Here is a 281,329-nt window from a genome sequence, read left to right on the forward strand (position 1 = left end):
GAGCCTCAGGTGAGACCTGCGTGCCCCGGACCCGTGAGTGGGAGAATCTGTCGCAGACACCGGGCTTTTAAACCTCCCACGAAGTTATGTACAGAAATGAAACAAGGCAGCCTCACTAATAAGAGCGGTGGAAAACCTAGTTCCTCTCCCAGCTCTGCCACTAGCCAGCTGGGCAACCTTAGCCAAGTTCCTTAAAGTCTCTGGATCTCAATTTCCTTAACTGAAAAGTTAAAAATGAAATAATATTCAATAGAAGAATTGCTATATTACTGACTGAGGTAATGTCTAAAGAAGTTCTTGGCCCTCAACAAATGTTTTAAAATTTTAGGGGGAAAAACAATCAAGTGAAGTTGGTGAGATGTTCGTTACCAAAGAAAGAAAGTGAAGAAGAAGAAAGAGAAGCCAACCGTAGTCCCTACTGGATCAGCTGCCTGGTCTAGGCAGTTCTGTTTTACTTCTCTGGTCCTTAGTGTTTTTATATCTAGAAGATGAGAGGGTGAGCCTCCTAAGCAATCATCAGAACCCTTCATGTTTTGTCATATAAAGCACCTTTTCCCATGTATACAAGTTGGAAGGCTATTGATTGTAGCAGCTAAAATGTTAAAGTTGAAAGAGAACAAAGAGGTATTTACCTCAAGAAGGCACAGTCAACCCACATCCTTTTAAAGCAGCGGCTCTTATCTATAGTTTTGGAGGTACATACCTGTAAGAATCTGATGAAAGCTATGAGCACTCTCTTAGGAAACATGGCTGTGTGCACATGTGTGCACATACGCATCACTGACCCAAGTTTGCAAACATTTTTAAGGGGTTTATGGTATGGCTGGTCTCCTTTGGAACTTTCCATGGACTCCTGATTCAGAGCCAGGCCACCCACTTCTAAAGGACCCTGAACCCTACAGGGGTCCATCACTGAGAAGTATGTTCCTGGTGTGAGCTGAGAAGGAAAGTTCTGGAATATCCTGACTTTTTTTTTTTTTTCATGGAACATCTTTGGCACCTAGCGTTATGTGGAACACACGCTAGGATGTGCTGAAGCAGGTGAACTATAAGGTTCCTTCCAGCTTCAACATTCCTTATTCTATAAACCCTAAGTAGAGAGGGGATAACTGGCTTTCCTGAGATCAAGGATGATAAGACTAAAATTATTCAGGAGCAATGAGGGGTGAAAATACAAGGGACTTCCTTCTGCAATAGCATAGGACAGACCTCAGAATGCCTGCTACTTCTTCAATCAAACCCTGCTCTCTAAGCAACTGCATTGTGTGAAACCCACCTGGCCATTCATTGGACTAGAGATGCTGGATGTGTGACCCACCGGCCAGTCAGTCCCCGCTAATGATGTGGCTGTGATGTAGATCTGAAAAGCTTGGATGAGCTTGTTAGGTGATTACCTTTATAAATGTCAACTTGAGCCAGACAGAAGAAAAGTCAGGGCCAGAAGAAGCAGAGGCCAAATGCAAGATAAAGTTATGAGGAAACAGAAAAGAACGGTGAGTAGAAGCCAATCAGAAAAGAGGAGCAAATAAACTAAGCAGGCCAAGAGCAGCAGACTGGCCATGATGCCAACAGAGAGATCCCGGGAGCTCACCTGGCTCTCTGCCAAGGGCATGTGCTCTTTATAAATCCTCACACATAGTCTGAGTCTTTGTTTCTTGCAACCAAGAGGGTCAAATGTGTAGTGTGGTGTTAAAAGGTTAGTGACCATGCTCTGAAAAAAAAATTGATTTAATTTACCTATTCATTTAAACAACATATTGCATGTCAGGCATTGTGCTAGAGTCAGGAATTCAAAGCAGACTATGTCTTAGTCACTGTATCAAGAAACTCACAGGTTAATGGGGAGAAGAATACTGTAACAAAAATGTTATAAAAAAGAATCTATTTATAATGGTGATAGTGAACTTTGTAGCAGGGCACCTTATCCAGCCTGAGTAGAAGAGAAGATTGGGAAGACTTCCTGGAGGAGGAGTCTTAAAGGAAGAAAGGGGGTTAACCAGGTGAAAGGGGATAAATGCAGGTACATCACAGAGAACAGTACAAAAATGGACACAGAGGCAAGGATCAGCATGCTTTGAGGGTGGTGACAAGGAATTCATTGGATGCAACATCCCATGAGGTTGGGGAGAGGGAGGTGGACAGGGATCAGACAGTAAGTGGCTGGCTTTGGTAGGGGTGGAGGATGTGGAGCGTTTGGGTCAGGGATTAAATGGAAGGGGCACAGGGAGCTGTCTGAAGTGACAAGCATTCTTGATGGGAGTGGCAGTTACAGAGATAAGCTGTCAAATTTCATCTAACTGTATTCTTAAAACTGGAGCATAACTTTGCATGTAAACTACACCTCAATAAAAAAGACTGACCCAAAAATCAAATATTACCTTGCCTTATGACGGAGGGACATAGTACTAAAGTGAAATCCTCCTGTGACTCCATCATCATTACCATTGATTGTCACTCTAGTCATCAGCATCCTCCTCTTCACCAGAAGGGTGTGATTCAGGACCTAAATTGGGTTCATGCTGGCCTGGACACTATACAATGTGATCTATGTGGACCTTGTCCCTTGTAGGATAAACGTCACCCGGGCACAATTATGTTGTCATCCACACAGCAGTGCCCTTTAAAACCCAGGTCTAAGGTCACCTCCACAGGAAAATGTCTTAACATCCCCCAGTCAACCCAGCAATTTATTTCAGCTCACTGCTAAGTGCTGAGGCGATAAAGCTTAGAAAGACATGGGGGAGAGGGGGCTAAACACCCTAACTCTCTCTCTCCCCAGGCTACCTCCCATTGTTCAGTCCTGACGGGAAGCCAGAGGGCAGTGGAGCTGGGCAATGCAGTCTGTTAGGGTCGGCCTCCTGGAACACAACGCAGGGCAGAGTAAGGCAAAGGATTCCGGGTGGGAAGTTCGTGACGCAGGGGAGGGTGTACAAACTGTGCAGAAGCAGCACAATGGGTTAAATGGCTGATAGGGTGGTCGCCCAGAGGAGTCCTTGGAGTGGACCCTGAGTCCCAGGCACGTCGGACAGCTCAGTAACTGCACAGCCGTCTCCCAGACTGGGACAGAAATCACGTTGAACTTATCTGTCTCCTGGAGCCACTTTCCCTACTCTACCCCCCCCCCCCACCCGTTTGCTTTTTATATAATTCTGTCTTGTTTGAACTTGCTACATTTGTGTATTACATTTGCATTTCTAAAAAAATCATGTAGAGGAAAAATAACACCTTGGATGCATGCATGTCACTTCCTCCCTCCTGTTAGAGAGGCTATGTCTTATGAAAACATATTCTGGTAAGAAAACCAGAGGCCTTAGTTGCTACCCAGAGGGCACACGGGGCCAGCTGGACAGAATCCCCCTGTGCATGTGCTGGTCAGCACCAGATGAGCAGCAAAGCAAGGCGGGGGGGGGGGGGGCGGGGAGCACAGCCACCCTTGACCCTGTACTTGTACCTCCAGGAAGAAGCTATTTTGCACCTCCGGAAGCTGGCTGCACTGGTCGGCCTATCTGTGTGATCAGGGAGAGAGAGAAAGAGAGAGAGAAAGGGAGAGAAAAGAAGAGTTGGAACTTTTCTGGAAGGTTTCCTGCTTCTTCCTCATTCAGGAATTGTTCAAAGACTACTTTGGCCCATGGAGGCCACCAACTACATCACCTAGTACAGTCCTATAAAAACCTCATTCTTGTCTTTTTTCCTCTCCTGCAGAGATGATACTTTTTGCAAGCATTGCCAGAAATAAACATTGCTCTGTGCCCACCCTCCTCCCAGCTCCGTGGGATTCGCCTCTGTCTATCTGTCTCCTACTTTTTTGGTCAAGGATGTTCTTATTTTTCATTGTAGAAATTTTTGAACAGTACAGTGTTTTTTTTTAATGACATAATGGGAAAACGCTTTTCCACAATTTGAAATAGGGTTTGGGCTTTTGTTTTTGTTTTTTTCAAGATTTTATTTATTTTTTAGAGCGAAGAGGAAGGAGAGAGAAAGAGAGGGAGAGAAACATCGATGTGTGGATTGGTTGCCTCTCTCATGCCCCCAACCCGGGACATAGCCCACAACCCAGGCATGTGGCCTAATCAGGAATCGAAAAGGTGACCTTTCCACTTGCAGGCCTGAGCTGCACCAGCCTGAACAACTTCAAAGAGTCTTTGATTTTAAGACAGAACTGAGGCTGAGGTTAAGGGTAAGTGTGGAAGCCTCAAGGCACGAGATGTGCTCCGGTCCCTGCTCTGCCTCTGACTGGATATGTGGCTTTTTTAAACAGCTTTACTGAGGTGTTCTTGATGTACACCCAACTGCGCGTATTTAATGTGTACAATTTGGCGAGTTTTGATCTACGTATACACTCATGAAACTCCACCCACAGCCAAAACAGGGAGCCTACCCGTGTCCCCCGAGAGTTCCCTCATGCCCTTTGTGACCCCCCTCCCACCCCACCCCCCGCTGTCCCCAGGCCACCAACCACAGACCTACTAGTTCTGCCCCTTCCTTTCTCTTTACCTTCGGAAGACCTCCCTGCTGGGTTCAAAATTCAAGCCACTTAACAGACACCAAATTCAGTGTTTTGTAAAAAAGGACACATCTTTAGGGAAGAAGGAATGTGGAGTGACCGCTAATGAGTATGGAATTTCTTCCTGAGGTCAGGAAAATGTTCTGAACTGAGAGAGTGGTGGCGGGTGCACAACCTTGTGAATATGTTAAAACCACTGAACTGCACACTATAAAAGGGCGAATTTTATGGTATGGGAATTATAGCTCAAGTTTTCTGAGCTATAACTCAGAAAATCAATGTTTCCAAGATATTGCTATTACAGACCCCATCTCTTTCTCTAACATCTTCAGTGGCTCCCAGTCTCTCTGGAAACAACGGTCATTTCTCCTGCCAATCCTCAACGAAAGAGATGGTTTGAAGGCAGAAAAAGGAAGCAATAATTCAGAAAGTCTCATTAGGTAGCGGTCTATTGCTGGGACTCAACTACCCACTGTATGAGAGCAAGTCCCGGCCTGGGAAGAAATGGAGTCTGTGATGCCCAGGCATCAGGCAGTGTTTTGGTAAGAAAATTGTTCTAGCTTCTATTTCCTGTTTGTTTATGCTCTAGGGTCTATTACAGTTTCATCCACTGTTCCACCATTCTCTGCTTTGTGTTAGAAAGTACTGAGCTTTGTTCAACAAGTCTTTACTGACCACCATTTCTGGGGTGGGAACTACATTAAGGACCCATGGAACAAAGGTGCCTCTGGGGGTGTTTCGAACTGGTCTCAGCTTATTAAAAGCCAATGTTGTGGCTGGACCACCCTTCTGGTTGTTATGATTGCAAGATGCCCTTCAGCCATAACCTGTAGGAAACTGACAAGGTACAGGTTTATTACTTACAGGACCTGGAGGGAGGGGGTGCACAAGGGAGGCCCCTAGTGGACATGGTGATTGTTGCCTAGGAACCAGGCTTACCCAGGTTTTAGGGATATTGTTGAAGGTTTCTGGGCTCCACCTGTAACCATTTACTTAGGTGAGAGGGATACCCCATTTGTATTTTCAGTGTAAACAGTCTCCTGCACGGCAGTGCAGACCCCAGAAATGTCCCATGGAAAGACATGGGGGGGACCCACATGAAGCGAAAAGTGGCAGACCACAAGAGGTTTAGTCCCAGGGAAACCTTGTTGGGACCACAGCTAATCTATTGACTGTCCCCAGTTGACAGGGTGACAATTGTCTAGAGACAGGCTACCAGGTGGCAGGCACTAAGTTGGAGAGCCGAGGGTTCCACATGCAAGAAATTAACCAAGATACTAGTCATGACTTTTGGGGTTCTTGAGAAAATAATCTCCAGCATGGGGGCATGTACCCCCCATGGGTTGGACCCCTGCAAGCCTGGGGGGACTGCAGACCCCCTGGGGCTACACAGCAGGGTGTTTGGCGTGGGGGAGAAAGAGAGGAGAAGCGGGGGAGAGAGAATGAAAGGGGGGGCCCTGGGGTTCTGTTTTCATTGGTGTCAAGGGTTGGGGGGGCTTGGGGTTTCTGGGGAATCACTCTTTATTGGCAAACTTAAAACATAAAAGCCAGAATTTAAAGCGCAGGAAGAGAAAGCAAACAAGTAGCCCAATTGGTCAGTTATTGAAACCAACTGAGATCCCTCAAACAAAGGGGCTCAGTGCCCAGTGCCAGGGGCTGCCTGGCTCTTTATCCGGCCTGTGGCCGACAGTGTTTATCGGGGTAGCTGTCTTTGAAGCAGATGCTTTGGCAAGCAAAGCTTAAGTCGGGCAGTTGCATTACTAAAAGAAGAAAAAGTCAGGACCTACGCTATAAGGGGATTTCCAGGAGGGAAAAAAAAGATATAAAATATAATTTTTGAATGATTGTAGGTGATGATACTGGAGTTTGGGGGGACCAAGGGGAAAGTGAAGAAAGGAAAGGTGTTAAGAGCCTGCTCAGAGGCATGGAGATAGGAAATAATAAAGATTATTATCTTTATTATAAATGATAAAGATAATACATATATATCAGGCATTAGTATACCTGCTCCATTCATTTAGTTCGCACTACAACTGTATGAGGTAAGGTGTCTATTATTAATGCACCCATTCAACAAATGAGTAAGTTGAGACTCAGAGAGGATAAACAGCAAGTTGAAGTTCATGTATTTATGAAGCAGCAGAGCCAGGACTGGGACCAGGCAGCACAGCCTGGACTTCATACCTTATCTCCAGGCCGTGCTGGGATATTCCGATGGGCCAGGCCTGAGTCATGCGCTCACCCCTGAAGTGAATTGAGAGCTAGCTGGCTTCCTACAGAAAAATCATAGAGTTAAAGATCAGAAAAGAAAAGAAAGGGAAAGAGAAAGAAAGAAAGAAAAAGAAAGAAAGAAAGAAAGAAAGAAAGAAAGAAAGAGAGAAAGAAAGAAAGAAAGAAAGAAAGAAAGAAAGAAAGAAAGAAAGAAAGAAAGGAGAAGAAGGAAGAAAAAAAGAAGAAAAGAGAGAAAGGAAGAAAGAAAGGAAGGGAAAGAAGACGAAAGAAAGAAAGAAAGAAAGAAAGAAAGAAAGAAAGAAAGAAAGAAAGAAAGAAAGAAAGAAAGAAAGAAAGAAAGAAAGAAAGAAAGAAAGAAAGAAAGAAAGAAAGGAGAAGAAGGAAGAAAGAAAGAAGAGAGAAAGGAAGAAAGAAAGGAAGAAAGAGAAAGAAAGAAAGAAAGAAAGAAAGAAAGAAAGAAAGAAAAGAGAAGAAGGAAGAAAGAGAGAAATGAAGAAAGAAAGGAAGAAAGAGAAAGAAAGAAAGAAAGAAAGAAAGAAAGAAAGAAAGAAAGAAAGAAAGAAAGAAAGAAAGAAAAAGAAAGAAAGAAAGAAAGAAAGAAAGAAAGAAAGAAAGAAAGAAAGAAAGAAAGAGAAGAAAAGGAAGAAAGAAGAAAAGAGAGAGGAAGGAAGGAAGGAAGGAAAAGAAGGAGAGAAAGAGAAGAAAAGCAAAGCCCACAGTTGTCCACGGCAGCACACTTCAGATATGCAGCTTGTCGTTGCTCTTGGATGATTTGTTCGGGATAAATTTTCCACAGACGGTCTTTCACGCGTCCGAGCCTGGACATATTCAATGGTTTTTGATACACAATGTCAGGTAGTTTTTCAACAGGATTGCTTGTTTACACCCGTTTGCCCAGAATGAGCTAACTTCACCACACCCTCGTTTGTGTTGGACGCTGTTAGGTTTTTCAAACCCAAACAATTCTAATTTTACTAGGTTCTGTATTTATATTTGCATAATTTTCGTTTTCGTTTTAGAGCAGAAAACCCAAGTCAGGGAGTGTATAAAGGCTGGCTAACCTGAACTTCTGAATCAACGGATGAGCCACTTGGGGCCCTGGGGGTGAGGGGCAGGGCGGGCGTGTTCATCCATCACTGCAGCACCAGACAAGAGCGGCAGGGCCAAGCCCAGCCTGGGGTTCAAGTTCAAAAGATACTTCAGATGTAAAACTTTTTTAAAAATTGAGTGTCACTTTAGCAGCGTTATTGCATACAGGTTAGACCTCATGTCAATAATAATTTTTTTAAATGCAGGTGCACATCACGAACAAAAAACTCCTAGCAAACGGTTGAGGAATTTGGGGGTGCCCTATCGCGCTCCTGTATCTTCGTTTTTAAAAATCTTGGTAAGGGCAATTTCCGACTCTCTGTCAGTACTGCTGCTAGGTGCTCACGGGTACGAAAGGGTAAAAAAGTGTCCCGAAGACATTTATCCGCGCTCTACCCTCCAGGCCCAGGAGCTGCCTTTCCCTCCCAACGCAGGGTCCCGCGAGGTCTAGAACATAGAGGTGAGGGGTCCTCCAAACTCCTAGAGAGGAAACGCAGGCTCCCTGGAGGCCGACTTCCGCCGGTGGCCACTTCCGGCCCCGCCCCCTTCGGCCCGCTAGTTGATTTCAGTCTATTTCACAGGTAACCGCAGCCGTGTTGCCCGGTTCTTTCTACACACCTGCTCCGGACTCTTCGGGGTCGTGCGGCAGGGACGTGGACCCCCAGAAGTCGGGCCCGGAGCCCTGGGCGGCCCGTGCTCCCCGGACCTACGTGCCGCGGATTTGGGGGCCAGGTGGGCGGGGAAGGATTCATGGAGAGGCCACCTTGGAGCCAGGGGGCTGGAGGGCCCCTTAATCTCCAAGTTATGCCTCAGAATCGGCCCCGCGAATACCCAGAGCCGTGGACTTGTTTCCTTTTTATAAATCCTCGAGGCCAACGGGCTCGTAGGAAATAATGGTGGTTCCCCAATTTAAAAATAGGTCCTTTTAGGGCCTGTCTTGGTGTACCCGAGAGAACGAACGACCCACTTGTCCATTTAAGAGTCAAGTAACTAAAAATAGATACCTTAGTGTTGAATTGTGGCCAGGCATGGGAGGGAGGGGGTAGGGTAACGGGCGGGCAGCTGCGGCCCTGGAAGAAGAATGGGGGACAAGGGAACACACCGAGTGCACTTGGGAAGGAGGCCGGAAGCACCGGGGTGCAGCGGGGAGAGGAGGGTGAAGACTGAAAATCAAGGAGAAATGGGAATCTCGCGATTTTAAATAACATGCAAAAAAGCGGCATGGGTGCTTTCTCTTCCAGGGCAGCCCCCTGCCACAGGCACCAACTGCCTAAGCTTCTGCCCTGCGGTTTTCTCAGTAATGGAAGTGAGGGTCTCAGCCGTCCCGTCCCACGGTGTGTGATTGCGCAGTGCTGTGTGTCCGTTTGTGAAATCGGACTGACTTTCTGTTTTCCAGATTGTGTTGGGGAATACTTCATATAAGGACGCTTTTCCCATACTGTGTGCCTGAAGGGAAACTAAGAGATTGAACTTGGGTCTCTGAGCCCAGGTAATAATAGAACATTAATTCGTTCAGAAAAACCCTGCAGTAACGGATCTCTTCTAACTTTGGTCAGCCAGGTGTTTCTCAAGTATTTTGTCCATAGAAACTCGAGTAACACCCTGTTCATGTATCTTCAGGTGGTTTTTCCCAGAATATATTCTGGGAAATGCTGGCATAAAGAAATCATTTACCTGGGTGGGCTCTGATCTGCTCAGAAGGCGCTCTCACTTCTCAAAAGGTGTTTCAGAACTGCTTTTTGAAAGTCATCTGACTGGATTTCAGCAAGGGTAGTTTCCCTTTGACAAACGTTGCAGAAGACGGTCCGTAATTAATGAAGTACTGCACACCCCACAGCACTGGGAAAAGGAAGTGAACCCTTCTTGCCCTTCCTTCCACATACGTCCTGCACAGCGGCCGGTGTCTCAATATCATCGAGCAAATATTATCAACAGATAACTACTCATAAAACAAAGGGAGTAATTATTTGGAAAAATACATAGATTGTTCCAAGTGGAAATTCTACAAGTCAGGGTTTCTTAAACAAATTTCTTAGGAAGTTTGTTCATGGACTCCTAGAGGAACCCAATTTAGTAAGATACAATCAACATTTTCTCCTATACATAGAAGGTAATTTAAAACCATGTGTTGTATGTATGCATTATGTGACATTCACTGGAATTTTGTCCTAATAATATAGAATAAAATTTAGTACAAAAATTATCTTGAACTTTATTTAAAATCACTTAGTTACTGAAGTAACAATAGAAGCTCTTAATGAGATAATGTCACATGCTTGACATAAATGTCTGTCCAGGAGAGCTTTGAAGTGACTTACTAGTATGTTACACTAATGGGAACCAAACTCAAAAGGGGCTTATGTATAAAGCTAGAGTGCGAGTTTATTCCTTTCTAGTGAAAAATATAATTACCAGTGGGCTGGATAATTTTATTTGCCAACAGCGTCTTCCTTTGTGAAGGAAGATATACTTGGGAGTCCACATTGTTATACTACAGTATCTTATAATGGAGACAGCACAGAATGAAAGCAGTGAGGCTGATACCCAAGTTTAATGGCATCAGGCGTCTTCACTCTACAGATATACCTGTCAGGTTGGCTAGGAATTCATTTTCATGGGTAAAAAGCCTCTGTTCATCCCTTTCAGAGATGCTCTCCCCATGTTTCTCAAGCTAGAGTGCATTGTAATTGCCTTGGTTTAAGCTTTTCTGTTAACAGCCCTATCCAGCTGTGTCTCCCTGAAGCTGCACCTAAGTCACCAAGTTTGGATTTGGGGTCTTCAAAAGCAGCCCCTTGGGTCCTTTCTGTTGATGACTGACTTCATTCTATATATTTGTTCTTCTAAAACTTTGTGTTGTTGGTTTGAAACCTGGGGAGCTTCCTGGGTGAAAACTGAAAATTGCCCCCATACATGGAAGGCAAGGAGAGACTGAAGAAAAAAGCAGTCCACTCCAGATTGTAGGCAGTGTTACTAAACTAAAGGGATTTGTTTGCCAGCACATATCAAAGCCCAATCAGACACAAACAGGAGTTTGTAGCCAAGAAAGTAATGGTTTATTTTTAAGGAATGGCACTATGCCGGGAGTCACATGTGAGCCCACACTCAAAGACCTGGCTCTGTGATGGCTTCCAGGAATGGGTTATAGAGAGGAAAAATCATTAGTCATGGTGATTAAGGGAGGGAGGGTCGTGGTCTCTGCCGATTGATTGGTGCCAGGGTAGCGGGTAGTGGATCATTGCATCTGGTCCTAATATCAGTGATGGAGTCACTTCATCTGGTATTGCAAGGATGTGGTCAGTGGGGCCGGTTCAGTTTTCTGGGTCTGAAACTGAAACAACTGAAGCCTCGATATTATCTTCAGTTTGACTGAAACTGTTTCTGTGGTAAACACACCTGAGGCTTTGTTCCCAACACTGTCTAATGCTGACCAGGGCCTCATTGTCCTAAGGGCTTAATGATTAAGAGACTGGACTTGCAAGGGAGAATGAGGCAGGGGAATCAGCTTGCTGGATGAGGCTAATTTGTTTATTTCCTTTTTAACTGACTTAAAAAAAATTTTATTGACTTTATTGGGGTGACACTGGTTAGTGAAATCATATAGGTTTCAAGTGTATAGTTCTGTAATACATCATCTGTATATTGTTTTTTGTGTTCACCACCCCAAGTCAGGTCTCCTTCCATCACCATTTATCCCCTTTACTCTCTTCTAAATCCCCTCACCCCCCTTTCCCTCTGGTAATTACCATGCTGTTGTCTGTATCTGTGAGGTTTTTTTTCTTAATCCCTCACCTCTGTCACCCAGCCCCCCAACTCTCCTCCCCTCTGACAGCTGTCAGTCTGTTTTCTGTACCTATGACTCTGTTTCTATTCTGTTTGTTTATTTTGTTCATTAGATTCCACGTGCGAGTGAAATCATATGGTACTTGTCTTTCTCTGACTGGCTCATTTCACTTAGCATAGTGTTCTCCTGGTGCATCCATGCGGCCACAAACAGTAAGCTTTCATTCTTTTTCATGGCCAAATAGTATTTCATTGCGTAAATGTACCACAGCTTTTTAAAAAGTTTTTACCCAAGAATATTTTCAGAAAGGAAGTTGAGGGGAGAGAGAGAGACAGACAGACACTGGGCCAGAGAGAAATATCCGTCTGGTGCCCCCCATACACACCATGACCAGAGATTGAACCCGCAGCCTAGGTATGTGCTCTGAGCAGGAATGGAACCCACAAGCTTTTGGTGTACGGGAAGACCCTTCAACCAGCTGACCCACCCAGCCAGGGTTAGGGTTATAGTTTACTCCAGAAATGCAAGGGTGACTTGATATTTAAAATTCAGTCAAGGTAAGTCATTCGCAGAAAAAATAAAATCATGAACCCTCTTGATAGATGCATAAAAATGATCACCTCAGGGAAAGTGACTTCGAGAAGTAGCATCAGTCATCCTTCCTTCCTCCCACTAAATTCTGTCCCTCCAATTTGAACTAATTTGTAGGAAAAAAAACTGGCACCTGTGCCAGGCCTGGCCTGAGCTATAATAAGCCAAGCCTGTAATGTTGCAAGGACCCTGAGAACGGGACCTCCTGGCTTTGCACTTTGACCCCCACCTCTGGGTCTACGTGTCTTTTCCTGATGCTTCCATCTGCGAGGCCAACAGAGGCTGGCAGGCAGGCACTACAAAACAATTGATTATTGTGCCAAATGCTCTGGTGGGTACTAGAGGGACAGAGGGGAACGGAGGTCCTAGAAGATTAAGTAGCTCATTAAAGGGCCCAGGGCTGAGGTGTGAACCCAGTCAGCCTGGTTCCAGAATCCATACTCTTCATCACCCTGCACCACTAACTCTACATGTGCTTAACTAACCGTAATACTCAGCCTTAAGCACCCAACAGACATAAGGTGGTACGTGTGCTGTGAGAGCACAAAGGGAAGAGATTAATTCTGACGGGAGGACAGGGCAAGTTGGTTCTGGAAGGCTCTTAAAGAGAGGTGACATTGAAACTGGTACTTAAAAGATGAAGATTTGAACTGGCAGAACACGAGAGCGTGTAAGTCAGGACAGACTGGGTTATCCTGCGACACCCAAGGTTTAATACAACAAAGCCTTATTTCTCACCCAAATGCTATTTCACGTTGGCAGCGTCCAGGGCACTCCCTCCATGCCATGACTCAGCAAACCAGGCCGCTGCCATCTGTGGTCCCTCATCCCATCGCATGCCTTCACGATCACTAAGCGGGGGAAGGGACAACAACGTGGAGACTTCGCAGCTGCCCTTCATTGCTTTCGGCCTGGGAGCCACACACTTTGCTTGTGTCGGTGGCTCGTTGGTTCTCGCTGAGAGAGCGCGGGGGCAGGGGCATGCCAGGATGGGAGCTCGCGGGCGCAAAGACACGAAGGGGCAAAAAGGCAGGGCCGGCGTGGGGAAGGACAAATATTCCTAGGGCCCAGCGAGCCTGGGATGTCATTTCATAGACTTACGAGTTTGCTCGAGCTGTCCTAACAGAATTCCACAGACGGGGAAACTTAGACATGAGGAATTTATTTTCATAGAGTTCTCGGGGCCGGAAAGTCTGAGACGGAGGTGCCAGCAGGGCTGCTTTCTTCCGAGGCCTCTCTCCTTGCCTGGCAGATGGTTGCCCCTCTGAGCACATGCCCCTCCTGTCTCTCCGTGTGTCTTAATCTCCTTATCGGGACACCGGTCACCTTGGATTAGTGCCCACCCCAACAGCCCGGTTTCTGCTTAGTCACCTTCTTAAAGGTTTTATGTGTGTTATCGGACTGAATGCTCGTGTCTCCCCGCCCCCCAAGTCCATACACCGAAGTCCTAACCCCTATTGTGCCTATTGGGGATGGGGCCTCTAGGGAGTCATTAAGGTTAAATGAGGTTGCAGGATGGAGCCTTGATCTGAAAGGATTAGCGCTTATAAGAAGACACGCTAGAAAACGTGCCGTCTCCCCCTCTCTGGGACCACACACAGGTCCTGTGAGGACACAGCAAGATGGCAGCTGCCCACACGCTACAGAAAGAAGCCTCGGAAGGACCTTCCCGGCACCTTATCTTGGACTTCCCGGCCTTCAGCCCTGTGAGAAGATAGGTTTCTGTTGTTGAAGCCACCCAGCCTGGGGCGTTCTGTGATGGCAGCCTGAACAGACTAAGACAACCTTCGAATACAGTCACATTCTGAGGTCCTGGAGGTTAGGGCTGCAACGCATGGATTTGGGGGAAGCCCAGTTCAGCCCCTACCAACAGGCAACTGGAAGCGAAGCATCGTAATTTGCCTTGTTTCACAAGATGACAGAGGTCACAAAAAAGGAAGGCTTGCAGGGGTGGGAGCCCAGGGAGCTGGTGATAGTGACAATGGGGACAAGAGAGAGATGTAGACTTGTCCTGAGTGACCGGATACAATTTGGTGAGGGAATGAGAACATGATTCCAAGGTTTCCAGCCTCCCTGCCGAGAAAGGGGTATCAGTACTCTGAGTAGGAAATAGAAAAGCAGCCGTCTGTTTTGGAAGAAAGCCTTCAGTGCTGCCACGCTGCTGGGAACACACACACAGACATCTAGGAGACACGCGGAAACATGGCCTCGAGCCCCGGTACACGACGAGGGTTTCCAGGATGAGGGCGCAGCGCAAGCAGGAGCATGGAGGCAAGAAACATCGGGGTGCATGTCAACAGTGCAGTCTCTCCTCGCCTGGGAACTCAGTCCTTCCCGCCCTCCCACGACCACCTCCTGCTACGTCTCCGCCTGGAGGGCCCCTGACCCTGCCCACCAAGTCCAGAGCCATCCGAACACATGCTTCCTCTCAACTCAATGCTTTCGGTCATGCGGTAGCTCTTACCCTGCCACTCATTGTAATTCTTACGTAACGTTGTTTGAGCGCTCCGCTCACCAAGTCCTCTTGTATGCACGAGTGCACCTGTGGTCTCAACGGGACCACTGGTCTCCCCAGATTCAGTGAAGCTTTCTGCGTCAGCTCTGTGAGCCTGGGCCAGTCGTTTAACCTCTCTGAACCTCAGGATTTTCATCTTCTTGGGGCGGGGGGAGGGGGTTTAATACTTGTTCCATCTATTAAAAGGGTGTTGTGAACATCAAATGAAAATACTGAATGTGAAGCAGTTATAAAATCTCTAAGACAATATTGCAACGGTGATAGCCAGGGTGGGAGTGGGAGTGGCGAAGTTGTCACAATGTCCTTTAGGGACCAGTCAATAAAGCTACAAAAGCAAAGCTCAACTAGACAACTGATTCCAAAGACAGATGGAATTGAATTGAATTCTTCTTACAGATCCAATTTCATGATTGTTACACATAGCATAATGTCTGTCCTCTGAGGGTTGGGATGATAAAGTATATAGACAGAGATGAACACCCAGCACAAGATAAATTGTGCCCCAGGTGCAGAGATCATTGAGATGGTCAAGGACTGCTTCCCGGAGGAAGTGGCCTTGGAAGAGAACCTATAATGTGACCGGGTTGAGCGACCTGGTACGCTGGAGGGAAAGAATTGTGCAGGGGAGCCCTGACTTGTTAAAGCTCTTCCTGCCACCTGCCCCTCAGTCCGCCAGCTCCTGAAGCTGGAAAGCTTCTGCCTCCCCGCAGAGGTAAGGAGTGTGGGACAGAGTCCTGAGTCGACCTGAGAGCAGGGATTTCCTTTTTCAGTCTGTAGCTGAACCCGAGTTTGCAGCTGAATCACCATCTCAAGGAACAGCCACCATCAGGTGCACGGTCAAGGTCACTCAGGGCACAGCGCCAGCCACTCAGCCAGCGAGCAAGACTGACTGGGGCCCAGGCAGCACCCGGGGCCCCTCGTGCAAGACTGACTGCAGGCTGGCTTCACCTGCACGGACACTTTTGTGGCTCAAAATTGTTCTGGAAGAGAAACGTCATTACAGTTCCATGTGGAGCTGCAGTCCTTGGTCTTTGCAGCAGCAAGGCCTGGCAGTGTCTCAGGACACTGGGTCAGCGGAGTGGGCTGCAGCCGTGAGGGGAGCCAAGAGGTGCCCCCAGCGGGGTGTTGGAGTGCCAGGAGGTGACCCCACTCCTCCTGGACATGGGCAGCAGTCACTCCTTTTGGTAGCAGCCAGCTGTCCCTTCTTCCCCAACACACACACACACACACACACACACACACACTTATGCTAGTTTCTAACAACAGGGCTTAAAACTTTCCCTTCCTTTCACTCATGACTTTTTAGGTTATAATAGCTTTGTACTGAAAATACTGTTATTTCACTGGGTGAAATGACTGTCTTCTTAGGGAGTCAGGGAACCGAGCAGTGGTTGGAGGAGTTTTACCTGCTCTGCTAGTTTGAAATTTAAACGTCTCTGATAAAAATATCAGCAGCTTCATTCCTTTCCCTTTGTGTTAAAAAAAAGATTAATCTATGAGGAATTTTAAACTAACCTTCAAAGAGACCAATAAGAACTATTTTTATTTTTATTTTATTTTTTCAATTTATTGATGTGACATTGGTTAATATGGTCACATAGTTTTCAAGTTACATTTCTATGATACAAGATCTGTACATTGCATTGTGTGCCTACCACCCAAAATCAAAACATCTTCTGTCACCATATATTAGGCCCCTTCCACCCCAAGAAGTATTTTTTAAATCACAATAAAGAGAAGCAGGTTTCTTTACACCAGGGTGGTCCCACTGGGTACAAAGTAAGGTTTTGCTAGGAAGAGGAGAACATGTATGTTCCATGTATGTTTTTAGGCAGTTGCTATGGTCTAAATGTTTGTGTCTCCCCGCCACCACCACCAAATTCACATGCTGAGACCTAACCCCCACGGTGAAGGCCTTTGGGAGGTGCTTAGGTCATGAGGGTGGAGCCCTTGTGAATGGGATTAGTGTCCTTATTGTCCCTTCTACCACGTGAGGACACAACCAGAAGCCTATGACTGGGAAGACAGCTTGCACCAGACCCCAGCCATGCTGGCACCCTGAGCTCAGCCTGCAGAACTGTGAGAAATAAATGTCTGTTGTTTATAAGCCGCTCAGTCTCTGGTATTTGTTTATAGCCACCCAGGCTGACTAGGATTGGAGTCTTCCCATTAGGGTATAGGATAATTTTCCTCTGACCTTTTCCCATGGAAATTCACTTAAGTGGTTCCCTAAAAAAAAATTATAATAAATCTAACATGCAAAAAATATGACTGAGTCCTAGGGTCTTAGAGACATGATCTTGGCCATTTTCTTGTCTGAAACCCTCCCCCCTACCAACAGAAAATCTTGCTTGATTTAAAGCTCTCCAGGAAAGGTGCTGCTGTGACCTTCCTCTGGCCTGCCCTCACTCTTGTGCTCTGGTGCCTCTCTCCTGAGCCATCTCCTTTCATCCTACACAGGGAAGACCCCTGGCCTGGCCCCAGACTGTCATTGCCCCTCCCCCGACATACACGCTGTAGAGCAGACCACAGCTTCCGGGCTCTCTAGAATCTTGACTTCTCTACAACTATTTCCTAAGGTCACAGACAAATCCTGCAAGAAAAAGGTCATCGCCGACCTATGTGACCCCACCCCAGGCCTAGCTTTTCCCTCTCCAATGCCATGTGACTGAGATATGACATCAAGCATATCAAGGAATCCAGTCACTGAAAGTATCAGAAATGGACGCTTTGATATGCTGTCCATCTACTCACAGTTTCTTTTCACATAAAGTGGCTGTCACTCTCTGTAAGAGATCTCAGGGAGTGAAGTGTTCCTAGTTCCCTGGGGACAGGGTGGATCACGTCCTTGCTGTGCAAAGCTGTACTAGCAATCTAAAATGCACTGCACCCTCTGTCCTCCCAGGGGCTCAAATCCCAATGGCAGCGCTGCTATTCAAAGTCCAAATGCCCGAGTGCCATACGTTGTTAATCCTCATTTTTGTTACCTTCTCAATAACCATTGCAAACCGTTCTCAAGTCTTCTAGAACCTCCCTCTAGAAACAGAATTGCCTATTGGCCACCGCCCTCTGGCCCCATGTCGTGGCCCTCTTCCAGCATCCCGTCCGCCTTAAGAACCTTCTCACATCCTTCAAGATGCAGCTAAAGCATGACTAAACCTTCCAGAACCCTTTTGTGATATCCCACCCAGGAGACAGTGAATGCCTGCACTTCAACACTTCCTCTACCCTCCAGGTGTCTATTGTGGCACCTGTGACGTGCCATTAGATTGGTGTATGTGGCTGTCCCATGACTGGACTAGAGGCCACTTGAGGACAGGCACCATGTCTCAAATGTCTTTGTTATCCCAGCGTCTATCAGTCTGACACATAGTAGGTGCTCAATAAATGTTTGTTAAAGGGAGGAATATATAAATGATACAAGAATTCTCAATCCACGCAAGCCTCATTAAGATCCATGCCCCTTGTAGTCCTTGCCCAAGCCCAACTCTTTCCCTAAGGAGGAGAGGAAAGCATTTTAGAGAGCTGCCAAGACACAGGAGGTGACAGGCAGGCCCCCTGAGTGCCAGAGGCCACAGCAGGCCGCCCAGTCATGCTTCTGGATCCACTGTGCATAGTCAGCTACCTCCCGCAGGCAGAGCTCCTGGGCTGTGGATGCTCCATCTCTTTCTGCCACATCTTAAGCCCAGGATCCCTCCCTGGTGGGGTACTAGTCACCAGGCCTCGCAACTCAGAGACAGTGGCAGTGTGGCTAGAGGGCCTGTCTACCTGGTGGACACAGGAGCCACAGGAAAAAGAAGGGCGCTTCTGCCCACCACCTCTCTCCTCAACCTGTCATTTGTTCAGCAGCTGGAATATAGTGGACACAGGAGAACCCTGAGTGAACTCTCCCAGTTCAAGGAAAAGGAAACACCCTGACCATTCCTCTCATTCACATCAGAGTGAACTTGAATCTGACTACATCACTCACCTGCTTCAAGTTCCTGAATGGCATCCTCTGGGAAAAATTGGACCATCTCTGAAAGGCATAGAAGATCTTCAAGCTCCACCTTTGTTAAGCAACAGTGAACAACTTGCTTCAAACACACCAGACTGGCACACACCTCCGCCCCCCGCCGTCGGGGTCTTCCTTCTGCCCTTTCTCTGCAGAAGCCCCAGCATCCTTCAGTCTCAGCTTCAAGGTTCTCTCTCCCTACTCCCCACGTGGAATCGTAGAAGCGCCTTCCCACTGCCCACTGTACTTTATGTCTCTCCCATTGGTGTGAGACTAGTGTCACTTAGCACAACCTTCTAGTGCTGGCCCTCAGTTTCCTTACCTGTAAAATGGGGAGCCTAATCTCCTAGTGTTGTTTGGGGATTGATCCTGGCGGCAGAGGTCCGGGGAAGTGAGCGCAGGGAAGAAAGGAAGGCAATCCAGGTGCCTTCTGTGGACCACTGGGTTCCTGGGCGACTGGAGCCTCTGGGAAAAAGTGTAGAACGCCCTCAGAACATCCCCACCCAAGAGGGAAGGAAGCTCCTGGTAACAGGCTCTTCACCCTCCAATATTCTGCATAAGCAGTGCTGATTCTTCAGGATCAGCAGGCAGCAAGAAACCTGAACAGATACTGTTGTCATTCCCTATGTACCAGTCATTGAAGACCACAGAGGATGCGCTCCACTCCTGCCCACACGCTCCGAGCCTTCCAGCACCTCCGCGGACACTTCCCAGAGGTGGGTCCCTCTGCTCACCTCCCAGGGCCCAGGTGGCCGGACCCCATTGACCTTCGGGAGAAATGCCATCCTCGGCCTGTACTGCTGGCCTTGGTGTCGGATTGTCATCCTGGATCCTGGATGGATTCAGAACCAGGACACAAAAGGGAGAGAAAAAGAGAAGCCTGCAAGTGAAAGAGCCAGCGTGCCTCGCACACGCCCTTAAATCCAAGGGGAGGTGGGAGGACCGGAGGCCGCGGGGTGCGGGCGACAGCCGCCTGCGGCGCCCCTTTATTCTTGCAGCGCTCAAGCCCCCGGGAAAAGCAACTGGAATCCGCGCCAGCCAATCAGCGAGCCGCGTCACGGGCTCATTAGCATGCGTTGCGCCGCGCTTGCGCCCACCTGCCGCCAGGGGGCGGTGTGTGGCTCCGCCGGGACCCAGCAGAGCCTCAGGTGAGACCTGCGTGCCCCGGACCCGTGAGTGGGGGAATCTGTCGCGGAGAGCCAGCCTTGGCCCACACTACTGAAGCCTGGAGAAGTGAACACAGCCTACCACGGGCTTTGGATCCCTGGCTGGCCTGCCACCAAGTCACTGGATGGCGGTTAAGCAAGTTACTTAAACTTTCCAAGCAGGTCAGTTTCCCCATCTAACCAGAGAAAAGCAAATGCGTGGGTGGGAAATGACACCTGTCTGTCAGGTGCTGTGAGGACGAAGTGAATAACCGAGTCAATTGGTAGTGGAGTGTATTGCCGGTGAAGAATGCTGCTCACCTGCCAGATAAGTTGGCTCGAAACGCTTGATCTCCCACTTACCTGCAGGAACTCAAGGGAGTTATGGAAACTGTGGCCTTCATTTTCCCATTTGAAAAATGAGGATACTGCGCTCTCTCCATGTGTGTTTTGTTTTGGGGGTTTGGGGGTGATGGTTGTTTTGGTTTTGGTTTTGAAATTACTGAACTCATGCTTGTAAAAGCACTTACAATGGTGACTGGCACGTCCTGAATGTCAGGTAAACCACAGTTTCTCTTACGTCTTGAGACTCTTTCTTAAAGATCACCATGCCTAGTGACTCTTATATACATAATCGGAGACACGTCCTGTCAGAATAATAAACCTGTTGGAGTAGTAAATGGAGGTGGGAGTATAGCCTCTGCGTGCAAGCAGATTACTTGGAGTCAGATCCCAACTCTGCTACTTTCTAACTAGCTGTGTGTTTGGGGGCAAGTTACTTAACACTTCTGTGCTTCAGTTTCTGTAAAATGGGGATGGTGCAATGACTGCCTACCTCATAGGGGTGTTAAGGGGTGATGGAGTAAACCAATGAATAGATATCAGTTGGTAATATTATTAATATTAGTATTATTAAAGATGATGTAATAGAGCACACAACTTGGGATGAAAATAGTCTCAAATTGATGGTTACTTCCTCCTTCTTATTCTCAACTTCTCCATCTATAAAAGCAGGGACTAGAACTAACCAATCTTTGACAAGATGAGACCTCCCAGGTCTAACACTCAGGATTCTCAGGATCAGGGACATGCCTGTTTTTCATTTTTAGAGCCGGACCATGGAGGGTGGCAGATAAAGTGGGTGTCAAAAGAAAGTGAGTGGGCATTTGCCATAACAGGTCCACTCAGCCAACAACTCTTCAGATAATCTGGTTCCTGCCCCAGCAGAAGGGCCAAGTTCCTGCCAAGCTACCCAGACATTCTAGCTCTGAGTTAAAGCACTGGGATAACAGTTTCAGAAACCAAACTCTGAAAGTCTGGTTGACTCATAGGGAAATGACTTGACAGAAAGCCATGACATGTAGCTTCCAGCCCCAGCTGGGCCACTGCACTGGTGTATGATGGGGGGGGGAGGAGAGGAACCGCTACTTTCACCCAGGTTTTCAAACCTACTGGAAGGGGTTAAGCAAAGTGATTTCAGAATCATTTTAAATGTATATCTACGATCACTTCCCCATTCTCATATATGTATTTTTTGATTTGGGCTTTCTACCTTTTTTTTCTTGGTCAGGTTAGATCATGATTTATCTACTGAAATGAGATAGTGTGACTGTGTGTGTTTATTTACTTGAGAACCAGATTTTATTGAATAGTTAGCACTTTCAAGTCATCTGGTCATTGGATATTTGTGCTGTGTAAAGCAGTTAACAGATGGGAGAGGACTCTGCAAAGCAGAAAATCTTTTAGGTACACAGAGTGGCCGCCTGTGGCACTTTGCATCTGTTGTCCTAAAGTAATTTATGGCATGTTCTTGCACTCTCAAGAGTGGCTATGGATGATGAATCATGATCCCCCTGATCACATGGTCAAGCAATGGTCCAATCAAGCCTCCTCATTTCCTAGATGAGGGAGACATCATGGGCTGGCGGGAAGAGAATTTGACTAGGACTCAGGACACTGGATTCTGATTCTAGATCTATTACTGACCCGTTGGGGGATTCAGGCATGAAGACTTAGTGCCTGGCCAGAGTCATTCAGCGCTTTCCAAAGTTTGAGATACAAGTCGTGTTTCTCAAACTTGAATGCACACACTGGAGAACTTGTTAAGACTCGGGTCCTGATTCTGTATGTCCAGGGGAGGCTGAGGTTCTGCATTTCCAGGAGGGTCCCAGGCAATGCCTGTGCTGACCTCAATCTGAGTAGCAAAGGTATGCAAAGACTTGTTCCACAGACTATAAATCAATATGACATTTAACCAAAAAAGTAGGGGGAGGGTTATAGTGAAATGCATTTAGAAATCCATATGCCTGATACATTTAAAAAGGATTGCTTACTACAGGGCTTCCCAAAACTTCTAAACATACCTCCAAAGAGAATGACTTGAGCAGCTGAGAAGAAAAGATTTTCAGAAAGACAAAGGTCTTTATTTTATAAACTGATGCAACAGAGGCAAGAAGGCAGCCAGTTTGCCACACCCATGCTCAAGTCCTAACCAGATGAAGAGATGAAGTCTTTGATTGCTTGCCATACTTAAACCTCTGTGCAAAGAAAATAGATTCACCTGCAGCTCCCTCCACATCTTCACCCCACCCCCTGGCTCATATTTTGGACCAGGTGACTTGACACCTGGGTAACTGGATCAGGGACACTGGAGTACCTGACCCAGGCCACCACTCCATAGACTGCCCAACTGTAACATGGCCAGATATAAAATGATGACCTGGACCAACCAGATTGTCACTCTTGGAAATAGCCATCTGAGCTGGCTAGTAGAGGTGGCTAAATCTGAAAAAGAAGTCCCAAGGTGGAACCAGGCCCATGACGAAACAAAGCCCTAGGTGAGCTAACTTTATAAGGGAGACAAACTCTGAGCAGGCGGTGGAAGCCAGGGGCAGAAACAAGAACGGAAGAGCAGCACAGAGCCAGCAGAGATACCCAGGAGCTCTTACAAATGGAAGTGAAGGCCAGTGGGGGCTATTGTTAAGTAACAAGAGCAAATTGTATCATCTTAGGTTCATCTTCCCCAGGGAGTAATGCACTACAGATTAGGGTGGTGTTCCAACAGGATGTTAGTGGCCCAGAGGGAAAAAGTGAACTTTGCCCTTCGCCTCCAGGAAGCCCAAAGCAAATCAGCAGGCAATTTGTAAAAACAGTGAAACTTTATTATCATGAGATTTTCATTCTGTCCAACCTCATCCTATACCCACCCTAGTATTTAATTTATACTCGCTATTTTATATCATGCATCTTCCGTATGCCTCATTGACCCAACTGTACAAAGAGGCATGGTGTAGGTGAATAAATAGATCAGCTGAGAACTAATTGAAGTGGAATTGCGTCCAAATGACCATATCCCCGCATTCTCCTTAATCATCAGTGCGGCCATAGAGATAGGTCTCTAGTTGCATGTCACAGGATTCACCCCAAATTGAATCCTGTTTGAAGTCATAATGAGTTGAATGACAGCATTGATGACACAGTGTCTACATTTCCAGACAAAGACACACAATAAAAGAGGAGCTAATACATCAGGAACAGCACTTGGATCCAAAAGTCCTCGCCCGCGACAGCTAAATCCAGTATGCTTTGATGAAGCGCTGACCCCAGTGCCCACACCAAATCAGCACTTCTGGGCTAAACTGCAGTGTTAGGACTTCTGACTGTTATCAAAAGTCACTATAGGAATGAGTCATGGGAACTTCTTTGTGAAAAAAATTCTGGTTTGAGCCAAACCTCTTGTCCAGATATTGTCCAGTCTATCTCTCTACCATCTAGCAAAGGATAAATTTCTTTCAAAGTTTAGTATCAAGGAAAACTTCGTTTTCCTAACAACCCACAATAGGTCTGTTTCCCTGAGCAAGAGAGATGTCCATTTCTTGTTTCCTTTTTCATCTTGACCAGCAGAACACTTCGAACATATGGCATTTAGGCCCCCTTGAAACAACTGAAATGAACATTTGATTTCTAATTTTCTTCTCCAATCTGTTTTCCTATTTGAGTTCATATATCATTGGTTTTATTGTCTGAGCTTCTTTTGGCAAGCCACAGCAGCTCATTTTTGGAATAACTTGGAATATTATTTTTTTTCAAACATTCTATTTACTTTCACAGAGAGAGAAAAGGAGAAAGAAAGAAAGGGAGAGAAACATAGTATGCAAGAGATACATCAGTTGCCTCTTGCACACCCCCAACTGGGGATCTGGCCTGCAACCCAGGCATGTGCCCTGACTGGGAATCAAACCGGTGACCTTTTGCTTCCCAGGCCTGCGCTCAGTCCACTGAGCTACACCAGCCAGGGCTAAATATATTAAATAAATTATATTTGAATGATGAGTGGAAGATGGCTTGATGAATTGGACAAGATGGGGAAAAAGGAAAAAAATGAGCAATCTCAACAGGCTTCAAGATAAACAACTCTATTTATCCAAATGATTTTTTGAACCTGCACTGTTTTCTTTTAGTCTAAGATGCCTGCTACAGCAAGAACAGCCTGGTAAAGATATATTCAAGTTTGATAAACATCTTACTCTTCTTGCAAGACAATTGATTATAGTACACCTGTTCATCTGAATTTATCAGTTCAGCTCAGAAGTAAAAGGATGTCTCATTCCTGCAAGCCTAGATTTCCTCTCTCTTCCCTGCACCTCCTTAATTTCCGGGTGAGGTTGTTAACTGAGCAAGTGAATGAGGGAGGAAGCAGGTAGGAACGTGGTTGGGAGGCATGACTTCAAGGATTTCACACAGCATGCTCTGACCTAAGAAAGACCTCCTAGTCCCCCTATAATAAGAAATGTTTTTCCTCCATCCTTTCCATCCTAGGGAGTGGAGTTCCTGCAATGAGTCCAGACATGTCCCAGAAACACCTGCTAGAAATGACCAAACATGACAATACTGTCCCATCCTCTATACCCCATGAGAGACCACAATACGCCTTCCTTAGGTGGGAGTCAGGTGGTTTCTGTTTAATAACATTAATGTCTTTACTCTTACAGATCTCTCTTTTCCATTATAAATACACATGCTCACTAGTAAAAATTTAGAAGTAGAGAAAAGCACATTTAAAAAACTTAATATCTAATCTGGGAAAAGAAGTTTGCATGAATTGAAATGGAATGTATGAGGGAAGCGGATGTACTAGAAGTCAGGAGACTTGGACCCAGATGTGCTATTGCTAGCTGGGGTGACCTTGACCAAGTGATTTATTCTTGATGGTTTTTTTATTCACTTGTAAAACGTTGGGCCAGGCACACCCACTCGTATAGCGCTCCAGGATTGCAGGATAATTAAACAAGCAGATGCTATAAACCCACTGCCTGGGTTTACATTCCCAGCACTGTCATTCATAGGTTGTTAGAGCCTAAATTTCATAGCCTACCCATGTTTCTGTATTCCCATCTATAAATGGAGACAACGGTACTCTCACATGTTGCTGATTTGGTGAACGTTGGCCACTATTATCATCTTAAACATGGTCCAGCCTGCCTTTCCAGCCACATCGCATGTCACATAGCTTTCTTTCCTGGAGCCACGTGTCCGGTATTGTCTACGTACTATCACCATGACCTCACGTGGCATTTGGGATCTCAGCCCACCCACTTGCTCAGCCTTGAATGGTAAGTGGCAGAGCTGGGGTTTCACCCCAGACAGGCTGTTCTATAGAGTCCACACTCCGCCCTGGGCTGCTTTCACCCAACTGCACACCAGCTGATGAACCTCAGGGATGCTGGCCACCAAGATCGCCCCCAGGGTTTGGCATCCCTGGTGTTTCTGTGGCAGGCCCAGCCATCTGTCTGAGACCCGAGCCCCTCCTTCAGCTTCCAGCAGGCATCTTCCTCCCAAACAAACAGATGGGGAAGCAGGACCATGTGTGCCTGTCCAACTGTGACTTTCCAAAGCAAGGGACTTTCCAAAGCTCCCACGCTGCTGCTTTCTGCCTCTGATTTCCCTGGGAATACCGGCGACGATGTCTTAAAGGTGCAGGAAGATGACTGATGCAGGATATGCGAAGGAAATGAAAACATGGGCATCTGTAAGGATCTGTTTAACAGCCACATGTCTCACTTTCTTTATTTAGACAGTCTTGGATTCTGTCTCCGTCATTCGTGTATCTCTGTGCTCCCACGGAGTCTAAATACAGCCTCCCTCCCATCTCCTCCACTGCCCAGCCCCTGACACCCACTTCTTTAGTCATTTCAGGCAACTTGCTTTACCCCGGGGCAGGGGAGCCCGCGAAGGGCTCCCGCACCTCCCTCTGCCTGAATCCCCGCCCCCACGTGGTTGACGGTTGCCGAAGCCTGAGCCTCCTCCCAGACCCGAGGCCCCAGTCGGAGCCAAGCTTCCTTCCTCTTCTTTGGCCTTGGTTCTGTGCCTGCTTGTGACACTCACTGCTCCCGGGGGCTCCGTGTCCCCTTGGACTGCAGGCCTCCCCAGGGGGACAGCCAGGGGCTCCGACAACCTCCTTACAGCCTCACCCTGCTCTTCACGGTTTGCCTCCTACCCCCTCCCCATCTTCCCTGCGATGCCCCAGGGCCCCCTTCCTTGACACACTGCCCTGGGTCCTCCCAGAACCCCACCCTCACCTCTCCCCTCCCCCTCCCCCACACCAAAGGCAGCAGTAAACTGACTTCTCTTTGCTTCCTCGGACACTCCCCCACTCAGATACTACAAGTCAGCCTCCCCTGGGGCTTACACTACCCCACTTTGCCTCCTTCCGCCTAGCCAGGTGCGGCTTCAGGTTTTCTCCCTGTATTCGGTCTCTTGTCCTCATCTCGGGTGACTTCAGGGTTCCCCTGGGCAACCCATTGGACTTCCCATTCTCAGAGATCCCCAAGGACCTCTGTTGCCCCTTCACTTCAGCCGCCCATCCCATGTCCAAAGCCACAGCCAGCACTTTGCCTTCCCCCAGAACTATGCCACCTTCAAAACCTGGAATTCAGCTCAAGGCCCCCTGAGCGGCTTCCAGCCCCTCCAGCTCCCTCCCTCACTGCCCTCTCCAATGCCCCTCTCTGCCAGGCCCACCCCTCAGACCCTCCAGCCATCGGGCCCTCCCTGGTCGCACATCCCACCCCACTCAGCCCGGACTCCAGGTCCGTCACGCAAGCTAACTTTTCACTAGCCTTTTTGGGGCTCCCACCCACAGACTACCCTCAGATGCCCCAGGCGTTGGAGCAATTCCGCATGCAAGGGAATGAGAGAGCTGGAGGAAAACCCAGCTGTAGAAGCCCAGTAGTGCAAGGCCAAGGTTCCCGGCAACCTCTGCTGCTCTGCCACACATCGGCCCTCTTTTCAAGTCCCCATCCCCCTCATTCTCCCCACGCAGCTGAATGGCCAGTGACCTTGACTCCCCCCACCCCCCAACTCATCCTTATTCACTTGTGTCAGAGAGGAGGTGTCCTTTCTCCTGTTCAAGGCCATCACCTCCATCTGTGTGTTCTCTTGAGTCTGTTTCCTCCTATCTCCTGCTTGACCTTCTTCCATTCTGTTACTCTTCTCTCCCTCTCTCCCCTTCTCCCCTCCATACAGGCCTTGCCAAAAATAGGCTGGTGAGACTAGGGATACGCATTGAATTGCATCCCCCAAAAGATATGTCCAAGTCTTGACACCCAGCACTTCAGAATGTAACCTTGTTTGGAAATAGGGTGTGTACAGAAAAAAATCAAGTTAAAAATTAGGTTAAGTGGGCCCTAATCTGATGTGATTGGTGTCCTAATTAAAAGGGGAAATCGGGACTGAGGGAAGATGATATGAAGACACACACAGGGAGAAGACGGTCAGGTGAATTAAAAGCCCAGGGCAAAGGAGTGCTGGTAAACACCAGAATCTAGAAGAGTTTGCCTGGAGAATTCAAGAAGGATTCTTCCCTACAGCCATCAGAGAGAGCATGGCCCTGCTTACACCCGGACTGGGGACTTGTAGCATACAGAACCGGGGCAATGCATTTCTGCTGTTTTAAGTTGGGGTACTTGGTGACAGCAGCCCTGGGACACGCCTACAGTCAGGGGAGGCTGATGCTGAGAGCAGCTTTGAGCCCTCCTCACTGTGAGGCTGGCATCCTGGAATGACAGTTGGGTGTGGACTCTTCCTGGGCCTCTGCTGGGCACACTGAGTACGTCCTGGCAGTCGCCAATTGAGAATTGTCCTTTAAAAGTGACTCCAGAGGTCTGTGATGTGTGGTAGTTTGTAAACCTGAGGCACCCCAAGGACATACCCTAAGTACATCCAAGTCCCCAGCTCCTAGCGCTGAGCCTGGTGGCCCATAAGCTTCCGGTGCTGTGGACTGAGTCAGTGAGTCTGCTCACCTAAGGTGGCAGAAGTCCAGGGAGAGCTGGGGTTTCCAGGAGTGGCCCTGAGCCTAGCACAGCTTCAGTGTCCATTCACACAGGTCAGCCCCTGGGACGCACTGTCATGCCCTGGGCAAGGCAACTGAGTCAAGTTTTGAAAGGCTCCCGTGGAGTCTGCTGACAGTTTCCCCGAGAGTGACTCACAGCTCTGCGGGGAGAAGCAGGGCTCTCGTTCCTTCTTTAGCCTTTCCAGGAAGCCCTGGGAGCAGAGCAAAAGCAGCCCTTTCCCTCCAGCCTGGCATCTGCTTCCAGCTGTAAGAGTACGAACAAGCAGGCCACCAGATAACGCTTCAGTGGCTGTGACCACGATGTGCCCACTGGCAGCCGGGAGCCCAGCAACTGCCCTCCCCCTCCCCTGCCCAGGCCTTTCAAGTGCTTCGAATAATGCCTTCCATCTTCATCAGTCTTCCTCACTAGGTGTTCATAGGACCTCTGTCTCATTAATAATCTTTATAGGCCCAGGTTTGGCTCCCAGCAGGAGCTCAACAAATGTTTAATAAAATGAATGTATAAAGCAGTTCTTGAGTCATCAGGTCAATGCTGGAGCAAAGTGACGAAGGAACCTAGCTCAGCGGAGGTTTGACAGCCACCTTTTCCATCGGGCTCCGTCTAGCACCTGCTGCCAGTGACCCTCTTAAACCAGGATTTCACGGGTCTGCCGAATCCACACCCTCTTTTCTCCTGGGCGCTCACAGCCCAGATCCCCACACCAGCAAGCAGGAGCTGAGGCAAACTGGTGTTTAGATGAAATGTGAATGACTGTGCTTTCAGGTGAAATAGATGCCAGAGGTTCGCTGAGTGTCTGATTGATGAACCGAAGGTACTTTTAATGTCCCTAAGGTCCACGGTGGGTGCTAAGTGCCCTGGAATGGGCAGGCTAGGATCCTGGAAGATCGAGGATCATGAGTGCCCGCAGGACAACCCCAAGGCATGATCCTGATCTCACATTTCTAGCAGCCAGTTTGGACAAACTAGTTCCGTGAGACTCTTCGTGGGTCTGTCAAAAAAAGAAAGAAAAAAAAAGTGCATTCCTTCAGGCAGTGCCATTGGCTTGGTGGCTCTGGACGGTAGGCTCATGCCTGGAGAAGCTTTACTGTATTTACATGGCATCCGTGCCACAATTAATTGGTCAGACGATTAGGTGCTCAGCTAAGGAGTGCCATAGACCTGCAAGGACTTACGGAGCTCTTTATTATGCGTATGTCGTGGTGGGGAATCAGAGGCAAAGACCCAGTCACTAGAGAAAGAGAGTGTGCCTATATTGGGAAGCCAGGAGTCACACAGAACGGTACAAACAACACCGAAGCGTGGCCAGCCCCGGCCGATGTGGCCCAGTGGATAGAGCGCTGGCCTGCAAACCAAATGGTCACCGGTTCGATTCCCAGTCAGGGCACATGCCTGGGTTGTGAGCCAGGTCCCAGTTGGGGGTGTGCAAGAGGCAACTGATCACTGTATCTCTCACACATCAATGTTACTCTCTCTCTCTAAACACACACACACACATATATATATATATATATATTTTTTTTTAAGAATGGCCAGGTGCACAGGCTTTAGAGCCACACCCAAGCTGTGTGTCCTGAACTGAAGAAGTTCCTCAATTTTTTTCTGTCTCAATTTTCTTCAATGTACGAATCATAGTACCCACTGCATAGGGCCACTTCTAAAGATTGAATGGACTATGTGTGAAGCACTTAGAACAGTTTCTGGCGTGTTGTCAGTGTTAACTGTTGTTGTTATTGTCAGTGTTGGCTGTAGTGTTAAATGAGACATTGTGTGCAACGTGCTGAGCAGCATCTGGTACTTCCCAAGCAGTCAGTAATCGTCGTCGTCGGCAGCGTCCGTCTCGAGAGACGATGGCGTAGCTTCCTGAGAGTCTATCTGCACCGCCGAGAATGGCTGTGCAGTCCGACTCGGGAGTGACAATCCCTGCCGCACTTGTTACAGGTGAAGGCAGATGGCCGTTGTTGCTGCTGTTGACGCTGCTTCCGCCTCGATCTTTTCTGGACCGCCTCCTCGTTGCGCGCAGCCTCCGCGCGTGACGTACCTTGCCTGACCGCGAGCCTCCAGGCTAGGCGGTCGTCTGCTTGAACTTCCCATGTGTTGAGATTGATGGAGCATTGTGTCATGTCCTTTTTGCAGATGTCTTTGAACCGCAGTTTTGGGCGCCCTGTCATCCTCTTGCCATATCACCCTGCCCAGGCTCTGTAGTCAGTAATAGTAACTATTATTATTACTACCATTTTTATTTTTTGGTTTTGAATTACCTATTGCTGTGTATAAAATTACCCCCAAATTTAGCAGCTTAATCTAACAATAAACATGTATTGTCTTATATAGTTTCCGTGGGTCAGAAATTTGGCAGCAGCTTATAGCTACGTGGTTCTAGCTCAGGATTTCTCAAAAATCTGGTTGCAGACTAGCTGATGCCTGGGGCTTGACCGTGACCTGTTTCCTCGATGGCTCACTCCTGTGGCAGCCAAAGTGGTGCTGTGGCTATTGGCAGGAGGCCTCAGTTCTTCCCCATGTGAACCCCTGCATGGGGCTGCTCGAGTGTCTTCATGATACGGCAGTGGGGTCTCCTCTGGGGATCAATCCAGCAGAGCAAGATGAAAGCCACATGTCTTTTATTGTGAAACTCTGTGCCACAAGAACCTATTGGTGACAGGGTCTGCCCTGTTCATTTTGGGAGGGGTCCCTCAAGGGTGTGGATCCCAGCAGACTCACTGAGGGCCATCCTGGCGGTTGGCTGCCCCAAGTCCTAAATTGTGTGGCAGAGACTCTGATTTCCATAGGAGTTCAGATGAGGGGAAAAGAATGAAAATTAAGGTACTCAGAAAATGTCTGGAGTTTTTTTAGCTAAATCTTGAAGGATGTCTTTCACCATTTCTTTTTCCTTATAGTCTTTACTCCGTAGTACTTTGAAAGAGAGGAGGGCAGGGCTTTTATCATCCTAAGGGTAATAGGGAAGCAGGAGGAGTATGAGGAAAATTTTAAAAGAGGTGAGCAGCACCTATTTGAGGGATAACAAAGGGGAGACAAGCGCTGGGAAGGAGAAAATTCTAGAAATAAGGTAATAGAGGCGGGCTGGCCTGTCCAAACACGTGAACTAGCTAAAATAGAAAGTAAACATTAAAGGCATAGGCCTTGGCTAAACACATTTTCAAAATGCCTGTAGGCTTGTTTGATGTGGGGATTTGAGGCTGTGTAATGGATTTTTGAAGGTGACAAATATTCTCCTTTGAGGGACAGGCACCTCAATGCAAGCCTGCCCCGGCGAGGCCAAGGCCATTCCAGGAAAGGGACTTGAATAGCTTCCTTTTATCAGGATAGGAAGCTCCAGTTGATAAGCGAGTTAGAATCAAGTATCCCAGTTGGAGAATGAGCCTCCCCAGAGGAAACACTGGAGCGGGAGATAGTCCGTGTTTACTCAGTGTGCCCGCGCGTCTGCCGTTTGTACAAACTGCATCATCGGCACAGCTCCAGATAGACCCTCCTGACCTAGAAAGGCCAATGTCTGATGCCTAGCCAGCCCGAGAGGAAGCGTCTGTCCAGACCCACCCAGCCAGGGGACTCCGAGCTGGGGGCAAGGGCCGCCCTGCACTCTACCGCCCTAATGCTGTGCACTGCTCTGCTGGGCAGAGCCATTACAGTCTCTCAGTATCACCTTCATGCTCTGCATGGAACATGGAGTTATCCTTCCAGTCACTCCAGTCAGCAACAGGAGGTACCCCATGGCCCCCCTAAGGTGTGACTGTGGTCCACTCATCAAGACAATACTAACACCCAACATTTGTAGATCAGTGTGGGGTTCCCAGATGCTCCCAGTATGATGCAGAATGATTTGCAGCCCTGGTGTGCGCTGCTGGGAAGGGTGGCATCAGTCAGACATTTCTGGATTTGAATCAGCACTTTCCCTGGGCGTGACCTTGGCTAGTGCACTTGACCACTTGAAGCTTCGGTTCCCCTATGTGGGAAATGGGGAGAAGCCTCATCAATGAGAAACCCTTGGATAGGGCCCAGCATTTAGTAACGGCTCCTAGACAATGACCACCACCATGATCTCAGTACTATTCCATTATTATTCCACGCCCCCTAGCCTTCATCTGGATGTTATTTCCAGCCCAGAATGCCCTCCTCTTCACCCTCCTCTTCCCCTTCTCTTCTTTCAGCGTTTGACTCAAATACCACTCACCTGCATTTAATGAGACCCCAGGCTGGTTGAGATGCTCTAACTCACAAAGCCCTGGGCAACTGTCCCCACTCCTCTCCTGCCACAGATCACTTAGCACAGTGATGACTGGTTGACCAGTTGGCCTCACCCACTGTAAACTCCTTGTAAACCCATTCTTTTTTGTACTCCCCAACATGGAGCGCAAACGGGCACTCCCCACACATCCCGACAATGCGGTGCTGGCCTTGTTTCAGAGTCCACAGTTCAGTCCCTAACAGTGTGCCAGCAGCCTCAGCAGTCCTGCTTTTGACCTGGATCACCTGCACATCAAGGCTGCAGGTTACAGTGACTCAAGAAGAATGGGGTGTGGATGAGCAGCTTTTTTTCCAGGAGAGCCTTCCCTCTTACAATACAGCAAAACCTGCATTCACACTAGAAGTAATGCTTTTTCCAGGGTAGATATTAAGGCTATGAAAAAAAACTAGCCAGGGAGCAGAGGGGTGGCAGCCTAGACCTTTCTTGTGACTTCTCAAAAGTCCTTAATTCGGCTCCAGCCTAGAACCAGCACCTCAAGGAGTTCCCTAGGACTAAGGAGTGACTTTCACAATCTCAGAGACTCTGGACAAAGTCCAGGATCACCGTGTGATTCATAGGGAGGAGTGGATGATTTAAATTATACATTTGCTTTTAAAAAATCCATTAAAAAAACAAACAAACAAACAAAACCCAACAACCTCCTGGACCTGGCTTCAGCCATCTGTCCTAGGCAAGTCACTTCCTGACCGGTAGAAGCAACCTGGTTCCTTAAAGCATTTAAAGTTAGCTCAGTCTCCCAAGCACGCAGGCTCCAGTCCTCCTGCCTTCCCTGCCCCTTTCCTTGCCCTCACTCTGAAGAGCCTCTTTGTTTTCTTAGGCCTTAGGAGTCTGGCTTTGTAGTGTCTCAGGATGGTTCACTTGGCTCTCACACCAGCCGGGTGCTATCCCTGCCCCCCTGAACCCCCACAGCGGCCTCCAAACTGCTCTTTTCGGCTGCTGTCTCTCCTCGGTCCATCCCCTCCCTCCTGATCTCCAGTGCCAGACATGACGGCCCTAAAACATTGCCCATGTCACCCATCCCCGGCTCAGAAATACACCAGTGGTTTCAGCTTCGCGACAATAAAATCTCAACATCATCCCCGGGGATCCAGACCCTTTCCAACCCGACTCCACTCTGCCTCTTCAACGTCAACTGGCTGGTTCTCATCACACGGGCTCCCACGTTGTCCCAGGCACACACCAGATGCACGCCCAGTCTCAGGCTGTTCCCCCTGCCCGGATGCCATTCCGCACCTCCTTTCCTTGTGACCCGTCATTCCAGGCTCCTGTCCGCTTCCCGTGGGTTGTTGGCCCAGGAAATAGCTTCTAGCTCCAAGCAGCCACCGAACACTTGAAATGTGGTTAGTGACACTGAGGAACTTAATTTTGTATTTTATTTAATCTCAGTGAATTTAAATTTAAAGATAATAACTTGACTCAGTTTTTGGAAAGCATTTCAGTACGCTTGGGAAGATCTGATTTTGTGAATCTACTTTTTTAACTGTCAGTTTTATGAAACGTAAATACAGACCAGATATCGTCAATGAAGATATAGCCTCTGAATTGAGATTCCTGCAAATGTAAACTGCACGCCGAATTTTAAGACTCAGTATATATGCAAGAACATAAGATATCTCTCTATTAATCTTTATGTTGGTTACATGTTGAAATGATATTTGGATATGTCGGGTTTAATAAGCTATATTGTTCAAATCAATTTCACTTTTTTTTTTATTTTTACTTTCCTAATATGGCTACTAGAAAATTAAAAATTACATATTTGACTTGCATTATATTGGTATTTTTTATTAAACAGCCATGCTCCAGACTCTAGACTCTTGAAACAAGTATCAGGATAGTTCATTTAAAACTTAATATATGCCCTGGCTGCTGTGGCTCAGTGGATTGAGCGTTGGTCTGCGAGCCAAGTGTCGCTGGTTCGATTCCCAGTCAGGGCACATGACTCGGTTGCACATCAGGTCCCCAGTTGGGAGCGCCAGTGAGAGGCAACCACACAGTGATATTTCTCTCCCTCTCTTTCTCCTTTCCCCTCTCTCTAAAAATAAAATAAACAAATAACTAAATTATTTTAAAAAACTCAATATATGCAACTTTGTTTTTTTAGTTTTTATTTTTATACAACAAGATCAGTAACCACTTTTAGTCACCTACGCCCAGCAGCACGTGCTACTCTTAGCTGACACCTGTTTTGCCTGGGCACTCTGCTAGGTGCTTCACGTGCTATCACACTTAATCCTCTCAGCAACCCAGTGGGGTGGAGGCATAATTAACTCCATTTTTCAGATAAGGAAAATGAAGCTCCGAGAGGTTAAGTGGTTTATATCTGGGCACTAATAGTAGCAGCATGAGGTAGCAGAGCTGGGATTTGAACCCATACCTGCCTGCTGCTTGCTTATGCTCTTTGTGACTCCAGCTCACACCTGTTAGGAACGAGGACTATGTATCTGCTGTTGAGAATGGCTCAAGTTCTAGTTTCTCCTGCCCCCACTAGCAACTCCACTGTCCTGCTTGCCTCCCCATGAGCAGACTACTTGATTGATGTCCATTATGTGATGCTATGTACTAATCAACACCGCCCTGTACATACCTCCTGCTAATTCAAGTCACCTGATAACCCACAAGGTGGTATTAGCTAGCCTTTCCAAGTCAGCATAATGTGTAGCAATAGCCAGGATCCTGGTTTTGATATATGGGGCTGAGCCAAAAGCGTTCTCTCTAGTCATTGCATAGGTCCTCACAGTCCTGGAGGGGGCCCAGGAAATGCATGAACACGATTTGGAAGTAGGCAGATGGCGCATATACATTTAACTGACATATATTAAGTGAGCCGTTACCATGAGCCTCACTAGATGCTGAAGATAACAAGATACATTAGTTGTGCCCTTGCCTCAAAGGGCTCACAATCTGGAACGGTAGGTGAAGGAGGAGATAGTTATGGTCTAGTGTGACCTGTGCTGTGATAGTGGGGAGTGAGGATGCTGTAGGAACTCAGAGGCCAGGTACCTTGACCAGCCTGGGGAGGGAGAGAGAGGAAGGAAGGGAGGAGAAAGAAGGAAGGAAGGAAGGAAGGAAGGAAGGAAGGAAGGAAGGAAGGAAGGAAGGAAGGAAGGAAGGAAGGGAGGGAGGGAGGAAAGGAGGGAGGGAGGTGGGGAGGGAGGGAAGAAGGGAGGAGAGAAGGAAGGGATGAGACAGTGGGAGGGAGTCCAGTGAAGCAGAGGGGAGCCCAGAAGGAAAGGATCTGGGGAACCAAGGATGAGAGATGGGGGAATATGGCCTAATAACAAAATGGGAAGCACTCTGGGTGTTTTCTACCACTGCTGGCAAAACTAGAAAAATGGCTGGCACTGTTGGGATGGGCATGAACTCCACCAAGAGAGTAATTTGTCAAAAGTACCATCTCCCCAAGGAAATGCTCTTATTCCATGCAAAGGTCTATACTGGGAGATGGAAGAAAGGTTTTTTTAGAAATACTTCCTAGTTCCTGGCTATTGATAAAGTGCCCACACAACTATTCTTTGTTTCCTCATCTATGAAGATTGAATAATTAAGAATAGGGCCATAGAGGGGCAAATCTTTTGGGGACCCAAGACAAAATTGTAGGTATAAAATTTATTTAAATTTTCCAACAGAACTCATGTTTTCTGGGCAAATCTATTGGGTCAGTTTATGTCTGTCCCAGGGGGAGTTACTTAGCACCCCCAAATTCCAATTCCTTAATTGTTGCAACAAATTAGCCAAGAGTCTCTGTGAATTGCTCAATTCTGAGAGATAAAACCACCTAAGGCTATAAGTGTTAATCTATTTAAATTAATTTTTTGAGGTAACATCTGTTGATAACATATCAATTTCAGGTATATAACATTATAATTTGATATCTGTATTCTCTATTGCATGTACCATGGAAAACAGTGTTCAGGTTCCTTTAAAAATTAAGAATAGAATGACCATATGATCCAGCAATTATTTTTTTATTATTCCAAAATATGAAAACCCTAATTCACAAAAACATATGTACCCCTATGTTCCTTGCAGCATTATTCATAATAGCCAAGGCATGGAGATAAATAAAGAAGGTGTGATACGTAATGGAGTACTACTCAGCCATAAAAAGACGAAATATTGCCATTGGCAACAGCATGGAAGGGTCTTGAGGGTATTGTGCGAAGTGAACTAAGTCAGATGGAAAAGGACAAACACTGTATGTTACTTTTAAAATCTGAGCGCCTAGCTCCTCCTGTCCTCCTGAAAACACACATAGGCAGTCCTGCAGAACTCCAGCTACTCTTAGAGCTGGGTCTAACTTTTTGGAAAGAACTTCCTTCACTTTCCCTGCAGCCCTAAGCAGAAATCCAGGGTAACTGGGTAACTAAGGGGTAGTCCAGACACGTTATGCGTCTGCTCTTCTAGAAAGCGCTGGCTTTCTGCCCATGCCGGCCTTGGGAAGGGCTGGGACACCCCAGAGCATCAGCAGGCTCCTACCACAGGGGCACAAAAGATCCCAGCCAAGGACTGGCTAATAAATGCCTTAAATGCAGCATTTCAGCATTTCCCCACTGGGATCCGTTTAAGAGCCCAGGAACTTGGCTCCATGTAAAATGAGGTCCATTTAGATGTTACCTCATTATATCCTCCCAGCCAACATGAGCTTAGCTCCAGGCAAAAGCAGGTCTTGCCACACACACACACACCCAAACCATGCTTCAGAGGGTCCTGCTCTGGCCCTCCCCTGGTGCTGTCCGTACTCATGGGGCAAGGCCAAGGGGCCTGCCCAGAGCCTGTGCTCCCCCTCTTACCCAGCACCATGTCGCTGGGATCCCAAAGTTCCTTATTTAAGGAGGCCAAGCCAGCTCCCCCGAGTCTGTCCTCAGGGGGGACCGCACCACTAACGTGCCCACCCGTAGGCTCGAGGGCTGCTCAGTGGTTGCTGTCAATGGGCATGTGCCCAGAGCCTGGGCATGTGGGCTGAGTCATCCCCTTATTATCCATGACTTCGATGACGTGGGTACGAGTTCATCAACTGGACAAATACACATAAACATTTTGACAGAAGGAAACATGGTAGCATTGACTGAAAGCCTGCTCTGCCGTCTTATGTAACTGTCCCCAAATACTCTGAGAATATTATACCCACTTTACAGATTAGAAGACAAACGCATGGTCTTAATTCCCTGTGCCAACATCTCTACTCACACCTCTGCTCTCTGGTTGAGGTGATTCCTTTTGATCCTGGTGCTGCTGGGAAATAATAAATCCCACCCCTCTTCAGAGGTCGGATTTGGGGGAGCACCCCTGATGTACACGTAATATTCTGACTGTTGTATCAGGCTCTTCGGACCAGAAGCAGATCCTTCTGGGGGTGGGGGCTGACGCACATCAGCTGCTGTGAGTGAACTTGAGCACAGGAAAGAGAGGAGATCCATTAAAGCCACAGAAAGACACAGGAGAGCAAGAAGGCCGGGACGATACTGTAAAACTTTCACAGGGCCTTTTGCATCAAACACTGCAGGCCGGGACAATATTGTGAAACTTTCACAGGGCTTTTTGGACAGACGCCGCATGCATCTGTTCTACAGTTTAGTCCTCATGCCACGTCTTTATATATAACTACTCCCATTTTACAGATGTGACAGGCGGGGCTAACAGATACTCACCTGAGCTCTCACCAAGCTCCCGCCTCCACACCACTATTCCTGTCCCTCTCTGGAAACAAAACAACTAGCTCGCAATCTGATGCGATGTGTATGGTTTAGACAAAAAAGTGGATTGCTCTATCACTTAAGAGAACTTGTCCGCTTCCAGTTTTGTTTATTACAAAGAAAGGGAATACGACCACACGCGCAAAATTCCCTTGACACACACAGAGCAGCCTTGTCCCCGTCTCATCTTCTCTTGGGCGGGCCCGGCCTAACCCTCCCACAGCCGGAAGAAAGTGAAAGACTAAAGCGAGAGAGGGACCTTGGTCACGGTGCCTCGCCTTCTAGACATCCAATCCCGCGATTCTGACTCAGCCAATGCTGCCTTTCCCTCAATGCTCTCATGCTAAAGTCCTTTAGGTCCTTATCAGCTGACACGGGAGTTTGCAGACAGATATGCTGCTTTGCTCTGGGAGCCAGCCTGCCACAATCTGACAAAAGCCACATGGACCGCGTCCCAGTACCACTGCATGAACCTTTACTGCTTAACGGTGAACCTGACCATCAGATGCACCCTGGCACACAGACAGAGGCGAAGGCCAGGGCTACATGCAGTGACATGTGATGCTACCCAGCCAGCCAGCCAGGAGTGTGGTTCCTGGAAACGGCAGGTCCAAGCTTGTTAATCAATCCAGTGTTCAAAGAAAAAGAAAACTCCTGCCTCTGGGTTGGGAGCAGGGGATTTTACGAATAAATTGAGGCTCTGCAGACTTAAACTTCCCTGGAGAAACAGGATTTATGTTAAGAGCAGTTGCTGTTCCCGACAAAGGGCAGGCAGCTCATTTACAGGCAGTAAAACATAAAATGTAGCCCTCATCTTTAATAAGCTGTAAGGGAACATAAAAGAGAGGGATGAGCAGGATGTTTGGAATTTCTCAGAAAGCATCCCAGATTTACAGGCAAAGCTTTGTGCCCAGTGTTATATAAATAGATTGCCCGTATACGCGGGATGCAGTAAGTAAGGTGTAAGAGTTCCCGTGCATGCCGGGACTTCGTGACAGCACAGGCTTCTAACTTCGGATAAACCGAGTGAGGCCACAGTTGGTCAACAGCAGCTCCTGGGTCCTTCTCGGAGGCTGAGAAAAATAGAACCAGTAATTAAAGTCATGTTTTCCATTAATAACAACCACCGAAAAACCCGCCGACAATGCCATTCCACACGTCTAGTTTCATGTGAAACTTTCCACATGAGAGGCTTACTCTGGTAAGGGCAGCATCAATTTTCATTACATAAACAGTGGCCTTTTCATATCTAGCTCACCTTAAGGGGACGTCCGGGGCTTATGCACCCGGTAAATATTGCCATAAGCTTGGCTCCTCTTTTCTTATTTCTACACCAACCACCTGGAACATTTTGCAAGTCAGAAGCTGAGCTCAAAGTACGGAACATTTTACCAGAATGGCTGGTAAACTTCCAGGTGGCGGTCAGCCTAAAGGGGGCTGGGAAAACAGACCAACCAACCAATCAACCAACAGAACTACTGGACTCTAAGGTACCTCATGGGTAAGTACAGGTAGCTACTTGTCTCTTAAGTTTGAACTTCATACACTGGGCATTTGGGACACTATGACAAATCGGGCATACCAGAAGGAGGACAGGACTCAAGAGTCAAAAACGGGAGCTTCTAGTCCTGGCTCTGCAATGGGTCAGGCTGAGCGAGGCTTTGAGTGTGTCCCAGACTTCTGTACCCCTTTGCTTCCCCATGTGCGGATGGGAGTAGGATTAATGTTGGGTGTTCCTAATTATGCTATTGTGGGTCGAGAATGAGGCAGAGTAGATCACAGAGCTTTGGGGTGTTTAAAACATTACACAAAAGTAAGGGCTAGAAAGTTCCCTTTCTCTTCTGGTAGGGGAAGGAAGCTAGGAAAAGTTCCATGCTTATTTTATCTGTAAGAAAGGTAATCCTATTTTTATAGAATCCACCCTATTTTATATTAATAATAAGACAGAACACAATTGTGTAACAAGAACCTGGATGGGTCATCATCCTTTCTAGAAAATCAACAGAAGGTTTAACCACTGATTTTTAAATAAACATATCTAAATAGGTGTGGCCCAATCCTGAGTCGTGAGTAGTCACACTTATTTAAATAATATTTTCATGATTCAAAAAATATTTAACTCCCCTTTTGGAATTGTTCCTAGATTCTCTGGCACACTCTTTGAACATGCCTTAGGGTGACAAAAATTTTATCCTTTGCGGGTAATAATGACTTTGTAAACAGCAAAGTTATTTGGCACAAATGTTGGTACATGAGCTAAGTAATGCAATTTTTTACTTAAATTAAAAAAAAAAAAAGAAAAGGCTGTGATTGTAAGATAGGAAGCCTGTCTTTGTTTTAGTTCCAACAGAAGAGTTACAAATAGTAGATTCCAAGAATTGGCAGTATTGGTGGAAAGGGCTTCTTCCATCCTAAGGCGATGATAACATGGGGAGAGAAAAACAATTTGGAAATGTATTTCTACATTTCTTTAATCACACCTTCATTATTTTTCTTGCACAACTGGCACTAGACTTTGCATTTCTAGAAAAAAAGGGCATTGCAGCTAACCAATTGTTGGATCATTTTATCACAGCTTCTTGGGGCTTCCGAATCCCTTATTTGCATTTGAATTAATTGCCTAGCAATACAGATGTTTCCAATGAATTAACAACCGCGTCTAATGGAAACATACACCCATCAGATTCAATCCTAACCAATAGACTCTGCTCCCTTAAAAAGTTTGATTCTTTTTAGTTATGAAAAATTTATTTACAAATTAAAATGTCATGAATATCATTACAATGCAACCTGAAGCAACTGGCAGTGTTGCCTCTGGTGCTGATAATTTTATTGTTGTTTTAAAGCAAACACAGTCGTACTTCTATTCACTGAATAGTGTACACTCTAGGTACTTAAGTGTTAAATGACAATAACATTTTTTATGCAAAATATTATTTTCCCTACCTTATTTTTTATTGTGATAAAATTCACACATCTAATTTATCATTTGATCATTTTAAAGTGAACAATTCAGTGGTATTTAATACATTCACTATGTTTTGCAACTATCACCCCATCTAGATCCTAAACATTTTCATCACCCCAAAAGGAATCCTGTACCCATTAAGCAGCCATTTCCCATTCTTACCTCCCCCTCCCCCCTGGCAACTGCTAATATGCTGTTTCTATGGGTTTGTCTATTCTGGACATTTTGTGTAAACAGAACCTCACAATAGATGACCTTTGTGTATAGCTTTTTTGACTTAGCATAATATCTTAAGGGTTCATCCATATTGTAGCATGTGTCAGTACTTCATTCCTTTTATGGCTGAGTAATTCCATTGCATGGATATACTATATACATATGTTTATCCATTCATCCACTGATGGATAGAGGGGTTGTTCTCACATTTTGGTTATTCTGAAAAGTGCTGCCATGAACATAGGTGTACCATTTTTTCTTTGAATGTCTGTTTTCAATTCTAGAATTGCTGGATCGTATGGCGATTATATGTTTAATTTTCTGAGCAACCACCAAACCTCTAAACTCATTTTAACACTTACAATTTCAAGGTGGCTTAGTTACCAGACAGTTAGAAGCAGTTGGACTCCTGCAGCCAAACCACAGGCTGGGCTTGAAGAGATTTCTTTTTCAGAAACACTGAGCCAAACTTGTTCCAACACAAGCTTTCAGGCAGAGCTCTGAACAGCTTTCTCTGCTGCTCTACCAGTCACAACATGAACTGGCCGGGCAGGAATACCTTCCTGCCTCCTAGGCATCCTTGGTTCTCCATCACGTTGCACACACTTTTAGAAAAAGAAAAAAATAGTGAACTACCTGACTGGCTTCTCTCACCAAGAATCTGGAGTCCAGCCAATGATAGGCCCCTGTCCTGGGCAGCGGTTAGGCCTTTCATGGGTGGAGGGCAGAGCCTCCTAAACATCAGTTGAGACAATAGATCCTCCATCCATTTTTTTTTTTTTTTACCACGCATTTTGCCTGAAGACGCAGCGCAGAGATTCTGACCCCATCAATTAATAGATACCAGAGCTGGACCTATGCCACTAGGCACGGTTATATTGTAGGTCGGCTATCCTATGACCTTGGCCAGGACGATGGGAGATAGTCCTACTACAGGAATTGTTTACTGCAGCCCACTGAGTCATGAGGCTCCTCAACCATTAACCCAACCCTGACAGTAAATGATTAGCACGGATTTCTTTTTTTTTTTTTTTAATTTAAACCTGTTTCATGAGCTTCTCAGAGTGCTGACCTCATACCTCAACCACCCAACACATAAATAGTTTCTGAGTTTTAGGAGCCCAAATCAAGGAGCATTATGGTAGCACTGCCAAAAACAGAGGCAGACCAAAAGGGCTTTTTGCACTTGAAGTTAAACACTAAGAACGAAGCAGTCGGTTTCCGGGGTCCTTGCTAGCAGTCTGCCAGCCCAGCTGTCACGTTGCTTGTCTCCTGGCAGCCCTTTCAGGTGTCCTGGCCTGAATCTGTTATTAGGACAGAAAAAAAGTCCCTTGGCTGATCATATCCTCTATAATCTGGCAGGAAACCTAAAGTTTGCCTGCGCCCGTCCGCGAGTCTGTTTGCTTATCTGCTTCCTTGGAGGGAAGAGCGTGCATCACAGTGTCCGGTATGGGGGGATTTTCACCATGACCTCATCCTGCTGCAGCTAAGATGCGCTGATTTCTGCGCCGCCGCAGCTCGGTGGGGAATCCACATTAATGAAACATTCTCCAACGCCTCCTACCACATCTCAGTTAACTTCACCTCCAGTTCTCTCATTGTGTGTGTGGGGGGGGGGGAGGGGCGGGCGTTGCAGGGGTCTGAAAATGCCAAAAAGAGCTCGGTGGGTCGACTGATGACGTCTAGTTATTGTTCAGAGCTTGGGTAGAGCAGGATGTCAAGAAAACCACCTGGAGAAAATGCACCAAAACCTTCCAGGTTCGCGCTCGCTGTTTGAATAACTTTCTAGCTAATAGTTTCGAAATAAGGCGCGCGAACAGTGACAGCAGGCGTCGGGGATGAAACCTGTGAGAGGGAGGGGCAGGAGCGGTTGGAGAGTCCAGGAGCAACGTCTGCGACGCCTCCAGGGTCCCGGGAAACTGGCGCGACTAATTACAGGGAAACAGAAAGTCAGGCGCTCCGGCCGCGCGCCCGGCCCCACCGGAGATCACGGGACCACAGCGGCCGCGCGCACGCCGGCAAGAGCGTGCCTCGCCGGCACAGGGCGGGAGGCCGGGGAGCGGCGCTGCTTGCGTGCGCGTCCCCGGGGAGGCAGCGGGCGCGGGCGCGCGCCGGGGCCACCGCCCCTCTCGGGCCCGCCCTTCTTCCCTCCCTCCCCAGCTCGCCCGGCCCGCCCTGCCCGGCCCGCCCTGCGAGTCAGTTCGCTCGTTCCCTCCCTCCCCCCGGCGCGCTCCGGCCGCCGCAGCGCTCCCCGCCCTCGAGCCCCGGTGCCGAAGTCGTCCGCCGCCCGAGGAAGAGGTGGAGGGAGACAGAGGGGCCCGCCGAGGCGGCGGCGGCGGCGGCGGCGGCAAGATGGCGGACTTCCTGCCGTCGCGGTCCGTGCTGTCCGTGTGCTTCCCCGGCTGCGTGCTGACGAGCGGCGAGGCCGAGCAGCAGCGCAAGTCCAAGGAGATCGACAAATGCCTGTCCCGGGAGAAGACCTACGTGAAGCGGCTCGTGAAGATCCTGCTGCTGGGCGCGGGCGAGAGCGGCAAGTCCACCTTCCTGAAGCAGATGCGGATCATCCACGGGCAAGACTTCGACCAGCGCGCGCGCGAGGAGTTCCGCCCCACCATCTACAGCAACGTGATCAAAGGTGCCGGGCGGGGGTCGGAGCCGCGGGGCCGCGCGGGTCTGAGCCCAGGAAGGAGGCGGCCGGCGCGGGGCCGGGCACCGCCCTCGTTCGCTCGGTCCCTGGCGGGGGAACGGGCCCAGCGGGCGGGCGGGCGGGCGGGAAGGGGGCGCGCCCGGGGCACCGGTCCTGCTGCCCTCGTCCCCCAGGGGAGGGGATGCCCCCGGGGCTCCCCGCCTGCCTTCTAGCTGCCCCGGTGGGGGGCCCGGCCCCCCACCCCGCCCTCCGAGAGGGAAGCGAGGCCTGCCGGGGCGCGGGGTGACATCCCCCGTCTTCCCTTCGGATGAGGCAGGAAGACCCGTGAGCCAGCCCCGGACCCTGCACCCCGCTCTCCGGGCCCCGGCGCAGCCTCCCCAACCTCCCCGCCCCGGGTGGGTGACCCGGGTCACATGGGGTCGGTCTGCTCCCAGCTCCCTGCTTCCTTGGCCGCCTCCTGAGCAAGGGAGTTCTGGGACCGTCGCCGCAAGGAAACTGCCCGAGACTTGTCCAAGGGCAAAAGGTGACCGTCGCTGGGCCCTTCTGGACAAGGATATGAAACTTGAGGGTGTCGTGTTTGCTGTGCGGGTATCAGGGAGGTGTAGACCCGTTATAGTTGGTCTAAAAAATTAGCATCAGTGGTTTTTCGCCTCGGTGTCGCGGCTGGGCAGGATGTTTGCCTGTAATTACTATGCAACACGTTTCTCTCTGTGCCTTTTTTTTTTTTCTTCTTCTTCTTAACTGGAGGCAGGGGTGCCACCACTTGCTTCTATTACTTAAGTGAAACTGTGCATTGATATAAAAACTCTTTGGCCCAAAAGTGATGTGGAGCCGATACAGGTAGTCAGTGAATCAGTGTCCGCTTGGATCTTAAATTCTGCTATTTGACGTTATTTTTAAAAATCAGTTATATTTTGTCGTTAAGTGTAAAATACACTAGAATTGTAGTTCTGGGATTGCAGGGAATTAGAGAAGATGGTTATTATTTTGTCATTTGGGCTCTTAAGGAGCACTTAACTTTTTAGTGTCAGATGTGGTCTCCTTTGTAAAAAGACGTTTGAGCAAAAGGGAGAGACAGAGCCTGGCACGAAGATGCACCCAGATAGATGCTCCTTATTTCAGCTGGGTAGCGGTTGTGTAGGAGTTGGCGACACGTTCCGGGTCTTTCTCACAGTCGTGTTTCTTTAATTGGGATTTTTGGGGGTTCGGGAAGTACATAAGCAACCCCTTTGGGTCACTTTTCTCCCAGGACTGAAGACAGGAAAACTGTCTGGGGGTGGGGGGCGGGGTGCGTCTTGTGTGCAGGGGAACGGCGGGAGAGGAGCACTGGGCAGGAAGCTCCCGCGCCCCGGTGCCGCTGCAGTTCCGCTGTACAACACAGTGGTATTTAGCCCATTTTAATGTTTAGTACCAGAGTGATTAAGGTCTCCTTCAAGGCAGCAGGCTCTGCGTGGCAGTCCTTAATTCAGGGGACCTTTGTGTGGGGATGCGGCTGAACTTCAGGGATTATGTCAATGAATGGAGTCAGCATGTTCACTGATGCCGAGCCAGGTAAACACCGGGTTCTCAAATTTGCACAAGGCCCTAAATGGGACTGACTTTGAGCATTGATGGTGAGATGAAGTCAGTCGCTGACTGGACACCTACTTTTTTGAGTTGCCATGATCAGAAAATTGACAGCAAAAAGAAAAGTTTTTCAATGAACCAAACCAAATGAGTTCTTCTTGACAGTCATGTGACTAAGATGGCCCAGAGAAACAGTTTAGTGGTAGAGAAGAGTGGGTTTGACTAACCTCTCTGGGTTGAAGTCTGTTTTTCTATCTTTTGCATTTGGCCTTCCTTTGAGGGGAATTTAATGCCATCCTGTGACATACACTGATTTGAAGCTTTGGATGGGACAGGTTTTTTGAGTTTTGAATGTGTTCCTAAAGGACTTGGTGTTGGATGAAGCAGGATGCTTAGGAACCAGCCAGAAACCAGAGCGACTGTGTTTGGCACTTGGCATTTCATAAACGTCCTTTTGAGGCTCAGAAAGTCTTGGTTGCGGCCGTTTTCTCCTGAGCCTGGACATCAGACTCTGCGGCGTAATTTCTTTTTTTCTTCTTCCACTAGTTTTGGTTCTCTTGTGACAACCTTCTATCTCAGAAGTTATTTTATAAATTACAGCACGTTCAAATCCTTTAGAAAGAGCAGTTGTCTAATAGCATGTGCTTTTCAAGGTTCTAATTTTATGATTGTGAGTAACTTAGTTTTTTTTAACTCTGAGAAGTTACGGATCTCCTTTTTGATGTTGGTCTCCAGTTCTGGAGGAGATGGGCCTGGAGTAGTAAAGAAGTTTACGAAAATAATTCTGGGATAGAATCTATGAGAATATCGAATGACTCCTTTCACTTTTTTTTTTTTTTTTTTTTTTTTTTAAGGTATGAGGGTGTTGGTAGATGCTCGAGAGAAGCTTCATATTCCTTGGGGAGATAACTCAAACCAGCTCAACGGAGACAAGATGATGTCATTTGACACCCGTTCCCCCTTGGCGGCCCAGGGAATGGTGGAGACGCGAGTTTTTTTGCAGTATCTTCCTGCTATAAGAGCGCTGTGGGCAGACAGCGGCATCCAGAACGCCTATGACCGGCGTCGAGAATTCCAACTGGTAAGAGATTTGTTCTTTTAAAACATGGTTTTATTTTAATGACATTTATTATCTGAGTCTAACCCCACCCTTTTCACTGACTTCCACAGTGCAGTATATGTGCAGAATTTTAGCCTCAGAAGTTGGGGTTGCTGTATAGATGAGCAAGATAAAAATAGGGTAATCCCCATAGAGTTTGTGAAAATGTCACAGTTAATTGGTCATTTTTCTTTCTGATAGTAAGATCATAATGATTTTCGTAGGCACTTTTAATTTTGTCACCTTTTAAAAATTATACCTCAATTATAGCAGTAATATTCATCCTTCTTTTAAAAAAGTCAACCTTTTATTCTTGGTCTAAGAGTTCAATAACTGAACTAGGTTCAAATGTGCTATTTAGTCTTTAGAGGTGCTCATTTTATGACAGATTAATATAGCGAGAAATTAAAGTTCTTAGTAATGTTTAACACTCATGCTTTTTATGTATCTGCATTCTGTTTTTTTACGTGTGTTTTTTTAAGGCATCTAAGCACATTTTACAAAATATATATATATTTCTTTCCAAGCAAAAATTTTTCTGGACAAACTAAACGGATGCCCTAATCCCTCTGAGCTGTAACAACAGGCTGTGATAGACTTAGAGACGCAGAAATGCATTTCTCACCACAGTAGAGCCTGGGAAGGTGCTGGCAGGTGCAGTGTCTAGTGAGGGCCCACTTCCTGCTGTGTCCTCACTGGCTAAAATGGATCTTAAACAAAAAAAGTCTTATTTTTTTTGCACCTGTGTTTCACATGGGAAGCACCTAAATTTTATTTTACATTTATTTTTTTCTACTTTGTCTTAAACAAGGCTACCCATAAAAGTTTAGCTGTTACAAAGCATTGGAGAGAGGGTGGAAGAGAAAGGATGTGATGTAGGTTAAAGATACAAAGATAATAATTAAAATAGGTTTTTAAAAAATCAAGTGCTTTGTAATTTAATTGTGAATGCTTTGATTTTATTCTGGGTTTTATTTACCAAAGAAGGCAAAGGTCCCAGGAATGATAGCAATCTAGACTGTATACAGTTTGGAGGTAGTTCAGATCTGAAATGTTTTACTGTGCTGTGATCAAAATGGAGTGACAGTTACAAGTAAAACTGCTTAGGAAGTTGTTTGATGATGTCACCAATAGTAAACTGATCCACATTTATGGGTGTGGCTACAAAATGATGTACAGCAAGTAGTCTTTGCTATTACAGTTTGTACTCGGAACCGGTCTTAGCTCTTAAAAGTTCCAGAAGAGTGTTCATGATAACTGTATAAACTGATACTTAAATCTTTGTTTCTCTGAATGATGGCTCTCATTTGCGTCATACAACCGAGCACCTAATGATGTGCTGTCTTATATAGTTCTCTCTGGGATGTGTGTCTGTCAGGTAATTTGGCCATTAATGAAAGGCAGGGATTATCTCACATTCTTGTGAAAATTGAGTAGCTGGCAGCATTATATGTTGAAAATGATGAGTTTAACTTAACAAGTGACCTCCATCCAGTTCTCAGACTTGTGGTTCCTTTCTGTCCTATGGTCAGTATGTGCTCTGGGAGTCTTGGTGTCTTGGATAAGTTCCTCCACACAACCCCTCCTCGTCTCCCCTCACTCGTGTTAAGTGCTGCTTATTCTCCCTTCTTCTTAATTCATTTTCTCAACAAACTGCACTTTCCACTCTTAACCCTTCGAGTGCCAACGTTGCTGTGAGCGGCGCTGACAAATTTTCCCAAAAGTGCCAGAGACTTTTTTTTATGGCTATAAATGTAAATAAGAATGGAATAATTTGTATTTTATGTTTTGTTCTCTTTTTTTTTTGTACCTCAGGTTATATATTGATATAATTTTTCCTCATGTTGATCCAGATTTCGAATTACACATGGCACTCAAAGGGTTAAGTTTTTGTTTTTTTTAAAGATTTTATTTATTTACTTTTAGAGAGAGGGGAAGGGAGGGAGAAAGAGAGCAAAACATCAATGTGTGAGAGATACATTGATTGGTTGCCTCTGGGGATCTGGCCTGCCACCCAGGCATGTGCCCTGACTGGGATTCAAACCGACGACCTTTTTGGTTCGCAGGCCGGTGCTCAGTCCACTGAACCACACCAGCCAGGGTTCCACCTTAAGTTTTTTTAGGATGTTCATCTTTCCAAGTCAGGGAAGAAACATCATGTGTAACGGCACACAGTACATATTGACAGAATAAATAAACAACTATACTCTAAAGTTCTCTGTAGGGAAGTTCCGTAAGCCCATTTAATTGAACGTGGGCTTCATGACACTTCTTGAATTTAGACATTCACATCTTACAGTCTCATATCGAGACTATCTTGTCATCATTGCTGAGAAAGCATTCCTAAGTATTTGTCATTAAGAACAGATAGGTAAGACCACTCAGGATGAGGACTTGCATGTTCTTGACTTGAGCCAGCTGATGCGTCAGGCGCAAAGAAGACGTTGGGCATGGACGGACAAGTTCTAGAAATACTATTTTCCTGACAAAAAGTAGGGACACAAGAAAAGAGGAACAGGGCCAAGATCTCAGTTTAAACTCCTGGGGGACAGATTTTTTTTCCCTGTGTGTCCTCGGCGTTATTAATGGTACCTGGGGCCTGGCACTCAACTATTATGGTGAATTAATGATTCTCATACTTTTTGGTTACTCTGGTGCTTGGCATAGTGTCAGACACCGAGAAGGCACTTGACTCATTTAAAATTTTCCTCCAAGTCATATTCAGTTCCTTCTTTTGTTACATGCAGCCAGTCCCTGAGTCCTGTGGTGTCTCTTGCACTCATTCCCTCTTTTCCCCCACATTACTGTCCTTGCACCTCTTGCCTGGACTCCCAGTTAAACTTGGTCAGATTTGCATGGGTGTGCTCAGAAAGCTTTGCCCATTCTCTCCTGCCTTCAGAACAGAGTTCAGCCTCTTTCTGTGGGTCAGTACCCTCGCTAGCTTGTGTGTGATGCCAGCAATACATTGTATTTGACCATTGCACATACCCTGCAGCCCCTCAGTTCCCATATACCCTGACGTGCTGTTTCTACGTCCCTCTTTACAGAGTCCCTCCGTCAAGGTTTTCCATTACCTCGTCTGTTCATTAGGTCCCACCTTCACTTAGAGCAGTGGCGATCCAAGTTGTAATGTGACTAAACGTAGTCCATGGGTCCCTTGAGTCAGAGTCACTGGAATGATTGTTTAATACAAAACAAAAAAACAGATTCTGAGACTTCATCACAAAGAGGATCTGTTTCAGGGTTCTGGGGTGGATCTCAGTGATCTGTGTTTTAACACACAACCATAGGCAAATTTGGATGAATTGCCTGTGTGCTTTAGGGGCAGAGCTTTCCCCAGCCCTTGGCTGGAATGCCTCTGCCCTCGGTGGTAGCTTGTGTTCTAACCCCCTCTGACCACACTGTCTGAGTTACCTGCATTCGTATGGTTCTCCCACTAAAGCAGAAGCAGCTCCTTTGGTGTGCCTTGTCTGTCTTTTTCTCTCTCACTAGCGCTGGGCTTGGCATTTATTTCATTTCCTTAATTTTTAGACACTCTGAATTATAACGTTATTCTAGAAAAAAAAAGAAACATCCCACATTAAGTTCCTTCCAGGAAATATGAATATTTCTGTGTGCTAATTTGTTAATTCTCCAGGAGATGGGAAATCCTTGTATTACAGAACAATAATTTTTCTTTTTTGCCATGTTTGATAATGTATATTCTTGAATGTTGGATAGAAAAAGTAAACAGAAAATAGAAGGAGTTGGCAGGTAAAATTAACCATTTTTGTTTTCACAAACAATTGATTATTAAACTTAATGCAAATTGAAAGGCTAAAGAAACAAAGGGCCGGCTTTTTTGAAGCCTCTCTGGTTTTTTTTTTTTTTTTTTTTGCTTTAGATGAATACTTGCCCTGTTACGAGTCTCTGAGACAAGGGATAGGATAGTGATATCACAGCTTAGGTTTTTAGCAGTCCATTCATTTGTTTGTAAAAACTTTGGGTGCAGACATGAATGTTTTTTTCCCCCAAGTTCTCAAAGGCAAACATTTCCTTTTCTGGTTAGTTTCATTATGGGTAAGCTAAATAGCTTGCTGTAGAAAAATTATCTGTTATAGCTTAAGGTGCTGGTCTAGTTCTTAACTAGTACACTGAAGTAACAACTATATCCTGAGAAGTGGTCTCTTTTATTTTTATTATTTTTTAAATTGAATTTATTGGGGTGGCACTGGTTAACAAAATTATACAGGTTTGGGTGCACTGCTCTACAACAATTGTGTATTTATCGCCCCGAGTCAAGTCTTTGTCCATCACCCTTTAAGAAATGGCCCTTTTAGTCGTGGATTAAATGTGTGTAATGCTCAGCTTTGGCTGTACAGGCACTCTGACCTGCCGCTGCCCTAAGGAGACCCCTTCTTCAGAAACCCCTCTTCTGTGGCAATAGCTAGGGGATTTGGGGAATTAGATGATTTAGGAGATGGGAGTCCAGGGTTGGCTGGGAAATGATACAGCCAAAGGTATGTAGTAAAACTAACAAAATAATTAGGAATCACTGCCAGTTAAATCTTGTGGACTTTTAATATTATTCAGAAATACAAGCAAAATTTCTAGAACTGGTTATAGTATAGGACAAGGAAGTGTGAGACACTGGGAGGAATACTCTCATGCTTCCTAGCTTCTGCAATCACCTGAGCATTGTCAGCATTAATACAACTTCCTGTAATGACCAGTCCTTTGCAGTCCCTGAAGCTGAGCTGTTTTCTTTACGATGGTGCCTCCTTCAGTTACACTTAATTTTCCTTGTCAAGTAGTACAGTTTGTACTTGACATAGTTACGCTTCAAGCTGATGGGGTAGCTTATTCATAACGACAAAGCCTGCCCCAGTCTGTATGACAGAGTAACTACTTAATCTCATGCATCGGCTGCTGAAGAAGAGCTGAGCGCTAGGAACTGCAGGTTGGGGTAAATACTTGCCCCGCAGCATGGATTTGAAATACTGGAGTTAGAGGCATTCGTTTATTCTTTAACACTAATTTGGATTTTTTTTTTTTTATAAGTGAGACAATGACAGCATTCAGTTGTAAACTATTATGTTTCTGTTGGAGAAGGAGCAAGTTGCTTCATTTTCTCTATGAATAAAAGCAAAATAGGACTTTGGCTTCAAGTTGCTAAATACCTATTGTCTGATTCCAGGGTTAGGGTAAAATATTTCATCCTACATAAGATCAGGGTTAGAGGTTGTAGAGATTTTAAAATTTAGGTCTCTTAATAGGATTTCCTGTTGGTGAATTTGATCAGATGTCAAACTGGTTACCTTTTATCCAAACCTTGGATGCCCAGAGCTATAGTGCTGTTTACATTAAAACCAAAGAGATGTAGCATGTGCTTACCCAACTTTCTGAGATTGTTTGTGTACATATATATGTGCATACATAAATACGTGTTTTGATGTGTTATATTGACATGTTCATGTTTATATCTTCTATTTTGGGATGGGAGAGTAGAATCTTGACTAGCTGTGGGATATGTGGGCTCTCTGTGCTGAAGGGGGACTGTAAAACACTGTGCTTGTTTCTGTATTACCTTTTTTTGCTAAACAAAGCTAGTGATACCATAATTTATGAAGCAAGGACATGATTTTGTTAGGCAAACTGGACATAGGGTGTGGACCTAACCCAGGAGAGAGGTTTGTGAGCTCACTTTTAAGGAAATGCTTTCCTTAATAGTGAGGGACTCTCTGGTTTGAATATTCCCTGTTGACCTCTCACAAATAAGCAACAGTCCAACCAAGTTGAGGTATCTAGACATAACAGCCTAAAACAGGTGCTGATTTCTTTCTCCAGAAAATTAATTCAAGTGCTGATAATTATATCACTTTCTAATACCTTATGTTTTATGAGAATGCCTTTGTGCTCTTCAAAGTTCTGTCACATGTGTTCTCATATAATCCTTAAAAAAAAAAAGAACTTGAGAAATAGAATATGTGCTATTGTCCGCATTTCACAGAAGAAAAAATTTAGATGCAGAGAGGTTCCTTGATGCTTTGGATCACAGAGAAGACACTGGAACCCAGACCAACTCCTGGCCCGTAGCCCTAGCCGCCAAACTATTCTGCAAGCACTCAAATATTATATCCATGGAATGTTCTTTTATTCTGAGCCTCTTCTGACCAACACCCATACACTCAAATATTATTGCCCCCCCATAAGTTCTAGCACACTGTTATTTTAAATATATACAAGTTTTCTTAAGACTATATGGCATTGCACTGATATTCACAGTTCTTTTTATATTCTGAATTTTCATAATACCCTGTGCCATTCCTTTTTTACTGATTATAGTTATGATTTAAATAAACTTGAATGACATTTAATAGCAAATTTATTATCTTAGAGTGGCATAGTTCATCCTAGCCACCATTCCTCATGGTAAAGGCTATTTGCATCCCCACCCCTTGAAAACTAAATGTACTGCTAGTGGTCTTCAACGGATGTCCCACCAGTGAACGTGGCTTTTGTTTATTTATTTATTTATTTTTGAGCATGGTTTATGATGTACCCTGAAATATAAAAATTTAATGGCAACCAGTTATCTGACAGGCAGCCATATATTTTTCTAGGAAAGTGTCATTTGGAAATTGTCACACATCTGGTATATATTTGCTCTTGGTTTGAAGATGGAGATATCAGAATACTTTTACTGTTGTTTTTTATGAGCTCTTTTGTAGTGTTTCTCATATAATTGTCAGTTTTCATACTAACTTTGAACATTCCAGATTGCAGTCTGTTGAAAATTTTTGTTACAGTTAGAAACTACCTGAATTTTGAAGTGCACATTTCTGAAAATTAATGGTGATTTTTATTTCCTTGTTTGAAACTACTTCATTTTTTTTCTAGCTACATGATAAATTCACTTTGTCTCAATGGTGGATATATACATTTTTTGCAAGATGCCTTTTTTCAAGAGAATTTGTTACACCCACATTAGTAGCCCATTATTAGAATGGGCTGATATAGATCAAGGAAATTGTTTTGTTCTGAGAACTGGACTAAAGTTACCATCTACTGCACTGATAGTACTTGTCTTAGTCTTTCCAATTTAATGTCTCTTCTTTTGGCAAAAGGAATAAAAAACTTTTAAATCAGTGTAGTGGGTGTGCTTTTTCATCCCCGGCTACTCTACATTAGATGCAAAATACTTGAGTAGGATTACTTTGCTGGATTTATTTTGGTTTTGGTCTCAGTCATGAGACCTGTGTACTCAGGTTTTGCTACATGAACCTTTACTTTGTATCCTCCAAACAAGTAAGAAAATATCCATGTTCAGATTTATTGATTTTTTTTTTTTTTTTTGCATATTGTAGAACATTTAGAAATGATTTTAATGTGATGACCTTAAGAGGTGATATGGTCTTCCACCTATGCCATGAGATAAAGTGGAACCTGGTGGCCAGCCAGAAATTTTGTCCTGGTTGTGCCGCTCACAGTGTTAGCTTGAGCGAGTCCCTCAGTGTCTCTGAATCTGTTTCTGCAACTAAAAAATGGGGACGATCCAAGTACTGTTATTAATCGTTGTAGGGATTACATGAGATAATCCATGTAAAAGTCTTTGGCACAGTGCCTGACACGTATTAACCATATTACTAACATTAGCCATGCGCACATAGACTATATGTAGCTTTTAGAAAATAAAGCACTGTAAGCTTTGATTTGATTGACTTTTTGACCATAGTTATCTGTGATAAAGGTAGCACATCTGAGCGAGATTTGAGGTTTTCATTGCTACCCTGGTTCTTGGCTGAATTAGCGAAGCCCCTACCTTCCTGCTAGAGGTGTGGTAGGGTACCTTTGGCCAAGGTGCAGGTGCTCTGCTGTTCTGTCCCTCTCCCACTGCTTCCTCTGCGGGGACCCTCCACCTGCACCCGCCAGACGCTCCCATTCTGCCACTTCCTGTGCCTGGGATGGGCAGAGGCTTTGTTAGTGCTCGGGTCGAAGAGGGTATTTTGATTTCTTTTTCCAAGGTAAAAAAAAAAAAATTCATATATTTATAAAATACAAAATGATTTTTTTAAGACTTCATGTTACTTTTTATGAGATTTTAGAACTTCTGACCATTTCGTATAAAAATCAACTAAAACATTAAGAGAATTCCTACTTTCTTTCATGGAGCAAAATAAACAAATTTCAAATTTGTTCTCTTAAAAAATATTATTGACTTTGGCATTTAAAAACAATGTCAGCTAATAAAACTTATTTACCGCCCCGCCCCACCCCCCTAAATAGTTTTAAAGTGTCTTTGGGTTCTTTGAGCAGCTACATATAGCATGTTAATAGGACATTTCTCTTCTAACCCCTCTAAAAAGGTTAAAGAAAACACTGGAATAATGACTAATTGGGGTGAGAAACTTTCGCTCTTCTTTTCAGTATCCTGGTTGCTGTTTTCATATTCCCTGGGCAGTGTTCTTTGAAATAATTTTTCTGTCAAATAGGATGAACTGTCTCAGTAGAAGATGTACTGAGACAGTACTCAGAATTTGTCATATCATCACATGGTTTTCATTTAGGCTTCATGATATAAAGTGTGGTTGTATCCATTTATTGATATTAAGTAAAAGAAAAACTGATAAGAGCTGCTAGCAGTGAGCAGCTGTGCTAGGTTTTCCAAGTTGCTAGAGAGTCACAAGTTATTGTCTGGCCAACTTTGCTGCACGAGGCCTATAAGTGAGAAGATACATGTGACAAATTGATTTTCAAATGTAAGATCTTTAAAGTCATTTTTATTGGTTTTTTAAAACCTAATAAATAATGGAATGATGTATATTCAGAAACTTGTGAGTACTATTGTAGTTGAAGTAATTAAAAAAGAGGAATGTGGTTTAGCCTATTGTGTTAAAATGTTGCAGTGCAAATGAATTGCTATTTTTAACTTCCTAACCTGCCACATTTGCCGTGAAACCATCTATTAGCTACAGCTTCAGAAGTGATAGGGACTTAACATTGTTACCGTGGAGATTATACACATTTCAGTTCTGGACTAGGGCAAGGAGAATCATATTTGCTTGATTTTTTTCTTGATCTTTTAAATTATGATCAAACGTTGCAATGACTTTTGAGATTGGTGTTACAATTTAGTAAGAAACTAAGTGAATCACCGGTTATTTAGAATTGGCCTTAATGTAAGATACCTTTCTTTTGAAAAAGAAGGCTCTTTATCAAAAAAACAAACGTTCATTCTGTAGAAATGCGTTTTTTTGATAGGACTTTATATGTCCTCTGATAGTTTTCTATGTACTTATTATATTTTATACTGTATGTAGGTGTTAAGGTTTTAGAGTATGACTTTGAGCCTGCATTTCCATTATGGTCATCTGAATTCTGTTCTTCCCATGCGAAAAGTGAAGAGCAAATGTGAAAGGTAGTGGGGACAGGAAGGCCTTGGGGAGCAAATTTCAGGGGGTCAGTTATTCTGTAACAAGTCTGGTAGCACTCAAGTGGCAGCTTTTAGCAGCCATTCAGTAACATGTTATTGGACGTCTGTTAATGAGCGGGTGCTTTGTTGCAGGCTGGGTATCTGCTAGTGACCAAATGAAAGTAATCTCTGTTCCCATTGACCTGAGATGCTAGTTGGAGGAGCTTAGATTACATAGGTGAACAAATAATCGCGGCTGTGATAAATGCTCTAAAGGAAAAAAGGAACCAGTGACATGTAAGGCCCCATCGGTGAGAAAGGGTCAGCCAGACGAGGAGAGAGGAGTTGAGTTCCCTGGGCGCAGGCCCCGCGGTGGGGAAAGCTGGCTGGGGTGCGGAAGCCGGGGAGAGGTGAGAGCAGGCGGGCAGGCAGCGTTCGTTGAGGGCCTTTCTGCTGTTCTGGGTGCCGGGCAGCCGCGGGGGCGGGGGGACGGCGGTGCGCGCGCGGTGTGCTCGGTGGGGCCCACCGCTGGGACTGTGACCCACTGGGTGTGAAGTGAGGGCGGGAGACACTGGTCAGAGCCGCTCGGGTTCCTGGTTTTAACAACCAGGGGCATGGTGCTGTTGCTGAAACGAAAAGACTCTGCAAGAAGAGAATTGGCGAGGCGCGGTTCCGACTCTGATTTGGCCACATCGGGTTGAGGGCTCCGTGAGACGTGAGGGTGGCGTCCAGTAGACGTTTGGTACCTGGGTCTGGAGTCCAGCTTAGAGCTTTGGGCTGGAGGTGGAAACTTAGGAGTTGCTCGTATTCAGACGATATTTAAAATCTATAAATGCATACGGTTACTCGGAGAAAGGGTGTAAAAAGAGATTAGGACTCAGGATAGAGTCTTGAGGAACCTCTAACCTTTTAAAAGTATTCAGAGGTGATGCTAACAGAAATGGCCCGAAAGGTAGGAGCAATTCAGGAACCGTGTTTTAGGGAAGAGAAACGTGCCGCTGAGAGGTCTTGGAGGGTAAAGACTGACATGACCATTGATTTTTGGCAACAAGGAGGTTATTGCTGCCGGTGGCAAGCGACCTGGTGAGGAAGACGTCAGGGTGGAAGAGCCTGAGAGGGAGGAGAGGTGCGGAAGTAGAAGAGGTCCACTTGAAATCAAGCTGACCGCCCTCGTTTCTCTGCAGTACTTCCAGCCACCTGGCTTAGTAGGCTGCGTTTTTTCAAGCCTTTTTAAAGTTCAAGCCCATGTCAGATAGTCTCTGCCAAACATGCTTTCCTGTGTCCCTTAGTAGCACAATTAACCGAATAGTGACTTGGAAAAGGAACGGATACACCAGGAGAAATTTTGAGCTATTTCCCACCTTCCTCAGGTTGCACTGCTTTGCTGCTTGACATGGTTGCTTGCTTGGCGGGTCGGGAAGGGAAGGGGAGGGGAGGGGAGGTGAGTAAAGCTTGCGTAGGCTGTGCAGAGGGGCTGCTGCTGGGGTGACGGGCTGAATGCTCAGCTGGGAATAAAGTGATCTGGGGTTTCCTCTCGCCTGCTGTGTGATCCTAGGCACAGAATTGCTTTATTAATAAGTGTTAATGTTACTTAATGTTGATTATTGTGTAATGTTTGAGCCGTGGGGATTTCAAGATTTGTTGAAGCACACCAGAGAAGAACTTTGCGCCGGGTGTGCATTCCCAAGGCTGGGTGTTAGGAAGTGTTCTTATAGGTCCCTCCATGTCGTTATCAGGGAAACTGAAACTATATTTGGGAAGCGTGACCTTTGGAAAACTTATTATTATTTTTTTAACAGCTGAGCTCACTTTTTTGAGAATCAAAATAAAATTTACTACTGAATGGTTCTAGTTCTGGTACAACTAAATGTTCCTTTGTGTGCTGTTAAGATTGTATTTGATTGACTCTTTTCAAAAAATTATTTTAATTTTGAGGAATTTATTAAAACTCTTAAGCTTTGTATTATGTGAAAACTGAAAAGTGGGAAAATTGTTTTGTTTTTTGAGGGAATTACCTCTTGGCTCCAGAATCCAAATAGCTTCTTTAAAGTTTAAATTTTAAAACATATATGTCCATTGTAGAAAATCATCCAGTTAGCCACTTATACCACCACCTGAAGACATTTTTGTTGATATTTGGTGTACTTCCATCTGGTATTTCAGCTTCTCTATACTTTCTGTACAAATTTGTATCCTGTTCGTTTAGTGTTGCAACATTAGCTTTTCCTGGAGGAGGTGATTTACTCAGAAAATTGGTAAGGCATTCTTCTAGGAAATGGATGTGGTTTTTTGACTTAAACAGAAAATTCTTTCTTGTATGTATTTTTTAATGAACAGAAAGTGGTGGTACTAAATGGTAACATGGAATGAATATAGGGGAACTCTTACCATGTTGTTACCTGATTGAGCAGTGTTATACATCATGTTATACATCATCTCTGTAATATTAAACTCCTTCCTTACATTTACAATTTGTATTTCATTTTTAAGGGAAGAAGTTTGTTTGTTTTTTCCCAATCCTCACCTGAGGACATTTCTTCACTGCTTCTAGATAGAGAGAAAGGGAAAGAGAGAAACATCGATGAGAGAGATGAACATTGATTGGTTGCCTCCCATACGGATCATATGCGCCAGGACCAGGGATTGAACCTGCAATCTAGGCATGTGCCCTGACTGGGAATCGAACCCTCGAACCCTCAACCTTTTAGTTACGTGACGATACTTCAACCAACTGAGCCACACCAGCCAGGGCAAAGGAGGAAGATTTTTGAAAGAAACGCTGACCTCTACTCTGAAGCCTGTGTTATTTTAAAGAAAGGGCTCTAATTCTTATACAGACTTTTGAGACTAATTGATACTTTCTTAAGATAGCAAAATGAAATAGTTTATAAGTATTACATACACATGCATAAATATAAGACACATGTATCCAAAAAAGTGCTTATTAGACATATGGCTAAGTTTTTTTTCTCCTGTCCCTAGGAGGAAGCTTTTTAATAAAATAAGTTTATTTTTATGACTTTTGTCGTAGGAGAATTACTAACCTGCATTGTATATTTTGTTCTATGTGTAAATTGGAATTTGGTGGAACCACAGAAATACTCTTCAGAAAACTAAGATCTCGCTTTAAGTTATTTTGGTGATAAGTCTAATTGAAAAACTTGATATGAAAAGGAATTTATTAATTTGTGAACAGTGGCAAGGAAAGGGTAGTTTATAAAATAAAGTGATAACTTAGTTCTTTCCCAAAATCTCTTATTTCTAATTTTGTGCACTAGTTTATTTTTATAGCTTGTATGCAAGGAAGTTAAAATTAATTGTCTAAATTAGACAGGTGTTCTTTTGGACATTGGATTTAAGATATTATAAACTACCGTAGGGTAATCTGGATAGCTTATTTAATTTGAAAAATGGTTTCAAATATTGGGGTGTTTATGTTATAACTCATTTGGGCTCTTTTCAGGTGACGTACGTAGAAAATGTTAGCAAGAAATTTGAACTGCATTCAGTGGGAGTCGGCATAATTTTGACTTATCTATAAGGCAGAGGAAAATAGCTTCTCTTTCTCTGAGTATAAGTAAATACTGTCTCACTCCCTGTGGACCAAACAAAAAGGCATGAGTGGCAGTGCCCTAAGTATGCTTTAATGATAAAGATGACAACATTACCCTTATTAAAAGCACCAGCTGTGCGTCACATCAATACTTTACAATGCTTTTTCCAAATAAAAATGAATAGAGAATGTCATTAAAGAAAAAGTAGGTCATCTCACAGATAAGGAACAATAAAATAAAATAGGCCCTTTGTGGAGAACAGGCGATGTGGGAAGGGCGGTAGGTGAAAGGAGAAGTGAAACTGCTCTACGGCCAGCGGGGGGCGGGGTGTGACGCCTGCCCTGGGTGTAACGCAGGCCTCTTTGTTATATTTTATTCTGAAATTAATATTAAGGGGAGAAAAAAGACACAGAACCCATTACAGAGGTGGGTATTTTAAATATTTTAAATATTTGAAAGATGGTTTCAAGATCTTTTTACTTTAGAGTCATTTTCAAAGCTATGAACAAATTCTTTAAATATGATTAGGCCTGGCTTTATGTTTACTGTCTTTAAGGAATTAAATATAATTTTATAATCTTAGGTTTCAAGTAATGTGAACAGAGCAGTATCGAGAAAGGACAGATAGGATGGGAAATTGATTCTAATTTACCTTCGTTACTAGCCACTTCCATAGATTGAAATAAAGAGTCTTGATTCTTTAACCAGCTTTAACCCCAGACTTTTTTCTTTTGTACCTTATTTCTACTTAGCATTTGATTCTTGCTGTAAAACTTAGATAAGTAAATGCTAGATGGAAAAGCTTATATTACACAAAGTATGCATAAAATATTGCCCAAAATGATCCTTATTAAGATATGGCTTCACAAAGGTATTTGCAGGGCTTGAATTACTAGTGTATGCAGATATGAATTATTGACTTTTGAAGAACTTATAGATTACTTTTAAAGGCAAATTAATAAGTTTCCGGGTGAATAGATTTCTCTAAACATGCTGAATGAAGCCTGCTTAATGAATATTTAGAAAACATTTTGACCTGGCTTAGTTTGGGGATTATAAGACTGATGAAAATTAAAGGCATTCTACAGATAGATAAAAACCTTATGGCAATACAGTTCAACAGTTGTAATTAATTTAAGGGTAAACAAATTTTAGTTTTCTGTCCCATCTCTTGATTTTTTTTCTTCCTGAAATATTTCAAACTTGTAAATAGGACTTAATATGCATGCAAAGTATGTAAGCCACTTCAAACTATTGGCCTTAGCCATTTTAGAAAACGTACCTGTATTTAGTAGTTTGCTAGTACTTCAGGAAATGTTTTACCGTTAAATTATTAAAATACGTCTCCCTTTTCCAACTACATTTCTGTTTAAGGCCAGATTTCCATCACATACTTCCACTGAGACACCCTGAAGCAGCAGTTCAGGTGCAGAAGCAGATGAGTGTCTCGCTGTCTGTTATTAATCTATACTAAACTATGTTCACAGGTCATTGGTTTACTATGGCTATTTCTAAATGATTTAATAAACTATTTGTTAAAATTCCTCAGTTTTACTTTCTAATATGGTAAATAGCAATAGCTAGAACCCACATAAACAAAGTCTCTTTGGGATCCTGAACATGTGAAAGGGATCCTGAGACCAAAAATGGTGAGAACTGCTCCTGTAAGGTCTTGTGACTGAAAGTGTGGTCCCAGAAATCACCTGAAGTGCAGAAACTGCTCCCTCCTCCCGCAGTCAGAACCTACGGTTTGGAAAGATCTCCCCGTGAGTCTCCCACACAGTAAGGAATGGCTGCCTTCGGGAACTTGTGCAGGAGAGCAGAACTCCCACAGGAAAGGGAAAATGTAGGAAGAGAGCACTGGGACACTCCAGGACCCAGAGCCCTCATTCCCGAAATGGTTTCCTCTTATGTATCCTCTGTTCCTGTATTCCCTTTTAGAAATGTATCTCATACAGTTTGGGTGTTTGACATGACCCGGTGGTCCAGCTGAAATCAGGGCTCAGAGAGAGTTGGCTGGTTGCTCAGGAAAAGAACTACTGGAGATGGGAAGCCTGCAGCATTATTCAGAATTTTTGTTAGCAAGCTGTATCTCCAGGCACGTGCCTGTTATTGGAAGATTTTTTATGTGGTAGTCTCACCTCATCTCGGGTTTGCTCTTGTCTGAAGAGAACCACCATTGCTATAAACTTCAGGTAGAAAAATGTAGACAAAAAGAACCCTACTTAAATTTTCATTGGTATCAAAAGCATACACGTAATCCTGTCCAAGTGGATCGTTACTTGGGGGTATCACTTATTAAAGCATTTGTGAAATTAACCAGGCTGTGGCCCTCTGTGGCAGAGGCGGACATTTTGTACATTTTCAGTAGGGTTAGCTGTTCAGTCTGAAGCAAACTATGTTTGGATTAAGTGAACAACCAGACAGCTTAATATAAACTGTTGTAACAAAGTCTTCCATTTCTAAGCCCTAATAACTGTTTGTTTTCTTCTTGCTTTTAGGGTGAATCTGTAAAATATTTCCTGGATAACTTGGATAAACTTGGAGAACCAGTAAGTTTTTTTAACTGAGTGTTTAGTGCCATTTGAAAGCAGTAGTCAGAATATTGATGTTAGGAAATTTAGAAAAATTATATATCAAGCTGTTTACCGCTTTCTGTTTCCTAGTGGCAGTATTCTGACTATTCCTGCATCATTTTTTTCTCCCTCTACCATCCAGATCTCTGCCACTTCGTTAAGGAATGCCCTATCCACTGCTGAATGAAAGTAAAACTGTTTAGAGACAGGCGTTTATGTTTGAAAATGAGATTGCACATTCTGTGTTCTACTTCACTGTCTGGGTCTTTTGTAAGCAGAAACAGAAAGAACACAGTGGGTTAATTGATTTAAAAAACTTTCAGAAAACGGTATTTTGAGGTTGGGGACCTCTTTGTGTTGAGCCACAATGTAGGAGGGCTAGGTTCTGAAGGCCCGATGAAGGGGTGCCATGCTGTAGAAGAAGAGGGTGCCCCTGAAGAGGGAGTTTGTGATTCTCCTGCCCTGTATCCCCCAGAGTCAGCATCTATCCACCGGCCCTGGCCCCCTGGGCTGCTGCGGGCAGAGTTTCTGAACTCATGCAGAAAACGCCATTGGAAGAAAGGGTTCTTCTGCCTGGAAAATGTTTGGAAGCCGTTGCCCTAGAGTTGTTTGTTAGCTGTTAAATTTAGTGTAGTTTCATTTGCTGCCTCTTAAAGCAAATATCTGTTATAATTAATATGATCTCATGGGTTCTTTTGAGATATTTAACTTTATAACTGAAGAAAAGCACAAAATGAATCCTATTACGAGTAGGAAAGTAACATGCTAATGGATCTAGGACACGTGAAAAAGTACCCTTTTTTGCTCTAGCAGGGTAAGTTTTGTATTTTCCCTTATTTTGTGTCTGTTTTGCCAGTTACACTTGTCTGCCCTTAAAACCAATGTTTTTCTCCTGCCTGTTTCTTACGCACAGAATTTGGGATCTCTGTATTATCTGTTTGTAACTCAGTGCATGCACATCAGTGAAACTTTTATTAAGACTTACTATTTCATTGTCATTTTTTCATCGGGTTAGATTCTAAGCCTTTAAAAAAAGTTAAGGGAAGCCTTAGTAGATAAACTGAATTTACCCTTTCATATAGGCCTTTTGAGTATACCATTTAAAGTAGGTCCTCTCCTCTTGTTTTCAGTATCGACCCCTGCTTTTTTCAAACTTCCTTGCTTTTATTAGAGTTGGTTTGTTTATTTACAGGTTTACTAGTCTTTCACCCACCTCTTCTGTAAGGGCAAGGACCTCATCTGATTGTGAAGAGTTGAGTTCTTGATGCCCGGGGACAGTGCCTGGTGCATACTAGGCAGGTAGCAAATGGCTTTTGAATGAATGGCTGTAGACCAGTCCCAGTGAATTTTGTACTAGCTGCTTAGTGTCTTATGTTGAGGACAATTCTGAGGCCACGTATAGAATAAAAAGGAAGAAGTGCTGTAACCAGTTGATAGCTATAGAGGAGGGAAGAACAAACCTGGGTGTACTACCCCTTAGCCGCCCATTCTGTGTGTATTGGACAATTCACAGGATCACATTTGCTTCTGCATCTCCGGCTAAAGTACCAGGCTCATTGAAGTCCTATTGTATGCCAGGCCCCATGACCCTCTGGCATGTAGAGGAGCATATGGGGCAAGGACATTGTTTCTGCAGCAAGACCACCTGGGTTCCTGGTTCTGTGTGACCTTAGGCATTTCTAAACCTGTTTTTTTTTTTTTTTTTTTTTATCCATATCATAGGCATAGTAACAGAACCAGCCTCATAGAGTTATGGGACAATTGCATGAAATAAACCACATGTCCTGGTCTGCTCAAGCTGTCATAACAAAATACCACATACTGGGTGGCTTAAAAACAGACATTTATTTCTCACAGTTCTGCAGTCTAGAAGGCCAAGACCAAGGAGTGCTGTCTAGCATGGTCGATTTTTTTGATGAAAACTCTCCTTCTGGCCTGGAGGCTATGGGGTCTTCTCATTCTGACATAGCTTTTCCTCGGTGCATACACCTGGAGAGGGGAGGAGAGAGAATTTCTCATTCTTCTTACTAGAAGGGCCTTGCCCACATGACCTCATTTAACCTCAGTTACTTTCAGAAAGCCTTGTCCCCAGGTGGACTCACGTTATCTGTTAGGGCTTCAACATACGAGTTTGAGAGGGGTGGACACAGTTCAGTCCATAGCGCCTGGTGCTGCATGCAGAATAGTGTGTAGTACGTGCTCGATGTTAGCTGCTTTGTTCTTTGATCCCGTGTATAAGAAACTCATTCTAGTCAGAGACTAGAGAGGGGTTTCCGCGAGAGGACTTGGAGCTACCCGACAGAGTAACTGAGGGTTGGGTTGGATTTAGATATGGGGAGAAGAGGCAGGAGACGGCTAGATGTGTCTGACAAAGGGGGTGTGAAGTTTGGACTCTAACTCACACAAGCAGATCTCTAGAAGGCGGGGCCTCAGGCTTGCACCCCTTGCTCATCGCACCTGCCCTGCAGCACAGGTCATCGGGCAGGTGATGGGGTCAGCACGTGGAGATTGGTGAGGCCTCAGTGTTAGGCTCCGTGGTGAGCCTGGCCGATGCAGAACGGAGTCTGCTAGTTCCAGAGAACAAGGCACAAGAAGGGTCACAAGAGCCGGTGAGCAGAGTCTGGATCTGAGGGAGCAAGGAGCCGCACCCTAAGTTCGGAAGTCATGATGCAGGAGGGTCAGTCTGGGAGGGGCTCAGAGATGGAATTAAGGTGCAAGCCATTCACGGCAGAGAAACTAGTGAAGAGGTGGTGATCTGTGCCTGAGATGAAAGGAGTGGGACAGTGGGAATGAGGAAAGGGAAGATGTAAGAAAGATACGGAGAAAGACTGAACGTAAGACAGAAGAGGAGAGAGAAGAACCAAGGCGCTAGAGCGGCTTAAAGAACGCTGACGCCATCGGTGGGGCAGGGAGTAGGAAGGAAGGCATTCTGGCTGGACTTAGAGGCGTTGGTAAGGAAGAAAATGGGTTCTCTTACTGAATACATCACATTTGTGAATAGACTGTCAAGTGCAAATGAATGATGAGCGTTTAAATATGAGACTGGAGAGACTGGAGCAGAAGTTTACCTGCCCAGCACAGCCTTCTCGCTTTCCCTCTCCCTCTCTCCAGCGGTGGCTATGGTGGTGGCGGACACGGTAGCAACCGCTAGGCTAGCAACACGTAACATGTGCCAGCACGCATGGAACTCATCTAGTACAGCACCCCCATGAATGGTGCTGTATTTTACAGATGAGGAAATTGAGACAGGTTAAGTGACTGGCCAAGGCCACACAGCTAGTATTGAAGAGCTGACTTTAGAAGTCACAGTCCTACTCACTGTTACTGCCAGATCATTTCAAACTTGATTCCATTGTCCTGTGTTTTATGCTTTGTGCAAATTAGCCTTCAGCTTCCTAACTAGAGTGTTGGCTCTAATTAAGGCAATGATAAATAACTTTACTTTTATGGAATAAGAAAAATATTTAAAGAACAGCTCATTCACTAGCGTATTTCTCAGGCAGCTGGCACACATGCACTGTGCATTGGTACCGCCTTTCTAGAAAGCAGTTGGGCATTAAGTGTGCAGGGTGGTCACAATGTTTATAACCTTTGATCTTATAAGCTTATTCCTGGTTATTTAGTCTCAGGACTAGTCTTCACTAGTAGAAGAATGTTTATGTAAATTTTGTCACATTAATCCATTTGAGGTAAAGTAGGTAGGTATGTGAACACAAGCTAGAAGAAAACATGGAAATGCCAACACATTTATTAGAGCCTCAGAGTTAGTTACTAAATGTCTGTGGATCACAGATAACAGAGAACTGCCTACTTTTTAGCTTAACTACACCACACCATTTCTAAGAGATAAGTATTCTCATCGTAATGACATTTCAAAATCATATTACACTATTTGGAAAGGCATAAAATGCAGCATTGCAAATAACGTAGTCAGCATTGTTTTAAAATCTTTCCTTGATTTAAAAAAATATTTTGACCTTGATAATGAGATTAAAAGCTTTTCTCTTCAGTGTCACTGAAAAGCTGTGTCAAAGTTCTGGAAAAACACTAGCCTGAGAAGAGAAAGAACCAGTTAGACTGCATGACGAGGTGCACTGTCAGGGTAGCCAGTGACCCGTGAGACCAGCGGCTTCTGTCTGTTCGGGGTCTAGTAGCTGACTGAGCCTGTTCACAGAGAGGGGCTCATCCGATCTCTGCATAAACTGTCCCTCAGAGGCAGGCAGGCCAGCCACGGTCCCCGTCATTTCGCAGGCAGAAGTGCTGACAGTAAATGACCGTGTGTGGCAATAGATGAGGTCGCTGGAAGGCAGCTGCACTGTACCCTGGAGACAAGCCTAGGGCGTGGCAGTTAATGAATGAGTTACAATAGAGAAGGTGTTCCCACGCATGTAGCGTGGCAGCGGTGATAACACGGAGTGGCCGGTACAGAAGTTTGCAGTCATAAAGGTGGCCAAAGACTGTTTAGAATGGGCTAGAGAGAGGCAGAACCTTGAACTGAGCAGTGATTCCCGTGACTTGGCATTTCAGACCCACAGGTGGGTACGTGAGCACTGAGGCCACTTTGGCCGAAGCTGAGAGCGGTCACGGTGAGGAGTAAACCGGAGGGACACGCACGGCCGCGGGCTGGGGTGTGAGGGCAGCTGGTAGGTGAGGCCTCCCTCTGAGCGGTACTGCAGCATGAAGAAATAGCAGGTGCTGCCCATTTTTAGTGCATTTTGGGCCAGTCTTTGTGCACTGCCATGTTAATAATTTTGATATTTTATAATGGGAATAATAATAGTATTGGTGCTTTAACCTTAACGTTTAAAAGGGTAACTTTGTTTGCATATCCATTCACTAGAGCCCTTAGTAGTACAGTGAAAATTCCAATTACTTCTGGCTTAGAGTGTGGAACCATTTCTTTTCTTTTGCAGGATTACATTCCATCACAACAAGACATTCTGCTTGCCAGAAGACCCACCAAAGGCATTCACGAGTACGACTTTGAAATTAAAAATGTTCCCTTTAAAATGGTCGATGTAGGTGGTCAAAGGTCAGAAAGAAAACGTTGGTTTGAATGCTTCGACAGTGTAACATCAATACTCTTCCTTGTTTCCTCAAGTGAATTTGACCAGGTGCTCATGGAAGACCGACTGACCAATCGCCTTACAGAATCTCTGAACATTTTTGAAACAATTGTCAATAACCGGGTTTTCAGCAATGTCTCCATAATTCTCTTCTTGAACAAGACAGATTTGCTTGAGGAGAAAGTGCAAATTGTGAGCATCAAAGACTATTTCTTAGAATTTGAAGGGGATCCCCACTGCTTAAGAGACGTCCAAAAGTTCCTGGTGGAGTGTTTCCGTAGCAAACGCCGGGACCAGCAGCAGAAGCCCCTGTACCACCACTTCACCACGGCTATCAACACGGAGAACATCCGCCTGGTCTTCCGTGACGTGAAGGATACCATCCTGCATGACAACCTCAAGCAGCTCATGCTCCAGTGATGTACAGAAGACTCGCCGCTGTAGTACCTGTTTGTCTTCTTGACTGTTTTCTGTTTGTTTTGTTTTTTATTAATAGTTTACACCAGGAATTAGAAAAATCTTGATTCTCTGTTTAAGTTCTTGGAAATCTTAGTCCTTGTTCTGTGGACTTCGGTTGTGGCTGAGAGCTGCTGAATAAAATACCGCCAGTATCTGCTGAAGTTCAGGCTTTGATCTGTTTCGCTGTGGCTTCCTTTGGAGTGGAGTTGTAATTTCCTGCCAAACCTCAGATGAGGTATATTTCAGGCTTTAAAATCTTCCACTTTCAAACTGAATTCCGTAGTGCCAAGTATAGAAGGTGTCCTTAAATATAAGGTTGGTGCAAAAATAATGTCCGATTTTGAGGTCTATTTTAAAAATGAAAAAGCCCATGATTATGAAAATATTTATTCGTTAACATAACCTCCTTTGCCTTCTAGAACCACATTCCATCTGTCAACTAGCTTATAAATGCCACGCTTGTAAAATTCTTTAGGTTTGAAGCAAAATATGAATACAACTCATTTTCATCCTCTTCTCTTGATGTCAACCTAAGACCATCCAAATGGTTCTCTAGTTCCTGAAACAAGTGATAATCAGGAGGAGCAAGGTCAGGAGAATACGGAGGATGAAGCAATATTTCCCAACCAAGCTCTTTGAAGAAAGTTTTGGTGAGTTGAGCTGTGTGAGGACGAGCATTACTGTGATGGAAGATGACACCCTTTCTGTTGACTAAGGAGGGTCGCTTTTGGTTCAAAGCTGCTTTCAGACAACGAAATTGTTCACAGTAAAGATGAGCAGTAATTGTTTGATAGTTGTCTAACAGTTCGTAATGGATAATTCCTTCCATATCCCACCATGCACTCAACATGATCTTTGGGTGAAGTCCTCCTCTTGGTTGGTGAACTCTTCTTCCTCCTCGATGGATCCATGATGGGCAGCATTTAACGTTACAGTAAAGGACCCACTTCTCAGCACCTGTAACAGGCCAACCTAGAAATGGTGCCCAAAGGTGTCGTGAAAGCAATCATTCACAACGAGCAACACGCTGTCTCAGAGTCTCTGGAGACAGCTCGTGTGGGACCCATTTTCCAACCACTGACACCTTTCTGATCCTTTTCAGTTGGCGTAGCATGGTTGTATGCGCTACGTTACATTGTTGTGCACGTTCCCTAGAGGTAATGGTGGGGTTTTCTGTGACAACAGCTTCCAACACTTCGGAATCAGGTTTTTTTTGGACGACCCTGTTTTGGCTCGTTTTTCAAACTGAAATCCCCACTTCGGAAACGGGAAACCCACCTGCAACTTCTTTCAGTCCCTGCGTCATCCCCATAAGGGCTCTGAATAGACTTTGCTCCTGTACTTGAATTGGCACCTTTAGGACACTCATAGAGTAAAACATTTCTAATGTGGTCTTTAGATGGGACGGACATGGGTGCAAATATTGCGCATGATTATGAACAATACTTTGATAATCTGAAGAAATAAGATACAAAGTAGTCACTGTGACATCAAAAAATTATAAGAGGCACAAATTTAATAAATACTATCTAAAACTTTCTTTTAAAAAAGTCGGACGTTACTTTTGCACCAACCTGATATTTGTAGGTATGAGGCTAAGAAGACTCAGTTCTAAAACAAGTCAGATACTTTTTGTCTGCCCAGACATCGCATAGCACCCGCGCCTGGCTTTGTGATGACCTGTCTTGAAATGGCTATTGGAAAAATTTTGATCATAGATTTACACAGATTTAGGCTTCATGTATTTTTAATTGCTTATATAGACAACATTTGTTTTGTTTTTCAGTTTCTGTGGTTTCTAGTGTTTTAAAGTTTACATAAAGATTTCTGTTTTGATGCTAATGAAAGTTCACAAATGGTACGGGGGAGCAAAAAGCAAGCAAGTGCCATATATGGGGGTGTGATCAAAGTTACGAGCGAGATATAATTTATCCTTTTCATATTTAAATATAACAAAAGTGCCAGATGTGTGAAACATTCTGGCCATAGCAGTAACTAAAAATCGCAAGCAACTTAATAACAGAACTTTCTAAAAAACGTACCCTTCTGAGAATATTACACGTTTTACTCTCAGACTTTTCAGTCCCGTCTCAGATGACCTGTGGCCTTACTGGAGGAGACCGTTGTTGTACCACCACAGACGTCTTCCTTTTCCTCCTGTCTGTTTCCATCAGCTCAGACGGTGGCATTGATGGGATTCTTTTGTTAATTTGGAGCTTGCCAGTGGCAGTATTTTCCTGTCAGACTACTCAAGAAGGTATTATTTCAGGTTCCTTGTCATTCTGGGTGTGTCACTAGAAAGCACAGTATATGCGTGTTTGTATCATTGCTTACAAAATCCAGCGTTACTGAGGTACATTTTGAATGTTTTAAGGATACTCACACTGAAATATGGTTGCATTTGATCTCCCTCCATCACTTACAGATGAAAACATATCCATGGTAGCTTTGTGATTACAAATCCATTCACAGCAAACCCCAGAGTGGCTGGTTTGCAGTACTGAAGATACTGGCTTGCAGGTTATGTGCATGTTAGAACTGGATGAGAGAAACAGATATACAAAGCTGAGGCAGTTTGGAAAAGTCTGGCAGCTTTTCTCCCTTTCCTGAAAATTGTGATTAAGACTGTGATATCCATCACTTTACTGTATAGCTGACCAGGTTCTCAGGTATTTTCATGGCTAGAAAGTCCTTGAAAGATGGGTCAACATTATGGGTCACCCACCCTTTCCAAGACGGTGGCTCTTGGTCTGTCTTGCTGTCTAGTATGAGACCAGGTCTTTTCAGTGAGCTAACCAGGAACTGTTCTTCACACACCTGACTTCTCTTGCATTTGAAGTTTTATCCTCCATCGAGATTCCTGTAGTCACTTCCAGTGTTTCATGCCTTGGTACACACGACCTCCAGACCCAATGCCCACACGATAGTGCAAGTATTCATAGTATAGTTCATGCATGTTTCAATAATTCTACATCTAGTGCTTCTTGCCAAAAGAATACTTTGTTTAAATTCACAGAGTTGGAATGATTTCAGTGCTAGTGAATATCCGACTATGTGCACAGTAACATTTGGACTTTTTGGTGGAGTCTGTAAATGTAGCAAATAGTTTTATGGAATGGCCAAACCATTAACTCCACGAAGACTGAGGTAAGTTCCCCATATAAGGAAGAAACAGTCTATTTGTTATATTTAGGGTTAGTGACATGAACCATAAATATTGCCTGACAAAGCAGAAATCACCATGTTTCCCCATGTTGACTATCACTGAGAAATGTCGATACATCAAATAGATATGGGATAAGTTGGGGCACTTGTGATTTTCTTTCCTGATGTGTGTGATGTCTCCATCAACATTCTTTTATAGTAAAGTCTAGAATATACTTTAAGGCAATAAATTACTTATATTTAATGGCAGACTGATTAAAGTTCAATCTGAATGCTTTAGGCAATACTTTATATACTGTATTTTTAAGCCATTTGAAGGAATCATTATACCTGTATCATGAAAACCAGATCCTTTTGAAATACCACTCTTAGGAAGAGGGAGGTGAAATACAGTGAACAAAATGGAAAGGGTGCTCATAGTTTTCGCTATGCCAATTTCCACCTAGTCTCTAAAAATATCGTTTAAATGGAAAGTTCTTTCGTGTGTCATATTTTCTGAGTCTTTGTGATCGTGGTTTGGAATAAGATGTGCCTAATTCTATTACATCCTTTTCTTAAATAGGAATGTCTTAATTTAATTCTTAAGAAATGTCACGAAAGTGTCTTCGCTGACCTTGAAGAAATTTACAGTACACAGAGTTGCCTTATAAATCAAAGAACACCACAAATTTGGGCCTTGATTTTTATTCAGGGAAAAGGTTCTGTCAAATGTTTTCTGAAGGTCCAAATAATTCAAGGCGTGCCTCTGCCACTTAAATATTATTTTTAATAACCTGAGTCATTGCTGTCTGCCAAATACTGTATTAAGTTCAAATCTTCATTTCAACCCAAGAAGGCAATGTGGAGTGAAAAAAGGTCATTGTTTTTGTTTCTTGTAAGTTTCATTGGCATGTAGTGATGCTTCACAGAGTGAGGATCCTCTGGTAAATCGCTCAAGTGAGGTTGTTTAGGAAAATCTTTGTTCAGTTGGTGGCAGTGGTTGGTTTCAAGAAGGAAGTAAAGTAAGAAATGGTTAGAAGTATCAACTTAGATTCGACAGAAATCATATGCCCTTTAATTTTTTGTTAAAAGGAAGGAGTAAATCTTAACTGCTGATGTATACCCAAATACTTGTATTTATGCTTTTGATGAAATGTGTTTTCAGCATTAGTACACATATCCGGTTATGCCTTATTTATATGAAGAATAAAGTTACCAAATTATGTTCTGAAACTCAAATCTCTTTGAGAAGCCCTCAAATTGGTGCTTTCATTATATAATGATATATATAAGCAAAACCCCAAACCAGGCCATTTGAAATAAGATCCTCTCCATTGCAATTTGTAGCAATGTTATTGCTGTATATGTGATGAGAAGAATAAGAATCAGTGTTAACTCAATTTCTCGTGTGAACCCATGCAATCATGCCTGTAAAGCTCAGTCAAATATTTGTAACAAACTCCCTAATAAATCTAGAGGAAGTCACTCTGTTACCTTTTCATGTCTTTTAGTTTTATTTGAGGAATTGAGACAAATTTTGCATGTGTCTTATTTGGTTGGAGAGCTGACCTAGTGCTGGGTCCCTCTCTCTCTCCCATCACGTCAGCAGGTTGGGCTCCATCAGCCACAGATGACCTGGTCATGTGATGTGCTGCTTGACTAATAACACCGAGACATTTTGTTTCTTTAAAGATAGCAGACCGGTTGGCTCTGTTCAGGAAACATGAGGAAGGGAGGGATTGTGAGTGGGTATGTCTTTGTCTCCACATTCCAAATAAAGGAAATGATACATACATACTCATTATTTTATGGTACAAGACTAGGGCTTAACAACTTTTAACTAGAAATTGAAGTATACGTCTAAACCTGAACATTTTAAACCAGTTGGACTTCATGTTTTTTCAACAAGTTGATATTAGCCTTAGAAGGCTGTTGAGTGATTATTATTAACATGTACAGTGTACTGCTAGCATTCTCATGTCTGTACTTGAATGTATAATTAGCATTTAAATAAACGTTCATTCTTGTTTCATCCAGGTCTAACCATCTGATTTCAAATGCCAGAACTTATATGGACCAAAAAACGTTCATGGTAGGGCAGTATTTTCTGGGTTGATAAGAGGTCTTGCGACCTATCCAAATCTGTGGGATGAAAATTTCCAGCTGGATTGAAGTATGCTAGAAGCCACTATGCATAGATTTTCAATCAGTGAATGTCATGGTAGAAATACGCTACTTCCTTCGTATCTGATTTGGGTTTGTATTTAGAAAGCTTGTTCTATTTCTTGCCATAGTAAGGGATGCATTTGTGCTCAGTCATGCCTGTTGGATGGTACCGGGGAGGGGGGCGGGGAGCAAGGGGGCCAAGCGGAGGTTAATCCTTGGGAAGTATGTAACAATGCAACAAACTATACCGTTCTCCTTTTTTTACCTCTTACTTGAAAGTAAAAGCGCAAAATGTTTTCACTGGCTTTTCTGTACTAAACTGTGGGGAGAGCTCATTTGCCACAAGAAGCCTTATCAAAAAGTATATTTTGTAACAACCTCATAGATACTATACCTAGCAAAACATGCTTTGTATTAGCTCTGTATAAAAGTATTTGTGGTTTAGCATTTTTTTATACATATATCTTTTTATAACTTTCCAGGAAACTAAGCACATTATCTGATATTGTAAATTATTTTCTGTCCGGCTTTACTTCAGGATCGGCAATAAATTATTTCTAAAGGAAGTGGAAAAACCAGTTTGATTTTATAAAGTGAGTTACTAGTTCATTAAGGCTTTTTACTTTTGTACATATTTTGCAAAATTTTCGCCTCTTGCTATTAATATTTGCTTTGTAAAGATTACTGACAATTTAATAAACATTTATAAAACTTCAACACTGATGTTATTTTAACTGTTTGCTAAATGTACAGTGTGAATCAGACAGTCTAAAATTTGAAAGCAAAAGTCTCATCTAGTGACTTAGAGCACAGAAATCTCTAGTTTGGCAGAGCTCCCAACAATGATTTGCCTTAACATTATAATATAACTTCCTTACTAAAAGTGGAGAAGTGGACTTCATCCACGGAAGTTCCCAGACTTAATACGTTTTGATGTGGCAATGGGGAAAGGAGAAACACTAATTTTTCTCTGCGTTTCTCCTAAAATTGCATGAGGGTGGTTCTGGTCTCATAGTTTGTCCACCTGCAGAAGTAGTGCCATTATATCTTATTGTACCCGGAATGGTGTTTTTAAAACAAACATTACCACTTATTTTATGTTTCAAGAAATTTTATTTTAGGTGATTTGCAGAAAAATTGCGAAGGTCCTAGAACTCCCCTATTCTTCACTCCCTTTATAGTCGTATCCCCAGTTAACATCTTGCATTCATATGATACATTGGTCATAATTGATGAGCCAACACTGATACTTTAATATTAACTAGAGCCCATCCTTCATTCAGGTTTCCTTAGTTTTTCCCTCGTGTCCCTTTCTGTTCCAGAATCCACCCAGAGTAGTGTACCTCATTTCTCTGTCCTGTCTCCAGGCTCCTCCTGGCTATTAACAGTTTCTCAGAATTTCCTCGTTTCAATGACCTTGGCCGTTTTGAGGAAGAGGAATACTGATCAAGTACAGGCTCTTTGTTGCGTTTCACAGAAGGCAAAACCCTCCGCCAGCAAGAGGATCCCTTGCTTTGCTGTGGTGGTCTGGAACAACCCACAGTATCCCTGAGGTGGATCTGTTTTTGTGTGTTTGCTTTTCGTCTTGTGATTAGAATGGGTTATGTGTTTGGGGGCCACAGTTAAAGGACCATTCTCATCAGATCCTATCAGGCACACACTCATCTTTTCTGTTTACAACTTCAGCTAAATTAGAAGGTGTTAAATGAATTTCGGCATGTGTATACCTTTTGTCAATTGGCATCTGTTGAAAGCCCAGCATGTACTTTTCTTCCTGAAAGCAGAAGGTCTTTCACCACAACTGGAATTGCAAAGCAGGTGTATTAAATGCTCGGTGGTAATGCCTGTACTCCAGACTGGTTGGCTCCAGGCCTTTCTGGCAAAAAAAATTCTGTTCCACGGCTTCACCATTTAAGTTTCACTGTTGGTCCAGGGAAAAATGAGATAGATAAGTTTGAACTTAGAAATATCTACAAATCTACAAATATCTACAAATCTGCAGATTGGAACCAGGTCATAAAAGGCATTCTTCGAGAGTTCAGATCTTTTAAATTGACACTAAACTCACTTGAGTATTTGAATCCCTAAAACAAACCACGAAGACTTTTCTTTTTTTTAAATATGCTTTATTGATTATGCTGTTACAGTTGTCCCAATTTCTTTTCCCTTCGTTCCCCTCCACCCAGTGATCCCCCTCCCTCCAGTTGTCCCCCCGCCTTAGTTCATGCCAATTGGTTGTGCATATAGTTCTTAACATCTTCTTGTCCACTCCCTCCTACTATGCTACTTAATTCCTGTACCATCTCCCTCCCTTTCGCCCCTTCCACTTCCCTGCTGACCTCCCCCCATAATGTTCCCTATACCTATAATTCTTTTCCCACTCTCTTTGCCTACTTAGTTTGCCTTTGTTTCGGTTCCCTAGCTTCTGTTGGTGGTGGTTGTGATACAGTTTTCATTTTAATGTTCATAGTTTTGATCCTCTTTCTCCTAAACAAGTCCCTTTAACATTCCATATAACAGTGGTTTGGATCTGATGAACTCCTTCAGTTTTACTTTGTCCTGGAAGCACTTTCTCTGCCCTTCTATTCTGAATGACAGCTTCGCTGGATAGAATAATCATGGTTGTAGGTTTTTGCTTTTCATTACTTTGAATATTTCTTGCCAGTCCCTTCTTGCCTGCAGAGTTTCTTTTGAGAAATCAGCTGATAGTCTTATTGGGATTCCTTTGTATATAATTCTCTTCTTCTCTCTTGCTGCTTTTAAGATTCTCTCTTTATCCTTAATTTTTGACATTTTGATTATAATGTGTCTTGGTTTTCCCTGGGTTCAGTTTTTTTGGAACTCTCTGTGCTTCCTGGACTTATAAGTCTATTTCGTTCGCCAAGTTAGGGAAGTTCTGCTTCATTATTTTTTCACATAATTTTTCAATTTCTAGTTCTTCTTCGCCTTCTGGCAACCCTGTGATTTGGATGTCGGCCCGCTTATAGCTGTCCCATAGGTTTCTGACCCTCTCCTCATTTCCCTCACTTTTTGTTTCCTCTTTCTGCACTGGTTGACTGTTCCTTCCCTTTGTTCCGATTTGTTGATTTGATCCCTGGTTTTCTTTCCCTCGCCGCTAGTTTTGTGTTTTGTTTTTGTTCATTTCAGCAGGACTAGCCTTCATTCCTTCCCCCTCTTGTTTAAGATCTGCTGTTAGGTCTGTAAGCATTCGTATAACCAAAGCTCTGAACTGAGCCTCAGAAAGATTTCCTATCTGCTCCTTAGTTAGATTAGATATTTGCTGTCTGGTCAGCTGTGTCACCGGGATCTCTATCATGATCTATGCCATCCTGACAGTTTTGTGTTTACCTTTGCTTCTTGGGTGGGGCTGTCACACCTCCTATGTTATAGGAGGCGGAGCCCTGTGCGCTTGTCACAACCGGGTGACCCTTCTCACCACACTGTGGCGTTTTCTGTGGGGGTGGGGGTTCAAGATGGATTCCTGCTGTTCACTCTCCACTGAGAGAACAGGAGCCGCCTCCTCCGTCCCACCCTCTCTGGGCCTCAGTCCAAGGCAATGGGGGTCTGCCTTCCCTGGTATAGGAATCACAAGCTGACGGGGCTGGTCTGCAGCCGGGGGTGCTCCCCAGATGCTTCTCGCCTCCCCTTAAATATGGGTGTCTGTGCTTACCGCGTCCTGCTGCTGCTGCTGCCGCCGCCAGCACAGCTTGACCTCTCCGCCCCGGCTTCACCCCCCCTACCCATCTGGGTGAGCACCACTTCTTATAACTTCATACGTTGGACTTCCATTTATTTTCTGGAACTTCTGGTTACTTCTCGTTTTGCGGTAGTTGTATTCCTTCTTAGTTGTGGAGGGAGACAGAGTGTGTCAGTCTAGGCCTCCATCTTGGCCGGAAGTCTCTTGTGGGTGTGTGCATCAGCGTCCCAGGTAAAGCTGTTGCTCCTATTATATTGTAAGGGGCGGGGCCTTAAGGATTTGTCAGTACAAAGCAACCTGTTTCACCACGTTGTGGTGCTGTGTGTGGGGGAGGGGTCTGAGAAGGAGCAATGCTGCTTGCCCAGCACTCTCCCCTTTTCCAGGCACCTCTCCCACTTCCGCACCGGACTGGCACCTCTCTAGCTGCTTCCCTGGCTGTCGTTCCCAGAGTGGGTGGGTCTGCAGATGTTCTAGGACCGTGGGGGCCCTTTAAACAAGCGGACGCTGCTGAGAGACCAGCAGTTTCTGCCTCCACCCCAACCCCCACTGGTCTGCACAATCAGAAGCAATGAGGCTTGATTTTCCCCAGTGCTGGGACCCGAGGTCCAATGAGGAGCTGGGAATGCTCCCCAGGTGTCCCTCCTGACTTTTTAAAATGTGTAACTCTGCTTTCCACCGGCCTGCCGCTGCCGCTGCTGCCACCACCGCCACCACCACACCGCGTCCTCTCCGCCCCGGCTCCGCCCCTCCTACCTGTCTGGATGAGTATTTCTTCTTTATATCTCTGTTTGCTGGACTTCCATGCAGCTTGATTTTGTTGAACTTCTGGTTGTCTCTAGTTTTGAGGTAGTTGTATTCCTTCTTAGTTGTGGAGGGAGACGCAGCATGTCTGTCTGCGCCTCCATCTTGGCTGGAATTCCGAAGCCTTCTTTTCTTATGTTATTGTTGGAACAAAATACTCATCATTGTCAAGGGAAATCACTAAAACCCAAACTACTGTCTAGTACAGTGTTGGGTGCAATGGTTAATTGGCACAATCACATCACTAACACGGATGTTCTCTCACCTGTTCCACTGCCCCCACCTGGGCTGTTGAAAGAGAAGAGACTGGTCACAAGAATGCAGGAAACTCACGACTTCATAGGTTAAACCAGAGTTTTGTGTTGATGACACGGAGTTTGGCAAATCCTCCAAAAACGAATGACCAAGGGCAGTGTTTTAAAATTCACACTGTACATTCCCCTCAGATTAGCGGGGCACCTGGAATACAGTGGTGCAGTTGGGGGGAGGCGCAGCCATGGGAACCCCACAACTAGATCTCCCCAGCTTTCTCAGGTACATCCAGACAAAAGGCTCAAACAGGCGTTCCGTACAAACTAGTGATTCCAGGCCCCTGTGTGTGTCAAGCTTCTCTGTTGGCCCCAAGAATACGGAGGGCAGTTGGGTCCACAGTGACTATACTGCATGGGGGAGGGTGTTAATTTTGCTTTTCTCCATGAAGGTGTGGGACAGAAAACACAAGGAGCAAAATGTTTTTAAAAGTCGATCGTTCTTTTGTAATGAACTACACTGCAGTTTTAGACTTGGGCTTGGTGTCCAGTGTTGCAGAGAGGAACTAAGCTTAGAGGATGAAACAGAAGGCCAGACACTGCTGGCCTTGGGGGAGAGGTGGAGTTTTGTGTTTGTTTTTTAATTTTTCAGTTATTCTACATGGAAAATCCCAGTTCTTGTAAACTTGGTGGGATTTATTTAGCTAGCTGGTTTCATCAAAACTATCTTGGATAAAAAGAACATCACAGCACCCACGGCTTACCAGTGTGGATGAAATTATACTTAAAGCGAATTATGTACAGGCAATCTGGCATGTATGTAGCAGGTTACAGTTTGGGGGAAATTGCTATAACTCATAAAAGAGAAATACGGAGTAAGGACTGGGTGTCTAAGCTTATGGAATGAATGGGCATCATCAATTTAAGGCGGGTGTATTGGACAGCGCAAACCTTTCTCAGGTTCAGGTAACCGTAACCTTCCAAGTCTGCACAACATTTAAGGCACAGAGTACAACCTCCCTTTCCAGCCAGCATTCCAAATGAACTGCAGCACTTTTCCCTTATACCTCCTCTCCCCGGCTCTCTGCCTCCAGATGAATCCTGCACCCCCTGCGAGCCCCTCCCCGCAAGGCTTCTGGGTCTCCACCCGCCTCAAGGCTGGGAGACATTTTCTTCCTTTGAGCACCGGTCCCATCTCATTCCTCTCTCGGGGCGCTTAAAAGTTTCTGCCTTACTCTGAGCCATCTAGGGTCCCGTGTTAGCTCCTCCGCGCCACTATGAGGCGAACTTGACAGTGTTACACAGCTGCTGCTCCTAAGCGCCCTGAGTGCCCGGCTGATACCCTGGACTGTTCCTGAGAGCCACCAGCACAGCCTCTGCTGCTTCAGCGACCCCCAGCTGAGTGGTGACAGGTGCCCCAGGGACGGCAAACTGTGGTGGGTGGGGAGAACTTGACCCTCCCAGTGTGGGGGGGAGCTGTCAACTAGCTTGAGGCGTGGCCTAAATTAGACTGATTAGCTGAGAAATAAGGAGGTTGAGCTAGTTGACTTCCATGTTCTTGACTACATTTAGAGTCTTGAAAGCCTTCTAGAATGTTCCAACTTGTAACGGAAGTGGTTTATGGTATAATAGAGAATTGTCAATACTACAAAGTTCCCATGATAAGATCTTTAATTTTTCCTGAGGAAAAACATAAAGAAAGGGAGAAACTTACGGGGAAAATTATAAGTGTCTCTGAGGACACTACAAGTAATTAAATAATTGTTGTTTTTTTAATTCACTTCAGTGGTTTTTAATTTTTTTTTTTCCTGCACGTTTTCTCATGGGGAATTTCCTTGTATCAACCCATAAGTATTCAAGATCACATCTGTCTTTTTGAGGCATAAAAGTTAGGGTCTGAGAGCCTCAAAAGCTCTTTGGAGCTTTCAGATTCATTTGTTTTATGGTCACTGTCGGGCCTGCTATAAAAAGTACCAGAGACTGGGTGGTTTCCAACAGAAGTTTATTTCTAGCTCTTCTGGAGACTGAACATCCAAGATAAAGGGTGTGGGTGTGCTGGGGTTCTGGAAAGGGGCCTCTGGGGTTTGCAGACCGCCAGCTTCACTTGGCAGAAGGGAAGCTAGCTGACCTCTTCCAAGGCCACTAATCCGTTTATCAGGGCCCCACCCTCATGACCTAATGACCTCCCAAAGGCCTCCCCTCCGAGAACCACCACACTGGGACTAAGGCATGGGAATTTGGGGAGACACAAACATTCAGTCCATAATAGTCACCAAAATGTCATCAGGATTGACTTTGAATCCTGCTTGATTTCCTCTTTTTCTCCAAGAATCTTTTCTTTTTTTTTTTTTTAGTGTAAATTTGCACCATGTTCTTCATATGCTACCCCAAACTGAAACTCCCGATCTTACTACTCTACCACAACCACCATAAATAATCTTGATGTTTCTAGTCTGGTTTCCCTATATATATCATTAACATGTTATTAGCATAAGCCCCAATGACAATTGTTTTAAATAGTTGCATATTTCACTTGGTTGGTGCCTATTTATATCTTTCTACTTCTTGCCAAAACTGGTGATGTGAACTGTTCTTACACAGTAGCAAAAATGATGACACCCACTTTGTTTTCAGATTCCTGCACATCAGATTACTTCTGAACCTGACTTTTCCTCCAAGACACTAGTGAGTTTGCTTCTGAACTTCTCTAGTGTTCTTATAAATCCAATATCTCAAGGGTCTTCCATATTTTCACGGGAGCTGCACCACACCTTCCTTGTGGCTCCATAGAACAGAACAGAAAAACTTAAAAAGGGGTCTTGTGTTTGGTGCGTTGCTGGTATTGAATGAATAATTCTCAGTTTAGAGAAGCTATCTCAAAATTTGACAGGAAATAATTTTACCCATTTAGTAATGAAAATAACAAAAGTTATTTTATTTCCGCATTGTTAGATTAAGCTTTATTGACAGGAAATAATTTTACCCATTTAGTAATAAAAATAATAAAAGTTATTTTATTTCTGCATTGTAAGATTAAGCTTTATTTTAGTTTTAGCTCCTGTGCACCTTAATTTTGGGGACTTTTTTTGTTGTTAGTTTTGGGTGTCCAGGAACATTCTCTAGCAGCGTAGGGCTGATGTCCAAGGGTGTCCTCATAATTGTTTACAAAACTATCTGTGGGCAGCGCTCAGGTGGGGCAGTTGGCTACCAAACCTCAGACCTGTCTATCCACTGGTGGCTTAATACTTGTCTTTAGCACAGTTCTCAAGCCACCAAGGCTTGTAGCAAGGTGCAAGTAAGTACTTGAGCTTCCCATGGCCCACGAAGAGATGCTCAACATGATTAGCCACCAGGAAAATGCAAATCAAAACCACAACGAGGTTCCACTTCACACCTAACAGGGTGTCTCCAACCAGGAGCCAAATGCACGATGAGAACCATTGGTGAGGATGTGGACACACTGGAAACCTCCTCCGTTGCCAGGGAGATTGTAACGTGGTGCAGCCCCCGTGGAGACATTCGGCAGTTCCTCGGAACGTTAAACAGCATTACGCTGTGATCCAGCAATTTCAGTCCTAGGTATGCAAACCCTACAGAAGGGAGAACACAGTCACAAAACGCTCTGTGCGGGAATATTCCTAGCAGCATTATTCACACTAGCCCCAAAGTGGAAACAACTCAAATGTCATGAACTGGTGAGTGGGTATACTGACAAAATGTGGTATATTTATACAATGGAATATCATTTAGCAATGAAAAAGGATGAAGGCCTGATTTATGCTGCAGTATTACCCTCAAACCCTCAAGACAGTATGCTAAGTGAAAGAAGCCAGACACGAAAGGCTTCGCCTTTACAAATATATGATGCCGTGTGTGTGAAATGTTCAGAGCATGTAAATCTGTAGACACAGAACGCAGATGAGCAGTTGCCTGCACTGGCGGTGGGGGAGGTGGGGAGCGGGTGCTAGTGGGGATGGGCATTTGGGGGGTGATGATACCGTTTTCAGATTAGAGTGTAGTAGTGGTTACATGACTCTATGACTACACTAAAAGCCACTGAATTGCATCCTTTAAATTGGTTACTTTTATAGTATATGAATTATATAAACAATAATGCTGTTTTTGAAAAAAGAATTTGAGCTTTCAATCATCCCCCACAGTTTGCAAAAAGACTGAAAATACACACCAAAATGTTAACTTCTTTTTTTTTTTTCCTGAGTGATGGTAATCACAAGACATTTTGTCTTCTTTACACTTTTCTGTTTTCTAATTTTCCTATGAGGAGCATCTGTTATTTTTGCATGAAGAAAACAAATCAGTCCACATTTAAAATCAAAAGAACAACCTTGCACATCAGACCAGCAAAGTATACAGACCCCTCTGTGCTTCCTTCGAAGCTGTTCCTCTAGTTCGCCTGGTATCTCAGTCAACAGGTATAATCACTTATTTCCCAGTCTGACTTCCAGGACAGCTGGTAAGCTCCCAGAAGGCAGAGATTCCTGTGTCTGCCTCAGTCATCTCTCTGTGCCCGTAGTCAAGTAGCTAGCTAGATACATGTACGTGCTCAGAAAATATTTGTAGAATGTAACTGAATTTATGAAACATCAATAATGTCACCTGTGTGCTGGAGACTATTGATAAGAAAACGATCCACTTACAGAATTGAATTTAGGATGCTAGCCATCTCGTGGCGGAGAAGCTACAGGTGCATACATAATTAAACCAAGGTATACAGCGATAATACCACTCGGGGACTAGGCAAAGTGCTACAGGCCTTCAGAGGAAGGCGATGATGACTCCATCTAGATGGAGTCAGAAACACTTCTGTGGAGGAGAAGGCATTTGGGCTGGGCCTTCAAAGATGACTTAAATATACCTGGGCGTAACGCTGCACGCCTAATGGATAGAAGAGAATAGAAGTGAGAAGGCACCTTTGTTTCATAGAGCAGCCTTCTGTAAGGCGCTAGAAGTAAATAGGAGAAATAGCTCCCCTATCACCACCCCAAGAAGTTCACTCTCCAATAGGGGAAACAAAAATATGGCAGGCTATGATGAAAAGTGAAGACAACATAAGTCTAGGTAGCAGGTATGGCATGTGCAAAGACACTGTGGCATGGTGGAGCTTACAAGCAGGGGTAGCAGCAAGAACACTCCCTGAGAGAGAGACAGAGACAGACAGAGCTAAAGCAAATGGCAAAATATTAGTTGGTGGTTGTGCTATTCTTTCAAATGGTGTGTGTTTGAAATTTTTCACAGTTAAGAAAAACTAAAGAGGTCATGGCCTCATGGGCTATAAGTGTAAAACCAGTTTCAAAGCCTAAGCTGGAGTGGGGTCCACACCAGGCTGTATGCAGGGCTGGGTTGTGCCAAATCCACGGCATCAGGATGCTTTCATCTGAGCCACAGTCCTTGTGTGGCCTCGTGGCCCTGAAGCCCCAGGGGCGGCACTTCCTCGCCAGCCTCTGTGCAATCCATTTCTTTAATGGCCTCTTCGCTCAGTAACATAAGAGGCCCAAACGACCACAACTCATTACATTTTACTTCACCCAAGCTTTCAACTTTATATTATGACTTTTCAAGAGAATTACTGTGCTGCTTTTTAAAATTTTATGTTGTAAGTTTCTTTAAGAAATGACTACAGGATGCTTCTGAGATTGATAAACAAGAGCATGAGCTTCCAAGTAAGATGAACTTGGATGGAAATCCAGGCTTCTCCGCTTACTAACTAACCTGGGTGGCTTTAGGCAAATAACTTAGCCTTTCTGGGCAATGACTGCCTCATCCAGAACATCTGTGCAGTAAGTTTGTTACTAAACATCCAATGCAGAAACTGCCACAGTGCCAGGCATGGGATAGGATTTGGGGGTAGCTACTGTTCCTTTTCTTTCTTTTTTCTTTTTCTTTAATCTTTTTTAAAAATGTTTATTCGTTTTCAGTGCCATTGCTTTCTTTGTTTTCCTTCTTCCCTCTTATCCTCCTCGTGTTTCCTTTGTTTTTCATTTTGAAAATTTCCCCCGAAAGAAGTCAGAAACCAGTGTGTGAAATTCTCAGGCTATGATACCACCCTAGCCACCCTGAGGTGGCACTCAGGCTAAAAGTTTCCTGAGAAAGAAGTTGTGTTGATATTTGAGAAGGTGTAATTGGAGGTGTTCAGCCTTATATTAATAGGATCTTTAAGCAAATTTAAAAATCAATGGCGAATGACCAACAGAGTTCAGCTCTACTCTATTTTTACGACGGGAAAACACCAAATGGGTTTTTGGGGTTTTTTTGTTTGTTTGTTTTGTTTTTGTTAGCATTGTGCTCAGGCAGAAACTTAACATTACTCAGTGGGGGAAGGGTTTGATATTCATTTTGAAACCATTTTAATTCAGGCAAGGTTGACATAGAAAAATGGGTCTCAGGTTGCCTGGCTCCAAGCCCCGTCGCATCTTGACCCTCACAGCATGGAACAGTGGCACACAGCGTGGTCTCTGCCTGAAGCTGGGCCAGTGAGGCCCCCTCCCGGGACCGTCTCAGGAGAGAGGACTCCCTTGCAAATCAGACTTGCCCAAGGTGAATTCGCTGTGTGACAGGCAGCAAAATAAATTCAGGAAGACATTTAGAGGTAAATAAGAATTTAAAATGTAACATCTGAGTGCAAAGGTGCAAAGCAAAAGGGGTGGGGAGAAAACATGCTAACTGTGCAGGTTTGCCTCTGCTTTGTGCCCCGTGAACTCTGTAGGAAGTTCATGTCCATCATGACGAATGGAGAATCACTGAGGTTTCCTGCAGGATGGGGAGCGAGGACCCGCAGGCCCCGGCCCAGAGAGCTTCCAGGGTGCAAGGTAGCTCTGCGGTCAGACTGCTCTGTCTCATCTCTGTCTCTCTGTCTCTCTGTCTCTCTCTGACTCTGTCAGTCCTGTCCACAGTCTCCAATTCAGTACAGGGAACTAGTTTGATTAATAATCGCTCATCCCATTGGAGAGCGCCCTTTAGGCCTCGGTCAGCCGATGGACGGACCTGTTTGGGTCAGGCGACCTTCCCTGCTCCAACCCTGGGAAGTGCCTGGTCCTGTTTCCCTGTGCACCTCTGGTGGTGGTAGCACGGACCTGATGCTCCCAGTGTGCTTGTGTGTGGAAAGTGCACTTGACTTTATATTTTAGTGCTGGAGAGCGGTCTTTGGACTGTCTTAAATAGCAAGGGTCATGTAAGCAAGCCAGCGTGACCTTTTCTCATTTTTAAGCTGCTTAATTTGCTCCTAAAATATACTCTGTGCTGGGTAGGAACGTTCTGAACTGGCTTTGGATGCTGGTTCTGACATCAGTGGACTGGTTTTAGAACCTTGAACAAGCCACCCCACTTAGGGCCCCAGTTTGCAACCCCCGTGGTGTAGCAGGTCACAGGAGATAAATTCTCAAAGGCCTGTTACAAGAGTGACGTGCGGCCCCCCTGCGACTGAGTTGGGCTTTTGAAGCGTGGCTGTTACGCATGACGCAGTCGTCCCTCTCTCTAGCGTGGCTCACTTAGCGCGGCCTCACTGTATCGCGGGATGTTTTAAAACATTATATTTAATTATTTATCGCGGATTTTTCGCTATATCGTGGGATTTTGCGGTACTGCATACGGATGTTGTTGAAGTTATGTAGGTTTAAGAGTGTAGAATAAATGTAAGGTTCCTGCTTCGCGGGGTGGCGGCGTCTAGAACGTAAGACCCGCGATAAGTGCGGGAACACTGTAGTGCTCTGACTTAGGGCGCTGAGAGAAGAAGGCAGTGATGCCGTTACCAGAACCTGAAACCTTGCAAAGGTAACATATTTTAGGAACATGTGTTGTCCCGGAGATATACTAGTGGGGTGGCTAAGAGGATTAACTCTGGAGTTAATCAGCTGTCACACGTCACCAGCCAGTTCTGTGACCTTGGGAAGGTTATCCAACCTCTCTGCACCCCATTTTCCTCTTTTGGGAAGTGCAGGCACTCCCAGTTTCTGCTTCCCAGGCTCTTGAGGAGTAAGCACTCACACATGCTAACCTGGGGCCCAGGTGAGGCGACTCGGCTGTGAGTTAAGTGTCTCTGATTTAGGGGATGGCCAGTAGTCACTTCCTGTGACAGCTGTCATAAATTACCAAAAACCCTTGATGGCTTAAAACAACCCAAATGTTTCCTCCCCTAGTTATGGAGGCCAGATGTCGGAAAACAATACTGCTCTCTGGGATCTCTCTGGCAGCTCCGGGGGAGAATCTGTTCTTTGATTCTTCCAGGTTCTGGGGCTGCCGGCATTCCTGGGCTTGTGGGCACCTTGCTCAGCGTCTTCACATCTCTCTGTGCTCAGTCTTCACCTCACCTCCTCTGTGTGTCAGATCTCCCTTTTGCCTCCCTCTTATAAGGATACACATGATGGCATTTAGGGCCTACCCTGGTAATCCAGGATCATTTTCCCATCTCAAGACCTTAATTGAATCACACAATTGCCAAGATCTTTTTGCCATATAAAGTAACACCCGCGGGTTCCAAGGAGTAGGACTTGGGGCCACCTAGGGACTGTTCCAGGTGGCTGTGGTTTCGTGTCCATTTGCTCTGGAGATGTCCCTCACCCCCTCTCAACTTCCCTAACTGCAAAGCTGTCATCTTTCCCACCCCAGCCCAGCTCTCCCTTCTGACTTCCTATTTCTGGCCACAGCCACATCCTTTTCTCCATAGCCGTCCTCAGAACTGCCACTGACCCTGCCCGTGGGGCCCCTTCCCTTCCCCGACACCACCCCACCCGTGCTTTAGATGCGTCACCCAGTCTCAGAGGCACAGTGCCTCTGAGCAGAAGGGAAACCTCTTCTCAGACACCTTTGGTTCACAGAGACAGAGCTGAGCCCGAGAGTGAGGTGCTGGCCTGCCCAGGCCCCGCGGAGATTTAATGGCGAGGCTGGACTGGAGCACAGGGCCCCGAGACCCACTCTTGCCACGGCTGCCCATCCTGGGAAAACGCTTCTTGAGCACGGTGCTCCCCACCCCTTATCTCTGTCTCTGCTGCCCCCTCCTTCACCCTGCTCTGTCTCTTCTCTTGGGGCGACTGCAGAAGCCTCGTGGGGCCCTCTTCATCCCATGAGTCTTCCCTTCTGCCAGTCACCCCAGCATTCATTTCACTGTGTTCCCTTGAGTCTCCGCTTCACCTGGAAGCAAAGTTCATCCATTCAGCAAATATTTATTGAGCACCTATTACATGTTAGATGTTGGGCGGTCCACAATGAGCCAGACCCAGGCCCAGCCTCCAATCACAGTCTCACCTGTCTGCTGCCTTGGCCTGGCATTCACGTTCTCCCCTGCCTCTCCGCCTCACCCCCAGAGCCTGCAGGGCCTCCAGCAAGCCCACCTCCGGAGCTGGGACGCCTGCACTTTTGCTTCTGCAAGTTCAGGGGGTTGTCCCCGGCTGCAGAACTTCCTGTTCCTCTCTGCCCCCATTGTCATGCTGTCTTCACAGCCCAGCACCTGGCCCTGCTCGGGAAGCCCGCCCTGCCTGCCAGTCCAGGGCCCCGAATGTAGCCCCTTCCTGGTGTGTACCCTTCTTAGACCCTAGGTTTCGCTTCCTGTCCTGGGTTGGCTGAAGGAGCCCCTGGCAGCTGCCTTTGCTGCCTCCCAGGGTGGCTTTTGCCTCCATCCCTCCTCTACTCCTTCTGTCTCTTGGTTTTTGTGATTGCCCGGAACATGGGGCACACCTGTCTGTCCATTAGAGGCACCTCTGACCCCATGTCCCCAAAGGCCCCCTGAACACAACTCTCCCTCGTCATTGCCTCTCTGGGGAAGCACGGCTTTGGTGGAACCAAGTCAGGTGGGTCCCTCGGCCCCAGGGTACTTGGACCAAGACTGAGAAATTAACCCAGAGCCTGTGACCCATTCACACGTAAATCTAGAAAACTAGGGACTTCAGGAGTTTCCTGTTCGATCTCCAAGAGTAAGTGCTTCTGCCTGTGGGTAAACCAGGCATGTCCTTTCTTTTGACCCTGAGCAACCTGGCCAGCCAGATGGCATGGATTCCTGACATTTTTATGGGCATTTGGCCTTTCCTGTGAGTATGAGGTTTCATCACTATTGCTGTGTAACAGACTACCTCAAAACTTGGTGGCTCGACAGCAAAATTGTTTGTTCACAGGTCTGCCGGGCCAGAATTTAAACAAGGCACGGCGGGGTTGCTGGTCTCTGGGTAGAACTTCCAAGAACATGTCACCACCCCCATGTCAGGCAGCTCAGGCTGGTTTGGCTCTGAAGTCTGACAGGGGCTGGATTGGCTCCAACAGGGGAACAAGTCTGAGTTCCTCAGTTCTCCATGAAGTCTCAGGGCCTCTCCCCCATGTGACCTCTCCGCGTGACCTCTCCACATGGCCTGTCTGACACGATAGTCAGACTTCTTACATGGTAGCTCAGGGCTTCCAAAAGTGCAAACACAGAAGCCACCAAGCTTTCTTGTAGCGTAGGCCTCGGGCTGGTACATTGTCACCCCAGCACCTTCCAGTCTCCGCAGCCCAGATTCAGGGATGAATCCCTTGAATACCAGGCGTGGGTTCTCGTGCACTGACTGTACGTCCTAGCCTTCCAGGTGGCATCTAATTCTTCAAGGGAGGGAAGAAGGTCCTGCCCCTCAGCACCTTTTGTAATGGCCGACTGGCTCTATAATAAATTAGCAGTTTAGGTTTGAGAGCCTAGGGCTCTGATTTTTATTGAAAACAAGGGAAATAAATTTACTTTTCAGAAATTCATTCCCTGGCCAACTTGTATGGACTGCATCTAACCTGCAAAGCTAGAGATAGTCATATTTTCTTCCACGTGCCACCTTCACCCAGGCATGCCTGTTTTGCTCAAACACACCTGTTTCTCATACCCTCTGCCTGAACCCAAGAGTGACTTTAAAAAGGCACTGGTAACCATTCCTGAGCGCGACATACTCACGATGCAATAAAACCAGTTTCTTGAAGGACAAGGTAACCCCTCACCTCCTCTCCCAAGACAGTATATGGGATCGTTTCAGTATTTGAAAATTCTATTTGCAAAAAGTTTCAGTGACTGTGGGCTCTTTGTGGGGCTTGTGTCTTGTTTGCAAGCCCCTCCGTGGCCTCTTTATGTCTTTGTGCAAAGAAGACACCGAGCCTGCCTCCTTTTCTCCCTCCACCTGTGCTCACACCGCTCCCTCCACCAGGAACGCCTCACTGGCCCATCCCCACCTGCTGGTAGTTTTAGATGACATCTATGTACCAACCCCCCAAGGAGCCTTCCTTCATCCAGCCCCTCCAAGCAGATGTGGTCGAGGCCTCTGACCTTGGAGTGCTTGGAGCCCTGTCCCCACGCGTCTTGTGTTCTGCCCTGGCCAGCGGTTACTTGCATATTCGGCACTACTAGCTCCTGAGGGCAGGGCTTGTCTTTTACCAGACTTGGCTCTCCCCGACTCACCTACTGTGCCTCGTATGGGGAGATGTTTGCTGTTTGTGTGGAATGTGTAGTTATGTAAACAGAATGATCCCTCTTGTGTCTCCAAAACAGCGTATAGGTTATATGAACAACCCCGAGTCTCCTGCCAGCACCGTCAAGAATTTGGAAATAAGGCAATAAGATTTCAGCAAATGAAAAGACAGGGTGCCCAGTTAATTTGAATTTCAGATAAACAATGAATACGTTTTTTCTGTATGAGTATGTTCAGATGTTCTGTATTGTATCTGGCAACCCTCCTTGGAGAGTTAAACTGTAAAACAAACACACAGGGATTAGAACAAAAAAATATCAAGTCACTTTAAGAAGTCAGAATGGATCCTTTCAGCAAGACTCGATTGGAATTGGAAAATGTAAGAAAAGCATATTTACAAAAACACTCGGAACCTTATCTTGTAACGTAGCTTAAGAATGTGCCGGTAAGGAGGGGGTTGGTCCACAATAGAACATGGAGGGTCAAAGCGACAAACTTCGGCCCTTTTCTTCAACGCTGTCCAGGACCAGCACACTTCCGGTCTGGGTCAGCTCTGATGTCACCATGGAGGGAGACTTAGCCAGACTATTGGGTGGCAGGGGCCATGCTTACCAGGAAAACGTGTTTGAATTTGGCTTCCCGTGCCTTCTGGGAGTGAATGTGCTGATCTGGGAACGTAACTTCTGAGGGTGGCAATGAAATAGCACTGACTTTTTCCCACCCCGTCCTCTCTGTGAACGTGGGTCCTAAGGAGCCTGATCCATTCTCACTGGGCTGGATCAGCCCCAGATGACACCCCGTGTCAGCAAGCTGTGCTTCATGTCAACCACCGCACTGCGTTTCTGGGTCTCTAGTACAACAAATGGCAGAATCCATTTCTTCAGGGTCTAAGTGCAGAATCATAATAAGCAGCATTTATTGAGCGCGTCCTATAGCTTTTGCAGTCCTTATAACCACTCTCTATCCCAGCTTCAGAGATAAAGAAATATACAGAGAGAGGTTTACATAGCCTCCTGGTCCCGGGTCACACACCCCAGTAAGGGGCACAGCTGGGGCTCAAACCCATGGCTTCTTTCTATGATTATTAACCTTTATTAACATTTTGGCAAACATTTTCTTTATACAAAATACACCCATGTTTTTATGTAAATAGGCTCAAGCTCTACATACTGTTTTGAAACTTTTTCTTTTTAAGTTCAATATCTTCGGGACATCCTTCCATGTATCTGCTTCAGAATATGCCATACCATAAAATCATGCGGAAGAGAGCTTTATATGTTAACAAATACCTTCACGATTCAGAAAACAAGCTCAAGAAGGCTCCAGATAAGGAATCCAAATATCAAAGAGGAAGAACTAATCCTCCTTGAAGGAAAGTAACGTCATCACCCCCTCTTGCGCTCAGGGGTGTCAATAAAAGCATAATGAGTTTTGAAACCACTTTACGGCTGCCCACACTAAGTAGAGCCTTCTCGCATTTGTGTTTTACAAGCAGACTGAAGTTATTTGAGTTTCCTTTTAAAATATTTTACCTGGGTGATCCTGAATCAACACAGGTGTGTCTGCAAAAGGAAAGACTTTATACAGGAGAAAATTTGAGAGTAAGAGGCTGCAAGGAAATAAGAGGAGACCCTGGCAAGTATTATTGATCACCTGCTGTTCCAGAAGCTGGTGACTGTCAGGAAAGAAAAGAAACACTCCTGGGTGAAGATGATGGCCAGTCGTGGCTCTCTTCTCCTTAGAACGTACCCATCTCCGAACCATTCCAGGGAGAGCTCCTGGCCTAGGGCGTGCAGCCACCAAGGTGACTCACATCAACAGGCCCTTTTTTCAGAGCACATTTATTTCCATAATTAGAACTTGTGACTGACAAATCCAACCACGAGGCTGTATCACAAGTACTTGCCGTGAGTGCTGGTTTCTTAGCACCAAATGACCTGGTTAAATGTCAGGACGTTGCGTTTTTGCCTTTGGGGTTTTGCCTTGCTGCGATTACTATAGTCAGCTTCTTCTGCTAATTAATGGTTAATTGTTAGGGGCTTTTCCCGAGTAGTAGCTAATCCTCTTAACAACCCTACAAGGTTCTTGTTGTCCCATTTTGTGGATAAAAACACGGAGGTTCGGGGAGGTAAAGAATCTTGTCCGAGACTGGCTGTCGAGAGGGTATTGGTAGAGTCTCAGCTTGAACCCCGATTCTGTTCTCTCTCCTGTGGGGCCCAGGCCTGAGCCTCTAGAATATTATGAACTAGGTAGGTTTGATCTTCTTGATGTCTACGGAGTCGCCACCTAACAGAGCCAAGGGCACGGGCCAGTGTCTCATTCCCTCAGGGCCCCCAGGGCCTGCTTGGCTAACTGGTGCCCCTGAACAGACAAGGGAGGATGGTGACCCAGAAAGGCAAGAAGGAAAGTTTCAGAGCGGGGGAGCGCTCTGGGGTGTCAGATGCCAGGGGAGATAGGGCTGACAAACGCCACGCTTTGTTGGGACTCTGTGCTTTTGGTATGTGCTGTTCCCTCAGCCTGGACTGTCCTGTACTGGCCAGTCCGTACTTCTGCAAGACTCAGCCACAAATACTGTGTTTATCCCCAGTGAGAGAAACATCATTATTGTTTAAAATGTATCATATATTTGTTATTTTAAAAACACAAGATAATCAAGTTTTAAAACTAGTTTTATACATACATATATGTAAATTTTATACCTAACTTTTATTATTTATGTGTTTTTGTATTTGAAGTTTTATATAGAAAATATGTAAGTTTGCATAAAATAATGTAAAATGCCAAAATGGTATCATACTATGTATAGCTTTGGTAACTCTTGTTTTCACTCACTATATAAAAGATATCTTTTATGGCCATAGTATAGATTTAAATAATTTTTAAAAATAAAGTTTAAAAAATATAAAACTAGTAAATGCTCATTTCAAAAAATTTTAAATAGTACTAAAAAGACTTTTAAAAAGTAAACACAGAAAGGCCTCCTTCTAGAGAGAGCCATTGTGACTATTTTGGCAAACATCATCTTGGCACACATAGACACCCATGTTGTTATGTAAATAGGCTCAAATTTTATATAATTTCTCTCTCTCTCTCTCTCTCTCTCTCTCTCTATATATATATATATATATACACACTATTTTGAAAAGTTTTTAAAAACTTCAGCAAGATCTGGCTGAAACTCTTCCTTGTTAATACATACAGTCTTTAATGACTGCCTGCTGTATCACTGTGAGGTTATAACTATTTGACTGAAGTGCTAATGATGAACATTCATTTGAAGGTCTTCAGGATTATGAACCATGCTGTGATGAACATCCTTATATCAAGACTATTGTTTCTGCACTAGGAATGAAACAGAAGGAAAAATCAGTACTGTATGTACAATTTTGGAGGTCCTGTATGATCACGATTTTGTTAAAAAATGCACCCACAAAAAAGTCTAAAAGTTGGGCCAGTGTTCATACAGGTTCTTTCTGGGTAGAAGGACCGGGAGTGATTTTGTTCTTTTGTCTGCTCTCTGTCCTTCCAGATTTTTCTGTGATAAGTCTTTGTTACACTGACTCATGTAGAAATGTATTTTACACTGCACAAGAAAAAGGGGTTTTTTAGTTACTCAAGTGTCACCTTGGGCGACCGTCTCTTTCCTGTCTCCTCTGCCCCACACCTGGTTCCGTCACTGGCCACTCTGTCCTGTCTTCACATCCCCTCCATCCTGTCCCCAGGTGAGCACCAGCTGGACCTCACAGGTGTTCAGTGGGGGTTGCTGATTGACCGGGAGGGAGCATTGGAGGCAGGGGGCTAATGGTTCCTGGTCCTGGGGTAGCCCCTCAGTTGGCACCTGCATTTAACACAGCCTGGGCATCTCTGTGTTGTGAGCAAAATAGTTTCCAGCTTGTGAGACAGAAGCCTTGAGGGTCACACAGGGACAAGGAGGCCTGTCCAGCCTGAGGCACATCAGGAGCCCACTTGGCAGACAGCCACCTGTCTTCAGCTCCCAGCAAAGACCTGGCGGGAGGGAAGCTTGCTGCTTCTGGGCCGCGGCTGTCCCCTCCCCCAGAGAGTCTGAAAGCACGCAGAGGATGGCTTCAGTTTTTCCACAGAGGTCACTGGCTGAGTGGGCTCTATTATGTTTGGCTGGTGCTGAGACGCTTCCTCTTTCGGTCCTGTCTCATTGAAGTCCTCCTCACCCACGCCTTCTCAGAGACGGAAAAAGGGGAAGGTGAAAGACAAACTCAAAATTTCAGTTGTCGCTACCGCACACAAGTCTATACATACGTCATCCTCCAGCGGTGGCTGGGGCGTCACCCCGGGCATCGCAGCATCCTCCAGCGGTCACAGAGGCCACTTGACCTGCCCTTTCTTCCTCCCCTCAAGCCAACTTTCTTAGCTCCCACCCATGTAGTCCTACATGCTGTAGGAGAGTCTTGGGACCCCAATTTCTATTTTGCAGGGAGTGGCATTCCTAAAGTAAAAAACAAAAGTTCTGCTTTTGCTCATTTTGTTGAGTTTATTGTATTCATTTGCAAGATATAGACACGTGCATTTGTGTATATGTAGGTACACACGCACCTATGGACACGCACATCAGATTGTGGTGGCTTTTGGAGACTGCTGGCACAGAAAATCCCTTGCCTGACAAGACATCAAAGAGCTGCAAAAGAGGCCACTGCATCAGAGGCCTGAGTGACTGCTTAGCGATTTATAGCTTGATTGATGATAAGCATCTATTTGCACCAGCAAGTTGAAGTAAAACCGTGACTGTTCCGGGAAACGGTAACTGCAGTCACAAACCATAAATAATGAACGACAGAAAAATCCTCTTTCCACCTAATGGACTGAACCATTTCTTGTTTTGTATTTCTGCTAATGGCCTGTCTCCCTTGGCACTTCCAGGGCTGGCCCATTACAGGCAAATCAAGCCTCAGCTTGCAAGCAGGACAGGGTCCAAAAGATCTTTTATAATTGACTGTTTGGGAGGCAGAGCATGTTTTCCCTAAAAACCGTCTTTCCAGGGCGACTGGTTCTCAGGTTCACTTGCACAGTGCTGTTTAACCCCTGCTGTGCCGGGGCTCTGGGTCTTTGGGGGCAGGTTGTCTGCAGTGCAGGAGGGAGAAAACAAGTCAACACTCACTCTCCACATACAATCCCTGACTCTGAGAACAATTTCAATGTAAGTTAACTTTTCCATCTCCCTAGCTCCCTTGTGGCATCCAGGTCCCTAGGCCCTAACCGCCTGGGTCACAGCACCCTCCCCAGTCTCTGGGTTGCTGCCCTGCTGAGGGACTTTTGACCACAGATTACCCACCTGTCCCCACTTCCTGACCCATCAGACTACCATGTCCTCAGAACAGCTGATAGCAGCTACGGGCTGGAGCAAAAGCAAACCGAGCAGATAGGAATTCGTACTAGCAGATAAAGGACTGAAACCCTTCTACTGTATTCTCACGTCAAAACGGGTTGGTTGTGACACTTGGAAGTCCCTGTGGGCAGGAAGGGTTAGGGGATGAGAAAAGGGGAGTTAAAAGCTCAGAATCTGCACGCTCATCAGTGGGACTCCCAGGCTACTTACCACACCCTGCTTCTAGGACACTGGCCATCGGGAAATAATCCTTCCCTGGGATAAAAAAGGGGTGGTCGCAGGTTCTCAGACACTGGGCAATCAATCACCCCTCAGTAAATGAGCAGGTACTCTGGCCACCCCTGAGAAGTCCCAGTGGATAAGCCACTTTAAGGCACACGGAACCATCAACCAGCTTTTTGTGACTCCTGACGAAATCTGAACAGATAGCCAAGGATCATCAGATGTCTGTGAAAGGTTCTAACACGGGGAAAAAATAAAAAGCCAAACAGAGGAAATAGCAGAACAAAACTTTAAAAGTAGTATAATTAATATCTGCAGAGAGATGATATCTTACCCATGAAAGAAGAAAAGTTGCAAAATAAATAGAACAAGAAAGGGCTTTTGACTTAAAGAATATAATGTTTTAAAATAAATATTCAAAAAGGAAAGATAGAAGATAGTTGATGCAAATGTCAGAAAATAGTACAAAATGATAGGTGGAAAAATATGAAAGAAAAGATAAGGAAATTAGAGGAAAGTCCCACATCCAGCAAAAAATGGAGAGAAATTGTAGAGATATAAGAAAATTTCTTAGAATGAAAGGATAAGAGTCTCGGGATGGAAGGGCCCACTGAGTGAGCAACAAAATGAACTGGCAAAAGGCTCAAACCAGGGCACATCTTAAAACAAACAAACAAACGTGTAAACTGAAAAAACCCAGAGTTTCAATGCAAAAATGAAAGATTTCTGATAATGAATACAATTACTTGAATGAAAACCGAATGAAGACCTTTCATGTTCCAGACAGCTTTAGTGAAAGTCTCTACCCTCAAGCACCTCACAGTCTAGAAAGGGAAGCATTTTAAGAACTAGATTACACTCACTGTGATGAGGACAATGACCCAGATGTGCACAAGACAATGAACCTTGCAGAGAAGGGAGATTTGTCTTTAGGGAGGTTGGGTTATAGGGAGAGCTTTTACCAAAGAAGTGATATAACTGAGCTAAAGAAGCCTCTCAGGATGTCAGCCCATTCAACCAAAAGGCGGAGAGTCCAATGCTACTCATCTGATCCCTAAAACTCCTGAAGGTCGGCGCTATTATTATTTCTGTTGTACAAACCAGGGAAGAGATTCATAAGAGGTTAAATAACCGATACTAGTAACAAGAGGAGGTTCCAGGTTTCAGACACAGACCATCATCTTCACCCCTGCGCTCCACTGACTCTTGGGACACCAGGAGACAGCATTCCGTCAAAAGACACAACATCCAAGAACTCCCACCACTTCTCAGGCCTGGCACCACTTCTCAGGCCTGGCAGGACAGATGCATCAATGTTCTCAGTTTGAAATTTCGAGAGCAAGCATGGTATGAATGCATTTCATAAAAGAATGGGGTCAGGTAAATAAGGGTGGATGTGAACACTGCGGTCCAAGAATGAGTGTTGAGGTTTCAAGATCCAGGAGGATGAACACATGAGAGGCTGGGGCGTTTCAAAGATCAAACATTTACGTAGTAAAGGTCCTCTAAGGGGAGTGAGTCAAGAAGTGGTTAAGGGTGGAGAAGATAACAATTAGGCCAGTGCTGAGGTCATTGAGGGAGAGAAAGAGAGAGAGACAGAGAGAGAGAGAGAGAGAGAGAGAGAGAGAGAGAGAGAGAGAGAGAGAGAGAGAGAGAGAGTGTTTCCTTTTTGCAGCTTGGGAAGAGGAATTTGGGTGAAGAAACACCAGAGTATGGTAAAATGTCCTAAACCTCAAAAGAATAGGGGTTACTTTGTAGTGGCTTGGAAATGAACAGCAGGGCTGAGGAGTGTATCTGAGTGAAGGCTGAGAGGGAAGAAGTGCGGACAGGGGAGGAAGGTTGGGTGTCCCTTAAGGTGAAGGTCTTGGCAGAGAACCTGTGGGAGAAGGCGGAGGATTGGGGACCAGGTTTATGATGGAACAGGGCTTCCCGGGGTTCCCTTGCAGGAAGGGGCTGGGAGGAACTGAGCGGAGAGCATGGGACAAAGCTGGAGAAGGACGAACTGAGTTGGAGAGGAAGGAGCGTATGGGGGAGGGTGGGCTCGTTTGGAGGCCGGCTGGAAGCGGGAAGGGATGCCCACGGGGTCTCCCTTTGTCCTCGGCAGTGCTCAGTGGCCTTAGCCAGCCTGACCATCCACCATGCGCTCATGCCTGATGGGCACTGGGCTGCATGAGGGCGCTGCAGAGGGGCGGGTCAGGGGAGCCTCTGCTTGGATACACTCCGCTTCCCAGGGCTGAAGCGCGCCTTCGGGACGAGAACTCCGTCCTGTGGTCTTCCATCCACACGCGAACCGCGAGGCCCGGGAAGGTTAAGAGGCGTGCCCAAGGCCACGCAGCTCCTTCAGTCCTGATGGCCGCTGGGGACCTGTTCTGCTCCCCGGCCTCGCTCTGGCAGCCGCAGTGAGACACCCAGGGACGCACGTCGTGGGCGGAGAGAAACCCTGCCGGCGTCATCCGGCCGGGACGCCGCCCCCGTGCCCCCGCGACTGCGCGTGCTGCACCTGCCCGCCGCGGTTGTGGCCGGCGCTTCCTCGCGCCCCGGCCGGCTGTTGCAGTCGCCGCAACCAAATTAAGCAGCAACCAAATAAAGAAGGGAAAGTACAGCGGGTGATGGCACCGGGAGCGCGCGCCGAGGCTGTGCGTCAGCCTCCGGCCACGGCTGCCTTGTATTGGGACCAGGCGGGTTGAATTAGTCACTTTTCCAACCCACGGGTCACCGAGCCCATGCGCAGTCATGCAAAGCCGGAGACGCCGGTGCTGCCCCAGGAGGAACCACTGCCGCCTGACGCGGCCCCGGGCGAAGGGCGCCTGGCTCCAGCTTCCTCTTGGCCCAGCGGCTCAAGGGCTGTCCTTGAGAAACTAGTGGTGGCGCCCCCGCGAGGGCCAGAGGAGGAAAGGCGACGGCGGGGGCTGATTCCGGCGCCTCGTCGCCCCCTGGCGACCGTCTTCAGCTCCGGGACACAAGGGCAGCGCCTGCCCCTAGGACTGGGACCCGGCTGAACAGACAGTTGTAGGCTTAGGGGCGTGGCAAGGGCGTGGCGCGCCCAAAGGGGCTGGGCGTGGCCGAGGGTGATGTGGCTCGAGGGGGCGTGGCAAGGCTCTGGCGGCACAGCGCAAGCGCGGGGGCCGCAGCTGCAAGCAAGCATGCCTTCTGGCGTCGTCAACGCCTGGACGGCTGCAGGTAGTTTTGAGTAGTCGTCCTGCTCGGGCTCGGGTTTCCGGGGCTGCGCTGCCCGGTTGTACAGAACGCGGACGGTCGCGGTCGGTGCTGAGGGGTGACGCCGTGGGAGGGGCAGCGGGCGCGGTGGTGTCTCGGGAAAGGAAGGCCCGGCCCGTGCGGCGGCCTCTCAGGGAGAGAAGACGAAGCGAGAATCCCAGGGGTATCCCCCATCCCACCCCACCCCACCCGCAGTCGGGGACCAGGTAGCGCCTGCACCGGCGAGTGCCAGGTGCCGGTTGCTACAGGTAACCGGCTCCGGTGACCGACTCTTCCCGGCTGCCAGGGACGTGCTGGCTTCAGCGCTGCTGGGGTTGCAGAATCGCAGCCCACGGGGGTGACCCTGTTCTGCTCCTGCGGCTCCACCCAGAGGAGACCCGGGAGACTTCTGACTATTCTTTTTAAACGCTGTTATTTTTAATATTAGGGTGAAGGCACCCCACACAGCACCTTCCCGGCCAGGCCCTGAGATGCCTGCCCTGTGACGTGGACCCTTCCGCGCGAGTCCTCCTTCCTAAAGGTAGGGAGACCGGAGGAGGCGCCCGTGGCTCGATGCTGTACCCGGCAGCGGTCACATCTCGGCCCAGCTGTGGAGCATGAGGACGATGCTGTGCTGCGATCGGAGCTGTGACAGTGGGGACCCCGGTTTTGGAACCCCCCGGGGCCCCCAGGATTCAGATGTCCAACCACAACAGCCATTAGCTTCAATTTTCCCATCAAAGATGTATCATTCAGCTGGAAAAAATCTAGATAAATTAGAAAATATGGTCGGATCCAGACCAATGTCCAACTTTTTCTTTTCTAACTTAAAAAACCTGGTGATGGAGGATGAAAGCTCTGCCTAAAAGCGCGATGTGAATGGAAGGGACCTGTCATTGTGCCTCTGGCTTTGATGAGTCACTGACGTCTTCCCCTGGGTAACGCGACCTTAATGGATCTACTCCAGTGGCTGAGACGTGTTGTCAGCCTGCAGTTAAGTTACAGAAGCAGCAGTTCTGGTATTAGCTCCCTGCAGGGCCTTGGACATCTTCAAAGATGTCACCTTGGGAAGGATGAGTGTGTCTCATGTGGCCTTAGTGAGTCAGTTCCTCCTGTCCCTGTTATTACTCAAGTGACAGAAATTGGACATCGCGTAATAACCTTTATGGGTTACCACTAGTTTTTCATAATGGAATCAAGTACCCTAAGGGATGGAGGAATGAATTTCATGATTTTCTTTCCACTTTTTCAGATACCTTCCCCAAGAAACTGATTGGAACGGGGAAAGCAAACAGTAGTTTGGTGTGGCCCCTTGAAGGCAATAGCGGTCAGCCATGCCATTTCGGGAGAAGTGGGAGATGCATGGGGAGGTTCGGTAGATTCAGGTCTCCAGCACGGATGTACATTTTATAGTTGACTAGCTGTGCTTTCTTGGTAGATGCAAACAGTACGGCACTCGGAACAGACACTTAGAACAGCTCTCATCTCAAAGAACCCGGCGCTTGTGTCCCAGTATGAGAAGTTTGGCGCCGCAGAAAGGCGTTTGATGAACGAAGCCTTCCAGCCAGCCAGTGATCTCTTTGGACCCATTACCTTGCATTCTGACTCAGATTGGATCACGTCCCATCCTGAGCCTCCCCAAGACTTTGAAGCGTTTTTCAACGCTCCTTCCAGGAAGACACCCTCTCCAGAGAAACACAGTATCTATATCCAGTGCATTGGTACATACTGTAATGTGCTGGATTTGGTTTGGTTGCACAGGGGTGCTATTGCCAGGGGTCGTTTGGGCTGCTGATCTCATCTAATGGTGCACGTTTTGCAGCCACATTGCCTTAAAAAAGGACATTTTGTGTCTTTATGATTCATAGTCACATTAATGAATGATAAAGTTGTTTTGAAAATTTAGTTGGTTTGTTTCTAATTCTAAATTTATAATTACAGACCGAGGGGGAGACAGAATAGCTTAATCATTCTAAACTCTTGTCTTTAAATTTTCTTCCATATGGTAGGATCTCTCGGAAACACCAGAATTATCAGTGAAGAATATATTAAATGGCTCAAAGGCTACTGTGAAGCATTTTTCTATGGCTTGACAGTGAAACTCCTAGAACCGGTCCCTGTCTCTGCAACGAAGTGTTCCTTCAGAGTCAATGATAATACACAAAACCTACAAATCCATGCAGGTGAATTAAACAACTTGACAATTTTAACTGAGTCAAGGATGTGGAGATACATATAAAACATACGTACCTATCTTTTGAAATAGGGCACATCCTGAAGTTCTTAAAAAAGAAGAAACCTGAAGATGCCTTCTGTATTGTGGGAATAACAATGATTGATCTTTACCCGAGAGACTCCTGGAATTTTGTCTTTGGACAGGCCTCTTTGACAGATGGTATTCATTTTTTTTCCTTTTTGACATTGTTTATAGAAACTTTCTCGAGACTATTTAAAGATGTTGAAAGGGGAAAAATTCCAACCAATTACAATTTTGATACTTAAGACTATATATTTCTGGTGCAGCATCATGCTGTATTGGCACGTGTGTTGTTGAGAGATTCTGATCTGGTTTCCTCTCCAGGTCAGCCATGCACTGCCTATATGACCTTGAAGTGAATAATACCTGTTTCACGGGGTCATTTTTAGGTAATTTACATAGAAGTGCTGATACATAAAAAGTGCATGTATGCCTGGCACATATACAGGCATTTAGAGCAGCAGATGGGAAATGTAAGTAATTCGGTAACAGGTTGAATTAAATAAATTGAGGATATTTGAACTGTCATTAATGTAAGTGAAATTTTGCTAATTGCTTTGTAACTATTTTTGTAGTCATCTTGCTTAGATGGAATAACCACAGACTGCTTTATAAACATATGCTTAACCTATTTCTTATTTTATTTTAAAAGAATATTTTATTTTTAAAAGTGACTTAGTCTTTGATTTGAGATATAATGGACTTTGACTAAGTAGGGACCCTGCATGGTAATAATGGGGGTGGGCAAGGATGCAGAAGAAAATCGTATTTTTGCCTGTTTTATTTATCTATTTTTTTGTCTTCACTTCTGTTCTCCCACACATCCATTTTTCCTCTTACTTCTCTACCCTTTATCCCCAGGGTCTGAGACCCGGTTGAAGGGGAAAAGTTCAGGTTACTATAGGGAGTGCATTAGTGTTCTGGGGAAGGTGAGTAAGTACCGGGGACGGTAATTTATGAGTGCCAAGCTTAGGGACTGTCAGGATGACTCCTTAGCCCCTCTCTCACAAATGTTCTATTGGCTATCTCTTTGTCGTACACATCCATCGAGGTGGGGGCCCAGGGCACTGCTCTTTCATCCTCAATCCCTTATTACATTCTTAAAGCCCCCCAACTTCCCCATGACCCTATCAGTGGAAAATAAACTCTCTTGGAAAATCAACTTGCATGAGCTAAATTTTTATCTCCCCTTTTATTTTTAACCTGGTAGAGGTGGAAACATTTTAAGAAACTTAAAACTATTTATGTAGATTGCTAACTAATTTATCTTGTGCATTTGAGGAGGTCAGGAGGCATTTCTCCAAAGTGTTTCTACTTTAATTTGTTTAAGTTTCTTAAATATTACGCCATATACAAGAAGTAGTAGTAAGCTGGCAGCGTTGATCTGCTAAGCAGTGAGACGGTCTCTTATAAGGGACGTTATTCTCTGCAAATTTACAAAGATTCATGCTTTTTTATTGAGAAATATTTAATTATAAAGAAAATAATCTCCTATTTGTAGGATCATTAGTAAAAACGGTTCTTCCTAAACACATTGTTGTGAAATATGGCCACACTTCTTTGGCCAGAGGAGGTTGCTTGTGACACGTGAGTAGATTCAGTTTTCCCTTAATTTCCAGAACCTTTTCTCTCCCTGAAGTTCAACTACCATTGGATATTTTCCAAGAGTGGGATGAGGAGCGTTCTTTTTGCATCAAGTTGCATTGGTCCTTCTGACTTTGAATAAACAACTGAAAGGCATAAATAAAAGTGATAATGTCAACAAGTCAAATTATAAAGTAATTCCCTTTAGAATTAGTTGAAAATCATACTCTGCCCTCCATGTGTGCAAAGGTGGTTTAGACAAGCCTAAGACCTACCACAGGAAGTCAGTTACAAGAAGGTTTATTCTGGTCACCTGACTCCAGCCACATAGTAAGAGTTGTGCTGTGCCTCAGGAGGGGGAGGAGGGGGAGAAAGAGGTTCTGTCTTCTCTCTAAGGCCCCAAACATGGTCTCCAGGGCATCGGGGGCAGGGGCAGGGCTCTGTCCCTCAGCAGCACGGCATGGGGGAAGTACAGGCCCCCGCACTGACACAGGTCATAGAGGTCTGCATACTGTGTATTGTGTTCTTAAAGAGAAAAATCATGTGATAATCTTGTGATCATGTGATCCTTTCCATTATTCCTCCTGGAGTGCTTGATTCGGTCTATTTGAGAAAAAGACTTCTTTTATGGGAACACAAAACCCTCTGGAACTTGTACTTCATCAAGAATTTGACCTCAAGATGAGTGAGTTTTATAGGGCAGGGCAAATAGGATAGGAGAAGGAGGTTTTGATAAGGAATCTGGGGCACAGTCTTCCTCTTGGCTTAAGCACATTGGCCTGCCTGAACGGAGGAGTCCCGATGTGCACTCCCTGAGGGGACGCCCTGGCAGGCTCCCTTTTGGTCTTTCCTTCAGGAATCTGACTCTCATTCTGTTGTTGCTTGTCCTTTTTTTTCTATTGTAGGTGTGGGGATATTCAGCTTTGCCAGGTATGGCAGTGATTTTTACAGCCCAAGCTATGAAGGCAGAGTGAAGGCGTTACAGAGAAAATCTTCAAGTGACTATTCAGTATTTGATAACTACTACACTCCTGAAGTGACGAGTGTTCTGCTGCTTCGGTCCTGTAAGGTGAGTTGTTTATAAAGTCCAGCAGGACTATTTTTAAAGAGATCTGGTTTCCTTAATTGTACATCAGCACTCCTTAAAGTCACGTTATAAATGAGTTGGTAGTTTGTATGCTTTTGGTGGCCATTGACTGAAATTACCAATGAAAACATATGTTTTAAAGATTTTATTTATTTTTAGAACAAGGGGAAGGGAGGGAGAAAGAGAGGGAGAGAAACATCGATTGGTTGCCTCTCGCACGCCCCTAACCAGGGGACTTGAACCCTCAACCCAGGTATGTGCCCTGACCAGGAATCGAACTAGCGACTCCTTGGTTTTCCAAACAATGCCCAACCCACTGCACCACACCAGTTAGGGCTAAAAACAAAATTTAAATGGATACCTTAATATTGAAATGTATGTTGTCTGCACCAGTATTTTGTCCTGTTAGTTCCCCGCAGCCTTGGCTGTACCCACATGCTCGCCAGTAGATGAATTCCAGAATCCTGGTGTGAGTAGGTAACCTACCCTTTCCAGCTGCTGTGGTGATCAAGTAAAGCTGCTTCCCTGGGGCTGGAGGACCTCTGTTCTCTAGCCTCTCAAGGAGGAGGGCCTTGCTCTGGTCTCCAGGCTACCTCCTGCTGCACTTAGTTCTACGGACAGTTCTGGTGTCTCCCCCACCACTGCATTTTGGAAAGCCTTTCTCATTTTATCCGTTTTCTGCAGCCAGGGATGCAGGCTTTTCTGCTTCCACCAGTACTGTCTGTGGGGCTCAAGAACTACACCTCACAGAGCAGTGTCTTCAGCGTACATTCCCTGCATCAGCATCACCTCATGTGCTTGTAAACATGTCGGTCAAGCCCCTCCTCCCAGACCTGCTGACACAGCATCTCTGGGGGAAGGGCCCAGAATTTAAATGGCTAAAAGTTTTCCACTGCTCTAGAGCCCTGGCTCCCACCCAGCAGCAGTTCACCACCCTGGGATCATTTGGCAATGTGGGGACACATTTCCGGTTGTCACAGTTGGGGAGTGGATGCTCCTGGCATCTAGTCAGTGCTGCGAAGCGTCCTACAGGGCACAGGGTAGCCTCCTTCCTTCAAAGAATGATCCCAAAGTATCAGTGGTGTCAAGACTGAGAAACCCTCATCCAGGGGTAATTAGGTGGTTAAGTAAAGTGAGGAAAGCAGTAAGACATTGAAGAAAATGAGGGGTTACGTCTTTGGGCAGATGGTTTTTGGTGATGGCTGTAAGGGCATTGGTTCTTGTAGATTGGTTTCTTGGAGAAGTAAGAAAAAGAAGGGGTAGATGACGCGTTGTTGATAATGGCGGTGCTGTAAAGCCTCAGCGTGAATGTCTTGCAGACTTTAACCCACGAGATCGGACACATATTTGGACTTCGGCACTGCCAGTGGCTTGCGTGCCTAATGCAAGGCTCCAACCACTTGGAAGAAGCTGACCGGCGCCCCCTAAATGTGTGCCCCATCTGTTTACGCAAGCTGCAGTGTGCTATTGGCTTCAACATCACGGAAAGATACAAGGTCATTTGGGGTGGTGCAGCCAAAGAGGGAGAAGTGGTGATGCAAGTAGCAAACTACATATTCTGTTTGGCCCTTTTCTGGGGCTGTCATTTATCAGAGGAAATTAGTGCAAAGATAAGCAGGAAGCTGTGGTTAAAAAGAAAAATCCGAAGAAATATCCTCAACAACTTTTGAGTTGCCTCTGAGAGCCTTACACTTACAGGTGCAGTGAGAAATGGTGGGGGGCTTCTGTATTGGCCGTTTGTGGAAGGCAAGAGAGCCTGACTTTTCAGAACAGAATAAATATTCATACGTGTGGTAAAGTTCATTTTTAAAAACTATATAAATATGTGGAGGTGATTTACCTTACCAACTAGGGGACAGAGGTGTGCTATTCATTCGCAGGAAAAGATGATTTTAAGAAGGAAGAGGCAAAGTACTTAATCTCAGTATGTGTGGATGTGTGTGTCCACAAGCACCCACAAACATCAATGTGCATCAGTTAACTACTCATGGGTACGACCACTCATTCAGGTGACTGCAGTGCACGTCTACATGTGACTTCACATACATACGTCTCCTCTTAGCTGTGTATACACTTAACGTATGTGTACACATTCACATCAAATAGAAAGCACAGTATAATGCCTTCTGGGACACGTAGCAAGTTGAGAAAAGAAAATAATTATTTTCCCACCCTAATAAACATGATTAGTATATTTATTTTAAATCTCTTCTCCTATGCATCCTTGTGACTATAATTTATAGTTCAGTTTGTGTGTTTTTGGTATGTGTTCTTTTACCCAGTATGTCAGCATAAGTGGTTTTTTCATATTCATAGCCATCTTTATCAAATGGAACATCTTCGTGGGGTAATCTAAGTCACCGATTTAGAGAACCTGATTTAGAAGCCAATGTTTTTCTCTTGCCGAAACTATTTTGCTGTGGTTTGTTACAATATCAATCTTTTCTTTTCAAGGCGCTGGTGAGGTGGATTGATGATGAATCTGCTGATAGACCTCGAGTCGCTCCAAGACACAGGCGTGAGGAAGGTGTGAATTTGCCAAAACCCATGGCAGCCTTTCAGGAGTGGAAGGAGTGGATAATGAAATGCCTTACTGTTGTCCAGGAATGAGAACCTTCCTATAGGAGTGATTCAGTACTTGCACATCATGCTTTCTTTTGGATCGAGTACTTCATTGGAATAAACCGTTTGCTGATTCTGCCCTGTATCAAAGGAACAGAAGAGCAGCACCTTTAAAGCCCTTGAACTTGAATTGAGGCTCATGTTTGAATGATAAAAACACTACACTTTGGTCTTTGTAGCATGGTCTGTGTTGGCAAGGACATCATTTCCACTCTTCAAATGTGTTTATGTCTCCTGTGAAAGCTAGAACCGGCAGTAACCAGTAAGTAAACAAAGAGTGTAAGCAGAGCTGTGTGTGTCCTAAGAAAGGGTTTTCAAGGAGCCTAATTTCCAGGGGGTGATTGGCTTCAGTTTTTCCAAAGAGTCTTCCCTCTGTTAGACCCACCAGGTCACCTTCTCCATTCACATCCCTTTCCCTTTTCTCTGCCCTCTGGCTGCCTTACATCCAGTTTTTCTCTGCTGGTTGTCAGTTTCTGCCTGAAAGAAGTGACCACTTATTTCGCATTTCAGCAGCTTAAAATGTGACCTCCTTTCTAGAATATTTGCAGCTGAAAATAAGAGTGGCGCTTGTACTACACCAGCCTTCTGGTGCTGGGAGTGATGGGGGTTACATTGCAATTGTCAGCTTTAATAAACAAGTCATTTGTGAGGGTTCTTGCAAATAATTGTAATGGTCCTCGTGTTTGTGAGTGTTGCACTGTCTCTGTGGGCTTAGAGCAGCTTTGGGTTTTTTCCTACGATAATATCTTTCTCACTCTTTTGCAGTGTTTGCCTGAGGGGGGGAGAGAGTGGGATGGAATTACCTGTCGCTGTGCCGAGAATGACCAGGATGGCCTGTAGGTTGTGAACATCAGCCTCATTTCGCTGATGGGGGACAGGCTGAAAACCCTCAGATGGGACAAACTGCCTCTGCCAGATCAGGGGACGCTGCTAATGGCAGTGAGACGCTAGAGCAGAGGGTGGGCTGGGTGCTGGTGAGCAGAGAGCACTTCCCACTTTCTCATCCTACCCTTGAGGGTAAAACTTACAGGTAATTTTTATTCTGAATTTTGAAACCTAATGTTTTTCTTTGTTATTATGTATGCAGGCTGATTTAAAGCACATTTTATAACGGAATCAGTGATATCCCTTACATTCATGCCCCTACTTGATGGTTTGCCATTAAATCCAGTCGGAAAGTGAGTGCTTGGTCATTTCATGCTGTACTGAGGACTCACGGAGCATGGACTTCTATGAATTCTGTTATTCACAATGCAATGCAAATTACATACTTTCGATTATTGTTCATTTGTTCAGTTTCTTTCATTTTCCTACAAGGTAAATGCAATTTTGGTCTTGCCGGTCAGTGTTCCTGAGATTTGCTTCATTGTGCCTCCCACATATTTCATTTTGTTAGCGAACTGAAGGTTCGCGGCACCCTGTGTCAAGCAAGCCTATGGACGCCATCTTTTCAATAGGCTCAAATGGTGGGTAGCGTTTTCTTAGTAATAACGTATATTTTAATTAAGGCGTGTACATTGTTTCTCTAGACACGATGCTAATGCACACTTTATAACAGACTATAGCGCAGAGTAAACATGACTTTTATATGTGTTGGGAAATCAGAATATTTCTGCCACTCCTTTTATTGTGATATTCCCTTTATTGCTGTGGTCTAGAGCTGAACCCCTAATTTCTTTGAGGTATGCCTGTAGTTACAAACCTAAATGAACTCAGGTTTGGCAGAGGTACTTATATTATGGGTTACAATTATTTAGACAAGATGTAATGCCCATTTGTATCTACTCTGCACTGTAAGACCAGGCAAAAGACCTTCTATTAAAGACATAGGACTTCCAGTGAGGATGGCATAGGCAGACACAGCTTTCCTCTTTGCACAACCACATCAAATTACAACTAAAATATACAACAATCATCACTCAGAACCATCAGAAATCAGGTTGAATGGAAGCCTGACCATTACAGACTTAAAGAAACTATGACCATCCCGACCGGTAGGAGAGGCTGCTCCCTCACCCACGTGGGGTGGATAAACATTTGAGAGGGATATCTCGGGAGTGAGGAGTCCCAGCCCCACACCAGGCCGCCCCAGCCCAGGGTTCCAGTGCCAAGAAGATAAGTCCCCACAACTTCTGGCTGCAAAAACCAGTGGGGATGGAGTCAGTGGAGGGAACTGCTGGAGCCCCAAGCAGTTCCTCTTAAAGAACCCACACGTGGACTCACCCACTCAGACTCACCAGCACTGTGGTAGCAGTTTGAAAGGCACCAGTGTCCGGCATCAAGGTGAGCAGAGGCCATTGTCCCTTGTCTAAACTGTCCCACTACAGAACCAGCAAGCTGGTGCCATATCTGAAACTCCATCAACCTAGCTAACATTGTTTGACTCCTTAGAGATCCCCAGAGACTCTGCCCCACCCAACTTACGGACCCACCCAAGCAACTTTTCCGTATGAATGGCTGGTCTTGGTTCCTGCTTCACAGCTTCCTAAATCTTCTCAAACAAGTAACATCTGACCTCAGTGAGCCCCAGGCCCAGCACTACCAGCAGCCAGCTAGCTTAGATTCACAGCTTGGCTTTGCCTGGGAATCTCCAAGCCCAGCACAATGAGCAGCCATCTCAGATTGCTTTATAGTTCATGCAGGGTGGCCCCGGGTAAAACAGAGGTGGGGGCTGACCTTGGCCTGCAACACCCAGGAAACCCCAGGGCCAGCACACCCAATGGACAGCTACAGACCATGTAGGAGCACCACCATCCTGTCCCTGCACAGCCGATCCTCCACAGAAGGTGGAGGTTGGTGATTAGTGGTCACAGCCAATCCTTGCAGCTAGCTGACTGGCCTGGTAAATCCCTACCATTGACCTGCCAACAGCAATTAAGCCTCAACTACGAGAGGAGGGTGCACTCAGCTCACACAAGGGGCGCACCTTGAGTACCCAGCTTGGGTGATAGGGGAGGCTGCGCCACTGGACCCTACAGGACACTTACTACATTAGGCCACACTACCAAGACAGAAAGTCATAGCAGCTCTACCTAATACATAGAAACAAACACAGGGAAGCTGCCAAAATGAGGAGACTAAGAAACTTGGCCCAAGTGAAAGAACAGATCAAAACTCTAGAAAAAGAGCTGAACAAAATGGAGATCATCTTATCAGAGGCAAAGTTCAAAACAGTGAACTTCCCTAAACTGGTGAAGGAAATAGGCATTCAAGTCCAGGAAGCACAGAGAGTTCCAAACAAGATGGATGCAAAGAGGCCCACTTCAAGACACATCATAATTAAAATGCCAAAGTTTAAAGATAAAAAGAGAATCTTAAAAGCAGCAAGAAAAAAGAAGTTAGTAACCTATAGAGGAGTTCCTATAAGACTGTCAGCTAATTTCTCTAAAGACACTTTGCAGGCCAGAAGGGATTGGCAAGAAATTGAATATTCAAAGTCATGAAAAGCAGGAACCTATAGTCAAGGTTGCTCTACCCAGAAAAGAAAAAACTGGAGTTTATCATCACCAAAACATTACTATATGAAATGTTAAAGGGACTTACTTAAGAAAAAGAAGATCAAAACTATGAACAATAAAACGGCAATAAATACATATTTATCAACAATTGAATCTAAAAACAAACTAAGCAAACGAGAAGAACAGAGACAGAATCATGGATGCAGGGAGCATTTTGATGGTTGCCAAATGGGAGTGCGTATGGGAGAATGGGGGATGAGGTGCGGGGATTAAGAAGTACAAATAGGTAGTTACAGAATAGTCATGGGGATGTAAAGTACAGCATAGGAAATGGAATAGCCAAAGAACTTATACACATGACCCATGGACATGAACAATGGTGGGGGGATTGCCTGAGGGAGTGGGGGTGCTGGGTGCAGGGGAGCAAAGGGGAAAAAAATCAGGACAACTCTAATAGCAAAATCAATAAAGTATAATTAAAAAATAAAATCTTATAAAAAAGAAACATCATTCAGTCTTGCTAAAAGTTGGACAAACGTAAGTTTTATGTAACAGGCATTTATTCAGTGATCATCACTTAAATGTGTATAATTATTGAGTTGTAGGTACTTTTGGGCAATTTCCTAGACTTAAGGTTAAAAATAAAATTTGTTTGCCATAACTAAATTTTATGTTTACATTTCTGTAGTTTTTAAAAATGAAATTCATGCAAATTTTGCTCTGCAAATGCTTATTGAACAAGATATTTAAGAGTGAAGAGAACTAGTAATTTTCCATCGTCTAAACACTGTTCTAGAATGAAGCGAATCTGAAATGCTGTTCGCTTTGGCGCCCGTGGAATTAGTAGTACGTATCTCTCAGGTCAAGGGCAGGATTAAATATTAACGGGGAGGGGTGTGTTAAACAGAAGAATGTGGCAAAGATTCTTAGATCCTTGTCCAGCTTGTTCTTTGAACCACAAGCTCACCTGGCCGGAATACTTTTAAACTTCTAACCCGAAGAGCGCCCGAGCGCGGCTGCTCCCCGTTGGGAGCCAGCGGGCTAAGGTCCAAACGGGCTGCTGGCCCGTGGGCCCGCCCTGCGCGCCGGCCCTTCCCCCGCAGGAAGCGGCGTAGGTGTCGGTGCTGCACCAGAGCGGGGAGCAGGAGCCTCGGACCAGTCACTGTGCGCCACCGTCTCCGCTTGTCCCCACTTCTGACACCGGGACGTCCTTCCCCGGCCAGCCCAGGACGCAGGCTCGGGATTGCGCCTCCCCTGGCGCTGGGACCTGGGCTCCCAAGGAGGAAAGCACTTGGCCACTCCCACGGGTCCCTGCTCAAGTTGGCCGCGCAGGGGAGGCCTTGGAAAATCAGGATGGCGATGCACCAGACCAGTAAGTGGAATCGCATCTCGGGTGGAGCGTGTAAACAGCGCTTTCTAAAAAGTCTGAATCGTAGTCACTCCCTCCGTTCTGACTGATAGTCTAGGGCAGAACCGTCCCACACAAACAGGAGGCACAGACGTAATTCGGATTTCTCTAGTAGCCCCATTAGCAAATGCAGAAGGAAGCAGATGAAATTAATTTCAATTATATATTTTATTTACTCCAATATATCCAAAATATTATTTCAGCATGTAATGAGTATACAAATTATGGAGATACTTTACATTCTGTTTTCGTACCAAGTCTTCAAATGGCGGGTGTTTTTTTTACCCACACAGCACAGCTCATTTCCAGCCGGGCACGGGAAGGTGCGCACAGCCCCTCGTGACTCTCGGCCACCGTGCTGGGCAGCCCCAGCTATAGATTAGTGCCATCTCGTAGGCTACATGGAAAGGTGGACTATGAAGCTGAGTTAATGGGAGAGAAGGAAAAGGTCATGCGGGTCCTCTGGCAGAACAGTGACCCTTGACATTCAAGCTGCAGGGGTGTGGACACTGAAAGGTCCTCAGGAGTGGGTACTGATTCACATTTGGCCCCGGCTGTTATTCTCCGTGGCAGGTGGTTTTTTAACGCTCTCTTCCTATTGCCAAGGGCTTGGTATTGCCTTGAAGTGCGACGTCATTTTTGAAAAGCGGACGTGTGAAGTGTTAATAATACGACTGTTGTGGAGTCCATTGCACAGAGGAGGAAGCAAGCCCGCCGTCGCTCAGTGACTTGTGTGCGGTGACACCAATGGCAGCAAGGGGACCATACCTCGTCCCCCTAATTTCCAGTTCTGCTTTGTTTTCATGGTGCTGCATGACCTCATAAGAAGTAAAATACCACAAGCTAGAAAACGACCATATTTTCTTCAGATTGTTTATTGAAAGGGTTATAAAATTAAACTTTTTCAACCTCTTTTCTCTCCAAATAAGGCCCCCGGGGGTTGTTCAAAGGGAGAGACATTAGAGTACTTTGCTTTAACATAAAGAGAGGTTCAAATACCAGAAAAGCACTCGCTAGCAGTTAAGGCATTTTTTAAAAAAGCTTCATGGGAAAGTGTCTACTAGAAATAGGTTAAGTGAAAAAAAGGGGTGAACTATATTAAAAAGCCTTTATAGACAGAGGTTTGGGATATCAGTTTTGATGTCTAGTTTTCCCTTTGGAAGCCCACAGTCACTGAAGTAATTTTGCTTCGGATATAAGAGGTTAACATGAAAAGCGAAGCTGGAAGTTTCTTAACTCGTCACTTCTCTTCCCCACTCTGAGGCAGGCAACACAGAAAAAGAACACCAGGGGGCACCAGATTCCTTACTTATAAGGCAGTTGGTGGCCCACCTGTTGAAGCTTGTAGCCTTCACTTCTATTAACATCTGTATTGAAGACAAATCTAAAGACAAGGACACGGTCTCTTTTCTCAACACAACGTGTAACTTATAGGAATGACCTTTAAGCATGCCTGAAGGGACTATAGATTGGTTATTTACATAACCACTTAAAAGTTTAAAGGAAATGGCGCCTAGACTCTAGATCCCTATTAGTGAGTCTCATACCTGACAGCTTTTAAAAAGAGGGATTCGTGATCATTTCTTTATGAATTTTAGAATATTTGAGAAGGAATAAAGAAATGTAAATGGGTCATGGGAACCCCGACTTAAACACCGTTTTCTGTTTTATCAGGTATTAAGCTAAAGTAAAGGTAAATAAATGCAAAGGCTACATTACACATGATTGGAGTATATAATTGATAACTTTGTTAAAAGTTTTAGAAACGTATCAGTTAAGGTGGCATCTGTCTTAAAAGAGCCCTATTGCAATTCATTTCTGCAACAGGAGTAATTTTACGTTCTGGAAGGGAAACCGTCTACATTTACGCTCAAACATTATTCACTGAGCGAGAGTCAAGCAGAATCTCTTTAGTCACGGGAAGTGAAAACTGGCAATTCATGTGCCCTCCACTGTTTGGTCTTTCCTATCTTTGGTGGCTATGGTCTAAGAATCACTTTGGCCACAGCGATCCTTTTCTGTCACCCAGCATTGCTAGTGTACAGAGTTGTGCCCCTCCTGGCATTTGGTCATCACAGTGTCCCAGACCCGTGGAGCAGGGGTCGGAAGCTACAGTAGTCCACTGCCTAGTTTTTTGTGTTTTTGTTTTCAATTACAGTTGACATTCAATATTATTTTTATTTAGTTTCAGGTGTACAGTACAGTGGTTAGATAATCATGTCATATGCAAAGTGATCTCTTCACTCTCTCAAGTACGCGCCTGCGCCTAATTAGTTATTACAACATTACTGACCATATTCCCAATGCTGCACTCCGTATCCCTGTGACTATTTTGTAACTGCCCATTTGTACGTCTTCATCCCTTCACTTTTGTGACCCAGCCCTCTCCCCTCCTCCCCCCTCTAGTAGCCACCAGTTTGTTCTCTGTACCCATGTGTCTCTTTCTGTTATGTTTACTTATGTTTTTTTTGGATTCTGCATATAAGTGAAATCATATGGGATTTGTCTTTCCTTTTCTGAGTGATTTCACTTAGCATAATACCCTCTCTAGGTCCATCTGTGCTGTTGCAAATGGTAAGATTTCATTCTTTTTATGGGCGAGTAATGTTTCATTGTATATGTGTAACACACCTGTTTTATCCACTCGTCTATTGATAGACATGAGGGTCGCTTCCATTTCTTGGTTATTGTAAATCATGCTGCAGTGAACATAAGGGTGTGTACATCTTTTCAAACTAGTGGTTTTGTTTCTTTGGATATATACGCACAGTGGGATCACTGGGTCATAGGCAGTTCCATTTTTAATTTTTTGAGGAACCTTCATACTGTTTTCCACAGTGGCTGCACCAATTTGCATCCCACCAACAGGGCATGAGGGTTCCCTTTTCTCCACATCCTCTCCAAGGCTTGCTGTTTGTTGATTTATTGATGATGGCTGTTCTAAGAGGTGTGAAGTGACATCTCAGTGTGGTTTTAATTTGCATCTCTCTGATGCTTAGTGACAGTTGAGCATCTTTGCATATGCCTATCTGCCATCTGTATGTCCTCTTTGGAGAAGTGTCTGTTCGGGTCCTCTGCCCATTTTTAAATTGAATTGTTTGAGTTGTGTGAGTTCTCTATAACTTTTAGGTATTAGCCAATTAATGGATGTATCATTGGCAACTGTCTTCTCCCATTCAGGAGGTTGTCTTTTTGCTTTGTTGATGATTTCCTTTGCTTTGCAAAAGTTTTTTAGGTTGATGTAGTCTCATTTGTTTATTTATTTATTTCTTTTGTTTCCTTGCTTCTGGAGATAGATCAGGAAAAAATTGCTAAGAGAAATGTCAGAGAGTTCACTGCCTATCTTTTCTTCTAGAATGGTTATGGGTTTGAGTCTTACATTTAAATCTTTAATCCATTTTGAGTTTATCCTTGTATATGGTGTAAGAAGGTGGTCTAGTTTCGTTTTTTTGCACGTGTCTGTCCAATGTTCCCAACACCATTTGTTGACTAGACGGTCTTTACCCCATCGTATGTTCTTGCCTCTCTCGTCATATGTTAATTGATCATATAGGCGTGGGTTTATTTCTGTGGCGTCCCCAAAGCCACACAACTTAGTCTGTCCCTGTGTGTCTCTGACACCCTGGCAGCTGCCGACCTCCACTGGAGCCCAGGGCAGGCGCCTGCACGCGAGGGTTTGTGCACAGCGGCCTTGCATCTCGTCCAGGCTGACCGTCACAGCCAGGTGTGGTGTCGCCTTCTCTTCTCCACACCGGCGCTCCAGCCTGGGGGGCCCGGTGTGGGCTTGAGACCCCTCCCTCCTCCCCGGGGACCTTTGCAGCTGAGCTAGCCCTCCAGATCCCTTTTTTCCAAACTATAAGAGAAAGTATATTCAGAAAGTTACAGAGGTCACAGAAGGGCCCTTGGAAAGAAAGGTAATGGTACCAGGCCTGGGGGAAGAGTGGCGGGGGAGAGCGCTCCCTTTGGATTGCCACACGGGGCTGGAGCTAGACAGGTTCACATCTCTGCGCCTCCTACCAGTCTTGACGTGGCTTCTTCTGCATAGTTATAAGACTGCTGTTCAGCTGGTCTCCAGGTGGTCACCTGGGTTGATTCTTCAATGATTTAGTTGTAATTTTGATGTGGTCATGGGAGGACATGAATGCAGCTTCTACGTCCTCCGCCATCTTGGTCTGAATCCACTACCTATTTTTCTTTACAGCCTGTAAAGTAATAATGGTTATTATATTTTTATGACATTGAATAAAATCAATTTTCCATAAATCGAGTTTCATAAAAATCAGATTTCAGTATCCATGAGTCAACTTGTATTGAAACAGCCAAGCTGATGCGTTTATATGTTGTCTGTGGCTGCTTCTCCACTGCAACAGTCACGCTGACCTGCTGGGCCGGAGCCCTCACGGCACCCAGAGCCTTAACGATTTACTCCCTGGGTCTTTACAGAAGAGGCTCACCAACCCCGAGCTTGGAGAGTCTGTGCTATTTGCTTAGGGGTTAGAACAGCTGTTAGGATTATTCTATAACTGAATAGTCTTAACTAGTTCCACTTCATACAGTTGAGAGGCTGAGCTATTACTCTGTGGCTGCTGTGATATCGTTTTATTCATGTATTTTTCATCCAAGAAATAAATTCAACAAATATTTCTTAGGAATGTTTCTGTGTCTCTAGTAGAGTTAAAATATTCAGAAAAGAAGTTGTTTTTATAACATTAGTTGGCTCAAACAATGAATGCTGATGAGGTAGTAAAAAAATGAGTTAAGTCTCTTTAAATAAAAAAGCCATACATTTATTGCAAATCTAGAAGTACCAGAGTGTCCCTAGTACAGAACAAATCAGCGATCCTGTTTTAATTTTCTTCCAAACATTTAAAACCTTGATTATTGACAAACTGAAATTGGCATACATTTGTTTTTCATGCAATTAACAGAATGGACATAGAGCACATAGCTCAGAAATCAGTTATAAATATTAAACTGTATTTAACATTCATAGTAAAAATTGTTATAAAGTGCTGAAGTCATGTAAGTTTGCAACACTGCCACGAGCTCAGAGTCCTTCTCCAGCAGTGACAGAGATCTGCTACATCCGCCTTGTTTTAAGTGTGTCTTTTTTGGATGGACACTTTGTCGTTCCTGTCCCACCCTCCCCAAAGGTCTACGGATTGTCCTACTTTCATGGCTGATAAAACGCTGTACAGCACGGAGCAGGTGGTGATGAACTGCGCCACTTTCACTTCAGTGCAGAGAAGTATTCAAGCTTTGTGTACCTGGAACCCAACTAGGCTTGTTATATTGTTTCCCCTGAGTTGTCATGAAGTAACAGTAAAGGTGAAGAAGGATGGAGCAGTGAGCACGGACCGTTACCGGCAGTGAGATTCAGGACGGACGAGTGAGGAAACCGCCTGCCGTCCTCACATTTGCCCTCTCCAAAAAGAATGGCTAAAACGAGAAATACTCTACATGTAGTGTAACTGCAAAAAAAAAATACCACAATCAGTTATCCTGAAAACTCTGGCAACTTGGCGCCATCAAGGTTCACATAAGATTTAAATTGCAGCGTGTAACTCATGATGGGACAAGAAATGTCCCTGCTGCCCCATGTGAAATACAGAAATGTTCCAGCAGTTAAGATTTTCTTTGTTTAAATCAGAAATGCTTCAACAATTCAACGGAATATAATTCTGATCAAAGAAGATCCTCAAGTATGCATAGGTGATGAAACATTGTTTTAAAAATGCTGAGGCAATTTGCTATTCATTATTTTGCCCCTAAGCATAGCACATGTTGCCTTTGATCAAATTGAAGAACCGTTACAACTTAGCCTTTATGGAGTAAGTGTACAAGAACAGTATTCTCTGAGGCATTTAAGGGATTGCAAAAGGGAGGTAAAAATGCTGCTTATGTCCCAGGTTATATTTCTTTTGATTATTTTAATCATCCTAGAATAACTTAATAATAAATAGTGGTTTAAATTAAAGACACTACAATCACATATTTCTGTATAATTAAAAGCAACAGGAAATGCATTTTTGAGTGCTATTCTGTATATTCTGTGTGAAATACTTCTGGTAAGGACTGGCCATAAAAAAAGAAGTGGGAATTTCACATTCATGAGTTTCAAGTTTATAATATATTATATATATTATATATATATAAAAATTTCCATTTATTAGCCAAATGTTTGGTCTTAAAGTATACTTCATTTCTGTTGAATATTTGGATTATTAAGAGGCTTTTAAGTTTTAAATGAAAACCTCAGTATTTTTCAAAGGGTTTTAAACAATTTGTTCATATTTCTGAAAATGAGAAATTTTAAAACTGATTTAAGATTTTTTTTGAATGGCCAATTTCATTTCAATGACCTGGGCTAGATATTGTCGTACAAGATAGCAGTTTATCACACGTGAGAGCTCTTAAAACCACTTTGCCAATTTATGTCACTATTTTAAAACTGGAATGTGAACCACAGTCCTTCTAAGTATCTCTGTATTGCTACAGAATACAGCCAGGTTTATGTATGGAAGAGTGTTTCGTTGTCTTTGTTTTGGCTTAAAGAACAAGCAAAAGGAAAACTTAAAAATAAAGAAAAGGATGTTGGTAGTGGTGTTCATGTATACATTCCCTTTACAATGTGTTTTGAAAGTGGGTGGAGTGGCTCACTCCTCTGTGCCACTTATGTCCCCAGTATACTGCTCCCCGCCCCCCGCCAGCCAGCCAACAGGGTGGCTGATACTATACGCAAGCCTGTCATACTGGCTCTGTCTTCGCTGGAGCTTTATGGTCATTCTTCCCAAGGTCCATTTCGAGGAAGTCTTCAGGCACGTCCTGGAAAGCTCTCCCGCGGTAACTCTCGGCCTTTGCCTCGCCGGCCTGGTGGCGCCGGCACAGTCCCTTCTTACATGGCCTCACCAGCGCGAGGCACACGGCAGCCATGGTCATGCCGGCCGCACAGGAGTAGAAGGCTCTGCTGTACACCTTGCTGTGGTCCACCAGCAGACCTGGGGGAAAACACCCACATGTCAGACACACGCCTTCTCACCCAGGCTCCCCTCAAATTCAGGAGCTTCTCTGTTTCTTTGTTTCGTCTTGTTTCTCTAAAGAAGAAAAAAGTGTTGAAGGTAGAAATCTCTTCTACACTAGGGGGGAAGACATAAGTCGGACAAACATGCAGCATTCTTATTAGCAGCTGAGAAAACTGTGTTGCTGAAATGTCTGCATGGGCTGACCGGTCCTAGTGGAGAACCTAAAACACGCTTCTTTGAAAAGGCTGCATTCGTAAGAGAGGAGAGAACGCTTATCATTTTCACTCCGGCTCATTTCAGGTATCTTTGAACATGGGGTAAGACTTCTAGTCACAGTGACTTTAAGGACCTATTTCAGGTCTAAGGTATGAAACGTAGCACGACCTTCCTATAAGGAAATATTCTGTAGAAATCAATCGAGTAAATGCAGAGTGCTGTTCTGTCCTTAGTTCCCTACACCTGAGAAGAGAAGGGGACTTACAAGTCCCTTAGTTCTGGTATTCTAAAGTCAGAGGATAACAGGGTCATAATCCATGGGTCCCCCTCTAGCATTTACAAGGCAAGATGACAGGGAAGGCTGGGGCAGCTTGGGTTACAGAGTGACCTGGTCACTGATTTACCATTTGACCGTCGGCTCATAATCTTTGACCTACAATTTCCTCCCATTTAAATCAAGAGAGCTGCTCATCTTGAGGTCATCTCTAGTTCTGCCAGCTCTGTAATTCTATGGAAGTATTAAAATCAGTATATTTTTAAATTAGACTTGAACAGGAAGCTACCACAATTAATAAGGGAATAGTAAACATTATAGATTATATCATCTGTACTTTATAATACAACATGGCCTCCGTTTATAGCCTATGACGCTCTCTCCAGTCTTTTCTAATAATATTCTTTGCCCTACACAATGTCATCTTGAACTAATATGATTCAAATCCAGAAGGGCTACAGAGGTTCCACCTGTCCAACTCTATAAAGTTAAAAAAAGGGGAAGCGGGAAGGCTAGCAGAGAAGGGTCTGGATTTTGTGTATTGAAATTACCTGCAAGGGGCGGTCCAGCTAGTGCTGTGATGCTCTGAAGGAAGACATAGACTCCGGCAGCAGAAGACATCTTCTCAATTCCTACAACATCGTCTTCGGCAAGAAGTGGAATGTGAGTACCTGCTACCGTTCCAATCATAACGCCAAAAAAGATGCTACACGCCATTAAACCCCAGAATTCAGTAGCAAAAGTAAAGGCAAACAGAGACACAGTGAGGAAGATGACACAGATGAGCTCAATGTAGATCTTACGAATGGGCTGTCTGTTGAGGACCAAGCCAGCTCCAATTCTTCCGAAAACTTCAGCGATGGCCATCGTGGATAACAGAAAAGCAGCGCGGTCCTCGTCAATGTCCAGGCTGATGCCCAAGGGAATGATGTACAAGGAAGGTGCAAAGAACCCCAGCGTCGCAAAGAGACCAAATAGTGCGTAACAAATGAAACTTTTCTCTTTCAAGATTGAGAAGTCCAATAAGGGGGCTTTGTTATCGCTGCGCCCGGAGCTGGTCTTCTCCAGGATCTGCTGTTGAACATCGGCCTTTGGCTCCAGTTCCGTGTGAGCGTGACTAGGCACATTCTTCGGTGAGGTAGTTAGTTCTACTCCTGAGTCAATGGAATCTATTGAGGTGCGCGTTTTCTCATTTTCAAGCATGTATTGTACTTCTTTTGGACTTTCGTGTCCAGTTATTTTCGGTGACCCTGGTCCTCTGATTATAATTGGTCTCAGCAGTGCCCCGCAGATGACGATGTTCAACTGGAGCAGGCCCACGAGGAGGAGACTGTATCTCCAGCCAATGTTCTCCTTTAGAGCCGTGAAGGCTTGAACAGACAAGAAGGAAGCAGAAATAGAATGTAAGGCCAGACATCAACTCAAGACCCAGGAGAAAATCGCGAGTAGCAATATGGATTTAGATGTAGAATTAATTTTTTTAAACAATTTACTCAGTGCGAATGCAATCAACCTGTACTATCATGTATATCCTTTATTCTAGGTTTTGGTGCTTTTTAGGAATCAATATGGAGAAAATGTGCATAATGATTATATAGAAAACAAAACTTTCCTTCCCAGGTCTCCAAAAGAGTTTGGGAGGGTGCATTTTGCCAGGCAGAGGCAAAAGAAGCGAAATAACTTTTTGACCTACATCCAAGGTCAGCAAACAGTGGCCTGCAGGCCAAATCCAGGCCGTTGCCTCTTTCTGATAATAAAGCTTGACCGGAACACAGCCTCGCTCATTCATTCACATGGTCTCCGGCTGCTTCGGTGCTGTAAGCACAGAGTTGAGCAGTTCCGAACGAGACTTCTAGTCCATGAAGCCTAAAATATTTACTCTCTGGCTTTTTAAAAACAGAATAGAATATCCCACCTCTGAGCTAGATAAGAGCATTATACATCCAGTCATTCAGCCCTTCGGAAGAATGCAGTAACTACAGAACAAACCAAGCATCTAAAAGCGCAGTGATTATCTTAGGATGAAATGGTACAGTTCTCCAGTTTCTACTTTGTGGGGTGTCCCGAAGCGCCCGAGTCCTCCTCCTTCCTGCCAGCTAGCTGGGTCCCAGACTGCAGACCACAGGCCACCTGGACCCAAGTGTGAGGCTGGGAGGGGCAGGACCAAAGGGAGCAGAGGCCCACAGTGACAGCAGGAAAGTTCAGATCCCGTAACATCTTAAAGTGCCTTTATAATCTTCCCAGAAGGTGAAATGATGTTCATTAGAATGTCATTTGACTACATTTTAATTCCTTGAGCGCTGACAGTTACACATGAGAGACACGCTACCTTGAAGGTTCCCCAGAAGACAGGCCCCACATTTCTGGGTGGCTCCGCTTGCTTTTGTAGCTCATGATTTGCTCACATCTGTTGTCCCCCCATTAATATGGAAGAGCTAGAACTGTAACATATTTCAGGCTTGGGTATTTCGGGTGCTTTATACTCATTTGGCAATAATGGGTCTAATTTTTTTTCTCTCTGATATTTCTTGAGTCCTGTCAGGTGCCACCGATATGCCCAGTGCTAGGGGACGAAGCTCACCAAAATGCAGTTTCTACCTTTTCAGCACTCAGTACTGATTCTCCCCTCAACATTGGATTTTGAAAAATTGGGAACCAGCAGGAAAGTGAAAAGAACGATACCAAATGCCTGCTTATGCTTTCCCTCCAAATTCAACAATGAACATATGACTCTCTCTGTATGCTGACGTGCACTCGTATTTTCATTTTCCCAAACTTTCTGAAAAGCTTCAGACGTGACATGTCACCTCTAAATACTTCTCCAGGTGTCTCCTTTGAACAAAGCGCAACCCAGTGATGCATTCATCACAAACGGCAGAGAAGGAAAGGAATGTGGGTCTCCAAGGTTATCTGTCTCCTACTTGTTAGTGTGATCCACAGGTTAATCTTAAGATTGGAATTCCACCAGGGATAAACATTTCACTGTGAGATGACCCCCACACAGATAATAAAACCAGCTTCATGAGTATAATTTAAATGCACATTGAAAATGGCTGTTTTAACAAAGGAGAAAAATAATAGTATGCAAATTCCAAGTTGTTAAATTATTTATTTTGGAATGGGTGTTTCACACCTTGTTACTAAATATGTGCTGCGTATCTTCCTGTTTGTGCAAACTTGGACTAGGAGTAAAATGTCTGAATTCCTAACATGGGGCTGAGGGAGGCCAGATCCCCAACATATGCTGGAGAAGAGAAGGGAGTCCCCTTTCATTATGCATATAGTTACAGTCACCCAGTGGCTGACTGCGGGCGAGGTAGTGTAGCCAGGACAGCTGCGTGGCTTCCCCCGATTCACATTAATACACAGGCTGTTGTGATCCACCTACCTGGTGCGAAAGCAAACATAGCAAAACATTCTCCCGTGGAAGCAACTGCAGTGACCACGGAGCGTCTCTTGTCAAAGTACTGTGACAGAATGGTGACAGTTGGGAGAAAGCTAAAGCAGTATCCCAAACCTGTGAAAGTTACAAAGAACAATGAGAGCTGCACACTGATTGAAGAGATGCATCCACATGTGTATATATATGCATATAATATATATCCATGCACATATATATGTCCGTTCTGTCTGTCTGTCTATCATCTATCAGCAATGACTTCTTTAAACGTGGAAAAAGTTTTCTCAGACCCCTAAGAGGAAGCCCAGTACACTGCACCCTTCCCCTATAGCTCAGGATCTTCAGACCCTGTTTTGGGAAATAACAGATAAAGAAATTAAAATCTTACTTTGTGAAAATGATATCTTTTGGTGGCAAACTATCCCTAAGCAGGTTTTCTTTCTCACTGGTAAATATTAAAAGCCAGACCAAAATTCATGGGCATTGATAATAGATTCTCGTATCCCCTGGAGTCCATACAACCCCGTTCAAAACCACTGATCTGGCACACTATTAATTTTAAAGAAGAAAGGGAAAGAGAGAAAGAAATAACACTTTGGGTTGGAGCCCCTCCTTCCCAACCTGGTCCTTCAAACTCAGCACCTGGAAGACTTTTGAGCCCAGAGAAACTTACCGGAAATGATGCCAATTGCGATGTACATGTGGTAGACCTGCCGGGCGAAGGAGGCCACCACCATCCCTGCGCTAACAAGGACGCCTCCCGCCATCACCACTAGGCGGTGCCCGAAGCGGTTGCTCAGGACGGTGGAGAGCGGAGCTGCCGGGAGAGAGCACAGCGTGGCGGTTAACTTTCAGCGCTGTGTGAGCTTCCCTACCGTCCCTTCTTTCAAGTCTTGACCATGAAAGACAGTGCTTACTCTATAACATAGAAGCGTTAGCTTTCAGAAGATTCTCTCTTATAAGTCTTGAACCTGGAGGAACGACATACACTGTCTAATACACTTTATGCAACGGTGACTTAAGTCAGTTCAGGAATTACAGTTGGTCCTTGAACGCCATGGGTTTGAACTGGGCGGGTCCACTTATGCTTGAATTTTTAAAAATAAATATGCAGTTTGGCCTCCTTCTCCCCAGGTTTTGCATCTGCAGATTCAAGTAATGACAGATCGATAACAGTATGTTCAGTCTGTGGTTGGGAGCCCCCAGATGTGGAGGGCTGACTGTAAGCACTGACCTATGCCATTTTATATAAGGGACTTGAGCATCCATGGATTTGGGGTATTTGTGGGTGTCCTGGAGCCAACCGCCCGTGAATGCCAGGGGAGGACTGTTAAGATTTTGGGGAGTCAAAAATTATACATTGATTTTTGACTGTTTGGGGGTTGGGGTCTTTAACCCCTGCATTTTCAATGGTCAACTCTATTTTAGTATTTGGTTAAACTGGACAATATATTCTTTGGGTTTCTTAAAGAGAAAGCCAGAGTAATGGTATAAAACTCATCTACATATTTTTAAATGAAAGATTTTGAGTTACCATGAGTGTCTATAAAATTAGATATGCGTTTTTTATATGTGCGTTATCCTATAATAAAAGTGGGTTTTCCTATGGTTGGTGGAATGATTTTCTATATTCATGGCTTTGGATTCTTTCTTAAAAAGTTCCATTTAGATCAAATTCTAGCTTGGTTCCACTTGATTTTTATGAAAATGATATGAAAGTATGGCAGATTCTCAGTTATGCACACCAAATGGAGAATAGAGATGGGACAGCTAATTCTAAATAGTTGATGGATGTACTTTATAAAGCTTTGATCTTTTTTCTTCATGTAGCCACGTTTTCCTGTATCCAACATAAGCATGTTTTTGTGAGACCAGGGCCTAGTAGGCCAAGTACTTTTGATGTTGCTTCTTTAAAAATGGTTACGTCCCCGAAAGAACTGGAGGTTACTGCGTCCTCAAAGTAATCGACAGCATCCTAAGGATCTGCATACAGTAGGTGTCTAATACATTGTGTTAAACTGAAGGCAGTCAAGGCTGGCGAATAAGGCTTTTTTTTCCCCTTCAGCTCCTAAACCCCTTGAACACCGTATTACTTGAGACTGGAAGGTGTCAGGAGGTCACAGAGGAAAGGCATCAGAAACACAATGAGAACCATTACGTAGTCAGGCAAATTAAAATCAATAGGGTTTAAGCTGGAAGATGTACTAACCTGTAAATGTTAAGATAAACACACATATTGATATTATCCATGAGATCCTGCTATTAGATTCCTCAAAACTGTCCATTAAGTCAGTGAAGAAGACACCAAAGGACTTGATGACGCCGTAGGTAAAGACTTCAACAAAGAAAAAAGACACAGCTACTGCCCAGCCCCATCCTCCGTCAGGCACTTGAGTATAAACATTGGCTCTGGAACAAAGCTGTGATTTCTTCTCGGTCATTCTTAATCTGAAATAAAAAGTAAAAAAAAAAAAAAAAAAAAAAATCAGACCAATAATAGCATGACGGTTGATGATTCTAATATTCTTTAGCAAACATGACAAATAAGAACTACTTACTACATACCTTAGGTTGATGAATAGTTAAATCATGTGTAGTTAGTATAGTCTTTGGATAATAAAACATATAATGGAGCCCTCAATGAATTTGGAAGTAAGACCCCCAAGCTGTGACAATTAAATGGAAAAAAAACGAATAAGCAAACATACGGCATCAGGGAAGATACTTAGATGCAGTGTGAGGGACAGACAATGGCCAACACACCAAGCATTCACGATGACCATGAACTTGAAGACAAGTTAGGTAAAGGAAGACTGAAGTGACCAAAAGGAATGCTATCAGAAATGAAGCCTAGAAAAAGGCAGGCTAAGAGGCCGACACCGACGGGCCATCCGCCACCTTCCATGGGACAAAGTGCCCGAGACACCCTGTAGTATCTAAAATAACGAGTCCATGGTTTTAAGGTCTTAATGGCCACCCACCTTAAGTTTAGGAATTCTCTACAATTATACCGTTGTATACACGTGAATTTTTAGGGTCCTTTCCATAACCATTAAATTATGTTAAGTACTAAGACAGATTTCATTGTTAAATGGAGAGTAATTGAAAAATTATAGGAGGCGACCTCATCTACCCAGTAGACTTGCCAATTTCTGGTATTTGGATCTAATATTCTGAATTTACTCTATGAATCTTAAAAAGTAGCAAATCTGATGCAAGTGAATACGGGTCACCCTACTGATAGCACCATTCCCGCAGCAGCGTATACGTTGAAAGGATTATATGCCCACTATTACCCTATTACTGTTAAGTATGTGGTTGCATAAAATTGGGCCTGAGATGCCTTAAGAGGCTTCCGCTGTCTGCAGCCAAGGCCTCTGCGTTTCCACGTGTGTTAATGTGCCCTTCCTGAGAGCAGACGGGAAGGTGGGGAGGGCAGTTAAACAGCTCAAGATGTTAGCTGAGCAGCTACAGAGCAGCTGTCACCACCGTGTCCCATCCCGGAAAGCAACAGACTGAAGATACCAGCCCTGGCCTGAGCCCGTCAACAAACGGGTTTTTCACAATACATACCACTTCCTTATTAGACTCAAAGTTCACTCCCCAGCCGGGGCAGCTGGAGCGGGAGTGACATCAGTACTGGACTTAAGATTGAGAAGAGCCCCCCCACCCCCACCCCAGTGTTGACTTTAGAACCTGAAGAGGGGGGCAGGAGGGAAGGAGGGGAAGTGAGCGGGCAACCTACAACCCACCCAGGTCCTCGGCCTTTACCCCTTCACTTCTACCCGCTCCCAGGCCAGTGGTTTGAGCTTTTACTTGTGAAGCCCACTCCTTTACTGGTCTTAACTGGTTCCTCATGTCCAGTCAGATTAATCATCTGAAATGCTGCATTGTGGCAACTTTTAAAAACTTTTTGCTCAGAGTTTTGCAATGGCATTCCTCTTTCTGAATGGTAAAATCCACTGATTTGTCTGACCTTCAGAACTGAACCCCAGCTTAACTTTGAAGCCTTATTTCTTCCTGTTCTAAGACTTGACCCACCTGCCATGGCCAGCCGGACTCCTCCTTGCCCTCCAGGCTCTAACCACCTTGCCTGTGGTCACGCCCTTGCCCCAGGTTGGGTGCCTAGTGCCATCAAAATCCGTCTTCCATAATGCTTCCTCTGACTGACTCAATCTAAGGGGCTTTCTTCACGTGACAGGCATCATTTAATAATTGGGTATTGTTTAATGAGCATCTTATTTGGCCAATTAAATTTTAAGGTCACAGAAACCAAAATCTGGGTCTAAATCTCTTTCTATGTCCTGTCCTACCCTATCTCCAAGTACCGTGCACATAACTTTTATTAAAGAAGGAAAAAAGAAAGAAAAAAAAAACCTATTGGTGCCAGGCCCAAAGCTAGGCCTTGGGAATACTATAGTGAAAAGACAGAGCAGTGGTGTCTGCCCCCTTGGACTTCAATGTTTGTGGATGATAATGATAAGAAACGTGAAGATTTAAATGCATATTTAAAACCAGTCAGTCACATCCTTCCAGAGTCTGGCACACTGAGACAAGCAGAACTATCCAAGGCCATATTGCCGAGATCATTCTAGCCTAGAAGGGTGCATATAAGATGTTAAGAGTCTTAATAGAGGGCTCAGGACTAACCTGAATATAAACATATTGGGATAAAATTGATGAGGTCCCGAAGAGATGAACTGAATCTCGCTTTGGCCTAAAGTTACTGCAGACTGACGACAGAATCTTCTGGTTGGAGTGCATTTTGATGAGGAGGCCCAGACTGAGCTTTCTGTGCAAGGATGAGTCTACCTACCCACCCTCAGAAGGCTCTGTGTCAGGCCAGCAATTCAGTTCTGGTGACGGGCGCCCATCCCTCTTTCTCTGCCTGTCTCGACAGTGGTTTGCATGTGCATAATCGGTGGGCTTAGGATTCACCAGTAGCCCCGGAATGGAGTTGGAATCACAGAACATTAAGAGCTGAAAGGGACTTTGGACCTCATCTAGTCCTCTGACCAATGCTGCTCATTTTGCAAAATGAGAAAACTGAGCCCTAGAGAAGCGACTTGACCAGAATGTTCCAGAATTGAATCTCCAGCCTCCTGGGACATGCTGCCAGGGAAGGGGATGTTTTATAGAGATTGTAAGAAAAAAAAAATGTATTTTCCCCCCCCAAAATAAAAGCTCTCTTGACTTCTGTGTGTAAAGAGAGAGGTCTGGGACCTGACTCACCAGTTAACTGTGTGACCTTGTGAAAGTCACTGCACCTCTGTGGGCCTGAGCTCCTCATTAGTTGAATCTTTAGGCAAAGATTTTCTGGAGCATCTTTAAGGCACCATCCAGTTTTCACAGCTGATATTTCTGTATCCAGCACGGAGTCTTATAATTCACCTGACTTCCTCAGGCCAAAGCTGGCAGCTCAAGGAGACCAGGGAGCTAGGACGGCGCACATGCTAGACGCTGCTTGGAAATGGGGGTGGGAAGCAGCTGGACCTGGGTGAGACCTGGTCCGCTAGCTGGAAGGTGGCGGCCTTTTGACTGTGCTATTTCTGTTACTTTCTGAGCCCCTTCAGTGTGTTCAACTCCTTCTGCTCGTTTTCTAAAACTTCGCTTTGCATCTGTGCTACGCTCCTGAAGCTAGATCCAAATGCAACCTTCTCCTGCATTCTTAGGTTTTGGGAGGACAGAAACCTTCTTGTTATGACGGAGAGTATCATAAAGGAAAGATCCCTCCACCCCCCAGAATCCAGTCCTACCTTAAAGCTTACGACTTTATCATCCTATGTCCTACTAAATTTAGCTTTGAAGGTAAGACCACAGTATAGAATGACAATAGGATAAACTGGTTTCTGAAACATACTGGATACTAATTTCTGCTCTTTGCGTTCTGATCACACAGGGCAGGCACCCACAAGGCAGTCAGCAGCTCTTGCCAGACCAAGTACCTGGCAGTGCAGTTGGTACATGGTGGGTGCTTGATTAGAGTTTACTAAGCAAATTATGAGTCTTGGGGTGATCCTGGGCAATGCACCGCTCTGTGCGTAGGAAATAGCCATCAGGTGTGGAAGTCCCTGATTGCAGAATAAACGCTTTCCTGGACTGGTCTCCTTTCCTTTTTTCCATTCATAGGGCAGGCCACTGTCAGACTCTATTCTACAAGGCAAGAAACTTAAGGTCTAAATTTTGGACTCAGTTACTTAGAAGCCTCTATAGATTCCAAAACGGGAATATCTGTCCGTTTTGGTGTTAGGGACATGCACGTTTATCTGATGAGAAGGAACCTAACTGGAGAGGCAAGTTGAGTGACTCTGGCTGTGGGTGAATCACTTTGCTCCTGGACGGTCAGTGTCCTCAGTAGGTAAACAATGCGGATGAACTAGATTCCGATGATCTCAGTTCTCTTTCTGCCCTGAGAATCGATAATTCTGATAGCCTTTGACCCTGATTTGTTCTAAGCTACACTTTAATTTTATTCAAGTCCTCTGACGCACAGCCCCGTGTGCGTTTGTCTTTTTGAGGCCCATTGGCATTATTGTGTGAACTTCTTTACAATCTTGGGGAGATCACTTGGTCTCTAAATGCCGTCACCTGGGAAAGCCGGGTCTGACAGTCTCTTCACCCGTAAAACTCTATGACTGACTGCGGGTTCCTGGCAGCTCTCTCGTCCTCATCCTAATGCTCTTCCAAAGGAAGGACAACAAAATACGCCAGGCAGTTGGGAGTATATCCTACGGGCATTTAATTGTCTTAACCTTAAATGTGTATTCTGCCAAGGTCTGTTGAGCTGCTATGCCTGGGAATTTCACTGTGATTTCATTTGTTGAGAAAATATTTGATCTGGGGGCATGACGAATATAAAATACTGGATTATAGATCATCAGAGTGTTAGTCCAGGGTCAGTTCCGAGGATAGTTCAAAATGCAAGCTTTGGATGGAAAGGGTGGTAGCTACTGGTGTAAGCAAAGTGTAGGCAAGGCACTGCCAACATCCTTTCTTCTTAAAGGCATAGCCTGGATAAGCTTCCTCCAAGTTGTTTCTGGCCCCCATTTGTCAAAACCATTCTGTATTTAGGTGAAGTTCATTTGAATTCTCTATTAAAAAAAAAAAAAATCCCAAACCTAACCTGTGCAGCTGCCTCAGCAGCTTTGATTCACTGGATACAAGCGGTTCACCCCGTTTACAAGACCACGATGTTGAAATCTGAGCCTCTAATTTGTGTCTTCCTCAGGAGTTCCGCGGAGGAAAGCCCCCTTCGGGAAACCACAGACGGAAAGCTCAGGGTCACTGTACTCGTTAAGACCGAGGGAGCTTTCCCACTTGGCTGCATTGTGTATTTACATACTGTAACTCTCTGCCTGGGCCCCCCTTCCCTTAATTATGAGAAGAGATTCCTGTATCCACCGGGCAGGATGTATTGTTGACCCCCGAAATGCCTTTCAATCGTGCTTAGGACATGGGGAGATGCATCACTTAGATTTCAGCATAAGCACTTGGGCTTTTTTGCAAACAAATCACTCTTTTTATTACGATTTGCAAACCAGTAAGATTGCTGAGAAATGTCATTTTCCAGGATAGGAAACCATCTCTTTCGAGAAAGAGCTGGCACCGAGTGTCTAGCAGTGCAAACAAAATGAGCTTCCAGGTTGACAAGTTGCAATTGCTGTTCCCCAGTTGGCTTTGGGGAGCTTTTTCTAACACTCCTGTGTTTGGTGACATTTTATATGCTACCTCACAAACTTGGAGTTGGCGGAGGTTTAGTTTTTTTAGGTTTAGGTTTTTTTTTTTTTTAAGAAGAAACCGAGAAGGAAACAACCCATTTCCTCTGTAAAATCACCCTCCCTTGCTACAGAACTGCTCAGCTTCAGAGGCACTTTCCCGTGGTTGGCAGCTCGGGAAACCTTGGAAGTTGAGCCGACAGTCGCTGACAGCTCTGATCATTAAGGTGTAGGACGACCTGTGCTCTGCAGGGAAATGCCTGCCGCCCCAGTAGTGAGCTTTGGGTGGGAGAGCCATGGAACCCCACTTTCCCTCGCACTGCTTCAGTGGCCGCCCTGCGTGCGCGCGGGCGCGCGCGCGAGCCTAGGGAAGGTACCTCTGACATTTGGCACTTGGGACGCGCAGGCAAGTTCCTGCGGAAAATCCACGCACAGGCGCTGAGCCCTGCGTCCGCGATTTGCTCCCCGGTCAGGAGCCCCTAATCCGGGGCTTAGGTGCACTCAAAGGCCAAGCTTGCCTTTAGGTATTTTCCGGACCCGACTGTATCAGGGCCAAGATCATTCTAACTCTCAGTTGCCCACACTAGCGAGAGCGCTTCATCCCGGTGGCCCTGAGCATTCCCAACTGTCAGAATAATTTTCAGAATAACCTCTCCAAAATGTTAAGATGTTAAGTGCTCTCCTCCGCCTCCCACACCCCATCAGGCAAAAAAGCTCCTTACACATTAAAATAAAAACCCACACCCCATAATCAAAGTTTGAAACATGTAAAATAATAAAACCAACTCACCAAGTTAGAAGGGCAGAGAATAAACCCCAAAAGGCTCCCAATAAGGCGTAGGCTTGGCCTCCCCTCCTTATAAGCCGCTGGGTAACATGAGAAAGGTTTAACTCCTTAGGGCGTGGGCCCGAGCCTATCGCAAGTTGGTTCAGGAGGGTGTCACCGGCGCCCGCCCGCAGGGCCCCGCCCCGGCCCCCACCTATTCCCGTGCCTGGGGCACCCCGGCCGCACCCTCCCCCCGCCCCCCACCCGCCTGCGCCCGGATGGTGCGTGCTGCTGCTCGTCTCCCGGCCCCGCGTCGCTGCCTCTCTCTGATCCTATACCGGCTGCAGCCGGTCTCTGCCGGCCTCGGGGGCGCGCCGCCGCCGACCATGTGCTGCGAGCGCCGCGGAGGAGGGGGCCTGCCTGGAGCGCGCGCGCTGGCCCACGTGTACCCGGTCTGCACCGGGCGCGCGCCCGTTCTCAGCCAAGCCGGGGTTCACGGAAGGTAACGGCGTCGCCGTCCCGCGCGGGGCCGCTCCGGCCAACGCTGCCGGGGACCTGGGCACGCCGCCAGAACCCGGCGCGGCTTTGCGCGCCTAGGCGGACCAGACCCCGGCGCGTTGCCGCACTGCAAGTGGGGAACACGGACTTGTTTGGGGGCGTCTGCACCCTTTCAGCGAACACTCCCGGCCGGGATCGCGCAGGGTCCCCTGGCCGTCTGCCTTCTCACAGACCCTCTGCGCGCCCAGTCCCGCCCGCATCCTGAGGATTTGGGGTGTGGGATGAGGGGCGCTGGGGATGGTCCCAGGCGGTGCGTGCGGCTGTAGCGGCTCAGCGGACAGAACAGGTTCTTTACAGCTTGACTGTGAGCTGCGCGCGCGGCGCCGTGGTCCCCAAGTTCCTCCTCCAGGGCCCACTTCCCCCAGTTTCGTCAACTTGTGCACTCCCCACAGTTCCCGTTCCGGGAGGGCGGGAAGGAGTGTCGCAGTGGCCCCAGGGAGCTGGCGGCCCGGCTGCTAAGGGTGTTCTGCCCCCCACCCCACCCCCCTTCTCTTTTCTGCAGCTGCAGCATCCGCGATGAGCGAAGGGATGTGAGCCGCGGAGCTGAGTCAGCATCCCCGGCCGGGGGCGCACGCGTACCGTCCTCCCCTGGCGGAAGCCAAAGTCCACGCAGGTGTATGGCTGTCTAGCTGGAGGGGAGCCTCTTGCAGTGGAGGGACCCAGTCGTTTAGGGAGTACGCCCCCCTGATCCCGAAGTTCCCGACCCCAACGGCACCTTAAATTCAGCAGAGAATGCACGGGAAACCTCAGTTACGAACCGTCCTGCGGACAAAGCAGCTTGTCCGACCCCAGGCGTTTCGCAGCCCGCGGGGACGCAGACTGTGCTTCCTTGTCCGACCCCAGGCGTTTCGCAGCCCGCGGGGACGCAGACTGTGCTTCCTGGTGACCACCTCATGTCCCCGACGGTCCAGCTGGGACTTGTTCGGAGGCAAAGGCCTTATTCTCCGCATTCCCCTCCCGACTTGGCACGGGCTGCTCACTTCATTGGGGTTCGGATATTGTTCTGATGTCAAACTCGAGAGACCCTATTCCACGAGGGCGTGCACGGAGGGGTCGCCACCAGGAGTGGGCGGCCTGGATTTTGATTAAAAAAAAAAAAACCCTTTCGCTCGCTGCCTCATATTCCTCATGATTTGGGGGTAGTGTCTACTGGCGCAAATGCCTTTCTGTGCTGTTACTAAGCTCCCGCGTGGACTCGGCGGGGGCAGGTGCTCTGTTAGGGCCAGTACTGGACAGCCAGGGGCCGCTGATTCGCTTTGCAGTCTCTTGACAGTAACTCAGTTTCTTAGAGCGTCAACTCCCAAATCGGTAAAAGGGTCACAGTGGTGGTGCTCCCGGAACTGAAAGGTTTAATTTACGATGCCTGTCTCAGGTTCAGAGTGGCGTATGGCAAGCCCTCGGTACCCGTTAGTTCTTACTGTTTTATTATTTATGGCTGACTCCTCACATACCCGGCAAGGGTCCTTTTGTCGAGTTGTTTGGGGAAGAATCCACACAGAATGCTATGTGGACACTGATTGTAATTACTGAAATGAAAACCCTTAGTGCTAAAGTGGGACAGACTGTAGTGTAATCTTTGATAGTTAGGCTCTTGCAGAGCATTGGGACCTGTCGCTTCATTCAGCATGGAAATGTCATATTTAATATGGCACAGCATCTGGTATATTTGAATGTTGCTTAAGAACCTAGTGGTGCAGCCCAGCAGTTACAACTGAGTGAGTCTAAGCAAGTCACAAGAAGTCTTGGTACTTCAGTTTCTGGGTTATAAATATTAGAGGAAAAATGGCTGAAAGTCCTAGAGGTGAATGAATGATTGGGGAAGTCACTTCTGAGTATTTTACCAAGTGACACAGCTGGCTGTTGGGAGTGACAGAAGTGAAATAATATAATAATGCATTATCAGCGTCATTTATTCATATTAAAATGTTTACAGCTTTGCTGTGTTCCCGACTTAATTTTAACCCCATCCTCAGACTTAGGCAGCTGACCCTCATCATCCCCATTTTATAGATGTGAACTGCTGGGGCACCGAGCCCGGGAGGATTTGCCCAATAACTCAGAACACTGATAGATACACACTGGCCTTGCTCTGCAAACAGAGTTCATCTAAAGATGACATTTGCCACCTGTGTTTGGAGAACGGCGAGTTGGCTGGAGAACCCAGCCTTGCCAGCCACACCAATGATTCTGGCCTGCCTGGTCAGAGGCCGCCTCCACCTCGTTCTCTTAATCCCGGTGAGACCAAGTCTGGGTACCGCCACTTACTTCACTCCTCCTGGGCACGCAAAGAGAGGAAAAAACTCTGCATTGCCATGGTGATCGCCCTCCTCACCCCCAGACAAAACTAACTCTGTTCATTCTAAGTGTGAACAAAAGGACCTTTGGAGTCGGGAACACAGAACCAGAAAAACTGGGAAATTCAGGAAAGGGTTCGTCTTCCTTCTTAGTCTCTTCTGTCGTGTCTCTTCTTTTACAGGGGGCGAGGCGGTAGTGACGCCCTTAAAAAGTCCTTCAGCATCTTCTCTGGAAGTCAGTTGGCTGCGAGAAACATCCCATTGCTCTCTTTTCTAGGCATCTTGCTTTGGGCCATTTGCATGAGAACAGATTCCTTTGTGCAAAGCTGGCCTGCCTGTTCTCTGTCAACATTTATAGTCCTTCTAGTCTTCATGTTGGGTTGCCAAGCAGATATGACCCTGGCTTGCAAATAAGCTCACTGCATTTACCAGCCCGTGAGAACTTCTACTTGGGGTAAGTAGATTGAAAGGAATCTTGTCTGGAGCTCAGAGGGGGAGCAAGCCTGCTTTTGAGGGCTAGGTTTTCAGAGCAGCCAGTGGAGAGGGGGAACATTTGAGGGGCCTTCTGCAGGAGTCCTTGACTGCCCAGAACATCATCTCTCCTAAACTTGATTGTCTGAGAAACCACTGTGCACAGCTCAGGCCTGGTGGTCTATTAGTCTTGCATAGCCAGCCTTCGCCTGCTTAGCCAAAGCCAGGAACGCGCTAGGGTGACCTGTCCCACCTGTAAAGGTCTCTCGGGGAAGACTGAAGTAGTACGTCAGGGAACCTGCCTTTCTTCAAGTCGATATGTACCGCCCCCCGCCAGTTCACTTGTTAAAGATACATTTACAATAAAATGATCTTATACTTAGTAATTGTCAGAATATATAATATATGTTTTAGTATAAATGATTACAGTAATAATTTCTGAGTAAGTCAACTCAGAAAGGATTTTTTTAAATACTTGGAGTAAAGTATTAAATATTAAATTTCAGTTTATTCACAATATCTATTTCAGAGTAATAGGATAAGGTAATTAAATACTTTTCAACAAAGAAGTGTATTGTATTAAGATAGAATGGAAACAGTTTTGAAAAAAGAAAAATAATATAAAAAATTTGAATTAATAGGAAATGTACTCATGCCATTACTAAATGATGATAATGGTTTTTCAAATTGCTCTGGTGTTTATATTACACTTGATACATTTAAAAGAGTGGTGTAAGAATTTTACTATAAAAATGACATTTACAAATACGATCAAAATGATATCTTTTGCAGTTATTTAAAGTTATGGTGGAACATTGAAGATAACTTAAAACTGTATGAGGGTGGTGTGGACTGAATGTTTGTGCACCCGTCCCCCCATTTCTGAATTCACAGATTGAATCCCTAACCCCCAATGTGATAGTATTTGTAAAGGAGGCCTTTGGGAGGCATGAGAGTTAGGTTAGGTCATGAGGGTGGGGCCCTCATGCTTAGATTAGTGCCTTTGTAAGAAGAGCAAGAGAGAAATATCTTTCTCTCTGAGAACACGCCCTGAGGAAAGGTCCGGTGAGGACACAGTGGGAAGACAGCCATCTGCAAGCCAGGACGAGCGGTCTCACCAGACCCTAACCATACTGGCGTCCTGATGTCAGATTTCCAGCCTCGGAACGGTGAAAAAATAAATTCCTGTTGTTTAAGCCACCTCGCCTGTGTTATTTTGTTACGGTAGCCTGAGCTGACTGATACAGAGGGTGTTTATTGTTTTTCCAGTTCTTTGAGAGGATACTCAAGCAAAGATCATCGAGTATGGTTCATGTTAATATGAGGGCAGGAAAGATGCTCCCTGCCGTCGTGGTAAGTCCTCCCCAGGGATATAAAATAAGCCTAAGAGTCGCCAAAGTGGACCATGGAAGGCTAGGTAGGGGTTATATAATTTTTCACGTAAGGGGCTGTCAATGTAAGACGCACATGAGGACAGGCTCTGGAGCCTGGCCATGTCACCTCGGGCACATTAGTTACGCTCCATCTAACGGAGTCAGCTCGGCTATGGTGAGGGACAGTACCTGCTTCATGGACGAGGCGGGGCTTAGCCCTGGGTGGCTGGGTAACTGGATTCATGTATTTAAGGAGTTTAGCAGCTTAGCATTGTGCTTGGATCATGACGAGGCTCTGGAACTCTTGGCTGGGAGATTGAGGCGGATGGAGGTCAGCGAAGTCTAGGAAGGCAGGAAGGACCTTGCAAAGGCTGGCAAGGGGGAGGACTGAGGGGTGACCCGTCTGAGAGGAAGGCAGGGGGTGAGAGAGAGTACCCTGGATTCGAGGACAAGGAAGCCACCTCCCACCCACGGCAACAGAGGATGTGGCGATCCAACCGCTCTCCCGCCGGGCTGCCATTTGGCCCCGCGTTGATGCTGTATCACTGGGCGCGTCTCATTCACTCTGGAGTGAGTTTTATTTGATTTCGACACTGGTGTTTGTTCCCAGACTTCTCAGTATTCAGAGTTTACCGCTCCGATAGTTTTGTCATCCTCTGGCTACTTAAAAAGGAATAAAAGAACCTTGCCTTGAGGCATCTATAAACGATCTCAAGCCTGTTGCAGAAGTCCTCAAAACCAAACAAAAATCAAAACTCTGAGCACCAAGTGATTGAAATTACATTGCTTTTAGGATAAAGAATTGTCCTGTTCCACTTTTCATGACACAGCTGTGGGTCATGCACTCTAACTGGAAAATATCGGAAAGTGCCGTGTATGGGACCACTAGTTTTCACTGATTAAATCATGCTTCCCTTGGATTGTTTTTGCTGTTGCCCCACTAGTCATGTTACTCAAGGCCCCAGGAATAAAAACCTGTTCTCCTGCTATGTTTCTTGCCTAAAGGGAGATGCTGGCTTTCCCCATCTTGTCTAAACATGCACAGCCTGTCCTGCTGTTCCCTGGAACAATACCCAGTGCGAGGTTTCTATTTTAACCCTTTTGAAGCAGGACACGTTGGCATTTCCAGATGGGTAGAGGATGGCCCGAAGAAGCTAGAAGGATGCTCCAGGACTGTGTTACGGGTAGGAGGCAAGGAGGGACCCTGCCCTGCCTAGCCATCCTTCTGTCTCTCTCCCAGTGCTTGCCTATCTGGGCAGCGTCTGCTCATCATAGCCTGCTCATGAGCTGGACGGATGGACACAGCCATCTCCCAGGCCCCAAAACCATACCCTGGCGATGTGGTCCCTCCTCTCAAAGTGTTGACTGTCTAGGCCAGAAGATAGGACCCATGTGCGATACTTACCCACAACAGCATTGCAGCAAGTGCCCTTTTGCAAGCTGGGGATCTCAGGAAAAGGAGAACTTGCAAAGTCGCCTTAGGATTAGAAGGTGATGAGAGGAAGCAGGGCTTTCAGGTTGGGATGGAACAGGCCTGGCCATAGTTAGTGTCGGACGCGCTCATTCGGCAAATACCGATTGTGCTGGGCCCCAGGCTTGCGCACGTGTACAAAACAGATGTCTTCGCCCTTAAGGGATTTACATTCTAGCGCTGTGGGTTCTTCTTGCTGGAGTACCCCTTCCAGGGTCCTGGACAAAGAGTTCTTTTGGATGTTTCTGATATTAAAGTGCAATTTCTACTTTCAATTTGACCTGCTATATTGTCCCAAACCAGATCTACTGGCAGGCAGCCTGCTCTAGGGACCATGCCAGCTGTCACCAGAGTCTGCCCAGGCAGAGACCTGACTCAGGTTTTCCCCAAAGGGGACAGACAGTCGTGGGAGTGTGTGGCAAGGAACTCCAGTTGGGAGCTTTAAAACTGCCAACCAGAATGACTCTTCACTTTCCCCTTGGAATTGTTTTATGACCATGGTTTTGGAGCTTCTACCTTCTCTGGGTTCAGAACCCAAGAGCAGAGCATGCTGACCAAGAGTTGGGAAAAGGACTCAGCCCCCAGCTGCAGGAAGTCCAGATTTCACGAGTTATTTTGCTTATTATTAATTTCAGTAATGCTTGGGGCTTGCATGGTACTTTTTCAAAGTGTTCTTATATTTGCTGCCTCTTCCTTCTGAAAACAGTCGAGAGATGGAGTATAGCCAGCACTTCGGAGCACTTGCTGAGAGCAGACGCTTGTGCTGGAGTAGAGCATTCTTATGTGCTGTTTGGGGTGGAGGAAGGTGGCTTTGGCTTTGTTCTTCAGGTGAGTGGGGAAACTGAGGTGCAGAGTGACCCAGTAACTTATCCAAGATCACACAGCTAATGAGGAACTATGCTGAATCCTAGATACACGTTCTTATGGGAGCAGGCCAACACATCCCAAAACTCAGTTCCCCCAAAGACAGATTTTCCCAGTAATTGCTTCATTGGATTGAGCATTCTCCATACCTGCCCCCCCCCCAATTTTGGTCTCACCCCTCTTTCTGCACCTGCCTCACCCTCTGGAATCTGTCTTAGTCTGCTTGGCCTTCCGTAATAAAATACCGTAGATGGGATTAAACAACAGACGTTTATTTCTCACAGTTATGGAGGTCGGGCATCTCAGATCCAGGTGCTGGCTGATTGGGATCCTGGTGAGAGTCTCTTCCTGGCCTTCAGACAGCCACCTTCTCGCTGGGTCCTCATATGTTGGAGAGAGCCAGCTTTCTCCTGTCTCTTCTTATGAGGGCACTAATCCCACTGCGAGGGCCTCACCCTCATGACCTCCTCCATCACTAATTACCTCCCAGAGGCTCCACCTCAAATACCATTACTCTGGGGGTTAGGAATTAATTTATGAGCTTGGGGAGTACACAAACACTCAGTCCAAAACAGAATCCAATATATTTCATTGTAGAAGTGGAACAGATCTGGGGAAAGGATAAATCTGCAAAGACAGAAAAGATCGTGTGTAGCATTTAAGAGAAAGTTCCCTATTCTCATGAAAAAATGAAACTTGGGCATATGGACCCTGATCAGCGTTAAAAAGACACAGAGAAAGAGAAGCTATATAAGGTAGACCTGCCAAAAAAATCAAACCTGAGTCTGATCTTACCTCTAGATCTACAACTCAGTCTACATTAAAAATAGAGGATTGGGGAACATTTTAAATAACATCCTGGAGTGCAATCAGCCAGATCCAAAATTTAAGAAATTTTATGGGACAAACAACTGAATTTATTTAGAAGTACAGTATTCCCGCACTTATCACAGGTATTACGTTCTAGACCACCCACCCCCCGTGATAGGTGAAAATCCATGAAGTAGGAACCTTACATTTATTTTAGTATTTATATATATTTTAAGGCTTTATAAACCATTCACACACACTTATAAACCATTCCCAGTCCCTTATTAACCTTTCCCACTCCCTTATTAACTTTGCCACACTTTTATAAACACTACTTATGTTCTTAAACATACTCTACACTCTTAAACCTACATAACTTTAACAACATACGTATACAGTACCGCAAAATTTGTGATATAGCGAAAAATCTGCAATAAGTAAGCATAATATTTTTTTTAAATCCCGCGATACAGTGAGGCCGTGATAAGTGAACCGCGATATAGAGAGAGACTACTGTATATTGCAGGGAAGAGAGAGGAGGAACTTATTAATGGAAAGAGAAGACACACATCAATCAAATGTTGGGATCCCAATTAGAACAAAGCGATGGTAAAATTATCATTGATGAGACAAGGGAGGACATTTAAACACTGATTGGATTTTTGGATATTAAAAATTATTGTTAGTTTTTAAAAGAGGGTGTTAATAAGGTAGTAGTTATATATTTTAAAAGAACGCTTATCCTTTAGAGAACCATATAGGAATGCTTTACAGATGAAATTACATGATAATCTGGGGTTTGCATTGAAAGAATTCAGTGTATGTGGAAGAGCAGGGAAGGAAGCCGGAGAGGAGACAGAGAAAACAACCAGACTGGCCATGTGTTGATGATTGTTGAATCTAGCTATTGGGCGGGTATGCGTGAGTTTCTCAACTTTTGTATATTTGATAACTCCCATAATAGAATGTTCAATAAATAATAAGTAAGCACCGCTTTGTAAAAAATTCTTAGAATTTTGGGAAACGGGCTTTCAGGGAGTGGATTTCAGGTCACTGACCTTGAGCCCTTTCCTCTTGACTGCATCTCTTATGAGTTTTCTTCTAAAGGTGAGGGCAGAATGTTAGAGGAGGGATGTTCAGAGGCCCATCCTCTCTGTTTTGCTGACCTGATTTCAAGGACCCAGATATACCTTCCGCATGGCAACTGGGTTTGCAGATGCACAGAATGATGCCACCTCTGCTTTTCCCAATTGGCTTTTGCCGCACGGCATCCTCCTGTGACAGTCCCAACAGGTGGTTCCAGCATAAAGGCAGGCAGAACATCATATGCCCCCCATGGATGAGTTGCCCGGCATCCTTGGGTTCACTGAACAACAGGGTCTGTCTTGAGGTCTTCAAGCTTTAAAAAAATAAACAAAAACTCCCCAGCATTTTAATTATCTAGGAGGAACTGTTCTCCAAGCCTGCATGGAGACATCCAATCAACGATTTCCTTCGTGGTATATAGTTGAAAGTTTCTAAGAGAGTAGATCCTAAATGGTCTCATCATGAGGACAAATGTAATTGTACCTATATGGAAATGATGCATGTTAACTAAACGTACTGTGGTAATCATTTCACATTATATGCAAGTCAGGTCATTATGCTGGGCCCCTTAATCCTACACAGTGTTGTGTGTGTTATACACACTACATTGGAAAAAGTCTAGCCATAGTTAACATAATGAGAATGGTTTGTGCGACATCGATGTAGTCTGGCAGCCAAGGAGAGTGGGCTGGAATGTGTGTGCATGAACAGTGACGACTTCACTGTACTAGTCTGTAGGGGCAGTAGTTGCCATTGAGTGAGCGTGTGTACTGTGTGGCTGTCGCATTCAAAATGATGGAGCGAGTAGAGCAATGAGTCTGCATCAGATTTTGTGTTAAGCTTGCATGTTCCTCTGTGGGAACTATTCAGATGATTCAGAAGGTTGCAGCTATGGGCAACTGGTGATTGACAGCTTCATCACTACAGTGCGCCAGCTCATGCATCACGCTTCGTGCAGAGTTTTTTGGTGAAACATCAAATCACCCCTGTGCCTCAGCCCTCCTACAGCCCAGATTTGGCGCCCTGTGACTTCGGGCTTTTCCCAAAACTAAAATCGCCTTTGAAAGGGAAGAGATTTTAGACTGTCAATAAGATTCAGGGAAATACAACAGGACAGCTGATGGCAATTGTGAGAACCGTGTGAGGTCCCCAGGTGCCTACTTTGAAGGGGACTGAGGCGTCATTGTCCTGTGTACAATGTTTCTTGTGTCTTCTTCAATAAATGTCTCTATTTCTCACATGATGTGGTTGGATACCTTCTGGACAGACCTGGTATGTCAGTAAAATGGAAGGAAAAAAATAGAATGGGAAAAAAAGATTTTCTTTGCATTTCCTGTTGAGTTAAGACTGTGGTCCCCCAGATACGCTCTTAGAAAGCAATCTTCCTGAGTTTGGCCAGCCCCAAACTGACGTGTTAGGGTCTCGGGGCAAAGTTAGGGGCCACAAGGATGTTGATTACACACAGGCGTTAATCACTTCGATCACTGTTTGTCCTGGCTACCACGGTGAGTAGATTTTCTACTGCACTTGGGCTTGGATTAGGGTGAGGCGAATTTAAGCAGGAGCTCATGGTAAGGGTCCTGCAAGGACAGGGCGTTGCGACACCCTTACATTTTGGGCCATGGGCCCTTGGCGCGTCTAGCGCTGTCTGTCGCCCTGGTGAGGCAGTGGACTCCTTGCTTCTCAGCGTCCTCACCTGTCCTGTTGCAGCATGTTTTCCCCTCAGCAGAGCCCCCAGCGGTCTGTTGTTAAGATGTAGTCAAAACTTGCTGCTTCCCGGCAAACCCTCCAGCCTCGCCATTCCTCCCGCCACGGTGTCGACAGTGGCTTCTTTGCCGCCCCTCCCCGGTGCCAGCCCTTGGTGCCTGCTGCCTCCCTTCTCTCCTACAGATCCTTCTAGAAAGATCACCTGCTCAGGGATCACTTTGCACCTGCTCACGCCCACACCCCTGACCCTCTTCCTGCTTTGATTTTGTCCCTGCCCCATTGATTTCCTCATTTCCTTCCCCAGCCCCAGCAAGAAAGCAGCACGAGGGCAGCAGGTTCCCTGTTTCATTCAAGGCTGTGTGCACGGCCCCAAGATCAAGCCCTGCCGCGCGGCGGACGCGTGCTGGGCAGATGCCCGTGTGTCGGGGGAGCCATTTCGGACTACACCTGGCAGCCCCCACGCGAGTCCTGGCCCGGCAGGCACAGGGGCCGGGTTCTGGTCCGAGAGGAAGACAACAGTGCCCTGCCCCCACAAGCCACCCTCCCGGAGCGCCTCTGTCTTTTTTGGCCGCAGCTCATCAGAAGCTTTCTTTCTGGGAAAGGAACGGAGCCCTCTCTGCCCGAAAGGTCGGCCGGACCTTCTGGTTATTTCAGCTGTTTGCAAGGCCCTCCAGCAGGCCGCTCGGCCGCAGGGGGGCCCCCAGGGAGCCAGGGTCAGGGGACGGGCTTCCAGCTCTGGAATTCAGCCGCGGCCAAGCGCATCTTCAGGTCGCCTGGTCCCGCTCACTTCTCAGCCCTCCTGGGAAAGGGCCGCCACGTGGGCCGCGCCGCTCCCCGGAGCATCTTTATCTGTAAACAAGCCTGGAACCCGCAGTCCTGCTTTAAGGTGGGGGTCGTGGAAAAGAACAGGAATCGTTGCAAAGCTGATGGGCAGCTCAGGTTCTCTCTGAGGTCAGGGGTTCATACTGGTGCTCAGCAAGCGTCGCCCCCAGGCAGCCCCGCGGAGCAGATGGGCCTTCCTTGTGCAGTTTGTTGAGTCAGGTGGCCAAGCACCTTCCAGCTCGCTGGAACGCGGGGGGAACGCTTTATTTACCGAAGACTCCCCCTTTTCCTTTAGCCCACAGGAGTGTGCCTTGCTTGTGTCTACTTTCTGTCCTGAGAGGGGGAGGGCGGTGGGTAAAGAGAAGATTGGAGAAATAACCTCAGGGAAGGCACTGAGCTCCAAGTCTCCGCTTGGATTTTTAAAAAATAACCCCCTCCCCATCTTTACTGAGGTCCAGTCGACAAGTGAAATGTGTATGTATGTATGGGGTACAACATGATGTTTGGATTATGAAATGATTACCACAATGAAGCTAATGATTAACACATCGATCTCCTCGTGTATTTCCATCTCTCTATATTTTTTTGTGGTGGAGACGTTTAAGTTCTACTCTCAGCAAATTTCAAGTTTGCAGTACAGGATTATTACCTGCAGTTGCCATGCTGACCTTAGCCCTCCAGAAGTTATTCATCCCGTGCAAGGGAACGTTTGCTCCTTTGCCTGGTCCCCCCGCCCCCCCCCCCCGCCGCCACCCCCCCCCCCCAGCTCCTGGCAAGCACCATTCTGCGCTCTGCTTCTATGAGTTCAACTTGTAAGATTCCACACATACGTGCGATCGGGCAGTATTTGTCTTTCTGTGCCTGGCTTATTTCACTCAGCATAATGTTTTCTAAGTTCATCTAGGTTCTTATAAATGACAGGGTTTCTTTCTTTTTTAAGGCTGAATAATATTCCATTGTTTATATATTATAGATACAGCCCATTTTCTTTGTTCATTCATCCGTTGATGGGCACTTAGGTTGTTTTTATATCTTGGCTATTATGAAAACTGCTACAAGAAACCCAGGGTGCAGGTATCTCTTCAAGATAATGATTTCATTTTCTGATCTCATTTCCTTTGGATAAATACCCAGTGGTGGGATTTCTGAATCACATGGTCATTCTATTTTTAATATTCTGAGGAACCGCCATACTGTTTCCCATAATGTCAGCTTGGATCTTTTTTTTTTTTTTTTCAGCTGGATCTTAAAGTCTGTGGTTTGGAGTCCATTCTTAGAACGTCTGGTTTGCCTTTTCGTTGTAGTTTTAAAATAAAAGGGGAAAAGAAAGTGTGAGCATGAAGGATAATGCCATGGAGCACTGGCTGAATTAGCTTATTTCTGCTCTTTGAAAATGTTCACTGTTTTATGATTCTCTTTGAAAATCCTCAAAGGAATGTTTTATTGTGGAATGCTTAAGCAAAAACAATCTGTGTTCCCACCTTACTTTTAGCTTCTTTCTTAAGTGAATTGTTTTTTTGAAGCCTTTCCATGTTGAATCTTTCTGAAATGGATTATTGACCAGGAATGAGGCCACTCCAGTATTCCTAGCTGAGCAGCTTGGAGACGAACAAGCTTCCTGTGATTGTTGCCCATGGTCAGAAGCCAGTGGAATGAGCAGGGCCACGGGTGTCTGCGAGGCGCCCTCCTTGTGCACCGCTCTTTCTCCTAGATAGGGAGATGTCTTTGGGGCCTCAAGATCAACAAATACCAGTTGAATCTAATTGACTTTGAAATAATAACTCTCCTTTTAGAAAGCAGAAAAAAAATTGCATTTCTGAACAATTGATTCATTGGCCTCCAGATGACCATGACTGTTTACTTGGACGGCCTTTTTCTGATGAAGTATGTATCTGCCCAGCCTCTGAGTTTATCTAGGTCTTCCAGAACTTACATACCTCCGACTAGCCCCGTCCCCTCAGGCTGGCCCCTGAGGTGGCTTTGCCAGCTATGCATTCCTTCCCAAGGCAGGGGTCACGATGGAGATAGGTCTGCCATAACCCGGTCCTCGTAGCATCTTCATCTGTTACAATTTGGTTCTCCTTTCATCTTCTCCAGAGTTTGGGTGTTCAGCTGAGCTTTTTATTTGGTCCAGAATGTCAGGTCTTTCTCTCCTTAGTAACTTTGTAAACATAAGGAAGTAAACCTGGAGTGATAATTTTATTTTATTTTATGGTTTTCACTTGAAAGCATAACCTTCAACTCCTGTCTCTCGAATTTGAACCTGATTTATTGCTTTTGCATTTGTCCATTGAAGCTGACTCCTCTCTAGTTGGGTTAAGCATCAGTTAGGTTTGTCATCTCCAGTTAGGTTAGTTTTCTTCTAGGACCAGAACTGGGATGTTTTTGTTTCCTGAGCATCTTGGTAATGAATTTGTGACTCTAAGACCAGCAGTGTAGGACTTTCTTGGGAGCTTGTTTAAAATACAGAGCCCAGGACCCAGCCTTACCTATTGAACCTGTATTTTTATAAAGTCCCCAGATGATTTGTGTGTACACCAAAGCATGAGAAACACTGGATGAGCATGTCTTTAGATTTGCTTAGTAAAAATGACCTTGTCAAGATGTAAAGAGACACAATTCCATTAAGAAATAAACATTTTTCTACCATTTTATTATGAAACAGTTCAAACATACAGCAAAATTAAGAGTCCACCATAAGCTCCCATAGAATCTCCACTTAGATTCTACCATGAACTTATTTCTTGACATTTTGTTTCCCCCCCAATTTTTTGGTCAAGAATTTTGTATAGAAATGTTTGTTTCCAGCATGATTGTTAGAAGGGGTCATATCTTGTAATCGGGTTCTCATCCTTTCTTCTAGAATCCTCAGTGAGCTTGATAATGTCACAGTTAGTGTGGGACCCTCTTGTGAATCAGAGAAGCACGGTGGGTGGCCGGGGGGAGCCCTGGGCTCCTGCAGAGGGGGGTGCTTGTCCTCGCCCCATCCAGAACACTGGGCCTCTGCATTCTCAGGGAGACAGCGAGCGGTTTGAGAGAGATGTCGCTCCCACCCCTGTGATTACGGGCTCATTGCAAATACTATTATCATCACGATTTCTCAGGTGGAGAGACTGATGAACCAGTTCAATATTCGAATAACACGAAAAGCATGTGCTGGCGTGGAAAAGCCATTATTTCCTAAGCTACTGAGCACAACACAGCTGTGCTGGCAGGGTTCACTCTGTTTTCTTGTCAATTTTTGTTCTTTCAGGAAACCTCACAGAAACATGAAGCCTTCAACCACCTGGAAGCCAGCAACTCACTGGGGGCTGACTGCAGCTCCTCGGACGTCCAGGTGTTCTGCAGATGTGAGATTTTGCCCAGCACTCGCCAGCTGGAGTCCCGACCAGATGCAAGGCTTGTGCTTTGGCTCTGACATCTCTGAGCACAGACGGGTCACTTTCTAATCGGCCCCAGGGCAGTTGTGGACACTGATTCTGATGGTGGCACATCGCCAGTCATCTCGGAGCTGTGGTGGGGACAGTGAGATTTGAGGGTGCAAATTGCCTGTCTTGAGTTAGGCTTCTAGATGGGGGACTCATTTCTGCAGCTCCTACCACCCCTGCAGGCACCGCGACCGCCACCACGAGAACACTGAGCCCCAGCATGCTCATCTTTACAGTGCGTAGGTTGGAATATCTTGTTGCGAAACACTGATCTCCGGGAACTCCCTGCACTGACAGTGAGCAGAAGGGGACTGTCAGAGAAGTCTGGTGGTGGCCTGCCATCACGCCATACCGCCATGGCCTGGCTTTTGCTAAAGGTTTTATTGGTGGGGGTGAGTTTCTTGGGATGTCTTTATTATCCTCTTGTGAATTTTTGCTTCAGTGAAACAAGAGGCCAGAAACCGAATTTCGTGATCATTTTAGCAGATGACATGGGGTGGGGCGACCTGGGAGCCAATGGGGGAGAAACAAAGGCCACTGCCAACCTTGATAAGATGGCTGCCGCAGGAATGAGGTGAGTCTTGAGGATGCTAAGTCACCTTTTCTGGACGTGTTACTCGGCCTCTTTTGGGGGGGGGAGGGGAAGGCCTAAAGCATTTAAAGGGTAATTAATGGGTCTGCGTTGAATTAACTATGTGAGTGATTAATTTGGTATGAAATCAGTACGGCCTTACGGAGAAACCCATGAATCTGTGTGTCCATCCATCCCCCCGTCATTCTTCCATTTGACAGCATTCAGAGTCTGTTGGGAACAAGATAAACATCCTTGCCCTGAGGTCAGGATTGTCTCATGGTGGAGACACGTTCAGTGGAAAGTAAGGATTAAGATCTAGTACATGAATCTGCAGCAGAAATTTTTGGAGTTCCTGGGAGGGTCTGGAACCCAGCCCGATGGTTCAAAGGAGAAGGTGACCTTTGAAGAACTGAATCAGGGCAGCACAGAAGGCAAGATGGCTGAGGGGGCAGTGCTCACTAGGCACGCGTACCCCACAGGGTCTGCAAAGGCGAGGGCTGTACATCTGAATGGGTCGGTGTTCATACATTTTTTTGTTCACATGCTTTGCCCCCCTCCCTACATAGATAGAGAATAAGCGTCAGCTTCCTGCCCTTGGGTTTTCTTCTTGGGCTGACCCTGATCCGGCTGGTCGGCTCCGATCCCATGTGCCCTGGGTTGACCCGTCCTTCTGATCACTCCAGCTTGCTAGGTGGGAGAAGGCGCGGGGGGCGGGGGGTGGGGGGGTGGGGGGGGCAGCGTCTTGTACCGTGGAGCTGCTCCCCTGAGGTAGGGACCCTTGGGGTCCCTGCATGTGCTCTCTCACCTTTCCAGTCCATCCTTCTCATTTCAGCCCAGGGGAACGTTCTAGAAACACTTCCAGACCTTCCGAGTCATTTTGTGTCCCTGAGGATAAAATCCAAGCTCCAAACAGCCGCTTCCAAGACAAGCCCGTGCCCCGCACGGGTCCCTGCCGCGCCCCGCTGGCTTGCAGGCCCCCTCAGTTGTTGCCTTCCTCATTTTGGGCCTCACCAATGTGATCAGTTCTTCCTGGTGCACTTTCCACTTTCTCTGTTTGATTAGCTTGTGCCCAACATTTGAGTTCCAATTCCATACAAGGTCTCAGGAAAGCCGGCTCGGCCGGATGGCTCAGGGTTACTCTCCCATCGTTGCTGCTGCTCTCCGTGGTGATCACTGACTCATCGGACCACCTGCGTTGTGTTTAATAGCGTCCTCCCCAAATTCCTCTTCACCTGGAACCTCAGAACGTGACCTTATTTGATAACAGGGTCTTTGCAGATGTAATTAGTTAAGGATTTTGATGATGTCATGTAGGATTTAGGGTGGGTCCTAAATCCAATGACTAGTGTTCTTATAAAAAGAGGAGGGGACACAGAGACACACAGAGGTCAAGGTGATGTGAAGTTGGAGGCATCTACAAGCAAAGGACGGCAAGGCTCGCTGGCAACCACAGGAAGCTCGGGGACAGGTGTGGAACTGATTCTGCCTTTGAGCTTCCAGAAGGACCCACTCTTGTAGACATCTGGATTTCAGATTTCTCACCTCCTGAACTGGGAGAGAATCAATTTCCGTCATTTTAAGCCACTGAGTTTGTGGTAATCTGTTATGACAGCCACAGGAAATTCATACACCTCTATTCTAGCTCTGGGCTTCAGGAAGAGAAATGCCATATCTATTCTTCCTCCTTTATCTTCCTGGCCCATAGCACAGTTCTTACACATAGTAGGAGATTCATAAATCTTTGTTCATCAATAAATGGGCCTTGAAATGTCTCCCCAGATATTCCATGTGGGAACTTTTACTGGAAAAAGTTAATCCATACCATTTACCAGCTCTTCAAAGGGAACTGGGTTGCCAAATGCTTAGCAACTTCTGCGTTTAGCGTTGAGTGGGTTAGTGGGGAAATAGCAGGCCCATGATTTAAACTGACTTTGAGAAGACCTGACGTTCTTCTTAGGAGCTGTCCCTGCCTGCATGCTCTCCTCCTGAGCAGAAGGGGCCTCTCAGGGGCCAGATGCAAACACAGTTTGGTGGGCTCTCCAATTTTTTCTCCTATTAACGACAATATTTTCTCCATGTGAGCCATGTGACGGGCCCGGCAGACAGCCCTTTGGCCTGAGGCTTCACTCCATGCTTTGTTGACAGGAAGGTGGGCTTCCTGTGAGACCAGGGATTAGTCTTTCCCTGGCTTTTCCCTGCCTGCTCATGGCCAGTGGGGAATCGTGACCTTCAGACAAGAACACGTACTGCCAAACAGGGTGACCTGAGAAGTATCTTTTCTCTTGTTTTTTAAAAAAAATTAGCATGTTAGTTTCCTAGTACTGACATGACAGAGCACTGCAAACCGGTGGCTTAAGCAACACGAATTTACCCCCTCGCAGTTCCGACATCTGGAAGTCCTAAATCGAGGTGTCAACAGGGCTGATTCCTTCTGGAAGCCCGGAGGGAGACTCTGTTCCATGCCCCTCTCTTCTGTCTTGTGTTGGTTGCAGGCAATCCTTGGCCTGCCTCGGTTTACAGACACAGCCCTCTGTTCTCTCCCTCCATTGTCACATGGCGCTCTCTCTGCATGTGCACATCTGAACCTCCTTCTTATAAGGGCGCCAGTCATTGGATTTAAGACTCATCCTAATCCAGTATGACCTCAAAGACCCTATTCCCGAATAAGGTCGCGTTCATAGGTTCTGGATAGACATGAAATGTGGGGAGTGGGGCACTATTCAACCCAGGACAAATAGCTATGCTCTATATAATTCAGTCTTCATACAGCAAACATTTATTGGGCACCTGCTAGTTGCAGACTATGTTAGAAACAGAGGTGAAGATGGCCTCCCATGCTTAAAACAATGCCTAGCCTATGGTAGGTCCTCAAACATGATTGTTTGTATGTTTGGACTCCTGGGTCTAACTTTCTGGACATGCATAGATGAGTTCACCACAGCATGGGGGCTGGAACCAGACTGTCCAGGTCTTTCACGTACTAGCTCTGAGACACTTGGCTCATATACTGAGCATTCCTGGGCCTCAGTTTGCTCATCTCTAAAATGGGCCAAAGATGGCCTACTTTGTAGGGTCATTTTGAGGAGGAAATGCATTAAGTCACAGTAGAAGAGTCTCTGGCACATATAGGTGCCTGGTGGCTGTTAGCTCTTACTGTCCCCGGTGACATTGGCTCTGCTGCCCGGCTTTCCTCCCTGTCCCCCTGCCCTGGCTGACCCTTCTCTGTCTGGGCCCTGACCCCCACCCCTTCCCAAGCTGGGCCGTAGAACTGGACTGCCCTCTCAGAGTCTGCTTGATTCCACCGCCACCGCACGCTGTTAGTTTCTTTGTCGTTGTTGTTTGAACCTGGCCGTGAGACGTGCCATTTGCCACACATGTGCACTGCACAGGCACCATTCACAACACAGTTGTGACGTCATCCTTGTGGCAGAACAGCGGGGTCCTTGGGAGAAGAAAAGAATCTCTAGTGTCTCGGTCCCGCTGTTCCCTTTCAGAGTCCCTAAGCTCCGTCACACGGAGACAAAGCAGGACTGTGGTCTAAAACCCCAGGGCCTTGAGCTCACGAACAGTGCCTCAGAGCATCCACATTGCATAGCACGTAGGGGAAACGGAGGCTTAAAGAGACATGCAGTGTTTTTACTGTTAGAGTGAACTCTCTAACGTGTGGGGCAGATCATCTCATTTGTAGATTCACCCTGTTGAAAATCATAACAAGTCACTTCTCTGTGGAAAAAATGAAAGCTGTCAGAGGGAGTCGTTGTTCGGGGCTCCCTGGTGTCCGTGACTGCCCACGTGCACGCAGGGAGGCTGCCACCCTCTTGCGCTTGTCGGTAGGTCCACCGGGCGACATGTTTTGCCCTTGACCTTGTGGGCTGTCCTTTTGCCTGGAGTGTCTTGTGCACATCTGAGCTGGGCAGCGCTGGCGAACATTTGAAAGTTTAATAAAGGCGGGATAACCTGAGAAAATCAAAGTGTTGGAATTTAAATGAAAATGCCAGCAACTTAGTAACCAACTACACAGTGAGCTTTTGAAGCGGTTAGAAAACTCACACGGTGATGTGGGTTAGAGGAACAGATTGCTTATGCTTTAAGGAAGATGGCAAATGCATTGAACAGGTGTTTTTTCCAGCTCTTCAGGCAGCGTGAAGAATATGGAAACCATTAGGAGGACCCAGTGAATAAGCTTCCTGATTCAACACCGGTTTGGTTCTTGGGAGCAGCATGTCCAGGGAAGGCCAATGTTCGTTTCACCTGATAGGAACAAGTGATGTATTTCTTGAAAATTTACAGGTTAAGAAGTAACTTGCGTAAATCTGTCTGGGCGACTGGATTCAGGCAGCGGCTTAGGGTGTCCAGCCTGGGGTTTGAGCACTTGAGTCATCATGACCCACAGGTGTCCTGTGGGGAGAGAAGGATGACCAGTGCTACAGAGATGTGGTCCCAGCCAGCGAAGCCCAAGTTCTTCCCGCTCCCCCGAGTTGTCCGCTAGGCTGGCTCGGAAGCGAGGTTGACTGTACGTTGTAAATACATTTACGAAACTGAATGGCCTTGCAATATGTTCACTGCACCTCGAATGCTCTCCCTTCCTGCTTCACCTCTTCTCTGCCAACAATTTAATTTTGCACGTCAGTGCTGTTCCTGAGAGTTGTAGGCAGTGGCTTAGCTAGAAGTCAAAGCTCAAGGTTCACTGCGGGAAGGTCAGAGGCTCTCAGGGGCTGAGGCTGGTTCTGAAAATGGCCTCAGTCAAACCCCTGATTTGGTTTCTGTTCTCAGCGTTGGCTTTTGCAAAAATCCGTCCATCCTGTTACCTTTCAGGATTTTCTCAGCCATCCTGCCGCCCTTGGGACTTTGCAGGAACCGAGAGGAAGAGGAGAACCCGGCCGGCACTCTCTCCGAACTGCAGGGACTGGAATGGGTTCTTGAGGTCCTGAGTTCTGGCGGACACCATGAGAGCTAGGGCAGAAGGGACTTTCTGAAGGAGACTTCCATTAGGAAGAGAAAGACCCTTCCTCCACCATGTAATTCCCTTCCAGCTTTACTTATTACCCCCGCAATAATTCAGATTGAGGGGTGAGGACCCTCATCATGGAGACATCTTGTCCTGTGACCTTCATCATTAACTCTGAGATGTTTGCTTGGGAGGTCCCAGCCTGTCTTTTCCTGGTAGGCTCTCAGCATCATGGGACAGGCAGCTTTATACCTTTGCCCTTTGGTAAGTAAGTCAAATGGACATAAACATCATGTAAATGTCCACCTGGGGCAAGGTGAAGTCTTTAGAGGTGGCACTGCGGGTTTGAACCTTGTGGCTCTGTTTAATAGATGGGGACATCCAGGAACATGATGATCTAGATGGCAGCTAATCTTAGAGAAAAGGAACTGAAATATTAACCAGCATGGCCTGGGTGCCAGCTTGCTTCACAGCTGCACATTCAAAATAGCCTGGCCGGTGGCTATCATTCGTTCCCCTGTTAAGCCTCCCAACTGCATTCATTCAACAGGGAATCTCTGCTAAGAGCAGGTCATGCCGCAAAGGCCCAGCCAGCTCTGCCCCTCAGGGCCTTATAGCCTGGTGGCAATTAAGACAAGAAGACCAGCATTTAGAATGCAGAAGGGTGTTGTAGTGGCAGAGCAGGGATTCCCGACATGTCCCACCTTTAATAACCTGAGCTGACATCCCAGGGGATGGAATGAGCACATTATTTACACACTGCTCACAGTCTAGAATGGAAAAGCTGCATGCTGGGATCTCCCCTTTGGGTGGTAAAGCTCTGAGCTAAAATCGTGTTAAAGATAGTGCTGTGGGACTGTAAGAAAAGAAAGGCATTTCTCCAGAGGGAAGCCAAGAGGTAGTCAATAAAGCTTATCTGTTAGGACCTGAATGCTGAGACCTTAAAGACAAGTAGGAATTGGCCAGACAAAGGGGCAGGAAGGGAGTGTCCTAGGCAGAGGGAAACGAGGAAGCAAAGACCCAGAGCTGAAAGGTGTCTCATTCCCTCAGCAGATGTTCCTGCAGGCTCCCCCAGGTCCTGTCCTAGGCGCTGGGAATAGATGTGCAATCCCGACATGAAAAGCTCTCCCTGTCCTGGGGCTGGCTTGCATTCTGGTGGCTGAGGATGGCTGGGACAGGGAGTGGGAGGTTGACCTAGAGGACGTGCAGCTGGTGATGGGCACTGAGTACGTGCTCAAGGGTTCAGGCTGGGTCCCAAAGTCAGCGGGGCGCCCTGAGCACTGAAGCCGTCCACCTGCATTTGAGATGGGTTGTTCCAGTTTACTGGGGGTGATCTACTCTGGCGGCTTGGAAGGCAGGGGGCGTATTGCAGGCACCTCCAGGATGGCTTGGCTCAAGCTTGTGGCAACAGGGAGAAGTGTCCGGTCTAGGAGGCGCTGAGATGCCCGTGTATGCGTCTTTTACAGGTCACTGGTGTGTGTCCTTCCTTGAGTGTGAATGTGTGTGTATTCACAAGGAAACAGGGAAACTGAAGAGGAAAGGAAAAAATTGCCAAGGATCACACCAGGTTTAGCAGTCAGGAATCCTTTTTTTTTTTTTTTTTTTAAGATCAAATGTATGAGTAGTTGTTTGAATGAATGAATGAATGAAGGAGTAAACGAAACACAAGCTTTGCTATTTGCTTGTAATTTACCAAGGGCCTGCATCCTGGATGTATCTCAGTTATCCCACCCCCTTCAGGAGATGGTTAAACCTGAAGGATGCCTCTGCTCTCTTCCCAGTTAACAGAAGGAAACATGGAGGCTGAGGTGAGCTGGTCTAAGTCCTACCTGAGCGTTTTTCTAGTTCTCACTTCCCACTGCTGTCCCTCTGCCCACAAAGGCCACAGCAAATGATTTTTAAAACCTGTTTCCACCTCCAAGCCTTTAAATTATGAATGGAGCAAAGACAGTTCTTATTCCAGCCACACAGCAAGGTAGAGAGTCGCTGCAGAAGGCCTCGTCTATTTTAAATTCCTTATAAACGAAGGCTGGACACACTTAACTTTGCAACGTTCTGCCTCTCCAGGGCTCCCGTGGTGGCGTTTCCAGCACTAATGGTCCCTGATTCTAATACACGAAATTTATGCGACAGCAAGTTGCTTTGGTTTCCGTCTGGCTGTGTGTTAATTTAAGCTGATTTTCCTGTTAACAGGCTGCTGTACTGTCTGGCTCTGTGTTTCCAGCTTTGCTTTACAATGCATTTTCAGACTTTAATTAGGACCCCCGTTGGCGAACTGGCCTGAGCCTGCCCAGATAGATCTAGGGAAAAACAAAAGACGCTTTCCAAGGAGCAAGACCATTTTATTACTTATTAATCGGTCCCTGCCGAACGGAGACAGAGGTGGGTGAGGGGGAAAGTGACGTGCAGGTCAGTTCATAGGGCTGCGTGGGATGTGTTAGGTGCTGTGTTTTCTTTTGTTCTGTTTTTTGAGAGGAGTCAGGGCTCTCCAAAAACTTGGAAATAAAGGAAGTAAAATTGTTTCTGAGAGTTAAGCTATGAACTTTATCACAGCGGGGAACGAATCGAGCCCTAGAACATCAGCTTAAGCGATTATGTGGTAAGTGGACTAACGTGTTTTTTCCAATCAAACGACCTGGGCCTCTCTGTCTTCCAGTGTCGTTGGTTCATCCGCCGGATTTGGCGGGGGCAGCTCCGTCCCAGCACGGCACCCTGCCTGGGGCTGGAGTGGTAACGCTAATCCCCATCCTCACAGCACCTACTGCCTGGGAAGAAACTCGGAGCTACAGCTTAGACATGTGCCGTGGCTATTTCCAAGGCATTAACGTGGCCAAGGAGAGACCCCATTCAGGACAGTCGGGAAAACCAGGCAAGCGGGGTCAGGATTGCCACGTATTTTTGGCACTGCCCAGGTGTATCTGCTTGGGCTGCTAGAACAAATAGAGCAGTAGCTTCAACAATATACTTTTTTTTTTTTTTTTACAGTTTTGGAGACTGGGAAGTTCATGGTCAGGTTGCCAGCATGGTCAGGTTCTGCTAACAGCTTTCTTCCTGGATGGCAGATGGCCAACCTCTCTTCGTGTCTTCACATGGGGGGTAGAGAGAGCTCTAGTTTCCTCTTCTTAAAAGGTCACCAATCCCTCCATGGGAGCTCTACCCTCGTGACCTCATCTTAACCTGATCACCTCAAAGGCCCCACCTCCTAATACCATCACTTTAGAATTTCAACGTATGTATTTTGGGGGACACAGACATTCAGTCTGTGGCCCGGGGGGGTGGTGGGGAATGATGATCAGCAGCCTTTGAGAATCCCAGATCCCCCGGCAAAGTCAGTCCACAGTGGACACAAGTCCCTTAAGCTTGGCAACTGAAGGACTTTTTCTTTGATCCATTTGAATGCCCTTAGCATTAAGTCACCTCACGCTCACCAAGGCAAAGTGCGGATTCTGGTTTCCTGTGTGATTTGTGATGGCTGACACTGGTTCCTGGGCCCCTCCCTGGACGTCCGTTGGGAAATGGGCATTCTCGTGTCTCTGTGTCTGACAGTGTCGTGTGGACGTGAATGAGGCTTTGGGGCTGATACCACCAAGAGTGAGACTTGAAACCTCCTCAGCCTAAGACCAGGGAGCGCAGGGCAGGGGACAGGCCCAGGAGTCACGTGGAAGAGCAGGGGGAGAAGGCGGGGGTCACTGTAGGAAGCGCAGCCGATAGTGGTTCTAGTGAGCGCTCTGGTGCTCTCGGGGGGATGCTGCATCAGATAGGAAAGGGCTGCAGAAGACTCGCATGCTCTAGAAGTCAAAGCCAAGACCCAACCTCCTGGGGTGGGGGAGGGGAGGAAAGGTTTTGCGACGGTAGTAGGTCCTGAAGGATAGGGAGGGATTTGTCAGGGCAAGACGAGGGGGTAAGCCCTCTGGGCTGAGATAGGGAACAGCCAAGGCCTTGAGCTGGAGAGCTGGGCATGGGAGGGAGGGGTGTGAGATCTTCCAGGAATTAAGAGTCCTGTTGGACTGAACCCTGGGCCTACATAGGTGGTTTATTAGTGTCCTGGAGTTGCCACAACAAAGGACCATAGACCGAAATTTATTCTCACAGTTCTGGAGGCTAGATGTTAAAAATCAAGGTGTTGGTAGAGTTACACCCCTTCTGAAGCTCTAGTGGAATTCCTTCCTTGCCTCTTCTGGCTTCTGGTAGCCCCAGGCATCCCTTAGCCCAAGGCAGTGTGATGCCAGTCCCTGCCTCTGTCCTCACATGGCCACCTTCCCACTGTGCCTCTGTGTTTCCGTATGGCATCCTCTCTGTGTCTTTCTCTTATAAGCACATCAGGTATATTGGGCTAAGGACCCATCCCGCTCCAGTATAACCTCAGCTTCACTACTCTCTGCAATGACTTTCTAAATATAAGGTCACATTCTGAAGGAGGGGCTTAGGACTGCAATATATCCTTTCGGGGGACACAATTCAACCCAGAGCAGGCAGCAGTGACTCAGAGGGCTGAAGTGGCAGGGTGAACCAGAGCATGGGAGGTAACGGGGGCCAAGTAGAAGGAAGTCACTGGAAGACTGGGGCTGAGAGATGGCGTGCCTCATCAGTGCGCTCTCATGAGTGGGAGAGGGTCAGCCTGGCCTCTTGGAAGGTCCCCAAAGTGACTTAGGTGAGCGACAATGACCACGTTGATGGCATCATGGGAATGGGAGCATCTGAAGGAATCAGGAACTCGCACAAGTACTTGAAGACACACTCTAGCCAGTTTGACCAGGAAGGGAGTTGTCACTGGCATTTGGAGGGAGGGCTCTGAGCTCAGCTCCGTGCATGGTGGGGCCAATGGGACCTGCGACATAGGTGTGGCAGTGAATGTGATGCCCATGTCGTACCAACAGCAGCCGAGTGCCACTTGCCCTTGGAATTCCGGCCACTCACGCCCTGCTCACTGCTCCCCTGCTGTACTGGAATGTCCCTTTTCTCCTCAATTAGCTAGTTATGACAGTAGTCATGCGGGCTACCGTGAATTTTTAAAAAACCTACTCCATACCTCAAGCTCTGCTCAGCGCTTCATGCGCATCATCCCGTTAGATCCCTGAAGTAACCTGGTGATGTAGGGATGGTGGTGCCTATTTTGCAGATGAAGAGACTGAGACCTAGATTAAGTCGCCTGTCTAGTCTCACACTAGAGGGAGCTGGGGCCAGATTTGACTCAAGCTTATTTGTCCGCACTTGTACCCTTCCCACACCTGCCTCCCATAACACTTTCTTTGTAGTTCTTATACATAGGGCTCATCTTTTTTTAAAAATTTAATCCAGATATGCTCTGCCAAAGCATAAGCTTCCTGATGGAAAAGGCTGTGGCTTCCTCCCTGTCGCTCCCTCTGCTATGGTTGACTAAACTAACCCTCAGCTCCTAGGTCACGGGTTTGAGGTGAAAGGTGACATGCCGGTGTATCTGCTGCAAGGCAGAGAGATGGGTGAGGGAAGGAATGTCTCAATGTCTGCATAACCAGCTGCTGGAGAGACAGTGTCTCGGTGACCACCGAGGATCTGGCTGAACAAGCCAACGTCCATGCAGGCTAGGCTGTTCCACCAGGTGGGAACAGCTGTGTCACCAGTACAGTGCAGGACCCCAACTGCTGACGGTAGGGAAACAGCCTCTGGAGGTCTGGCACCAGACCCCAGGGTCATTGGTGGGAACGGGCAGACACGCATGCTCCTGTGGAACTCCATTCTAGATGAGGGAGCTGGGCAGCAAGCAAGGAGCCCAAATCCGTGAACAAGGTGAGGTCAGAGATGACGAGGGCTGGGGACAAAACAGGACCAGGATGTGGTGGACAATGCTCAGGTTACGAAAGGCCTTCCCGGGGTGAAAGGAGAGCTGAAACCCACATGACAAGGAAGGGCCAGCCATGTGGAGATTAGAACAGAGCTTTCCAGGCAGAGGGGACATTACAAGGGCCCGAGGCAGGAGCAAGTTTGTGGTGTTCCAGGAAGAGAAATTCTGGACGGCGTGGCCTGGGGGACAGTGGGGAGACGTTGGATGGGGTCTGATCACCTGGGCCAGTGCGTTCCCATATTTCCTACCTGGTGTCACCCGTAGAAACTGATCATAGTTGTGCCCCTTCCCACCGAGGCGGTGGGAGGTGGACAGCCAGAGGCTTCACCCAGGACACCCCAAGGGCCCCTCCATATTTTCTGCTCGAAGGAGATCTCTTTCCCTGGAACTGTGCAGGGCACAGACAGCCGCCGGTTGCCGCGGGCCCCTCCTGGCTGTCCCTGGGGCTAAACCTGATCTCGGTAACCCTAGAACCCACTTGGTCCTACTGTGAGTTCCAGCTCCTGGGCTGGAGTGCCTACTGTAGACCATGGTAATGACTTTGGACTTACTTAGATGACCATGAGAACCCATGAGAGGGTTTCCAGCCAGGAACTAATGCTAGCCGATAACAGTTTTATTATTTGTTTGTTTGTTTATTTTTAGAGAGGGGGAAAGGAGAAAGAGAGGGAGAGAAACATCACTGTGTGGTTGCCTCTCACTTGTGCCCCCAACTGGGGACCTGACGTGCAACCTAGTCATGTGCCCTGACTGGGAATCGAACCAGCGACACTTGGCTCGCAGGCTGACGCTCAATCCACTGAGCCACAGCAGCCAGGGCTGATAACAGTTTTTAAGATCACTGTGGTTGACCCATGGGAGATGGGGAGGGGAAAGGAACTGGGAGTTGGCATTGGAAGTGGGAAGCGAGGCAGCGCACACCGCTGGGCAGACGGGCACTGTTCAGCTCCAGACCACAGCGTGAATGGGGCTCGATGCTCTCCTGTTGCCATCTTGACATACTTAGCAGTTTCTTTAACAGAGGCCCTCACGTTTTCCTTGTGCACGGGGCCCTGCAAATTGGGCAGTTGCTCCTACTGCGGTGCACATAGAGGTGACACCAGCAAGCTCGGGGAATCCCATACAGAACTACAAATGCAAACCAGAATGAATCTGGGCGACAGATGCTCATGACTTCATGCATGTAAAGTGCTTTGAGAAGTGCCTGGATTATGGACGTGCGTTCTAAGCATTAGCTATGAGAGTAATAAGAATTATTATAAGGAACATTTTGGAGTGTGAGCTAGGAGGGTCCTTGTGCTTCAATCACAGGAGAAAGAGGACAGAAGAGGCTTGGTTGGGGTGAACGTTTTCCCGGGAGGAAAAATGTGAGACCCGAGCTGGAGCTGGGTTTGGACCTCTAAGAGTAGCAGTTGCCAGCTACTTGCAACATCCAGGGCCCTGGATTTTAGTTCCAGGGTCTTGATGCCTTCCCCTCCCCCCACCATGGAGCCCCGTGTGTCTGGCCAGGCTGGGAAGCCAGAGCTGTGAGCCCAGGCAGCCCTGAGGCCTGCGGGGAGGCCTGGCCCAGCACGTGTGACGTCAACAGGGCATATTGCAGCGCACACCTTCCCTGTCCTCGGCTGTCAGATGAAGACATCACATGGCCTGCTTCCGGGTGTGGCTTCGGGGCCAGTACAATCAGACAGTCCGTGCTGGGTTCTCACAGTGCTCTGTCACTGCCCCGCAATACTGACTCTTCTTTGCCACTTGTCAACTTGAAAAGTGGCGTGAGGGTTTTGAGCATGTTCCGGGACTGAGGCCCAGGTCTGGTGAGTAAGACTCGTGGTGTTGTACGAAAGCCAAGAGGACAGTGGCATCCACTCAGCGTGCATGGGGCAGTGCCCACTCCGTGAGAGAGTGGGGCATCGTTCCGGCTGTGTATTGCTGAGTGGCAAACTGCAAAACTACCCCCCAGAGTGAGTAGCTTCAAACAGCAACTATTTTATTATATCGCATGATTTTGTGGGTGAGGAATTCAGTCATATCCTGGGTGGGCTATTCTTTTTTTTCACGTTGTGTTGACGAAGGTCAGTCCATGGAACTCAGCAAGGAGATGGGTGGGCGTCTCAGGTGGTCTCACTTGTGCGTCTGACCTCTTGATGAGGTCGTTGGCCACAGCGCCTACAGACAGCCTCTCCAGCGTGGCTGTCGGGGATAGTCTAGCTTCTTCTGTGGCAGTTCACAGTATTTCGGGGGGTGGGGGGAAGGTGGAAGCTGCCAGTCTTGTAAGGCCAGAGCCTAATGGTCAAAACAGTCACTCAGTCAAGGGGAGGGGACTCAGACCTCACTTCCCAATGGGAGGCTTGTCAAAGATGCGTGGCCACCTTTCCGCTGCCCTGAACACGAACACAAAGAATTATAGTTCATTGTATAAAGGACAGGCCAAAAGCAAGACAATTACGCAGAGAAGAGGGGGCCCTGATTCCTGGCAAGCATGGGGGCAGAAGGAGCACAGATAGCTTGAGGGAGAGGAGAGCCAGGGAAGGCGACAGAGAGGTGGTAATATTTGAGCTAGGTCACGGAGACAGCTGGGACTTGCCAATCAAGATGAGGGAGGCTAGCAGGAGGGAGGCCTTCCCAGTGGTTGGACCAGCACGTGCAAAGGCACAGAGGTGTGGGAGAAATATTGTGTGTGGGGAGCACAGGGTGTGGAGGAGTGGGGAAGCAGAGGAGTCGGAGGAAGCGGGTAGAGCGAGACCATGTTTTTCAGTAAGAAATTGTGTTGATCAGACTTGCATTGTTGGAAGACCTTTGCATTAACGTGGGGGATGGGGTTGGCGTGGCAGGAAGATCAACCTCTTGTCATAATTTTTACTCTAACTCCTAAGGACCTCTATTGAGGCAGTGACAGTGGGTGGCAGAGAGGGGACAGATCCAGGAGTCATTTAGGAGGCAGAAGCAATAGAACTTGGTGACCAGTTTGACAGGAGGGGTGAGCAAGAGTGAAGGGGATGTGATGTACAGCGTGATGACGATAGTTAACAATACTATATTGCATATTTAAAAGTTGCTAAGAGAGTAGATCTCAAAAGTTCTCATTACAAGAAAACAATATTGCATGTGAGGTGCTGGGTGTGATCATTTCACAATATATACACATATCAAATCATTCCATTGTGTATCTTAAGTGAATACAATGTGATATGTCAATTATATCTCCATAAAACCGGAAAAAGAATAAAAACATATTTCCACATGGCCAAAACCAAGAAAATGAACAATAATTCCCTGACAGCAACTTATATTCAGTCAATATGAAGTTTCTCTATGTAACCCCCAAATGTGTTATGTTAGCTTGTTTGAACTGGGAGCCAATCAGGGACCGTGCATTACATTTGGTTACGTCTATTTCGTCTCCTTTAATGGACAGCATCCCCCCTCTGTCCACTTTCCCCTCAGATAGTGACTTTTTAAAAGAGATCAACCAGTTGCGGAATGTCTAGAGACTGGTTTGTGAACTTCTTTCCTTGTGGCGTCCAAAAGTTTGTTCTTCTGTTAGCTGTGTTCTGTGACCTGGGAATTAGGTCCAGAGGTCTGAAGAGATCAAGGTTTAAGTGTTTGGCAAGAATCTTTGCTGTTATGAACTTCATATTGCATCCCAGGAGGAGGCACACAAGGTCAAGTTGCCTCATTGGTAGTGACATGAAGTTTACTCGTGTTCCTTGAGGGTAGGAAAATGGCTAGACTTTTTATATTTCTCCCTAGTGTCTGAAAAAGGGCCGGGTATTGGTAATATGCAGTAGATACAGTCAGTTCTTGTTATTGGCAGTAGTTACATACTATAGAGTCACTGTGAACATTGAATTAAAGAAGATGGAGTCACTGTTTTTAGGGGAAATACGGGGTTAGGTCCCTGGGAGCCTCTGGCCACATTTTCCTCAACTAATCAGTACAGAACCTTGTTTTATGTTTCTTTTTAAAGGCCCCTTATTTAATACATATTTCTGATTCATTAACATTGAACTCGCAGCCAACAGCACTCTACCACATTCCTGAGTGGAGCTTATATAACACTTGTATTTTTTTTTTCCGTAAGGAACACTGGCCAGCACTTCAGCACTGTGCTTGAGGGCCATTTTAAACAGAGATCAGCAATACAAAGAACAAAAATGCAAAAAAAGAACCATGGTTATAAACAGGCAGCAAAAAGGAGGCCACCTGCTTACGGTGTGAGGGTCGACCTCAGCTGGGGACAAGCGTGTGGGGTGACTCAGACCTTTCAAAGGTCATCCCGTGTCTCTGTATAACTGCTTCCGAGCCACCGAGGATTGATTTGGGGCTTACAAACAAACTTAGGAAATGTGGGATCTTTGGATACGAGGATCAGTGAAATACGCTGGATTACATCAAAAGGAATGATTTCTGTGACCTGGGATTAGTCACGTTCCCTCTCTGGACTTCATTTTCCTTACCTGTTCCGCTCCTGGGCCATGTCTGAGTTTTTCCCAAGCACTAGAATCGTCAGAACCGAGTGGCAATCGATTTTTCTCGCGGTTTGTCTTCCTGTGGTTGGAGAGATCTGGATCACTTTCCTTCCCATGCAGGTTTGTGGATTTCCACGCGGCTGCCTCCACCTGCTCCCCGTCCCGGGCTTCCCTCCTCACTGGCCGCCTGGGCCTTCGCAATGGAGTCACACACAACTTCGCAGTCACCTCTGCGGGGGGCCTCCCACTCAACGAGACCACCTTGGCCGAGGTGTTGCAGCAGGCTGGCTACGTCACCGGGATGATAGGTAACACCGGCACCCCACAGCCTGGAGCCCTGTCTCCCAGTGCATTTCCTGGGCTGGCTGGTGCCTCGTCTGCTCATGTCTGCCTTCTTGTTGATTTCTTGCCGTACAAGTTACGAATGCATTTGGCTATAAGTAACTGCAAAGACTTAACAGTGGGCGAAACCATATATGAGCTGATTTCCGCTCATTCTGATAAACTTAGAGGTAAGTGGCTGCTTTCACGGGCTTAGCCACTGCAAGAAATCATTTTCTGCTCTGCTGTCCTTAGTACGTTGGCTTTTGTCCTCATGGTTGTCCTAGAGCCGCTCCAGTGCCGTTCACCATGATTTGGCTTCAAGGAAGGAAAGAAAGAGGGGAGGCAGTGCAAACCCCATTTGTTCACCTTTATCAGGAAAGTAAGTGTTTTTTCTCAGTCCCAGAAGTGCACGTCAGTCTTACTGGTGGGAGCTGGGCCACGTGCCCATCCTTTGTGGCCAGGAAGGCTGGGAAGCGGGGGTCAGGATTATAACAACTGATTGGGCCTCGGGCACGGGTCCCCGGCCCCCAAACAGAACCACAGTTCGGAGTCAGACACGTGCACACACGGCGTAGGGCAGGCAAACAGCAGCGTCTGCCACGCTGTCCAGCAGCTTTCCTTTCTTCCTGGGTCCGCAGCTCTTCCTTAGCGTTTGCCGTGTGCCACGCGGGGCGTTTATTTGCACCAGGGCACGGTCGTGCCTTGCGAGGTTATGATTCCCCCCTTGTCTAGGCGAGAACACTGAGTTTAGGCAGAGAGGCTTGCTCAGTGTTGCCTGGCCTGGAGCTGGCGGGTGCAGACGGGCGCGCCTGGCCCCACTTCTTCTGGGTGCTGGTCACCCCTCCCCCGCGCAGGGAGATGGCGGCCCAGCCATGCCAACAGAATCCCCAGGCTGCCTGTGCTTGTTACGCCGGCTCTGCGAGAGCTGGGTCCAGCGGGATTCCTGCCTCCTGCCACCGTGCGTGAAGTGGCCAGGGACGGTCCCACTGTTCGGGCCTTAGTACCATGTTCATTTCTTTGCCCCTTTGCCTTGTGGGTGATTTCCCTGGGATCTTTACTCAGAGGGGAACTAGCAGACCAGAGAGTCCCAGCATCATCAGGGCCCTTGGCGTACCTCACCAGGTATTGCCCCCGGGCCTGGGGCATCTGCAGAGTGAGGCGCAGCCCTGCGTCTGAGTCTCCTCACTTGCGGCCCGATGGGGGCCTCTGCACTTGCATTGCGGCAGGAGGCAGTTTCTTGTTCCTTGTCTGCAGGCGGCTGACGGTGGTCAGAGAAGATGATGAGGTCAGGCAGGAACCAGGCACCCCTGAGACCATGTGGAGTGTGCACCTGCGCCCTTTGCGGGACCCACGCCCGGGAGGCAGAGTGGAGCGGGCAGTGGGCTTTGGGGGGCTGCTGCGGGTGCTGGGACCTCTTGGAGGGGAAGCAGCTCAGCCTGCCGGCTCCTCTGGGCTCCCAGGAATGGCTCGTCTTGCCCTTGCCCTGTACATTGTCCCCGTAGAGCTGCCGCGTCATCTCAGCTTGCTCTCTGTCTCCCTGTGGACTCCCTCTGGGTCCCACAGAGCAAGGCTTGGCGTCCACACTGTGTTTACAGCCTCTCTTCACTTGTCCTCAGTCAAGGGCAACGCTGATAGAGAACTGAGTGTGTGATCAGCGCCCCAGAGGGGCTGGGCGCCTCCGTGGGGATTCCTCTGAAAATCTCTCTCTTGTTTTCCTACAGGCAAGTGGCATCTTGGGCATCACAGCTCTTATCACCCCAACTTCCGTGGTAAGAATTCTTTGGGGGCTTTTTACCTGGGAAACAGAAATAAAGACCTCCGGGTAAAAGGACTGCTTTAATGTTTAAGCCATCCTGCTCTTGCGGCCATCTCTCCTAAGTCAGGATATCTTCACTCACAGCATCACTTGGGTGCATTTAGTGTGCCTGGGCTCCCCTTGATCTCATAGCCCTCTCCCCTGACTCCTTTCCTGTCCCCTCTCCTTGGTTCCCCACCGTGAGCCCCAGTCTTCTACCTGACCCGGTTCCTCCACCTTAGGGAACACTTGGCTGCCATCAAGTCCAGACATATCTAGTGTGATAAGAAGTAAAAGCTGTCTGATGGGTTCACCAAAGCAGGGACCCCGGCCCTGTGGGACTTGGGGGAGGAGGAGGAAGTCCTGTGGGAAACTTCACACTAAAGCATGGGTCGGGGAAGAGACAGGATGAGAGGATCTCAGGAAAAATGTCAACACCAGGTATTCAGGTATCAATTTAACTCTAATACCTGCCCCCGCCCCAGTACCCCAGGCCCAATCCTGCCAGCCTCCCGAGTTCTAGCTGAAATGCCATCTCTTTCTAGCAGCAACCCCTCCCGAAATTTCTGCCCCAGCCCCTCCCCCCTCCCAGCGATGGGGGCCAACTTCTCCCTCTGACGCTCTTGCTGGCTTACTGATGAGCCATCCCCTACAGCGTAACCTGTGTATCTTATTTTCTCTTCAGATGAGCAGTCTTTTGAGGGCAGAATTTATTCTTTTATCCCTTAAAGGGTCATGCCTGTATTAGATTTTCACCAGATACTTCCCGAATGTGTCAGTAATTGCAGTGGGGATGGCAGGTCTTTAATAATTCTCTTTACTTCCTCCCACTCTGGGTTAAATAATCACAAGACGTTTTGCAAATCTGGCCTTCCAGCCAGAGCCCTGCAAAGTGTTTTCTTTGCTCACTACAAAGGGATATTCATCAAATCCTCTTTTAATTACATATTCCGTAGCATGGCGGTATTAAATCGTGGAAAATTACATTTTTGTCCTGGGTGTAAGAATGCAGGCTTGGGGAGCAGAAGCCTGGTGGGGGTGCTGACCAGTGGCCTCTCTTCCAGGTTTTGATTACTACTTTGGAATCCCATACAGCCATGATATGGGCTGCACAGACACCCCGGGCTACAACCATCCTCCTTGCCCAGCGTGCCCACAGGGTGACGGACCGTCAAGGTAACCGGCTACGGGATCCAGAGCAAGGAGAGGTCCTGCAGGTGTGGTCCGTGAGGAGTAAATGAGAGGGGCAGACAGGGCACAGGACAGCAAAAAAAGTACAAGACAACTTTTAGCAAAGCTGAGGTCAGCCACACGTCCTTATTGGACTCTGCTGGGTGCAGCCCGGTACTGCCGCGGCTCCCAGGTGGGGCTTCCCTCCTTCTCTGCCTGCTGGCTTTGCTCCTGGGCCACTCACCTGGGCCAGACACTGGACATAAGGAGGGACACAGGCGAGAAAGGGCACAGGGCTCTTTACGGGCTTCACCCCACTCCCCACCCCTCCTAATAAGCCTGCGTTCTGCTGTTGGAGTGTAGGCACTAAACAAGATGTTGCAAAAACATAGTCAGTGAAATGGACAAATGCTCATGATTAGTAAGCAAAAAAACAAAAAAACAAAACAAAACAAAACAAAACAAAAAAAACCAGGAAACAAATCATCAGCAGTGAGATCCTAACTCTTTCTGCATTTATACGTTTATAGCCCTATCAGGAGAGGCTCCCAGGAAGTATGCCAAAGTGGCCACAACGGGTCATTCGCTCGGGTTGTGGGACTAAGGCTTTTCATTATCTTCCTTTCTCACGGTGTGTTCCCGAAATTCAGTAATGAGCATGTGATACATTAATCACCAGAAAAAGGTCATACACCTTACTCAGGTAATGAAGCAACACAAACCATGTGCCCCGCTTGTTGAGCATGTGCGCCGGGGTCATTTATAAGGTTGCAGGTGTTTCAGCTGCTGGAGAAAGCAGTCTCAGCTGGCTCGTTAACAACACAGTCGTTCATATAATAATGGCTGTTTATTGAGTAATCGGTCCATTCTGGACACTGTATATGTATCTGCAATCCACTGAGTGAGGCAGGGGTTTCTCTGGGCTTTACAGGTAAGGGAGTACCTTGTTGCCCAGGTTACCCTGGACCTCTAAGAGGTGGGGATGGCGACTCAGCCTGGGTGCCTCTGAGTCCAGCCCATGTCCTCCTGATCCAAAATGTGGCTGCTGAAGCAGCAGCAGGGGTATCACCCGGGCACCTGTTAGAAATGCGGAAGTTCAGACCCCACCCCGAGGCCTGCATTTTAACAAGATGCCAGGTGACTCCTGTGTGCACCAGTGTGAGAAGTGCAGCTGCAGAACATCTCACCACCCTTCCTGCCTGGGGTCACAGGTGGCCACGTTGAGGTATGACATAGGCCAGCCAGTCCCTTTTAAAGCCGTGTTAAATCAGATAGGGGTGGGGGAGGTACACCAGGGATAAAGGGTGATGGAAAGAGACTACACTTGGGGTGGTGAGCCCAATATAGTATACAAATGATATATTATACACCCGTATGCCTGAAACCTACATTATTTTATTAACCAATGTCACCCCAATAAAGTCAATAGACATTTAAAAAAATCCAATCGAACAAATGATTAGCATGTGGTGGGTGGTGGTGGGGAGAGTGGAAATGCTGATGGAGTTGCAGGGAGATCATAAAAAGCTGAAAAAGTCAACACGAATGTTGAGATTAGCGTTGTGATGCCCAGGATGGTGATAACTTCTTTCTTCTTTTTAGAAAATTGTGGTCCTTGGAGATTATCTACCCCAGACTGACCCTGTCTCCTGAGTTTCCATAGAGGTGTTTGCCTATAGGTGTAACCATTTCTTTTCTCAAGCTCTCTGCTGCGCCACAAGGACCATTCCTCTACGGAGAGGCCTCCCGTTACCCCTGCCCCCCATCTCTCTCCGTTGTTGTCAGCTTCTCTCCTGGTTCCCTGCAGCAACCAGGACAGCGGGCTTGAGTTTTTCCCGAGTTTCTAGAATCCTGATCACTGTGCAAAGCACTAACCATTCGTTATTTCACTTAGTCCCCCTAATACCGCTGTAGGAGGGCACCGGCAACACGCCCCCTTCCGAGAAGGAGAGCCAGGCTCTGAGCACTTAGGTCACCTGCCCGAGCATGGCCAGGTCATTCCTCAGCCCCCGTGATGACACGTTCGTGTGTCGGACTCATTTCGATCCGTAAGACTGAGAGCCGAGTTTGTTTTTTTCTGGGAGAGAGTGTTGGTTTGACCTCCATTTTTCCCAATTGCTAAAGTTTCTCCGAATTCTCTACACATGGTTTGAAATTTTCAAATTGTCCCCGGCCATCTGCTCTGTTGTCAGAGGCTGCGCCGTGTGATGTTATTGGGAAATAACCTGTTAGGAAAATAAGTCAGCGACAAGTGTGACACCCCATGGACACGTCATCCTTTAGGGGGGACAGTGGGATAAACCAGGGAGGGGGGGCTACTGACTGGCTCTGGGACGCTGCTTGAGTACGTTAGTCTGTTTAGACCTCAGATTCTCTCCCCGCAGAATGGGAACAATAATGTTTCTAGCTCACAAAGGCTTTTGTGAGTCTTATTGAATGCCAGGCTTGTCCAGGGAGCACACACATCTGTTCAAAGGGAACGGAGGAAGGTGTTATATTGGTTTTACACTCGGAGGAAATGGCTGCCTAGAAAAATCATTTGGCGCCAGGCTATTAAGTGTTTTATATTTATCTGCACTGCTGCATGAAAGCATTTTGTTCTACTTTATAACTACGTAGCCCGTGGGAATGAATACCCTGCCGTCTGTGGTTTCCACACAGGAGTCCCGACAGGGACTGCTACACGGACGTGGCCGTTCCTCTGTATGAAAACCTGAGCATAGTGGAGCAGCCCGTGAACCTGAGCAGCCTCGCCCAGAAGTATGCTGAGAAAGCGACCCGGTTCATCCAGCACGCGAGGTGAGGGGCCCTGCGGCCTCCAGTGCCGCCACCCTGTAGCCGCCCACCCAGTCCCCTGGCCTCATGCAGCTCTCACAGAGCCATGGCACACCCCACTTGCCCAGAGGAGAGGGATGCACGCCTGTCTCCTGTGAACAACACTGGAAGGCAGCCCCCCACTTTGGAGACCCCAGGCCTGGGTTTGAGGGTCCTGGGCTTCCCTGTGTTCCTGCTGAGATCACACTCTGCTGTCAGGGTCACGTGCCCTCTCCTACCAGGGCAGTGTCTCTCTAGTGTATTCTGGGCACTTCAGGCATTTGATGAGTTTGCTTGTTGGCTCGGTATCGCTTCTATAACACACTTGCCACCAACTTAATGGCTAAAGCAACGGCAATGAGGTCTCCCTCAGATCTGGCGGCCAGACATGCAAAATGACTCCTAGGGGCGCAAATCAAGGTGTCAGTGGGGCTGTTTCCGTCTGGAGGCTCCCAGGCAAAGCTGCTCCTTGCGTCTGGCAGCTGCTGGTGGCTGCTGGCTTCCGTGGCTGGTGGCCACGTCACTGTCCTCTCTCCTGATGTTCTTCCTGCGCCTTCTCCTTCTCTGTAGTCAACTGTCCCTCTGTCTCTCTCTGTCTCTTTTTTACAAGATTTCAGTTATTTATTTTTAGAGGGGAAGGGAGGGAGAAAGAGAGGAAGAGAAACATAGGTCACTTGCCCCTCACATGCACTCGACTGGGGACCAAACCCGAACCCACAACCCAGGCATGTGCCCTGAGCGCGCTCACCTTGGGCGCATGTCTGTAGACCAAGGGCGGGCAAGCTCATGTCTGTGTGCGGGCACACACATCACCCTTCCCCTTGTCCTGACCCTTCACAACTGCCCTCAGGCTCTGCCCTGATGACCCTGGATGCGTCCCTCTCACCTTTCTCCCCAGGTTGCCAACTCTTCTAAGGCAGTGGGACAGTGTCCAGTGCTTCTCTAGTATTTCCAACGGCCGTCAGCTCAGTGGGCAAGAAAAACTGTGCTGTGTGCCTCTGTGCTTGTGCAGAATTAAAGATGGACTTCACCTCTGGGCAACTGGCCACTCCCGCCCCTTGAATGTTCAAGAACCCCCCGCCCCCCAGCTCCTCGCAGGGAGGGTAGGGGCAGCCACGTAGTGGATTCACTTTTGTTTTCTTGATACTAAAACCTAACTCAGGCCTAAATCTGCCTCTAGCCAGTTTCTCAGGGCTGTCTGAGAAACGCTGGCTTCTGTTCCAATGGCCGGGAGGAAAAGGGGGAAGACCCTTCTTCCATCTGGAGGGCTGAGTGTTTCCCTGATCTCTGGGGCTCTCAGTTCGTGCCAGGCCTGTGACTGGTGGGTGCCTCGTGGCTGGTGGGGACTGGCCTCTCCTGCTTTCACGGAGCCGCAGACAGAGTGGCTCTCACAGGGGGAGGGTGGCCGCAGGCTGGGACTGGGGATGGTTTAGCACTTGGTCTGAAGAGAGCATGATACTGTTCATTTGCCAGTTCATTAATCAATTAAAAGAAAAATCAAGAAACACTCTACTTACTGTGTGAAAAAGATGAAGAGTTTGCTAATTTATTCATTAGTCATAAAGTGAAAAGTCACATGAATCCTGTTGACTTTTAAAGGAACAGAAAATAATCCTCAGGCAGGCTGATTTCTTTAGGGTTTGACTTGCCAACTCATCCATGATTTTCAGGACGTCAGCAGAAGAGGCCCCCAGGCCTGTGCTCCTTCCACCTCTGTGTCCCCTCTGTGACCCCTCTGTGACCCCTGCCCCCATCTGGATCTGTGTGTCAAATCTGCCAGGGTCCCTAGTAGGGGGGGGAGGTCCTACTCTCCTCAGCAAGGAGCCAGCCCTAGGACTTTTTTTGAAAGTTTTCCTTGGATCTTTATTTGAACGTAGGCTCTTCATCCCGCAGTGACGTGGAAAGCTAATCCTTGATTTGGGTTTTTTAAAGCAGCAGGTAAAGCTCTCAATGGACAGAAAGGGAGAGCGCAGACGGCGTGGGCTCTAGCCAGGCTCTGCTCCTTACAGGGTCTGGGACTGGGCATGGAAGCTAATTAGGGGCAGAGGTTTGACCAGGACCAGGGTGTTGGGCACAGGTACGAGGAGCAGCTAAGGATGTTTTAAATCAGTGTGTGGTCAGAAGGCTTCCATGGAGGTTAAGTTAATCGCTCAGGGTCAGGCAGCCATGAAATAACAATTCTTGAAATTGGATGCAGGTCTCCAAAGCCTGTTCTTTTTGTCAGTCCACCCCTCCTTCTGGTATCACTGCACGCCCCTCCAGTCTCTGGCCCAGGGTGGTGATAACGAGTGGGAGTTTGGAGGAGGAGGGCTGACATAGAGAGTGGTCAATGGGACCCCCCCACCCACCCACTGGTATGTGTTTAACACCTGGCACTCGGAGAAAAAACCCCGATTTGTAGCTTTTGTGCGCTTTTCTCATAAATACTCTCACCCTGGCTGATGGCAGGCTACCCATGCGTTGTCACTGGATATGGAGCTGGGAAGAGACGTTAGGCATATCATTATGTAGTATTTCCACCCCACAGATACAGTCGATGTAAAGTAACCTCGAGAGCATAGATAATAGTAAAATGTAGTAGAATAATTAGGACATGATAAAGCATGAGCATGTATTACCTTTGCTTATAATAAAATTTATTTAACTGCAAGCTGATTTAATTTGATTTTCAATGTCAGTCATGTTTAAAACCGGCTTGCAAAATGCCTGACATTTGAGCCCGCTCTACCCGGCAGGCCACCGCCAATGTGGCCTCTTCCCGCAAATTAGCAAACGTCACCCCCTCCGGGTGCGTGTGGATCTGTGTCGCAGGGTCTGCTGGGCCGGTGGATTGTGGGCTGGGATGAAGCTCCCGTTCACTTACTCAGCACGATGCATTTACTAGGCACAATGTGCTCACGCAGGATACAACCTGCAGAACTGCGCACCGTCGTCCGTGGGAGAGCGGGCAGCAGACGCTCTAAATCAGCGCCGTCCAGCAGGACTCTGCAAAGATCTGAGCTGTCCAAGATGGTAGCCAGTTGCCCCTGTGGCTACTGAGCATTTGATATGTGAGTAGGGCAACTGAGACACTGAATTTATCACAAGTCGTGGTAAAATACATACAAAATGTACCTGTTTAAGTGTGCAGTTCTGTGGCTTTAAGAACATTCACATTGTTCTATAACCGTCAACAGTCCTTCTGCAGAACTTCTTCATCATCCTGAACTGAAACTCTGTCCTCGTTAAACACCGGCTCCCCATTGTCCCTTCCCTCCAGTCCCTGGCCGTCCACCTTTCTACTTTCTGTCTCTATGAAGCTGACCACTCTCTGTGCCATCTGTAAGTGGAATCATGCAACATTGGTCCTTTGGTGACTGGCTTATTTCCGTTGGTATGAAGTCTTTCGGTGTTGTAGCAAGTGAGACACAGAATTCTTAATTTTATTTAATTTTCATTCATTGAAATCTAAACAGCTGCACAGGACTTGTGACCACTGCACTGCCCAGCACAGCTCTAGAAATGTTGCAGAGGACCTGCTGGTTAAAACGGGGACGGAATGGCCCCTGTCTGGGACTTGTGTCCAGGGTTTTGTGTCTGTCAAAGAGAACTGAGTGCAGGCACAGTCCCAGTTAGGGGACCCTGGGAGTTGGATGCAGGGGGCTCTCCGGGGCTTGAATTAATGCAGAGCTGATGGTGGGGGGACTTGGAGAACTTGATGTGGGGTGGTGTAAGTCAGGGTAAGCTGAGAACACCGGGACCGGTTTGAGAGTCAAATCTCTAGGTCAGCGGTTCTCAACCCGTGGGTCGCGACCCCTTTGGGGGGTCGAACGACCCTTTCACAGCGGTCGCCTAAGACCATCGGAAAACAAATATAATTACATATTGTTTTTGTGATTAATCACTATGTTTTAATTATGTTCAATTTGTAACAATGAAAATACATCCTGCATATCAGATATTTACATTACAATTCATAACCGTAGCAAAATTACAGTTATGAAGTAGCAATGAAGATAATTTTATGGTTGGGGGTCACCACAACATGAGGAGCTGTATTAAAGGGTCGCGGCATTAGGAAGGTTCAGAACCATTGCTCTAGGTGAACTGGGGTAAAAAGAGCCAGCCTCTCTCAGCCCTTGGTATGAAGATGACTGAGCTCTGCCCTCAGCCTTACTGTGTCCTCTGAAAGGCTCCTCTATAGGGGTGGCTGTGGGAGGGAGCTGCAGGAGGGATCTTGCTGCAGCAGGAGGGGAAAGGTTGTGGCTCTCCAGCTGCCCTGATCCTGCTCCTTGCCTGGGAATGAGGGTGAGAGACAGACGGGAAGCAGAGGCCACCCTGGCTCCCAACATGCCTTTCATAGGAATCATCAGGGCTCGAGGAGGGGTGGCCGGGCACCTGGGTCTCTAACAAAACCTGGTCTTGATGTTCTGGGTAGTGATGTGCTTTGTTTGGCATTCCCTGTGGTCCACATGCGTTATCCATTCATTTTCTTAGCAGGGGCCAAGTCCGAGAATGGATGCAATGGTCTGGACGCTGCAAAAAGCAGATACAATTTAAAAGTATGTTTGCACGAGGCTTTAGAGCACAGCAGTTAAGAGCAAGGGCTTTGCTCTTGGCCAGAGGTACATTGGAACCCAGACTCTGTCACTTACTAATGCGTAACCTTGGACAAGTTCTTTAGCCTCCCTAAGCTTCTGATGCTTCATCTGAAAGAAGGAACTTGGGGATGATTATCAGGCTGAATTTAGACAGTATAAGTCCCATTTAATAAGCTCTCAGGAAATGTAAAAGGGCAGTGACTATCACTACAATTACTTTCAGGTTTTAATTGGCTAACTAGATTATCTCCACATATCCTAGGAAGGTTCTAGACAGATATGTACTCCCTGGGCACATGGGGCAGAAGATGTTCCGGGTGTTTTCTCTGCGCCAAGGGAGAGACGCTAGGCAAGGCAGAGAGCCTTCCGGAGAGTGACCTCTTGGCTCTTCCCTTACAGCACCAGCGGAAGACCCTTCCTGCTCTATGTGGGCCTGGCCCACATGCACGTGCCCTTAACCATGACCCAGCTATCAGCAGACCCACAGGGCCGCAGGCCATATGCTGCAGGCCTCCGGGAGATGGACAGCCTCGTGGGCCAGATTAAAGACACAGTTGACCGCATAGCGAAAGAAAATACATTCCTCTGGTTTACAGGTAAAGTGGTAAAATCCAGCCAGCCTACCTGAGATCTAATGGCTAACTCTGCCCATGCGCCCCGAAAAGCGGAGTCTGGTCACATGGTCCTCTGTAACTGGGCAGGGGTCTTGCTCTGAACGTGGGACCCCGCTAGTATTCGTTAGCCTGAATGCTAAGCACCTGTCCATGGGGGCCTACAAGGCTGAGCTCTTGGAAAGGTTTGCACAGAAAGAACAGGTACCCTGCTGGCCCCTTAAGAACTGGTTAGGGCCATCTGGATATTGTTCTTAATTGTTCGTGAATGACTTTGATATTGTGAACCTATGTAGTCCTTGGAGACTCTGGGTGCTACTGGTCACCAGGCCACCAGGTCAGACATACCCACATAGGTATTGTGGGTCTCAGGTCCCTGTCTGCCTGAGAGCAGTGGTTAAAAGCACTGCCGTTGGGTCACAGAAACACCTGGATTTGAACCTATATGCTACTGTTGAGAAGGTTAATCTCTCTAAGCCTCTGTTTCTTCATCTGCAAAATTAAGCTAACAATAGAATCTAGTCCATGGCATGTTGGAGGATAATGTGATAATGTATGCGAAGCACTGGGCACATTGCAGGTGCTGAATAAGTAGTTGCCGGGCTGATGACAGTGGTCATGACATTGCTGATAGTATGTTAAAGGCAAAAGTGTGTAAGGCAACGGCCTCAAGGTGGGACGAGGTTGGGGGAGGGAAAGCCCACCTCTCCGAAAGCCCAAGGGAGTTTCATCTAAAGGGTAGCTCCTCAAGGGCAGGGGTCATATTTGATTTTATAAGTCCTGCGCCTGAGGATGTCGGGCCAGAGGGGGAGAGAATCAGCTAATGTGTCCACTAGCCTTTGGCCTTTACATGTTGCTTCTCTTGGTTTTTAGGAGACAATGGCCCGTGGGCTCAGAAATGTGAGCTGGCAGGCAGCGTGGGTCCCTTCACTGGCTTGTGGCAAGTTCATCAAGGTAGGGAGTCGGCTGCGGTTGGTGGGTCCCACTCTGGGTGGGACATGGGATTCTGTCTCTGGAAGGACCAGGCCTTAGGGCATCCTCGTGGAACAGGGATAAGGTCCTCCCCAGTTACTGGGTTCCAGAAAAGAAACCAATCAGGAGGGGGAGAGTTTCTGCTCGGCCGAGAACACCCTTATCCCTGCTTTTCTCCTAGAACTCCCTCAGGGGACAGCCCTCTCCCTACAAGCTGGCCCGTGGACCTTCCAACAACTATGCTTCCTCTTTCTTTCTTTCTTTTTAAAAAATATTTTTAAAAAAGATTTTATTTTTATTTTTAGAGAGAGGGGAAGTGAGGGAGAACAAGAGGACAAGAAACATCCAATGTGTGGTTACTTCTCACACTCCCCCAAATGGGGGTCCTGACCCACAACCCAGGCATGTGCTCTGACTGGGAATCGAACCGGTGACCCTTTCGTTTGCAGGCCGGCAGTCAATCCCCTGAGTCACACCAGCAAGGGCTCCCTTTCTTTCATCTGGCTGTCCTTTCTCATTTTCTTTCCCTTCTTTCTTTCCTTAAAAAATAAAAATAAAAAAGCATCCCTCCATGCATCCCACCATTAGTTCATTTCATTCATTCAAGAAGTATTTAGTGCACAGCTCCTGAAGGTGTTTGTATCCATTGTCTCTACACCTTGCAATCATTGATAGGTAGGTTCATCTCCATTTACAGATGAGGGAAGAGAGAGGCTCAGAGAGGCCAGGCAACCTGCCCATGGCCACACAGTTTGTGAGGAGGGGGCCAGGCTTGCTATCAAAGTCAAAGTGGGTGATCTTCCCCCGGCATCACCCTGCCTTTCCCTAGTTAAAGACCCTTCGGCTGCCAGCTCAGCATCCGTGTGCTCCGGACGTGTCCTCACAAGGCCCTTACTTTTCCGAGAGAGTGGCCACCCTGGGGACAGTCGGGTGGTATGGACCGAACCCCGGAACAGTCACGTGCCTGTGGGTGCTCCAGTTTCTCCTTTAAGAAGTTGTCCTAAGCAGTGTCCTAGTGCACAATGAGGCGCGTAAAATGATGCTGATTGCAGTAGATGTTTAAAAAAGTAGTTGGACATAACCCAAGTGTCCCGCAGCACAGGGGTGTTAAAGGAATTCTGGTACATCAAGGAACCGCTGAAATCTGCATATCGTTGACCTGGAAACATTGACATTCAATACTTTTCAGTGAGTAACGCAGGTTACAAAACAATAGGTAAAGGATAACTTTATTATGTAAAAATAAGCAGCGTTATTCCGGGAAATTGTTAAAAGAAGCCACAAAAGGCAACCACACTGGAGAGTGCAAATATGCACCATTTGCTTCATGGCAGGAAGTTCTGTGCACGGTACTGGGAATGAACACGTAAGCAGGCCATTGTGCTGCAGGGTAAGAAGTCCCCGACAGCAGGGAGCACAAGGACCTCTCGCCCACTGGGACAGGGGACAGGAAGGCTTCCCTGAGGGGTTAGTTTTGAATGAGCAGGAGACAGCCAGGAGTTTTCAAGGGTGGGGGCTTTGGGCTGCCTGGGCAGGGCTGGGAAGACCAGATAGTAGGAGCTCCCAACTGTCTGTGTCTGGAGCTCATGGGAGTAGAGAGACAAGGCCAGGGCCAGGGCTTGAAAGTCTTTTCTTCCGGGCAAACACTTTTGGCCTTCTTTCTAAAGAAACAGGAAATCATGCAAGAATGTTAAGAGTGAGAGTGACATTATTCAATTTTGAAAATGGAGGTGAAATTCATGTAACATAAAATTAGCCATTTTGCCCTGGCTGGTGTGGCTCAGTGGATTGAGTGCCATCCTGTAAACCGAAAAGTCACAGGTTCGATTCCCTATCAGGGCACACGCCTGGGTTGCAGGCCAGGTCCTCAGCTGGGGGCACGTGAGAGGTAACCGATTGCTCTATCTCTTGCACATTGATGTTTCTCTCCCTCTTTTTCGTCCTCCCTTCCCCCCTCTCTAAAAATAAATGACTAAAAAATAAATAAATAAATAAATAAAAATTAAAAAAATAAAATAAATGACTAAAGTCTTTAATAAAAAAAAAATTAGCCATTCTAACTTGTACAATTCAGTGGCATTTAGCACACTGCCACCTCTGCCGAGACCCTAACATTTTCATCATCCCCGAAGAAAAAAACCTCATACCTGTTAAACACTCACTCCCCATTTCCTGCTCTGTTGGCCAAATGAGGAAACTGAGGCCGAGCAGGGTGGAGAGCTCCTCCAAGGCCATCGCTCAAGGAGGTCACACGGTGCCACGGCTCGTTCTGTGCCCACGTGTTATTTACCCACGCCCTGTTCTGTACCACCGACTGCTCAGCTGTCTGGAATCCGCCCTGCTTCTCTGGGTCCCATGGTAATCAAGGAAAACGTCTTTGACCCTTGTGACAGCCTGCATCTTTCTAAATCCCCGGGAGGCAGACTGCAGAGGTGGCAAGAGTGAATGCCTTTGGAGGCCCAGGCAGGGCTTGAATCTCCCCGCGGCTTCGGAATCGGTGCCCACGGCCTACTGTTCCCCTTCTGGTGGTTGGGAGGGCGCACCGGACTATTGCCTGGGAGGCACTCAGCCTGGTGCTTGGCCTTTGCTAACTCCCACGAGACTCAATTTCTTCACTCCTCGCTGAAACAAAGTGGGGGTACCCCACAGAGGGAAGAATGCCCTAGAAGAGATTTTCCCACTAAAGTCCACGGGCAACATCAGTACTATACGGATACCTTTCCAACTATTCTGGTCCTCTGTCTTGGGAAACTTGACTCAGAAGCTGGATTTGGGTTATCTCAGGAGAACCCTCTTTGTTGGCAAGCGCTTTCTCAAATGTTGCGGTTTCCTATGGTATCTGAGCAGCAGGCAGAGCACCTCATTTCATGGTGGGGTTGGGGCCAGGTCCACTTTCTTCTTTTCTCAGGAGATCCTGAAGGCAAACTTTGCCTAGTAGTAAGTACTTCATCTTCTTCTCTAGACCAGCTTCCTGTCAACTATTCCACGGCCTTCCTCCTCTCTGCCTGGAAAGCCAGGCAGAGCTGTGCATGGAAGGGCCTTTAGCCAGGGGCTCAGGTAGAGTTAGCTGGGGTCCCTCTAGACCACCTGCTCCTCCTCACCCAGGTTCCTTATCGGTGGGGATGCCCTCACATCCTGCTGTAAGGGGGCCAGTCTTTAGAGCAGATGAAAGAGAGAAGATAGTCAATGTTTTTGCAGCAGAGGAGGACAAACAGTACCCAGAGCTCCGCTCCTTCCTCCCCGCAGCCAGCCCGCTGCGTCAGGCCACAAGCCGCCTTCTCCTGTTCTCAGGCTCCCAGGCCCCCCTCCTCGTCTTCCCTTTCGTCTCCTGGCCAAGCTGCCCTGCTCAGCTGATGGGATGAGGCAGCGTCTCCTGGAGTCATCTTTTCACCCCGTGCCGGAGTGAGGGTGCTCCCCTGGGCTTGGCTTGTGCTCTGCAGGGGTGAGGAGAAACCAAGCCGGGGCGGAGGGGGCCACCCAGAGCGGCCCTGCCTTCTCCCAAACAGAGGGCACGAGGTGCCCGTGCACGGCCCCCGGCTCAGGCCTGGCGCAGAGCAGCCGTCCCTCCTGCCACCCCAGACCTACTTCCTACCCAGCACAGAACCAACACCTTGTTTGTCCCGAACAGACTGCTCTTCTGTCTGGAAACTTTTTTTGTTGTTTGTTTTATTTGAAGAGCAGAACTGTTTCTTCCTCCCCTTTGGTGATGAGGAAACAGTCTGTTGAATTTGGCATCCTCAGCTTCTAGGAGACCTTGGTTGTTTGTAATCTGATGCTATCAGGTTGTTGCATAACCTTTCCCACTGGGAAGCAGGCTCCGCACCCTGGGCCTCTGTCCCGTGCGGGGTAGGGGTAGGGGGACAGAAAGGTCAGAGACGGGGAGGAGGAGGGAGCAAGCCACGAGGGATGTTGGCTGTTGGCCCTGCTTGGGGACAGGGCCAGCTGGTGGGGACCCAGTGGAGGTTGAATGGTGTGTCCTTCCGGGCCTTTGGCCACCAAGCTTGAAATATCCCCTTCATCACGTTTAAGGCCACTGCAGGCCAGCCCGAGTCATTGGCCTGATGGCCTTCTGTGTCTAGAAAACCAGCAACACTCTGGGCACCCTTGGCAAGGGCGCGTATTTATATTTAGAAACGAAGCCTGCTGCTTTAGAAGGTTATCGAGTGTGTACTCAGAACAGACATGGGCTTTTATCCGAGTCACAGATGCAAGTGCCTCGGCCGGCCAGGCAGGCGAGAGAAGTGAACACATGTCCGTTTCATCAGCATGGGCCGCGTCAGGGATGCAGGGAACTGGAGACAGGGTCCTGTTGATGACAGTCACAATCAGTTAAAAACCGCACCAAAACCATGCACGCCAAGCCGAGCGTCCGAGAGCTAGGCTCAGCGCGGTGCTGCCGGCTTGCTGCTCCTGCTCTTCTCTCCCTGCAGGTCATTTTTTGTTGTTGTTTTTTTTTTTTGGATGGCATTTGTTTGGCCCTTCCATGGCAGGCACTAAGCCAAAGGACCTTACTTAGACTTCATGTACATTCTCGTATGTCACTTTTCCCACAACCCTGTGAGATAATTACCGTCATCTTACCCCTTCGTGGCTGAGGAGATGAAGTCTGGGGGAGGTGAAGAATTCTGCCCACGGCCACACCATGCGGAGGGTCGCCCTGGAGCCAGACCTGACATCTGCCTGATTCCAAGGGTGCCCCCCCTGCTTGCCTTGCGCTCAGACCATTGGCATCAGAATCACTTAGACTCAGAGTCCCATCCTGGGCTCATGGAATCAGAATCTCCAGGGTTCTCCTGGTGGTTCTCCTGTACCGAGAAGTGGCGGCCACTGTCTTTCTGAGTCAGTGCCACGTGGCCCTGTGTCCCTTCTGGGAGAGACGGCTGTTCCTAAGCACAGACCGAGTGAGTCTTCCTTGGCTTGCCCTGTCCCCACGCGTCACGGAATGCCACTTCACTTCCGTAGCCAGGGAAGAACAAGGAAGCAAATTCATGAATCATGGTTCTGTTTATATTTTGGTTGCTGAGACTAAATATTTATTGCTTTAAGTAAGAGGTTCTGCCTTAATTAGAGTCATAACTAACCGCAAGTGCCCTGAAATGCGTTCTCAACAGAAAGCCATATCCAGCTAACACTTCTTATGTGTCAGTACCGCTGATTGAAGTATTAAGGTTTATCTAAACCAAAAAATCGCTTTTAGAATCAAAAAGTGCATAGAAAGTTAATCTATGGCCTTATTACCCATTGTTCTTGTTATGACTTTTTATCGTTCTTATTATAACTTAGAGGTTCATATTTATGATCCTGTGTCTTAAAGGTATAAAGGCATGGGCAATATAAGAAAAAACAACCTGTGATTAAAAGCAATAGGCTACATTTAAGTTTGAAAGGCATTATGTTCACTTTCTGACCTTACCCCTGCCCTCCTGCTTCTGGAATGGGTGTTCTTCACCTTAAATCGCCAGGAGTATATCGCAGGCCAATTAAATCATGATTACTCAGAAACGGACCTCAATATGGGTATTTTTTATGCTTCCCTAGTGATTCTAATATGCATTCAGGGACAGGTGGGAAATACTGTCCTAGAAGATTTGATGGGTAAGAGTGCTGGCTGTGTAATTAGACCTGGATTCAAGTCTTAGCTATCAGCTGTGTGACCTTGGACAAATTGCTTAACCTCTCTGAGCTTCAGTTTCTTCATTTGAAAAACAGATAAAAAATAAGTACCTGGCTCTCAAGGTTATGATAAGCATTAAACGAGATAATTCAGGGAAGCTCTCAACATTATGCTTAGGTTGCACAATGCATTATGCATTAAGTTGGTGCTTAACCAGGGCTCAACTGATAGGAGATAATGTTGTTACTGTTATTATTCTGTGTAACTGGAAGTGAGTTTCCATTAGTAGGAGCACATGTCAGTGCAGAGTATGGTACTGGGCGACCAGAGGCAGCTCTCCTGGGGTCAAGCCTTCGCTAGTGCAGATAAACCACAGTGAGCCCTGTTATTCTGGTCATCAGACCCCACGATCCTGGGGACCCGCAGAGAATGCTAGTCAAACTTTTTGTTTGTCCACCCCCAGCGTGCCGCCAAGGTACTGGGGTTCAGAGTAAGACGGTGTCCACACTGTGAGGGATATATATTTTTATAATCGCCGACCCACCCCCTGGACACCTTTCAGATAAATTGCTTTAGAGTACCAGGTCTCTGGGTGTGGCTGGGCACGGCATCTCCCAGTTCAAGCCGGAACCCAAGGTGCAGCGAGCACTCACTGGCCAGGCTTGACGACACAGAGAGGGATGGACCCTCAGGAGGACACACCGAGGGGCTTCACTCAGCCAACCTTTTTCTCTCTTTCTCTTAATTCTGAGACTTCGCCTGTGGACTGTTCACTTGGGTGACATACACACGCTTTATACCTGGCTGAATTCCTTCTCACCCCTCTGCTGAAATAAGGCAAACGTATTGAAGTATTTTTCTCTGAAAACCGACTCAAGGAAGTCCATTGCCTGGAAAGAGCAACACAAAAGCTTGAGGCCAACAAGCAGAACCCCAAGCGGTGCAGACCATTTAGCAGATGCATTTATTAGGGGCCAGTGTACTGTGCCGGAAACATCCCGGAGGCAGAGCCCGCATCTGGTGCGGGCTCAGGTGCTATCTGTCACTCGTGCCGCCTGGTTGACCGTCAGAACTGTTGGCTTATTTCTTGGAACTGAAGCCTTCGCTTTTTAGCGTCTGACCTCGAGGGCTAAGGAAACCTGTTGAATTTTGTGCACCATGGACGTGCAAATAAACAGCTTCTGTCTTTCACGCACCTCTCCTCCCCCCACCCCAAGTTTCCGTGTAGAGTCCCCTCCTGGGGGCGGGATTATCTGCAGGGCCCTAGCATGTGTGAGCGTAGAGACTTCCTGCTCTTTGACCTTAAGCTGTGACATAAGTCACGCACTCCAAAGCCGCCTGGGAGCGCGTTTCGTGCCTTCTGTGGTTCTGGATTCTCTTTTCCATGTGCGTCAGTATCCGTGTGTTTGTGGAAGATGTGGCCCTCATTGGGAAGACTGTTCTGAGAACCCTGGGGCCCGGCCCAAGAGCTTCCCAGTCAGCCTGCACAGCTCCACGGGGGTTCCAGAGCTCCACGTCCCTTAACATGAACTGTCCGGAGGAGGGGAGTTGTTTTGTGTTTAGTTTCCCACTTCAACACTGGGGGGACTCCAAAGCTGGTTAGGGAACGTCTCAGGAATGCTGAGCATTTCCGGTGCAGCGTGCCGGGCCAGGCACATCAAAGGTTCAGCGTGAGTGCGGGGCAGCCGCAGCCTTGGTCCTGCTGCCTCCTCCTGCTCGCCGCCATGGCTTTCAAGTTCACGCCAGCCAAGCTGGGGAGCTGCATGACCACGGTGTGCGTGAGCCACATGCATGTTTGCTTTGGCAGGGCTTTCTGCACGCTAACTTTGTGGAATCCTTGGCTCAGCGAGGATGCGGGCGGGGTGTGTGTGGGAGTGGTGGGGATGGTCATGGTTAATTCAAGGCAGCATGTATTCAGGATGTTCCCATAAAACATGACCTCATCTCTTCCAGCCCGCTGGCCATCATTATACTGGTGGTCACTTCTGACTTGGTGGTTACAGAAAGAATTCCTTTAGTTACCAAAGTGGAAATTCATAGATTGCACATAGATCGGTCTTGCCTCCCCCTGAGAGGCAAGAGGTCAGAGCTATTACTAATGCTGTCTCCACAACATCAGAACAACTCATTAATTCAAGGAAAAACAAAGCAAAGCAAAGCAAAACTACAACAAGAAAGCCCACGCCAGCCCGGCTGTTGGGCGTTGGGCAGATCAAACAGCTGGGGGACTTTTGCCTTCCTTTTCTTTTCAAGCAATTGTGTTTTTTCATCCGAAACCATGACATTATGATCAGTAGGAAGACAAGTTCATTTATTTAACAAATGTTTGTTAAGTACCTACATCTTGGGTGCGTGAGACTGATGAAGTCTCGTTGTGTGGAGACACGCGATGCGCCCGTCAACAAACGAGGCAATTTGAAGCGTGAAGTGTCGTGAAGAAAGGTAAAGTGACGTGATTTTATGAAGAGTGACTGAGACAACTACTTACACACGTTGAGCCCAGTAAAATAAGTGCACGTATTAAAAGATACTAACTAGTTGGATAAAAATAGCTGGTTACTAAAAGAAGGCCCTCCTTTCTTGTAATTATCAGATGCTCTTGGAGAGTCCTTGTAGAGGGGACCTCTTGTCCCAGGGAGTAGCCCTGAGACGAAGAGGAGACCCAGGCTGCCACTGTCCAAGGACCACCTGCCTCCCTTCCTTTCACAGGGGGAAGTCCAGCCAAGCAGACCACCTGGGAAGGAGGGCACCGGGTCCCGGCTGTGGCTTACTGGCCTGGCAGAATCCCCAGCAATGTCACCAGCACTGCCTTGTTAAGGTAGGAGACACAAAGAAAATCATGGACACTCGAGTGGTTTGAGACCTGGGGAAGAGGGACCTCACCCACCGCCCGCCTTTCCCAAGCGTTCTCAGGTTCAAGCTCAGATCGTGCATCATGGATCCGCATGTCAGCGATTGTGGGTGCTTGTTGAAGCAAGAGCGTGGTGGAGTCTTTTTAAGCCATCTGGGTTAGCGTCTGGGTGGGGAGGGGACCAAGTGGGTTTCGTGGCTGTCAGCGCTGGGTCGCGGTGGTGGGTTTGCTGAAGAGCAGGTAGCAGCTGAGCGGGCAGCTGCCTCTCCCTTCTGCCCTGGCCCAAGCCGGTGGGAGCGCTAGATCGTGTGAGCTGCCGCAATTCCATCCCTGGGGGCAGGAAGCTGTCCTAGGGGTGGCTGTGGGAAGCCGGCATGTCACAGGCAATCACATGGCCTCAAGGAAGGAATGTGGATACCCACTTGCCCTGAGGGAGAGGGAGAAGGCTGGTGGGGCGAGGATGAAACCTCAGGCGAGGACATTCTTCCTGCCTCTGACCGGGAGGCCTCTACAGCGACGTCACTGGGTGCTTCCTGCACTGGAAGGAAACCCGCCAGCGTGACACCCTGAGCTCCGAACGAAGCAGATCCGGGAGGTCATCTCCTTGGCACAGAACTGGGCCGAAAGCATTGCCAGGTAGCCGCATGATCCTGCTGGGGACTTCCCACGCACTGAGACATGGTGCTGCCCGGTGTTCACTGGCACGGGACCCTCAGCAGAAGCCTGTGCCCGCTCACGGGCTCGCGGGTTTTGGTCTGTTTAAAGACAAACTTCCACAGGTTCCAAAATAGGCACCGGCCTAAAGAACACAGCCTAGTAGAAGAAAGCAAGCTTCACAGGGTCCCTTTAGCACCCCCAGACCTGGTGTGCGGGGAAAAACTGAAGCCCAGGGCAAAGGAAAGGTAGACACCTCTGATGGCCAGAGTGGGGGGGCGGCGTCCTGGCAGCCCGTGGGTCAGTCCTGTGCGGTCAGGAGGACTGGAGTCTTGTCGCACCAGGCTGGCTGGGAAGGGGGCCCGGCGGGCGGCTTTCTGTGGGGCTGACTCCATACATGCAGGCAGGCCCAGTGCTCCCAGGCTGGGCGGCCCACGCGCAAACAGCCCGGCCACCTCTCGGGTTCTATCGCCAAAAACCAGGCACGCGCTTCTCGTTTGAGAACAGAGTTTCCACCTGGGGTCAACCACAGCCACATGACAAAACCGCATCCTCTCGTTGGTCATCTAGGGCGTCAGAGGGGCAGCTGACTTAGGAATACTTTGGGGACCAAAGGAAATGAGTCTTGAGACGAGGGAACATTTGCTTGAGGGCCCCTGGAATTTTTCCCAGGACGATACCGATATACTATGGCAGCCCCTCAGGGGACCTTTTTGGGTGTTCAGTCAGTCTTGACTGGAGCAGGGCTGTGTGTCTTTGTAGAATCCCCTGTCTTGCTGCTGTCCCATGTGAACCCATGCCAGCTTGGGTGGAGTATCCTTACCGCCAGGACAGGCTACCGCGTGTCTGCTGCCTCTGCCACGATTTCCTCACAGTCGGCTCTAAGGAGAAACGTAGGCCAGTCCTTCCTGTGCTTGGGAGCCCAGCTGTCACGCCCAGAGCGCTTATGGCTGTTCTAGTCCTTCACAGCTCAGATGGCACAGACCTTCCCGATAGGGCCGGAGGCGCTCATCGATACTCCCTTGGCCCTGATGAATTCGGAACACCGGAGAGCTGATGAGTGGATATAAGTATTCACATGAATACAGAAAAGTAAAATGTGTGTGGGGGTGGGGGAGGGGCAGGAGAGAGGAGCCACACAAATGCAATTGGTGTCCCTGTAGAGAAAACCAGCGCTCACATTCAAGGGTGCACCAGCTGATATGATAAGGTCCAAGAAAGGTCTTGCACATGCCCTGACCCCAAAGCCCAGGGACACAGTTACAGAATGGAGGGGAATTTGTTTATTCAACAAATGTTTGTCGTGTCCACCTGTGGGTCAAACATTGCTCTAGGGACAGATGCTCTGATGCTGAGGAGCTGACTGACCTTCAGGAGGGCGGGACAGAGGCTGGCTGGCGGTTTGAACCTAAAACTTGGAGGCAGGGTGTCTCAACAATTGACATTTGGGGCCCAATCATTCTCTATGGTGGGGGCTGCCCTGTGCATTGTAGGATGTTTAGTAGCATCCTTGACCTCTACCCACTAGATGCCAGTCACACCCCCACCCCCAGCTGTGACAACCAAAACGACTCCTGGCAGCTCCAAGTGGCCTCTGGGAGGACAGACTCGGGCTGGTGGAGAACCAGAGCTTTGTGTATAAAGAGATGAAGGGTGTGCTCTGCCTCCGGGCTGGGAGCCCCCCATCAGACCGAGGACCTCTCTTTCAGAGATGGCTGGGCGAGTACAAGGTGGCCAGAATGGGATGAGACTTGAAACAATCTCATCTCAAAATCAGCTAAAGCTGCTCTTTAGCCAGGAGAGCGGGTAATCCCCTGGGGAACCATGTGGCTCTGTCACGTGGAGGGGGATCTGACTGGCTCGGTACTGTCTTGAGCCACAGAGCCATGTCCTGGAAGTAGGAACCACAAGGACAAATGTCACCCCTGGGCAGGATCAAGCCACATGTCGGGAAAGTGCTCCCTCGCCCCCATTTGCTTATCTGGCAGTGAGCAGCCGTGGAGGGAGGCGAGGAGGGGGTCTCATGCCCAACTAACCACACTGGGCTCTGTAATGAAAGTGCACACTTTGCCGTTGGGCTCCGCTGATGCTCTGGGGGGAGCTGCGGCCCCCCAAACCTCCGCAGCCAGCCTAGGCCAGGACGGGGTGGCCACCTGGCTTTCCCTAGGGAAAACGAGAGGGAGCTCCAAGGCAGGAAGAAGCTTAAAACTAAACACTGCAAACACTGCTCTCCACGTCCCTGAGACACTTCCCACTCCTCCATGGTCTGGAGGAAGTTCTGCGCCCCACCCCCCACCAGGGCCAGTCCTTCCCTGAGCAACCCCCTCACCCCCCTCACTTCCCATCTTCAGATCACATCAACCTTTCCCTGATGTAATGACCCCAACTCTCTAGGCAACCCTGCCCCTTCCCATGTGCTACCTATGGCCTAGGATGCACTCCAACCCCGCCCAGCCCCACATGGTACCTCCGTTCCCATCAGCATGGGCCCTGAGGTCCGGGGCCTCTGCCTGCCGCCCTTCAGCCGCCAGGCAGGGGCGGGGCCCTCCCACATCCTCCTTTATCACCCAGCCTCCATGCCCAGGTTCCCTGGCAGCTCCTTGGATGAGAACGCTAAGACACACACTTCTCTGGAGCAGCCTTCAGTGCCTTGGGCTGGCAGAAGCCATAGTAAGAAAAAAGGAATGTATTTTCACTTGGGCCAAAGAACCTGCCGAGGCGCCCTGCCCGTGCTGCTGGCAGCCTTCTGTGCCGTCGTGCGGGGCCACCTCAGCCTCGCCTTCCATGAGCAGGCTCCCACTGCCCTTCTCTCCACCCCAGAACCTTGGGGAGGGGGTTTTCTTCCGTCTAAAGGCAGGGCCCCCTTCTCCATCAGGCCCAGGAGGCACCGTGCCAGGGGCCAACGAGGCTTTGGGAGCACATGAAAGCTTTCCTTTCGTTTAAAACCAGAAGAAAGAAAGAGAAAAGAACTTTTAAGTTAAAGAAAGTGGTTTTATGTATGCTCTGTGGGCTCACGTGTACGCACACACGGTTGTGAAATGTGCTTTTCGATATTCTGAATGGAGGCGAGGGCTTGTGGAGGCCGGAGGACCCAGTCCCACGAGCGTCAGCGTGCAGCCCGGCCCCGCGCCACCGCCCCAAGTACTATAATGAGCTGCAGGAGCTTGGAAGTGTCAGGTTTGGATTGTTTTTGGTTTTTGGTTGCTTTTTTTTTTAAGTCTCTTCCTTCAAGTTTTTAAGACTCCCAGGACCAATTTCTTAGGTGAGGTTTGACATTTGGAGCAGCCAGGGTCCTTCGCTGGCCTTTGTAGAGCTGGCGCATCTCCTTGGTCACCCCCGGGCTGGGGAGGCGCTGGGGCGGCACTGGGGCTGTCTGGGCCCAGGAGGGTCTCCCTCTTGCCCGGGAGCCTCAGGGACTTGGCTCCTTCCACCACGTGAGCAAGGACTTGGGACAGCCCGCACTTGGCAGGCAGTGCTGGGACTGGCGAGTCACCAGCGGCACTGACGTGGCTCTGGCGGGCCAGGGGTCTTCTCTGTGCTCTGGGTGGCCCAGGTGCCCGGTAAACGATGAGACACCAGGATTCCAAGAACATCCGACTTGGTGCTGTGGAATGAGGATGCCAAGCCTCGTGGCGGCGGGGAAAATTTCAGGCGGCAAAAGAAAGAGCACCATGCTTCCAAAACCGAACACAGATCCTGTTTCCCCTGCTTGCGGGGGTGACCCGTCTGCACACAGACCTCTCTTAGGGGCACAGGTTAGAGAAGGCTCAGACGAAGGGCCCCCGCGGCCTTTTCTCGCTGGCTTGCCGTCCTCCGCGCTGCCCGGTGTGTGGCAGGAACCGTGGACTCTGGGCAGGTTTCTGGACTTGCCCGTTGCCTGCCTTGCAGTCCTTGATGCTGTGTCCATGGGGGATGCCGGCGCCCGGGGCACGTATCTCAAGAGACAGGTCACCAGTCACGTGGACCGTGGAAGTGGAAGGCAAACCAGAAACACGCTGTACCTAGTTGAAGGAGAGATTCCACTCGGGGTTGTCGGCAGAGCCCTGAGAAGAGAAGGGGGCTGGCAGAGGCGGGGGGAGGCGCGTGGCAGGTCCCACATGCAGCCCCTGTTGGAGGGAAGCACTCCCCGCACCAGATGCCCGCCCGGTGGGGAAGTGGCGGATGTGGGTCCCAGGAGTGCATCTGAAATTTGCTTCCTGCCCAGCCTCAGGCCAACCGGAGCCTCTTTCGTGGGGAAGTCCAGCCTCATGGAGACCCTGCCCTGCAGGTTCCAAGTCCCACAGACCCTTCGCTGGCCTGGCCCTCAGATCAGCAGCTCTCTCGAAAGCACAGCCGGTCAGTGCTTGCTGAAGAGCGGGCTGGATGGAGGTGTGCCCTGGGGTAGAGGAAAAGCGCACCGTGTGAGTTAACACCGTCGTATTAACGAAGCCCACCCAGGTGTTGACATCGGCCGCCTCTGGGCGGTGGACTCCGCGTTGTTTGGCCCTTTCTGGGGCTGGATGTGCTCCTTTTTCTCTATCATGAACACTCACTGTTTTTTAATGGGGAAAAAGAGCTAAGTTAAAGGCGTGGAATGTTCCACCCACCATGAGATTCTAAACAAAGACTAGACATTTGCGGCACAGAGACCCCGGGAAGGAAAAACGAAGTGCAGACCCCGGCCACACACTGTTCCCTCTCAGTGAGCGTCGGTGGCCTCAGGGTGACAGATAGAACCACTTAGATGGGTCGACAGGGGTGTCCCTGGGAACAGTACACAGACACCCAAAGGGCCCTTTCCGAGTGCCAGCTTCTTCTCAGTGCCTTTATGATGATGATGATGCACATTTCAGAGAACAGGAAACTGAAGCCCCGAGCAGCCAGAGAGGTGGCAGCGCTGGGATCTGAGCCCCGGCAACACCTGGCCACCGAGCCTTGTGCTGAACCACTAGGCCATTCTGCCTCTTGTAGGAGCAGAAATCAAGATGGACCCTGAAGGAAGGACAGGCAGGTGGAGGGGTGGGCCGCACAGGAGGCTGGGTTTGGGCTGGTCCGAGTGGGTCTGGGCCGCGGCATGGCCAGGGGGAGTCTGGGACCGTCTGGGGCCAAGGCAGCCTTGTCCTTCCTGCAGTGTGCTGGACGTCTTCCCCACTGTGGTCGCCCTGGCTGGGGCCAGCCTGCCCCCAGGCCGGCGCTTTGATGGTCTGGATGCCTCTGAGGTGCTCTTCGCTGGATCGCAGACGGGGCACAGGGTAAGTGGAGGAGATTCGTACCTGCCACAGGCTTTTCAGGGGGCGGGCCTGCAGACAGAGCCATCCTCAGGGGGTGCGCGCAGGTGGCCACTGCAGGTGACTGCTCCTCCCCTTTAACGGTTTGGCGGAGGGCGGGTGCACATTGGTGCTTAGTCCCTGGGGGAGACCTTTGGGTGGCAGGGACGGTCCCCTGGCTCCCGGAGGGCCCAGCATGAGGCTCTGCAGCCCCCACAGTAGCTTTGGGCTCATGCCCCCCACACCCCAGAGTCCTCTCTTCCGGTGCTCTGAAGCACAGCCAAGAAATGGTAGGCCTGATGACCTTTGCCTGTCACGTCCATGTGTTCTCCTTTCCCCAAAAGAGGAAGTGCGAGGCGGCATGGGGGACGGAGGAACTGGAACCCCCCCCCCCCACACAAGGCTCTGTGAGCAGAGGGCTTCTCAGTCAGGGACCCACGCATGACAGGGGCTATTTATACCTATGCCTTTACCGAGGGTCACAGGGAAATGACTCAAGTGCTGCTCTAAGGTACTGTGGCCGTTGCTGAAGCCACCCTTCTCCCCCAGCCCACACCAGCGAGCCCGGGCAGGCCATCCATGCTTCTGAACACTGGTCAGTGTCTAGGCGTTGTCAGATGATGCCCAGCATGTCCCCCGAAGAAGGATTGCTTCTCTCCGGAATATCTGATCCTCTAGGGCTGCAGACCCTCCCGGGTCGAGCCCTTCTGAGCAGCAGCAAAGCCGGAAGATGGTTTCCTCCTTCAGGCTGGAAGTTTGCAGAACGTGACGTCCGTATCCAGGACGTCAGTGGAGGTGCCTCTGAGTGTGTGTTGTCATGGCTACCGGTAGAATAACCAGGGTCACCAGGAAGTGCTGCAAGGACTGCGGTCTCCTTGATGTTGTTGGTTGCCTGTGGGAACCAACTCCTCCGCCCCAACTTCCGTTCTCACTGGGGAGAACGCACGCTCTCTTCCTCAGGTCTGCAGACGCACAGGGGCCCATCTGCAGGACTCGGCAGTTACTGGTCTAGCGCCCGGGGTGGGGCAGGAGGACCAGAGACCAACCACAACACCATTCGGGCCTTCCGTGGGGACGTATGCTATCTGGTAACGCAGCTGGCGTCGGGCTAACCGCACCCCACGGCCCAGATGGAAATCCCCACGGTTTACTTCTTGCCAGAAGCCACTGCTGATATCTTCAAGAGTAAAAGCACTTGGGTGCAGGCACCTGGGGGCCACTCCCAGCCTCCCAGAGCACTGGGGCCTGGCAGTGTTAGTGAAGACGCTTGCTATAAGATTATTTGGAACTAGAGGGCAACATAGGTAGCCGTTGGCCTTGGTCTGAATTTGGTCTTGGACTTGGCTGATCGGCTACTAAAGAGACAATAATAAATCATCTCTGACTTGCTGAAGGAAGGCCAGGAGGTAAAACTGAGTGCATATAGATATGCACACATATACATGTATGTATACACACATGTACACATGTATATGCATATTTTTAAATAGGCACAATTTCATTGTGTTCACCATTAGCTTACAAGAATTCTAATATGGCTTGGCTTAGAAGAAAACCAGTTCAGTTTCGGGAAGCTCAAAGTAAATCCTAGATAGTTATCTCAATGCACTATGCAAATATGTCTCAGCAACTGGGTTCTTCCCTATTTTGCAAATGAAGTAACCTAGAGGCACTTACTTTTTGGCAGCCTCTTGGGTCCTTTGTTGAGGGGTTTAAAGGCAAATTAATGGACTACTGATTTTTACTGAATGGTCTTCTCACTAGTCACTTCGTGGGCAACTAGGGACATCTGTTCATCTGGACATCTGTGATGCTCAAAACCAAAGCAGATGATGTCATGCTGCATATTCTTGTAGTTGCTGAGCCTTCTGCTTCTGATCTTGCTAGGTCTGTGTCTTGGCAAAGAGGGCAACCACAAGGAGGGAGAGGGGGGCCCGAAAGGGGAGGGTGCACAGCCTGGCATCGAGTTCCCAGATGGAAGTGGGAGGTCGTAATGTCCCCACTGGTCGTCATATCTCAGCCCCAGGTTGCCATGACCACGTCCAAAACTTGTCAGCAGAGGGAAGGCTTGCTCAATGGCCCTGCCGCGGCCCAGCCCAGCCCAGTCTAGGGCTGCTGTGGGTCCTTGAATACTTGACGCGCCCCTGGAGGCCATACGTGGAAGAGACAGAAGCTGGATTTCAGTCTCTGGAACACAGGTCACTTCACTTAGGGAGGCCCCTAGTGGTGAAAGATGCCATCCCACGTGGCTGGTGAAGGGCTGACCACTTGTGGGGTAGGAGGGCCTCCTTCTGGGGACGGGACATGGGCACTGAAGGGGACGCTTGCACTGAAACACAGAAGAGGATAGAAGAGGACAGACAGGAAGGTGCATCATGTTTTCAGAAGAGTTTCGTCTTTGAAATTTGGCCCCGGCGTCCTCTGCAGAGGAAGTATCGGCAGCGGTGATTCATGGTAAATTTGCCAACCTCCTTCCTATGTTGATATAAACAAGAACACTATAATCAGTCTGCTTGGAGGAAAGAAAGAGGCACAGACAAGTTTTCCAAAGTCCATCCTTGTGCTGAGAGTGAGCCATCCCCAAATTAGCTCCTTCCTTCTTGGATTGTGGAAGTTGCCTCTGGTAACGTCGCATAAATATTCCAGCCCACACTGTGGGATTCCTGGTACTCAGACGCTAGGTCAGTGATCTGAACCAGCGGACCTTGACTCCCATCTTCTGGAGGGCGGGGTGCATTATAGATCAGTTGACAACAGGTTTTTCAGGTCTCCCCCTTCCTGCCTTCTCCAGAAGGGACCCAAACAGCCTCCTGCAGTGAGAAGCCTGGCTCCCTGCAGGGATGGAAGGAGTGAGGGTTTTGAGTTACGGCTTCTTTTCCTGTTTGGAAGGAGCCCACTGTCCTCACACTGGCCGGGGGACTGCAGAGGTTGTCACGAGAAGCAGGTGTGGGAGGACCCCACCCTGGGTGTCTTCTCAGAGCCGGAAGACTTGGTGGGGGGGCAGCCGTTGACGGCTCCAGCAGACGTTTCTCATTTTTTTTAGCCCCATGGAAACTTTGAATCACATAAGTGCCTTCCCAGGGATATATATCAGCCATGATTCATACCAGGGCCATCTCCCGCTTCCAGCCCAAACCCACCAACCTACCAAGGACACCGGTCATTTAGTTTGTACCAAATCCTGCCCTGGGAAACCCTGAATGAGGTGTTGCCATTCTGCAGGGATTCTTTCATCTGTGACTTCCTGAGGAAGGGGTCCCTCAGGCCGAGTCGGGTAGAATTGCGCCAAAGGTGAGGACACCCCGTTCAGGGGTTAGGTGGTGCCTGTTTCTGGAGAAATCACACCTGGAGGTCCTCTTCTGGTGCCCCCTTATGCCATCCTTGCTCCAGCAAGAGTTAAAAAATCAACTGGGTGCTGAAGAAGCCATTTTGCAAAGAAATCCGGGGATCCCCTGCATCAGAATCCCTGGGATTCCTTGTAAAAAAGACAGGCTCCCAGGCCCCATCCTGAACCTGGAGGGTGGAGCCCAGGCAGGGCCGGCCTCCTGGGCACAATTGTGACTGGCTCCTCTCGGTCTCATTTTGCACCAGACCCTGCAAATCACAAAGCTCCTATTGGGCCCAGGGACCTTACCAGAGCAGTAACCTTCTCCAGTCAGTTCCCAGTGGCTCCCAGGAGTGGGCTGGTGTGCACTACGGGCCTGTGTCTGTTGGTGTTTGGGCAGGATTGGGGTTACGGGGGTGTGTGTGTGTGTGTGTGGATAGTGGGGCTGGTGGGAAGGAAGGGTCATGGCAAAGGAAGTAATGCGTCCCAGGGAGCATCTAGCATGGTTTTCTTGCTAGTAAGCCCTGCCACCCTTCCTCAGGTGCTGTTTCACCCCAACAGTGGGGCGGCTGGAGAGTATGGAGCCCTACAGACTGTCCGCTGGGAGCGCTACAAGGCCTTCTTCCTTACTGGTGAGTTAGTGAGTGCGGGCCTGCCTCTTCCCCGCCAGGCCTCCAGGAACGAGTGTGGGCGTCCCTTCTTTGGGGAGCCCTCCGCACCTCTGACAGTGGCTCTGTCCCCAAAGCCTGGGCCCAGCAGAAGGTCCCAGCACCCAAGGACCCAGCACATGCCCTGTGCACCTACGATACAGAGCAAACAAGATCTTGCTACTGTCTGCTTAAATTTCCAACAAGCCCAGAGCTCGTTTAGCACATTTGTACAGTTCCTTTTCACTGGAAGAACATTTCATTTGTTAACAAAATCCGACCGAGTAAATGTGGAGCTCTGATTGGCTTTATGAAGTGATTCATGAACTGGGCAGCAACGCTCCCCAAGCAGCTAGAAAGGTGCTCGGTGTGGGCTGGCTGTGTGCAGAATGGAATGTTTTTATATGCAGATGGCTTATTAGCAAAAGAAAGGAAAGGATTATTTTTTAGGGCAGTCATCTTCTTTGGGGAGGAAGGAACGGCAGGGGTTTAATCCTGCAGATAATCTCACTAGTATTGATCAGGAAATTCCGGACTGATTGGTTTAAAATTCACTCCAGAGGCTGAAACTGCAGTTAGGATAGTGGGTTTTGAATTAGTCACGGGACATAGCACAGAGGACTCCGTTCTGGCCTGGTGTGTGTTCGTTCGTTTGTTTGTAACGCTTTCCACTGTTATGCTGTAGATGCCAGTTTGGACGGGCATTAAATGGAAGCGTAGAGATATTTGGAAGTGTAATTTACTTGACAATAGATGGTTTCAGAGGTCTGTTTAGCAAACTGACAGAAGTCTCTGCTTCTGGGTTCACTCAGTGATCATCTTAAATGCACTTGTATGTTTTAAAAATGTGGTAACTGGATTAGAATGGTTCTCAAAATCTTCCACCAGCTTCTTGCTGCCAGCTGAATTCACACTCCCTCCACCCTGGGTCCCTCTTCTTTTCCAGTTTCCCCAAGAGCAAGGGCCCTCTTCTTTGGCCTTGATCAAAAAACTCGCTCTCACCTTCCCAGCTGTGTAGGAACTGGAGAAATCTCATAGATTTATCATATTTTGCCATAAGTCACATGAACTCACAAAGAGACTGGAGGCCTCATTAGAAACGAACGATAAAATTTATTTAAGGGTCTTAGAGTTTGCACACTGGGGAAGACAGCTAGGCAAAAACCCAGATGTGTTCCCAAGAAAGGAAAGTTAAGGCTTCTTACAGTAAGAAGTACATTCTTGAGAATGATCAGTCCTGCATCCTTAGGATTCACACAAGACCGTTGTCAGCCAGATGTCTGGTGGATATATATGTGAGTCCTTCAGCGGGTAATCATTGTCTGGAAGACTGGTGGATCTGTCCAGGTACATAGCCAGGCACTGCTGCAGGACTGGCTGCTTACAAGAATAGACGTAGTTCTTCATGCCTCTGCCTTCTGCTTCCAGTGACTGCATTTTATATACAGGGAATATCTTCTCTCACGTATATGCCAGTAATTTAAGTGCATGTTTTATTTCTTCTACTAGCTCTAAGCTCTCTAAACTCAGAGCTCTGTAAACTCTTCAATCTTTCTTGTCTTGAAGCGTATGGTATAGTATCTTGTACCTAGTACGAACTTTCACAATTATTTTTAATGAATGGAAAACAAACAAAAACCCTCACCCCATCAAAATCTGGGACCTGATGCAGATTCCATTTTGATTCAGTTATTCAGTGTTAGAGCTTTCCAAAGAATTATATATTACAGAACAAAAATTACTCTCCCTGAGTGTAAACAAGTGACCCCAAAGAAAATGTGGCATTAAAACCAAACAAGCCCTATGAGTTCATAACTTGGAGGATATTAAAAATGCCACAGCAACCTTTGATTCTCCAAACCCTAAAACGCAAACCAGTCAGATAATTGTTGTGCTTTCCGATGGAAGCTTTCTAGATTACAGTCCTTACGTTACATTATCTAAGAGGTATGGTTTCCCCAGGCTGAGTTAATTTCAGAAGTAATAACCCTGCCAGAAAGCCCTCGGCACCACAATACTGGAATCATAAATGTTCCTATGAAGTAACAGACTGTTTAAAATGATCACAATCGGACGGGAATGATAACACCCAGGACGTCTGCTCTGAGGAGGCATCCAGCTCCCAGGAGAGTCAGGGAGGGAGGACGGATGGGATGAGATGGGAATAGGATGACACAGGGCGTGCTCTGGTTCCTCCCCACTGCAGCCCCTGGACACCTGCCCCTGCCCCCCCCCCCGCCCCCCCCTCCCGCCAAGCACTTAATACTGGTGTTAGATATGCAAGATGAATTGACATCTCCTACATTAGATTAGAGAAAGATGTGAGTCCTCCTATGACGAGGCTGTGATTTTCTGGTCGTGAACGAGGAGTGGCCTTAAAAAGGCACCCGGTCTGTGTGGCCTAGAATTAAGGTATCTTACCGTTCTTTCATGTCTTAAAAAGTCATCAGGGCAAACTTGACACACAGCGAAAGGCTCAGATCTAAATGGTACACTTTGATACGTTTTTATTAATGCGTATACTTGTTTAAGTACCCTCTTAATGCTTTGAATTACACCCATTTTTAAATGTTAAATCAACTTGGAATTCCTGCATAGACCCCAGTTAGTTGTGGTTTAAAAAATATATCTACTTATTTCTGGGTTTGATTTATCAAGATTTTGTCTATAATTTTGCTTTCTTACGATGTCTGTGTCAGGGTTTAGTATCAGGGTTTTGCTGACCTCATAAAATAAGCTGGGAAGGGTTCCTTTCTCCTCTATTTTCTGGAAGGGTCTGTGTGAGCCTGGTGTTTCTTTCGTATTGGATTACATTTATCCACACAGCTGTTTGCGCCTGGAGTTTTCTTGAAGGAAAAGTTCTTGGTTATACATTTAATTTCTTTAAAAACATAAGGCTATTCAGATTTTGTATTTCTTGTATCAGCTTTGGTAAGTCGTGTTTTTCAAATAATTTGTTCATTTCATCTGAGTTGTCAAATTTATTAGCATAAAATGTTCACCATATTTCCTCATTATCCATTTAGTTAACATTTTTAACAAACCAGCTTTGGCTTTGTTAATTTCCTTTGTGGCTTTCTGTGTTATAACGTCTGCTTTTATTTCTATTATTCCTTTTTTAAAATATATATATATATATTTATTGTTTTTCAATTACAGTTGTCCCATTTTCCCCCCATTGCTACCCCCTCAGCCCACCCCTTCTCCCACAGTCAGTCCCCACCCCGTTCTCCACGTCCATGAGTCATTTATACACGTTCCTTGACTAGACCCTTCCCCTACTTACCCCCCTTCTCTCCCTCCCCCCTCCCCCCTGGTAACTGTTACTCTGTTCCTTGTTCAGTTTTGCTCATTTGTTTGTGTTGTTCATTAGTTTCTTGTGTTAGGTGATATCATATGGCATTTGTCTTTCGTTGCCTGGCTTATTTCGCTCAGCATCATTCTCTCTAGTTCCATCCATGTTGTCGCAAATGGTAGAATTTCCTTCTTTCTGTCTGCTGCATAGTATTCCATTGTGTAAATGTACCACAGTTTTTTGGTCCACTCATCTACAGATGGGCACTTAGGCTGTTTCCAGCACTTGGCTATTGTAAGTAGTGCTGTTGTGAACATAGGGGTGCATAGGTTTTTTTGAATTGGGGTTTCAGTATTCTTCGGGTATAATCCTAGCAGTGGAATTGCTGGATTGAAAGGCAGTTCCATTTTTAGTTTTTTGAGGTAATTCCATACTGTTTTCCATAGTGGCTGCACCAGTCTGCATTCCCACCAGCAGTGCACTAGGGTTCCCATTTCTCCACATCCTCGCCAGCACTTGTTGTTTGTTGATTTGTTGATGATGGCCATTCTGACTGGTGTAAAGTGGTATCTCATTGTGGTTTTTATTTGCATCTCTCTGATGGCTAGTGATGTTGAGCATTCTTTCATGTGTCTATGGACCCTTTGTGTATCCTCTTTGGAGAAGTGTTTGCTCAGGCCCTTTGCCCATATTTTAACTGGGTTGTCTGTCTTCTTGGTATAATATTTTGGAGATCAATCCCTTGTCTGAGGTATCACTGGCAAGTGTTTTCCTATATGGTTGGGTCCCTTTTCATCTTGCTGATGTTTTCTTTTGCTGAGCAGAAACTCTTTAGTTTGATGTAGTCCCATTTGTTTATTCTTTCCTTTATTTCCCTTGCTTTAGGAGATATACTGGTAAAAATATTGCTACGTGGGATATCTGAAATTTTCCTGCCTGTGTTTTCCTCTAGGACTTTTATGGTGTCACGGCTTACATTTAAGTCTTTGGTCTGTCTTGAGTTTATTATTATTTCTTTCTTTACTTATTATTAGTTTAATTTACTCTCCTTATTCTAGTTTTCTAGAGTGGACATATAGGTAATAAGTTTTGAACTTTTTTGTATTCAAACATAAATATTTATAACTACAGCTTTTGCTTTAAACACTGCCTTATCTGCATCTCATAGATACTGATATGTTTTATTTTCATGATCATTTAGTTGAAAATGTTTTCTGATTTTCTCCTTAACCCATGTTTAGAAATGTGTTGCTTAATTTCCAAAATTTGGGGCTTTTCTAGCTATCTTATTTTTGTACTTTCTAACTTAATTTTATTATGGTTAGAAAATTACTCTGGAAGGTTTGAATCTTTTGAAATTTACTGAGACTTATACCGCCTTGCACGTGGTCTGTATTGGTGAACATGCCATCCGTAAGTCAAGCAAATAATGTGTATTTTGTAGTACTTGAGTATGTTTCATAAATGTCCATTAAATGGTGGTGATAGTTGTTCAAATCATCTGTATTCTAATTTTTTCCCTAGTTGTTCTATCAATTATTGAGAGAAGGATGTTATACTATCCATTTAGGACGTGGATTTGTCTGTATTTCCCTCTAGTTTTGTCTTCCTTGAAAAGGAAGTGTCCCTCTTTGTCCTGGTATACATGTCTTGGGTATATTTTGTTTGCTACTAATGTAGCCACTCCAGATTCTTATGTTTATTGTGTGCGTGATATATCTCTTTACCTCCTTTTACTTTCAATTCATCTGCTTTATATTCAGAACAAATCCATAGCATAGAGAGGGCTCTCATTTCCTCCAGTTTGACAGTCTCTGCTTTTTAATTGGAGAGTTTTGTCCATTTGCTTTTCTATATAATTCACCTATCTAAACAGAGATGTTTTACTTTTCCCTTTTCAATCTGGATGCCCTTTATTTCTTGTTTTTGTCTAATTTCTCTGGCTACAACTTCCAGTACAATGTTGACTTTAAGTGGCAAGAGTGGACATTTTTATCTTGTTCCTGATCTCAGCAGGGAAGCTGTCGTTCTTTACCAATGAGTGTGATGTTAGCCGTGAGGTTTCCATAGACAGCTTTTATCAGATTGAAGAAGTTCCTTTCTAGTCCCAGTTTGTGGAGTGTTTATATCATGACAGGATGCTGGATTTTGTTAAATGTTTTTTTTTTCTGCAAGTTATTGAGATGATCGTTTTTCAGGCCATTATTCTATTAACATACATTGTTTTTTTAAAAAAAGATTTTATTTATTTTTTAGAGAGAAGAGAAGGGAGGGAGAAAGAGAGGGAGAGAAATATTGACTGGTTGCCTCTCACATACCTCCAACTGGGGACCTAGCCCACAACCCAGGCATGTGCCCTGACTGGGAATCGAACTGGTGACCCCTTGGTTTGCAGGCTGGTGTTCAGCCCACTGAGCCACACCAGTCAGGTCAACATACATTGTTTTACATTGGTTTTTGTATGCTGAGCCAACCTTGCATCCCAGGGATACATCCCACTTGGTCATGGTGTATAATTTCTTTTTTTTTTTTAATATTCTGCTGGATTCAGTTTGTTAGCATTTGTTGAGTTGTTTTTTGTTTGTTCTTTAGCATCTATGTCCATCAGGGATATTGATTTGTACTTTTCTATGGTATTTTGTTATGGCAGCCTGTGCTGATTAATACAGCATTTCGAATTTCTTTGTGTCTTTTCATGACTTGATAACATTTATTTTTAGTGCTAAATGACATTCCATTGTGTGGGTGTACTGCAGTTTATTTACCCGTTCACCCACCGAAGGGCATTGTGGTTGCTTCCAACTTCTCACCATTATGAATTGTTTTGACAGTTCTGCTAGAAACACCCACGTGCGTATCTTCGTGTGGACATACATTTTTAACTCCTTCGGGTAAATACCAAGGAATACGATTGCTAGATCATAGGATAAGAATCGGGTTAGTTTCGTAAGAAACCACCAGACTGTCTTTCAAAGTGACTGAACGATTTGGGATTCCCACCAGCAGTGGGTGACAGTTCCGTCGCTCCACGTATTCGCCAGCATTTGGCGTTATTACTGTTTTCAAGTTTGGCCGTTCTTGTAGGTACGCAGTGGTGTCTCATTGTTTAAACTTGCAGTTACCTAAGGACATGATGTTGAACGACTTTTCATAGGCTCGGTAACTAACTAGAGCAGCTTTGGAGAGATGCCTATTCAGGTCTTTTGCACACATTTTAATTGGGTTGTTAATGTTCTTATTGTTGGCTTTTTAAGAGTCCTTTGTATGTTTTATTTAACAGAGCTTTATCAGATATGTTTTTCTCCATATATTTTCTTCCATTGTACGGCTTGTTGTCTTATGCTGTTGGCATTATCTTTTACAGGCATTTATCCTGCTTGGTGTTCTCTGAGCTTCCTTGATCTGACATTAATTTGGGGAAAATCTCAGTCATTATTATTTCATAAATTTCTTTTGCTCCTTTCTCTCTTTCTGGTATTCCCATTATGCATTTGTTACAGTTTTTGTAGTTGTCCCACAGTTCTTGGGTAGTCTGTTCTGGTTATTTTCAAGGTGTGTGTGTGTGTCCTTGCTTTTCAATTTTGGGAGCTTCTTTTGAGGTATCCTCAAGCTCAGAGATTCTTTTCTCAACAATGTTCAGTCTAATGGGCCATCAAAGGTGTTCTTATGCTTATTTCTGTTACAGGGTTTTTGATCACAGCATTTCTTTTAGATTCTTTCTGAGAATTTGCATCTAAGAAATAACGGGCCCCCATGGAGTTTTTCATTCTCAGACTTGTGCAAGCTAAGCCTCCAGCAATTCATTGGCTGCAGTTGAAGCCCCCCTGCCCTGGCGCCGGCTCCTGGAGGTGTCCGCTCTGGCTGTGCTCTAGCTCTCTCATTCATCGGGATCTTCAGTTTTGGGGGCGCTGGTGTGCCCTGTGGCCTTACTTCTCCGACAGCGCTAAGAAGAGTTGTTGCTTTTTCAGTTTGTTCTGTTTTTTACTTGTTAGGGAGGGACAACTTCTAAGCTCCTTATATGGCAGGCTAGAAACTGGAAGTCTTCTAGTTAGTATTTTATTTTATTTTATTTTTTAAAGATTTTATTTATTTTTAGAGAGAGGGGAAGGGAGGGCTAGAGGGAAAGAAACAGCAATGTGTGGTTGCCTCTCAGGCACCCCCAACTGGGGACCTGGCCTGCCACCCAGACATGTGCTCTGACTGGGAATCGAACCGGCCACCCTTTGGTTTGCAGGCCGGCGCTCAGTCCACTGAGCCACACCAGCCAGGCCATATTTAGTAATTAAAAACAAAACAAAACTGGGCCTCGTGGGAGATCCATTGTAGAGCTTCTGACCTGTGTTATTTAAGGAGTGTTATTTTTTTGTTGTCATGGGCACTTAATTACTAGCTAATCTCCTTGAACTTGTGGAGGCTTGGCCTTACGCTTCGTTAGAACTGGCTTTCAGATTTGGTCCTTAATCACAGGTAAATGCCTCCGTCCTGGGACATGGTTTTCACCGCTAGCGTGAACCTTTTGGGACTTCAGTGGAAAATACGAAATGTTTATGAAGCCTTTCTAACTTAATAGAACTCAGACTCTAAACCGAATCTTCCCTGTAGCGGGTAGCGCAGAAATGCCTGCTGAACTCATCAGGCTTGTAGCTGTTGCTAGGGTCTGTCTCCCTTGTGTGCGCACAGCTCAGGGGTCAGCCAAAGATGTGAAAGAGGTTTATTTGCAGATTTGGACGCTTCCCCTAGCTGGCTCCCTCCTACCCAGGGTTTTGCTCTCCCGTTTCATCTGTTGTGGCAGCCCTGAACTCTGTCCCCTGCCACCTCAAGCCAAAGAGACCGCAGCTTCCTCCTGGGATATAGCTGCTCTGTGCTGTACAGACAGGGGCAGAGGGCACTTACAAGGGGAAAACACTTTTAAACACAGACCCAACCCAGTGTGGCTTTTTTCCTGCAAGGATCAAATCCCTTTCATTTTCTGCCTGTGTTGGTTATTTTCTAGTGCCTTCAATTTTTAAAGACATATTGCCCAGAATACATAATTGTTATCTACTGGAGGGGGGTGTTAGTTATATGCCAGCTATCCCCACTATTCCCTTAATTGGAAGTCTTTCATTTTTATGAGGAGTCAATCCCAACGTTCGCTTGACAGACTGCCAAACCTCACGTGACTGCTCTTTATTGTCAGTGAAGGAGAGCTAAAGTTGACCCCAAACGAGGCAAAGGCAATAAACTTTCCTGCTCTGCTGAACAACCTGAATCTCCATCGCAGCAGGAAAACCATTAGGGGCGGGTCCGTAAAAGCTGTGCAATCTGCCCGTCCTGGTCACTCAATATTTCCGATTTTGCTCCTGTCCAGACCGGACAAGGAGCATGCAGATCTGCTTTTACTGAATTGCATTGGCCGTGGTGCTCCCATCTCGTTAACAAAGGGCGTGAGAAGAAGTCACCGCCGGACCATCCTAATCACACAGCTGTTTTTTTCATAAGAACGCACGAGGAGCCATTGGAAAAAGTTCCCTGACAGACACCTCAGTGCCAGAAAATGTTCTGCTTCCCCTGAGCAATTGAATTTAAGTTTCTAACTTATTAATGCTTAGCTGCTGAGCAGCCCAGAGTCAAAGGAGGTCTTTAGGAGCCCCTGTATTTCTGAGGGCTATGCTTTGTTTATTCAGATATATTCATTTTTGTCTGATACTTTACTTCTTTGCATGGAGAAGGCAAAGGAACAACAAAAGTCATCAGGATCACTGACAGCCAGGGACGCTGCCCTCACGCCGCATGGCTGCCTCTCCTCTCTGGGACTGCCTGCACAGCCAGGTTCTCATTCATGCAAGCATCTCAGCTGCAACCCAAAGTGAAATTGGTCGCCTCGCCCGCCTGCCTAATGCACCAAATTGAATGTATTTGCTATCCAAGAAATCAATTTAAAAAACAGACAAGCAAATTTACTCCCAAAGGGCTGAGATGAAAGATATCTGAATGAATGAATGTTCTGCTGGCTCTGAAGGCAAGTCCAGGGAGGAGTTCCATGTGATTCTGGACAACAGGAGCATTGTGGAACGGGCATGTAGATTCTCGAGGCGATTTCTTTGACGGGGAGAGCAGTCGTTGGAATAGTCATGTGCTGGTGTTTGAATTAGTTTATAATCAACCACAGGCCTGCCCTCTTACAGCGCAGGGGTAGAGCTCGGTTTGACAGGGAGTTTGTCACCCTTTGTTGTCACCCTCTCTGCAGGTGGAGCCCAAGCCTGCGACGGGAGCGTGGGGCCTCAGCAGCACCATGAGCCTCCCCTGATTTTTAATCTAGAAGATGATGCTGCAGAAGCCACGCCTCTAGAAAGAGGCAGTGCGGAGTACCAGCGTGTACTGCCCAGGGTCCGAGAGGCCCTTGCAGGTGTCCTTCACGACATTGCTGACGACAACATCTCCAGAGCGGACTACACGCAGGACCCTTCGGTCACTCCCTGCTGTAACCCCCGCCAGATTGCCTGCCGCTGCCACGCCACCGATGTCCCCACAAGCAGAGACATCGGGAAGTGAGACGGGCAAGTTCACGTCTACACTTCAGCCTTATCTTCTCTATAGTTATTTCCACTTTAAAAGTACGTCTCAGAATTTTGTTTGAAAGCCACTACTCTGCACACCCCCCCACTGTCCCAGTCTGCATGCTGGCTTGAGAGGACACCTGCAAGCAGCTGTAATGGGAAGCACAAGGGCTTCAGAGTCAGACCGGGCGCAAGCCCCAGCTTTTGAACTTGGGCCGTTGCAAGCTGATTTGGAGGATTCCATCAGGTGATACATAAAAATGCCTGACGCATTACCTGACCTCAGAAGCTGTTTCAGTCTTTTTTTTTTTTTTAATGTACCCAGTTTCACTGGTCCTTTTAGTAGAGATTTGTTCCAACTGACATCTAGGGCAGGACTTCTCTGTCTTTAATGTGCATACAAACCGCGGGGGAGCTTGTGGAACTACAGATTCTGACCTGGGAGGTCTGGGCTGGGGCCTGAGGGCCTCCTTTTCTAGGGCGCCCCTGGGGAAGGCCTGGAGTGGCCTGGATGTTGACTAGACAAAGCCCGATGTTCCCAGGCCTTTGAGCAGAAGAGCCCACGGGTGAGCCCACAGCTCTGCCCACCTCCCCAACGCCCTTTAAAGGTCAAATGCCTGTAGTTTAAAGGTCTTAGGAGTTCTTCCTGCTTCCCAAAGCCACAAAGAAAGAAATTTTTAGAGTCTCAAAAATGCATGGCCATGATTTTATTATTAGTGTCCTAAATGGGACTCAAAGGTGGTGAGTGATTTATTCCAATCACTGCAGAAAATACTTTGCTCGGCTAAAATAGTCTCTCTCTCTATGTATGTAATATACAAGAAATACAACTCGAAGACCTTTTCGTATAAGTACATTTTTACACAGCATACGTTTAAAAAGGATGCCCTTTGTAATATAAAATTCTGGTAGAGACCAGTATGATTAGTTGGTACTGACGTCAGGGCTGTGACGTATTTTAAACAGCAGGGTGTGTACGCCGCGTCTCCCGTACCCCTGGGCAGCCAGGGCCGCGGGGGCTTGCTGAGCAGTGAACCATGTCCTGTGGCTTAAGCAGGCAGCACCTGGGATTCCTGCCCCCCATTCTGCGCCCACAATCGCACTCCATTCTTCCACCTTCCTCGCGTTCTCCACACCCACCTCACAGGGGGTGTCCTGATTTCTGAGGTGCGCTTCCCATCAGGACTGCTTCGCTTTGCCCTTCTGACTTCCACGGCACAAGATTATCTACCGAAATCAAAACAGAATGGCCTTACTCTTTCCAGGAAGAGGCTGTTAGGCAGGCTGCATTATCAACAGATCTGCGCCCATGCAGGCTCGGCCCGGGAGGCGGGGCACCACGCCCGGAAAGTTCACCCCTCCTACTTAGGTGGGGGCAAGTCTGGCCCAGTTTCAGAGGGGACGGACTATCTATAAAATATTTGTGTGCGTGTTTATCTGTACACGTGGATTTTTAAAAAAGGCTCGTCTTGTAAACACAGACTGCTAAATCACTATGAAAAGGTCAGTACATGCCCTTGGTCCCAGTCCCCTTAGTCTCGCCCACTAGAGGAAGGCTAGTGTCAGAAAACGTGACGACTTGTGAAGGTTGGCTAGTTACGGAGACAAAAGTGCCCACCCTCCTGAGTACCGCAACTTTCTAAGACACCAGAAACGCGCACTTTTCTTTCATCGCTCTAGGAGAAAAGCAAATCCCAAGGAGAGAAGAGTGATCACAGCCAGGGAAGTGTCAGTATTTTTTTTTTTAAATAGCACTGGTGATGACCCATGTTCTTAAGGCAAAGCCCGCTGGGAGCCCCTCAGGAGACCACCCAGGGATGCCCACGTTCGTGTCTGCAGGAGAAGCAACTTTAACCAAACCGAGGCTCCAAGATTCTTTCACAGTCCTGGACGGTTTTAAGGAATGCAGGTAGAGATGTGAATTCTGGGCAGTTCTACACTAGGCACAGAAGAACAAAGGAAGCCGTCTAGCATCTCCAGTTGAATATTATTGCCAGGAAGGGCATGACCAAGACGGTCCACGTTGAGAGAATGTCCCAGCAACACTCCTGGCTCTGACCCTTGTGCGCTGAGATGGAGAAACCTGCCTGCCACCCTGTCAGTAGCCCATAGGGGCACAACCCTGCCCCCGCCGTCACCTGCAGGCTCGAGCTCAGGCTGGGGTCTGCTTGGCTCTGTGACACCTACTGCTGGCTCTGCACACGGGCCGCCCAGCACTTGCTAGGGCCCGGCGGTCGTTCTAGGGAACCACACTTGCTGACCTCACCACAGGAAGCCTTCCCTGTGAGCACATAAAACCATCTGATGTAACTGAAACCAACTTTCACTCCTTCAGTCCAAGAGGGAGACAAGGCAACTGGCTCATACGCAGCTTCCTGGCAGTGCACAGGCGAACAGGCCACGGGACTAGGTCTTGGCAGCTTCATTTTTTTTTTGACTCCAGACAAATGCTCTACATAGTGTACCTATAATTTTATACAGGTTTTCTTTGGCAAGAGACCACCTCCTGAATGCCAATATCTGAAGTACCCAGATTCTGTAAATAAAGAGGTTGTAAAGCCTACTATGATTACAGTTAAGAATATAATAACCTTTTCTAGCAGTCACAGACTTTTACCAAAATCACTGAAATGGAATCTCATAGTCACTTTTATCCCCACCTGTATCTGACTTGCTCTGGTTCCTGGAAGATGCACCTTCAGGGAAATAACCACCAACTTTTGGGTGACAGAAAAAACCCCTTTATGGTTAGTTGGGGGCCTGTGACCCCAAAGGCAAAAGAGTTGGTACCCTGGGAGGCAGCAAGCCAACAGATGTTTTTAAATCTATAACCAGTATTTTTCAGAACCTCTGCTTTCTGCCCCTAAAATATAAATTGTACTTATTGGCAATGTGTTTGGCAACCTGCCCATTGAGAGCCAGAACGTGAAACTCAAGCCGCAGCCCACGGAGCCCTTTTGGGAACTCACGCAGCCCTGCAGGCACGCGCAGGAAGCCGGATCTGTGAGCCATCCTCCGGCAAACGGAGCCTCAACTGATGCAAAGGAATGATCAGGAGACAGCAGGACGCACCAAGACCTGGTGGGCACCGGGTCAGTGCCCATGTGGCTACGTCTCTGCCCCCGATAGGGTCGCTCGGTTGACTCTCCAAGTCTCAGCCCAAACACCGCTTCTGTCGCTAAATGATTTCAGGTTGGCTCCCTGGGCTGTCTTCTAACCAAAGCTCACAAGAGGCATCCATATGGTGCCTTAAATGGAAGCCTGAAGAATCAGAAGCTAAGGAGGCCGTGGCAGCCACCCAGGGAGAGGACCTTGTGTTTGGACAGGGATGCTGGAAGAAGCCAAGCCCAGTGCCCAGCCGACCCCGCGGGCCCTCGCTGCCCGCACAGCCGAAGCAGGACGCCGGGAAGCCCCGCTGGTGCTGCCCAGGAGCACTCTCCACGCAGCCGGTAGTGAACGGGGGCCTGCAGCTGTGCAGAGGCTGGGGTCTGCCCTGTCAGGGGGGGAGGGGGAGGCCCCATGTGCCCACAGAGCACAGAGGCGCAGCCCTGTCAGATGATCATCTTTAGTCCAAAGACGGAAGCATTTTGCAAAAGCGCCCTTAGGAGCCTCAGGAAAATCAGAGTGAACGCAGGCGAAAGTTCCTGCCTTAGGAGCAGCTGAGATAGTGCCTAAGAAGCAAAGTCAAGGATTCGAGGCCCTGGAAGGTAGCGAGCGAGGCCACAGAGACTCCCTGGGTTAGTATACGGTTACTCTTAACGCTGTTCCGCTGAGCGTGACCTGATAGCCAGTGCACAGAATCGGCCCCACACAGCGCAGCGAACACCTATGGCTTTCTGAGTGTTAGAGAGGATTAGTCGTCCTGGACTAGCCAACGCGCAAGGGGCCGTTGCCCGTGCATGGGGCGGAGGCTTCCCTCGAAGCACAGACTGGGCCGCTCTTTTAAGGATTCCTAATGCTCACAGGGGGAAACTCATTCTCATCATCAAGACACACTGGTCCCGTCGCAAACTCGTGTTCAGGAATAACCTCTCCTCGGAGCGCCCCGCCATCCTCCGAATAACCTGGAAACCAAGAGCAAGACATGAGAGAAGCCCCAGGGTCTCTTCCTGAGCCACGACGCCTGGGCAGGACACCTCGGAAAAGGGAGGCTCCAGGGATAGGAGAGAGGCCACTTTAGCCTTTCGGGTGAGTCAGAATCCCCACCATGGACGGTCTCTCGGCCTCTGAGAGAAGGGTGCTAACCTCGCCCGCCCTCCACCCAGGCGCCTGAAGCTTCCCACCTTGTCAGGGAGAGGGGCATGAGCTGCCATGCCTGCCGGGTGTAGGGGCCTGAGTTTGGGGGCTCCTCCCATGGCCTCTCCATCCACAGGTAACAGTGAAGGGGAGGAGAGGGTCACCGTTACACGCGTGCCCGCACGCCCGCTCACCCGGCACCGTGGAGGTGGAAGATGTGCTTGGTATGGCTACAGTTGCTGCATAGGACTGAGGTAATGGGGGTCTGAGGTCATTTTCTTTATTCTCTTCCGTTGATCCTGAGCCAAGCAACCTAATTGCAGCAATTAACAGGGAAAAGAAAAGAGGTCATCACAGGCCCAGGGCACCTCCAAGGGGAAAGGCACCAGGAAGCCCCGGCTTGGCCAGCTGAGTGTCAAGGATAGACCTCTCGGTGCCCTGCTGGCTCCGTGTGAACTGCAGCAACTTTAGCTCGCCAGGGTCAATCATGCAACTTCTCAGGGACCCCTTTTCCTTATATTTAATAAAGGAAGGTCAGCCCTTTGCTTTTCCTGGTGCACTCAGGCAACGGATGCTCCGTGGGGGCGGGGCAACGGCAGCTCACAGTGTCCTGGCCACAGTAGGAAGAGGTCGTCCTGTACTTGGTCACAGAAGTGAAGAGAACTTTTCAATTCAATTCAGTAAATGTTTCTGAGCACGCGTTATGCACAAGGGGGAAGGCCAAGCAGGAGGACATGTTGTTTGGCGTGTTATTCATCCTGCCACTTTCCCAGAAGCACACAGTGTGGTGGGGGTGCCTGACATGGAGCCCAACCCAGAGCAGGTGCCCGCTCGAGGCCTGCCCCCAGGTCGATGGTAAAGGAGAAAAGCGAGAGCACCGAAGCTCGTGATCATCCTTGGCCAGGTAACAGCTCTACACAACCAGCTCCCGAAAGACTGTCTTTTTGAAAACTAGCAACTTTACCTGTGAGTCTTGATTAAGACACACTCTCCCCCGTCCTGAGGGTCCAAATTGTAGACGTAAAGGTGTCCATCGGATGATGCAACCAACAGCCTCGGCAATTTCTGGATCCTGTGAGCCAAGGGAAACGTGCACTGTGGTTACAGCAAGGATGGGCCACGGACCAGCTTCACATGACAAAGCCTCGCTCACCCAGACTGTCACCAACTTCTGCATCAACAAACCCTTAGCCCACTGACCCGAGGTCCTGGGTTTCTGGCTGTCTGCATCCAGATCTACCTTGAGGATTAATTCTTGTGTCTGAAAATAACTGCATGGAAGAGCCAGAAGGACATGTGTATACGCGATTACTCCATGAAAAGCTATTGCCAGCAAAAACATTAGCTTCCTGCATGGGACGTCACGTCTCTCTATCTTGCCTCTGCATCTAACAGTGACATAAAGGGAAAAAGTGGAAAATTTGGCTTGCCATCTTTGCTGGCTAGTGTTATAATATTTTTAAAATGTTTTAACTCCTTTCAACATCTTAGCTAAAACATCTGTCAACCCCATAGATGTCTGAACCTAGACACGGGAACGAGAGCCTTTTTTACATGATGACGTAAACACAGAATTGTTTTCAAGACAGTGTCATCATCACCTGAAGATGAACATTCCGATGCCAGCGTCCAGCTGCCCCCCCACCCCCCGAGAAAACATCTAACCAGACAGCAGAAGCAGCTGCGGGAGGCTGTACGGTTTTGATTTTGCTCACCCTCCCTCTTGGCCATCTTCTCTTCTCCCTCTCTTTTTTCCTGTGCATGTGTCTGGGGAGTCTGTGCTTTGGGGAAATAAAGGTGCAACAACGGTGCTGAGAGTGGGCGGAGCCATACGTACGCTGAGAGGGTGCAGATGTTCCTCTGTCCAGAGAAATTCAAACGCCCGGTGGCAAAGGCCCTGTCCTGATTCATCATGTCTGACACCTGGGCAGGGAGGTAGTTGGACGCGGCCATGAACATCTTTCCCATGTAGCCGCTCCAGGTCGAAGGCTCTTCGGGTCGACTGGGGGGGCAATGCACAGGCGAGGGTGAGACAGGGCTGCGGGCACCGCATCTGTCCCGTAACCCACACCCCCAGAGGCCGTGAGCGGCCTGCAGCACAAGAGGGAGAAGCTGCCTCAGCGTAACGTTCTGCCCACCGAGAGCGACTCAGGACAAGTGAGCTGAAGGGGCCATCTGTACTTCAGAAGAGCCACTGAAAGCTCTTAAGAGGTACCCGATGTTACTGCTTTCCTACATTAACCAAGTTGGATCTGATGGCTAGTCTGATTTCTAGATTTCTAAAAGGGGATTAAGGTAGAGAATGAGATGGAATCACTATCTGGACTCTATAAAAGAAGCTCAAGCCTGTCCCGTGTTCAGGGCGGAACAGACGGATCTCAGTGTGAAGGCCTCCAGGCCAGACTGAGTGGGAAGCACACCTCTGGGCCAGACTCTTGGGTGGTGTTGGATTCCGGCCTGGAGCACCCCGGTACAAGCAATTCGTAATGGTGGAGAGAATTCAAAGGCAACTGGTAGGCCCCCTGCAGTCCTCAGGCTTTATCCCAGGGCCTCTGCCAAAGGGGTGACTGCTCTGTTGGTGAGGGAGGTGAGTGTGGCCGGGGACACAGGCACCTCTGCTATGCGCAGTGAGCAGCACCCCAAGGACTATGGTGGCCGCACCTGCTGAAAGGTCCCTTGTCTGCCAGCCCGGATCGTGGTGGGGAACACGCCCCCCAGCTCGGAAGCTCTGGGGTCCATTTCTCACTCTGTGACCTCTGGCTGGATGGTTCTGGACCAACCTCTCGGCCTCCACGTTCTCATCCGAAAGTGAGGGGCCCTTTGAGGCGCACTGTACTGCTGTTGTTCTACGAGGATGCTCTTACGCATCACGACACGTCCCTGTTCTGCTCTCCCTAGAGCCCTGTGCTCAGGGTGGGGACGTACAAAGAAGTATAATATCCAGGTCCTGCATTCAAGGTGGAAACACAGCCCAGGAGGAGAAGAAAAAAGCATGAACGATTAACGTCAGGCGCCACATAAAGGCACAGGCGCGAGAGGGGCAGATCAGCTTCCTCCACCTCTCAGTGCCCATTTTCCTCATTTGCAGAACAGGGATGGTCACAGCCACCTGGCTGTGATGACCAACCGGGCAGCATACGCACAGGCCTACCTAGCACAGCGCGTGGCAGATGCTATTTTATAAGCTGGTGCCTTTGAGGCTGGTGTGATTGAAGCGCTTCTGGAGGTGGGGGCCTCTGGGCCGGGCTTGGAGGGCAGGTCTGACCCAGAGCCACAGGGTGGGGTGGGACGGGGGCCTGAGGAGGGTGCCTCAGATGGGGACACAGAGCAATGCATCTGGGAGTCACAGCCAAGCTGGCCTGGCTGAGGCAGAAGAGGCAGGAAGGCTGCAGCAGCAGGTAAGGAGCGCCAAGGAAAGCCCGGAACGCCGCTGGAGGAGCTGGGACTCTATTCCCAAGGACAAAGGGGCCTAAAGGGGTCTGAGGAGGGAGCGTCGTGTTCAAAGGAGCATATTCAGGTCAGTCCATTGAGGAAAGAGAAGGATGGACTGGTCAGAAGAGACGAGAAGGAAGGGGAGTGAATAGAAGAGTCGTGCACTGGGCCAGCGAGAGCTGTTAAACATGTGGGTGAGGGCAGGGGCTGGAGAAAGGAGGGCGAAGAGACACGCGTGAGCCATCCAGCGCGGTGTGTTCACGCTTCGTGGACGGCTGCGGGGAAAGTCTGGGACCGCCGGAGGGTTTTGTTCCTTGTCATCTGAGTATGCTGGCAGAAACAGGAGAGGCTGGAGGGAACTGAGTTCAAACGGTAACTTCCTGCCTTAAGCACCAATAATGACCTCAGATAAAGACGTGACTAACGCGGCCTTTGGGTCACCCAGTCACAGGCCCTCGGGACGGAAGGGCATCTGAACTGTCCCACTGCAGTCTGGGGCTCCAGCGCTCCTACAGGTGAGGAATCACAGCTCCAGAAGAGAACAGGGCTTAGATTTTAGAAAGTAACAGAAAATCTAGAATACAAATGTAATTTTTGTGAAAAACGTGCGGAGTTAAGAACTCCAGGGCCCGCGGTGGGTTTTGGGATCCACATAACAAGGGACGTTCACAAGGCGGCAGGAAGGAGTGAGGAGGAGCAGCCCCCAGTGTTTCAAACCCCCGTGGGGGAAGACGTTTCCAGAAAAGGGGTGTGGCCCAGCCTGTAGCCAGATGTTGGCACCAGGACTGAGAAACCCACAGCACAGCAGCTTGGTTGCTGGTGCCCTTGGGTGGAGTCACAAAGACCCCCCCTAAGATATGCATCCCAGAGGCCAGGTGGTGTGTCGTACGAATTCGGTGGGAAAGGTATATTTCTCCTGAAAGTTCTGCCACACAATGAGAATTTCTTACCATCTCAGAAGGCGGGTCTCTCTGGGGACAGCTGTGACACCCAGCCTAGGACTATGTACTTGGGATTCTGGAGAAGCCCCAAAGCCTGGCAGGGGTGTAAAATGTGGCGCTTACAGGCAGGCCCTGGGTTTGGGGGCAGAGGCTGGCTTTGAGCCAGACGTTGATTCTCTGAACCTGTCTCCTCGGTTATGAAACTCCTCCTTCTAGGAACATGGTGGGGACCGAGGGAGGAGGTGTGTGAGAAGGCTCTAGAACTGGGATGCTCTCAGTACACCAATGTCATTGTCACTGGCTCCACCGCGTGCTTTCTGAGCATAACCGAGCTCATCACTAACACCTCATGTTTAGTTTCCCATAATGACGCTAAAGAGAAGTGTCGGGAGACATGAGGTGTCTTAAGTCCCCTGAGGAAGGCGTGAGCCATCGGCTGTGCTACTAGAGGCAGGATCTTGACCTTGCGAGGAGGGCTGGGCAAGGTGACACAGCCACGGACGATGGCTGGCTGGGCGGGGACTTTGTCACGCCTTTATGGCTTTTGAGTGTAAAATGTCTCCAGGAGAGGACATGGGCACACATGTAGCACATACTTAGCATGGTAAATTCATGCTCGCACACGACAGCAGGCAGAATTTCTCAGAATGGCCCCACGATTCCATGCGCTGGTCCCTGGACTGTGACGGTGGGGAGACAGCAGCTGTGTGTGGGGAGGGAGATTACCCAGGTGGGCTTGATATAATCCCACGAGCCCTTAAAAGCAGAGCGCTCTCCCTGACTGCTGGCAGAAGAGGGGGGCAGGAGGGGAAGTCGGAGAAATCCAAAGCACAGGAAGGAATCGACGCAAGGGAGCTGGGAAGAGGACCTCGAGCTGCCGATGCGAACGCAGCCAGGTGACACGGGATTTTGGCCGCGTGAGGCCCTGAGCGCAGCACCCTGCCGTCCGGGACAGACCTGCAGAACTGTGAGATAATGCGTGTTCGCTGTTCTAAGGCATTAAGCTTGTGCCCCTTGGTTAGAGCAACGACAGGAAACGGATACGCACGGCCCTGGCTGCACTCTTAACACGTGCTTTGCATGGCCAGCCTCCCCCTCCCGCCAGTCACGCTAGTGGCACGGGAAGCGTTTGCCCCGCGCTCCGTGGCTGGCTGACGGCAGTGATTCTGTCACTGCATTTATAGCTACACGGGCTGATACTTATTAGTGTTTACTGTATGCCAGGTGCGACAGGGAACGCGTTAGCTCACGGAGCGCACTTAATCCTTACAACAAGCCTCAGACGTGCAGACGGTTAATCTGCATGGAAGCCCAGAAAGATCACGTTACCTGCCCCCTGCTCAGTGTCGTGCCCCCCCTCGGTGTCCCTAGATTTTGCGCCTCCGTGTGTTTTCCCGGCAAGCCTTTGCTAACGTGCACTCACCACCCTGGGGAAGGCGTAGCAAGGAAAGGCAAGGTTTTGGCCTTCAGGAAGAGAAGAAATTGCTTGTGCTGACAGTGGCCACTAGGGCAGACTAATCAGGGCCCGACCTCTATAGTGGAAACGAGTGTTTTATATCTGGCGCCGCTCTTACCTGTTGCTGAGGTGTTCCAGCTTAAAGATGTGCACAGTCTCGGTGTTGCTGGAGGCACAGAGGAACTGAGAGTCCATACTGAAAGCGAGGGAGCTGATTGTCACATACCTAGGAAACAGAGCAGTGTGTGGACCAGTGAGCCAGAAAAAACGAGGGATCTTCCCTGATCGTTCCAAAACCAACTTTATCAGAAAACTACATGTGTCCTAAAGAGTCCAGGTATTCTAAAATCTCTCCAACATCCTGTCCTTTGTTAGAAATGAATGTTGAAAAGATTCATAAAGGGTCACGGTCTCAGGCAAGAAGAAACAAGGTGTTGCTCCTTCCTGCCATCTTGGAAGTTTTCCAGCTGCTCTGTGCACCGGTCGGCTGCCAACCTTGCAGCCAAAAGGACCCCAGACCATCACACTCTTACTTCCACAGAGGGGACCAGGGGTTGCTTTTGGATTGTGACTCCCTTGCTCTCTCATTGCTCCTTTGCTGGCCACCCATCCACATCAAAAGAAGGACTCTCGTGGCTGAACTCCTGTGGTAAAATGGCATCTTCGCTCTCAGGTGTACTAAGCAGTAAGCGGGCCTCTAGGTCAGTTACCTGAGAAAGCCGAGCTCTGTCCCCTCTGGGGCACTCAGAGGGGGGCACAGAGCCACCCTCCGGCCCCTCCCTAGAGGGCTGCCAGCCGTCCACTGCAGAACCTTGGTGGGTACTTTAAAATGGGTTTTACAGTGAACACACACCTTTTCATTCCTCTCCGAAACTCATAGAGCTTTTGCCCCTCAGGTACAGAGAACACCCGGATGACCGTGCCCTGAAAGAGAAAGCAGGGGGACGTTTCATACCATTAATGGCTTCACACAGACGTGGCCCTTTAGAAAGGAGCGGGTTTTGTGCTATCGAACATCTGTCTTCAGAGAGGAAGCACAGCGTGCTGGGCCTGGAGGCTTTCGTGTGTGTGCCATAGAAGCCGCTCTTGGAGCACGCCCGTCTCCCTCTCTCCTCCCGCCCCAGCCCGAGGTTGTGTGTGTGCTCCCTCAAGTGGCTCTGTCTTTCTAGAACAGTCAACCTCTGCCTGTCAAAATAGACCTGTCTCATGGCATTGACATTTCACCTTGATCACGTTCCCAGATTATTCTAGCATTTCGTCTACGTTGATGAAAGGCAGCGTCTATCTGTGTATCTGTGATATAGGCACGCACATTTCTCAGTAGACGGCAAGTTTTTATCTTGCATCTTGCACAGCGCGGGCCTTGGTCCGGTGAAGTAACGGCTGCGTCATATACCGCAGCAGGCCAGACATTCTTCTTCCGAAATGAATTCCGAGCGGCCGCGAGCCGGTCAGTCCTCCCATCCCCACACTTGCCACCCAGCAAACCCCCAGCAGGAGAGCCCGCGAGGACGCAGCGTCTGTCACCTTTTCAGAAGCGCTTGCCAGTTTGGTGCCCGAGGCGTTGAAGGTGATGGCAGCCAGCGTCCCCTCATGGGCAGCCACAGTGCCGACTGTGTTCTGTTGGTGCAAAGGGAAGATGGGTACTGATGCCGGGAAAGAGGGCAGGTGCGTTTCACCTCCTCCTCCTTCCTCTTTTCTTCCCGCTCTCCCGCGTTTGCTGGGTTCCCTGTCTCTCTTTTGGGCAGACCTTTTACATATCAACTGCAGATTGTTTTCTGGTGGATCCAGATTCCACTACAAGGGCCACTCCATTCCTATCCCTTCTCCTGCCCTCAGGAAGACAGACGACCACCTGTGCCCGCCGTAGAGTGACGGTGTCACGGGCCCCCCTCGCGTGCAACCCTGCCCCACTCTGTGAAACTTGGAGGGCAGCGGCCAGGAAACGTGAAAGAGCCGCACACTGTCACAGATCGCGCCACACCGCAGCATGACACCCTCAGGCTGACAGCGGGCCACCAGCCGGCACGTGGTTTCCATGACTCTGCAGATGCCTGCCTCCTGGCCACGTTGACTGATGGCGTGGGGACAAACGTCCTCACCTTCTCCTCCACACCCAACGCCCTAACCAGAGCAAACTCCCCCAGTGTTGCCTCCGCCTCGGCCCTTCACCCCACTGCGACAGAGCCTGCTCGTCACCTGCCACTGGCCACAGAGCCGAGCAGGTGGGCCGGGTCAGCCCGGGTCACTGCCGACTCACCAGGGAGTGTCCGTCGTAAAGCACGATCTCGCCCGTAGTCAGGCTTCCGGGGTAGGCCACGTAAGAATTGGAATGGTTGATAGAGAGGGCGCACAGACCTGGCAGGGAAAAGCCGCAGGTGAAGAGCCAGGGTCCAGGGAGAACCTGACCTGGAAAGGGCACCTGAAAACCGTGCGCCCACAGCGCCGCCTACTGGTGGGGGACGGCTTTGCAGACATTGACTTTTGGTCCCTGATTCTTCTAATCTAACCCAATAAAGTAAACCCACATGGGAAGACCTCCTGTTTGACACTAGCACGTCCTCTCCCTGGCTCAGCAGCCAGGATTTAGAATATTTAAAGTGTCTTTCTTCACATCTTACCCCAGGGCTCTGAAACCACTTCAAGTTCTCCGATTCCATTACCCTCTAGGCTTACAAGAGAATTTACTCAGAACTGAAATAAGACTTCCTGCTACAGAAGGGCAGAATGTACTAGCCTTCCTGCAGGTGATGAAATACAGTCGGCCAGGCATTTCAAGTTGGGGAACGGGAGGTGGTGAGGGAAACGACCTACTTAGAAATGGCTCATTTCGGAGCCAAACATCCTGCCTTGATAAGGGAACTGGGTGCCTCCAGAGGTGGGAGTTTACTTGAGGACTGGACCTGCGGTTAAGACGGTGTGCTTGCCGTGGAAATAAGTTAAAGGAAGGGCACTTTGTACAGAAGACGATTCGACAATATTCTGGAAGAGTAAACAGCCATTCAAACTGTCAAAACAACATAAGCCATTTTATTTACAAGGGAGTTCAAGGTGTATGGGGGGGGGGCATGTCCTAATAGCATTTTTTTACTTTGGATAATTTTTTATTTTTCAATTGCTGTTGGCTCTGAGAGCACGGAAGTGAAGGATCTCCACAGAGTGGTTCAGGTTGATAGGGTGTAGATGACAGAAGTGAATTCAAGAAAGTACCAGAACCAAAAGCACAACCACAGTAGGAACTTTGAGATTAGGCAAGAGAGGCATGTTTTAAAACAAAAACAGGTAACTGACATCTTTGTTACTAGATAGTATGTTAAATGGGTTTCTTATAAAAGTATAAGAAAAACTTCAGATCAGGCTTATAGGTACCTTCCCTAATCTGATGGGGGAAAGAGCAGAGGGGGAAAAAAAAGAATCAAACGTTGAGAATTGGACCCAAGGCCATACCTTCTGCTCTGGCTTTGCCGAGGACCCAGCCAGGGCTGTGCTCTTATCACTTGCCACACAGAACTGTGGGGGCCGTGACTACGCCTGGCACCCTCACCTGCATGCTCTGGCTCCCTGCAGCCTTCTTGGGTCCAAGGTCACTCTTGGCCCCAGCCTTACGAGACATTGCTCATACCTCCCCAGTTTTGTTCTGGGAACCCCAGTTGACCCTCTCATCTGGGTTCTTTGCAATCCAAAGTGCAATTTCAAGGACAGCTAGCCCAGCAGAAGGAATGCTGGTCTTGGGGAAACTGGGGAGGGAAGAGAATCAGGACATCAGGTCCCGCATTGGGACGGTGAGCAGAAAGGAGGTTAAGACTGAGTGTGGCCAAACCAAAGTGTTAAGATCTTGTAAATGCAACAGGTAAATACTGAAGCTTTCTGAGTCTAAAAAAAGCAGAGTTAATCAAAACCACAATGAGATACCACTTCACACCCACCAGGACAGCTATGATCAAAAAGTCAGATAATTGGAACTCTTGGTGACGGCTGCCGGAGTAACGCTGGGGCAGTGCCTTGGCAAACAGGGTTATCATATAACTCCCAAAATCCCACTCCTAGGCATGTACCCAAGAGAAATGAAAACATACAGCCACACAGAAACTTGTATATAAATGTTCATAGCAACATGATCCGTCGTAGTGAAAAAGTAGAAACAACCCAAATGTCTATCAACCGATGAGTGGGTAGGTAAGACGTGGTCTACCCTTACAATGGAATAGTATTAGATACTAAAGGGAAATGAAGTGCTGATATATAATACAGCATGGATGAACACTGAAAATATCATGCTAAGAGATGGAAGCTTGTCGCAAAAGACCACATGTTGTATTATTCCACTAATATGAAATGTCCAGAATAGATAAGTCTAGAGGGACAGAAAGTAGACTAGGGTGCCTAGGCCAAGAGGTATAGGGGTGATGACTAAAAGGTATGGGTTTTGGGGGGGGTGATGAAATGTGTGGTGGTTGCCACACGACTTGAATATACCGAAAGCTACTGAATTGTGCGCTTTAAATGGGGGTGAGGGGGCTCATCTGGCATGTCAATTATACCCCAATAAAACTGTTAGGAAAAAAAATAGGGAGTGTTTTCAGAGTATCTTTCTGGCAGAGCTGGGCTGAGGACATAAGTTCAAGACCCAGGTCTGCCTGGTACTGTGTAACTGGCTGAGTTCTTTGTGGCCCTCTCAGGCCTATTTTCTATCCGTGAAATGAGAGGATTCTGGTAATCTAGGGTTCTTTCCAGCTTTAACACTCCAAGATGCCACGTCTTTATTTACTTACTCTACCTGCAAATATCGGCAGGGTCCATTCTTGTGGCAGGGAATGCTAGGAGGTCTTGGAGCAGAACGTTTGGACAAATACTTCCAGTTGCCCTGCAGAAGCTGTTGATTTGTTTTTTTAATTGAGGTATATATAATTGGCACATGACATACTAGTTTCATGCATACAACATAATGATTCAATATTTGTATATATTACAAAATAATCATCATAAATAAGTCTAGTTAACGTCTGTCACCATACATAGTTACATTTTTTTTTCCTGGGAGCAGAACTTTTAAGATCTAATCTCTTAGCAACTTTCAGTTATGCCATACATATAATCACCACGCTGTGCATTGCCTTCTCAGGACATATTTATTTTACAGCGGGAAGTCTGTACCTTTTGACCTCCTTCACCCATTTTGCCCATCCCCCTACTTCCCTCCGCTAGCAGCCACTGATCTGTTCTTTGTATCTGCGAACTTGTTTTTGTTTTTTTTTTAATTCCACATATAAGAGATCGTACGACATTTGTGATATTTGTCCTTCTCTGACTTAACTTCACATCGCATCATGCCCCCAGGCCCACCTGTGTTGTCACAACGGCAGGATCTCCTTCCCTTTCTGGCTGAGTATGTCGCACTGTGCATACACACCACATGCCCTTTACCAGCTCCTCCATCACAGCCTGACTCTTGTGAATGATGCTGTAACGAACATGGGGGTGCAGCTCTCTGTCTGGGAGGGGGATTTCATTTTCTTAGGATATATCCCCAGGAGTGGAGTAGCTGGATCACAGGGCAGGCCCATTTTTAGTTTTCCGAGGAAGCTCCGGACTCTTTGCCATCGTGGCTGCACCAACTTACAACTTACATTCCCACCAAAAGGATACAAGCGTCCCCTTTTCTCCACATCCTCAGCACACTTGTTATTTCTTGTCTTATTGGTAAAGCCATCCTAACAGGCAGAGGTGCCCTTCAGAGTTTTATGTTAAAATGTAAATACCTCAGAAAAGGAGAGAGGATTCCACTTCTTCAGCTCACAGTGAACTTTCCATAATACCTAACGGAGAATGAGATGACCTAGATTCTAGCAAGAAAGGGACGAAGGGTGATGGCTAAGGCAGGGACACTCGGACACACAGCCACTTATCTGACAGCTTTGACTCTGGGCTTGCACCTCTGCCAGCCCATCTGAATGTGGCCACGGGATCTGGCACACTGACCCTCACAGACTTAATGAAGGTCCCCGGAAGGGCTTAACATGAGTTCCTTCAATTTCGCAGGGTCTAATTCTCAGACAAATCCAACCAGCTATAAGAACGCATCTTTATTTCCTGTGAAGCCCCCTGGGAAAGCATGAAGAGTCTTCCGTTTCCGTCACAGGTGCCACACAAAGCTTTTTAAGGAAGAAAATGAGCTTTTCCTTTGATGTTATTTTATTTTTTATTTACTTTTAAATTTTCACTTGAGGACACACTATTTTAAAGCGAAGGGAAGAGAGGGAGAGAAACATCAATGTGAGGGAAACATCGATTGGTTGCCTCTTGTATGCACCCCTAAGGGACCAAACCTGCAACCCAGGCATGTGCCCTGACCAGAAATCGAACCCACAACCTTCTGGTTTACAGGACGATGCTCCAACCACCAGAGCCAGGGTTCTTTGATATTATTTTAAAATAGAAAAGAGATCGTGTAAACAATTTCAGGAGTCCAGAAAACATGAAGAGAAAAAATCACCCATCATTCTAAAACCCAGAGACTTCACTATTCTCCATAGATGAGCGCATTTCCTTCCATAGGAATTAGGTTTTGATGTTGCTTTTGGACTTGTTTGAGATTTGACACACATTTTCATAAATCATTGTCAGCTATAATTTCACTGAAATTGTTTGGCTGTACTTCTGCTGCAGCTGGAAAAGAAGGGCCTGCTATCAATTCAAGAACCGATGGCATCATCAGCTGGATTAGAGGAAAGTCCTGTGATTTTAAGTCATTGTCATCTTGGTATTCAGAGTAGGACATGTCAAACTTAAACCAAGTTAACGGTGATTTATTACATGCCGTTCCCCCTGGGCCAATTCATGGCTCAGAATATGCTTTCCAATTTTCAAAAATAGAAAGGCATCTCTGTGCTTGCAAATGCACTACGCTTCTGCAAACAAGAGCCATTTCCCAGCCTGCGTTGCCCTTCTGTGGAGATCTCACTGCACAATAAACCGCAGCTTTGTTCGGTGATACGCACTGATGTGTGGTGGAGACTGCCGCCCCGTACTCCGTAAAAGGTTGCCAGATCTATGGCACACCCGAGTCCCGCCGCTGGCAGAGCCGGTACGGAAATTTCTGCCCTCCGCTGCTCAGCGCGCAGACTGCTGTGCTAGCAGGAAATTAGCTTTGAGCCCCGTCTGGCCTAACTCTTCAGAGGAAATGGCCTGCAATCTTTGACACAACAGGAACAGGGATGACACAAACACAGACAAGAAGAAGGAAATTTACAGCCACCCTGGATCCTGAGCGCAATGCAGCGGGAGAACTCTGCATATATCACTTCTTTGTGGTTCACGTGGGCCACATACATACAGAGTTTGTGTGCTCAAGACAGTAGGACAGGTGATTCTGTCTCCCTTGCGTCCTCATTAAGGGTTTATAAAATCAAAGCCAGAGTTTCCATCTTTCTTGTTCAGAAAATAGATGAGAGGACGAGAACAAATAGAGACCACTGGCCTCAGGACCTTATGTTCATGGTCGTGACAGTGCAGAGTCAGCCGGGGGTGCTTCCGTGAGGAGGAGCGGGTCACGTCACTGAAGTGCAGCTTCAGCCAGTGTCGGGCTGCCCGGCTGCTGGCGCTGGGCAGTGGGAGAGCCCGGCGGGCCGGGGCCGCCTGCGGAGGAGCCGACGTGTGCCCCGGCTCTCACTCCTACCCCGTGCCCTCTGCGTCCTCCCCACAAGTCTGGGGGGTAAAAACGATCATCTCCATTTTACTGAAGTGGAAAGGGAGCTCAGGGGTTGTGGAGATGATAGTTATAAATTTCAGGATCTGAAAAACTCCTGGACATTCTCTTCGGAGGATGGCAAAGGTGTGATAAGACACATTCTGGTCTTTCCCCCCAGCCCCGGTCTTTAGAAGGAAATGCTAAATTCGTCCCTGAATCCACTCATAAGGTTTCTCTCAGACACAGAAAACACCCACCATTGTTTCTCATTTTTCTTGAGACAAAATTATTCCATTTACAAATAATACACATTCTTTCAAAATAGCCCCACACTTTCAAAAACGTCTTGCCTCCCTGTTTAAACTGAAAAAAGTGGGATAACCAATAAGTTTTCGAGCTAAGAAAAACAGCTATATTTGCTAAAAATGAAGACGAGACAGGGAGAAATTTCGCTTTTAAAGGAGGGTCAGGCCCGGTCCTGAGGGCAGACAGCACTGTCCCCTGAGAGTGACAGTGGGAGGGAGTCAGGGGAGCAGGGAAGCCAACCGCTGGGCAACCCACAGGTCCCTGCGCTGGAGACGCCACTCACTGTGACCCGCGACCCTCTCTTCAAAGAAACGGAGAGCCACCACCGCTTTAAGCTTTCTGCCTATCCCCAATGCTCCCCTGCCCCAATCTGTCCACGTCAGCTCCAGCCCAGGCCTTCTGGGAGTTCTGCTCCGATTCCGCTCACCTCTCCTGCCCGACCTGTCGGCTGCCCGCACCCCAGCCACACCGTGTCCGACCCCTGCTTGTCCTGCCCCTGTGCGTCACACGGAGCAGACGGGCTCCGGGAACAGCGTGGCTGGGTTGCGGGTTGCCGTGCCGGGACCTGACAGTGCCGAGTGCAGCCCTGGGCACACAGTGTGTCTTCAGTGGTTACTCTCGCAGGTGAGTTCAGCCTCTCATTCCAAAAACAGGAATCTTAGCCCCCACGGCTCCTGCACTTTGCAGCCTCCAGTTTGTGAAACAGGCTTTTGAGTTACTTCCCAGAACGTTATAATGGCCTCCACGGTTTTGTTCTTTTAAAAATATCATTTTGTCGTGGCTAAAATTCCTCAGCACTGACGTCAGCAGTAAAGGGCACTGAGAGGAAGAGGAGGGAACGAGGCCCAGGAGACATTCACTGCATGGCAGGCCACGCATGGGCCGGTTGCTTTCGCAAACGCTGTCACTTAATCTCAGCGCGTCCTGGGACCTAGGTATTATGACCCCATTCTATAGAGAAGGAAGCTGAGGCTCGGAGTCTACCTGTCTTGGGTGGGTCCACACTGGTCCCGAAACTCGGTGACAATGAAAGAACTGGGAAACTACAGTAAACTGAAGCAGTCACCTCATGACACTGGACTGGAATACAATTTACACACAGTGCCGGAAGCGTGCGATGCAGGGGTGGTTCCGGGGGGTGACCCCACCACCCCGTGAAGGAGCTCCTTCTCAGTCAGCCCTCGCGCAATGACTTCCTAATGCGTCGTCATTGCTATTTCTCCCAAACAGACCCAAACTAGTCCCATTTTCAACTGGGAAACGTATTCAACAGCGTTCCACCCTGGGGGGTTGGCGAAGTCCGATGGTCTAGCAGATCACCCACGCAGACTTCTTTGTCACGTGCTAGCACGCACTCTTTACATTGCGGCTCGGCTTTCTCCTAGTCACGCAGACACACCGAGTCCAAACCTGCTTCTGATAATTACACCTATTCCGTCCTGAGCAACTACAGAAAATAATTGGGGGTAAACACCTTGCAGTACCAGATGCCTGAGATCTCCCACGCGTCCGCCTTCCGTGCCTTGGCCCACCCGCGGAGAACGGGTGCCAGATGCACGCGGTTTCTGTCGGTGGCCCCAGTGACCGCACAGCCTCTTGCAGGACGTGCGGCCTTAACGTTCTAGAACCTGCCAGCATTAATGCACAGCTTTGAGGTAAATACCAGAAAGACTTAAAGAGTAAACACGCGGCTTTGGGTTCGCCAGAGAGCTGGAATACAGCTTGGGAAAGGAGCGCCTGGATGTGAGGTGAGGGGGGCACCGGCCTCACTGGGGGGGCTCACCTGTTGGGTTTGGAGGAACATCCAGGATGGTCTTCAAGAGCTTCATGTCCTTGATGTTGTGAATGTAAATGGACTCCTCCAGGCACACCAGCAGCCTCTGTAATCACACAGACGCGTCAGTCTACTGGACCGGTTCCGCAAGAAGGACTGAGCAAATCAGAACTACCCATCCTCCCTGTGAGTCCTAACTGGATTCCGGGTCTGACAGAGGACAAAGCTGGATGGTGGATTTGAAGATGTTTATGTATGGCTACTGAACAGAAACTTAAAATACAAGACCTTTAGAATTTTCACTTAGAGCCCTGGCTGGTGTGGCTCAGTGGATTGAGTGCTGGCCTGGGAACCAGAGGGTCACCAGTTCGATTCCCAGTCAGGGCACAAGCCTGGGTTGAAGGCCAGGTTCCCAGTTGGGGGTGTGTGAGGCAACCACACATTAATGTTTTTCTCCCTCTGTTCCCTCCCTTCCTTCCCCTCTCTCTAAAAATAAATAAATAAAATCTTTAAAAGAAAAAAAAATTCTCTTAAGAAATTGAGATTTCTCCTTCTTTTTCCTTCCTTGTACTTTCCCCTTAGAATGGGAATTTCTGAACATTTCCTGACCAGACTCCCTTTGCTGTTTAGGATAATTTTGGGTAAACCTTTGGGTTCCTATTTCCATCAGACAGGCTCTCCTTTTTCAAATTGAACTTATTGGGGTGATAATGGTTAATAAAATTATATAGGTTTCAGTGTACAGCCCTATAATACATCATCTGTGTATTTTATTGTGAGTTCGCCACCCCAATTCAAGTCTCCTTCCATCACCATTTATCCCCCTTTACCCTCTGCTACCTCCCCCACCTCCCCTTCCCTCTGGTCATCACCACCCTGTTGCCTGTGTCCATCAAGTTTTTTTAAAAAGAAATATTTGCTTAATCCCTCACCTTTTTCACCCAGCCTGCAACCCCGCTCCCCTCTGACAGCTGTCTGTTCTCTATGAGTCTGCTTCTATTTTGTTAGTTTATTTTGTTGATTAGATTCCACGTGTGAGTGAAATCATGCGGTGTTTCTTTTCCTCTGACTGGCTTATGTCACTTAGCATAATGATCTCCAGGCCCATCCGTGCTGTTGCAAAGGGTAGGAGTTCCTTCTTTTTTACAACCAAGTAGTACTCCATTGTGCAAATGTACCACAACTTTTTTATCCACTCATCTACTGATGGACACGTGGGCTGCTTCCAACTGCTGGCTATTGTGAATAATGCTGCTATGACCATTGGGGTGGGTATATTCTTTCAAATTAGTGTTTCGTGTTTCTTCATATATAATCCCGAAATTGGAACTGCTGGGTCAAAAGGGAGTTCCACTTTTAATTTTTTGAGGTAACTCCATACTGTTTTCCACAGTGGCTGCACCAGCCTGCATTCCCACCAACAGTGCAAGTAGGTCCCCTTTTCTCCACATCTTTGCCAACACATGTTTGCTGATGATGGCCATTCTGACAGGTGTGAGGCGATACCTCATTGTGGTTTTAATTTGCATCTCTCTGATGATTAGTGACATTGAGCACCTTTTCATATGTTTGTGGGCCAGCTGTATGTCCTCTTTAGAGAAGTGTCTATTCAGGTTCTCTGCCCATTTTTTAACTGGATTATTTGTTTTTTGGTATTTCATAAGTTCTTTATAAACTTTGGGTATTAACCCCTTATCAGATGTATCATTGGCAAATATGTTCTCCAATTCAGTGGACTCTCTTCTTATTTTAATTGTTTTCTTTGCTTTGCAAAAGCATTTTAGTTTGCTGTAGACCCATTTGTTTTTCTCTTTTGTTTCCCTTCCTGCAGGAGATATATCAGAAACAATATTGCTACAGCAATGTCTGAGATTTTACTGCCTGTGTTTTCTCCTAGAATTTTTATGGTTTCCAGCCTAACATTTTAGTCTTTAATCCATTTTAAGTTTATTCTTATGTATGGTGTAAGAAGGTGGTCTAGTTTCATTTTTGCACATATCTGTTCAATTTCCCAACACCATTTATTAAATAGACTGTCTTTACTTGATTGCATATTCTTGCCTCCTTTGTCAAATATTAATTGACCATAAAGGTGTGGTTTTATTTCTGGGTTCTCTACTTTGTTCCATTCATCCACATGTCTGTTTTTATGCCAGTACCATGCTGTTTTGATTACTATGGCCTTATAGTTTAGTTTGATATCACGTAGTGTTATTCCTCCAACTTTTATTGTTTCTCAAGATTGTTGTAGCTATTTGGGGTCTTTTGTGATTCCATATACATTTTTGGAATATTTGCTCTAGTCCTATGAAATACACCATTGGTATTTTAATAGGAATTGCATTGAACCTATAGATTGCTTTGCGTACTATAGACATCTTAATGATGTTAATTCTTCCTGTCTATGAACACTGTATACAGTTCCACATATTTGTATCTTCTTCAATTTCTTCTTCAGTGTCTTATAATTTTCTAAATACAGGTCTTTTACAAGCTTGGTTAAATTTATTCCTAGGTATTTTTTTTGATGCAATGGGATTGTTTTCTTAGTTTCCCTTTCTGATAGTTCTATTGGTATATAAAAATACGACTGGTTTCTGGATATTTATTTTGTATTCTGCTACTTTAATGAATTCATTGACCAGTTCTAGTAGTTTTTTGGTGGAATCTTTACGGTTCTCTCCCTATAGTATCATGTCATCTGCAAATAATAACAGCTTTCCTTCTTCCTTTCCAGATTGGATGCCTTTTATTTCTTCTTCTTGTCTGATTCCTCTGGCTAGGACTTCCAGTACTATGTTGAATAAGAGTGGTGAAAGCAGACATCCCTGTCTTGTTCCCGATCTTGAGGAAAATTAAGCATGAGTCCATTGAGTAGGATGTTGGCTGTGGGTTTGTCCTGTATAGAGATGGTCTCCCTTTTAATGTTCATAAGAAGTCTCCTCCTTGTACAGAGATGGGTTTCTTTGCTCCCCTGTATCCCCCAGTCTTCTCTTTTACCCCCCTCCAATGAGTGATCCCCTTTTAACTTCACTAAACTCTCCTGCAGACCTACCTTTGTGCACTTTCCTGGTCCTGGTCGAGGGCACAGAGAAGCCCTTCAGCCCTCATGTGAATACCCTGCCCTTCTCACCCTCCTGTGCTCGGCTCTTCTCCCTGGAGGTCCCCCTCCCCAGTGCCAGAAGACCCTTCTCTTCCTCTTCGGCGAGACTTGTCAGGTTTGGGCTCTCTCCCAGGTGCAAACAGGCTGCAGGGTTAATAGGACACACAGCTCCATACAGGTGAACAGATGTCGGTGGTGTGGGAGCTGCTGGGGAGGAATTTGGGGCCCAGTAGCTTGGCCTCTCTTGGAGCAGTCGGCGCCCTCCCCCTGCACACACCTGACTCGACTGCCCTCAAGGCTAACGGTTCTCAGGCCTGGGTGAGCACCCGAGCACCCAGGGGCAAGGGCTGACTCTCCCCAGAGATTCTGGTTTGGGAGGTGGTTCACCAAGCACCCCGGGTGATTCTGACACACACACCCATGTTTGAGAACCACTGTTCTCGGGCCAGACGCTTCTGTCCCAGGGAACAAAACTTGGAAAGGCAGGGACCTAAAACACTACAAAAGAGCAGCAGGTTTTCCTCCTGGGAAGAGCCTGCCCTACTGTTTTCCCAGCAAGATTCCTCAAAGCACAGAAATACAGAGGCTGACACTTGAACCAAGCAGAAAACTAAAATGTAAACAACGTTAATTAAGGCTCTGTGGTCCCAGGTCTGAGGCTGGGTTCTGAGGGGCAACAACACTCTAACGGGGCCTCAGAACTGATGACAAATTAGTGTTTCTCCATGGGACACATATTCTCCGGTTGACGCAATCCCTTTGCCTTTTGCCAGCACTTACTATGGTTTGGACTCTTATTACTCTATGCTTGTCAAGCTCTTAGGTTTCTGATATTCTCTTGTACCCCCTCCAGCCCCACACCCAACCCCTAGCCTACTGGGTCCTCAACACGTGCCTCTTGCAGAACCAGCCTCTATCGCTAGCTTGTCCGACCTCATCCGTGTCTTTTCCCCACAGCTCTGGGGCCTACTTGGCCAAATTTCAGGCTACCCCCGTGTTGGCTGCAGACAAGAATTGAGCTGGCGTTAACGGAGAGCATTCAGAGGGAAAGAGGAGGTACTCTGTCTTCAGTTCACGTGACAGCACGCTTCTGGGATGGGCATGACCCTGGTCACTTGCTTCCTTTGACAATCAATTTCCAGTCTCAGCAGAACCATGGGCTGCTGGCCTGCCACTCAGCTCATCCCTATTCCTCTGGCTCTCATTGACTTTTCTAAGTTTTATCATTTAATAACTCCTTTTTACCAATTAAAAAAAATTTATAGCATCTGCCCTCGAGCACCACAGACTCAGACTTAGCTTCAGAGGCTGGCTGTAGATGCCACATCTGTTCTAGGGGGCCCCTGTCATCCACACAGAGGTTGAGAACAGAAGGCCAGAGACCTATAAAAGCTGCGTATTGCAATGAATCAGGCTGGCTATCTTTATTCCTCTGAATGCATTTCCTCAATTAAGTACCATGGAAATCACATCAACCAAAAATGAAAAATGTTACGATTGCTAAACAGTCTTCCTTTCTGTATATTTGAGGGACCCCCATCCACCTGGCAGGGAGGGGCTGCAGGAGTTTCCTAAACCAAAAGTTGTTAAGGCCCAAACCTGTATGTTTTAAGAAAAGGAGGCCCCAAACATTTTCTAGACTTGTCCCCGATCATTTTCTAAGGAGCAGAAATGTCAAAGGAAGAGAGGCCTGTTCTATCTGGGTTCCGACTAGCCTGGCCATTGACAGCCGAGGTGCTCCAGGTACATTCATGTCCTTTGGGAGCTGGGGGAGGGGAGCCTTAAAGTTAACAAGTGTTATATTGAGGGGGTGACAGATAATGGTTAACAGACTGGGACACGTGAATAATCCTGCCTTGTCCCAGCTGCTAATGAAAATATCAGAGAGCAGGTAAGAGAGAAGTTACACAAATAAATGCCACAGATGTTCTTTGAGGGTTCTGATCTCTACTGGACATTTGCCTGAACCATCTTAGGGGGACCATCAGCTACCAAGAAAGGATAGTTAATGTTCCTGTGCTGGCTACTCCTATATGCACAGATACAAAAACAATTCTGCAACAAGATTTAACATGCTCCCAACAGAGGTCAGAGGGAGCCCTTGGGCCAGGAATTGTGCTTAAAGTCCTTCAAGTTGAAAACCCTCAAACTGCCTCTTCCTCCCTTGCCAAGAACCCGGGTTTACTTTTTTCTTTACTCTGGCTCCTCTTTGCTTAAGAAATCCCCCATATCCTATTTCTCAGGCTGTTCTCTGCTTTATTCACGCTTAAGTGGATACTCAATCAAAATATTTGATTGACTCAAAGAAACCAGCTCTGCCTTACTGTAAACTTAAGAAAGCACTTTGTCTCATTTGTTTAAAAAAAGTAATCATCACTTAATAGTTTAGGTACAAAGACAGCAGAAAACACTGTCCCCTGTGAATGCTACAACCGCCCATCCTGGGAATGTTTACTTGAATGGACAGAGCTGCGTGGTCATACAGAGAATCTATGTATTTGTTGATTTAATAGGCAGTCAGGAAACAGATGTTTATGGAGCATTTTTCTACCAGGTCTTATAATAGTGAACAAAATGGATATGGCCCCTGCCCTCCTCACAGGATTTAAAAACTAGTAATTCAACTGGAAACTCTGCTAATGCCTCAAACACTTATTTCACAAGACCTGATATTTTTCAAGCGAAGGTGCTACATATCTGAGATAAGAAAAATCCTTCTTTGAACAAAGAAAACACCAGAAGAACAATCTTCAAGTGTCTTCTGGGCGAAAGTGGAAGTCTGAGACCGAGGACCTGCCCACTGCGCAGTTTTGCTGACTGGCTTCAGAACCAGCCCAGGAGGACCGCACCTCATCCTCAGGAGTGTGGTTCTGAGAGGCACTGAGGCCGATCTGCAACGAGGGTCACCATCAGGGACCCAAACCAGAGAGGCATCCCTCTCTGGAAGGTGTCCCTGCAGCAGCTCAGGGGAGAGCTTCAGAGCTTGAGGTCCACCCAGCCTGCACCCAGGGCAGGGTTCACCTAGCCACTGGCCAATGTCCAGGGAAGAACACGAGGCAGAAGGACCAGGGCGGCCCCACCACTGAAACTCGGGCATGGAGTCGACTCTCTTTACAGTAGCCCCATAAAACGAGGCCCGAGTGTGAAAATCCCCTTTAGAATTGGAGGCGTTGTCTAGAAACACTCATCTTGAAAGATATCCATCTTTCTCTTCGGTCCCAATGAGCAGGAGCCTTGCAATCTGGACGGCTCTCCCCCACGTACCTGCCGGTTGAGCCTTATTGACAAGATGTTGCTGGAGTAGCTGTAGTTACAGATCTCCGTGCCTTTCTTGAAGTGATAGACGTTCATCTGCCGTGGCTTCGTGCGACTGACCACCACCACCAGGCTGCTGGAGAAGAGGCGCTCCACGATGTAGACGTCTGGGATTTCATCTGGGGGGGAGAGCGGCGAGGTTACCTGGGTCTCAGCCCTGCTCGACGAGACGAGGCCGGCCCCCCGTGTCCTCTGGGTCCTGCCGACCAGGCACCCATCCATCAGCATGCATTTGCAATGATTTTTCCTCACGGCAAAGCTTTCATCATTTCCAAATGTAACACTCCCCAAGCCCTTTCAAAAATCTAAAGAAAAGGCTGGGACCGGACATAAAGTCAGGATTTCCGGAGCTCCCACCCCAGGGCCCCGTGGGGCCGCTGTTTGCTCCAGGAAACGTATTTGAGGGGTTCGGGCTGTCTCTAGCTACCCTTTTCTCATTGAGAGGGTCCAAAGAAGGGACTACTCGGCAGAGCCTCTGCCTTCAGGAGTTTTTGTCTTTGCTGCTAAGATGGGGACCGCCGTGGGGGGCAGTAGCATAGAAAAATCTGTACCCCTTCCCCGTCTCGCTGTGCTCCTGGGCCCTGCCTGCAATCTTTCCTGGGAAACAATCTGGACATCATGTTACGGCCGGGGAAGGGCTTCTGTGCTCTGGAAGAAAGCACATCAGTAAGCCCTCTGAGCACCCGCAGGTGAAGAACATTCTTTTCATGCCTTTGCTGTTCTTAGGCAAGTCCCACAGGGAACAACACGGGACAGATACCGATCAAAATATTCATGGAAATGGCATAACAGAAATAACATCTTACAAATAAGTTAGGAGCCCAATCTATTATTTACCAAGCCACTTTCTTTCTGAGAAATCCAAAGACTGTATGTTTTTCACTATTGTGATGGCATAAGCTTTTGTATACCCTGGAAAAATTAAGAGTCACATTTCTAAGCTGAAAAATTTTTTAAAATATTCACTAGAAGTACTTCAATACCTTCAATATGGACTATGTACATGGCATAGTATTGCTTTATTAAAGCAAAGAACATACTTCCACAACTAAATGAATGTTTGATAACATTTGATGTTCTACAGCACTGATATAATGGGAAAAATCCTAACTGATCTTTTGGTATGACAGCTATAAAAATTGATGACTGTTGATATATGTATACAAAAAAATGTTCAGCAATATGGTTTCAAACAGAAGATTCATAATATAAAACATTACCTAAGCTATTGCTACATCTCAGTAAGGGCTTCATCATGTTTTGTTTTGATTTTACAGCAAGTGGAGCCAATGATGTATGTTTAGATCTGAAAGATACTGACTCAAGTTTGATGTTTAAGGGAGGGGAACGCAGAAAGCTCAGGAGTACCACGGAGTCAAGCCTGGAGGGAAGATTTGACGTGCCTGAGACCTCTCTCACACACACTTACTGCTTCCGTGGACTTGGTCCAGCTGCTCCACAGAACTCAAAGAAAACAGCTTATACCCGGCTTTGGTTCCGATCGCCAGGGACCTGTGGGAGAGAATGACAGCTGGGGAATGACAACAGGCATTGCACTGCCACTCAGACCTGCCCGGACACGGATACCCCTCTTCCCTCTCACCTCATCCTCAGGTGCTTTGATATTGGGTCACTTTCTAACTGGTGAGGCCCACCTTGTCAGGTGGGGTGGCATGGTAAAAGGACAAGGTCAAAGGCAACTACACACAAAAATGTGACATGGCCGAGAGACCCGAAACTCCACAGGCTGTGTCAGCAAGTGACATGTCGAACCTATGAGAGACCATATTTTCCCAGTTGAGCAGAAATAGGGAAAATGGAATGTTTAAGAATGTGAAGGCAATCTGGCTGCAACATCTGTCACCCCATTGATTGCCAGGGTTGATTCGGCTGATCTGGCTGGTTACGTGGGTGTCCCCTTCTTCCCTCACCGATCCACATGTGTCCCTCCCAAAGCTGCATGCTCGGTTGAAGAGGACGACCTTCCCAACCAGAGGACAGGACCGGTCTTCGGTCAAGGGTATACGAGTAGCTGTGCTCCCCTGCTAGGACCTCCAAACAAGCCCTCAAGAATGTCCAGCATGGTTTCACTCCCAACACACTGAGGGAGGCTCCTGGTTGTTTGAGAGGTACTTTACCAAGAGGTAAATATTTTTTTATTTTCTTGATGACTTTTTTTTTTTTTTTTTTTTTTTTGCTTAAAAAGGAAATACATGTTCGTAGTAGGCATAATAGGGCATTAGTAGGCAAAATTTAATAGATGCTTCCTTTTGTTCCTTTCCATCAAACACTCTCAGACAGTTTATACCAGTAGCCCTCAACCCTGGGGGGACAGCAAACTCACTCGGGAAATTAAAAATAAAAATACTGATGATTGTCTACCCCTGCTCCCCATCCCTGACCTTTTATCATTAATTGATTTTTTTTTTTTTTGGTTCGAGAACTCTACTATGCAGCCAGGGCTGAGAACTCTGCCTTATACCATGTCCCACAAACCAAGGAACAAAACAAAGACTGAGCACTTATTGGGGACAATGTGGCCTAAAAAACAAACCTTGTGTTTTAAAAAATTTCACTTCTCAACCCATAGATAATGACAGAATGTGAACCCAGGTGGATTTGTTTTGTTTTGTTTTGTTTTGTTGGCCTCAGGATGAAAGCAAACGAGTCTGTTTTGTTCAGCAGCTGGGAATCCCCTTCTAGCTCTCTCCCCAGTGATGATGAACCCAGCCTGACACAGGAGACACTGAGAATAAGCAGTCTGACCCTGGGCACTTCCAACCTGGGAAAACGGGATGTCAGAGCTGAAAGGGACCTTAAAATGGCCCTCGGTGGACCTACAAAGGAGTCCAACTTCCTCATTTAAAACAAATATATGAAAAGGTGAGATGCACTCTTCACCGAGAAGCATATACTAAAATAAGCAGCTTACTGCTGCAAGCCTGATGGCCGCAGCTCTCATTTCACTGGCCCAAAAAGGAGACGGTCACATGATTTCCCCGGGAATATTTTTCCTTCCCGAACATTTGTTCTTCCTTGGGACACGGGAATGGGTGACTACCGTCAGCCTGTGATCAGCAGGGCGGCGGCCTGTGTTCCTCGGCCCTCCAGCCTGCCCAGTGGCTAAACTGGTGTGTTAGACCTTTGCTTAGGAGCAGTCGTGGGTTTCACATCTGCAACTACAGCCTTAATGATGACAAGCGGCCACTGGAAAAGCAAGCCAGCAGCATCTTAGGACCTTCCAAATACACTCCGGAGTTACCGTTTCAAATTCTTTTCACATAAAGGCACATTTAGCTGTAAACTGAGGTTTCCAAAGCTTGCAAGTAATGAAAAAAATGTGACTAGTCTTATACTATTAAGCAACACATCTGGCAATTTAAAATAATTTTCAGACATATGCCCTGCTCCTGGAACAGAAGAATTTTATCTATAAGAAAATGGCAGTGTGGTCACTACGGAGGTTTTAAATGATTAATCAATGGCCACAGAAGTCTCTGAATCAAGGCATTCAGACTAAAACCTTATTTTATCCATAAGGCCTTTTTGTAGGGGAAAAAAATTCTCATCACCAAGCAAATGGGGGGAAAAATACCCAAAGCGTCTAGCACAGTGCCAAGCATGAAGTGAGGGTGAAAGATGGGTCATCTTCACCCACCTCCTCCAGAAATACTAGCTCTTAAACACAGACTACACTTACAGAAAAAGTCACACTGATACTCCTAAATGTATTCAGTAAAGGGGCTTGACTTATTTTCAAATTCAATGTCATACCCTCTTTGGCTCAAAACAACTGACCGTGACAAAAACTTTTATTTATAGGCGAGACAGAGCCGCCCAGCAGAGCCTTCATCCAAGAAAATAGAACTGACTGTAGGGACTAAGGAAATTAGCTTTCCCAGCACCCTACGGTTTTTGAAAATAACATTCTTATCCAGCTGCTATGAAAGCCTGGGCTTAACTAGAATAAAGATTAAAATAATCTAATAAACAATGCCACAAAGCAGAAGTTAGGACACTTACTAATAAGCAAACGAACTCCCCTCCTTAACTGTGTTCATTTGGGAAGGAAAATACCCAGGCATTTCAACAGCCATCTTGCAAAACGTTTCTTACAAAACATCAGAATTTTATCTAGACTATCATTTTTGTCAACTGTGGGTCTCAACTGTAAGTGAATCCTAAAAACAATCCAGTGAGTCACAAATGGCTTTAAAAAAGCAAATGGAAAATACCAGTGGGTATCACCCGTCATAAGGGTGAACACCGTTTTGTGAATCACTTTTTAAAAATATTATTCGTATATGGGTATTGGATGATGTTGTAATATGTATTTCTTATTGTGGGTTGTGGTCGAGGAAAGCTTCAAAGTCACACATCTAACTAACCAAGATGTCCTGTAACCAGATGACTGGAGTAGGCATACAGTTTTTTGAACAAAGGCATACTGTTTGGCGTAGGGTGTAGTTAAACAGAAACGCAAAGGGAATGGAAGCCCGGGTTGCTTATGGGACGTGATGGCCTTAATTACATCACTGAATGTTCAATATTAGCATAACCCAGTCACCGGCCAAATGCACAAGCCCGGGGCTGACCCCAGACAAGGAACACCACAGAAACTGGTACAGCAGGAAGTGGGAAACTGGGAAGAGGTGATCCCTGCCTGATGCACTGGGTGTACATTCCAAAGAGATTATTCCATGCGGCCCCGGGGGGCTGGCGTCTAACAATTCCATGAAAAGAGGGGAGGAAAACGACGTCTGTTTCCAAGGGACCGAACCCTCCAGATGCCTGAAATACAGTCCAGTGAATCCCAGCGCTCTGGCCAAAGTCCAGATGCGACCATCAGGGTGAAGCATTAAAAACCCACTCAAAGAGCAACAGGATGGAACTCATGCTCCTGGGAGAAGGCAGCCTGGGGCCGAGAAAGGGCTCGTGGGCTCGGAGAGGGCGGTGCGGCCCCGCCGAGGGGGGCTGCGTGGACCCACGGGGAATGGAACGGAGATGTTTCTGACATCCAGGGTGGGCAGGCCAGATGCCAGCGCCGAGGCTGGGACAGAGGCTGGCCTGCCCGCAGGGATAGGCTGCCTCTTTGTCGGAGGCCCTGCCCAGATGCCACGTTGAGATGCTCAAGGACAAATGGGAACGTTTTTCCTGGACTTCTGTCTTCCTGGGCCCAGCTACCACGCCTTGGTTCAACTTCCAACCTGCTCCTCCCCTCCCATCTCCTTTGTTTTGGCCTCTGCGCCCTCCCTCCCCAGATCCCCACTCTGGTCCCCACCCGAGCCCCCAAGCCTGAGCATTCTGCAGCCCCACGCCCCCTGCCAACTCTCCGCCTTCACCCTCGGCCAGCCCCTCCCAGCTCGCGGCCCGAGCGAGGGTTGGGGGCGCCCAAATGCCCCGCTGGCGGAGGAGGATGGGGGAGGAGATGGATCCCTAGACCAGAACCAGATGGGGGCAGCCGCCGCCGTCCCGCCGCCGGCCTCTTGGGGCGTAGGCCCGCGCCTCCATTGCGACCAGTTGCGGACAGGACAACACCCCTGGCCGCGACTTTCTGTCCCCCACTTCCCGGCCAGGCAGGCTCCGCGGCTTACGTGCAGTCCTGGTTGAAAGAGAAGCAACTGAGCGCCGCTTCGACCCCGCCCGGGGGGCTGTCCGCGGCCTCGGCCTCCATCGGGGGCTCGACCCGGGGAAGCCGCAGTTCTGAGCCGGCGACAGCCACCTCAGCAGCCCGCTGGCGCCGGCTCCGCGGGCCGGGTCGCCAGCCCCTGTCCGTCCGAGCCCCGCCCCGATCCCGCTTCGCTCCGCCCCTCCTTGCCTCGGCCCGCCCCTCGTGCTGTTGCCGCGATTCCAGCTGCTACTGGCCACGAGCCCTTGCCGCGGCGCACTCTTAACCAATTGGCGATGGCTGTGGGCGGGCCCGCCTAGTTGTAGACCCGCCCCAACTCCGTGACGCGGCTCTCCATTGGGTGAAGGCGCGTGAGGCTGAGGCTGCAGGCCACGTGGTGGTGTTTTCATTGCCAGAGCCTCTGGCCAGAGGGAGAAAGGGAGAACGTGTGCAGCTGGGGCGGGATCTGCTGGCTCCAGTAGGCATCTGAGTTGCGGTTGCCTCAAAGGGGACAGGCGGACGCTCTGGTTCCTACGCCACCCAGTGCCCAGTCGTGTGTAACTCTTCGTCTATTAAACTTACAGAGTTTAGAGCGTTGGACGCCAGAGCCCCACCCTTCTGTGGAGTCATCAAGCTGCTTTGAAAAGCGTTTCTAAATTGAGGATGCCGGGATGAGGCAGATAAGTTATCTTATCCATTGCACTACCGTTGAGAAGGACTACATGCCAAGCACTGTATTAACTCGTTGAATTCTTATAAAACTTCGTGAGGGAAATGCCCAATGTAAAGAAGTGGCAAATGAAGCCTGGAACAATCAGAATGTGGGTTTGTCTGATTTTCAAGATCCATGCGCCAAACAACTCTACTAGATAGTATCTGACAAAACCCTTTTTGATGTGTAGCTGAAAAAATGTAAGAAAATGTGTATAGGATGGTATATTTTATGAAAGCATGATGTCTTGAATACACAATTCAAAACTCATGTAATTCAAGATGACAAAGGGTCTCTATTCTCAAGCTGAATCCATGTTGCCATGTGGAATTACCAGCACAGTTTATGAATCATTAATTCTACTAGCTCTGCTAGCTTTGGATTTATTTAATTCTTGACAAATTTTTAATTCATGCTTTTCAACTTTTAAGATAAAAGTATTTTAATTAGTGTTATGCCATAGCACTTCAAATCGGTATGATTCAAATTTATCTATTTTGTGACAAAGCTATATATATATATATATATATGACTTGGACATAGAATGGGTGAGAGATGAGCACCATTTGACCTAAGGTTTTCAGGTTGGATTTTCGGTTTTGGTTTGAAATGCAAATACCAGTTTCTTCTCTCAAATGATGTAAAAATAGTTCATCTCACAGATCCACAATGTGTGTGATTGCCGTTCAGTTGATTGTGAGGTGTTGTATAACATCCTAAGTGCAGAGCGCTCTGTCTGGATGCTTTAACTGCATCATCTCTGTAACCTCTCAGATCAAAGGTGCTTTCCCCCTTCCCTCCCAGCTCAGACAAATGCTTCAGTCCTTCTTATTCTATATTATTTAGAATACCAAGGGTATGGCATGCCAGGTGCTAGGTTGCTGGGAGAATTACATGAAGTGCCCAACAGACTTTTAAAGTGGAAGTTGTTTTTACCAGGAGTTTTGGCTTTATGGGGTAGAACTGGGAGCTGGTGTTAGTTTTGAGGAGGAGTGTTTCACGATAAAAGCAGTGTTTTAGACAGATAAACTCAGCCAGGCTGTGCAAAACAGATTAGAAGTCTATGTCTAAAGGAGAGCCTAGATGAATGTGAAATGCTGGGAGTGAAGGGATATGAGAGATGACTGTGCTATTGGATGGCAGCGAGGTCACATTGGTTAGGACAAACTCGAGATTTTTTAAAAATTGAAATATATTTAACATGTAACTATATAAACTTAAGGTGTATAACATGTTGATTTGATACATTTATATATTGTAATATGATTGCCACGTGGAAATAATTAGCACCACTACACCAAGAGATATTTTGAGGCAGTACTGTCCAATAGAAAGATAATGTGAGCCACTGAGGTGAACTTCATATGTAACTTTAAATTTTCTAGAAGTCCCATTAAAAAAAGATAAGAAGGCCCTGACTGGTGTGGCTCAGTGGGTTGGGTGCTGTCCTGCAAATCAAAGGTTGCTGGTTTGATTCCTGGTTAGGGCACATGCCCAGGTTGCAGGCCAGGTCTCTGAGAGGCAACCAATCAATGTTTCTCTACCTCTCTTTCTCCCTCCCTTCCCCTCTCTCTAAAAGTAAATAATATATATATATTTTTAAAAGGGTAAAAAGAAATGGGCAAGTCAATTTTAATATTTTTAAATGTAACTCAATATGTCAAAAACATTTAAATAGGTGATCAATATAAAACTATTAACTAGCTAGTTTAGATTACCATTATTGCATAAGTATTTAAAACCCAGTGTGTCTTTGTCACTTACAGCCTATCTCAATCCATACTACATGGTTAGATTTTAAGTGCTCATGTGGCTGGTGGCTATCTTAGAGCTCAGTGGAGTTTTGAGAGTATAAACCACAGGGCAGGGTGGCGCTGGGGGAGAGGGAGTGGCAGGCAAGAAGAGGGAAGAGTTAAAGCTGATTATGTGGGTAGGAAAGGGGCAGCCCATTGTGCTGCTTTCGGGTATTTGGGCAGGTGTTTAGGAAGAGGCATTTAGTGTCAGACTGGTTGAGGGAGCAGAGCTGAATGTTTATTTGAATTGACGCTCAGGCCTAGAGATTTAGATATGGAGGAAAACAGGTCATCTTCCCAGCCCCACCTTTCCTGTGAATAACGCCCTTGTATGTTTCCTCCTTGGTTCACGGCCCACCATCCCCTACCACCCAAGTGGAAATGACATCTCAGGGCTGTCTCCTCTGGTTTTCTTTTATTCTCAATAAAAAGTATATTTAAATTATATATAAATTTAGATTTATATAAATCTACATTTAATTTATATGACTATATATAAATCCACATTTATTTTATATAAACCTATATTTTTATGTAAAAATTTAAAATGTTGACAACTAATTCTTCTTTTAAAAAGCATAAAAAATGCCATGTGGGCCAAACTAAATACATCAGCTGTCTAGATGTGGTTTGTGGAGGGCCAGTTTGTGGCCTCTGTTAAAGGTGTGAGCAGCCTCTTTGAGGGGCTCCACCCTCACAAAAAAATCCCCAGATGTCCATTCATATAAAAAGCCAAGGAAGAGGTTATAAATAAATCCAGAGGTGCTGAATTCATTTAATGTCCGGCTGAGTTTTATTTGTTTTTGTTTTTAGTCCTAGTCCTTGTTCTAGGTTCTGTCGGGGGTGGAAACTCCTAATTTCAATATTGGGCTTATGGTATCTTAATTCTTCCACATTTCTTGGAACAGAAATTCCACTGCTAAATAACAGAAGCAAACGATATTGGGGGAAAGAGGTGAACATAACACTTTAATGCAATGCGAACAAGACTTTTTCTCCCTTTTCCAATAGAAAATTCCTAGGTGTCTGTCTTTTCTCAGACAAAATGTCCATTATTGTTAGGGAAACAGTAAATCAGCAGAATCTTGGGAGAATAAAGCTGCAAGTCAAACATCCTTGGCAATACAAAATTGCAGAGGCCCCAGTTCAACTAATGGGGAGACTTCCTATCCGCGTACAATCAGGCTGTAATTTAAAAATGTTGATTGGAGAGTGTGCAGGGCCTATACAGGGGAAGCTGGGAATGATGCCACCCTCACGTCCCCCAGTGTGGCTGCCTGTCACTCCCAACTGTCTATAATTAGAGTAACTACTAGGTGAGCAAATACCACTCCTGTCCTCATCTTCTTTTTATAAACTCTATTTTTATAAAATCAGGTCACAGGAAATAATCTCCTTTTGCTTTTCTGATGTCTTTCAACACTCAGACCTTGTACTGAGAAAAAGGCAAACCATAAAGGACAAGTGTGTGGGAGGACTTTGAAAGAAGAGCGGAGGAAGGAAGGGCCTGGGGACAGTATAGGACAGGCAAGCCTGGGGGCTGGGGGACAGGTGAGGTGTCACCACTGAAGGAAGCTCAAGGAGTCAGCCTGACAGTTCTAGAGCAGGAGGGGGGAGGTTGACTCTACGGTGATTTCTGAGAAAGGACATAATGCCGTGGGACTGGCAAACAGGAGATTCCTGGCCAGCGGTGTGTCTGAGCAGCCGGCACCATTGAACTTTTTCATTTCTAATCTCAGGCACAGTCCTTGTGGGAGAGCATGGCGGCAGGGAAGGAAGAGTCTTAAGTGCAAAGATTCCCAAAATGGAACCATTATTTCTGGACTTATTGATTGATATAAAGGGTGTGTGTGTGTGTCAGGGCATGTTGCAGAGAGCAAAACCAACAACCATTCAAATATTCCTTGTCTGATACTTTTCCTTTCAAGAGTAAGAAAATGGCATTTCACTGAAGAGTTTGTGTCTTTGTGTCCATTTTCTTCCCACATCCGTCTTATTTTTGCTTCCAGGATAATCTCCCTAACCCCCCAAGGCAGGTCATAAATGCCCCATAAATACTTGCTGATCGGCTGATGTTCATGAAGACAGTAGCTTTCGATGGGTGCGTACACACACACACACACACACACACACACACACACACACACACACACACACACACACACACACACACACCTGGAGCGAAGGGTCTCATTATTTGAGACAATGGAGAGATAGGTTCGGTCATGGAGCTTTGGTTCTCTGCGACACGTTAAGACCAACCAAGAGTTCAGAAAAGGATTCAGCAGGTCCGCCAACCCCCACGACTTAAATGTTAGAGTATAACTGTTGGCGATGTCTGAAAATGGAAGTTTTACAGAAAGCATGGCCTTGAAGCCTCAGAGATCTCCTCGTTTAATGCCCACTACACCTGCCCTGTTGCGCGTATTTTACCCCCTCCACGCAGCTGCATAAACCGAATCTGAGAGACGTGGGGGCCGTTGCTGAAGGTCCAAGGCAGCGTGTGAAGGAGGTGTAGTTTGTACTCAGTCCCCGTCACCGGGCTCCTGCGTCACCATCCTGTGCTGCCCCTCAGACTGGAGTGGCTTAAAGCTAGAAATAGAATGAGCATCTTAGCTTGTACTTCATCCTGTACAGGGACAGGGGTGGAGAGAAAGAGACAGCATTGTGCTAAGAGGGCCGGCCACAGGCCAAGGGCGAAGGGGAGACTATGGATTCTTGCAGCTTTCAATGGGGACCGAAGCTTTGCTTACATTTGCTGGGGATATTACTAGAAGTATTTAAAAACATCTTTTGCTCCCAAGCAAAGGGTTAACCTGAGCTCATGGAGAGTTCGGCTAGATGGTAATTGGTCTGTACCACCCTGGGTTTCTTCTTAGCCCAGAGAAATGATGTAGGAGTGGTATCCATCTCGCAGAGATGGATTCTTCACCTCTGGGAAGGAGGCTAATGAGAAGGACTCAAGGGAGCTGGGGACAGCCCTAAGAATCCCACGATTCTTGGCGAACAGCGCCACCTAGTGACCCACGGCGTGTAGTTCCAGGTCGGTGGGTGGACCTTGGACTGGCTTGAGCGAGAAGATACAGAGGATTAAAAACCCTGCAAGAAGACCCCCGAGACTCCCACTGTATTCTTCCAAAACTTCTTTACTGTCTATACATGGGAAGCCTAGAGGCCTGCCTCCCTCACCACTTCCAGGGTGGCTGGAGGAGGGGGCTCTAAAAGGAAAAGAGGTCGGAATGATAAATGCTGAGGAAGGGGGGGGCGAGGCTTATATTTGAACAGGCTCACTCAGGGAGCTGTGTTGGAAATAAATGGAAGGTGTCTTGGGAAGTTCTCCATTCACTTTAGCGTGTTAGATGTGCCAGAAAACCCAGCGTAAAGTTTATTTAATATTGTTTAACCAGCACATTCCAGGTTTATGTAGATCTTTTTCTTTCAGGAATACCCACTAACGTCTTGTAGGACCTGCGAAAGTGGAAATCAGCCCTGATCTGTGATGTCCCTGCTGGACAGGCATAAACAAGGCCAGGCAAGGCCACCAGGGAGCAGTGGGGCACTCAAGGACACACCGCAGCTGCAAAAGGACTAACCTGGAGTGACTAATTCTTTCATATCAGTGCCTTCCCCAGACTCACTCCATTGCTCCTACCTCCTAAACAAAGACTTGTGACATAAAATGCCGGCTTCCTGACCCACTCTGACCCGACCTGATTCTGTTCTCCCCTTCCCACCTTAGAATCGCTCAGCACAGACCCAAACCCCACACAAAGGCCCTGTGCCCAGCCTCTTACTGAAACGCCCCTGGTTCATTTGGTGTAACAGTCCTTTGCTGCAGTACATTAATAAAACCAACACTGGGTGAACCTGGTGGTCTTTACCTATAGGTGTGATCATTCCCCAGCATTTCATAGAACAATGTTTAAGAAAAATTGGACAAAGCCCTGGCTGGCGTGGCTCAGTGGATTGAGTGCTGGTCTGCGAAACAAAGGGTCGCCGGTTCGATTCCCAGTCAGAAAGCATGCGAGACAACAACACATTGATGTTCCTCTCCTTCTCTGTCTCCCTCCCTTTTCCTCTCTCAAAAAATAAAAAATGCAATCTTTAAAACAAAAAGAAAGAAAAGCCAGATGAAATGATTACTTCCTATGATAAAATTCTGCCCATTTATAGCGGAGACACTGCACCCTGCTGAAAATGTCTTGTGTACCAATCGGAAAGCAATTTATATTTCATGAGAGATGAAATATTTATTGTGAAATATTTGAAAAAATAGGAAGAGTGTGTTATTTTTTATAAGTTGCCTCTCGTCTGGCTGGTCCCTCCTGATGTTAACGGTTCTTGCTGAACGTTTGTGCTCTGGGCTCTCTTGGCTTGATCGGGGCTTTGTACCCTTCCCTCCCGCCCTGGGCCTCCCTGGACTTTCTTGGGCAATACACAGATGACCAGAGAAAGACTGAACTGGTTTTAGGCTCAGCCATGTGCGCCTCCTCAGCACACCCGAGTCGGGCGAGCGTGTAAGCAAGGGTGGTCCCCAAAGTCAGACTTGAGTCTTTGAAAGCTCACGGGGCAGCAGAAGTGGCGGCTGAGGAGGACGGATGGGGAAGTAGAGGCGGAGTCCAGGTGGGAGGCTGGTGCATCAGCCCAGGTTAGAGATGGTTAGACTTGAACTCCAGTGACAGGTGGGGAATGGAGATAGAAGCTATGGGACTCGGTGGCCTATTAGATGCGGGACTAAGGAGAGACAGGCCAGCATGTAGACGGCATCCAACGTAACCTGGGCTTTCTCGGGCGTGAGATGAGGCTGTATCATCGGTGACCCACACCTCACTAGCTCTTGCCTCTCCCTTCAAGCCATCCCCAGTCGTTACTGAAGTCTCCGGAAATGTCTCACACACACAAGGACCTGCCTTATTGGGTATGATCATGTGCATGTTTGTCCCTGCAATAAAGGCCGTTGAAGATGGTGTCTCATGACTGTCAGGACTGTGGTCCATGGTGACAACACCGAAGTTTTTTTGTCCCGATGCTTTTTCTGCTTTCATTGACATGTTCATTCTTGTGTCCTCCCATCTGTGTTAATGTGGCAGTTGATAGGTATCTGTATCCCGGGCGTAGGGTGGACATGGGATTGAGAGAGATGCTGGCGGAGAGGTGGTAGCTGAAGCCGTGAGAGGAGGCGAGGGGTCGTGGGGGGTGTGTCAGTTGCTGAAGAACCGAAATGAAATGTGCCATTTGGCGTTCGCAGTGTTCCTTTGATTTCAGGAATACCCTCGGAGCTGCGGCAGCTCCACGTCAGTCACACATGGCCGAGCGAGAAGCTCTGTTACAAATGGAAATGTGAACCGGCCATCGCTCCTGGGCTAAAACTGAATGAACCAGTTTGTTCTGGCGCCTCTTCTCCATGATCTGACGTCCCTCATCGATTGCAAGTATGTGCGAGGAATAAAAAGCTGGCATGTTTTTCATAATCGTGACTGAGAGTTTTCACTGCTGTGTATCTGAAGTGAGCATGGTTTAGACTTTTTATTGTTTCTCTGAGGTCAGAAACATCTGTTGGGAGGTTTCTGATCTTTAATGGAGATTGGGTCCCAGAGGCTCTTTAGGAGCCTTTAGGGAAGGTACCGAGGGGGTGAGACATGTCTGCACTCTGCTCCCTCCCCAGGGATCTGTTCCCACAGGTGGGAGTTTAAGTCAGTCTCTTATCTACAGATGACCTGTGGCTGACCCCGCTCTCTGGAATGTTCTGCCTGCCTCTTTTATCCCTGCACACATCAACACCTCTGCTGGCATTTCTGATAGGATCTCTTCTTTGTGAGCTCTTGAAAGGATCCTGCTTCAGCAGCTCTCTGGGGAACGGTGGGAGCGTTGTTTTTTAAGAAGAAATTTATCCCACACTAGGGACAGGAATGCCTTGTTTTGCACCATTTTATGCATTGACTATTTGAGTGGCAGGTTGTTATTTTCCATTCTTCTTTAATTTGAATCCATGAACATAGTACAGATGCTCAGGTCCTTTTGAACTAGGGGTGTAAGTTCTGATGATCATGTAGCCACATTCCTATCACATTAGCCTCTCTCTGTCGTTCAGAGCAGTTACCCAAACTGAAACCATCTTGTTTGTTTACTTGTTTATGTGTTTACTGTCTATTTTCTCCATCCAGACAGGAAGCTCCATGAGGGCGGGATCTCGCGTGTCTTCTTGCAGCGTCTAGAGCAATGCTTGATCACATAGTAGGGGCTCATGAAATATTTGCCCACTGATGGACTCACAGAAACAATCATTTAAAAACCAACCACACAAAAATGTTCTTTCCATTATTAACTCCTCGTGTGTGTCATTCTTTTTGCCTCTCCTGAAAAATAGTGTTGTCCAAATTTAATTAGTATTATCACCAAATGTCCATGAACTATGCAATATTAGTTGCTCTTGAGGAGAGGCACTGTTGTACATTTTTCTCAAATTTCTTCAGTGTCTGGCTTAATAGCAGACAGCTGGATTCTCATACCGGTTCTGCATTCAGTCTGTGTTGATATCACACACCATTCAGGCTTCAGAAAACCCCACTGTACATTTGTGAATGGGAGTTAAAAAAGACAAAAAACATCTTGGTACAATTTTGAAAATAGTTTTGCCTTCAAAGATGCCCCAAGAGACTCTTGAGTAGCCCCAGGCATCCCTGAAGCACAGTTTGAGGACAAAGATCGATAGCAGCAGAGAAGCATACTTTTCTTGCTTTTGAACTACACTGCCTTTAAACACCGTATCTTCCTCTTCAACATCCTTTGCTTAGCTCACTATTAAAACACGTATGTATTCCCCAGGACTATATCATCGCCAAAGGTAGCCAAGATGCATGCTGAGTGTTGAGCAACGGAGAAGCAACCAAAAAAGTTTAATAATTTATTGCATTCAGATGCATCCGCACACAAACAAAAACATCAATAATAAAAGCGTTTACTGAGCATGTACTATCTGCTCCATATTTTCCAAAAATTATCCCTATCCTTTATACTACTCCCAGGTAAGAATCATTATTAGACTCATCTCATAGACAAAGAAATGGAAGCTCAGATAAGTTAGACAATGTATCCCAGGTCACCAAGCTAATCAGTGATGGAGTGGTGACTCCCAAACTCAAGTCTCTGTTACTCCAAAGACGTGTGTCTTTTACCTTCGAATGGTAAATTACCACAACCTGATGGGAAGGGGGCATTAGAGACAATGAAGAGTCCACTATAGAAATTAACCTTGTTATTTTTTCATAAATAAATCAAGGGATTGAGAAACGTAGTTCCTTTTTATTTTCTCTCAGTGATGGGTACTAAAAACAAAGTCAATGCATTTTTTTTTTTCTGATTTGCAAAGGAACACACCTACAGCAAAAGACTGAAGAAGAACAAAATGCCATCGATGGAAGGCAGGTTACAGTAATTACGGTACATCTCTAGATGCAATACCAGGCAGCCATTGAAAGAGTAAGACAGTACCATGGGTCCTGGCACAGAATCGTCGCAGAGATATGTTGTTATATGAAGAAATAAGGTAGCATAAGGCCTGTTTGTATTAGAAAATGTGTGTATGACTGTGCCCATGTAACTGGTTTCTTACATGAACTCAGCGGAGGGACTAACAGGAGACTCCTTATTTTTCTGTAATCATAATTACAGAAATTACGGTATGGGCAGATCCTCTAAGTTTTCGAGTCCTTCTGGAGAGGAGAACGTTCCTCTCAAAGCTAATCCAACCCTTCTGAGCTCCTCTTTGCCCACCTCCTCCGTCCCCCTCCACCTTTGTCTTCTCCTGAGTTGGAGCCAGGAGATGGGATTAGCAGGAGAGAGGCGGAGCCTTGCCTCACGCTTTCCCCCTGGGCAGCTCTCCAGCTGTCTCCAAAGGTCTGTTCCTCTCACGGGGCCCAGTTGTGGTTATTCAGAGGCCTCTTGCGGGACCCTCTGCACTGCCTAGTTCCTGACGTGGGTGACCTCTTGGGGCTCCTTCTCAGCTTCCCCCCCAGTGCCCGTCCACAGCCTCTTTCTTCTGTGGCACTGGGGTTGGCGGTGGCTCCTTTAAGATGGTTCCAGCCTTGCTAGATGATTCCAGGAGCCCGGACCCTCCCTCGCCTTGCCAGGGCTGGAGTAGGGACTCGCCCACGGCCACCTGCTGGTAAGAAGTGGGCACTAGGCTCTAAGTTCACATCTTCCTTGTCCCCATTCTAGGGGACACAGCGTGACTCCACTCCCCAGAACTTTCCTGCTGTCTCTGCCCGGATGCGTTGGGTGGAGCCTGCAAGTCTTCACAGCCCAACAAAGCTTCCAGCCAGGGCCAGTGACATAATTTGCAGGTAAAAATAGAAGAGCAAGGTCCAGTGCAAAATGGACCCTTTGTTCAAACTGCAGGGCCCTTTGTTCAAAAAGCAGGAAAAAGTGCTGTTAAAAGCACTAAAAGGTAAAGCTATTTTTCCCTTTTGCTTCTATTTATTTTTGTAAAATGAAATTTATTGGGGCAACATTGGTTAATAAAATTATATAGGTTTCAAAAGGTGTACAATTCTATAACCCATCATCTGATCATCTGTATATTGCATTGTGTGTTCACCACCCCGAGTCAAGTCTCCTTCCATCACCATTTATCCCCTCTTTACCCTCTGCTACCTCCCCCTCCCCTTCCTTTTGGTAATCATCGTACTGTTGTCTGTGTCTGTGAGTTGTTTTTTTAAGCTACTTTATTTAAAAATATTTTATTACTATAAAACCTAAGGGGAATGAGAGAGATACACAAGTACTAACATAAACTTACAAACTGCAAAAAAAAAAAAAAATCTAAAAGCATTTTGGAATCATAATTTATATAACACAATCATTTGTTAATGTGACATCTTGATTAATCCCTGGGTTTTTCTGGTTCGCTTTTTTGCAAACTTATTTATGAGGTAATTCAATTGTATACTCTCAGTAACTTTATTTTTAATCAATGTAATGGCAAGTGTCAGCTGCTCTCAGCAAACGTTAGACTATACATCATTTTGAATTTCGAGAGGGATTATTTGGAGGCTACCACAGTACAAATTTACATACGAACTTAAATTCAGACTTACACAGAACTGATTAGTATGAAGAGACAGAACTATTGATCTAGCTGCCGTTCTACCTGTCAATCTGTCGATCAAGTGCCCTGTATCTTTTGCAGGTGCAGTGTTGATTTCTGGCAAGGTGGAGAGAAATTGGGAACAGTCATTCCCAGGCTGACCGCTATTCACAAAGACTTGGAGATGAGGGGGAATGGGATGGAAGGGCGCTTACTCTTAATTTGTATTGCTTGCCACTGGTGTTTTAAACACGGGTACACACTACTTGTTCAATTTAACGATTTGTTAACAAGAAAAGGAACACTTTAAGAAAGAAATGCATGTTGCCTTACAATCTCAGACTCACTTGTTCAGATAATGTTTTGATTCTTGCTCATCTTTCTAAAACCACCAAACATATTTTCATGTTTACTTTATATCATACATAACTCTATAGTTTAGCATCTTTGACTCCGCTGAAAAATGCGAAGCCTGGAACTGTTCCAAACTTAGAGCGTTAAATCGGATTGAGTCCTGCCTTTTCCCAGGCTGAGCTTTTGGGAGGGTAGGGCGTCGGCGGTCATTTCCATGGTTGTTTTTCAAAAGGTGAGCGTGCTCCCTAAGGCGTGAAGAGGGCGCCCAGTGCTGGGCATCCCAAGGATGTGCCGGGAGGACTCAGGGCTGGGTCCCTGGCTGCCTGATGTTACACATAGTGAGAAGGCTGGCAGTGGGCAGGAGGTCAGCTGGGCAGGAAGTCAGGGGGCCACTTGTAGCGCCCCATCAGGGTTTCTCAGCTCCATCAGCTCAGCAAATAACCGCAAAACACCAACATTTGAAATCAGACACCCGAGTTTTCCTATTCCTTAAGTCAATAAAAGATTTAAAAATGTCTTTCAGAAATTATGAGATCTACATTGGATTTAGTTCCATAAGGAAAGGACAGCTTAACACTTAAAAATTAATACATGTAATGCCATTTTAGCATATTAATGGGCTGATGAATTTCAAATTCATTCATGATAAAAATCATCAGCCAGAGGGGAATAGAAAGGAACTTCCTCAGTCTTATTGGAGGGAGCTATTCAAAACGTCTAGCAAATAGCATACGTGTTACAGAAACACGGCAAGGACAAACTCAGACAAAGCATAAAACGAAAATATAAAACATTGTATCTTTTTCAAGTTAAATGTATAGGTTTGTTCAGGGGACATCAGCACTGTGGTGGTGTCCCTGAACAATGATATGCCTTTTCATTTGTTCACATCTTCTGGGTCCTTCAGGGGCGTCCAGGGGCCCCCGGGTGTGGATCTGGCCTTTTTCTTGTTAGGTTTATTTATTGAGGTCTTTCTCTCGCTGCTTCATCTCTGTTCAGGCCACGTGGTTCGGCATGTATAAGCACAGAGTCTTTCTGCCTTCCCAGGCTACTGCTCTTTTATCATCATACAATATCTTTATTCCTAACACTCTTTTGTCATAAATACTGTTTTAATTCCGATATTAATAGAGCTGTAGCTTTCTTTCTCTTTTTTTTTTGCTGCAAAAAGCTTTATTGTTTTCATCTGGTCCAGCGCATGGGCGAGAGCTCTCGGGTGGATAAAAGGCCGCCCCGGGGCTGCAGGGAGAGGCTCAGGCAGAAGCGGGACGCCAGGGGGACTCCGGGGAGCCCCTCAAAGGCCTCTGGGCCCCAGAGGCTCCCAGGCGTGCTTGAGGGTGAGCCTCTGGAAGAGACGCTCGCCCAGCCCAGCCGCGGGCCAGCCAGCGGGGGAGGTGAGCCAGGTGGCCACCCGTCACTTGATGAGCGTCCCCTCCTCATCCAGGAAGTCACAGAGATGGGGGTCTGTGCGCGTAGAGCGCAGGGCACGCAGCCCCAGAAGGGCCCGGGTCCGGTTTGCTCTCCGCGGCCATGGCGGCTCCCTGGCGTCGCGGGTGTCGCCCCAGCCCCAGCCCCCCACCGAAGGCCGGCTTCAGCGCCTCCTGCGAGAGGATGCGGCCACCGCGCTGGTTTTGCATCTTCCGGAGATGCTGGGCGCCCTTGCGCGCCGCTCCGAGGCCAGCCCGCGGAAGCGGGCGCCCCCGCCCCGCAGAGCCACGTGGTGGCAGGGGAAACAGAAGCCCAGAGAGCGGTGGCTGTGGGTGGCGCGCAGATGCAGGGTGACCAGGCGCGTGACGCCAGCCTGGGAGCTCACGGTGGTTCGGCAACGAGGAGCGAGGCTCAAAAAACAGTGTTGGCGGGTCTGGGAGGCTGAGGATGGCGGAGGTGGTTCCGAAGGCGGGGCCTGGAAAAGAGGCTGGAGGGTGGTCCGAGGCTGGGCAAGGAGGTGTCCTTGCGTCTGTTCTGTCCGAGTGCGGGCGAAGCAAAACGCAGATGGGGGCGGGGACCGCCGAGGGCACCGCCCAGCCACGGCTTTCTTTTGGCTGATATTTACCTAATGTATCTCCTCCCATTTTTTGCTTTCAACTTTTCAATGTCATTTTGGGTCTACCTCTTTTTTATTTATTTATTTTTTTTGAGATGTAATTGACAGATAATGTTATATACATTTTAAGTGTACAACAGAATGATTTATTATTTGCCTATATGGCAAAGTGACTACCACAATAAGTCTAGTTAACATCCAACGCTACACGTAGTTACGGGTGTGTGATACGAACTTTTAAGATCTAATCTCTTAGCGACTCTTGAATATGCAATACAGCATTATTAACTGCAGTCACCATGCTGTATTTTACACCCCAGCGCTCATTACTTTATAACTGGAAGTTTGTACCTTTTGAACCTCTGCACCCGTTTTGCCCAACCCCCGCCCTCTGACTCCGCCAATCACCCATCTGTTCTCTGTGTTTATGAGTTTATTGTTGTTTTTTTCTTTCTTTTTTTAAAGTTCCACATATAAGTGAGATTCCACATATTAGTGAGGTTTTTGTGGTATTTGTCTTTTGCTGTCTGACTTATTTCACTTAGCATAATGCCCTCAAGGTCCATCTGTATTGTTGAAAATGGCAGGGTTTCCTTTTTGATGGCTGGATAATATTCCTCCCTGTGTGTATGTGTGTGTATGTGTGTGTGTGTGTGTGTTACATTTTCTTTATCCACCCATCCATGCTAAGGTTGCTTTCATGTCTTGACCATTGTAAACAATGTTGCAATGAATACAAAAATGCAGATATCTTTTCTGAGTTAGTGATTTTGGTTTCATCAGCTAAATACCCCGAAGTGGAATTTCTGGATCATAGGGTAGTTCTATTTTTAATTTTTTGAGGAATTTCCATGCTCTTTTCCATAGTGACTGCACCAATTTATTCCCCAGAGATATCATTATCCTGGGCTTAAAAAAAAAAAAAGAAGTTAATTTATCGGTTCAAGGGTTCGCAGACAACCCAGCTCCTATACATTTGAAGCCTAAACCCACTTGCAATATAAAAGCTGGAGGTTTCAGTTTCTCTGGAGAGAGTTTCCATTTTGCGCAGGACTCAGACGATAAGAAAAGCTTCTTTGTCTTCCTGAGTTATTCAATAGTTTTCTACCCTTTTACTGTGGTGCTGGAGTTTCAAAGACCTTGGTTTTATGTGGTGTCTTACTTTCAACTTGCTCCCTTGTGCAGGCCGAAGACTTCATTTCCGGCATCTCTGTGTTGGCAGGGAACCTGAAGCCTGTCACTCACTCACCAGGTCTAAGGGCCACGTCGCTCCCTACCCAGTCATGGCATCAGCTCAGCCCTTGCAGGACTGGGCTTCAACACCCTTTTCATTTGTGCTTTTTATCTGCCACATTTGCCTGTGCCATGTTTATTATTATTATTATTAGTTTTAAGGAGAGGGGGAGGGAGGGAGAAACAGAGGGAGAGAAACATTGCCTCTCATATGCTGAGCCACACCGGCTGGGGCATCTGTGCCATGTGTTTGGCTCCTGAGGTTTCTCTATCCTCCTTGAAAGCTTAGAAATGCACTAAAAACATTGCTATATTTAATCCAGAACTTCCAGGTCATGATAGACAGAAATTTTTACTTTTTCTTAAAGGTATGATTAAGTCTCAATGTGACCTCTTATTTCTAGCCTAAGTTATAAGGTTTCTGTTCAACCACTATTCAGGTGGTTTTCCAGGTTGATTGCTCTATAATTTAGCGGCAATTTTGACCAGAATGCCAGCGTGCATAAATTTTCCTTTTTATCATAGTCTTCCATCTTGATAGTTACCCAACTAGCCAGCCAGCCATTCAATTATTTGTGAGCTATTTCTTAAGCACCTAGTATGTTCTGGGTACTGGTGATATGAAGATGACTCGAACATATAGAAACCAATGGCACACACACACACACACACACGGACACACACCCAAGGTAACTCTGTGAGGTGATGGGTGAGTTCATTAACTTGACCATGGTAATCATTACATAGGTGTACTTATATCCAAAAACCATATTCTGCACCTTAAAAATGTACAATTTTTAATTTGTCAATAATATCTCAGTAAAGTTGGGGTGGGGAGAAACAGTCAGAAGTTGATCTGATGAGGAAAAGTTCTTGGATGTGGTAGAACTTAAGCTGAGCCATGAAGATTAAGGGAAAGGTGACTGAGGTGTATTGAGTGCTAAGTACGTGCTGGGCACCGCTCTGCATGTCGAGGTACAAAAGGAAGGAAAACTCTACCTTTAGAGTTTACAAGTGGGGAAAGCAGAGACAGACTAGGAAATGGTTCACGCCAGGCTGTCAAGGCTATATGCTCCAATGGGTCACACATGCACAAGCCAAGGAGCAAGCAGAGAGATGTCTTCTTCAAGGAGGACATGTCTGAGCCTAATGTTGAAAGAGGAGTGGCAGTTAGCCAGATGAATCCATAAGGAAAGAGGCTGACAGTTTTGACTGCATAACATTTAGAACTTCTGTGTAAAAATAATCATGGTTGATGTTTATTGAGCATTTACTATGTGCCAGTTATAGGTTTTTCATAGATGCCCTTCATCAGACTGAGGTCATTTTTGAAAGCTCATCAACTTAGCCAGAAACATCTGATAAAACAGATGAGTGTCCTTCATGATGCAGAAAGCAAGCAGAGCCCAGGTGAAGTCTCAGATTCTGGGGACCACCCAAACTAAAACAATGTCCCTGTTATTGGTCATGAAAATCAATGCGATGATTCACTGGACAGTGTTAAGTTTCATTGTTCGAGTCAAAGTTATTTTTGCTCCATTTGCTTTTTTAAAGTGTATTTTATTGATTATGCTGTTACAGTTGTCCCAATATTTCCCCCTTTACCCCCTCCGCCCAGTACCCTCCTTCCTCCAGCAATACCCTCCTTAGTTCATGTCCGTGGGTTGTGTATGTAAGTTCTTTGGCTTCTCCATTTCCTCTACTATTCTTAACATCCCCCTGTCTATTTTGTTCTTACCAGTTATGCTTCTTAATCCCTGCACCATTTCCCCCACTGTCCCCGCTCCCAGCTGATAACCCCTCAGATGATCTCCATACCTATGACTCTGTTCCTATTCTGGTTGTTTGCTCAGTTTTTGTTTTTATTTTTTAGATTCAATTTTTATTTTGTTTTTATTTTTTAGATAGTTGTGCATTTGTTGTCATTTTAATGTTCATAGCTTTGATCTTTGTCTGGGAAGCACTTTATCTGCCCTTCCATTCTAAGTGATAGCTTTGCTGGATACAGTAATTTTGGTTGTAGGTCCTTGCTTTTCATCACTTTGAATACTGCTTGCCAGCCCCTTTTTGCCTGCAAGGATTCTTTTGAGAAATCAGCTGATAGTCTTATGGGAACTTTTTTGTAGGTAACTCTTCTTTTCTCTTGCTGCTTTTAAGATTCTCTCTTTATCCTTAACCCTTGGCATTTTAAATTATGTTGTTTCTTGGTGTGAACCTCTTTGGGTCCAACTTGTTTGGGACTATCTGTGCTTCCTGGACTTGTGTGTCTGTTTCCTTTGCCAAATTAGGGAAGTTTTCATCCATTATTTTTTCACATAAGTTTTCAGTTTCTTGTTCTTCCTCTTCTCCTTCTGGCACCCCTATGATTCAGATGTTGGTGAGTTTAAAGTTGTCCCAGAGGTTCCTAAGCTTCTTGGTTTTTTTGTTTTTGTTTTTGTTTTTCATTCATGTTTCTTCTTTCTGTTCTGGTTGAATGTTTATTCCTTCCTTTTGTTTCAAATCATTGATTTGAATCCCAGCTTCCTTCCCCTCACTGTTGGTTCCGTGTATATTTTTCTTTATTTCACTTTGTGTAACCTTCGATTCTTCCTTCCTTCCTTTATTTATTTATTTTGCTGTACTCAATGAGTTCTCTGAGCATCCTGATCACCAGTGTTTTGACCTCTGCATCTGATAGGTTGCCTAGCTCCATTTGATTTAGTTCTTAGTCTGAGGTTTTGTTCTGCTCTTTCATTTGGGCCACATTTTTTTGCCTCCTCAATTTGGTAGCCTCCCTGTGTTTGTTTCTGCATATTAGGCAGAACTGCTTTTACTCCCTCAGTAGTGTAGCCTACGTAGCAAAGGCACCTGTAAGTTGTTTGGGGCAGAGTCTCAGGTAATTGCAGGGTGGGGCCACCCGCTTCACCGCTCTGTGGCTCTGTTTGTGATGGGGGCTCAGGGAGGGGACAATGCCACTGCCTGGCTTCTGGCAATTTGCCCAGCACTCACCACATCTCCAGTCACTTCACCCACTTCCCGTCTGCGATTGGCACCCTTCCAGTTGCTGTCCTGGGGTCTGTGTACATTCTAAGACCATGTGGGCCCTTTAAGTGGTGAAAATCTGGCAGTTTCTTTCGCTGTCCCAACCCCCACTGGTTTTTACAGCCAGAGGCAGTTGGGGGTTATCTTCCCAGGGCTGGACCCCTGAACTGTGCAGTCTGGCCTGGGGCTGGGTTCCCTTGCTCCTAGGATATCCCTTCCGATTTTTATCAACCACACGTGAATGTACGACTATCTGTTCTGCTGCTGTGGTTCCTGGTCGGGGCCACCCCACTGCTCAACCCCACATTTGAGACTCCGCCCCTCCTACTGTTTGGATGAACGTGGCTTCTTTAAATCCTTGGTTGTCACACTTCCATATAGCTCAGTTTCCTGATGGTTCTGGTTGTTATTTGTTTTTGAGATCTGGTTGTAATTCTTTCTATGGTTGCACAAGGAGGTGAAGCGTGTCTACCTATGCCTCCATCTGGACTGGAACTCTATTTTCTGCTTCATTCACTTTAAAATAAAATTATTTTCTACCGTAAGAATAAAGCACTAACGAGTTAGCAGTCTAGTGGAATACCTACAAAAATATAAAGACATCACAGATGTTTTATCAAGGACTCAAAGAACAACCTGAGCTTCTGTGATTTGCTGAATTCATGCCCAGACTGTGGGGCACCTTTCTGCTCCTTACAATAGATCATTTCACCCACCAAGTCATGTTGCAAAAATCCTGAAAAGAGCAGTGGTTTCTGCATAAAGGACTGTTTGTCTAGAATTAAATTAAGCTCAACAGAGATGGAGAACGAGAGACCAAAACTGACTTCACTTCCACAAAGGGTGAATGCCTAGGGACCTCCGAACCAGCTGTTGTCATACGAGGAATTACCTTAGACCACGGAGTTACTTCACATCCTTGGATTGCATTATAATAAGACAGCAGTAGGTTTGCTCAAAAAAGAAAGAGGGCAAGGTAAAAAGGAGAAGGCATCTGTTATTTCTGGTGAGTTAAGCCTTCTAAAAATATTTCTCTTCTAGTGACCACTTGTTATTTTGACTCTTTGATCTTTTACTCTGAAATAGGACCTTCTAAACTCTCTTCCTTCCCTCCCTGGGTTTGCAAACTGGTGATACTTCCTGAACCACAGAAGCAGAGACTTCATTTTGCAGCCACAACCTTTGGAGACAAGCAGTTGTGGTGAATAAAGGAGGAAATGTTCTAAATATTCTCGCCAAGGCTGAAGAGCGACATTTTCTTCATTTGAAAAATTGTATTCAATCTACTGATTCTAAAGAAACATACTTTAAAACAGCTTAGAGTTTAAGTCCTATGGTCCATACCACAAATGTGCACCCCTATGTTCATAGCAGCACTGTTTACAATAGCCAAGTGCTGGAAACAGCCTAAGTGCCCATCTGTAGATGAGGGGACCAAAAAACTGTGGTACATTTTCACAAGGGAATACTATGTAGCAGAAAGAAAGAAGGAACTCCTGCCATTTGCAACAACATGGCTGGAACTAGAGAGAATTATGCTTGGCGAAATAAGCCAGGCAACGAAAGGCAAACATCATACGATATCACCTAATACAGGAAACTAATGAAAAACAAACAAAGGAGCAAAATTGAACCAGAGGCATGTAAACAAGGAGCAGACTAACAGTGACAAGGGGGGAGGGGGTGGGAGAGAAGGGGATTAAGAAGGGGAAGGGTCTCGTCAAAGAACACGGACATGAACAACAGGGTGGGGACTGACTGTGGGAGAGGGGGTGGGCGGGGTGGGGGAGCAATGGGGGGAAAAGTGGGACAACTATAGTAGAAAAACAAACAAAATTTTAGTGGGGTGAAAAAAAAAGAAAGCAAAATAAATAAATAAATGAGCCAGCAACCCCCCCCCCCCCAAAAAAAAGAAACTTCACATGTAGGGGAAAAAAATTGTGTTCAATCTATCGATGCTAAAGAAACGTACTTTAAAAGTGCTTAGTGTTGAAGTCCTATGGTCCACACATAAGCGTTTCAGTGAGCTGTTGATGGAGCAAAAGGGAAGAAAGGGTTCTCTCAGGAACCAGCCAACTTTGCAATCAATTTTACATTAGTCAGGCTGATGACTGGACCAGGCAGAGAGGACCTCATGAGATTTTTTAAATGCTTGCATCATTAAGGAGTCTTGGAAGCATAATGGCTTTCCAGGGGATTGTTTTATGAAAGTCAGGCTGAAGTCTGCTATAGTGTCAGGAGGCTCCGGCTCTTGATTATAAAGCTTTTCTTAATTCGCTTCCTCTCCACCTCCTCCCCCTCCTCCTCTCTTTCCAGCAGGAGAACTTTACAGCTTGAGCATTTGTGTTTCAATATCCTCCCCTCTCCCCCTGCCATCCAAGCCTGATTTCTGTTCTTATTTATGTTTTTTTCTCATCTTAACGTTTATTCCTACGTGTTTATTCTTAATGTTTTAATACATTTTTATTATAGGCTTATTTATTGTAATGTTCCTTTGGTCCTTTTGTGAACGTGTCTGGGTATAAATAGGTTCAAGTTCGGTGAGGATCTAGGGTGAATGCAAGAAGATAAGTCTGAAAAGATAAGAGGTCAGTCTGAAAAGGTAAGTCGGTGTCAGGCATTGGGCAGGGAGTCTCAAGCAGGCTGGTGGCTGTCTCTGCGGGGCAGCCTGGTGCAGTCCCTGGGCCCTTTCCTCCTGCAGCCTCGCCTGGGATCCTGGCAGCTCCCCACATAGTTCTTGGAAACCTGGCAGTGACCCTGAATCCACCCCCTGCGGCTGCCCCCTTGCTTCCTGGGCTGGCTCTGATGTCTGCTGGCGTCATCTCCAAGTGTGAACTCCCAAACATCCTTGGTTTCCATCTCATTGGCACCCAGAGGACACGCTGGCATCCTAGAATCTCTCTAAAGCATCCCCCACTCAGGTTGCTCCTCTGCTTGAAGGGTTTTGCTTGTTCTCAGATGCAAGTGTAAGTTCATGAGCTTGGCTCAAGATCCTGGCTTACACCCCAGATCTACCTCTTCCTAGCTGCATGACCTGGGCAAGTGATTAAACTACTCTGTGCCTCAGACTCCTCATCTGTACAATGGGAATAACAAGAGCACCTACCTCCAGAAGTTCTGGTGAGTTAACATATGCTAAACTGAGTTAACATAGGAAAAACATGAGACCAGTCCCTGGCACAAAGTAAACACTCTACATGTGTGTTAGCCTTATTGTGATGAACTCTTCAGAGTCACCTTTGGCCAGTTCCCTTCACACAGTGTCTGGTTACACATGTCCTCAACTACTTGCAGTTTCCCAAATGTCCTGCCTGCACCCTGTTCCCTCTTACCTCTGGGTGTTTTGTGTAAGTTTCCTTTCTCTGAAAGTGTCCATCCCCACCCCCGATCCCCAGCCTCCCCAGCTCTTCCTCATTCTTATCTCAGCCGAGATGACACCTCCTCTGGGAAGCCATCCCTGATTACTCTCCACTCTCTCCCTCCCACCATGTGTATTTTTCTGTGTCCCCCTAGAGGCCAGGAGCTGTGTGTGGCTCACTCTTGTAGGAACTATTACAGTTCCTGGTAGACTAGGTACTCATTAAACTCTTAATGAATGAATGTCCTGGTCAACTCAAGGCACATTGTAGATGAAAAACGTAGGCATTAGGATGATGTGCATCTGAAATAAGATGACATAATAAAGTTCCAGCCACATAATTTTAAAGCTGGAGTGACTCTTAAGCTGTTTCTACTATTTTCCACTTGGTGGCACTACTTTAGATGGTAACCAACAATTCCTACCAGGCTGTCTCAGGATCAGTCTCAAATTATGGGAGTATTTCAGAAACTTGTGCTTTGCCTAAAGTGCTAACACCTTATATACCTGACTAGGACTGAAGAATTGATGAGTGGTAAAAGACTATGGGGAAGAGCAGGGGAATGCTGGGAAAGGAAATCTGATTGTACCAAGGCGGTGCAAGGATCAGAAGGGTCTGTGAGAACCCGGGGTCACGGCCAGGAGGCTAGCTGAAAATCCAAGAATGCCAAACTCAGTCCAGAGGGCAGGGGCGCCAGAGAGGCAGGAGAGGGAGAAAGGGGAAGGAAAGAAGTAGATAAGACCAAGTCGGCAACCATGGATGAGAACACATTCCGAAGTGGGTCAAATCTGGGATCCAAGTCCTGGGATACAAATCTAGGGGCAGGCAGGGCTGGGGCAGCAAGCCAGGATTCAGTGCAGAAGGGTCAGCCACGGCTGCTGCTAAGGCTCACCAATGACTACCACGAAGACGATTACACGTAGGATGTTTATTTCAATGTGGGAAAAGCGTTAGGGTTTCTCAGTGTAGGGGCTTGGAATTTCTCTGTGCTTTTCTTCAAGTCACAGAGAATTTTTTGTGCTGGTCCTTTACACAAAATGGCCACTGAGCTGGGGAGTGATGGCCACTGATCAACGCTCCCTGCTCTGCGCTGCCACCTTCAGGTGTGTGTGGCTCAGAGGTGGCCAAAGTGTGGCCAGCCAGGCTGGCCTCTCCATGCAGTTGTGACTGTTGACGGGGTGACCGTGGTCATTCTCATGGTCTTCCCTTCTTGATGACATGAAGACTGCACATTAACTAATAGATCATTTCCTAATTATCCAAACAGGAGCCTAGAGACTTCTAATTTTTTGAAAACCCTCACCTGAGGATATGTTTTATTGATTGGTGGGGGGCACTGATGTGAGAGAGAAACATTGATTGGTTGCCTCCCGTATGTGCCCAAATCATAGATTGAACCTGCAACCTAGGCATGTGCCCTGTCCTGGAATTGAACCTGCAGCGTTTTGATGTACAGGACAATGCTCCAACCAACTGAGCCCCCTGGCCTGGGCAGGAGTGACTTTGAAACTGTCACTTTTCAGGACAGCATAAGGGCCTTCTGTCAGTCGGAGTTTCTGTAGGTAAGAAAAGAAACAAACCCAGATGACCTAAGTAGAAAAGGAATTTATTGAACATATATTGGGTAACTCACAGGAATTCTGGGAAGGCATGAGAAGCAGGCTTGGGAAATGTGCCAACTGGGGACAACACTCAAAATCGCACTGCGACGGTGGTTGGGTAAGGGCACTATTCAGGATTCGCTCCGCAGGATGTCGGTGGCAAAGCGATTAGTGAAAATAATGCAGCCTTGACATTCTGTATATTCTCTTGGCGCCTTTTGATACATGTTCCAAATGAACATTAAGCAGCATGACAGCTTCGTGATTATTTACCCTCCGGTCTTGTCCATGCAAATATGGAAAAACAGGCACGAGCATATGTCCCCCTTGATGGCAGAGCAGAAGTGTCATGTTGGTTTCCAGTGCTGGGGAAGTGTCCTGACTCTGCCTTTTTCTGTCTCTCTGCAGGGTCTGTCTCCCCTTCGGAACACGTGCTTCCCTGGGCTTTTGCGATCCCCATTCTCTCCAGCTTTGTTGCCTGCTTCCTAAAGGTTCCTTCTGGGACCATTCTTCCCTTTATCCTCCCATGCTGCCTCCTCCCCTTTTCTTCTCTCTCAACATCCTTCACCAGGAAGGATTTCCTTCATACCCCTGGCTTTGTAGTTAACAAGCTGATGATTTCAAAGCCCTTAGCTCTCTCCTGAACACCCAACCAGCAAGCGACTGGACAACCCCTCGTGGATGCCCCATGGCCCCTCAAACTCAAAATATTCCAAGCTGAACCTGGCACCATCCCAACCACGCTTGCCACTCCTCCTGTATTCTCTGAATCAGTGAGTGGCAGCAGCATTAATTCATTGTCCCAGTCAGACACCTCGGATCATCCTGAGTCCCCTCTGCTCTGTATCTTCCACATCAATCCCTAGGTTCTGTCATTTTTATTCTTTTTTTTTTTTAAATCCTCATCCAAGGATATATTTATTGATTCCTGAGAGAGAGAGAGAGAGAGACAGAGAGACAGAGAGAGGCACATAAATATGAGAGAAAAACATTGGTGGCCTCTCCTATATTCCCCGATGGGGATCGAACATGCAATCTAGGTATGTGACCTGACAAGAAATAGAACCCGCAACCTTTTAAGTGTATGGCATGATGCTCCAACCAACTGAACCACCAGCCATGGCGGATAAAGATATTTTTACTTGGAAATCTCTTTATTAGTAGACCCAAGGTTGCCACTGTTCAGGTTTTGTCGTTGATGTTTTCAATTATGCTCAAGATAAACACCTGTGCTCTGTTTAAATGGGCATTGGCCAGTGAGAAAGAAGGAAGACTTTTGGCCTTGGCGTGCTTGCTGGAATTGAGTTCGGTTTGGAACCACAACCTTGGCTTCCACAGGAAGCATACATCCTCAGCTCCGCTGCCTACCACAAATAGGTGTTGATAGTCTGAAACGTTCCCCTTGGAACTCTCAGATATGTGGACATGTCCTTAGCCCGTGGAAACGTTCAGCATAAGAAACACTAAGAAACAGGCCACCGAAAACATTCCCTCCTGTTATGTTTTGGTTCTTTGTTCTACTTCTGCTTATGAAATGCATCGCTGCTGTTGGTTTTTCAAATTGTTTGCTGCTGTTTCACAGATACGCTAACAGCAAATAAAGAATTTTGTTTCGAACAGAAAAATTTACTTACAAGCCCACTACTCTAGAAATGTACTTGGTTGAGCTTTCCAAGGACACAGGCCAAAGGCGAGGCCGACGGACCTTGGAGTCAAGGGCAGAAGGCCTCTGGAGAGGAGGAAAGCACAGAAACGACAGTGGACCCCTGACCATTTCTGAAATGTCGTTTACAGGTTGTTATTCTCACAACGACACCAGGGCACTGAAAGAGCTTTCACACCACGTGGAAACCACTGAGGCTGTTGGCTTTTCCAGAACAGCTGTCCCCGTGAACTCTTCTTCCCCAGGCTCAGCTACAGACTGCCTAAATCCCTTTTTGTCTTCTAAAGCCCTAGCATGAGGATTTGGCAGCGAGAAGAAGGCTGAGCATGACTGACACAGGAAATGGCCCGTGGCTGGACGCGTGCCTGAATGCAGCTGAGTGGGGACAACACACCCGGGCCTTAGCAAGGAAGCGGTGTCACTCAAAACACTCAGCGTCACCAGCTGTGTGTTTCCTTATTCTAAGTGTCTTGATGGTCTTAGGAAGGTAGCACTAAGGGGGGGACACAGCACAACCGACCTGACTTTATAGTTTGGGTAGTTTGTTAAGAAGGGGGAGGGAATGTGGGAAGCAAACTAACATTTATTTATGTACCCTACACTTTATATATACATATGTGTGTGTGTGTGTGTGTGTGCTGCAAAGGAGACTGATCAAGACCCCTGCCCGTGCAGGCTTGAGCACATCGCTTAACTCCCCCGTGCCTCATTTCCCTTCTCTAACAATAACAGTAATAATACTTATGTCACAGTTATTACGAGGATGAAATTATTGTGTGTAAAGCGCTTACTGCTGGGAATATAGTAAGTGCCACGTACGTGCTCGCCACTATTTTCTTTACTAGTTAATTTTAACAGAGCCCTGCTTATCCCTTTGTGATGGAGGAAACTGAGGCTCATGGAGATTAAGTCAATTACCGGAGATGGCAGAGCCTGAATCCAAACTCAGATTTATCTGACTGATCCACTTTCTTCTCAGAACAGGACTGGGCCTGCTCCGTGCTATCGAATTCCCTCTCCTGCTTGCCAGCTCAGGGTTCAGTTGATTAGCTCTCCTTTGTACGGACTAGGGTGAAATCTTATATGACCGAAGTTCTGTCTTTAATCCCCCCATCCCTGCAGAAGGCCAGCGGTCAACAAGTGGGGGTAAGGGGTTGTGGGAGGCGAACCTTCCCTCCGCCATCCTCCCTGTAGGCTTAATTGGTTGTTCTGATGTTGCCTAATCTTCCTCTATCAGAAAGCAGGGGACGGCATAACTGAATAAACTATTCTAATGAGCAGGGCTCTTATTATAGCCTGGGGGATTTAGGGGGCAGTTGGCCTCCTAGATCAGAGCTGTCCAACAGAAACATAACACCAGCCACATAATGAACATCTTTCTAATCGCTACATTAAAAATCTAAAAAGGTGAAATTAACCTTAATCATATTTAACCTAATATATCCAAAATATTACTATTTCAATCTGGAATCAATATAAAATTATTAGTGAGATTAAGTTTTAAATCCATTGCGTTTACACATACAGCCCTTGCGAGTACACCAGGTACCCGTCAGACACCAGGATACCTGTACTCCAAGGGTCTTCTGTATTCATTTAGCGACTATATATATATATGTGTGTGTGTGTTTGTATGTATAGTCCCCCTGCTCCCCCTTTCTCCGCGGGCAGATAGTCCGATGGAAAAAAAAAAATGGCTGAAGGAGTCAAGTCGCTCCCCCTCCCCCAATCATCCTCGATTAGTGCAGTTTTTGCGGGCAGTAGATTTTCCCTGTGGTCACAGAGCGTTTGTGCCAATCTGCACGCTTTATACTTCTCACCCTGCGGGGCTGGGCGTGATGACGGGGGGCACTTCAGGATCTAGAAGGGCTCACGCCAACCCTGGACCCTCACAAAATCCTTTTCGGTGTCCTGCGCCCACGGGTGCAGTGTGGCCTCCACTGACGACAGCACCCCCGGAGGGGAGGGCAGCCCGATCTGCCAAGCAGACACCTGGCAGGGCTCAGGTTTCCTGGACCGGATGGCCGGCCGGAGCCCGGAGGCCCGCGTGGCCCCGGCGGGGCACAGGATGCGCGGTCGGGCGTGCACATCCCGGGCATCCGCCCGCGCTCGGCCCGCGGCGCAGCTGCCGCAGATCCGCGGGGGCCGCCGCCTCCTCGGGGCCTGGAAACGGCACGAACCTCCCCGCCGCGGCCTCGCGGCCTCCCCCTGCGGGGGCCACGGGGCGGAGTTGCCCACCTGTCATCCGAGACGCCCCACGTGGGCCGGGCGGGGGGAGGGTGGGGGGAGGGTGGGGGGTGGGAGGGAAAAAAGGCAGAGGCGGCGAGGGAGCCAGGAGTGAGAGTGGGGAGAAGAGAGGAGGGGAGGCGAGAAGGGAGCTCCCGAAAGCCGCGCGGACAGGGAGTGAAGAGCAGAAGGCAGACTAAAGGGGGCCCGAGGCATCCCGAGAGGAGCAGGTAAGGCGGGACAGGTGAACAGGGGGGAAGCGCCGGGCTAGAAAAAGTGGGAAAAGGAGCCCAAACGCGAGTGAGTCAAGGGCTGCGGAAAAGGGAGGAGATAAAATGGAAAGAAAAGCAAGATTCGAGGGTGAGGAGGGGCGGGGGTCCTTCGAGGAGGGGCGGGGGAGAAACTGGGGCTGCTACGCCTTTACGGTTGTCAAGGCGACGGCTCTGGCCAGAGCGAGGCGCATTGACGTCAGCAGCCGAGCGCTGATTGGCTGCTCCCGAGTCGTTTCCGGTGGAGCCGCCGCGGAGCCGCTATCGCAGAGTAGATCCGGGCAGCGAGGGAAGCGCTGAGAGAGCTCAGCCCGCCGCAGACTCGCGCCCGCAGTCCAGTGCTCGCCGCCTCCCATCCCCAGGTAAGTGCGGTCGGCGAGGGGCCCCGGGGCGGCGCGCTTCGCCGCCCCGCTGCCCGTTTGGGGTTGCTGGACCGATCCAAGATGGCGTCACAGGGAGCGTCGTGCAGGGGGACGACCGCACCCCCTGCCCCTCCTCGGCTGGCGCCTCCCCGCAGGCCCGACGCCCCGGGCGGCGCCTTCGACCCCGATTCTGCACCTCCGAGGCCCCCAGGCCGTCGCCTCGGCAGCTCTGGTGCCGGGCTTCCCGGCCGCCCCGCTCCCCGCCTCCCACCCGCAGCCCGCGCGCTCCCCCCACTTCGCGTTGCTCAGGCCCCCGGCCCTGCGCGGCCTTCGCCGGCCCTCCGCGGCCATCGCGCCTCCGCCCCGGGCGCCGGGGCCTCCTCGCTCGCCTTCCCCCATTTCCTGAAGGACACCAGCTGGATTGTTACCGGCGTGGGCCATGGCTTCCCTCGGCGTTTCTGGCTGATCTCGAGACCCGGCCGTGCTTGCTTCCCTCTGTGCGGTCCCCCCAGCAGTCGCTTTCCCTCTTTCCCGGCTTTCCCTGCCTTCCTCCCCGCCCCCCGCGATTTTAGCCTGGCTCCTAGATCTCCTTTTTTCCCCCTTTCACCTCCCTCCTTTTCCCGATTTTTTTTTCTCCCCCCTCCCGAGGCGGCCTCACCACCAGGGTGGCCTTGCGACCAGGGCGGGAGGAAGATCGGCCTCCCTTCTTCATTCTGTGGCCGTGACTGTGGCCTAAGTGAACTGAAGGGCACTCTCCCGTCCTTCCGCTCGAAAATGCGCGGTCCCTTTAACCCCTGCAGCGCAGGGCAGGTGTGATGCCAAACGGCGTGGACCACGTGAGAGACTCCCCAAGGAGGGGCCCTTTGAGCAGCGGAGAGGGAAGCGACCCCCTCCTCCAGGCGCCCCTCGGGAGCCGATCCCCCCTGGTCTGGGGGGCGCAGCCTGGATCGGCAGGAGGCGGCGGGTTCTCCGCGTTCCCTCGCGGGCGATCCGTTTGAAACTGCATTTTAGCACAGCGCAGTGTCCAAACAGAACCGTCTCTTTGCTTAAGCGGAGAGGCAATGCAGGGAAATAACTTAAAGTATTAATAAATGTTTGGAGGGAGACGCCAAAGGGTTGAGCTCTTGAGACGAAGGGACAAGTACAGCGTCAGTCTTAAGTATAATTGATTAATGACATTAGGGCCATGAAGTTCGGAATGCAGGGATTCACGTGGTGGCTGCTCTGTCTACTTTTTGCTCTTTTTAATACATTACTTTATTTCAGACAAAAAGCAGTTTCCTCCCTTCGACCCCGTTCTCATTGATCTTTGAATTATTTCTCCGTCAGTTGAATACCCGTATTGATAATCCTGCAAAATGTCTGGATGTCTTGAAGCCCCAAAGACCCGATTGATCGTTGTTCTTGGTGACCTTCAGTATCGTTAGAAATGCATAAAATGCTGCTGAAGGGGTAGTCTCAGTTCACAGGATTGACCTGACGCCCTGGCTGGCAGTGTGTACGTCCATCCCCAAGGGAAGGATCTTTTTTTTTTTTTAAGTGTTTCTTTCCGAAGGATCAGAATGAGTCTCCCTCTGCAGCCTTGAACGCACGTTGTCGTGAGCTGCGTACTTTTTCATGGTCTGTTACTTAACCTGCTCTTCCCTGACCCCGGTGAAAGTTGCCAAAACAGCGCAGTAGGAGCACTTTGGCCCTTCGTTCTGGGATCTCTTTATGCTTTTACACGTACAGTTTCACTTCAGTAGTTTTGTGTGCGTTTTATTTGGAAAAGTCTGATAAAAGTATTGATTTTAGTTGTGGACCTCGCTTTTATTTTCTAACGCTACTTGTTTAGTAATTAGGAGTTAGAAGGAAAAGAGTTTATGGCTCTTGTTAAATTACTAAGCTTTTAATTCCAAGGTAGGGTTAGCTACCCATTCTTAAAACTCTGTTTTACTTCACATTAAGGTAGTTTGAATCCTCTGAGATTCATTAAGTGCAATGTATCTATTTAGACTTCGCAAGTGTAAAACTTAACGTATTTTAATATTTTCCTGTCCAGAGTAAGGAAACGGTTTGGCATTTTCTTGGCCAAATCTTTTATAGTTTACTTCATAAGATACGTATTTTTTTCTATTAAGGCTTTTTCCTCTTACCAGTGGGTTAAGTGTGTTATCATTTAGGGACGGAATCTGGGAAAAGACTCGGGAGTAAAAGGTTGCTTTTAAAACTCATCTGTGCTTCCTTTTGTGTTTTAAAATGTTTTGATTACGCTGGTAACTGGCTGATCAGATTCTTTGCCCCAGTGGATCGCGGGGTGGTATTAGGCCAGCCCCTCGGGATAGGAATGTCGTATCGGGAACACCAGCTGTTCTTCATTGTGCTTTCACTTAGCGCCTGGTCGGTGCCCTGTTTACCATTTACACATTTCCCACGTCATAATTTTTTTTTGCAGGGGGAGAAGTGAATGAAATTCCCTTAAGGGCCTGGCTCCTCCGCGGCTGCCTCTGCGGGGTACAGTGGCTCCCACTCCCACTGCCTCTAACCGTGGCTGCCTGCAGAGCCCAGGTCCTGCAGCAGGAACGAAGGCCACCCTTGGAAAAACGCTTTTTCTCAGCATAGCTTTTTATTCCCGAGCCCCCACTTTTCCCTTAAAAAAACTTAGGGAGGGAAAAAAAAAAACAAAAAAACAAACCCTTGTGAATCAGCCCTATCGCATTTGTTGAGTTCAAGGCCGGCCTGGCATTTGCTCTTTATAAATAGTTTACGCAGCCTACGTGCGTGTCTTCCCTCGCAGCGAAGGAGAACCATGGCGTCCGGCAGCTCTGCCGCCACCGAGGAGGAGCGCAGCCTCCGGGAGTGCGAGCTCTACGTGCAGAAGCACAACATCCAGGCGCTGCTGAAGGACTCCATCGTGCAGCTGTGCACCGCGCGGCCCGAGAGGCCCATGGCCTTCCTGCGGGAGTACTTCGAGAGGCTGGAGAAGGTGAACGGGCGTGGGGGGCCCGGGGCGACCCTGCCGCCGCTGGGCGTGCGGCTGTAGGGTGTCACTGATCTGTGTCTTTTGGAAGAAGAGAAATTCTGACCCAGTAAAAAGTCCAGAATAGGATTTCAGAAAGGAAATGCAGCTAAGGTATTTGTAATTTTTAGCAGGAAACAAATCTATATGCTAAGTTTACTTGGCAAACAGGGTTTCCAAACTTGTGTTTTAATTAATACATGAAACTAGCTACATAAAACAACGGGCTAGAGGCAGTTGATCAGAGGTACAGCACCCGCATGGAATGAGAAGTTCTGTAGACCTTGAAAGCAGATAATATGTTTCTCTTCGTCAGCAAAGCAAGCAAACCTAATAAGCTTATCCCACCTTTTAAAACCAAGGTAATGAGGCATTTGAGTCCAGTTTACAACTGTTACAGCAAAACTTAAGCATTAGAAGAGTCCATTTTTTTGTAGAATGCATCTCAGATGAATTGACTGTAGAGCAGAGATCAAGGTTGATGGTTGTCAAAATTGTATTTTTATTTATAGTTTTGGGCAGGACTTGCTTCCTCTTTAAAAAAGTTAAACCAGTTTTTATTCTTTGTTTTTCATCCTCACTGTGTGTATTTCAGTGTGACCAGAGCATGTGTATACACGTTTTTCTAAGGAAAAGGATCGTTTTGCGTCAGACAATGCCTTGATTAGTTCCCTCAAGAAATGATGAACGAGAAAGTCTGGTTTGCTAAATGTTTAGAGTAGTTTGTTTGATTTGCTTCTGTAAATTTGTGAGATAAATTTACAGGTTTTCTTGGGCATATTGAAGTTTTGATATGGTTCATAATGATTATGACCCAATTAAGAGGCGTTGCTTAGGTATTGGTCATTCTCTAATTGTGTAATGGAAATATTTGTAATATATCCCATCGATTGGGACAGTTTCTTAGCATAATTTATTAGTAAAAGAATCTGTTTATACTAAGATTTTAAAAATGTTTGGGTGATCAGGCATTTTGTGCTGTTGCTGAAAAGCTGTTTGTTAAAATTGGTGTTTCATACCATGATTAGAATAATTAAATAACTAACAACAAACAAGCAGTCCCTGTGAACGTGGCCTCGCTGTCTTGGAATTGTAGAAAGTATGGCTTTCTCTTTTTTTTTTAAGCAGTGTCCAAATAATGTTAGGCTGCTTTGGGTGTTTTTGTTTTGAGATAAAGTGCGTTCCTGGAGATCTGGTTCTGAAATGGGTCACTGTAAGGTGATCCCTGTTCTCTGTGGACATCAATAGACACCATCAAATGAGGGGATGAAGTTGGTGAGACGTTACGTGTCTTTTTATAGGGAGTGTTGAATGTGTGGTAGTTGTTTCAAAGCCTGTACTTAGCACAGCACTGATTAAGCACTATCCAGGGGAAGGCAAGAAATTACTGGTTTCTCTGCAGATGGGGTTTTTAGATTTAATGTGTGTTGACTTCTTTACCTCTTAATAAAGGTCACAGCATAACAAACTTTTCCTATAATGCAACAGCCTTTGCTCACTTGCATACATTTTTTAGCTAGGACTTTTAGGGAACTAGATTTTCAATTTTTCAACAGGTCGGTTCTCTACACTAGGTGTCAGGTCTGTATGTCTGAAAATACAGTCATATTCTTGTGTGCTGTTCTCCTTCCCTGTGTTAACCAGGGGCATGTTTCTGGTATCCTCAACTGCTCAGTGCACCAGAAACTCACAGGCGGTCCTTTGAAAGTGTCTGTTTTACTTGGGACCATCACCTGGACTTCAAGTTCCCTTTTATGCATATGCTGATTAGAGCCTTGCCTGTCTGCTAGGTTAGAGGCATTTTAATCGCTACCACCAGTGAGGGTTTCCTGTGTGGCAGCTACTGTGTGAAGCACTTCACATGCATTCATGCTCCTTCTTTCAAATGTGGCAGATCGGTGATTATTACCATCTTACAGAGGTAGCGGGTAAAACCAAGAATGATGATCATACAGTGTGCACAGTAATAGTTTTTGTTGCAGCAGCATATAACCCACATTTCAGTGGCTCTCTACAAAAGACCTTCCTTATGTCTCAGTCCTGTGCAGCTCTGCTGGGCTCAGCACGTCTTATCTTGACTCCACACGTCTTATTGTAGGGCCGAGTGGAAGGAGCAGCCACTATTAGAGCTTCTGCTCTTGAGGCAGAGGGGGGCAGAGGCTCAAGGGGGCAGAGCCAAACGATAGAAGCAGACGTGGTGTGGCATGTCCGCGTAACATTCCATGGGCAAAGCCAGCCGTGAGGTCAAGCCCCAAGTCCGTGGGCAGCAACTTCACCTACAGGGAAGGATGGCTTGGTAAGGGCAGGGAGGGAACAGCAATTGTGAATACATTAAGTGATCAGGACAGAGCCTGGGCATAAAACAGTGGAACATAATAGGGGGGTGGTTTGGGAGGGTCGTTTTACTGCGTGAAAGAAGGAAGCGGGAAGAAACTGACAGAACGACAACAGCAAACAGAAGGATGTAAAAATGTGTCATAATACATAATTAGAAATCGATCTTGATAATGGCTCTGAGTCACCACGATATCTGATTGCTGTTAAAGATGACACTCCTTGAAATACTGTTAAAATCAAAATGCTTAAAAATTCAATTAGATAGAGTTCCAAATGAGATGCTATTTGTGAAATTAGTGAAATTTTCGTGAAATTCCAGTGACAAATTTAGGGGATGGAGTTTGTGTTTTCATTTATACTCTTAGATGTTAAACTCTGAGGAGACTGGCGTTTTACAGTTCCATGGTAATATGGAATGGGAAAACCTTACTTGTTATTGCAGTTACAAGAATGAAAATGAAGCGAGATTTCTGAAATGTGTTTTTAAAAAGTGGGTTACATATTCACACACGGTTCAGAATTCTGCAGGTGCAGAAGGATGTAACAATAACAAAGTCTCCTGTTGTCTTCCTTGAATGCAACCACTGGTCCATAGGCATATGGGCGTGTACAGACGAATTCATATTTAAAAGAGCTTCTTACCCTTCTTCTAATGTGTGTATGGCATTTCACTGCATAGATATACTATAATTTATTTCAAATCATTCCATTATGAACATTTTGGTTGTTTCCAGTGCTTTATTGTGCTACTAAAAACAATGATACAATGAATAACTTTGTATATATATCATTTCACATATATGGATATCTTAGATACATAGAAGTAGAATGACTGGATTTATTTGGTCAAGAAGTAAATGCACTTATAGTCAAATACACAAAGTATATTACATCTGTTTTTGTTATATGTTTTTTCTATTGTGTGTTTTTTTAATTGAAAATTAGAAAATCCAGAGAAATGAAAAAATAAAGCAGGCTCCATCTTTCCAAAAAAAGGGGGAAAAAAAATCAGTCATGATTCTGCTAATAGAAATTAACACTATTAATACCTTGGTGGTTATCGTTCTGGACTTTATTGCTGCGTGTATGTAATAGTTTTATTCGTCTTGACGCCAAAATCAGGGCTGAGTACCATGCAAGAGAAAAACCAGTGGGCATTTTTATTTAAAAAATTTTCTGAAATAATCAGTAAATGCTAGTAAGCTTGTTTTTAATTTGAAAGATGGTTTAGAAAATTATGGCAAATGAGTCAAGGAAGTAGTGGACGACACATTCTTGTTTTTTCATTATCAGGCGTAATAAAGTCGTTCTTTGCTTTAGACCTGAGGAATTTCTTGTTAAGGCTCTAGATTTGGTAAATAAGAATGTGAAATTGTTCATTTCAGTTTTTATATGAATTAGTTGAACAAGATGTTTTTAAAAGCAGGTAAACTTTTTTTGTTTCTTTTTAATTTGACTTCACCTGTAGACACTGATGATAAAGAATTTTTGTAACTGCTGGGAGAAGTATTGTTACATGGGATCTAATTTAAATTCTTGGTTACTGTCACATCATTTCATTATTTGTTTTTTTTCCGAGACTCCAACTAGAAATAAATTCCATGGGCTCAGGATTCGCCCCTATTGGTTTTTATATTTTGCTTTCCCAGCGTACACTTGGGATGCAGATCTAGAGAATGCTTATCGAATGAATGAAATAACCCAGTAATCTAGATGCCCTTGGGTCGCTTTGCTGTGCCGGAGTACGTTTTTGTGGGGAGGGTCTCGTGCCATCTGCAGCAGCATGCCAAGGGCCTGTTCCCTAGGGTTTCGTTTTGCCATTTAGTACGGTTGAGTGTATTATAAATCTTTGTTGCCAGTGTGTTATTACAATGAGTACTTTTTTAGGTGCATGTGTGTCCTCATACTAATGGCTTTTGTCCGTTAGTAAGTGTAGCATCTACTATCATCTGAGAAACAATCCTTTCAGAATATTCTTTTCAAACTGCCCCATTTTTCCCATTTGGACTTGACTTTTCCCCTTAACTTTTACATTGGTAACGGAGGAAGGGATTTGAAGTGACTCATCATTAGAATATGAGACTACCCTGAAAGACCTCATTTTGGAAATCCTATCACTTTTTCAGGAGGAGGCCAAACAGATTCAGAATCTGCAGAAAGCAAACACTCGTGGAGACTCGAGGGAGGATGAAATCTCTCCTCCCCCACCCAATCCGGTGGTGAAAGGCCGGCGGCGACGGGGCGCTATCAGCGCTGAGGTCTACACAGAGGAGGACGCTGCGTCCTACGTCAGAAAGGTGGTTGTGGTGTCTGCGCCTTCGGGCAGTGTTGGGGGGCCCGTGTGATGAGTGCGTGCGTGGCTTTAATAGTACACCGTAAGCAGGATGGGTTGTACGCCCTCTGTGGTTCTTGGGTACTGAGGGACAGGTGTCTGTGAGAACATGCCACCAGAGGAAGTCACTAAGAGTGACTGTAAAACAGTGAATAATTGCATTTTTCTCTTCCATGATTTTTGTTTTGCAGTAGGAGGCAGTACTCCTTTTTCCCTTGAATTGTGTCAGTTTTTTGACACTCTGTAATTCCTATGTGGTTTTTTAACCTTTTATCCTATAAGCTTCATCCTCATTGGGTCTTCCTTAGATCCCGCCTGCCGTTTTGAGTTATTATGGTGCTTGAAGAGGGAGAATGGTCCTGCCAAAGGCTTGTGGAACTGATAGCACCTCATCACAGTTTTTAAAAATGGCTACCATAACATGTTCAGTTTTGTTATTTCTTTAGTTGTTGACTGGGAGCCAAATACCATCCTTTAAATACTAGCCTACAGGTCTGGCTGTAGGCAGGGGGATTAGGTAGTCAATATTTGTTGGATCAAAGGTAGTACAGCAGTCCCTCTCTATATCGCGGTTCACTTATTGCGGCCTCACTGTATTGCGGGGTTTAAAAAATATTATATTTCATTATTTATCGCGGATTTCACTCTATCGCGGGATTTTGCAGTACTGTATACGTATGTTGTTAAAGTTATGTAGATTTAAGGGTGTAGAATGTGTTTAAGAACATAAGTAGTGTTTATAAAAGTGTGGAAAAGGCTTAATAAGGGAGTGGGAAAGGTTAATAAAGGACTGGGAACGGTTTATAAAGTGTTTGGGAATGGTTTATAAAGCCTTAAAATATATATAAATACTAAAATAAATGTAAGGTTCCTACTTTGCAGATTTTCACCTATCGCGGGGGGGGGGGCGGGTCTAGAACGTAATACCCGCGATGAGGGAGGGAATACTGTATATGTGTGTTATGTTGAAAATATTTAACTCAAAGCAGTCTTGTTCCAATACCGTAATGTAGCCGTTCATTTAATTGTCCTACAGATTGCAACCGTGAGATGCTTTTGCTTACTTGACCTTCTCTTCTTTTCTAGGTTATACCAAAAGATTATAAGACAATGGCTGCTTTAGCCAAGGCCATTGAGAAGAACGTGCTGTTTTCCCATCTTGATGATAATGAGAGAAGGTAAGTGCAGGCTCTTTTTTAGTAGTGTTTTCCTGTATAGCTGTGGTCCCCAACTAGTCTCAGTGCTGCACATTTTAAGGCTCATTATTCACCTGGTGAGAATCCCAGCTGAAGATCTAGGAGCTTGAATTTTAAGGTTAATGTTTGAAATCCGCAGAAGAGGCACATGAAATGTAACATGAAGCCTTCTGTCCCTTGCAGTGATATTTTTGATGCCATGTTTCCGGTTTCCTTTATTGCTGGAGAGACTGTTATTCAGCAAGGTAAGAGCTGCTGCCTTTGTGGCTTGCAGTATTATTCTGGGAGAGGAGACTAGGCGTTTTAAAAATGGAAGTCTGTTCTCCTCTTTCAGCCTCCCAGTTCCCTGGTGTTATGCTACTACGTCTTTCTGTTTCTTTTTAAAAGGCACACTTTCCCTAAGGGATTAATATTTCCCTTCCACCTGATGCCATTTTGTATATAGTAACTGTTAAAGGAAATTCCTGCATTTTTATTTTGAACATTGTATCGAATTTTAGAATCATATATCTTATATATTTATATTGTTATTAACCACTTATAAAATAAAATAAAGTAGGAGGTAAGCAAAACTATATTTTCTGCATCATGTAGCTCATCTGTGTATGAGGTTTTATACTTTCTAGTGATCCTTAACCTTTTTGCCCATGTATACTAACGGATCCAATCTTTTGGGTCCCCCTGCCCCTTTGGACTTTGTTATGTACTCTTTAATATTTCCATGGGTCTTTATAATCCATGTATTTTCCCATTTGTGACAATCTGATATTTTGTTATTATTTCGGTTGGTTCTTGTTTTGTTGTCACAGATGTTGGGCAGTTAATACTTTTGTACACATAGGTGGATGGCTGCTTTTTAAGTTATTTTTCAGAGGTTTTTCATCATGAGATGACTGGAAATTTGATCCATTTTATGATTTTTAAAATATATTGCTGGACCGTTTTTCTTGAAAGATTGTGTTAATTTATAACAGTCTCTTCTCTCATAGCACCACTATAAAATGTTTATTATTTTACAGTAATTTGATAGTTTCTTTAATTTGTAAAATTCTTATAACTTTTTAACTTTCCCTTTAGGTGATGAAGGGGATAACTTCTATGTGATTGATCAAGGAGAGATGGATGTAAGATTTAATAAGCAAAAATATGTTGATTATCTTAAATGTCAGTGTATTGATATTTATTGCTTCTAAGAAGTTCTGAACGGTTATTATAACCCTTGTATGTAGATTTCACTAGTACCTCTTGCCAAATATTTTAATGACACAGAAACTTTTTAAAGGCAATTTCTTTAGGCACGCAAGAGCTCAAAGCTTTTGCTGGAGCAGTGGTCACGGCACACATGTGCGCTGTGCGTGCTGTGTGCACTGTGCAGTGAGACGAGTCGGGGAGACTAGACACTGTCATGATCAGGGAGCTTGACTTGGTACAACTTTCTTGAGTTGTGTTTGTAAATGAAATGGGGAGGGAGACTAATAGCATGTCACTGGATGATTAGAAAACTCAGTGCCTCATGCTAGTAAAATGCTTATGGTAACTGTAAGCACTCTGAGTGTACTTAACTTGTCCTGTATTTTGTTCTTCTTTGTACTGAAAACATAGTATATTCTATTTAAAAATAGAGTTCAGGATTCTGACCCCTGAAAAAGGTTTGTTGGTTTTTCGTACTTAGGTGTTTGTGTATGTAGGAAAATCAATCTTTGTCATTTGCATTTTAGGTCTACGTCAACAACGAATGGGCAACCAGTGTTGGGGAAGGAGGGAGCTTTGGAGAACTTGCTTTGATTTATGGAACACCTAGAGCAGCCACTGTCAAAGCTAAGACAAATGTGAAGTTGTGGGGCATTGACCGAGACAGCTATAGAAGAATCCTCATGGTAAGCCCAGGGCTTTGGAATGTGGTTTAGACTACCTGTGTCACTAATGTTTAAATTGACTAATATCGCCACCATAAAATGAGAGTATTACTTTCAATGATTCAGTGCTTTGCATTAAGCCCAATTTAGCATTATTCACTGTACCATTTGAGACAGGGATCTTTTAGAATGAAAGCTGGGCCAGGAATAGCATGGAAGACAGATGTGTGAGCCTAATGGTCAGCTCTTGTCTGGAACTCTCTCCATGTGCTGATAGACACATCTTTACTTACCTAATCTTTACATATCACAGATAGTCTGATAAGTGCTGCTTCTCAGTGCATCGAGTCATTTCAGGTCATTCAGAAGTAATTAGCTTCCCTAAACTGAAAGTGGGTTATTGGTGTAACGCAAATGTCATGTTTTCTCTCTTGCTAAAAGAATAAACAAAATAACAAAACCATTGGAACATTCTGCTGATCTGGTCAGACTTTTTGAGAACTTTGTGACAGTTGTAGATTAGCTATGGATGTTTTAAGTCTCAGCTGATGGCATTAGTCACCTCTAATGGTTTTCTAAATTTGTGTGGTGCCTATCTGGCTGTTTGATAATATGCAGTTAGATGTACTTTGACATTTTCTGTATTTGGGGGATGGGTATGTATGTATGTGTATCAATATTTATAAGTGTATGAATTGCCAGGGTAATTTACTGTGTAAGAATTTTTTATTAATAGGGCACTGTGTGTTCTCCTGTTGCCACCAGATATATTTAACAAAATTTGCAGATAGGACAACTTGGTTAAGTTTGGGGCTGTGGCACTTTTGGGGTGGGCTGTAAGTGGTGGCAGTTTTATTTTTGTGACTTTGTGGAGGGTTGGGGTTTTGGGGAAGGACCCTGAACTGAAAATAAATTCAGCCATAGCCACATATATTACTGTTTTTTGTTTGTTTGTTTGTTTGTTTTTTTGAGACCTGATCATTTACCTATTTTGCATTTCACTAATTGGTGGCGTGAGGAACTCTTTGGCAGTGTACTTGGAGTCCCTATTAGGAACAAGTTGCTGAGAGCTTTTTATTGAGCTGAGGGGCTTACCATCTTCACCATAAAGAAAATTAATTATGTATCAAGAAGCAGCAGCAACAAGCTATGATTTCTCTCTTAATTTACTTGAAACTTATATATTACTTCACAGAATTATGTGATAATGACACTTTTTTGACTCATCATGTTTGTTACTTTTTTTTTATAGGGAAGCACTCTGAGAAAGCGGAAGATGTATGAGGAGTTTCTTAGTAAAGTATCTATTTTAGGTGAGTTTTGGAAGATTGCATGGAGAATTATTAAGTTGAAGGGTTAGCAGTACTTAAGCAGAGTCTATTGTATTTCATAGAAACTACACTAGTTACAATTCTGTTTTTGCTACTAGTAATGTAAAAGATGGAATAGAGAGTTAAAAGTTTGATTAAGTTAGAAGTAATTTTAAAGTGTTTTTAATTTGCTAGTGTATGACAGACCTCTTGATAAGAAATGATTGGAGCTGGGAAAAGTTTTCAGGAATTTTGTGCTACTCATTTCTCCTGGAGAGACAGAAAGGCTAAAAGTGTTGTCCTTCTGGGTATGGACAGTCACGGTCATTCCTCCTGTGACTTCTGTCTCTCTTGCTCCATCAGTGAGCTTATTGGTTAAGGAAAGTGAGTATTCCCAAGAATGCATTTTCTCTGTAGAAAGATTAGGTGTCTGCTGGCTTTCTCTGAAAAACAGTGCTTGAAGTTCTGTTGAAAGTTTGTAGATAGTCTATGTATTGTTAGAACCTGTTTATTGAGAGGGGAAATAGTGATTTTTATGAAGTAGAATGTGTTCTGTCAATTTTGTTACAGTGAATTGATCTCCCCCGCCCCCCACACCCCCACCCCCGTTATTTTTCTTTCTCTGAAATGGTTACATTTGCTTAGTGTCTTGGGCATTAACGTTTGTTCCCAGAGGCCAAACTATTTTTTAGTTCTTGTTGGTTTGATAAATTAATCAGCTGAAGATTTAAATAGATAAATGATTTATATGAACCTCTGGAATAACATGGATGAGGACACCATTACTTCTGGGTTCTGTAATTGCACGTTTGATTTCCACTGAAGGCAGGGTAGGAATACTTAATGTTTACGCTTTTGTATTCCTTTACCATTGGGTGCAGTTAGTATAAATTACCCTGGCCGCCGGGGCCGCCAAAGTCAGGGTCTGAGGGTTAGCTGTGAGTAGCAGGAGGGCCTTGCTGAGACTAGAGGTAATTGAAGACAGGCGCCATGTTTAATTTGAGACACCACTAGAGTATTGAATGGACATGGCCATAGGGTTGATTCTCTCTATACTGTTTGTTTTGAAATTTTTAGCAATACCAGATAATGTGGAGAAATTCTTTTGATTCTTGCTTTTCAGAGTCTCTGGACAAGTGGGAACGTCTCACGGTAGCTGATGCCTTGGAACCGGTCCAGTTTGAAGATGGGCAAAAGATTGTGGTGCAGGGAGAACCAGGGGATGAGTTCTTTATTATCTTAGAGGTAAAGAACTCTGCATTTGGTACTTTAAGAAATTGTACACCATAAGAGAGAAAAGGGGGTTAATTCTGAAGTACACCCTTAGATTTAAAGAATTACCTGACAGTCTTATTTAAAAATTACCTTTCATTTTGAGATGCTGCTGTTTGTTTTTCTGTCAGACCAACACATTTTAAATGAGTTTGGGTCAGAATTCTGGAAGGGGCTATTCATAAAGTAATAGCCAGAATCTGACCCACTAAAATTAACCCTCCTCATGCAAGTCAAACGGACTATGTAGCATAACAAACTATAATTGATTCTGCACCATCTTTGTTAAAGTCATGTGTTTGGGCTGTTTGGCAACCAAGTCTCAAAGGGAAGGGTTTTTAAATTTTAAAAGTTACTATGTTTTATGTTTTTACGGTCCATGAAAATGTATAGCAGATACTCTTGACTGACAAGTAGATCCAGAAAGCGGATTTTCTATGAATGTTCTCAGTAGATGCTAATTGGTTTTATTTAACATGGGGGAGGGTGGAGGGAATCAAAGGATTCTTTTATAAAGGGCCAGCTGGTAAGTAATGGAGGCTTTGTGAGCCCTATAGTTTCTGTCGCGAAGACTCAACTCTGTTGTCATAGTGCAAAGCCGGTATAGACACTATAAATGGATTGGTGCGTTGTTCCTATGAAATTGACCCATAGAAGCAGGTGGCAAGCTCGGACCCCCGCCTCCTCTAGTTTGCTCATCTGCCTGAACCCTTCAAGTACTAGTCCCCAAGTACCTTAGGGAACTGCTGGGTATAAATAGGAATCAAGCTCCTGTGGTCACTCTCATCAGTCAGCTTTTATCACATGAGCACAGAGGATGTGAAATAACTTATGAAATCCTTTTAGTTTTTTCAAAGTAGCTAAAATTGCATAACGTGTTAAAATGCTACCCTGGATTTGAAAGCCTCTGTTTTGCTTTGTGGTGATTTTATTCTAGGGGTCAGCTGCTGTGCTGCAACGTAGGTCAGAAAATGAAGAGTTTGTTGAAGTGGGAAGATTGGGGCCTTCGGATTATTTTGGTACGTAGATTTCCTCAGATACAGACACAGCTCAGGTCACCGTTCAGCGTGGTGCCGTAGCCCGTAATTTGTCTTGTCTGCTCTTGAATTTTCTTATTTTTATTTTTTTAATTTTTATTATTTTATTTACTTGTTTTTAGAGAGGGGAAAGGAGAGAGGGAGAGAAACATCACTGTGTGGTTGCCTCTCATGCGCCCCCATCTGGGGACCTGACATGCAACCTAGGCCTGTGCCCCGACTGGGAAACGAACCAGCGACCTTTGGTTCACAGGCCGACGCTCAATCCACTGAGCCACAGCAGCCAGGGTTGAATTTGATTTTTTAATTGCAGTCTTTTGCCTTTGAGAGAACTAGTGTGAGATTTGACCTTCACTCAGTTAATAGTAACGCTGTTGATTGTCTCGTCTATCATTTCTTTTAAGTGCAGACGTGACGTGGCCTGCACTAAATTACGAAGAGAAGTTCGCATTTGTTTCCCCTCTTGGAGGCGCGCCTCTGGGAGAGTTTCCCGGGGGCGCGGGCCGCCTCTCACTCCCGCTCTCTGCCTTCCGCAGGTGAGATCGCGCTGCTGATGAACCGGCCCCGCGCGGCCACGGTGGTGGCCCGGGGCCCGCTGAAGTGCGTCAAGCTGGACCGACCTCGATTCGAACGTGTCCTTGGCCCGTGCTCAGACATCCTCAAACGGAACATCCAGCAGTACAACAGTTTCGTGTCGCTGTCTGTCTGAGCTGTGCCACCTGTGCCTCCCTCCCTCCTCCCTGTCCTCCCCCCGTTCACGCTTCACTCTCGCAGGCGGCTCTGTTTTCCCTGTTCGCTGCACCACGTGGCCACTGGCATTGCGGCTTCTTGTCTGTTTATATCAAAAGTTGCTTTTATTGCACCGTTTTTAATCTGGAGCATTAACTGAGTGCTCAGACACAGTTAAATAAATAGAGAGTTCTACGGAGACTTCACTGTTCCTGCTTCTCTCTGTGCAGGGTTAGCATTCGGCCTGGGCACTGCGTGCCGTGCGGCGCGGTGAGGGCAGACCCTGCACCGCACCGATTACCCTGGAGGAAGGATGTAACAGCGCAAGGCTTTTTTTTTTAAGTGATACAATTTTCCAGTTATAAGTATATTTCAGACTGTGGCCACATATGCCGTATTTCTTTATAGAATATAAACTGATTTCTCATTCATCTCTAAGGATTAGGAAAAATGGATATAAAAAATCTTAAGAGAGATATCTGCCTGTATTTAAACTAGATTAAAGGTGGAAAAGTGCCCATTTTTGCTAATTGTCAGGTAGATATGCTGTTACAGTTTTTTCTTTTTAACCAGAACTGTTGTTTGTCAAGCTGATTTGCCTGGTACTGGTTATATCTTTTCGTTTCCTCTCCAGTTCTGAGGTTTGTGTAGGTGTGGCTGTCTGTATCTGCCTTTCATGTTCGAAACTGAATCATAGGTTGCAAATATTACGATTTAACTACATCTGCCTCAGCTCACAAATTCTGATTAGACCTTTATTATTACCCAGCTAGTGCCAAATACCGACCATCAGATGCTGACGTGGGAATAAGAATCTGAGGGCCACGCTCTGCGTGGTGACCTTGGAGCATCTGGTTAGTGCACACCTTTCCGCTGACTCCAGGATAATCTCTGTGCCCACGAAGCACTGATTCCAGGGGCTTGGGTGTGCGGGGCACAGAGAGGACATGCGGAGCAAGGGTCAGAAAAATGGAGGGGGTGTTGCTAAAGGTAGAGGCGCCCGGCAGACGGGGCTCATTGGTGGGAACCTTGCCCCACTAAACGCACTGGGGCAAGAGGTTTAGGAAGAAGTTTTTCTTTTCTTTAGTTTGACCCTTTTCCCCTCCTTTCTGCATCGGCTAGAACTTATGGTGGGTTGGGGGTGAGGTGGGGTGTGTCTGTTGTTTCACATTGGTCTAAAAGGCCACTGTGCTGAAAAGTTCCGCTTTCCCGTCTAGCATTTCTTTCTCTGACAGGCTTTTTGTTTTTTTAAAGTAAGCTTGTGTTTTGAGTCTTCACTGTATTTCAGTATTTTCCACCCTTATCAACCTTATGTGTTACACTATTCCATGTGCACCAATGATACCCAACAGTTTATTTTTATTATGTAATTTTTTTAAAACAAAATATCACCGTTCCGTAATGTAGGCACTTGTATTTTCATTGTGATTTATATGTAACGTAGGGTTATATTTGGGAGCGACTTGAGAGCATTTTTCCATTTGTATGCAACTGGCTGTGATTACCAGTCCTCTCTCCTGCCCTTTCCCAGGTTATTTAAATTGGTCATGGTAGGTTTTTTCCATAGATTTGAACAGTTTTTTAGGTTATTACTAAGTTTGGAGTATAAATCTGGGAAAGAGGTTTTATTTACATTTCAGTATGGGAGAGAAAGCCACCTTACTACAAATTTTTTATGTTTCAAAATAATCTATATTAAACGACGGTTTTCTGATCTATACTTTGTGTTTAGCTACCTTTTTATATTTAAAAAATTAAAAATAAAACTTGTGTTCCTATTAGCATAAAGCTTGATTCGATCTTTGTTTAAATGCCAAAACTGTACTTAAATGAGTTAGAATGCCATGAATTGCAGCTTCACATGTATATAATCATGTTCATGTATATTTAGATACATATCATGCTTCCTAAATGAGTCATTTGGCTTGCTGTTTACTCCCTTTTGTAGTTTTTAATCTAAGGAATTTTAAGGCTAAATTTAAAAATGATCACGTTTAAAGCTTTATCTTTGTGCAACCTGAGTGTATGTGAGATATCACGACTGGCATAATTTGTCTTAGCTGATAATCAGGACTTTAGAAGTTGTCATTTCTGGGCTTGCTAAGTGACTTTCTCAGATGTGTTGCTCTAGAAAGTGTAGATGGCCGAAGGACCATTTTGTATCGTTTCCTGGTTACTAGTCTGATTATATTGTGTGTGCTAATATACTCTCCTCTTTTTGTTATAGATTGTCCTGATGGTAGGTCAAGTAATAAAAAAGATTAAATAATTTAAATTCTTAAATGAATCAGTTTTTCTTCTCTTTCTCCTTCTCTTCTCCCTCGACCTCTCCCCCCAGAATCTCCCAGTCTGGGGGGCAAGAATGAAGACCAAAAGTGAATTATGGGATTAATGTTTTTAAAGAGTCACATGTCTTCAGTGGTTTTTCAAGTCAGTTTGTCAGGAAATGAATCTGAAAACTTTGCTTAAAAGGTAACTGAGACATAGCAGAGCTGTTCACAGAGTAGTAGGAGGAAAAACTAACTCAGAAACTGACGGGTTCCTTCTTCGTGAAGACTGGTTCAGTGGCTTGGGAACTTTCCCAGACGTAACCGGGAAACATTATTTTTGGATCTGCATACTTTGTTTTATATTTAATAGCCACTTAGATATTTAGGTATGTTTATATATTTTGCATATAGTCTTATTTCTGACATCTGTTTCACAGATTTCTGGGGAGTGAGGTGATTAAGTTGTACTCATTATCAGTATTAATTTCTTTACGTCCATGGAGTTGGAGATACGTTGTATTCTAGAACCACCTTTCATTTGCACTGCTGTTTAACAACTAGTCCAGGTTCAGTAATCCCTTCCCTCAACTCACTGGCGTGGGAACACAGAGTTATAACAGAATTCAACTAAAAAATATCCTACGTTGACTACTGGTTGTAGTTTAATTCCCCCTCTAAAACATTGGCTTGTATAGAATTGGTTTTGTGTGTGTGTGTGTGTGTGTTTTAATGACAAATACCCACATTTAAAAATTGAAGTAGCATGATGTCAGTTTTCCTAATACTGTTGTATCTCCAACCACAAATTAATAGCTGAATCTTTTGTAAAACAATCTTGAGAAGCAATTGCTGGGACACCATTGACTGCATCCCCCAAAGCGGCTATCATAATAGCTATTAGCAAAGGTTGCAGATAGAATTCAAAAGGGGGAATTGTAAGTACTCCGTTGTGCCCTGTGGGACTTTTACACAGACACCAGAACTGTGTACCTGTGAAGTAAGAACTTGCATATTGGCATATGTTCAGAGCTGTGACTCAACCCGATTCTGCTGTGACTACCCGAACCACGAATGAGTGTAATATTTTCATTTTGTGGATGTTCTACCAACTGAGCTCAAGTAGCTTTGTGAGTTTAAAAGCCACCACTAGATGGAGAGCTTTTTTAGTCATTTTTGTTAATCTCAAAATGAGCTACAGTTGATTCTCGTTCACAGATAACGCTATTTGCCCACTTGCTAAAATTTATTTATAACCCCAAAGTGAGGACTCGCAGCTCTTCACGTCATTTCCAGACGTGCATGGTAAAAGGACGAGTCTCCCAGCGCGCATGTGCCCACGTCAGGCTGAGCGAGGCGATACTCTGCCTGTTGTCTGGGTTCTCAGACTAGAACCAGGTGCCTCTCTTCATGGTCTACTTGGTACCACTTTTGTGCATTTTTGTCCTTTTTGTTGGTGACTTTGCTGTTTAAAATGGTGCCCAAAGGCAGTGCTGAAGTGCCAGCCAGCACTTCTCAGGGCAAGAAGGGTGTGGCGTGCCTTACGGGACAATAAGGGTGTTAACTAAGCTCCTTCCAGGCATGAGTTACAGGCAGTGCTGTGGACCACAAGTTTAATGTTAACAAATCAATACTATGTGTTAAGGTTTCTTTAACACACATGAACACCTAAAACAAGATTATGTATTGACTGGTTGAGAAAAATGTAACCAGAGGCTCACAGGAACTAAACCCTTGTATTTCCTCTAGGAGCCAATGGGTCAGTATCCATTAACTTAGTGTCTGGTGACTTTATAGGTCATAAAATTACCATGAGTAAGAGAATCGATAATTTTTTTATTTACAGTCTTCACACTCAGATGTCCTCACTGGAAGGATACAGTGAATTCTTCTAAATGCCTTTTCTCCGCCAAGTCACCTGCTTTAGGAGTCCCTTGCACTTTGGAGTTTGCTGACAGTAGCAACAAGGACATGTTCTACGTAGCCAGGAGGATTTCTATGTCGTGGGAAGTTGCCCAAAACGAGCCTGGTGGGAGAACTGGCTGGTTCTAAGGAGAGAGGCTTGTTCCCTGCTGGTTTTGACAAATGATAGTCTCAGTTTTGTTACTCATGAACACATGATGGAAGGTCTAAGGTAAGTGGATAGTTAGGTACCTAGGTGCTCCACGGGCTGTGATCAGATTCAGTCCTCTCAGTTTGTAAAGCCCGCCCCAGAGTGTATTCCTGGCCGTGGGAACACCCGCGGATTGTCGTGGATGCAGCTTTGGGGTGGAGCGTAGCTTCCCTTCCTGCGGCTCTGCAGTCAGCAGGGCCCAGCACTGTGCTGCTCTTGGAACATCTGCCCGGGCCTCTCTCCCCACTCTGTGTGAGGTTACCTGGTCCCTACCCCGGGAGTCACTGGCCCGAAACAGGCAAGCAGCTCATGAAGTGGGGAGCCCTGGGCTGCAGGAGTTACCACTGTAACGGAGGTCTCTGTGATTAAGGGTCCTCTATTCATGAGTTTGTTTTTTTTCCTTACATAACTTCAGCCCTGGCCGGGTAGCTCAGTTGGTTAGAGCGGCATCCCGATAACGCCAAGGCTGCGGGTTCGCTCTCAGGTCAGGGCACACACAAGAATCAGCTGAGGAATGCATACATAAGAGGGACAACAAATTGATGTTTTTTCCCTCTCTCCCATCCTCTGAATCTGTCAATAAAAATTTTTGTTTTAAGAAATATAACTTCATAAATCAGGCAAGATGCTGTTGGGTTTGTATTACGGTGGAAAGAACACGGTGGAATAGGTTTAAGTCACCGAGTTGTGTGGTTTTCATTAATCTCAGCATAATTTTTCTTGTGGGTGCTTCGGAAGCGGGGGATTCGATCTGTGTTCGGGAGGGTTGGAAACCTGTGTGTCCCATTCTCACATGTGGCTGGAGCTCAGTGAATGGCAGTGAGGGAGACGTAAGGTTTGGGGGCAGAGTGCTGTGGGGTGGCAGGGTGGGGACATTCCCGTGCTGTTGGTCCTATCGGGGCTGACTTCGGACACATGGCAGAAGTCTTGGATGCCTTCTCTCGTCCTTGACCTTGTACCCTCTGTAGCAACAGCTTCTTCTGCCCCTCTCACACTTGGACTGTATTTGAGCTGCTGCCCTTTATCTGTAAGTTGATCTGATGTAATCAGGAGTTTTTACTTGTTGACTCATCACTGTAAATATGAATACTTTCCTGGCATTTGTGATTTTAGTCGTGAATTATGGAATAAGAAACAGCCTCTTCTTTAAAGGTGCTTCAGATGTCAGCAAGTCAGTAGGGAGAAGGTGGAGGAGACGGGGAAACCTCCAATATACCCACTTCTGAGGGATATTTGCAAAGTAAATTGATTTAGTCCTCTTTGAGAAAGCAGTGGAGGAAAGGGCATCTAGCCAGGCCTCTCCCGGTGGTCCCTGCTGCTCTAGGGGGGCAAGTGGGGGGCAGTTCCTGGACCTTGGGGAAGATGGTGGTTAGTGAGCCGCAGGGGGCCCTGGCTTTCTCCTGCCTCAGT

General features: G+C 46.7%; 6 protein-coding genes and 1 long non-coding RNA gene across 14 annotated transcripts; 4 read left to right on the forward strand and 3 right to left on the reverse strand.

Annotated features, from left to right (window-relative positions):
- Positions 1-12,901: 12,901 nt before the first annotated feature.
- Positions 12,902-19,277, reverse strand: LOC149998858 (uncharacterized). Its single transcript, XR_016514345.1, has 3 exons — positions 19,029-19,277; positions 18,683-18,761; positions 12,902-13,048 (listed from the first exon to the last, which is right to left on the reverse strand). It is a non-coding gene; the product is annotated as an uncharacterized LOC149998858 (long non-coding RNA).
- A 24,267-nt stretch (positions 19,278-43,544) lies between these two features.
- GNA13 (G protein subunit alpha 13) lies at positions 43,545-67,870 on the forward strand. 2 transcript variants are annotated; one of them, XM_090291311.1, is made up of 4 exons: positions 43,545-43,975; positions 46,408-46,634; positions 62,099-62,149; positions 67,087-67,870. In XM_090291311.1, exons 1-4 carry the CDS (start codon positions 43,693-43,695, stop codon positions 67,657-67,659), a joined length of 1,134 nt encoding a protein of 377 aa, XP_090147437.1. In that variant the 5' UTR covers positions 43,545-43,692; the 3' UTR covers positions 67,660-67,870. The 2 variants fall into 2 exon arrangements, with proteins under 2 accessions (XP_090147437.1, XP_090147438.1); XM_090291312.1 differs by lacking the exon at positions 43,545-43,975 and adding an exon at positions 44,489-44,510.
- A 28,582-nt stretch (positions 67,871-96,452) lies between these two features.
- Positions 96,453-106,753, forward strand: AMZ2 (archaelysin family metallopeptidase 2). Of its 6 annotated transcripts, none has more exons than XR_016514108.1 (10): positions 97,896-97,938; positions 98,402-98,494; positions 99,206-99,280; positions 99,392-99,674; positions 99,963-100,136; positions 100,220-100,348; positions 102,700-102,863; positions 104,201-104,377; positions 105,336-105,765; positions 106,591-106,753. XR_016514108.1 is itself a non-coding variant. In XM_090291776.1 (9 exons), exons 4-9 carry the CDS (start codon positions 99,392-99,394, stop codon positions 105,489-105,491), a joined length of 1,083 nt encoding a protein of 360 aa, XP_090147902.1. In that variant the 5' UTR covers positions 96,453-96,473; positions 98,402-98,494; positions 99,206-99,280; the 3' UTR covers positions 105,492-106,168. The 6 variants fall into 6 exon arrangements, 4 of the variants coding, with proteins under 4 accessions (XP_090147902.1, XP_090147901.1, XP_090147904.1 ...); XR_016514107.1 differs by lacking the exon at positions 106,591-106,753 and adding an exon at positions 106,269-106,584; XM_090291776.1 differs by lacking the exons at positions 97,896-97,938; positions 106,591-106,753 and adding an exon at positions 96,453-96,473 and having other exon boundaries at positions 105,336-106,168.
- A 9,765-nt stretch (positions 106,754-116,518) lies between these two features.
- On the reverse strand, positions 116,519-129,919 carry SLC16A6 (solute carrier family 16 member 6). The gene is made up of 6 exons (XM_090257891.1): positions 129,787-129,919; positions 123,491-123,729; positions 121,955-122,098; positions 121,270-121,398; positions 118,433-119,251; positions 116,519-117,367 (listed from the first exon to the last, which is right to left on the reverse strand). Exons 2-6 carry the CDS (start codon positions 123,720-123,722, stop codon positions 117,117-117,119), a joined length of 1,575 nt encoding a protein of 524 aa, XP_090114017.1. The 5' UTR covers positions 123,723-123,729; positions 129,787-129,919; the 3' UTR covers positions 116,519-117,116.
- Positions 129,920-144,770: 14,851 nt separating this feature from the next.
- Positions 144,771-200,991, forward strand: ARSG (arylsulfatase G). The gene is made up of 11 exons (XM_090257893.1): positions 144,771-145,220; positions 160,576-160,763; positions 162,501-162,548; positions 163,639-163,750; positions 166,406-166,543; positions 171,538-171,734; positions 172,623-172,703; positions 181,045-181,153; positions 186,951-187,071; positions 190,953-191,043; positions 200,583-200,991. Exons 1-11 carry the CDS (start codon positions 145,003-145,005, stop codon positions 200,885-200,887), a joined length of 1,608 nt encoding a protein of 535 aa, XP_090114019.1. The 5' UTR covers positions 144,771-145,002; the 3' UTR covers positions 200,888-200,991.
- A 588-nt stretch (positions 200,992-201,579) lies between these two features.
- On the reverse strand, positions 201,580-232,917 carry WIPI1 (WD repeat domain, phosphoinositide interacting 1). The gene is made up of 13 exons (XM_090257892.1): positions 232,737-232,917; positions 228,572-228,654; positions 227,092-227,261; positions 220,734-220,830; positions 213,218-213,315; positions 212,485-212,577; positions 211,811-211,881; positions 211,076-211,183; positions 206,966-207,130; positions 206,093-206,200; positions 205,323-205,441; positions 204,856-204,956; positions 201,580-202,119 (listed from the first exon to the last, which is right to left on the reverse strand). Exons 1-13 carry the CDS (start codon positions 232,814-232,816, stop codon positions 202,072-202,074), a joined length of 1,341 nt encoding a protein of 446 aa, XP_090114018.1. The 5' UTR covers positions 232,817-232,917; the 3' UTR covers positions 201,580-202,071.
- Positions 232,918-259,957: 27,040 nt separating this feature from the next.
- On the forward strand, positions 259,958-277,814 carry PRKAR1A (protein kinase cAMP-dependent type I regulatory subunit alpha). Of its 2 annotated transcripts, XM_090290948.1 has the most exons (12): positions 259,958-260,071; positions 260,276-260,472; positions 263,249-263,437; positions 267,934-268,104; positions 269,226-269,317; positions 269,519-269,580; positions 270,413-270,459; positions 271,054-271,212; positions 272,444-272,504; positions 273,625-273,746; positions 274,711-274,792; positions 275,347-277,814. In XM_090290948.1, the coding sequence occupies exons 3-12, from the start codon at positions 263,261-263,263 to the stop codon at positions 275,517-275,519; spliced, it is 1,146 nt and encodes a 381-aa protein (XP_090147074.1). In that variant the 5' UTR covers positions 259,958-260,071; positions 260,276-260,472; positions 263,249-263,260; the 3' UTR covers positions 275,520-277,814. The 2 variants fall into 2 exon arrangements, with proteins under 2 accessions (XP_090147074.1, XP_090147075.1); XM_090290949.1 differs by lacking the exon at positions 260,276-260,472.
- The last annotated feature ends 3,515 nt before the right edge of the window (positions 277,815-281,329 follow it).

Source organism: Furipterus horrens, unplaced genomic scaffold, assembly GCF_987537825.1.
Source record: "Furipterus horrens unplaced genomic scaffold, mFurHor1.1.pri manual_scaffold_11, whole genome shotgun sequence".
In the NCBI taxonomy this organism is placed as follows: Eukaryota; Metazoa; Chordata; class Mammalia; order Chiroptera; family Furipteridae; genus Furipterus; species Furipterus horrens.

Coding starts and splice junctions, on each gene's coding strand:
- GNA13 (XM_090291311.1), top strand. CDS start 43,693: ATGGCGGACTTCCTGCCGTCGCGGTCCGTGCTGTCCGTGTGCTTCCCC. Junction 43,976..46,407: donor CTACAGCAACGTGATCAAAG/GTGCCGGGCGGG, acceptor TTTTTTTTTAAG/GTATGAGGGTGTTGGTAGAT. Junction 62,150..67,086: donor TGGATAAACTTGGAGAACCA/GTAAGTTTTTTT, acceptor TTTCTTTTGCAG/GATTACATTCCATCACAACA.
- WIPI1 (XM_090257892.1), bottom strand. CDS start 232,816: ATGGAGGCCGAGGCCGCGGACAGCCCCCCGGGCGGGGTCGAAGCGGCG. Junction 211,882..212,484: donor TGGCAAGCGCTTCTGAAAAG/GTGACAGACGCT, acceptor TTTCTCTTTCAG/GGCACGGTCATCCGGGTGTT. Junction 202,120..204,855: donor ATGAGAATGAGTTTCCCCCT/GTGAGCATTAGG, acceptor TGATTTCGGTAG/ATAATCTTGTGCCGTGGAAG.
- SLC16A6 (XM_090257891.1), bottom strand. CDS start 123,722: ATGACCGAGAAGAAATCACAGCTTTGTTCCAGAGCCAATGTTTATACT. Junction 119,252..121,269: donor TATGTTTGCTTTCGCACCAG/GTAGGTGGATCA, acceptor TGTCTGTTCAAG/CCTTCACGGCTCTAAAGGAG. Junction 117,368..118,432: donor AGCTGGACCGCCCCTTGCAG/GTAATTTCAATA, acceptor GTTTTCCCCCAG/GTCTGCTGGTGGACCACAGC.
- AMZ2 (XM_090291776.1), top strand. CDS start 99,392: ATGCAAACAGTACGGCACTCGGAACAGACACTTAGAACAGCTCTCATC. Junction 100,137..100,219: donor AAACCTACAAATCCATGCAG/GTGAATTAAACA, acceptor CTTTTGAAATAG/GGCACATCCTGAAGTTCTTA. Junction 104,378..105,335: donor ACATCACGGAAAGATACAAG/GTCATTTGGGGT, acceptor TTTCTTTTCAAG/GCGCTGGTGAGGTGGATTGA.
- PRKAR1A (XM_090290948.1), top strand. CDS start 263,261: ATGGCGTCCGGCAGCTCTGCCGCCACCGAGGAGGAGCGCAGCCTCCGG. Junction 263,438..267,933: donor ACTTCGAGAGGCTGGAGAAG/GTGAACGGGCGT, acceptor TCACTTTTTCAG/GAGGAGGCCAAACAGATTCA. Junction 268,105..269,225: donor CTGCGTCCTACGTCAGAAAG/GTGGTTGTGGTG, acceptor CTTCTTTTCTAG/GTTATACCAAAAGATTATAA.
- ARSG (XM_090257893.1), top strand. CDS start 145,003: ATGGCCTGGCTTTTGCTAAAGGTTTTATTGGTGGGGGTGAGTTTCTTG. Junction 160,764..162,500: donor CTACGTCACCGGGATGATAG/GTAACACCGGCA, acceptor GTTTTCCTACAG/GCAAGTGGCATCTTGGGCAT. Junction 166,544..171,537: donor CGGTTCATCCAGCACGCGAG/GTGAGGGGCCCT, acceptor CTTCCCTTACAG/CACCAGCGGAAGACCCTTCC.